Raw genomic sequence first — 288,358 nt, forward strand, 5'->3', positions numbered from 1 at the left:
ACCATCACGCTGGATTCCGTCTGCCCATGTGCTCAGTGCAGTCCCCTGAAAAAATCATCTTGAGGTTTTGATTAAAATTGCATTGATTTGCAGATTAATTTAGGGGAAATTAACATCTATTCAGTGCTAGCTTGGCCAATCCATAAATATGGAACATATCTCCCTGTTTATTTAGTGGGCTTTATTAGAGTTTTAATTTCCCCCCATAATTTTATGTGATTTTTTTGGGTTAGGTTAATTCATAGATACTTTACAGTTTTTGATACTTTTTCAACAATATTGAACAATGTTGTCTTTTTTCTCTGTATTTCACCAGACTTTAAATGTCATGGATGTGGCCTAATGAAATTGTTGAAATGTTGTAGTGAGGCTCTGGATCTGAGGAAAAAGCCTGTTGTCCAGGGTTATAACAATACTAATATTTGAGCTGACATCACTCATCATGCCTTCTAAAATGCACCAAATGATTAGTTTCCAAGCGAAACCAGTGTGTCGAAGTATTCACCCAAGAGATTTTAATAGACTTTTCTCTCCTGATAATGCAGGAGGTCAGTTCCCAGCACAACACACAAAGGCAGAAGGTCATGAACTGCTCTCTCCGAAACCTCTATTTCAACAGCTCCCGAGTGCTGGAGAGAATTAATTGCTGAACTGTAAAAACTGGGTCTCAGAGAAGTTTCAAAGCCAGCCAGATGGGAGAGACTTTCATGGCACACGTGGTCTTATACCCTAGCAACAAAAAGCTGGACGGGGGGAGGGAGCTTACATTTCCACCGTCAGCACAATGTCTATAATTTTCCTTTTTTGGGGGGATAGAAAGTGAGAGAGATGAAGGACAAAACATATATAGCTGAATTTTCATAATGCTGGATGCTACGGAGTATCATTACTTGCTCAGAAAAAAATTATAACCGCTTGTCATTTTTACATAGAAAAAAGAAAAAAAGAGGGAATATAATGAAACTTTTGAGAACCATGTTTAGGCAACTTGGGAATACTTTGTCTTATGGATGCACAGATGTGTTTAGCAGAATGACTACCTGGTTGGGAGAAGATGCCACATGCATTTTTTAAGACTTTCCCCCTTATTTTTGCATTTTTTGTTTTGATTGCTTTCTATTACACCTTTAATCCTTTTTGCAATCATTTTTTAAATATCTGGATCCAGTGTAAGTACCTCTGTGCACAAGGAGGCTGATATAGTAGAACATGGGAAGCTCAGTTCCAAGTGCCAACAGTCTACTTAGAACTTAGGCAAGAGCCACTTCCCTGAGCCCCATTTTTCCATCTGACACAGAGGGGGTTTAGGTGACTCTACATGTCCTTTCAAACTCCAAGATTCTGGATATCTTCTTGGGCTCTTGGCCTTTGGGATAATTTTTGATGTTTCTATAAGTAAAAGTGGAAACCAGCCACCTCTTTAAAACTGGTGAGAAGCATGGGGGACACAGTCATCACCGTGTGTCTGTAATCACTGAGGAACCGAGTCGGAAACTGCCAGGCCGGTGAGGCCTCCTGGTGACAGAGAGGAGCAAAGTGCCGACTTCGTGTATCTTTCCGAAGTCCACACATCTTCTTCCAGCAAGGTCCTGAATCACCATGAAAACTGGAGTGGATGAGAATTTTGGTTTGTCAACAAGATAAAAGGCTCACAGATAAAGTGAGTTATCTGCCTTTTGTTCTGACCGAAAGGTGGCTTCATGAGAAATTATGCTGAACACCTAAGGAATTAATCTGGATGAGTGAGCTCAGGCTGACATGAAGATGCTCGAATGCCCTTCTGAGCAATGATGCTGAAATAGCAACAGCGTTAGTTTGCTGAGGCAACACCAGCTGCCAGAAAAAAGAAAACAAATAAAAACAGAGAGAAACTGGAAATCAAAGCCATTGCAAAGGTATAAGGTACCGATTAAGAGGCTATCTTCTTGAGAGACTTATGCAAGCAATCTATTAGCCAGGGTCTATTGATTGCCTGATCAAGACATCACGTCTCCATTCTCTGCCTTCTAGGAGGTTCTGGCTTAATTCACAGCTCCCATCTCTTCTCCAGGCCCGTGAAGCCCAGGGCCTTACTTGGCCTTACTTTCTCAGGTGTCTTTGCATCATGCAGCCTGTGAGCTTTCAACCCCTTTCAGTCCTTGGGCCCCCACATCGGAGTCCACCCACTTGGCTTTTAGCTGCCTGCTCCTGATGTATTTGGGGCTAGCCTTTTGTCACTCTTGGAATCCACCTCGGTTGCTGCTGTGTTGACACTTCCAGCGTCATGCTATCTTTAGCCCCTGGTTCTGCTGAACTCTGCAGCCCACGACCTTTTCCCTGTCCTTCCAGGATGACGTGGAACTCGTGGGGTCATAGGTTCCCACTTCTGCATCCTAACTGCTCCGGCAGAGTCTTGTCTGTCGACGGGAGTCACCCTGTAGAACTGTCCTCTCCTGGAACCTGACTTTTCCTTGGACCCACAACATGCCTGCTCACAGCCGATGTGGTTTAGGTCCCCTCCCCACTCTGTCAGGTCATCACCGGGGACGTGCCCGCCGCGGTGCCCGGGGCGGCCTGCCAGGCTGAGCAGAGGAGAGCGCCTTGGCCTAGGAAGCCTGCTCCCCCAAAGCCCCCGCTGAGGACTCGGATCGAGACTTTCCTTGAGTTAGAGCTGTCGAGACGAGGTCTTTAGAGATAAAGGGTCCCAGATGGGAGAGGAATTGCCTTCCTCCGGAAGTAAACCGTTTCTCCGGAAGATGAGGCATGACAAGAAGAAACGTTCCTTCTTTGATGCCCAGCCAGCAAGAGGGCACAATTCCCCAAAGCCACCATCTGTGCAGGCCTGGGCCTTACAGAGTTTAGCTCTGGTAGAGTATTAGGGCAGACGCGGTAGATCAAAATGAACATCACCTTCCTACCCCGTTACCCCCTCTCCCCAGGCGGGTGACGTCATGACGCAGACAGTCACCAGATCCGAAAACCTCCTCCTCAGCCTATTAGAATGCTGCCGAGTGTATTTGTGTCACCTCTTTGACTCCTCCTTCTGTCACCTAGTTCGGGCCCTCATTATCTATCACCCGGACCCATGCAGTAACCTCTTCACTCTGAAATTTCCAACCCCCCCAGCCAGCGGGGGGGCTCAGCGGTTGAGCGTCGACCTAGGATGCCGGAGATCGAGGTTCAATTCCCGGTCAGGGCACATGCCCGGGTTGTGGGCTTGATCTTCAGTGGGGGGCGTGCAGATGATCAGTGACTCCTCATTGATGTTTTATCTCTCTCTCTCTCCCTTCCTTTCTCTGAAATCAATATATGTATGTATATGTATATTTTTATATATATAAAAAATGAAATTTCCAACCCAACTTTTGCCATTCCCCTTTGCCACTCTAACATAGTGGCTTCCTTTGTCTTAAGGAAGCTCACGTTTCTTAATACAATGGTCCAAGTTCTCCACAAGTTGGCCGTCTCCCATTATCCATGGCCACACACCCTATGACTTACAGCGAAGATGGCCAGGTATCTTCCTTCACCTGACCCGGTGCAGTAACTCTCCCGCTAACTGCTGCCCTGGCGCAACAAATGACCCTATATTCCCATCTCTGGCCTGAGCTCATGCTATGCTTTTGCCTGAGTGCCCCCAGCACCCCCATCTCCTCTCCAGCTGATCTCAAATATCCCTGCCATCCCACAGATCAGAACAATGCCCCCTTCTTTGTGCTTTTATGGCATGTAGCATCTTTGACCTTGTGCTGCATAGGGTGGCTTATATGTCTAGATTTCTTATCAGCTTGTAAGCTTTTTGGGTCTAGAGAAATTAATACTCCCCTTCATGGATGTCACAGTCATTGGTCATTATAGGGACTCAAGGAATGTTTGTTGAAATGAATCTGTCCAAATATGTACCCAAATGCCTAGTTCCAGAGCTTGATACATACACATAAGCACACTTGCATAGGCTCACCTGCGCACATTCATGTTCAGGCACACACATATACACTCACATCTGCATACATATATGCATAAGCACACGCATGCACACCTACACTTGCACAACATTTATTCATGGTTGCTCACTCGCACACATGCTCACATGCACACTCACAATATATACATATGCACATGTGCACACACTTGCACCACAGGCAAAACCACACATACGTTCATATACTCACTCATACACATGCAAACTCACATGTATATGCACATGAGAGAACACACATGCACAATCACACTTTGTCACACCTGTGAAAGAGGAGTTTCGTCAAGGGTGTTTGGATGTGGAATGGTGAAGCACCAGAGAGTGAGGTCCACAGAGAAGCTGAGGCATCAGAGTTGTATTTTGGGGTACGCTTATTCCCCACATCTGATGGTTCTTTCAGGAGGAGGGGGCTCTATTTCTGTAACACCTGGCCTGTCTCTCCCTCTGCTCAGAGAAGATGAAGTGATTTGGCTGATAGGAAATTTGGAGAAAACAAACAAATGTGATTGGCTCAGCCCCTCCGTGATTTCCTCTTGGGGAGCTACCAGAGGGCATGGGTCAGGGGTGGGCTGTGGAAGGGTGGGGCCAGGGCCGGAGGCTGCCATGGTCCAGGCTGCGTGAAAGGAGTTCTGTACTGGAGTTATTTGCTCACAGATGCCAGCTACATCTTCAGTATCGGCTTAGGAAAGGTGAGGTGGCCTCCTGCTTTATTGCTTTGTTCCTCCATTGGCTCAAGTCAGGCAGGAAGAAGAGCGTTATCTTTTAGGACCCTTCACAGGCCCTAACGGAAGTTGGAAACCAAGGCAGAGCTTGAATAATTCACCACCTGTCCACTCTGACCACATGTCTTCAAACTCCCAGAAGGAAAAGAGGCTGAGAAAATTGCCTCTTGTTATCAACTGGTGTGTCTAATACTGCTTGTGATGCATGAGACACCCCTGCAGGGATTTGCCATGTGTCTTCATACATGAAACTTCTGTGAGATATGATCCATATGTGATGCTTTCCCAGGGCCTAGAATCCCATTGAACAAAGGACTCATTCATATTTAGCTCTGTTTGTTTATACCTGGTTTTGCTGGCAAGGGCCCTCCCGCTCTGTTGGCCCATCTCCCTGGGGACTTGGTCTCGAGCCCCGAATGTTCAATGTCCTCCCCTGAGGATGACATTATTGTGTTGGTTGCTCCATGCCAGGCATCTCATTCAGGGTAATAAGACACCTCTGAAGATACAGTGGAGCAGCCGTTTTTCGCTGCCTGCGTAGTTCTGGGGTCACAGGGTCCCTTGCTCAGTCCCACCAGTACATTTAGTGCTGACTTCACCTCTGTCTTCTTGGGGGTGAGACAAATTCAGAGAAGAGTCTGAGATGAGGGTTAGGGTTAGAGCTCAGTTTTCACATAGGGCCAGTGAGGAAAGGTTAAAGGGTCAAAGGTTATTGGAGGGAGCAGGCTGAGGAGCAGGTTAATAACTGTGGTGTCCTGCATCTTGGGAGTTATTTTACTGGCATGGTAATCAACTAATGTCCACTTCCACTAAGAAAGGAGAGGTCAGAGCTTTAGGTGCAGTAAAGGGACTGGGTCTGAAATGGATGACACAGGGCTCATGGAATGTCTTCTCTTGATTGGCTTGACAATTCAAATAGATTTTAATTTGCCTGGGATGGTTGGCATTAAACAAGTCTCAGAAAGAAATAATAGATGGGCTGGTGTGGCTTAGTGTTTGAGAGTCGACCCATGAACCAGGAGGTCACAGTTCCATTCCCGGGTTTCGGGTTTGATCCCCAGTAGGGGGCGTGCAGGAGGCAGCTGATAGATGATTCTCTCATATCATTGATGGGTCTCTCTCTCTCTCCCTCTCCCTTCCTCTTTCTGAAATCAATTAAAAAAAAACACAACGTTAAAAAAAGAGAAATAATAAGTATTACAGTAAACACATTTCACTAACGCCACTCTCTCTCCGAAAGAGGGTTTTGTTGTTTATTTGGTTGGTTGGTTTTGGCCTGGGGGACCCAGCAATTACTGTAGGCTGCCTTCTCCCCAGGATCCTCTCGAGTATCAGCAGTGCTGTGGAACCCATTGATGGGAATATTATAATTACTTACGCCTCCCACCTAAGAGTGCTGCCCATTATAGACGGAGACCTGCAATTGCCAGCTTTGGAGAGGGCTGTTATGCCAAAGTAAAACAAGTGTTTCTAGAATTATGTGCCATTTTTGAGATTTTTGAAGCTGAAACAAGAATGTCGAAATATAAAGGACTATACAGGTCATGCAGTCTAGACTCATTAGACATAAAGTCCTCTGATAACACTCCTAATGAGTCACTGTGACTCCTCCCCACCCCCACCCCCACCCAGGGAGGTGAAGCCCTGCTTCTCACACCAGCTCAGAGTTTCCAAAAATGTGACGTGTGCCACTGCTGGTGTTCCGGGCAATTTCAGTGGTACGGAAGATGACCTTTTTTTACTGTAATACTTATCTATGTATTTTCTTGTACATTAGATAAAAATATCCAAAGGGTAGACATTAAAAAAAAAAAAATGAGGAGAGGCTGAAGATGACATAACAAGGGAACACAATTCATCATGCATTTGGTGTTTGCAGACAAGAGGGAGAAGAGTATTGAAAAAGTGTGGTGGGGGGACCAGGTTAAGATATAGGAAGAATATTAGATGGAAAATGGAGAGTCTGTCCTTGGGAACTTGAAAGCAGTAATAAATGCATTCAAAGGCTTCTTAGAAATAGCAAGAACATGAGAAAATAAGATGGAATTCTGAGATCAAGTTGCTTAACTCTCTGACCTTTTTCTTTTCTTTTTTTGCTGGGATACTAGTGATCTGTAGGTCGTGGTGGCATCACAATTAATGAAATTATCACTGGTAATTGTCATGTTTCTGGCAATAGCTAAATAGGGGTGGGGTTTTTTTGGTATCAAACTTGTTTCTGAAAAATAAAAAAGATGGACTAAGTATAAAAACGTTTTTTAAGGCTTTGGAGAGAATTTGCAGTACCAACTTTAGGATATTTTCTCTGACCACAGTGACTTGAAGCTAAAAATGAATTTAAAATTAAGGAGAAAATCCTCATATGTTTGGATGTTAAGCAATATTCTTATAATATCCATGGGTCAGAGAAGAAATCACAATGGTGCAAATATTTTGAGCCATGAGTAAATTTCTACACTTTAAAACTTGGGAGGTGCAGCTAAAGCCAAGTTTAGAAGGACAGTTATAGCTTTAATTTTCACATATAGAAAAAATTTTAAAAGCTGAAAAACCAGTGATCTAAGAATCTATCTAAAGAATTTAAAAAACAATCAGAAAATCAAATCTAACAGTAGGAAAGAAAGAAAGAGAAAAAAGCAGAAATTAGTAAGATAGAAAATAAACCTGTAATCAATAAAGTCAACAATACCAAAAGTTAGTACTGTAAATTTTCCTCTAAGCACTGTCTTAGTTTCACTTCACACAATTTTGATATGTTGTGTTTTAATTTTCATTCATTTCAAAGTATTTAAAAATATTTCTTGATATTTCTTTATAGATATTAGACTACATTAAAATCATTCAAATTAAGAATTTTATTTGTCAAAAGATACCATTAGAAGAGTAAAAAGATAAACCACAGAGGGGGAGAAATTGTTTATCACACATATAAGTGACAGAGGTCTTGGATCCAGAATATATAAAGAGCTCCAACAGGTCAATAAGAAAAAAGACAACCCAATAAACAAATGGGCAAAAGATTAAAAAAACAATCATTAACAACAACAAAAGCCCCAGACACTTCATAAGAGAGGATATATGACTAATACATATATGAAAATTTGTTCAACCTCAGTGGTGATCAAACATGTGCAAATAAAAACTACAAGATACCTCGATATACTCACAATGGTTAAATATCAGTACTAAATATTGGAAAGAATGTGGGTCAACTGGAACTCTCATAAGCTGCTGGTAGGAATGTTACCTATTACCACTTTGGAAAGTTTTTTTGCAGAATCTAAAGGTGAATATATTCATACCCTATAACTCAGCAATTTCATTCTTGGGTATACACCCCCCAAAATGCAGGATGTACCCACCAAAAGACATGTCCATGAATGTACATGGCAGGTTTATCCATAATGACCTGTGGTGGGCTAAATCATGCCCCCCCCCCCCAGTCAAAGACTTCCACAGCCTAGTCCCTGAAACCTGTGAATAAATAACAACCTCCATGGCAAGGGACTTTGCAGATGTGATAAAACTAAGGATGGCGAGATTCTTCTGAATTGTCCAGGTGGGCTCAGTGTAATCGCAAGCATCCTTGTATGAAGGATGCACACAGGGGATGAAACCAGAGAGAAGATATAAGGGGAACAGAGGCAGAGGAGGAAAGATGCTATGTTACTGGCTTTGAAGATGGCGACAGGGACCATGAGCCAAAGAGTTTATGTGGTCTCTAGAAGGTATAAAATAAGGCAAGGAAATGGATTCTCACCTAGAGGCTCCAAAAGTGACCCAACCCTGTGGACCCATCTTAGACTTCTGACCCCCAGAACTGCAAGATAATAATTCTGTGTTGTTTTAAGCCATTAAATTAGTGGCAATTTGTTCCCGTAGCAATAGAAAACTAATGTATGCTCCAAACTGGAGACAGCCCAAATGCCCACCGTGAGCAGACTGGGTAAATAAATGGTGGTATATTCCTATAGTGGAAGGCTATACAGAAATTAAAATGATCAATTATAGCTTCATACAACAACATGACAAGTCTTATGAACATCACCTTGAGCAAAGAAGCCAGACACGGAAGAATATACACAGTATGGTTACATCTATATAATGTTTCAAGCTTCTGCCCCACGGCCTACTTGGGTGTCCTGCAGATAGAGATTCTTAAAGTGAATTAAATCACACGAGGCCTCAGTCGGGATGGTTCACGGTTGCTCAGGAACCGGGCCGCACCAGCCATGGGAATCAGGTCATTTGAACAAGTACTATCTGGAAGTTCTTGTTTACATTATGCTCTTGGCTTCTCTGACAGCGGCTATATTGAGAGGCCGGCCTCCATAAAATGGAACAATAGAATAATAGGAGGAAAGGCATTCCCTCTGAGTACCTTTCAGAGGTGAAGAATGGGTAAGGAAAGTTCACTCTGCTGCTTTCTTTCTAAATTGCCAAGCAGGAAGCAGGCCCGAGGGTGGAGTCTGCACTTCCCCACATAATAGGGGCCCTCCCAAGAAAGAATTTAAGGGAGTTTTGGCTGTTTTACAAAGTGTAGGTCCTAATAATCACCCCTTAGGTTGCTGTAACAGGAGGCTTTGCAAGTTAGGGGTCTTAGAACAAATCCTGCCAGGAAGTAAGCTGGGCACTGCTCCTGAGCAGAGATGGGGGGAATCACACGGCCTACCTGGCGGACAATATTCCACCTGAGTCACCCATCGGAGAGGGACAAGGTGATTAAGAACCTGCATGTTCAGTCCTAACCATTTCAGAGAAAAGCAAGCTTGGAGAATGAAAAGTCGCTGGCCAATCTGTATTGTCTCTTTCATGCCCAAGGGGCAAACTGGTAAAACCCACACACTCAAGCCATGTAGGGGTTGGGCTCCCACCAAGCAGTCTCACCGATTCAATACTGCCCTTGGCCGCAAGAAAGCACTTAAGTGCCCTGCTCAAGGGCTCCCTCTTCTGCTGCCAAGGCCTGATGGATTCTGGATGGTTCCATCTTAGGGCAACATCCTCTAAAGAGTGGGCCAGATGTTTCTCTGGGGCACTCAGTCATCTTCTCCCCATTTATATAGTCATCCTGCGGAATGTCATGTTGTTTTACATTTTTGCATAAAGACTTCAGATTTACCTGTTGTTTTTTTAAGATTTGTTGGTGTTTCGACAATGCTGGCCCTAGACCAGATTGGGCTGTGAGCCAGAGTTTTCTCCAGAGGCCCCCAACCTGTCACCAGGGACCCTCTCCCATATTTTGGGTCTTAAGCTCTTTCCCAATATGCCTCTTAAGACCAAATCTGAAACCAAGTCATACCAAATTCCAATTGCAGTCAACGACTTTCAGCTCAACTAGTTAACGTCTATCATTTTGAAAGAGATCAGGGTCTGAAAGCAAAGGAACCACTGGGCACCTTCATATTTTAGGGAACAGGAAACAAATGAGAGAGCGTGTTACTCAAAGAAGCCCCCTTGGTGCCCCCAAAACCACAGAAAATAAACAAATGACATTTGGAATGTTGCCTGCCTCCCTGTTTTCATGTCTCAGAATTGGAAAACGGGAATTTAAAACAATACTGACCATTAATTCATCAACTGACTCAACTCCAGGTTCTAGACACGGTCAGGTCAGGTCTCCCTCAGCCCTCAATATGACAACAGGCAATTTATATACCACCTCATCTGAACATCAAATCCTTCCGTATGGGAAAAAGTTATATTTAAAAATGGAAGTGATAGTTTCATTCTTCTTAATCCTCTGATGTGCCAACCACAGCAAGCTGAGCACTGCAAGCATTCCAGGGCTGTTTGTTAGATGAATATCAGAATATTCCCCAAGAATGGGCCCTCAGTGATTGACTGGATGTCTGTCTCAGCCACGTGTCAACATTCATCAGCTGAAATGTCACACATACTTATCTGAAAGCAGAGAAGAAGATTTCGAAAAAAAGATACTCACCATTCTTTAGTAAAATTTTGAATTTTTTCAGAAGCCTCAAATGCTTGTGTACTCGGAATCATCGAAAATGCAGCACTTTTAATACCGACTGGATCTATTTATGACCAGCTGTCCAAAATCGTGTTTAACTTTATTCTTAAATTGACCTCTACATCAGCAATTTTCCCCAAGTTCTTATTTTTAGCAATGCCATCTCCCTTGTTCTTGCTGTTTGGAAACGTTAATGATAATTAATACTAATAAATCTTTATACTTGAACCATAGTGCTTTTTTTCCAGCCTTATAAAGGTCTTCATGTATACCGTTGATTTCATTTTCATACATAGCCATGAAATAGCAAGAAGGACAAATAGCTGAATGTTTATGACAAAGAAAACAGTGCAGAGCATAAGCTGCTTCCCCAAGAGACCTAGTTGGTGGAGAGGGGTGGGGTGGAGACAGAGGTGATAAATGTACAGCTAGGGAGAGGCACAATGTTTTTCTTTTCCTCCATTGGAAAGATTAAAAAATATATATTGTTCTTTGTCAGTTAAATACCCTTATGCTTTTTGAGCCAAATCTGATTTTGAAGGAAAATATTTAAGAGATGAAGCAATCACAGTAAAAAAAAATTAGTGCTTTGTTGCATACTGGGCCTCCCTAATTCTTGCCAGTCTTACCAAATCCAGGAGCTTTGAGTTTCTGTGGACTTTCAACATTCACCCCTCCTGTTGTTCACATGCCTCCCTTTCCTCTGCTTTGGACCTGGGTCAGTTACAATGGAGATCTATACAGATATATCCAGCAACACCAATCTTCAGGGTAAAAATTAAGCCTGTAGTATTTTGGAAGTTGCCTGGGAACAGATGACACATTGTCATAGGTTTGCATACATCGTACCTGCACTTTGGCAGATCCTAAGTGGATATGAATGTAACATTCCTCAGTTCATAGATAGGGTGTGGCCCTCAGAAAGCCCTACCAGAGAACTCGGGCTTAATGGACCATTTCCTGGGTTGTTATGGGGCATCCTGACAATGTGATGTACAAATTTACCACAAACTGGTAACATCCCTCAGGACAGCTCTTTAGCCGTGGTATCAAGAACCATAAAAATGTTCATTTCTTTCCAGTAATTCCATTCACTCCTGGAAATTATCTCAAGAAATATTTTGTTAATGTTGAAATATTTTCATGTAAAGATTTTTTTTGTAGTGGGATCTATAAAAAAGGATAGGTGTGAAAAGGGGGACATATATATTATTCAATATTTGTAGAACAGCAATATGAATTATCCAGTAGAATTTTATGTTGCAATTGAGTGTTGTAATTATGTGACACCACAGGAGAATGTTGATAATATAATATTCATTGAAAACAACAGAATACAAAATTGTCCTGGCCTATGATTAAGATTATGTTAAAAAAGAAAATACTAATGTCTGAAGAACAGAGCTTGGAAGACAATATAGAAAATCAGAACAGACCTATTCAGATGCTGAAATTAAAGCAGGGTTTTTTCTTTCAAAATTTCTTTTTATGTTATTTTAATAGAGGTTTTATAATAAGCAAAAATAAAGAGATAAAATGCAACATTGGAACTACTCTGGGGAGAGTCAAAATAAGAAGACAACAGATTGTCAGTCGCAGAATTTTTTGGCTTGAGTCAGTTTTGTGACATGATTGACTATAATGCGGTTTCCGTGCCATTTGTCATCCTGAGTCCTCCAGAGTGAGGGGTACAGGACATATGTAACTGTTTGCTGCGGGGGGGCGGGGTATGAGCATTCCACGCTCTTTAATAACGATGCGCTCTCCATGCTTTTCCTTCCAGACCCATACTGTTTGCTGAGGACCTTTATGCCACCTTGTGTGGATTATAGTACCATCACCCACCATCCCTTCTTTTAAAAAATCTTCACCTGAGGATATGTTCTGTATTGATTTTTAGAGAGGGGAAGGGAGAGAGAAACGTCGATCGGTTGCCTCCTGTACGCATCCCAACTAGGGATGAACCAGCAACCCAGGTATGTCCCTGACCGGGAATCGAACCTGCAACCCTCTGGTATACGGTATGACGCGCCAACCAACTGAGCCACCCGGCCAGGGCCGCCAGGCCCTTTTTAACCCTTCAACTATGAAGGAGTTCAGGACATGCCATCCCAAACTGTGCCCCTTTGGCATGCTGATTACCTGGGAAAACAGCGGGTACAAGAAGGGCGCTCTGACCCCCTTCTCCCCCTGAAACCCGGAGAGAAACTCGCATGTGGAAGGCGCCAGCTCTGCGCCGGAGGGAGGCAGGCAGTCTTATCGCCAAAGGCGGGGGCCTGGGCCGCGAATCTGTGCAAACACACCTTGTGGAACGAGCCCTGGTGTTCCCGGTTGCTGCTCCACAGGGGCCCAGCCCCCTGTTTCTGCGGTGCCCCCGTAAGTGCACCGTTCCTCGGGGACGCTGCTCCTTAGCCGGCCTGCTGGGCCTGCTGTGGGTGCCTGTTCCCCGAGGTTTCTCCCGTGTGCGGGAGCTGCACACGTTCGTGACAAGTTCCCTCTGAAAAGCTACGATGGGCAGAGAAGTCCAGCCCCCCTACAGCCACAAATGAATTTTTGTGAGGAACTATTTCCCAAGGATCTGCCAGATGACAAACACCATTCGAAGCCACAGCAGTATCGGTATGAATGACTGTGACGCGTTGGATGGTGACAGGGACCACGATGAGCCCTGGGGAAGGGGAAAGGCGAAAGTAGGAAGGAGGCGATTTGGGGAACCTTGCAGTTGGGGCAGGACTTCAACAGAGCGAGATGCAGAGAACTTCCCAGGAGGAGAAAGCTCGGGTGAGACCCAAATGCCAGGGCAGTTCAGGGCCTGGTCCTCAGGGATGAGGCGCCCAGATCACTGCTTTGAAAAGAAGGGAGAGATGTCACCTTGTCCCCTGTGGTTCACTGTGTTTAGCACAATCTGCCGTGTCGTGAGCACGCGAGAGCCGACTCTGAGTGAATTCATGAGCAAGAGCTTGCACACAGGATAGACTGGCAAAGCGCGAAAGCAGGAGTCCCGGGGAAGGCTTGCAGGGCCCTGAACCAGGGCGCGGGGGTGGCAGGGGAAGGGAAGGAAAAAAGCCAGGGGAACAGAGCCGGTAGAGGGGACGAGGCGATGGGAAATGGCTTCAAGGCTGAAAACCCGGGAAACTGGGGAAAAGGAAGGGAGGGGGCCGCTGGCGTTGTGGCTAAAATCTCCTAAAAAGCAGGCATGATTATTTCCATCACTGAAGCATAGGTACCCCCTCAATTCAGTCTCTCAACTCATAAAATAAAATTAAAGAAATGTAAGCACACAAAAATTTATTACAAGGTATTATCATGGCCACATGAGACCAAGAGAAAATGAGATGATGGGAGACAATATCTCCAAGGTAAATAGCTAAAGTTGTTCAGGAACCGGAGGGAGGGATCATTTTATGGAAATGAAGGGTCCCAGGTGTCCCCAAACACCCACAAATTGTATTGAGACACAACTCACGTTGCCCTTGTCCTCCTGGTCTGTCGTCATGGGCTACGAATCCTGGAGAGAAAAGTAGCTTCGAAATGACTGATTAAATAAATTTAATTAACTTGGAAAATATAAATGGGGCCTCATGGGACTTCTTTTTGTTTGGCCAGCTTTTAAGACACTGTCATGTGACTCTTCTGCTTTCCGAGCTGACGGAGACTCTGACTGTTGCATGAATTTCCTTGCAAGGCGCATACCTGGTCCTAAAAATCCATCTTTGTGCGCCTCGAGATTTCTTAGCCTGGGGGTTGTTCTTTTTTAAAACACTGACTCAGCTGCATGAAGAAGGTAAAGGCCAGGCATGGTGCTGAGGGAGTCCTGCTTTACAGAGTGGGAACCAGTCCATTTTTGGTCTCCACACACTCCAGTGTTCTTTTCTGTATCTTTAAATTTGAATTCAAGTGAAGGCTGGCTGTTGAATAAGCAGCCAGAGACCCCAGCCATGAGCTAGACCAGTGGTTCTCAAAGCGTGGCCCTGGACTGGCAGCATGAGCCTCCTCTGGGAATGTGATTGATAGAAATGCACATTCTCAGGCCCCACGCCAGACCCACCGTGTCTGGCTCTCTGCAGCTGGGGCTCAGCGACCTGTGTGGTAACAGCCCTCAGGGGATTCTGATACGGGCTAAAGTTGGAGAAGCACCGGGTTACAGTCTAGATAACTGTATTAGTCACGGTTTTCCTGAGAAAGAGAACCAATAGTCTATTTATAGACATACATAAGGGGAGATTTATTATAGGAATTGGCTCAGCGGTTATGGAGGCTGAGAATCCCACGATCTGCCTTCTGCAAGCTGGAGAACCAAGAAAGCTGGCAGTATATAAATCAGCCAGAGTCCGAAGGCCTGAGAATCAGGGGGCTGATGGTGTAAGTTCTATCTGAGTCCAAAAACCCAAGAAGCGCCCTGGCCGGTGTGGCTCAGTGGTTAGAGCATTGTCCCACCAACTGAAGGGTCTCCGTTTCGATTCTGGTCACGGGCATGTACCTTGGTTGCAGGCTCGGTGCCTGGCTCCTGTCAGGGTGCATGCGGGAGGCAACCAGTCGCTGTGTCTCTCTCACATCGATGTTTCTCTCTCTCCCTTCCACTCTCTCTGAAAAGCCACAGAAAAAATATCCTCAGCTGAGGATTAAAAAAAAACTCCCCGAGAAGCTGGTGTGCCCGTGTCCAAGGGCAGGAGAAGGTGGATGTCTCAGCTCAAGGAGAGAGAGAACAAATTCACTCTCCTCCACCTTTTTCTTTTATTCAGGCCCCCGATGGATTGGACGATGCCCATGTGCATTGGGGAGGGTGGGTCTTCTTCACTCAGTTTATCAACTCAAATGCTAACCTCTTCCAGGATCACCCTCAGAGACACCCCCAGAGATAGTGTTTAACCAGCTATCTGGGTATCCCTCAGCCCACTGAAGTTGACATATAAAATCAACCATCGCAATAACCAGAACTAGTTTTTAAGTTGAACATCAAAGAAATTGAGGCCTTTATCTTCTTTCATTCCTTCAATCACTGTTTGTTTCAGCAATATTTAATGGGGTACCTGACATATATCAGACATCGCTGTAAGTGCCGGGTTGATAAGCAGTCGAGGTTTCAGCTCTTAGGGCTGCAGATAAAATACTGGATGCCCAGTTAAATCTGAATCTCAGATAAGCAATGAAATAACTTTTTAGTGTAAGTGTATCCCAAATAATGCATGGAACATAATTATACTAAAACTTATTCTTTGCTCATCTGAAATGTGACTGTAACTGGATGCCCTGTGTTTTTGTTTGCGAAATCTGGCAATCTTGTTCTTGTGGCACTTATATTCTAGTGGAGAAAAGAGAGGGGAAAAAAGTAAACTTATTTAATGAAGCAATGATGCCCTAGCCGGCGTGGCTCAGTTAGTTGGGCAAGAGTGGGAAGCAGGGAGGCAGGTCGGGAAGGACTTGTTGAGGTCCAGACAGGAGATGCAGTTGCCTGAGTAGGGATGTTGAGCATCTTTTCATGTACCTGTTGGCCACGTGAATGCCATATTTTAGGGAATGTTTATTCAAGTGCTTTGACCATTTTAAAAAATGGATTATTTTCAATCTTTGAGTCTTCCTTTCAATTACAACTTACATTCAGTATTATTTTGTATTAGTTCCAGGTGTACAGCATGGTGGTTAGACAATCATATACTTTACAAAGTGATCCCCCTAATATTTCCAGTACCCACATGGCACCATACATAGTTATTACAATATTATTGACTATATTCCCTATGCTGTACTTTACATCCCTGTGACTAAAATAAACTCCCAATCTGTACTTCTTAATCCCTTCTCTTTTTTTTCATTTAGTATGGATGAACCTAGAGAGTATTACACTAAGTGAAATAAGTCAGAGAAAGACAAATACTATATGATTTCACTTATAGGTGGAATCTAAAGAACAGAATAAGTGAACAAACAAAATAGGACCAGATTCATAGATAAAGAGAACAGACTGATGCTTTGCCCATTAAAATATTTTTTTGTCATTGAGTTATAGGAGTTCATTATATATTTTAAATATTAAACCCCTTACCAGACTTATTGTTTGTAAATATTTTCTCCCATTCTGTAGGTTGCCTCTCCATTCTGTGGATTGTTTCCTTTGCTGCACAGAAGCTTTTTAGCTTGATGTGGTCCCACTTGTCTATTTTTTGCTTTGGTTGCCTCTGCTTTTGGTGTCATATTCAATAAATCATTGCCAAGACCGTTTGGCTTCTTAATAATGTTAAGAGTAAGTGTGTTATTTTCCCCACGGTGCAGTATTCCTCCAAAAAGTGTATTTACATTTTCCCTACAAAATCAAATCATTTTATTTTTAACAGTGACCTTTTAAATTGAATTTATAATAGAATTAGCAGTAAGGCAGACATTTCACCTGTAACAGAAGAAGGAAGCTCTAAAGTTTACCTTGATTCCATGAATTGCCTAAAACTCTTACAACAAATAAGAGCCATTATCATCGGCTGAACTGCTTTTCTTTTCGAACCGTCTGATGACACCATATCAAACCACTCTCATTAACCATGTGCAAAGTCCTGCTGATGGAGCCAACACTAATAGGGATTGCTCATTTCTCATATCTGCAAGAAATTTTGAAATAAAAAGGAACAAAATTCACTTAAGAGAACAGTTATTTGATATCAACAAAAAGTCATGTTTCCCAGAGTGATATGCAAATGACAGGTACACATGGCAAATTGTAGCCTTTGGGAACAACTTCCTAAAATAACTTCTTAAAATAAATACTAACTTGAAAGAGATGCTGATGCTTCTTCAGCAGGTTTGTGCCTTCTGGTTTTTGCGGTCAGGGATACAAGTATAGCTCCCGTGGTGGATGGTCAATGTCAACAAACATTTGACCAAGCCATTTAAAGGGCCCACTTCCAGTGCTGCTATTGAGACCAATGCTTCTTACTGATATCCTCTGTGTCACCTGCTTGTCCTCTCTGACAGCTTTTAGGATCTTTTTTTAAATCTCTGGTGTCTTAAATTTTACAGTGTTATGGTTTGTTGTGGGGTTTCCTTTATTCTAGGTGCTCAGAGGACCCTTTAAAGATGGGAAGCCATGTCTTTTAGTTCTAGAGAAAAATGTTTATGTCTGCAGTTGAGATTGCTAACTGCCTACCTAATATATCTTTCCTTTATTCTTATTAACAGAATGTCTATCCACAGGATGGCAACATGCCTAACTGGAGTGTCCCAGCCATCCTTTGGGGTAGCCCATCATGTGACACAGTTCTGTCCAATGAGATGTAAATTGGAATCACAGTTGGCATGAATGATTTTACGTCTTTTCTTCCTGCAAGAAACAGAGTTGCAAGGCTGGAGATGGGAAGAGGGTGGGCAGAAGCTAACAAATTCCCGCAGGGCCACCTCATTGCACAGCTTGCAGTTTATGGAATGATGGTTCCCTGGACCTGCAATACAGTGACTGCAGAGAAACCAGTGTGCAGGTCCCTGTCTCCGGGGGTAGGATGGGAAGTAGCCTGTCATATACGACTTCTGGGAGCCTTACTTTTTAAAATAAGGCTTTGCATTCTTTCCTTCTGCTATGCTTCATGTTCCCTGGATCAGAATATCTCTGGGTCACCCTCTTCAGATAGCGAACCTGTCATCTGCTGGATGATAGAGGAGCAATGGTTCCTTCCTGTGTCGGGCAAGGAAGGAGATCTGGGGGTCTAGCTCCTTCTACAGACTACAGGGGAATCTTCTTTCAGTCTCGTCCAGGCCCCTACATTCAGAGATGTCTGGAGCTTCCAGGTTCTCAGCCTTTCGAGGATTCTTGGTGGATTCAATTTACGTTTTGTTGGCTCTCCAGGGATAGACATACAGCAGAATGGAGAAAGCTGAAACCAGATTAGATTCTCTTTGTCCAGACACTTCACATCTTCCCAAATTTTGTTGACTATTTTTGCATTTCCTCTCCCATTTGCTTCTCTGCGGCTATCTTAGAGGGCTGCAGCGGGATGGAGGTAAAGGCACACATCCTGCCTGCAGAGCTGACCAGAAGTTGACGGCTGCTGGTGAGAAGACGAGTCTAGGCGAGTCCTTATCAGCATCTACAACCAAGAAGCCTCAGGCTTTCTGTTCACACCCACAGCCCTGTGGACGAACAGAAAAAAAGATTAGGAAGTTATGAAGACAAACACTAAGCCACTTCGCAGTTTATCTAGAGGTGCCTAAGCCTAAATAAACAAATACCCAAAATAATTGCCAAGTTTCCTCTTGAATGACCAATAAAGCAGCTGTCTACAGTTTCAATAGGAACCTCTGGCCGCACTCAGCCCCGTCAGACTCCCGGCCACTGTCTCCGTTCGACCCCAGCGCCTCCCCCAGATGCAGCCGCTGCTGAAGATGAAGGACATGGGGACGAGAGCGGACGCTCACAGGACACTTAGCGTGCGCCAAGCACTTCTAATGTTCTCATCCTCGCAACCGTCATTTCCTGCAGTTCCTATGGTCCCTGGTAGGAGAGCGAGGCACAGAGCAGTTAAGTCACTGGCACACAATCACACAGCTACACCAGTACAAATAGGATGGACGGTCAGCACCTCAGGGCCTTGAGTAACACTGTTCGGTTCAACTTCGTTTCATTATAAGATTGATGAGAGGCCTTGGGAACTTGCCACTTGTTTCTATCAATTATCCTACGGTGAAATTGGTTTTGTCATACTAAGCTATTTCACTTAAGTCACAAAAGCTACTGACAATGTTATGTGAGGATTTAGTGTGGTTCAAATCCTGGATGTGAACCAAGGAAACCCTGTTCTAGAGTCCTTGCTTGTACGAATGCACTATAGGTCAAAATATTTGAATTTATATATTACCCCACAGCTTCCAAAGCCATTTCACATGATCCCATTTGGTCCTTGCGGTCCCATTTTACAGATGAGAAAACTGTCTTCAGATAGGAAGGTAACTGACTTTCACTGGTTCATTTTGATGATTATAAGCATTCATTTACACGAAACTCCAAGAAGAGGCATTATAAAGGCAATATAAATATTCCACTGCAAGTCGTAAACGGTTGGTTTAAACCTCAGAAGTATTTTCCCATAGAAATAACGTGAGTCATGGTGAGTAGGTGCGTAGGCAAACCCACAAATGCCAGAAATGTACTTACTGTTACCACAGTAACCGCAGCACTCCGGGGCCGGGGTGGAGAGCAGCCCAGGCAGGAAGAGGAGCGGGGGGCAGTGACAGGCCCCTCGCTGCAGGGAAGAGGCATGGAGATGGAGAGGCATCTTTGAGAGGCTAATGCAAAGGCCAAATATAAGGTGAGTCTTTGTAAAGTGGGGCATATTTTGTACATACAGCTCCCCACAATCCCATGCCACGTAAGTTCTAGGGAATAAAATTTGCCAATTAATCAAAGAGCTTTCCTGGAACAGTAAACACTCCCCATAAGGAACTTGGGAATCTGAGTTTCCATGCTTAAAGAACCCAGGGTGGAGAAGGGTCAGTGATAAGCCCAAGGTCAACTGAGAACTCTTTGTAGAAGGAACATTATGTCCAAATACGGCCAATTTCTGGAAAGAATTCTGCTTCTTTCCCTCTAATCTTGGCCCCTAGTTTTACAATTAACCTACAGACCTTGTATAGTTAGAGGTTCTTTTCATTCCAGGGTGACATGAGAAGAATCTCATATTCCTAGCTGACACAATCAGTCATCATTAATGAAGCCTTCTGAGATGTACAGGCTTCTCAATTAGGCAGCTTTTGGGGATAAAGCCTTTGTCAGCTTGACCCAGGGTAAGAGCTGGGCATTACCATTCTTTGACTGATGAATTATAATAATTACAACCATCGTAATCATTCATTCATTCAGTTATTCATCTATCTCCTTTGCCTTTGCTCATTCTAAAAGTTCTATGAGGCAACCAAATGTGATGATGATGATGGCAATGATGATGATGATGATGGCGATTATAGTGATGATGGCAATGATGGTAGTGATGGTGATGATGATGATCTGAGCCCATGAATTCCTAGGAGCATCTGCAATTGTAGCAGAGTGAACATTTCTATGCAGAGGGTTGGTTTTTCCTGTTGCGAGCACTCAGAGATTATTTCATTTTACTCTGTATTTTTTCCTGGGAGAAATTAAACAGGTCTTACAACCCAACCTAATCTTGGCCACAAAGTATCCCTCTTTATTATCAGGAGGGATCTAGTAAGAGAGTAGCCACTTTAAATTCTAGAAGCTTTGTGATGACTTGACCAGAAGCTAGGCCAGGGCCCGAGAATCAGCAGAGGCTTCAAGGCCCTGCAGCTGCAATGTTGGGAAACTGTAGTACCTTCTAAGGCCTTAGAGTAAGCAAAATCCACTTGAGATTTTATCGTATTTTTTAGCTCAAAACAAACCACAAAAAACAGTTGCAATTTATATCATCTGTTCGTTGTTCAGGAACCAGTCAAACATGTTCAGCGACAAGTCATTATTGTGGTCCGGGCCATCCATCCATCCTCACAACAACACCAAAGGAAGACAAATTCTCTTTTTATTACTTGGTTGAGAAAATTGAGGCCATTATAAAAAAAATTTTCCTTTAGCTTCATACCCTTCCCAACTATGCAATGTTCTACACCTGAAGTCACAGATGGTAGCATCACCTGTCACTGGGTTAGAAATCTGAGTGTCATTCTAAACTTCTTCTTTCATCATCAACACTGAGATGATCACTAAGTATTTCTCAAGTTGGCCCAGTTTCCCTCATCTTCATTACCAGTGTCCCAATCCAGGCATCATTCCTTCTTGGATCATTGCGCCAGCATCCTCAGCAGTCTCTCTTGCTCGGTCCTATCAGCCCATACTTCTTTCCCTCAGCTGCCAAAGAGATTATCCTTAAAAGAAAATGTAATCACATCCCTCTGCTTTGGGTGCCTGGTAGCTGCCTGTCTCCTATAACTTCTTCATTGGTCAGGCCCCTACACACCTCACTTGTTGGCATCTCCTGCCTCTGACTTTGTTAGAGCAACTTTGGACTTCAGCCATCCCAGTGCACTCACCATGCCTTTTCTCACCTCTGTACCTGCCCGCCCTCTCCCACTCCATAAGTATTATATCATCTTTGAAGCCCCCTTCGCCCCAGCTTCAAGGTCCCTACTCTGCACTCCTGGTACAAGGTGAGCCCTTTCCTGTATTTGCACCCTCACATAGCTCTGTAGTGATCTGTTTCCATGTCTTTCTCTTTCACAAGGTAAGAAGCTCCTTTTATACCCATCACCTGGCTCCATTCCTGCCACACTGTTGATTCTCAAAGTTAATGGAATGAATAAATGATGTACATACTTCCCCCCCTTTCTGTGAGAGGATTGGCAAAAAAGAAATTAGAGTCAATGACTAGAAACAACCATGAGAAATGTTTCAAATAGGAAACATGACGCTGCTGGTTAATCGGATTTTTTAAGTCATGGTATGTAAAGTATTTTTAAGAATAGCATTTGAACTTTATGGAATTCTAAATTGGGAGGGATTATCAGAGGTCATCTGTCTAAACCTCCAGTTTCTAAAGTGCAATAATAGAAAAGAAAAAAGCGAATGGTCATTTTTTTAAAAATGCCTTTAAAATTAGTTTCCTATATCTTATCTTAAACCATGCTCAGTCGATGAGCCTCCCAATATCTAGACCAGCTGAACTAAAACCATAAACTCCAATACTAAAATAAATGCTCACTTCAGCAGCACATATACTAAACTGGGATGATACAGAGAAGATTAGCATGCCCTGTGCAAGGATGACATGAAAATTCCTGAAGCGCTCTGTAATTTTTAATTAAAATGGCAATAAATAAGTACCTATCAATAATAAACTTAAATGTAAAAGGATTAAATGCTCCAATCCAAGGACATAGGGTAGCTGAGTGGATTAGAAAACATGACCCAAATATATGCTGTCTACCAGAGACCCACCTCAGAACAAAAGACTCACACAGGCTGAGAGTGAAGGGATGGAAAAAAACTTTCCATGCAAATGGAAATGAAAAAAAAGCTGGGGTGGCAATACTCATATCGAACAAAATAGACTTCACAATGAAGACCATAACCAGAGACAAGAAAGGTCACTACATAATACTAAAGGGATCCACCCAACAAGAGGATATAACCCTGGTAAACATATATGCACCCAATATGGGAGCACCTACATATATATAAAAAACTTCTGGAGGACTTGAAAGGCAAGATCAACAGCAGTACAGTCACAGTAGGAGACTTTATTTTACTTATTTATTTTTTTAAAATATATCTTTATTGATTTCAGAGAGAGGAAGGGAGAGGGAGAGAGAGAGAGATAAAAACATCAATGATGAGAGAGTCATCGACCGGCTGCCTCCTGCACGCCCCCGACTGGGGATCGAGCCCGCAACCCGGGCCTGTGCCCTGACCCGAACGAACAGCGATCTCCTGGATCCAAGGCCAACATTCAACCGCTGAGCCACGCCCGGCTGGGCCACAGTAGGAGACTTTAACACCCCACTGACTTCACCAGATGAGTCTTTCAGACAAAAAATCAACAAGGAAGCAGTGTCTTCAAATGATATACTGCATCAGGTGGATTTAATTGACATTTACATACGATTTCACCCCAAAGCTTCAGAATATACCTTTTCCTCAAGTGCATGTGGGTTATTCTCAAAGATAGACCACATGTTAGGACACAAAACAAGTCTCTACAAGTTCAAGAAGATTGAAATCATATCAAGCATCTGCTCAGATGACAAAGGCATGAAATTAGAAATCAAGTACAGTAAAAACACTCAGAAACTTTCAGACACAGGGAGGATCACATCATCTCACTCATATGTGGAATCTAATGAACAAAATAAACTGATGAACAAAACAGATCCAGAGACACAGAAGCATGGAACAGACTGAGGAATCTCAGAGGGAAGGCGGGGGTGGGTGGGTGGGTGGGTGGGGAGAGATTAACCAAAGAATTTATATGCATTTTTGCAGAACCCAGGGACACAGACAGTAGTAGTGTGGGGAAGGCCGGGGGTGGGGTGGGTAAGGGGTGGAGGGGATCAATGGGGGGGAGGGGACATCTGTAATACTTTCAACAATAAAGATAAATTTAAAAAAGAAAGAAAGGAATGGAGACGGCACAATCAAGTCCTCAGCTTTTAGAACGCCAACTTCTCCCTCAGGAACAGCACGCCTCAGACAAGTAACCCATCTGACAATGAGAGATTGGAACATTGTCAACCGTATAGCTGATACTTGTAAATTTTAACTTTTCTAACTTTTAGACAATATAAACGGAAAATAAATTTTATTCCTACTTTGAAAACTACAACATTATGTGACATTTTGGCCTATATATTGATATGCTATGTTTTGCCCAACCACTTTTTGCCATAACAATTTTTTATTTCAGAGAGAAGAAGGGAGAGGGAGAGAGAGAGAGAAACATCAGTGATAGGAGAGTCATTGATCGGCTGCCTCCTGCACGCCCCCGACTGGGGATCGAGCCCGCAACCCGGGCATGGGCCCTGACTGGGAATCGAACCTTGATCTCCTGGATCCTAGGTCGATGCTCAACTGCTGAGCCATGCCCAGCCAGGTCATAACCATTTTTAAAAGTAGGACTTCTGAAGCATGAACTCAGTTTTCTAGCAAAAGAATAGCTATGTAAAATTTATATAAGGCTATAATTCTTACATACAAAAAGAGTGCATTAACTCTTTAAGTACAGGTAAATGTGTGGAAAATTTATCTAAGGTAATGATATTTTCCACTTTATTTTATGGACACCTGCAGCATTAGCACATGTAAGAATGATTAACCTAAAACCCAGAGATACTTGATTGATTGGGACCTACTATATGCAAGTTGATGAGTCTTGCCTAAGTAAACCTGTTACATTAGCATGTAAACTTGTACAGAGAGAGGCTGGAAATTAGTTTCTGGGGGGGGGGGATGTCAGATTCTTCTGTAGCTTTATGGTATGTTGAGTTTCAATATCTGACATATTGAACCTTTCTGACTTTGAAAAATTAGCTTTCCTCTTGAAAATTGTATTTGTTCATAATCTGTGGTTTGCGTCGGGCTAGAGACAAATATTCTATGTTTTCTTCATTAGGAGTTATTTGTATAAAACTGGCTTCGGTACTTTACTGTGTTACCATTTATTGAGTACATTTAGAATCTGAGCTGAGTACTTTACATACATTATTTCATTTAATCCCCCCAACAGCCCAATGAAATCGATAGCATCAGTACCTCTTCTTTACAGACAAAGAAACGGGTTTCAAGGTCCTATGGCTAGTTTAAAATAAACTGGACTCAAACCATAAAAAAACCCCACAATACTAAAATAAGCACAAAGGACAGGAACAGAGAAGGTCTGACGTAAAGAAGAGCCGTTGCCTAGTAACGTGTGGGCAGCACCCGGGGCTTGCCCCTTCCCCCGGCCTTCCAGGCAGCCAGGAGCAAGAAACCTGACTTTCCAGGCACTGATGTCTCTGTCACCAGGCGGGTATCAAGTTCACTTGCCCTCCTCACTCTTGCTGTTTAATTGGTTAGGAATGATTTGAAAAGGTTAGAGGTTGGGAGACTCTTTCTCATTTTGTTCACTCAAGTCCATTTCCACCGGGCAGATGTACTTGCTAAGTACTATCAAATGTCTAACAAATTGGAAGGGCTTTTACGTTATTAGAGATAAAACTCCTTTGTTACTTTTTAAAGCAGAGGGCAGAAAAAGAGAGGGAGATTAGAGACATAAATCATTTTACTCCCTAGTGGTGACAGGAAAAGGAAGAGTGATGTCTAACCTTGGATGTCTAGGGACAGCTAAGAAAGAACAACGAGACCGTGACAGGGAGAAAGAGGCATGAGTTTATTTCCTCTGGGACCGAAATACTAAGATCCACAGATAGTATCACCTTAAGGGACCAATCTCAAAACCCGTGGTCTAGGAGCATAAGAACATTTTAACAGGAAAATTTCCTAAAAAATTATTAGAGTAAGATCATTGAAAAAAAGGGTTTTAAAAATGTTTTAATATAGAAAAGACCATAAAGAGACAAGTTTTCAAAGTGCTGATGGGTAACAGTGTGGCTTCCAGTGTCACAGGAATTCAGGTGCCCACATCCAAATACAGCTCAGGACTCTGCCTGTCCTTCTGTTCCCTGGAGAGAAGAGGCCAACCGGAGGTGGGGGTGAGCCACATAAAGTTTAGGGACAGTGAGAGGGTTTCTGTTGCATGCCACTCAGCATCTCCCTCCTTAAATTCCCCACTAGTCATCTGTTCCCTAGTTTCTCTGCTTGGCTTCCATCTACAGAGCCTCACTCTCTCTCTGTTGACTCTCCACGCCTGCAGCCAACCAGAGACCATGGCCACCGCCCTTTGCTTTGTGACGTTAAGCAGTTTAGCTCAGTGTCAGCTCCCTCAAACCCAGCCACCAGCTGGCCCTGGCTCACAGAAGAGCATATAACCAAAGCAGGCCATTGGCAGAGGGATTTAATCAGAAGGGTCCTGGCAGGAACAGATGGGACACTCCAGTGGGGTAATTTAAGGAGAATTTAATTGAGGGCCCATTTACAAAGGCACAGGCAGGATTTCAGGAAAACAACTTCGGGCTAGGAGGGGTAGGCTGACTTACCACCCATGGCAGGTAGGATTCTGAGATGACCTCTAATGAGTCACAATCTTGAAGAAGCTCCGGGTCGTGAATGTGTGTGGACACTGTGTTTGCTTCTAGCCAATGGAACGCAGCAGAGGTGACGGAGGCCGCTCCTGGGATTATGTTACGTTGCGTGAGAGTCCACTGTAGCAGGCTGCAGGTGAAATTCTCCCTCCAGCTTTGAGGAAGTATCGAGCTGCCATGCTGTGTAAGGGCCACAAGCAGGGAAGTGTGGGTGACCTCTAAGAGCTGACAGCCGGCAAGAAACCCTAGACCTCAGTCCTACAACCACAAGAACTGAATTCTGTCAATACATCATGAGCTTGGAAGCTACAGAAAGGAACACAGTCCAGCCCGCACCTAAACTGGAGCCTTATGAGACCCGGAGCAGAAGACGCGTCTATGCCATGCCCAGACTCCTGAATCACATGGACTCTGTGTTATAGATTGAGTGTGTCTCCTGCAAAACTTGTATGTTGAAACCTAACCCTCAGTGTCATGGTATTAGGAGATGGGGCCTTTGGGAGGTGATTAGGTAATGAGAGTAGAACCTTCATGAGTGGGATTAGTGCCCTTATAAAAGAGACCCCAGAGAACTCTCTTGCCCTGTTTCTGCCACGTGAGGACACAATGAGAGGGTGGCCGTCTGAACCTAGAAGACAATCCTCATCAGAACACCCACCCCCCCACCCCACCCCCCACTGGCACCCTGGTCTCAGACGTCCAGCCTCCAGAATTGTGAGAAATAAACTTCTGTTGTTTATAAGCCACCCAGTCCACAGCGCTTTCTTTTAGCCATCTGAATGGCCTAAGATGTGTAATAATAAATACACATTGTTTTAAGCCACTAAGATTGTGGTAATTTGTTACACAGTGATAGATATCTATTACATGCCCCTAAGACTCCTGAGGCCAGGGAAAGGAGCAGTTACCTGAACCCAAAGAGAGGGTAGCCTGACCAGAGCTGAGGCCTTTCATCGGCACAGCCCACCTGTGATGGCCTGAGAGGGGGGAGCTGGAGAATGGGGGCCTTGGCCTTACACTCTGCCCTCTGGCCCCCTGACATAAGGCAGCAGGGAAGGAACCAATGGATATGGTGTCATTGGTCAGCTTCTTGGGTTCCAGAGCGGGGTGGAGAAGGGTGAGGAGCAGATTTCGAGGGGCAAATGGAATACACTTCCAGCACCAGGGGTGTTCTCAGGCCAGTTACTTGAAAAAGAAGAGTTTTCCTTTCGGTTGTTACCTATATAAATGGACAGCAAAAGGCAAAATAAGTGAGAGTTCAGGTTTGGGTTTCCATGATAGAATTAGTAAATAAAAGTATTCTAAGAACTAAAATGACTTAAATCCTGACTTATCATTAAGATAATTAATGTAATTGGGAGTGGCTGGGGAGGCCCTGTTTATATATTTGCACTTTTTTTTGAGTACTTGCTAAGCCACAGTTAAAAGGGGAAAATAATATACAGGATGGGGCAAAAGTAGGTGTATAGGTGTGCGTGTGTGAAACACAGTCCCCTCTTATATTCTTTTCTATTAATTGGATTATTTTCCATACAAACACCCGTAACCCCTCTTTTGCCCCACCTTGCATTCCACTACAGTACTCACTTTTCCTTTTAACAGTGTTGGCTGCTGTGTAGGATGCTTATGTTACTATCTATTGATCTCTCTTTTTTCCCTACTAGTGATGTCCCGAAAATTGAGAATTAGGTAAGTTTTTTTCTAAGACCAACAAAACGGCATCCTAGAAGAGATTCCTCTAATGAAGCTATTGGTTTCTAAAGAAAACAAGGGAGACTTAATGGCCATTCTTGGCATACATGAGAGACCCGAAAGCTATCAGGCACGCATTTTCCTATTCTTTCCAGTGGGCTGTGTGGTCCTGGTTCCTGTAGGCCCTTGCACAGGTCAGGCTCTTCTGCCAAAGCTATGCCCTGATCGCTCAGCCCTCCACGGCCTGAGAAAACTCACAAGTGCCATATTTGGGTAACTGTCTCTCCACCGCCAGCTCCTCATCACATCTGGCCAGTCGGCCGAGCAGACAATCAAAAAGCATTCAGGCCTTTGCAGGAACCTGCTGCAAGTGTGCTAATAGCAGAGTTTTTTAATTGGCTTGGGAATGGGATAGGGGAAGGGGATTATTATTTCCTCACAAATGTGTTTCTTTAATCCAGTGCTTTAGAAAAATGAGATCTTTATTCACATTCTTTGTAGCCAAAGGAAAGAAAATAAAGAGAAGTGTTCATTAATGACAAGGCTCCCCGCTGGTCCCCAGCAAGCCTGCTTTCAAAGCAGGCTGCATCGGATTGACCCAGCCACTGTGTGCCCCAGTCACGTTTACTAGGGGTTTTTAATTTGTTTAATGATGAGCTGTCACACAATTCTTATAGGCAGTCCCTCGAAAAGCAAAGGTGCTGCAACTTTTAATTTGCAACTCCAGTTTCTCCTTCATTACAGGGAACATGGAAAAACAGAGGACAGTAGACAATGACATCTAAGGTGGACCCTCGTAATTCCTAGTTAAGCAGCTTTCAACCCCTGAACTTAAAATCAAATGTTCCTCTGAAAATGTCATCCTCTCCCTCCTTGCTTCCCTTACTCTCCCAGCTCTACATCATTAATTACATTTAAAAATGCCTCTCTGTGGGTTTGGTGTGACTGACTTCTTCAACTGAGAAGTTCTTTTCTATTTCAGTAGTCACTGGATAAAGGATCTGACACTTTCCATTGCGGAAGAGACTGCATTTCGGGGCTCGTATCAGATAAACCTCCAGCAAGTAACCTTTAATAAGGAGAATATGTGTTAAATGCACCAGGATACCTGCTGAGCAAGGCTGGCTACTTGGGTTGGAAATTAACCTCTTGCCCAACACTCTACACTCCTAGTCATCCCTGAAGACCCTCTGTCAACACTGGAAAAAACATGGCTAGATTCTAGAAAAGTCTCTCATGTCTTTTATTTCCAAAGTAGACCTATGATTGAGGTCAGTGGACTGACCTCACCATTGTACTTTTTTTGCTTGTTTGTTAATACTCAGCTGAGGATATTTTTCCATTGATTTTTAGAGAGAATGGAAGAGAGGGAGAGAGGGAAGGAGAGAGAAAGGGAGGGAGAAACATCCATGTGAGAGAGGCACACCGATTGGTTGCCTCCTGCACGGAGCCGGACCGGAGCCAGGGATCAAACCTGCAACCCAGGTACATGCCCTTGACCAGGAATCCAACCTGAGACCCTTCTGTGCGAGGGCCGATGCTCTAACCAAAGAGCCACACCAGCCAGGGCTCATCATTGTCCCTTTTTTTAAAAAAAAAAACAAACATTTTAATGAGTGAAAGAAGTGTAAGCTCATGTTATGAATGAATACACTGCCTGCCAATGAATGCTCATTTGATCTCCAGGACTGACTCTCAAGCATCATAAATATTTGCATATTTCTAATTAATGTGTGTCCCTTTCATCATTCCCCCACTGGTATTCAAAATCTGCATTTTGGAATGACATTTCAGCTATTCGGTGCTTTACAGAAGTGAGCTCTTGAAAGTAACTGTGGTATCGTGGGGCCTCCCGAGGCTTCACTGGGAAACTCTGACCCTGCACTTGGGAACTACCGCTCCACCCCAAGGCTATTCATTTGGCTGACACTTCAGGGGGAAACTGCTAAATAGACTGGCACAAAAAATGGTTGCTAACCAGGCTGTTTGGGGGTGTTAATGGCTTTGCGTGAGCTTTTTGAATTCCAAATGAATACCATTCTTTTAACCAGGCGTCCCTCTGATGCGTCAGGAAGGCAGGCGCAGTCCAGTGTCAGGTGGCCTCTGAGACGCGGACTCGCTGTTGGCCTGGCACCTGTTGGCGGTGTGGCCGCGCAGTGCAAATCTATACGAGAAAATCGCTCGCGGAGACATTAGGTAACATTTGCTACCAATTACGCTTTCCGTCCCGAGGCCAAGTCCTGAATGCGACTCAGCAAAATAACAGAGTGAAATCTTTCACCAAGTTGGCTTTTATCTTAAGATGAGATTTAGCATGACATTTGGTATTTTGAACACAGCCTTCGATCTGCCAGCAAGGAGAAGCAGCCTCGATCTGTTTGTTTTCTTGCGCTTCTATCTTGTTTTGGGGTGTCGATAACGCAGTGGCCTGTGACAGGCAGCTGATCGCCCGGGAAACGCAGCCAAAGGGAAGATCCCAGCCAAGCCATGACCTTTAGTTCAAATGCTCATCTCTGACACAGACAATGCCATCCCTTGTGTGGGGGAAAAAAACCCAACGACAACAAAAACCAGGGACAGAGCTTTGTATGGGCATGGTACTGACAATATGCCCTAAGATTCACTTTCCTATTAATGCAGGGTTTGTGTGGCCGCACTGTGAGAGACAACTGTGTATTTACTGAAAACAAGGTCATAGTCATTGTGTGGTGTCCTGGAAAAATACAAGACCATCCTCAAAACAAAACCTTTTTTAAATTAAGGCTCACGAAAGGGTGTGAACTTGATCCTTAGATGAGGATACCCCCTTTAGAAATTTTTCATTGTTTATTTTAATGATCCGGGCTTCTTTGACTCCCCTGCGCACTTGACCTTGGTCACCCCTTCTGTCCCCTCTCTATTTTCCTTGGTTTTCTTGACAGCCCCCTGAATGGACTCCCTTTCTCCCCTGACACTCTAAATGGTACTTACAAAATATTTGTTTTCAAGCCCTCTTCTCTTATTTCTCAACACCATTTTTACTATAGAGCTAATTCCCTTCCAATCTAAATAATTACAAAATATCCGTTCCAAACCTCACCTTGCATCCTGAGCTTGGTCTCTTATTTCTGATTGCCTGAATATGTTGCTTCTACTGCAAAAGACACTTGGTTTATAAACCTGACTTATGTCCCGCCTTCCCTCCTACCATCAAAAAGTATGGTCCTTCTGATTTTTAAAATTCAATTTTTGGTTTCATCCGTGTCATACATAATGAGTCAAACTGGCAGTTCCTTGCTCCCCACTTCCTTCTCCCAAAAGGCAAATACTTTCCATCCTTTTAGCATTTCCTCTTTATTGCAAAAGTAATCTGTCTGCATGTTCCCATTTAAGGCATTATCTCTCCCCAACGCCACACCACCGCACTCTATGTCCGTGCATCCTCTCAAAAGAGTTAATTCACAGTTTGTGGCTAGATCATTTTGCAGCTCTTTTGACTATGTAACTCCGTACAGCTGAATGATGTAGCATTTTTAAAACTACTTTCCTTTCTTCTAAAACTTTGTTTTTCCTGATGTTAATAATTGCCTTGGTTTTTTTCATTCACTTGGTTGTCTATTTAATTATCATTCATTAAACTCCAACCCTTTCACGGGAAGAGCAAATATCTTCTCCACGTGTTAGAATCGTGGGCAGATATTGTATCAGTTTTGTCTTGTGGGAGCTCCTCCTATGGAGCCTTCAGAACTGCCCCATCCCAGGCAAGCTGCCCTCCAGGCCCGTCCCACATCTTGGAGCCTTCCTTCACCATCAACCTGGGGATTCTTCTCCCCTCTCTTACATTGGGGCCTGTTTCCTGGGTTCCCTAAATTCCTAGTTCTTGGCAATTCTTTTATTTCTTTGGAGCATATACTCCAGTAGGTTCTTGAGAAAGAGAAAGTGATAAAGTTTGCAGAACTTGGCACACCTGAGAAAGTATCTTAATTTTCCCTAACTCTTTTTTGTTCTGCGCATTCATTCATTCATTCTTTAGAACATTTTTTTTCTAGACAATGTGAGTCCATTCTCACTCTTTGGCTCCCTTCAGATCATAACAGTCCTTCTCCTAAAATGTCTCCTTGCGGGCGGATCACCACGCAGGTGGCAAGGTTGCAGTGCCCCGCAATCACTTCGATCGAGCTGGGCCGTTTTCAGGTCTCCACAGCAATATATTTAGATCTCAGTACGGGCTATTTCGACCAATGTCTACTTTCCATAATCGTTTATTTTTGGAGACCTGGTCCTCACATTCTCTGGGGGGGACCACCTAATCAGAACTGCCTGCATCCTGATGACATTTGTCATTTGTGTACCTCATAGGCTCGTTGGGAGAACTGGGAGGTGATGTACAGACATGAAGACGCTTTGTCAGTAGGAATGTGCTTGAAAGATACGAGGTATTATTTTTACAATATGTCCTATTCTCTGCTTGTAGTTCAACTTGAAAAAAGTTTGTTGGATTAGAAAATAACCTTTAATCTGGAAAACATCTATAATTTAACGGGCTTTTAGATATAAATGTGATGTAAGCTGCCTTATTATGTATATAAAACAATAGCAGCTCGAGTTTTGTCAGTTTTTTCTTCCTTTTTTCTTTTGCAGTGGGCTTAAGATTTTTCACTTGAAAGTGCCTGTATTTATCCCCTAAAGTTATTAATAAACCAAGTTTGGTTGTGTTCAGTCCTATGTAAAAATTATGTTTATTTTTCAACTATAACTAATTTAAAATAGAACTGATGTGGACTGCAGATACCATAACATACTATAAATTAATTCATATTTAGCCTAGAAATTCTGTGTGGTTCTCAGAGTCTTAATTTTGGATTATTATTTAACCTTTAAAAAAATTTAAATAGATTGACTAAAGCTTGTTTTTTTCCCTCCCTGTGTTTTGGTATCACCATTAATTATAAATCTTATCAATCAATTTTGACTGTAAGAGTATTTATGTACTTACATTCGGGAAAAGAGAATATAAGCTTTCCCACACTATTATCCTTCAGTGCCCTGTGTCTGATTTAAGTCTAACAAGCGTTCATTTCACAGTTAGGTTTTTGCACTTTTAAACACCAGAAGCAAAGTAGTCATAATTCTAGAAAATGCATGTTAACATTGAAGCATCAGCCTTCAGAATACGGAGCAGGTATAATTAGGAAATGTTCATTCTTTTCAACTTTATGGGGGCAAAAAAACTCTTCTATTGTCAGATCTTGAGTTTTTCCTATTTTTAATATTAAAAACTGTACATATAATATCCCAGCCCAATGGAATAGTCAACTCCTTCCTCCCTTCTTTTCTCCTTCCCTCCTGCCTTCAGTGTCCCCACCCTTCTCTGTGTTCCCAGCTTATGTGATTCTAAAGGACAGAACTGAAGTCCAGTTTGAGTTGGTTCCTGGTGCAGACATGAGCGCATCTATTTTTATAGGAGCAATGCTGGTTGGCAGTGGGCATTTCCCCTTCCAAAGCTACGAGACCCAAGAGGAGAGGGTCTGCGGGTGACGCAGTCATCACTGTATCCTTTGTCCTTAGCCAAGCGCCTGGCACAGAGTAGATGCTCAAAGTTTTCTGCACAACTGGACCATCAAAATTTGGATCCTGATATTGTATTGCCCAAAGTCAATCAATATAACTCATTTTAAGTCCAGATATGTAGGTTCACCTGGAGCTCAAACAAAGGGAGACAGGTCCTGGTTCATGTGCTTTTGCACAGAACATTTATTTTACAGGAAAAATGTAGAAATTCAGGCCCATGGACAAGGCTGCAAGGTGTATGCCATTCCATTCCCTCTTCCAGATTTTGCTGCCTATTTTGGCATTGTCTTTATATATTCACCCCAGCTTTGCCCTGCCCCGTGCCTGCCTACTCTACCCAACACTCTACCCATCTCCTGTCTCACAAGCCCAGAGTTTTATGTAATGATCGTGTTAAATAAATCCAATGTTTCCTGTCTTAATCAAACAAAGACAAAACCTCTTATTAAAGGATTATGCATAAGGAACTCATATCACACAGATCTATAAACTTTCACACCTCTAAGCTAAAACCCAGATTTAAAAAAATAGAATATTTACCAGAAGCCTAAAGCCCCCTCTAGTTACTGCCTTAGGCCAAGGTTAACTTCTATTCTGACTTCCATCAGATTAGTTTTATCTATGCTTTTTTAGAAGTTGTGTTAAAATATGCATAACATAAAATTTACCAACTTAACCATTTTTAAGTGCTAAATACATTGACACTGTTGTGTAACCAATTTCCAGAACTCTTTTTATCTTGCAAAACTCAAAACTCTCTATCCATTAAATAATTCCCTGTTTTCTCTTCCCCCAGCCCCTGGCAACCACAATTCTACTTTCTGTCTTTATAAATCTGACTATTCTAGGTACCTCATATAAGTGAAATCATATGATATTTGTCTTTTTGTGACTGGCTTATATCAGTTTATGTTAGTTTTGCCTATCTTAGACTTCATTCATATATAGAGGCATATAATCTCTGCCCTTCTGTGTCTTTTTCTGTAAACATGAAGTCTTTAAGATTCACCCATGTTACTGCATGTTTCAGCAGCGTGTCCTTTTTTATTGTTGTGCAGCATTCCCATGTATAATTATCCCCTCTCCTGTTGATGGATATTTGGGTTGTTTTTCAGTTTTGACTACTTATGAATGAAGATGCTGTGCATATTCATATTTTTCTACTTACCGTTTGGTGGACACATTCATTCATTTCTCGGTGACCATGCCTGGGAGTGGAAGACGGCGTATGTTTAGTCATAACAGATATTGTCAAACGGTTTTCCAGAGTGGAATGTGGGAGAGTTCCAGTTGCTCTATATCTTGCCATCACTTGGTGTTGTCACTCTTAATTTAAGCCTTTCTAAGGTGTGTCGCGGTATCTTACGTAGTTGTAGTCTGCATTTTCCCGATGTGTCGTGATGGTGAGCATCTTTTCACATGCTAGCTGGCTTTCTGATATCTTCTTTTGTGAAGCGCCTGTTTGAGCGCTAAATGGTTTTGCCTGTTATTTTGGAAAGGATTGCATTTTTCTTACTGATTTGTAGGAGTTCTTTATACATTCTAAATACAGGTCCTTTGTCTTTCTGTGGTCTGCGACGTGCATTTTCACTCTCTTAATGATGTGTTTGGTGAGCAGAAGTTCTCATTATGAAAGAAGTCTAATTTACCATTTTTCTTTTATATTAGAGCTGTTGTGTCTTAAGGCCTTTACCTGTCCGCAGAAGTTTTGCAATTTTATCTTTCACATTTAGATCTAAGATCCATCTCAAATTAATTTTTTTGGTATAGTGTACACAGCTTTTTAATTTTGACTTGGGAGTGGTGAGTTCTTTCTGTTGCCTTCAAAGACCTTGGTTCTCAGATCTGTTACTTTATCTGAATGTGGTCATTTCATGTCAAGCTAGGCTAGTGGCGAAGCTGTGGGGATGTTTTGGGGAAGGAAAACCTTTCTTCTCAAGTCACATCTCTGTTCACTTTCGCAGCTTTGAATCTATGTCCAATTCTGTCCTAGGGCAATTCTAATTTACAAGCATGATGCAAAAATTATAATTTGTTTAAAAGTTAGGAAAATATCAGAAACTAGATTATTCCTTCCAAAGCAAAGATGCGCCAAAGTAAAACAGGCAAGGAAGACTTTATTTAAGGCTATAGCAATAAGGGAGACAGACCGGAACTCAGTCTGAGCTTCATTCCACTGCATCAGGGGGCAGCAGGGTTTTTAAAGCCTGGGTGAGCAAGGGGCAGAGTACTGAGGATGTTCTGCCATCTCTGTTAGCTAACTGGCTTTATCCAAAGGAAAAATAAACTTCTCGTGTTTTTATGATAGGAGATAGTTTTGCAATTTGGATCTAGACGCCCACTGAAATTAGGCTCCTCATCTCCCTTGGCCACTGGGAGATAGCGAATCTACCTCCTTTGATGATAATACTTCACCACCTGGCTCCCAGGTCCTTGAGAAAGACATTTTTGGGCTATAAAACTGGCAAGAGGCTTTAAAAAAACTACAAACATCTCAGAGCAGATAGAGAACAGACAGCAATGAGTTTTCCAGAGAAAATGCTCTAAGTAAAGGGAGTCAGGGCCTACAGTGAGGAAGAAGCCTGTCTAAAGTTTAGTCCAGCTGAGAGAATCCTTAGGGTTGCCTTGGTCACCTTCCTCTCTGAGACATGTAATTAATAAACTCGCACTGGAGTTGCCACCTGCTTCCTGGCCAACTCCCTTGTCTGCCTGCAAGTTGGTTGCCCTTTGCAAGTGTGCCAGCTTGGCCAGGATGCCAGGGCCCTGCTGCTTTGGGGCTGATGGGACAGAAGCCGGAGTTCCCAGGGCTTCAGAAGGGAAAGTATAGCTGCTAGTTGCTGCCACAGGCTGGGTGTGAGTCTGCCACCGGCCTCCCTCTGTGTGGAAGAGAGAGCCTCTGACCCTCTTTGGTACAGAGCTAGATGCCACTGGCCAGATCTGTTTTCCTGGAGTGAGGACTGGGGGCCTCGTGGGAGGCACCGTGGAGGTCTGTGTCCTCTAGGGCCCTACTACTTACTTACCTCAGCTGGGCTTGCCAGAGAGCCACATCCATGGGGATCCCAGGAGCATAGTCAGGGCTTGGGACTTGGTCACCTTTCCCTGTTTCAGGTCCCCTCGGTATCCTGCACGCACTCACCTCCAATACGCACTTGCCTCCAATACCCAGTCCCCTCCAACACTCACTCACCTCGGATGCCCCTCGACACCCACTGCCCTCCGACACCCACTCCTCTGGACACTGCTCCCTCCGGCACCTCCTTATTTCAAGGCCAAGGGAAGTTTCACCTTCTGCTCAAGAGAGGTGGTCAATCTGTTTGCCAAATGGCGTGTCTGGAAATCATCTGCGTGTGGGGAAAGGAAGCAGTAGGCCAAAGGGGTCAATGAAGAGAGACCACAGCGGTCGCTCCGGGAGCCCGGTTGGTGCCACGCTGCGGGCTGGGATGTGCCCAGTGAGGAAGATGAAGAGAGCTTAACTGTCGTCCCGCTTCCTCCCAGGCTCCAGAGGAGCCAGCTTTGGAAGGTTCGCCTTTTGTGTTATTTATTTATTTTAATCAGAAACATGAAAAAATAAAATAAAAAGCCCATCAGAAGACAAATGCTCAAACACTCTTGGGCTCTTCAGGAGCCAGAGTCAAAACTGCCTCATTTGACTGTGATCAGAATGTGTGATGGGGATGGGGAGGGTGTCAGAGCTGGTCTGTGTCAATGAAAAGCCTCTTTTCCTGGGCCTCATTTTCAAATCATGTTCAGTAGCTTGGTGCTGTCACTAGGGTATAGTAAGCATGTTTCTTTATTTTATTTTATTTTCCATTGGTACTTGTTTTTAACGTAACGACACTTGGGAGTGATGAGCAATTTTTTAAAGAAACAACGGCAGCAAATAAAAACCAAAAACACCTCCTGTCCCTGAGGGAGAGTTGGGTCCCTGTTACTCAAGCACTAGGGGGTAGGCCACCAAATTTGGAACCCTAATCTTAATGCCAGACAAGCTTGGGTTTCTACCCTTGCTTTGCCCCTTTCAAGCTGTGTGACCTTAGAAAAGATGCTGAACCTTTCTGAGCTCTTCTTTACAATGGGAATCATCATATTTAACTCTCAAAGGGGTCAAAGGGATTAAGTTAGAAGACATATGACAAGGGTGGCAGTTCTCTGGGACTGGGCTGCCAGATAAAATACAGGACACCTGGTTAAATTCAAATCTCAGATAAACAGCAAATGATTTTTTTCATGTAAATATGTCCAAATAGTTCAATTACTGGGTGCCCTGTATTTTTACTTGCTAAATCTGGCCATGGTACCCTGGCATGTTAGAGGCACTTGGTAAATAAATGTTTTCCCATTTCACTTCCCCATAAGCTCATCTACGAAGGGCTTTGGCACTGCCTGACATAAATGTTGCTAAATTGTGGTTGAAGGATGGGGAGATAAGGAAGGACGACTGAAGCAATATCAGCTATAACCATTTTCTTGTTACCACAAATAGAACAGTACAAAAAATAGTATCAAAACACTGAGGGCCGGCAGAGCATCTTGCCTGATCAGTAGTTCACACCTTCTGGAGAGCTTGAATAAATTAGGGTTCTCCCAGATGATGCATATTTATCTAGAAATTTAAAATTATGTTTATGGTGAGTTTTTTTTTTTTAATAACATGGAAAAGTTTTTATACAATAGTTTTGAGTGAGAAGAGAGGATAGAAAATTGTAATTACATTCTGATCTCTACTACATTAAAATGCATAGAAAAAACCTGGGAGGAAATATGTGATAGTAACTCTGGGCTATTGGGTAAACGTTTTTTGTTCCTCCCTTGCATCTTTATAGAGTTTTCAGTATTGTCTAAACTTTCTCTAATGAATGTATTTCTCTTAGCATTAAGGTAATGTTTAAAGTTCTCTCTTGAATTACATTAGATTCACAATTTACCAATTGTTTTAAATTATAAATAAAATTCTAAATGAATTAAACAAGTGGTGGGATGAACAGCATAACTTTATTGACAAAACATACATTTTGTTCAGAGTGTAACAAAGCCATACAGTCGTTTTGTTTTGTTTTTTAAACAAAAAAGCCCTTTGTTATGAAGCAAAATGCAAACAGGAAAGTGTATAAAATACAAGAGCACAGCCCAGCTGGGTGTGGCTCAGCAGTTGCTCGTTGGCCTAGGATCCAGGAGCTTGCAGGTTCGATTCCCGATCAGGGCACATGCCTGGTTGGGGGCTGGATCCCCAGTTGGGGGCGTGCAGGTGGCAGCCGATCAATGGCTTTCTCATCATTGATGTTTCTATCTCTCTCCCTCTCCCTTCCTCTCTCTGAAAACAATAAAGATATATTTTTTAAAAAATACAACTGTACATTATTTTTAAAACAGAGACCCAGGTAAGCACCTAGGTCAAGACACAGAACCCTGTCAGTGTCCCAGAAGGCTCCCGAGTCCCCTTCCCAGTCGTAACCCACTTTCTTCTACCTCGTTGGTTTGTGTGATTTACTTCCGTTTCTTTTCATTTCAATTTTACCACCTAACTTGCATCCTGAAAAAATAGAGATTAGTTTGGCTTGTCCGTGAACTTGATATAAACGGAATTACGTGGTCAGCATTCAGTTGTGTCTGGCTTCTTTCACTAAGCACGCTTTTCAGACTCACTCATATTGCCTGGCATTGTAGCCGTTCATTCACTTAGCTGCCTGGTGTTCCAGCCTGGCTATGCCACCGCCCGTTTGTCCAGTCCGCTGCTGATGGGCATCTGGGCCGACTCCGGCTGCCGTCAGCATGCCCGCCCGTGTCGCCTCATACACGGGTCCTCGCTGGGGCTAGCGTTCTAGTTTCTGGGACCTTACGCTGTGCTAAGGAGCTTTCTACCCATCCGTGACCATAAAAGGGAAAACTGTTAAAGATCCTGGAGCTTGGGAATCTTGCTGTCGTGGATTGGTTCCTATTCATGACAAATTCATATTTCAAAGGACTGGAAACCCAGCAGTTGTCTTAAATGTCAGAATAAACCTGCTGTTACTTTAAATGCATTGAAAATTCTTTTAAATGGCAAGAAGCAGTCTTAAGAGCCTTTTTATTTCAAATGAATAGCATCTAAATGTGAAGGTCTCTGCTTTGTGACTAACAGAAACTTTTGCCAATATTCCAAATTAGACAATTTTGTTTTTAGCCAGAATCAGATTTTTGATTTTTTTTTTTTGAGCTGGAAGAGATTTTAGAGACACTACCTAGTTCAACCCCTTCATTTTGTAAATTAGTAACTGAAGCCTCCTTGAGGTCAAGTATCTTCCCAAGGTCAGACTCAACTGGTCTAACACCAGGACTAGGATGAGAACTTCTACCTTCCAACTTTGTATATTATTAAACTCCCCCCAAATATTACACACAGCCACCTTTTAAACTATGGAACGTGCAGAAGACTGAGAATGTTATTCTGCCATTGTCACCATCATTACATCTGACATTAATACACCAACCTGAGCCCAAGCCCTTCTCCTTGATTTTCCTGGCATTTCGGTTTTATCACCCATATGCAAGATTATACATATGTTATGGCACTGGTCAGTGGTCATTTTTTGTAATATTTTGATCCATATGGTAACCTATGGTTGTAAATTGTTAAGTTCTCAAAAGTTTCAGCTCTGTATTTACTATAACCATTGAATGGAAGAGCACTGGAGACAGCAACTCTTTGCAAGCTCCGGTCCTGTGATTCCAAAACGTCTTTCTGAAATCTGGTACTGGTTTGGGATGGTATTCTTCTTGGTCTGTGGTTATATGAGAGAGAAAAAAAAAGAAAGGACAAGGGAAGAAATTTTTCATAAAGTTAACTTTGTTCATTTAAAGGGACTACCTTTGATGCTAAGACTTGTCTTTCCTATTTTTTTGTGTGTGTTAAAATGCACTTCCTCTCATAGTATTTTTCATGATATTTGTAGTTTAAAAATATTTTTGAGAGTAATGCTTACAATTGTTTTATTCACTATCATATACTCAGTTCTTAACAGAGTGAGTGACATATGACAGAGAATATATATTTTAATGAATGAGTAAAATGTTAATAACCCTAGTTTGGTCACTAATTTTCTGGTGGGGGGAGGCAGGGAGAGAATTTTACTAATGCCTGAAATTCTGATAAATTTCAGATTGTTGCTTCTGAAGAGCAATATAAAACACCTAGTGTACTGGAGTGTCTCCTGAAAATTCACATCTACCTGGAACCTCAGGATGTGACCTTATTTGGAAATAGGGTCTTTGCAGATGCAATCAAATGAAAATGAGATCATACTGGATTAGAGGACATTGTTCCAATGACTGGTATCCTTATAAGAAGATGGATATTTGGACACAGAGATACAGGGAGAAAGCCAAGCAAGGACAGATCCCAGAAGGCAGGGACTGGAGTGATGCAGCTCTAAGCCAAGGAATGCTGGCAACTGCCAGAAGCTGGATGAGGCAAGAAAAGATACACTCTGACCACCCACCCCACCACCACAAGCCCTCCCAAAAAGCATGATCCTGCTAGCACCTTGATTTTTGGACTTCCAGCCTCCAGACCTGTGAAAGAATACATTTCTGTTGTTTTAAGCTACCCAGTTCATGGCATTTTGTTAAAACAGCCTTAAGAAATAAATAGAGTACTGTGTACCTAGAAGTACAGACCAGTGGATGTTGTGGGAAATAGAAAAGGGCAAGATTTCTAAGGACTGTGTCCACTATAACCTCTCTCTTTTGGTGGGAAAAAAAAAAAAAAGAGAGAGAGAGAATAGCCATGCTGCTTCTTTGGGGTATAATTAATGACTTTAAGTATAAGGAAGCATTTTTGGAAGGATATATTTCTATTTTTAGTCATGGAAGATTCAGGGGAAATGCTTGTAGTGATGTAGGAAGGATTTTTGTTAGATGCGAATCTTGATGGAAAGGGGTATTAGGCACTTGTTAGAAGCCAAAATGGGTTTCTAAAAAGCTGGGTATACATCAATTTTTAAAAATTAATATATTTTAAATGTAGTAAGATTTTAGGAAGCCAGTATTTAAAGTAATTGTATGATAAAGTCATATATAAGAGAATGGATAAAGAATAGCTTGGGAAGAAATATTCATACCTAATATATAATTTATATATCTAGATTTTCATATTTCCCATTTGCCTAAAACAAGAACTATCTATACAAAAGAAGAGAGTAGATCAATTTTAATTAAAGATTAAAAGAAAACAAAAATGCCTGCATATAAGCTTTCTTAGGGCAGGCATTTCTGTCCATTCTGTTTCATGGGGGTAAATGGTGCCGACACACAGAAGTTTAATACATAGTTGTTGACTATATTTTCTACTGTAATTTACATCGTTACTGGAAGTGCTGGGACTTCATGGTCTTTATGTGTTGGTCCAATACTTCGTTGTGACTACACGTGTAACACACGTTTATTTCTATGAGGCAGGATGTGAGAAATAATAAAAAACACCCAAAGGATTACGGGATTAAAAAGGGGACACTAAAAATCTGAAAAGCTGTCAAGCTGTATCTATAAAATGGACTACCTAAGGAGGTAGTGTTTAATCTAGGCTCTTGAAGAGTTCCTCTAAGGGCGGGGTAAGTCTTTCGAGAGCTCAGGAGGTCTCATCCTGCCAGTGAGCAGAAAACATATGAATTCAGTTTGGCCACCTGGGGCTCATTTAGTGCACCAGAGCAGTAATTTGCTAAATGGATCCCTCCTAGTAAAAAAAGAATGAATAAACAGTGGGCAATTTAGTCATGGTAAACCACTAGTAGCTCAAGGGATATAAAAATGTGAAACTATAATTAGATTCCTTGTTCATAATGTACTAACTAAATGTATTACATTGTATATTGCATCTTTCTGAGTTTATTTCTGGACACAGCTGAGTCCTTAGCAATTCAGACCGAAGGCATCCCAGCTATCAATTCATGCTTCCATTAAAATTCCAACTGCTTATGCTAGAAAAAAAAATTCCAAAGATAGTTTCTTTTATCTTGGATCTGAGGATGCAAACAGGATTAACCTAGATGCAAAACACAGCAAGTCAGCAATAAATCACACGGCGTAAAATAAACTGTGGCAGTAAATTGAAAATCATGTTCTCTTCTTCTCTACTTAACTGTGAAAATATTTTAACATGTTGGCATCGGGGTTTGCAAAGTTTACATCTGTTATTTCTTTTCAGGATTATCTTTTAGCATTTTAAGATGTGATTCTTTGAAAAGTGCGGCTAGTCAGAAATGTGCTATTAGATTGTACGTTTGAAACCCTTGAAAGGTTGCGGGGGCCGTCATTCAGGAGTTGCGTGGTTTCAGGATACTGGCCTATTCCCCGCTCTGCTTTTAAGTAGGAGAAGCTCTTTCATGGGTGTCTGGAAAACATTTGTCCTGCACTGAAATCCTTTTCTTATTCAGAGAGACTGTACAGTGCGTGTTGGCTCAGATGCTCTGAGTGACATTTCACAACACTAGTAGGCTCGAAGTACAAGTTTCATGCCCCTTATCAATGTACTGTTTCCACTGCCAGGTTCCAATTGATCCGGTGTTAAGGGCACTGGCTACTCTTTACGAACTCTCATTTTCTCTCTGTCTCTCCTCTCACCTCCAAGTTGAGTAACTGTATGGAAGGTTTGGTGGTGGAACGAGGAATGAATCGCACTGTGGATCCTAACTGTTCTTTCCCCTCAACTCTGATTTTCATTATTCTGAGTACAAGGGAATACGGGGACTTTCAGATTATGAACACTATGCATGCAATAGTTTCTTTATGTAGAGATTGTATTCTACATTCTTTCCCCTGCCCCACGCTCCCATCACACACTGCTTTTTAAGGCTGAACTGCATTTCCTTTTTTTTCATGTTGAGATACTTTAATAGTATTCATTAGTCCCCTCCTCCCCCCAATTTAATAATTCCTCATACCAAGTCTGGCAGGTGTGTACGAGGAATCCCCTCCCCACCCTCTTCCAATATTTTGGATACTAAATTCTCTGGACAAGGCTTTTTCTTTAAAAATTCTCCCCGTGGAGGAGGTGTTTTGCTTATAAACACCTTCAAAGAGTGAACAAAATTCCTTGCGGATAAAAAGGCTAGGTGACTGTGTAAGGCTAAACGAAAAGAACCAGAGCTAGATTAAGTACACTGCTATAATTTCTTTTTGTGGTTAGACAATCATATACTTTACAAAGTGTTCTCCCTGATATTTCTAGCGCCCACCTGGCACCATTCATAGTTATTACAATATTATTGACTATATTCCCTATGCTGTACTCTACATCCCTGTGACTATTTCGTAACTACCAATCTGTACTTATTCTTAATCCCTTTACCTCTTTCACCCAGTCCCCCTAACCCCCTCCCCTCTGGCAAGCACCAGTCTGCTCTGTCTATAAGTCTCTTTTAATTTTGTTTGTTCATTTATTTTTTTCTTTAGAGTCCACATATAAGTGAAATCATATGGTATTTATCTTTCTCTGCCTGACTTATTTCTCTCAGCATAATACCCTCTAGGTCTATCCATGCTGTCACAAATGATAAGATTTCATTCTTTTTTATGGCTGAGTAATATTCCATTGTATATGTGTACCACTCACCTATTGATGGGAACTTGAGTTGCTTCCATGTCTTGGCTATTGTAATAACTCCGCAATGAACATAGGGGTGCATATATTCTTTCTAATTCGTGGTTTGTGTTTCTTCAATTCCCAGAAGAGAAACTGCTGGGTCATAAAGCAGTTCCATTTTTAATTTTTTAAGGAAACTCCATATTGTTTATAATTTCTTAGGACATTGGGCCAAAGGTGCCCGTATTTATGATGAAAACAAACTTCCCTTGAGTTTGTTACATTAGCTAAAGAAATATAACTCTAGAAAGCAGATATATGGGAGCTAATATATACTTCTTAATAGAACAAAAATTAGAGGTTTGTAGGAAATCAACTACGGAATCAACAGATATAAATAGTCTCAGTACTGAAATTTAACATGCTCTTTGTTTTTTAGTCTTATTAAAGAGAGGCTAATTTAAAATACCATTCTTTTTATTGTTAGAACTAATAGTTTGTGTTAGCGGCTGCTCAAAGCAACATATAGATTAGTGTAGTTAAAATTTAACTTCAATATCATTACCTCTTTCTCTGACTCTTGGCTTTATTTCAGAGATTGATTTTTCAGCAAGTACTCAGTTTCAGTCATTACAGAAAATTTCACCCAAAGATAGGTAGGTCTCTATTGTCTGACTTCCTAGACCAGGTCAGTTCTCCTGGTTTCATTTTTGTCTCTTCCTATGGTACCTGTCTTTTCCCCTTCCCTACATCCCTCTCACTTGTTGAATATCTTTCTTTCTATCTATAAGCTCTATGAAAGCTAGGACAACGTCTGATTTATTCAGTTGTCACAATACAGTGATTGGTAGGTATACAATGTGCTTATTTTTTTTTGTTAAATTAATTGACTATCTCCTTTCTCTTGGGAGAATCTGCATTCTCCCTAATTTTAAAAATGGAACTCTGTGCTGTTGATCAAAATGAAATGGAATAAAACTAGTTTCATGAGGCCAGGACATAAGACCTCAAAAGAAAAACACAGAAAATCATTTTCCTGAATTTCAAGAATCAAGAGAAATATTTATTTTTGTTCTGGTAGCTTCCTTCATTCCTCCTCAATGAAACTGTGCAGATAACTTAAGTACAACTTTCCTTGCCCTTAACCGTCATTTCAGCTACAAGTTCCCATTGATTTCTTGCTCTCTTCCCCCCCCCTCCCCCCCCAAGTTTAGTACCTTTATTGAAGTTAAGACCCTGGATAGTATACAGCTGAAAAAGCCTCACATATGAAAATCAAGATTTATAAAGCAATGTGGGGGAATGATAATTCAATGAAAAAGGTTTACCAAATTCTTTTAAATAAAAGCTACCATAGTCTAGTCTACAATATTGTTTTAACCGACAAGAAAGTGCAACTTTTCAGACAACTAAACACTGTAGCGGGAGAAAATATTTCCCCAATGTTGAAAGGAAAAACAAGAAAAGACGTAAGAGTGCACACACAGGACCAGCTCATCTCAGATCCCATCGAGGTCTGCATTCCCCTGGGGCTGCTTCTTTCCGCTGCTGACCGTGTCATTTACTCCAAACTCAAGGTCAAGAGGAAGAATCTGAGACCCGTGCCCTGGGCCCTTCTCCTTCTCAGGTACAGGCGTGGGAGAAGACTGGCTCCGGGGTGCACGATTTCTACGGCACCTTTAACAACTGTCCAAGTTAATAACCAGACACTGTCTCCTCTGGCCTTGAAAAAGTGGGGGAAAAGTGAGCTTGGCTTAGTTTGTGTATTTGTAGCTCATTCAATGGGTGGAGGGGAGGACCTAGCACCGGAGACCTTTGTACCGTTTAGAGTCCCTCAAAGCCCTTATTTTCAATTAGTAGGGAAAACGAAAGTCTTCTAGAGAGCGAGACTGGGGAGGGTTATACACAAATTAATGAACACGAACACTCCCGGGCACACAGTTCAACAGCAGAGGGCACAATACCCACTGTCAATGGCCAGCAGCGGGTGGCGAGGTGGGGCATAACGTAAGGATCTCTGGGGTTTGTAGTTCTGCCCTTTCCCTCGGGCCTGTCCGTCCCTACACTGGCACTACAACTCCCAGGGTGCATCGCGCGCGTCTCTTCTAGGCCACTCCCTTTTCGAGACCAGAGCAGGAACCTCCCGGGAAACAGCCCCCGCCCCGCCCCCTTACGCACGCGTCAGGTTGTTTACCCTGAAGCCCCGCCTCCCCTCCGTCCCCGTCTCTTCCACTTGTCCCAGGAATGCCGTCATGCTGGTGATGCATATTCATGAGGTTCCTGTGGAGCGCCGCCCAGCCCGCCTCCCGGCTTCCCGCTCCGGGCGCGTGATTAATATTCAATGAGCCTGGCTTCCCGGCTGGTTAGCCCGCGGGAGGTGGAAGAGCGGGTGGGGCCTGCGCGGCTAAGCCCGCGACCCGGGCGGGGAGGGCGTGTGTGGGGGGGCGGTGGCTGCGAGGCGGACGGGCGGCGCGCGGGCGCACGAGATGGAACACCGAGACACCGACGGAATGCTCCGAATTGCCACATAATCCCCTGGAACGGCCGCGCCGAACGCCATTGGCTTCTCCGGTCTCCCCGCGCCGCGGTCTCCCACCTTCGCCTCACCGCCTCCCTCTCCCCCCGCTGCCTCTGGCGCTGGGGGGGAAGCGCGAAGCCCCACTGCAATGGAGCCCGCCGCCGCGGCTACGGCGCAGCTGCTGCCAGAGGCGAGCCGGGAGGACCGGGCTCCGGCGGCGGCGGCGGCAGCGGCGGCGGCAGCAGCTCTGGCGGCGGCCGGGGGCGGCCGGAGCCCGGAGCCCGCGCTGACCCGGGCGGCCCCGAGCGGCGGGGCGCGGGAAGAGGCCCCCGGCGAGGCGCAGCCCGGGCCGCTGCCCGGCCGGGCGGGAGGCGCGGGGCGCAGGAGGCGGCGCGGCGCGCTCCAGCCCACCGCCGGCGGGGCGGCCCCGGTGTCCGGGTCCGGCAGCGGCGCCAACTCCCTCCTGCTAAGGAGAGGGCGGTTGAAGAGGAATCTGTCCGCCGCCGCCGCCGCCTCGTCGTCCTCGTCGTCGTCGTCCTCCGCCGCTGCCGCCTCGCACTCCCCCGGCGCCGCCGGCCTCTCCGCCTCCTGCTCGGCCTCGGCGTCGCTGTGCACCCGGAGCCTGGACAGGAAGACGCTGCTCATGAAGCACCGGCAGATGCTGCAGCTGCAGCCGTCGGACCGGGACTGGGTGAGGCAGCAGCTGCGGCGGGGCTGCGTGCACGTCTTCGACCGCCACACGGCCTCGACCTACCTGCGCCCGGTGCTCTGCACGCTGGACACCACGGCCGGCGAGGTGGCCGCCCGCCTGCTGCAGGTGGGCCACAAAGGCGGCGGCGTGGTGAAGGTGCTGGGCAAGGGGCCCCCCGACGCCGGCCCCCGGCTCGAGCCGGCCGAGCCGCGGGACCTGGGGCCGCCCCCCGGCAAGAGCGCGCTGGCTGCCGTCGGGGCCGTGCCGCGCGCGCCTCCCGGCGACCTGCCGCTGCCCCGAGGTCCGAGCGGGTGGGCGCACTGCGCCTCGCGCGTCAGCCCCGCGCTCTCGGATTCCAGCCCCGGCGACCTCGGCGCCCCACTGCCCCTGGACGGCGCGGCCGCGGGCCGGGCCTCCGACACCGAGAGCTTCAGCCTGAGCCCCAGCGCCGAGAGCGTGTCCGACCGGCTGGACCCCTACAGCAGCGGCGGCGGCTCCTCGTCGTCCGAAGAGCTCGAGGCCGACCCAGCCCCAGCCCCAGCCCCAGCCCCAGCCCCAGCCCCAGCCCCAGCCCCAGCCCCAGCGGGAGCTCCGGGCCAGCCCTGCCTGCCGGACCGCTCCGCACACATCCGGCCCGGAGCGGGCGCCTGGCCGCCTTCCCCGACGGCCTCCCCGCCTCTGCAGCACCCCAAAGCCCCGAGGGCGGGTGACGGCGCCGACGGGCCCACCCGCGATCCGCCTCGGGAGGAAAAGACGGCGGCAGCCGTGGCCCCTGGCCGCCCCCAGTCGATCCCGGGTGGGACCCGGGCGATGGCCGAGCAGGCGCCCCCGCCGCCCACCCTTTACGTGCAGCTCCACGGAGAGACCACCCGGCGCCTGGAGGCGGACGAGAAGCCTTTGCAGATCCAAAATGACTACCTCTTTCAGCTGGGATTTGGGGAGTTGTGGAGGGTGCAGGAGGAAGGCATGGACTCGGAGATTGGCTGCCTCATCCGCTTCTATGCAGGTAAGGGAACCACCTGCGCGTGGACCTGTGGGGTGTCAGCACTTCCAAGTCCCGAGAAAGTCGGCGTCTGTTGGCTGTACCCCAGTGAACGCAGGTCCTCGGCGGTCTTTGTTACTTCTGTACAGCCTTCACGGGTAACCTGTGTAATACTCAGTTGAGCAATGGGTCAGCCCACGGGTTTGGCCAATTTTGAGGGCTCAGGTGGGGAAGCCCTGTGGAGGTGGTGGCAGAGCCTCCAGGACGCAGCAGCCAGCGGACTCCCCAAAGAGGCGGGGGTAGTGCATTTAACAATGAACCTGTTGGGTGTTGTGGCCGTTTGGGATTTCAGGTAAACAGAAATGCTCTAGAATACTCGCTCTGCACTGGACTGTCCGCAGTTTGCATTTCTAGGCGTCCCAGACCCCCCAGGAGCTCCTTAGTTGTCAACTGGCGCAGGGTCAGCTCTCTGCCATGCTTACTTGCCCACTTACTCCTCACAAACCTCACAGATGGCATCTTGTCAGTGATACTTTTACCCAGTGCTTTTTGCTTTATTTCCGTTTCCTCTGCAAGTTTGATTCTTGCATGGAAAGTGATTTTGCCCATTTATTTCTCTCGCTTCTTACTTCCAGCCTTTATCGCCAGAGGTGACCATGGCAGGGTGACTTGCAACAGGGATCACAGGAAGACTTTAAGTCAGGGGTGGGGAACCTTTTTTCTGCCAAGGGCCATTTGGATATTTATATCATTCGAGGGGTATACAAAATTATCAACTTAAAAATTAGCTATGAAAAGAAAAACCACAACAACCTGCTAGATTTATTGAATTTTGAGCCCCGCCTACGGTTGCCTTGGCAGGGCCAGACCAAATGATTTCGCAGGCCGGACGTTCCCCACCCCCGCTGCTTTAAGTGGTTACTTTCTCTGGAGATGTTGTCTAAAATCCTCCTCACTCTTTTTTCAGTTCTAGATTAAATGAAAAAAAAATTTTTTCCCCCCAGCTTTATTGAGACATAATTGACATACCAAGTTCTTGGCTGGGGGTGACTAATATTTCTTATTTGGTTAGAGACTTGACCAGCAGTCAGTCAGGGAGCTGTAGATCCTGGCTGTCATATTTGAGCTTTATGAGCTTTTTGTATCTTTTTCTCCTTCTGGTGTGAAGAATTATGTTCTTAGGGATAACGAATTTTATAAAGTTAGCCTCACAAAATTAAATCAGGAGAGTTAAATCTTCCTCGGCTTTATTATTCTGTAGCCATTTGTACTATTGAATGTTCTTGGTCCAACTTGGCGCTGTTCAGACCATTTGAATGAAGAAATCTTTACTCCCACGTTGAAATATGCAAGAACGGTATCTTTCCTGGTGAGATGTTCCTGAGTTTCATTGAAGTTTTTCTGTCGTTCAAGTGGATTTCTGATGGATTTTTGCCTTATAAGGAAAACCGTATCACAATATAATAGTGTTTGCTGTTCCTAAAGAGAATATCGCAACTGGATGACATGCCTTTAAAAGTTTATGGCCTAGAAAATAGGCGATTTTATTTTTTATGTAGGAGCAACAATCATATCCTCACCTGTAGCTCATCTGGTTTGTAAAGTTACAGAAGTGTTAAATGGTAATCACACTTATCATGAGAATATTTTGTTAACATGAGAATGATAAATACCCATATAACCAAACTAATTACATTGAAGGAAATATGTGTGTATATGCAAGGAATATATTAAATATACAGTATTGAACATATTTTGTATGGAAAGAGCTCTGCTTCCCTTGTTTTCCTCATAGTTGGATATGCTGGTCGTGGTAAATGTTCATGAGAAGGTTTTGGGTTTCATGTTCATGAAATTTAAATCTTGGATTTCCCCTAGATTGTCTCTTCAAGTGTGTCTAAAATATTCTAAGTGAATGATACACAGGTTTTTTTGGTGTTTTTTTTTTTTAACATCTCAATAGAAAAGTGACAAGTTATCTTTCTGGTTAGTTTTTGTGGTTTACCTTTTCTGTTTTGTTCATGAAAAGCACTAATTTTCACTTCAATTTTGAACTTACTTTATCTCTGTATATACGCCATAAATACATATATACCTCTGTGTATATGCTTGTAAAGATAACTTATAGAAAGCCACACACAGTACCCAACCTGTTCTAGAATATGAAGCCCGTGTACAGGTATCCTAGAAAGAAGAGGCCAGATTGTTATAAAGATGTCTAATTGCCTTTTTTTAATATACAAAGTTGAGCTTATTTTAAGCCTACATTAATATTCCAAACATCTCTGAGTTCACACTCATTTGCTATAGAACAAAATTTAGCAAAACTGAGTCCACTTGACCTTTTGCAAGGAAGTTTAGTTATTGACAAACAAAAGGGCTTGTTATAAGGTGGCCTATTATATATGGGAACATTGTCAGGACTTCACATGTAGCAAAAGTTTGCACCAAGCTGGAGGAGATTCCTAGAAATTACTCCTGTGTTGCAGAGGAGTGTAGAACACCCAACTAGAAAGTGTTACATTTTGGTAGTAATTCTTTTCATTAGGAAGAAGAGAATTAGTGTTTGTTTTAGATGACACCCTTTAAGAGGGTGTTGTGTACAGCATTTGCTTTTATAATTTTCCATGTAACTTACTCTTGAATTTATTGCTGCGTAGCTTTTTGTTTATACTTGTACTTGGAATTAAGAATAGATTAGGAAGTTATCTTTGAAGCCTTTTGAACATCTTCCTATATTTAAATTGAGCATGTTATCTTCTGTCTATCTGGTTTATTTAGTCAGCTGTGTTTTTTTGAGAAATTCATGTTTAGCAGAAAGCTTTCATTCTCTTGAGGGTTATCTTTCAATTAAATTTTAGTACTTATTACCTGACTCAAGTTATTTTTAAAAGGCTTTGAAAGCCATTTCTTGTTGCTTATTTATTTGGGTAAAGTAAAATGAAAGTCTTTGAGGAGCTAGAAGGTGTTGGGCAAAAAGTACTAATTACTAGGTTGCTAATGAAAAGTTAGTTTGAAAATTGTTATTGTATCAAGCAACCACGTTTTTGTTGATTTAAAATATGAAAAATTTAAGTGGCTTGATCTGAAGTTACTTAAGTATGGTAAGTACATTAACATTTAATTTCGATTCAAAATCAGCTACCTTAAATTTTACCTTAAAGAGTAATTTTAGGTTAAAAAAATTCAAGAATTTAGGTTGTTTGACATATGCTATGAACTTCAAAACATTAATGAGCTTGTGATTTGGAGTCTGAGTTTTCAATGAAGTGCTGTATTAAACTATGTTTTTTCTGTTTTTGACTTTCTATCACCTTTTAGATTTAAGTAGTCTATATTTCAGTTCAAATTTTAATAGTAGGAGAGGATGTTGACAGAATGGAGAACACATCCACTGTCAGAGTGAATCTTGGACAAGATATTTTTATGTGTGACTTCTTAGGATTGCTGAGAATGATCTCCTTACCCCTCTCCTGTTTCTTCTCTTTTTCTCTTCTGGGAATGATCAAACCTTATGTGGTTTCTTACATGGAAACCAAGAAGGGGTGGTTCAGCATTAAGCAGTAATATTGACGAGCAGGCTCTTATTACTATAATTACAGCAGTATTGAGTAACGTGGTATGAACATGTGACACCAGTGTGTGTGTGCCTGAACAGTCCTTTTAATTTTAAGAACAAAAGGTTTAACTTTGGTTTTGTTTTTTATATATTTAAGTTTTATATGTGTTGTTTTTCTGTAAAGTGCGTGATATATTTTCCTTCACAACTGGTTTGATGACGTGTTAATATGTTGGGTTTTCTTTTCTTCAAAAACCTTAAAGGGCTTTCACATAAATTGTCTTGTTTGTCCTTTCAGAAACATTAGGAGGGAGGAGTATATGTCAGTCCTCTTTTCAGATGGAGAGACTGAAGAACAGAGAGGTTCCACTCTTGCTTGTGGTTTTTCAGTCCTTGGCAGACCTGAGAAGAGAGAGAGAGCTTGGATATTCTGTTTTGCAATTCATATCACTTTCCATGAATCAATGCTGAATGTCATTTACACTTGAATTTTCGCTTTGTTGAAAAGCAGTCAGAATCTATGCTGTTTTTGTTGGTAACGAGGCGATATTGTCCTCTAGTCCAAAGTGGTATTCATTGTGAAATGTGGAGGGTTCTGTTTTTATCATGATGCCTTTAAAAACTTAAAAGAACCAAGACTGGCAAGTAAGTAGGCAGAATAGAAGGAATACTAAATTGTTCTACATATCCTGGTTGCAAATAGTCATACTTGCATTTAAGGGTATATGAGATCAAGTTTACCTAATGGTTCTCTGTTTTTCTTAGGCCAGCGTGCCTCATTTGTCAGACTGCAAGTCTTCACTGGGTGTAGAGAATTAGCACGTCACCTGGAAAGTGGATAACTTGAGGCCGGAGGTGTGACAGTACAGTTCCTTTAAAATAGAGCTGTACTTACAAAGTACTGGGAAAAACTATCGTGGAAGGCTTTCTTAAACCTTCTATGTTAAAATAGAATTATTTGTACGTTAGTGGTCAGTACTGCTTTATTGGTATTACTGTGCCGTTGTACAGTTTTTATAATTTACATGTCATGTAGAGGTAGAGAGCCAGCTGTTTTCTCTGAATTTCATAGTTACCTGAAATGTGGTGCCCTTGTGCTCACCGAAATAATTGTAAGGAGAGGAGATGCGTGTAAATAAGTGTGTAAAGTTTCTGCTTTGAAAGTTGTATCTTTTTGTTGCCATGAGATTGTTAAATCAACCTCCTTAAGTGATTGGTTATCGAAAGATTATTATTTTTAAAGAGTAAGATGTTTTTTAGTCTTTTTCTCTTTAGCATCCTGAATTTGGCTTATCGGTAGCATGACATTCATTGACATTGTATGTGGTCCAAGCCTAGCATAATACTTGGCATTTTAGTTTAAACATTTGTTGAGTTGAGTTTGTGGAATTTTGTTAAGCAGCTGGTGGTGCATGCCCTGATTCTTCAGCCTTCCATGCTGTTTGGGTCCCTAGGGATGTGTTAAATACACATGCACTGAGGCATTTCTCCCATGGCAGGAGATTTTTAGATGTGCCACATACTATTAATATCTTCGATTTCTTGTGAGTGAAGCTCTGTGTGGACTTTGAGACAGCAGTTCTCAAAGTTTTCTTAGGGTTAGCAGGTGTTCCCCACCCCCCGTTTTCAAAGGCATATCTTACTTCAACTTTGAGATGAATTTAATGAGGCATCTGTCAAATGAGGCATCTTAGATTTAATGATTTTGTTGTGTGCCAGGGTTGAACACAGTTCCTCTCTCTGGACCAGAGAAGGGTTTAATTGTACTGTGAAAGTCGAGAGATCCTGAAGCGCTCAATAGAAACGCTTTTCCTTTACAGACGCCTGACATTTTGAAAAAGAGAAAGAGATGTTATCAAAATGTCCAAAACAGTCTGGGAAAATGAAGCCTTTAAAAAAAAAAATCCCACCTTCTAAAAGCTACTCCACCCCTTTAATCCCACGCATCTGGTACAACACTGGTAATGAGGGGTTTTGAATCTGGCCTCATGTTCCTGTGCTTCTAGGGCAAACCCCTTTTTTATACTTACCTTTGGTTTTCTAAAGATAGTATAATTAAAAGAAAACCAAAAAAATCGACCATGTGGATTCTTTAGACGTATAAGGTATTTATAACCTAAGTCTGTGTGACTGCTTGTGTTTGGGTTTGTATGAAACTTCAACTGTGGGCTTTGGAAAATTTTGATTAATTGAAACTCAGGAATCTGAGAAGGATAGACTTTAGTGATACTTTGATTGAAGAACATTTGGATATTTGGTTAACTATGAAATAGCAGCTTTTTCAAGTAGTGTGATACTGTGTTTCAGAATCAAGCACAGTAACAGTTACTGGATTACTGAAGTGTTACTACACTTTGATTTAGAGATGGGATGGATTTGTTATGTATTATATCTACATATAGGATGGGGCAAAAGTAGATTTACAGTTGTGAGTATGAAAAAGAGTTTATTCTTGTATTATTATTTATTAGTTTTTGTATTAATTCCCATATAAACAACTGTAAACCTACTTTTGACCCATCCTGTGTAATAAATATGCCTGGTACCATATTTTGAGTTTGTAAATGTCAATACTTTTTACCAAAACACAATAAATAAAAAAAATCCAGAATTTTTGTCACATGCTTATGTGAAAGCATTCAGTTGAAGACTGAATAAAATTTGAAATGTGGAATTTATTGAAAAAAATCTGCATGTGAGTGGCCCCCCTGCAGTTCAGACCTGTGTTGTTCAAGGGTCAGTTGTAATTTGGTTTTGGAACATTTCAATGATGAGTGAAAAACCTGATTAGAAATTCGAACTTTGAAATAATTTGAATTGGTTGATTTTTCTCCCCCCGCCCCCCCCCCCGCATTCTTTTCAAGCAGGAAGAGTTTTGCATTTGTTGCTGTCTATTTCTACTGATTCATACAGCTGATGAAGAGCCCTTAGAAAATGAATCTTTTCCTTTATCTGCTTCCATTAATAATATATTCATGTTTGGGCTTTCTTTTCAAATATGAGGCACGTTTTTAAATACAGCAAAATAACATATGATCTATACTTGTTTTCAATGTGTATTTAATAATTATTTGGATTTTAGAATTGGTGCACTCTGACAATGGTCTAAAGAACAAAGTTTTATGCACAGAACCATTTTTTTTTTTACCTTTATTGTCAATTATGAGAAATATATTCCTAAGGGAATTCTGTCTTTGTTTCCATCCATATACAGGGTGTATAGACACTTTGAATGATTATAAAGTCAGTGTTTATTAACATACAGTTCATTTTCAAAATTGAGTGTGTCGTCAGCTGTTAGTGTGTATACATTTTTTTGGACACCCTATATTTTGAGAGCTTGCCCTGCTGAATGGGTGCTACGTTACGGTTCTTGAGTTTGGCTGCCGTGTCCCAGGGTCAGGTGAAAGTAACCTTGTTCTTTTCAAAGAGCAACTTTGGGGAAGAATTTGTGCCATTTAATCTCCTACTGACAGAGAGAAAATGGTCTCATTTGAAGAGACTAGTCTGAGAGTTGGGAAATTTGGTATGACTTTGGCCATTTATTTTAACCTATGCTGGGCTTTGTTTTTCTCCTCAGTAGAATGTTATAAGCTTGAAGTAGAAGGAATCTCTTCCAACTCGTAACATCTGGGGCTCCGTTGGATAGCCTGCTTGCTCTTCAAATGAGAACGGCGATTTTCAACATTTTTCATCTCATGGCACATAAACCGATTACTAAAATTCTGTGGCACGCCAAAAAACATACTTTTTGCCTCTCTGAACAAAAAAAGGAATAATTTGTATTCATTCACACCAGATGGCTATTGTGTTGGCTGTTGTCGGTTTTGTGTGTGTTTTTTTAATTTGACAATCTAAGGGAAAAGAGGTCAGTGCCCCTGACTCAGTAGTCAGGTATCACATGTTTTAAAAGTTCTTGCCGTACAGGGGTTGAAAATTGCCGAATTAGACGGACTAAAAGTTGTAGTTTTAAGTTCTGTAAGACCTGTCTGTGGGTTTAAGACAGTCAAATCTGTCCTTTCTCAGGACAAAGAAGGATGCTTGGACTTAATATTATACCAGATAGCCTGAGGTTGCTGACCAAAGCAGGACCCTTCTTTGGTGTGGATCAGGACCAGCGACAGAGTAATGTTCGATTCACCCTCCCCGCCAGCCTTTACTCCTCAAAGTAGAGTTCTGCCTGCTAGAGAAGAACTTCAGGAAATGCATCCTCTTAAAGTAAGATTGTTTCCTTAAGTTGACTTATAGAGCAAGACACTTTCATAATCCAGTTTATAAAGTTTACTGTAATGCTAACTCTATTTGAGGGATCCAGATGTGTAAAACTTACTGGTTTGTTAACTTTAATTCATAGCGAGCTGTGTGCCTGTCTACTGTGCCCTAGAGTCGGTAGGAGAAAAAGCACTTAAAGAAAATGACATTTTTGTATTGTAATTTTGACTATATTAGAGAATTTAGGATCCCGTGAGATTCTAATATCTGCATATTTTGTAGATTAGGAGAAAGCAAACCCATAGAACAAGTGTCAGGTCCAAGGTCAAATCAGTCTCAGAATTAGGAATGGTGCCCAGGGTTTGGATTATCAATCCTTTGTTCTTTCTCTCTCCCACACTTGAACCTCTATACTTACTGTCTTTGGATCCTCATTATATTTAGTATTCACAGTGAAAGTTTTAAAAAATGGAGCTTGTTTCACAGATTTGTGGTTTCTCTATTCAAAGCGTTTTTAGTTTTTTCATGCTAATCAGTGCTTTTGAGGGGTTACGTGTCACTTTGACAGATTACAAAGGAGGGCTTCTAATGGAACAGTTGGGTATTTTAAAAGAATGGAAATGTTGGAAAAAGAAATAATTGAATATTTAAAAATATTTGAGAGAAAAATTTAAGAATAGATTTTGAAAAAAAATCCCATTCAGACATATATTCATTAGAAAGATCCAGTATTCCTGATATTCTTTATTTTAATTTTTATTTAAAGGGAAAAAGGTTGTCATCTTACAATTAAATGCATATAAGATTGTTCAGGTATACATATACAGTTCTACTTTTGTGTGATATAAAAAATCAGAACAATTCAGTTCAGTAGTTTCTGGGCTTTTGTTTTCTGTGTTTGGAAGCCTTTACCATGAAATCTGCTACTTCTTTGAATGTCTGTTCTCTCTCTAAAAAAAAGAAAGGGGGGTGGGGGGAGAGAAAGAAACATCCTGCTCTTATTAGCAAAAATACAGTATGTGAATTTTTTTAGGGGCGAAAGAGATTCCCTTTTATATCAAGTCCCATTTTAATTTAATCATTTACCTTAAGTGAAAATTGTAGCTTCCCTTATCTACTGAGTCAAGTCTTCAAAGATGACTGTTCATTTTTTTAAATTTAAATATAGTTGGTATACAGTGTTATATTAGTTTCAGGTGTAGTGATTCAACCTTTATGTACCTTATATTGTGGTCACCACACTAAGTCTAGCAATCATCTGTCACCATACAACTTATCACAATATTATTGACTATATTTCCCTTTACCCCTTCCCCCATCCCCCTACTCCACTCCCCTCTGGCAACCATCAGTTTGATCTGTTTCTTTTTTCAAAAATTTTTATTTATTGACTTTAGAGAGAGAGAGAAGAAGGGAGAGAGAAGAGACAAGGAGAGACAGAGACTTCAGTTTGTTGTTCCACTTATGCATTCATTGGTTGATTTTTGTATGTGCTCTGACTGGGGATTGAACCCGCAGCCTTGGTGTATTGGGACGACACTCCACCCATCTGAGCTACCAGGCCAGGGCCTCAGTCTCTGTTTCTGTGAGTCTGTTTTTGTTTTATGTGTTCTTTTGTTTTTGTTTTGTTCCATTTTGTTTTAGAATCCATGCATAAGTTAAACCATATGGTATTTGTATTTTTCTGTCTGACTTATTTTGCTTAGCATAATACTCTCTAGGTCCATCCATGTTGTTGCAAACGTTAAGATTTCATTCTTTTTTAATGCTGAGTTAAATGTATGTAACATCTTCTTTACCCATCTATTGATGGAAACCTAGGTTGCTTCCATATCTTGGCTATTGTAAATAATGCTGCAATGAACATAGGGGTGTATATGTCTTTTCGTACTCCTGTTTTTGTTTTCATGGGATAAATACCCAGAAGTGGAATTGCTGGGCTGTATGGTAGATCAATTTTTAGCTTTTCGAGCAATCTCCCTACCGTTTTCAATAGTTCCTGCACCAATTTGCACTCCCACCAACAGTGCACGTGGCTTCCCTTTCCTCCACATCCTCACCAACACGTTATTTGTTGACTTTTTGATGACAGCCATTCTGATTGATGTGAGGTGGTTTTGATTTGCATTTCCCTTATGACTAGTGATGTTGAGCATCTTTTCATGTGAGATGACTGTGTATTTTTAATCTGAGGAAGGGAACTTTTTAAAGTGCAGAAGTACAAAGGGTAAAATGCATTGCATCTGGCATATAGAATATGCACTCCAGATGCTGAAGCAGAGGAGAAATTTCTCTTGATGGTCTAGAGAGGGGGTGTGGCTGGGGGCAGCTGACGTTCAGTCTTATGTAATAAGGGCCTCTCCTTTTGGGAGGAGTAAACGCTCTAATTGGAGCAGACTTGTTCTCTTCCTTACACAGACCCCACTCGCTTTATTGAGACGCCCACCTGATTGTGGTGGTCTAGAACCGGACCGGCATTCCCTCCGAGATATACTTGTATTTGATGTGAGTCTTTGACCTTCTTGAGGCTCGTTTGTTAGAGAGCGCGGGGGGGGGGGGGGGGGGAAGGTAATAAAAATATCTGTCTCAAAGAACTTGTGAGGTTCAGATTCGGTGATATATGTGGAAGTGCTTTGTAAACTGTCAGGTGTTAAAGAAGTGTAGTGTGGTTTTATTATTTTTAGCAATAGTGGATTGCCACAAATGTTAATTAGAGTTAATTAGGGCTCATTAGGGAAGATGGGATATACTGCTGCTCAGTGACACTGGCAGACTATCCACTTTCACTCACTCCATTCATTCATTCCTTTTTCTAGTAATTACTGTATATACTAGGTCAAAGGAGCTTTCGGTTTAGAGGTGATTAATATGAATTTTCTAGGATCCCTTGAAATACAGATTTGAGGGCATGCTTGTGGAAACAAACAAGCAAGCCAACATTTATAATAAACAGGTGGGAAATGTTCTGTATAGAGGTGCACTGTTCACAGAATTCTGTAGCAGCAGTAAAGCTGAGAGTGGTCTGACTCCACTGTGTGCATCCCCATGAGGCCCTTGAACTGTCTTGAAGAACCAGAAGGGGTATCCAGAAGGTGGAGGCTGTAGCCGTAGTTCTGGCAACTGAATTGTTTGAGGAGCAACCATAAATTACTAGTCCAATTCTAGTCAAACTGAGTTTAGGATTAGTAATTCCAGTTTAATGCTTTAAGGTTCACCATGTACCTTTCTACCTAGGCATCTAGGCCTTTTTATCTCCCTGAATCATCGGGCTCCATTTGCTATCATGGTCTGTGAGGATCTAAGTTCTAGGTAAGCAGATATTAATTTCACTTTTTTGAAAAGAAAACGCAAGTGCTCATATCCTCCAAGTTGCCCTGGATCCTGGCAAGGGGCATACAGTCCACTTGAAAGACGTTCTCTTAAATCATTTTTTAAGGCCTGTGAGAATTTTGCTTTCCTTGGATTTATGAGATTTATAGGAAAAGCTGTGTTTATCTCCTGGAGGCAGGTACTTTCTTTTAGCTTAGTGTCATACGTAAACCATGTTAATGTAAAATTTGGAAGTTGATGAATTGGCAATAATCCGAGGGTATTATTTTTAACTTTGCCCATCTACTGCCTGGCTCTTTGCTGATGAAGGAAAAATTTTTAAACCTCTTGTGTAGAACAGGAGAAAACACAACTCTTAAGTGTTCATATAAGCAGAAATAACTCTTTTATCTATGGCTGTAAAACCTGTACTACATTTATCGCAAGTTACGTCTTTACTAATGGCCTGTGATAATTTTTTTGTTGTTGGAAGGCAAATGTCTGACATATTGTCTCATATAGTAATGTGAATGACAAGATTGGAAAAAAATCTTCATTTTGCTTTTTATGTTAGTTTTTAAATTATGACAAACACCATGGTAGAAAACAGTTATTCATATTCTGTCTGACTAAAATAAGTCATACTTCTAATCAAATGAAAATACTTCTAATTTAAACTAACCAACATTCAGGTTAATTACCTGCCAAAGTGTATTTTCCACTGTCATTAGCACCCTTTTGCCCTCTGTGACAAATTTTTACAGAGACCTCGGTTAACTCACTAAGAGCAATATCAACACCAGAGAAGTCGATTTTTATGGGGATATTAACAGAGAGATGTTAGCATCAATATAATAATGACAGTAGTTCCTGGCCCTTGTGATTATAAAGTAGACAATCAAAATCCATTGCTCTGTAACCAAGTTATAAGAGGGACTTGGTGTTTTAACCAAAATCTGAATGATATTGTCTCATTGATAAATACATGATAACAGAAGTTCTGTAAACATAAATCTTAGAGCTGCAAGAAAATAATGTCATTCTGAAGATACCACACAAAAGTCCACTTCTGAGAGGAGGGATCACGTAGCAGTTAGTACACTTGGGATACTTGTTTTATATCCCGAGTTGGCTTGCAGCTGCTAATGGAGTTCACTGCTTCCTGCTTTGTATAGACTTGAGTAAGATTCCCCATCATCACCCCCACCAAACAACACAACACAACACAACACAACACAACACAACACAACACAACACAACACAACAACGGTTAACAGCCCCCTTAGTTCTAAGAAACTGATAGATTAACCCAAGTTGCCTTAATCTCCAGGTAATACAGCTGGATAAAGGGAGGTAGTGGTGTCCAGTTATCTTTAAGGTACTGTCATCAGCACAACTCTACTTAGCCCCTTGCACAGTTTCCTTTTTGTCTTTTAAAAATGCTTGTAATGTTGGAATTGACTAAACCAGAGTTGTCTGTAGGAACCTGCTAAGAGTAATAATTGAAGTAATACTTGCTAGGATGTAGCTTTGCCAGACTTTGGGTGAATGGGTGAAAACGTCATGGATATCCCAGGGAGGGCATAGGATCTGAGCAAAGGAGGAGACCAGGGGCCATCTAGACCAGTTTCTTACCTAGCCTAGAAGTGCATGTTGATTCATACGTTCCTGGTGCATGGTCATCTGGCCTCTGCTTGTTGACTGCAGCATTGAGTGGATCTATGGACCTGCATCATCAGCATCTCCTTGGGAGCATGTTAGAAAGGCAGAGTCTCAGGCTCTGCTCAGACTTACTGAAGAATCTGCATTTCAGCAAGATCCCCAGGTGATTCATCTACACAGTACAGTTTAACAAGTGCTAGCTTTGGACAAGCAGGAATTGGGGCAGTTGGAATTGATGGAGGGAAACTTAAATTAGGAGCTTGTGTGGTTCAGTGAAATACTGAGGGCCTGATTAAAGCAGTGGAGGGAGAAAAGTAGACAGATTAGACGTCATCCTAGGACTCAGTAGCTAATTGGCTGTTTTGGTGATAGAAGCTCAAATATAGCAAGTTTGCAGTTTGAGTGATGGGAGAATTGTAGGTTCATGAAAGTAGGAAGCAAGAGGTAGTACAGGGGATATCACTAATTAATTCAGTAAAACTTTCGGACCAGGCACTAAGGAGTTGGTGATATGAGAATGAATGAAGGCGTGTCTCCTGCTCTTGGTGTTTAGAATTATTTAGCAGTTGAGGATGGATTTTACTGAGGATGAGTTTGAAATGGTAATACATGTTAAACTGAGTGTAGCCATCCATTTAACTGGTAAATGGACCTGGTTCACCACCCAGCCTCCAGATCTCAGTGGGCCTTTTTGCTTTCTATTGCTTACCATATGTGTGGTTACTCTCAGGAAGGTGATGTAAACATTATTTATTTACTTGGTTTTCTTATAAGAGCCTTTTTTTCATACTGAGAATAAATGCTGGTGCTGGTTGTGGCCATGGATAGAAGTGAAGAGGTCTGAAAAGAATGTTTATATAAAATTTATGAAACTCTCAGGATGAATGCCTTTTGAATGTGAAGGCTTTCCTATCTGGTATGTGTGTGGGGGGAAATTTACATAAACAATTATAATAAAACTTGAAGTGCCTTAATGAAGGCATTTACAGAGTGCCAAGGGAACCCAGAAGCCCAACAAACCGACTCTCCCTGGAAGTGGAATGCTTTGGAAAGGCTTCCTGGGAAGGATTCCCTATGTGAATGGGGGACTAGCATTGCATGAACTGGGCATGAATGAAAGGACATGGTGTGTGTAGGGAATGGTGGTAGCTCTAGTGGTGAAGTGTCAGGAGATGAAACTTAGAAGGAAGTTGGATCCAGCTGATGAAAGACCTCATGTGGTAAGGACTTGATTTGATAAGCAGTGGGAGCTACTGAGCTTTTTAAAGTGGGGAGTGACATGATTAGATTTGTATTATAGGGCATTAATTGGCAGCCAGCTGGAAGATGGATGAGAAGAGGGAGGGAGCTACTAGAGATTTGGAGACTGCCCTAGAGGAGGCCTTCAATAAATATTTAAAACACTCTTAGGAGCTGGCATTCTAAAGAAAGAATGGCCTTGCCTCAAGGAGTTCAGCCTAGTAGCAGAAATAGAAATACTTGTACAGAGTACACTGCTTCTGAGGTTTGTACAATGTGGTGGTTGTACCAAACAGGGAATTAATCAGCTCTGCTCCAGTTGGGGTAGATAGATGGTTTTGAATATTTAAAAGAGTAGACCAGGCATAGTAGTGGATGGGATAGGGCATTGCTGGTAGGGGGACCGAGGGGCTCCCTAGGGTCTGAGGAAGATCTAGACTAGGTCTGTACAGATGAAGAACTGAGGACATACGGGAATTGTTCAGAGTGTGGAGTTCCCGGGTCTTACTGAATGATGACATGTTGGGGGAGAGGGTGTAGTTCAGGGTTTACTGTTCACTCCTGAGTATGTCTTCCATGTCATATGTAGTGTGAACAAGACTGACAGTGTTTTGATGTTGGGATGACTTGGAGGTCTCTAGTTTGGTTGACTGGTATCACATGAGCCAACAGGCAGAATACAGGCATTGGCTTTAGGATGAGGGGAGAGATGGTGAATATATTTTGGATGTGTTAAAGTTAAGGTGCCTGAAGGACATCCAGGTATGTCTGAAGAGCTCGGGGATCATCTAGGTTAGGTAGTAGTTGAAGTCTTTTGGTGGAATGAAATTGCTAGAGTGGGTGGAGTGAAGAGAGGGCTCTGAGGAATGCCTGTATTTAAAAAGTGGTAATAGATTATGATGAGTGAAAGAAGTCAGATATAAAAGAGATATACTCTTTGACTATATTCATATAAAGGTCAGTTAACAGGTAAAACTAATTTTTGGTGATCATAATAGTTGTTACTTTCCAATAAATGAGAAGGGGTTTGAGCCATCTGCTGTTGATAATATTCTTTGTAGTTTTCTGGGCCACAGTTTCCTGGGTATATACATATATGAAAACTTATTGCATGCACCCTTATGGTTTGTGTGTTTTATTGGATGTAAGTTATACTTCAGTAGAAAGAAGGGAAGTGGTTCTGAAGAACCTTGAACATTGTTTTCTATCCTGAAGGGAAAGAGAGAGGCTAAGGATGACAGATGAATGGAGAGAGAAAAATAAAGGAAAGTTTTGGAAGAAATTAGAGGAGGTGGAATCATGAACACCCATGAAGGAGTGTTCTTTGGGTGGGAAGAGGGGCATCTGTTTCTTTGAGGCAACATGTTGGAAGGATGGATAGAGATAAAGATTCATTTAAGTGACAGTTCATGAAGTTGAGTCTCAATTTTCTTAGTGAATTGGAAGGTAAGGAAAAGCTAAGTCTCAATATTTATTGTAATGTGCATTTTCTTGAGTGAACCAACGAACTAATCATAGTTTGTATCCTCTTTGGGGAATGTACGACTGATTTCAACCTTTGCTGAATTTTCTGTAAGGTGATCCTATCTTCGACTGTTCTAAACAGCTTTCTGCATTGGACAGGGAGGGTGATAGTAAACTGGAGGTAGAGAAATGATTGTCAAACTCTGGGAAGGTTTGTTTTGCAGTTTTTTTAGGGAGGAAGGGAGTAGGGAGAGAGAGACAGGGAGAAACAGAAACAGAGAGAGAGAAACAGAGAAACATCCATGTGAGAGAGAAACATCGATGATTGCCTTCTGTATGCTTCTGACTGGGGATCGAACCTGCAGCCCAGGTATGTGTCCTAACCAGGAATCCAACCGGCAACCTTTCAGTGCACAGGATGACAGTCAACCAACTGAGCCACTCTCGCAGGGTATGTTTTGCAGTTTTGATAATAGGGTTTGGGTTCCCTTTTCCCAGTCTCTAATTGCCTGGTTGTTTTTTGGGGGTTGGGGGGCAGTAGGTGCGGAGATATGATGGTCAAAAAACCTTTGGAAAAATTGCAACTAACAAATGACAAAGCTGGGATTGTACCTTCCATTATATCCTGTTTTCCTGCTTATAAAATCACTTGTGGAGTAATAAAACTTCTGAGATAGTTTGATTTTTTTTTTTCCTCCTCGTGACCTATTGATTATACTTGCAGAGATAAGACCTGGTTCTGAAAAACTGGTTTCCATTCCTAGATTGTCAAAGTGACTTGTTGCTTGAATCTATTTATAAAATGTGCGTGAAAACATGATAAATTGTAAGTTTAGATAGATATAAATCAGGTTGTATAGGGGACAGTTTATTGTTAAATAAGAAACCATGTTAAACTTATTATTCTTCCTCTTAATTGTAGTAAGCACTACATTTCTGTTTTGTGCTCATTCCAGGGCTAGATGCTGAGATTTCAAATTGTGGTTATGGAAACAAATGAAAAACTAGCAATTGGGTTGCTCTTGAGACTATAGTTACCCAAATATTTCCTGAGGTATCTAGATCATCTTGTTATTTTATATTCCAGTTGCAAAGTTGTTTTCTGTAAATTTTTTATAAAGATGTTTTGGGGAATAGGGTAGAAACTTTTTAAAAAAAATTTATTTTAAATATATCTTTATTGATTTCAGAGAGAGGAAAGGAGATGTAGAGAGAGATATAGAAACATCAATGAGAGTCATTGATTGGCAGCAGCCCGCAACCCGGGCATGTGCCCTGACCGGGAATGGAACCCCAATCACCTGGATTCAGGGTCAACGCTCAACCGCTGAGCCACGCCCGGCCGGGCGGGTAGAAACTCTTGGAAAAGAGCCACAATTGTTAATTCTTCATTGATCAAGCATGTTGAGTTGCCAAACAGCAGTTGCTTTGACTTGGAGATCCTGGTGGGACGGCAGTAGAATTGTTTTTATGTTTTTGTTGTTGCTTTACTTGCTTAGGAACTTCATATTTATTGGGCAAACAGTTGGCACAAAATTTTGTTTATGTTCAAAGCCACTGATCATTGTAACAGAAACTGTTTTTATATGGGATACTGTCTCTTTTTTCTTCTTGTTTCTCATCTACTGAGTCAATTCAAACAGTTGTGGAGTGTTTGCTTCCCAAGGTGTAAGGTACTTTGAAGGTTGGGGGGAAAGATGACTCAGACAGATCTGTGTTTCAGAAGCTTAAGCCAAATTGCAGAAGGACACAGATGATCAGAGAATAGAGCAGAGAGGACGGTACAGGGAGAGTTCTCCCTACTTTTTTTAACAGAATTCTGGAACCTTGTGCCTACTACATGCCAGTCTTGAATAAGACAGACAGGGTCCCTGATGACTTCACGGCAGGGAGAAGACTTGTCAAACACAATTATATAATCATTTAATTGTAATTATAATGTGTGCCACTAAGGAAAAAACAATATATTATATATATACATTTATACATATATGTGTGTGTGTATATATACATATACATACACATACACATACACATACACACATATATATATATAAAACAGTGAATCCTTGTTGTTTAAGCTGAGACCTGAGGGATAAATAGTGGGTCTGGGGGATTGGGGTAGAGGGTACATGGAAGAGTGTTCCAGTTGGGGGAACAGTATGTGTGAAGACCCTGAGGTGAGGAGCCCAGCATGTTCATGGACCCACAGGAAGGACCACTGTGAGCGCAGTGTAGTGAATGAAAGAGAGAGCATCGTGAAACCCGGCTGGAGAAATAGCGATGGGTGTGCGTGGCGTGCATGTGGTCTTATGTTTAGAGTGCTTTGGTCACCATTGTTTTTTTCTCCCTTAAATTACATACAGAATAGGTGGATCTGCACTTTAGGTGATATCTGGCTGCAAGGGCCTAATATTGCCTCAGTTAGGGTTTTGGAAATGATTTTAAGAAAAATAGGAAACTATTCCATTGAGTTGTCAAACGTCATTTAGATTTGTCTCTTTCAAGGCCAGGTGCCATGACTGTCATTTTCAAACTTCCTTTCATCTTATCAGTAGGAGGGGTACAGGGAGGGTAACAGTAACTCATCTCTTCTATATTTGCTAAGCCTTCTATTCCAAACACACTAAGAACAGCACTTTTCTGTCCTTCCTGCGTCCACTCCCTGTATGGGCCTTCATCTCTCTAGCATTCCCCAGCCATCTAGCTCCTTACCCAGCCGCAGCTGCTCTGCACTGGCAACCCAAGATGCTCCCAGATTACATAGGTCATAGTTGGATAATAAAGGCACAGCCTTTTTAAATGGCCTCATGTTATTTTTTACAGAAAGCATTATTTTACCCTCTTTTGCCCCACCCCAGCTGCTCATTTTCCCTTTCTTATAAAAGAAAGATTAGTACCTCTCGTTGAACGAGTATCTAAATATTCCCTGTTGTACATCCCAGCTCTCCCTAACTCACCCCAGCAATAATAAGCTGTGCTGAACATCAAGCATGTTTGATTGAGGAAATTAAAAAAAGACCAGTTCGGTGTGTTCTCTTGGCACTTTTGCAGCCGACTTTCATTTTAATGAAGTCAGAATGCAGCATTACAGTTTTTATATCCTGTTAGGGAGACATTCAGTGAGATTATACCTATTTAGGATATCTTCCTTTGTACACTTTTTATCCATAAACAAGAGAGGTTCCAGGGCCATTTGTGCACAAAGTCAATTATTTTTCAATTGAGGGCAGTTTAATTTGTTTCTCTATAGTCACTGTTGAAGCGATTGCTCTGATTGCTCTCTGCTCTCCCTTCTCCCTCTCTTGGTCTTTTATTGTTTGAGTCATTTTCTTGGATGAGATCAAGTGATAGTAAACAGGAAAGAGATAGAGAGTTTTTATTGTAGGATTTGCTTAAGTGGAAACTTTAAAAACTTTTTAAAAAGTAGACAAAATAGCGTCACGAACTCCCGTGTACTCATTGCCCAGCATCAACAATTCCCTATTCTCGGCCAGTCCTGTTTTATTTCGAGCCATTTCTTCTGCCTAGATTACTTTGAAGCAGATCCTTGACAGCTTACCATTTTATCTATAAATTTCTCTAAACTTAAAGTATCTCTAAAACATAAGCATTCTTTTTTTTCAAAAACAACCATCATGACATCATTTTGTTTAAAGAAAATGACACTAATTCTTATTTTTCAACAAATATCTAGTCAGTGTGCAAATTTCCAATCGTCTTTAAGTTTGTAGTTTGACTTATGATGCAGATGTGGTCCATACCTTATGACTGGTTTTTCTGTCTTCTAAATTTTTTAAATTTTAAGTTCCCCCTTTTCTTCCCTTCCCTTCCCCCCTTTCCATTTCTGCGCTCACCCTTCCCCTCTCTTTCCCTGGCAATTTATTCGTTGAATAAAACAGATGATTTGTTCTGTAGGGTTTCCCACAGTCTGGATTTTTTGTGACTATAACCCTGTGGTGTTAACAGTACATTGAAAGTTTGGGTATATTCTTTTGGAATTTCTTTTTCTTTGGAGTTTTGCTTAACTTTCACTATCTTAATCGAGAGATTGGATCATCTTTTGGAGGACTTGGAACAGAGGTCTGGAACTAGTACCCATGTGCCACATGTGGCTCACAGACCTGTTTTGTTTTGTGGACACCTTTTGAAATATTTTAAAATTAATTGCCATCAGTTAAACATTGTCAAGTTTCCTGTAAAAAAAAAATCAAGATTTCTGTTCCTTTTTCTCTTCTTTTCTTCTTCTTTTTTTTTTTTAAATCAGAGGATCTGGACATACTGGGATTCTGTGGTGATGCCCACAGGCTTAGCTAATGCGTGGTGCCTGTCCTTTCCAGGTTACCCCAACGCGTCGCTCCTGTGGATTTTCTGCCTGGTCCCAAAGGGTTGATGGGTTTGTCAGCCCTGACTAAGAGCAACAAAAATTACTTTTATATCTGTGTGGTGTCACTTAAATGTTATGCATGAGAGTTTACTTCTTATTTTCTGGTACATGTTTTATTCCAAGCTGGTGTTTGTTCTGCTGTTTGACAATTGACGTTTATTCATATAAAGGTCTGAGTGCCAGCTGATGTTCCTGTGCTTTGTATCTATCATAAGATTTATTCAGTGCATTTCAATGGAATCTATCAAGGAGTACAACTCGAAGGTACCTCTGAATTTGACCCCTAGGTAGAAATAATTTATACTTCTTAAGAAGGGTGGGTTAAATTATTATATCTTGCCAACTTCCTTCTGAAATGTTTGTCTAAGAGTAAGAACAACATCCTCTCAAGCAGAGAAATGGGGAGTCTGTAGGGAGAGTCATCTGGCCTTGTTAGTGCAGTCCAGCTCCTTGGGAAAGGCTTTCATTTGTATGCTGCCTAATTATACTGTAAAATAAAAGACTGAATATATTAAGTTGCCAGGCCCTTTGTGTAGCTCCTGAATTCCTTTAATTTAGTGGCTGCATAGAAGCTTTATTCAGAGCATTCAGAGTCCTGTGCTATCTTTCCTGTCTAGATGCCAGGTCCTATTCATGGTGTTCTCCCTGCAGGAAGTTCTCACATTCATTTGGGGGTGGATCAAGGGGGGAGGGGAAAACTGGAGGGGGAGGGGACTGTGTCAACGCCCCCCCCTCCATTTCCTGCTCTGTTCCTCCTTAAAAACAAAACAAAACCCCAAACAAAATGCAAACTCAAGAAGATAACTCTAAAAAAATTCTCAAGTGACTCAGTGGATTGCTAACTGGTGGAAAAATCACAGAAAAGTTGTGTCTGCCTCTGGTATCTAATCTCAAATAGTACTAAAACACCCAGAAACAGCATTTCAGGTCAGATGAGGGTAGGAGGCATTGGAAAATAGATGGTAATGTGTGCCAAAGGAGTTATTTCTTTTAACAGAATGTATTTTAAAGGACTCATTTTTTGGGGGGTGGGGGGCAAGGAATAGTTCTTCCAGTTGTATTAGCAGTCAGGTTGGGAGTTGACAGAGAAGCAGGAGTTGAAGTGAACATCTTAAACGGGAGTATAAAGAGGGCAAGGAATGCTTTTTATCCCTTCTTCCCACAGAGTTTTTATTATTTTAGGTCTGATTTTGAATGTGACTTTTTTTTTTTTTTTTTTTTAAACCAATAGATGCTGAATTGTGCTTATGTTTCCAACTTTTTTCATATGTATGCCCATAAAGAAGGGGACCAGAATGATTTGAGTTTTGTTTTGTTTTGTTTTGAGAGGCTGATGGTGGTGGAAAATAAAGGAATGATGCATACAGGTGGCCTCTTGAGAATAAATAAATAGTGCACCAGTTTTGAATTGCTAGGATGTTGTCCTTGTTAATGGTAGTTCTGTAACCCCAGGAAAGTTCAATCTTGTTGAGTTTTGTTTGCCTAGAAATCTTGGTAAGTGAAATGGAGAAGTTCTCGGGCGTTGATCAAGGTTAGATTCAATTGTTGTTACATATTTTGCAGCTTTTTCAGGACTTTGGGTATGTAGTATTTTAATTTTCTGATCTGTTATTGTCTCAGTTGATCCTTTTTGAAGTTGGCCATGCGATTAAAAAAACAAATAAAATCAAACAATCCCTCATGTTTGTAAAATCTTTCATAGAAAACAGGAGTGAATAATTGGATGAACACTAAAGGAAAGTGAAGAATGTCCTTGTACTGTAAAGTAAATCTTCAAAAATTATAATTACAGAAAACACTAGCTATTTAAGGAATATGACAGGAAGACTTTCTGACATGTGGAGTCCTTGACTAGATGCATAGGAAACCAAGTAATAGAATGGGATGAAGACAACGGGATACTCAATAGTTTTCATGGAGAGAAGTAAGCAGAAGTTTTGTTTTGGTTTCTGGTGAAGTGGGAATGGTAATGTGTTGTAACCTCTTATTACATTTAAGCCTATAATTAGGTAAAGTTGTCCTTTTCACTATGAAAAGCCTATAGCAGAAATGTTTCTAGTTAAATTTGAAATAAATGTTGCACCAGAGATTGTCCAGCGTATTACTAAATAGGATTAAATTAATTTACAAAAGAGAAACCTATTCCCAAGCATTTTTGTTTTCATGCCTTGGGAAAATAATTTCCGAGATAAAACCGTAATGTTTAAATTAGTCTCCTCCTTTTTTGCATTACCTTTTTCTTTACCGTTAGTTATATATGCTAGTAAGTGTTATGATTAATGAGAAACTAGATCTCAGCTAATACGTAACGTATATCCTTTATAGCTCTTCATGGAGCGATGTTTTTCTGGTAGGATGTGTGCTTGTATGAATGACAGCGCCTAATTTTCAGATCGCACCCTCATAAAGTATGGTTTTCCTAGTACTAGTCGGTGGAGTGGGCACTGGACTACTAATGCTTCCTGTTGGCTTTCCAGTCTGATGATGATGGATGGGCCGTGGGGCCAGAAGCCCTGCCTGCCTTATCCACTCTTGTATCCTCGATGCCTGGTGTAGGCACTCCACACGAAGGAATGGTGATGTTCTTACGCTCATTTTTACTCACCCTTTGTTTTAAATCTAGTGAAATTAAACTAAGGCTTAATGGTAAAAATTAAAAACAAACTTTTATCGTTAAACTTAAGTTGTCTTGCTAAGAGATTTTGCATGAGACCCTTGCTTCTAAAGACACCTACAATTCAGTTTAAATTGTTAAGCACCTGTGAGCCTGGCACTTGGGGAGACAGAAGTGAAAGAGAAAATGGCCTCTTCCATTTTGAGTGGAATGTTTTCATATTAATTCCAGGATTTTTGAAAAAGATTTATTTCACTGATGTAATTTTCATCACAATGAATTAAATTATTCAGTTTCAAATGTAAAATGGGAATATTTTGTCATTTCCAGGAATAATTGTCTGAACAGTGGTCCTCAACCAGGGTCCAGTGTGACTCCCAGGGGACATTTGACAGTGTCTGGAGATGTATTGGTTGCCATGACTTGGTGGGCGAGGGTGGGAGTGGTAACTACTGGTATCTAGGAAGAGAGGTGGGGATGCTGCCAAACATCCTATAATGCACAGGACAGCCCCCACAGCAAGGAATTATCTGGCTCTAATATGTCAGTACTGCTGACGTTCAAAAGCCCTGATCTAGAAAATGCCTAAGTAGTGAAAATGAAGGTCTTTGATTTAATAGTGATCTAATCCCTTAGAATATACCTGCCTGCTAAGAACTTTAAAGGTAGAGGCTCTTATGGGAAGAACACTAAGATTCCCAAGACTTAATTTTTTAATTTTTTTTTTGAAAAATAGTGCCATTGTGAGGTACTTACATTAAACTAAACAACCTGCAGAGCTGGAGCCTGTTTTTCTTAGTTTCTCGTACACATAGGTACTGTCCGTGATGTTCCAGGTGTTGTCAGGCACTACGGAGAGGATACAGACTGTAAAAGACTGGGCCGTGCTGCTCCAGACCTCCCGCTGACAGCGCATGGTGCCCGGGCTGTAAGAGGTGTACGTGCCAGGTGCTGTGGGAGCACACAGGAGGGCGCATTACCCGGTCTGGCATGAACTTAAACTAAGGGAGAGATGTGAAGTTAAACTTCGAGAGGGTGTCCTGAAGATAGTGGGATTTTGCCAGATGAAGGGAGTGCGGAGGGAGTGCGGACACCAGCATCATTTTGGGTGGAGGGGAAAACTCATACAGTGGCCCTGAGACATTGAAAGCCTGTGTGGATTTTGGGAAGGGTGCTCAGTGTTGTGTCAGTGGAATGAAGACCGCGTGGGAGGGAATGGAAAGAGATGAGGCTGAGGTCTGTTTGGCAGAAGTAGGATAAGGACTCTGTCTGCCAGACTGTAGAGAGCATGGACTTTATTTTGTAGGCATGGGGAAGCCTGGTAGGTGGGTATTCATTTTTGAAACATTAGGACAGTGTGAGAGGGACAGAAGCAAGGAGACCAACCAGCTAGAAGGCTGGCTGTTTAAGTTCACTGGAGAGAGGAGGCAGTGGGGATGGAGAGAGGGGACAGAGGTGATCAAGAGCACAACTGCTTAGAGAAAGAACCTTCTATGGGTTTTGGTGAAGATAGGACGAGAGCTTAAGAGAAAAGACCAAAAAAAATGGAAACTGAATTCTAGTTCCTGTGGAAGTGAAGAATATAAAAGAAGCAGTTTGCGGGAGGGGGGGTGAAGGGGGGATGAGGGGAGTGCCTGGTTTAAGATGCCTGTTTCCACTTAAAGCTGAGGCCCAGAAAGGTCAGGAATCTTACTCAGCACCATGCAGGTAGGTGTGAGGCAGGGTAGGCATACAACTCTGGTCTTTTCTCCGAATATGCTGCTGAGTATGTCTTGAAGGGCTGTGCGCTGCTCAGCAGCAGGGGCGCCAGTCACAGGCATGGGGACATAAATGCTAGAGCTGGGCCGTTCCAACAGTGCTGCCTCCTTATGCCTAAAGCAGAAGAGGTATAGATATGTTCAACAAAATTACAATAAAAGACACTTTCATTTAATCCTTTACAGTATCACGTTCAGGTGGGTGTAATTAAAGAAACTGAGATCTTAGAGGAGTCAGTGGGTTCCATTTTGGATATGTTGAGCTTGTTGACCATAATAGTATATTTGGAGTCGATCTCTTACTGAAGAAGAGAAAATACATCATTAGGGACTAGACTACATATTTTATCATTTTAACTGGTCCATAGAGATATTATTTTGGATTAAGGAAGAACCTCTTAGCAGATTTACTCTCAGGTGAAGCAAGGTTTGTTTTATGGTAGAAGCTCTCTTAATTGACCTCGCTGTCTACTCCCTGTTAACACTGTCTCTCGAGAGTGTTCGAGGCGGGGAGGCTATTTTCTGGTATTCCTGTACAGTCCTCCCTCACCAGTTGAGTTGAATGTTATATTGGTTCCATCTTCAATATACATCCAGGATTTGGCTTATCTCCACTGCCGCCACCTCAGTTCAAGTCGCATCATGTCTCTCCTGGATTTTTTATTACCATAGCCTCTTAACATCCTCTCTCCCTGCTCCCTCCCAACCAGAATGATCCTGATAAAATCAGAGTCAGATCATGTCACTCTTCCAAACCCCTTCAGTGGTTTCTCTCCCTGAATAAAAGCCAGAGCCTTTACTCTTGATTCCTAGAGCAGTGCTTGGCTTGTAGTGGGCACTCAACATTTGTTGAACAAATGAACGGCTCCCACTTTAAAGAAACAGAAACTGAATGTTTTAGAGAATGCATTATAAATGTGGTTTATGCAAGAACCATGAGCTCATACTTGGCTCTGCATCAAAAGATTGATAAATGAATACACATTTATGTTTTATGTTAAAATGCAATTGTTTAAGGTATTTATGTTCACATTATTCTAAATGTTTTATTATTTTAATAGGCTTTTTTTCTATTCTGAATCCACTGAGTCTATATAAGTCATATAAGAAGATTTTTACAATATGGTATTTATGGAGCATTTGATTAGAGGAAAATAACAGAGGGCTTGTTCTAATAATAGTAATTATAATAACTATCATTTATTGAACCCATGCAGTGTCCTCTAGGCTGCATAAGCACTTGGCATGCGTTGCTGGCGTCTGGTCCTGTTCCCTGACAGATGTCTGAGTCCTCTCCTCACTGCCACTCACTATTGGATTGGTTCTCTACCAGGAAACATGCATAGCTGCATCCAGGTGCCCTGCGAGGTTACTGATTGCAGCATAAACATTGAAACGAGACCTGCCTTACCTGTGTTACAGACTCTCTGGATGAACTTCACCTTAGGTTATGACATGGTGTGACTGTTATTTATATACCTTCCAAACAATTAGATAAATGAAAGAGGAGTTTCCTCAACATAATGACTTTAAAAGTTTGGCTTTTTTTCTCTCTGCAACTTTGTTTAGAGAAATTGACTATTTTGTAAAAATGGGCCCAAGAAGAAAACACTGCAGTGATTTTTGACTATGGGATTGAGGCTTTTTCTTCATGAAGTCAGCTCTTTTGGAGTTAGGTTAATTTCTGTGAGCTCTCACGTACTCCTGATTCCCAATGAGGGCTGTGTGGTAGAAGCTTTTTGTTAGTCATGTAACTAGCCCCTTCAGCCTGTGGGTCCTACCCCTCCTGCCCTAACCCCTGCAGCTGCTCATCTAACCGTTTCTAGGGGAGAGCGTGCCCATTGTGCTCTGCCTCAGATACAGCCTCCCACTTGTGCCCGAGTGGCTTGCTCAGCTGCTCCTGCTCTGCTGTGGAATTCCTTTCATCCCTGTGCAACAGGCATTCTCCATCGCTCTGGCAGACCAGAGCCAGGCGGTTGTCCTTGGGTCTAAGTGTTGGGGTAGCAATAGGGTATGTCTGTGCACGCAGGAATTTGTGCATGGTTCTGTCTGCAAGTTTGGCCACTCCTAGAGGTGTGGAGGCTGCTGCCTCCATACTTTTGTATCGTGAGCTGTTTTTATGCTAGATGTTGGTGTACAATGGCCATCAAAGAAGGCTTTGGGAAGAGGGATGAGTAAATTGAGTTTTGCAGTGATGCTGAGTGAGGGGCATGGTGCTTCAGGGGGGTAATGGTAGCATGAGCTAATAGGTGTCTGAGAAACCTTTGACTACTTGGTTGGGATGGACAGTGTCAAAAATAGGGCCCTCCTGACAAATGTCAGAAGGCAGGGCGGCTCCACTATTGTGTCCAAGGATAAGGGAAGTTACCAGTTCCCCTCTAATTTGTTGTAAGGGTAACTTAATGACATATGCAATGTACTATAACAGCATTGTGAAGTAACTGATGTAGTCCATTGAGCTAGTCATTCTGTTTTGTAGGCTGTAGACGTTTTGACAGTTTTTTGTTGCCCTCTAAATAGATAGTCATCATTATAACCCTTTGATTCTGTGTGGATATGGAAAAGTTAAAAAGTATTTCACTTTGTCACTAGCTAGAATGTCCAGAATCCGATCTAGTCATGCTTTGTCAGCCTGTGGGCCCATTCTTTCCCTTTCTTCAGGTTCTCATAGCACCAGTCTTTTCATAAATAACTCCTTTCTGTGGGGAATGAAGAGGGAACCATTTAGATAGGGAAATGCTTTATAATGTGCTAGTAAGATAATTTGTAACTACTTTTGTCTGTTTGAACTGGGCATTTACTACTGGGGGTTTCTTAGAAGGTATTCTTTCTTCAGGTGCAATCTTCTCTTATTTTTCCTTAGCAAATTCTTTCCCACCTCCATTTATTTACATCTGGGTAGGACAAACAGAAACATGATGTATGAGAATGTATTTTTCCTTATATTTGTGTTAGAAACTCGGATTAATGTTTTCATTTGTTTTTATTATTTAATGAAGTGTGGGGGTAAGGGGGAATCTGAACACCCTTGTTACTCAGGGATCCAGGCTGATGGAGCAAACACTGTCTTGAGCGTTGCTAATTGCCATGCCAAAGGGAAAGAGAGCAATCGAGGGGGCTTCAGCTCATGCAGCTGAAGTGATGTGATCCCACCTGACCACGAGGGAGTCCTTTCTGTTTCAGTTCTGCCATCCTTGACCTGGACGGAGCTTTGCTCTCAGGCAGGCTTCCCTCTTGGTCAGAAGGTACTTTAGCAGGTCCACGTAGCACTTCCAGAAATGATGAAAGTACTAGAGAGCAAAAGGGCATAAGAAGAAATGGGTATTTTTTCTTAGGAAATTTTTCCCAGAAGCCCCCATTAGGTTTCTCCTGTTTTGCTGGGAAGAATTGTCACATGCCCATTCTAAGCCAGGCACCACAGTTGGTTTAGAGACCACAGTCTGCTTGTTGGAGCTAGGAGTAGGGTCTACCTCCTCCTGAAGCACATGGCTGTAGGCAGGAGAGGTGGATACCTAAAATTAAGACTGGGGCCCTAGCCAAGGTGGCTCAGTTGGTTGGGCATTGTCTGTGCACTGAAGAGTTGCTAGTTCTGTTCCAAGTCAGGGTACATGCCTGGGTTGGGGGCTTGATCCCTGGTTGGGGCAGGAGGGGGGAAGGGCAATGGGGAGGCAGCTGATCGATGGTTTCCTCTCACATTGATGTTTCTCTCTCACTCTCCCTCTCTCTTCCTCTCCCTCTAAAAAAATAAAAAATCTTTAAAAAGTTTTAAGACTGGGAATGTAGGATGAGCCTTCTTCAGCATCAGCCACACGCTTTGCAGCATGTATATGTGTGGTTGAAGCTCTTGTCTCTGGAGGTGATGAGAGAGATTCATTTCTTATGGTGTCAGATGGTACATAAAAAGGAGACTTAAGTGGACAAGGGGTAACCCTAACTTTAAAACCTCTTTTTCAGACAGCTCAGCAGATAGAGAATATGATTGTGATTACGAAGGTCAACATCGTACACACAGCACTGCCGTAGGTGCCAGGTACTGCATTAGAGGAGAGGCCAGGCCTGAATGTGTCACCTGTCACTAGTTAATAGAACTTCTACCTAAACAAACAGAAACCTATCTGAAGCAAACCGGAAATGGGCTATTGCTTCTAGCATCTCCGAAACAGCTCAGGTTTTACTTGGATGAGAAAACAACTCTGGTGAGGATTTAGTTTTTATTTCATTTCTTGCTTTCTAGTAGAGATGCACTAATAATATAATGATTTGTCCTGCTGTGCTTCAAATCCAGCTTGGTGTGTCTTTGAGGTTTTAAAAAAGGTGTGCTCCATGTTCTCCTTATCTCTAGTGCAGGCGAGACTGGTGATATGTCTGCCCATTTGTATGGAGTGGCCCCATTTTAACTTCTGAAACCCTGTTTCTTTCTGTTCTCACAGAGTTGAGCTTCCCTCTTCCATCTAGCACCTGAGGTACCTGGAAAGGGTACTATCCCTAAAACCGGCAGTGTGCTGGTGGAGATGTGCTCTTTCTCTCTGTAGCTTTATCTTTTTTGTTTTTCTTTCTAATTCTTTAGCAGGACTACTGGGGCCAGCCCCACAGTTTGTGTGCTGGCAGAGAATACCCGATTGCCTTGGCACTTGCCCTGGGCCCCAGCTTTGCTGTTAGCTTTCAGCCCTCTTCCCTGGCTTGCTCTTTCACCTGCTTACAGACCTGTGGGAGCAGATCAGCGTCTCAGTACTTTCTGCAGAAACCTTTTCATCTTGCCTATTTGGCTCTGGACCCTTAAGGTATTTTTTTTTCTTTTTCTTTTTAATGATCAAGGCCTTTTTCATTTGTGTGTTTAGGGTTTGAAAGAAATGTGTTTGATTAGTTTTCATCTGTGAAAGTTTCATATTATGGACACTTATAAATAAAACCTCAGAGATTACAGAATGGTAGAGACAGCTCACATTGCGACCCCGTGAGCTGGTTTCCACATGTGTAAAATGCCTTTTTCTTCAAGTACTTGAAAAATATTCTACAAATTTAAAGTAACAGTCTGTTATTATTATCAGAAAATTAGAAATCACTTCTTCTTATTCAAAGAAAATGCATTATGCTTTGGATGGTAAAATTACTTGATTGTGGTGGTGAACTTTTTTTTTTTCTCCCCATTAGTGTATGTTTACCAAAGTAAGTCATACCCTTGGCATCCAGGTATTCATAACATAGTTTAAAAAAAAAAAAGACAAAATGGAAGGTCTTCTTCAGGGCCAATAAACTGACATCTCGAAGGTGAGGAAATGGGCACAGGGAGGTAAGGTAACTCGGTCAAGGTTATGCACCCCTGTGCTCGACCCTGCTGTCGATAATCAGTCGCTTCATCTTTTCCATTAGCTTTTTTTGTTGTTGTTGTTCTTTTCTCTTTTGGTACAGTTTATATCCTGTTTAAAAAAGTGAGAGGGAGGTCAGAACTATATATTCTACATTTTTATTCTTTTAGGCAAGTGACCATTAGAACTTTTTAAAAAAAAATATAAACCCAAAGCAAAACCCTTATGCCACAGTATATTTTGGGATATTTACAGAAGCCCATAATTACCAAACAAAGAAAAAAATCTATTTTCTTTTTGCTGAGGTACGGAGCCTATGGCATCTTTCTAGGTGTTATTTAGTGACTTGGCCTAAGATAGGCGTGAAACATCTTACTAAGTTTATTATTTTCCTCAGTAAACCCATTGCAGAAAAGAAAATTTTGGTTAATGACCACACTTGCATTTTGCGTGTAAAAGCCCTAGAACTATTGCTTTAAGAGTTAAAAAAAAAAAAAAAAAGATCTCTCCATCTCTGAAAATTCTTGCCTTTTAAGGGTAATGAAATCTTATTAGTTTTACATGAAACAGAATGCAAATTAATTTCTTTTCACATGGTTCTTTCAGTGATGGGAGGGAGTATTGTGAGGTGAAGTCCTTGTGGAGAATAGAGGCTCTTGTTGAATCCAAATCTTTCTAAACCAAGAAAAAGGAAAATTTTTGTGTCTGATAACCTATGTAATGTTTATAGAACTACAGTGTTTGAGTTAAAAACAGGATTTATATGGAAATGTTTGATGATTACATTTGTGAGTCTACTTTGTGGGAAATAGAGGGAGAGAATAGTCCTTCAAATAATTTAGAGCTACTATTTAAAAATCACATAAATAGGATAGAAAGTGATTTAGTAGATGTGGTAGGGCCCACCCACATCAGGGGTCTGAGTGTTTGCAACGCTGTGGAGCATATCAGGTGGCCATGCTGGTCAGTGAGAAGATTGCCATAGAAGCACAGGTAAAAAGAATTGTCTTGAGACTGCAAGTAAAGTTTGGAGAAATGTTTCCTTTGAAAGCTTAAAAAAATCGCCATTCACTTATCAAATGAAAACACTTTTCACTCTTAGGCCACTTTCTACTTTCTGAGAGTCTGTTGTGTTTGCAGCTGGAATGTTTTAAATTTATTCATAAGCGTATTTCTTTGACGATGCAACAGATTGAGAATACATAGAGATATGGGAAGAAGAGTTAGCTATCCTGGGTATGTTCTCATTTTTATCTTCATCTTAATATTTGTTAAAATCTCTTGAGCATGTGAAAACTTTCTGTTTTAATTTCAAGATATTGATTGAAATATAACACACTGATATGCTTATTTTCCCTTGGTTAGTCTTTGTTGGCTGAGATCGAGAACTGATCAAACACTACCAATTCTGCCCTTGGTTGGCAAAGCCACAGTGTAGTGTACTGGTTTTGGAGATCAGTTTCTTTCACCCTTATATGTGGACCTCATTGAACATTGTTGGTTACTGGGTCTTTTATGGCTTTTACCCCCATTTACTTCTTTATAAACCCCAGAACTACTTTCCTTTGGAATCTACAGGAAGAATGGGTTGAACTCTAGTGATTTTCCCATTTTGGTTTTAAAAAATGAACCACTTCAGGTACATGTGTTCAAAGCGAACAGCCTTCAAAATAGTAAAATAATTGGGAAATACCTGAATTTAATTAAGAATTTCTCTACTCCCCCCTTTTTTTTCTCATTTAGCAATTTCTTTAATAAACAGTCCACCTTTCTAAAATTCTTTTTTTTTAAAAAACATATCTTTATTGATTTCAGAGAGAGGAAAGGAGAGGGAGAGAGAGAGATAGAAACATCAGTGATGAGAGAGTCATTGATCGAACCCGCAACCTGGGCATGTGCCCTGACCGGGAATCGAACCCCGATCGCCTGGATCCTAGGTCGACGCTCAACCGCTGAGCCACGCCTGGCTGGGCAGTCCACCTTTCGATATTAGTTTTTCCTACTTGCATGGGTTTGGTAGAAAGCAAATTGATGACCTTGAGATAGTAGTAGGTCTAAGGGATAACTAGATTGTCATGTCTTTACTGTCTTCGAGGAGGTAATGGGGCAATAAGAATATGTTTGATTCTTAAATTCCTTTAACGGCCTGCATATTCTTTACTATTCAGCTTTAGTAAACATGGTTTTTGAACTAGTATGTGAAGAAGCTATCTCTGTGCCTTGTTTTGAATGGTATTTTCTGCTTCATTTTGATTTTCAACACCAATAGGATATGGTGCTCTTCCTAAAAAAACCTGTTCCCATTTGGGAATATATTCTACTGATGCCCAGTAAAGAGTCTTAAGAGAAACCACCTCAGGGGGTGGAAGGGGGTGATTCCGGGTCTACAGAGACTTTTCTGCGGCTTCTATATCCTTTTAAAAGCAGTCTCAGTTGCTAGAATCTGAGATACCTTTTTTTTGTTTTGATCTCCAAATTTACTCTTTATTTGTTGAAATAAGTTTAATCTTTATGATACTATTTCTTCATGTTTTTTAGAAAGGTGAATTCTTGAGCCATCAAGGAAGTCACCTTTAGTTAAATCTGCCTTGTAAGCTTTTTGCTTGGCTGAAGAGCCTGGGCCAGTACATACAGAGGTCTCGGGAAGTGCTCTGAAGGACTTGGGGCCTGAAGGCCAATCATCTGATTGGGTACAGAGATTGAGGATGCCCAGCCCTGGCCATTCTCTGACCTCTTCCAGGAAAGCTCTCTACCCTTTATGATGTTTTCACCCAGCCTGGTAATTAGTTTTTTACGCTATCAACATTCTAGCCTCCCAAATATCTAAATGTAAATTATAAAATAATTTTTCCCATTTTGGAAATTGCATCTTTATCTTCCTTTACCATCTTAGTTGTTGTTTCAGATCTATTGCGTCTATATTTGTAGGTATTTTTTCAGGAATGTCACTGTAATTCTGAAACACATTATAAACTCATTGGGAAGGCAGTATGAGCCTGGGATTTCCCACCACTACCGAAATGAATCTTAACTGAGTCAGAGTTGGTGATGCTGCAGTTTCAAAACAGGTGGCTTGACTGACTCGTTCAAGAGTAGGTTTTGCCTGCGTATTAAAATCGTTATTGTACAGATTGCCTGTCCTCCCTCCCTCCCCTTTTCTCTTTTGTTCTCTTTTTTTAACTTTGGGAAATTGAAAACCAAAATATTGAGAATGAAACATATTGCCAATAAATTTCAGTGTAGATTAAACAGATGCAGTAATCCATCTAACTTGATAGTCTTCCAGCTGTTTGAGACCTGTGCCTCTTTGCCTCGTGGGTTCCACACTTGGCTATTTCTACTTCTGTTAGAAACGATCGTAGTGCCTCCAGATAGTAGATGCCATCTGGCAGTTCCAGGGGCTGGTGCTAGTGGTCCACAGATTTATATTGTTTGAGCAGTATAGTCTTTAATGTTTAAAAATTAGGTCTCAGAATTTTTTTAAAGGAGATTATTTCTGGTGTGTCTCAAAAAGAAGCAGAAAGTGTGGCAATGCCTGTGCATGAAGTAACTTTCTTTAGATGAGACACACAGTCTCCTGTTCCCCAATTCCATTTTATTCCCTTCATTTGCTATTACTTGCCTGACCCCATAGGCATTTTCAACCTGCCAGACCTACTCTAGAAGAATTTTAGCTACAGATGCTTCCCCGTTTTTATGGCATTGCATTTTATACCTTGATTGCTGCTCGTTCTGTGCTTACTATGGCTTGTGAACTGGTGGGGAAGAAAAAGTATGATATTGGAAGCCAAGTTTTGAATCTATCTTTTGCCATTTACTTAGCTGGGTGTCTTTGGACCAGTTTTTTAGCACCTCCCTAAGCTCCAGATTGCTCTTGTGTGTAATGAGCATAATCTCCACCTCCATGATTTGCATGAACTCTCAGCTACTTAGAGAAGCGCTTAGGTGTAGCCAACCTGTTTGACTCAAGTGGTTGCAGTAACTTGTTTGCCACCCTCCTTTACTGCTCTCTGAGTGTTCTTGTCTTTCTATAACTCTGTATGCTTCTTAATAATTATAGCGCATGGCCTGTAACCATGCTCTCTGACCTTCTCTGGAATTCAGGGGGAAGCAGGTCTATACCAAAGAGAGGAGGAAGACCGTGAGTGATTTCCATGTAGGTTATAAGTAGGCCCCTCCCTGGACATAAACTGCCCTCCTCAGCCCGGTTTCTGCCCTTTGTTGGGTACACACATCTCACCTGCAGGAAGTCATAGGCAGGCTTCCCCTTGGAGTCTGTACTGAACCAGTGCTATCCACCCCATCCAAGTGCTGGGGCAGAAGGAAGACAGACTACCCCCTAGCTGCCATTTCTGTCCCATCCCCTCTCAGATCTTACCGCTTCTCAGTCCTTCCTTTATAGTTTCTCTGTTTGCAGAGTCATCCAGGCCGTGGCACTGTGACACTGTTGGGTTTGGTAGTGCTGTGCTGTTCTCCTGTGTGCCCTTTCCTACCTGCCACCTGGACTCTTGGTAGCATGCCCCTGTCTTCTCTACATGTGACTTTTCCCAGTGGCACTAGGGTATTTTTCCTATTGGGCAGGCATAAATTCTGTCACTTCAGTTGATAAACATTTAAAGGTTCAAATAGCCTCCAGCTTAAAAATTAAAAAAAAAAAAAGTTAAATTAAAAAAATTAAATAAAAAGCCCCAAACAAAAACACATTCACCCCCATCTACTGCTCTGTCTTCTATTCCTCTGTCCTTTCACAAGCAAACCTTTTTAAAAAACTTTTCTTTCACGTCTCTCATTTGTTCTCTCAACCCCATCCAATCTAGGTTTTGCTTCTACCTTATTATGGAAGTAATTTTCTTAATGATCACCAAAATGGGGATGATAATAATATTTACCTCATAAGATTGGAAGGGTGAAATGAATTCATACTGTAAAGCTTTTGGAGCTCTGTGCCGGGCACGTGGTAAGCACTCCGTAGGTGTTAGCTTTCGTGATTATTATTTGCCACATCCACTTCTGTGCTCATCTCTGGTCTGCTTTAATTAGTGACAATGTTTGACACAGATCATCTCATCCTTTTAAAATGCTTCTCTCTTCCCTTGGCTGCTGTGACATGCTACTGTCCTCTGTTCCTTTCCAGTGGCGTTGACCATTTTCAGCTTCTTCATTAGTCTCTGTTCTACTTGTCCTTTAAATGTGAGTATTTCTTAAGGATCTCTCGATCATCTAAGTGTCCTTCCCTTTTAATTTTGTTTGTTTGTTTGTTTTGTTAATGCTATTTCATCCTCTGAGTCACTCAGGATTTTTACCTTGAAATTCTTCTAAAATTCTGTCTTCTCCTTCACTTCCTTTCTCCAAACCATCCCCAAATCTAACCTTTCCCCAAATCCTGTTGACTGATTGCACTTCTATCATTGCATGCATAGCCTCGTCTTGTTCATTGCCACTGTCCTAGTTTAGGTGTTGGGTCTTTCAACTTTTTTCTCTCTACATTGCCACCAGAGTTATTAAAGCTCAGCCCCAGTGTCACTCCTCTGCTTGTGTCCTAGGGAGTATGCCAGTAGATACTTTTGGATGTGAAGAAAATATGAAACCTTGTATTTATGCTTAAATTAAGCTTTACTGATATTTGAGGTGTGCCTTCATCCTGTCCTTGAATCTATAAATCATTTGGTCCTGTGTCTTTAGATATCCCAGGGAAAGAATGCAAGATGGGTTAGTTAACAGCCCCTTCATTGTTTGTTGCTCTTCAGCATATTGTGATGTGTTACCTTTACATGTGCCTGCTGAAGTGGATTTATAGAGTGTGACAGTTTTTAATAAGCAAATGCTCTCAAAATGGGTAAGTGACTTATAAAGGTTCCTACAAAAAAGGAGGTTGAAGACAATATTAATATGTAAGATGAGTAGGATTTAGATAGCAGAAGAGGAAAGGTGTTCCACTTAGAACAGCATGTGAGAACCTGGGAATGTCCTCTGGGCTTGGGGGGCAGCTTGAGGTCCCTTTGGTGCTAAGTGTTGGGTGAGAGCCTCCTTTATTCTGGTTTTGTGTTTGCTTGTATGGGATTGGTATTTATTAAGGTGCTGCTCCTCTTTAGGAACCCTCACTTACTCTTCCCCAGGGCAGGGAAGTGACTTATCGTTCTGGAGTTTGGAAAAAGGAATTGGGCATGTCTAGTTCAGCTTACTATTTGCTGTCGAGAGCCTGCGTTCCGCCTGCCCATTCATGCTGTAAGTTTAATAGGGGCAGCTGTGGCTGGTGCAGCTGTATCTGTGACTGGGTAGATAAGTTGGCCTAATTCTGGGCTGAAGTATTAGCAAGACCACTTGACTAACTGACCTAAGCTACCTTTTCTAACTTAGGCTTTATTAGTAATAAAGCTGCTGTTTTATCTGCCTGTCTGGCTTCCCTGCGTGTGTCTCACTGGTTCTAAAGTTGGGGGGTTGGGAATTTCCATGTAAACACCAAAACCTCCATCTCTAAAATCAAGTTACTAATCACTGACTTTGAGAGTTTGTTATTTGAGGATAAAAGGTATAGAATAAAGTGTTTGAAAAATAAACTGTCTACAAATGTATAGATTTATAAATATTCCTGGGAGAGTGGGAAGTAGAAACAAGCTGGGACCTGTTACTTTTATAATTAACTGCCATCCAGAGATTAAAGCCTAGCTCCTGCCAGCTACTCCCTGCCAAATCCTTGGATTTCCTACTGGAAGTGGTAGTGGTGGGAGGCGGGGGTGAGTCAAAATAGCAAATAAAAAGATCTCACTTTGAAGGTAACCTGGGTATCAGGCTCTAAATGATAATATTATGATATCAAGAGTATGGGAATAAGGAAATATAAGGTCAAGAAAATTAATATTCCAACAGGAATGGGGAGACTTAAAATAAATATTTTAAAAGGAGAGCACTAAAGCAGAGATTGCCTAGGCTTTTCAAAAGTGCCACCATGTTATTTGGCCCTAAAGTTAATGTATTGTGGGAAATGTGCTTGCATTGGATTATGATAGCAAAACCATAGTTCCTACTCTCACTTGAGAAAGTCCTAGAATTTGGGAGTATACACCTGTTACTGTGTAAGACTAGAAACAATTATTTGCAGTTTTTGTTGGGTTTGATCCTTTCCTCCATCCAAGAAAAATACAGCCCATACATGGCAAAACCCAGTTCAGTTTTTGAGAGTTTTAAATGCAGTGATTTAATGGTTTAGAGCATTTATGGTTTGGAGCACAGGTGAGTCATACCTATGGCATAGGCATGAAATCCTAATTAATGACTCATGAGAATTGCTGCTGCCACTGAGTTTTAGAACATAGGAACTGAACTCTCTCTGAAAATGTTTATATTTAATTGCATTTCTAAGTAGGTAAATAGGTAACAGCTGCTTGAATCTGGCAGTATGGAGGAGAAGATGGAGTATACTGCATTTATGTTAGACCTAAGTTGTGTCCCCCTTCCCCAGTCTGGTTTAATGAGTACAGTAGCAAAAAACTAATCAGTTCAGGGAGTGGCCCATTTAAATCCGCCTTCTTTATCCACAAAGTGGTTTGGAAGGAAAGTCGCTAAGATGCATATTTGGTTGGCACTAGTTAACCACATAGAATGTAGAAAAGCGAGTTGATGTGAGGCTTAAGTCATCTTAGGATCCAGGAGAGGGATGATAACCCACTTGTGCCTCTCTGTCTGGGAAAGGGGGTGTTGCTGAGAAGCCCTGTTTTGAAAATTGTTTAACTTCTATTTTAGAAAGAAACTAGAGAAGTGTACAGTTAAAAGCTATACATTATACATTATAGTAGTAAAGAAACCACAGCTTGGATGAAAAAAATTCAGCTGCTGTGATTCAAGAAAAGCAAGAACCCGAAAAGAAATTACGAAAAAACATTCTCTCCCATTCTTCAAGCCCCAAATCTGTGAGTAGGCACCTTGAGAACCAACGAGATGGAATACAATGGAGAAGTCCAAGAGCAGAACCAGGCATGACCTGTAAGGCAGGAAGTACCACCTTGAGCCTCTGTTGAAAACAGCTCAACAATAATATCATTGACTGGGGATGGAGGAGCTGTTTTATAACTCTTTGGAATATGAGTTTACTAATTAAATTGCTCTGTAAACCACAGGAAGAGCACAACTACTAAAAGCTCTGTAACACCTCCTGTCTAGAATACAGGCAAAAATAGGAAAGTAAGGCAGAAAATTTCTCTGAATATCCCAAATGATATCACTAAACCTTGCCTGGCTTAGATTTCATTCTATTTAAATATGATTCTGCTAAGCTTGGTTATGCAATTATATTAGAAATGTGCCATTGGGAAGGGGGCTGCTATAGGTGCTCACAGTGATAGTATCAAGCAAGTATGTGGGTGGAGATAAAAAATTATATGATTACCTAACAATGAAAAGGAGATTAAAAAAACACAAAACTATAGAGCAAATATAAAGAAATAAAATCTCAGAAGCTGTGTTCTAATTAGGATAAAAGCAAAAAATTTATATCTTAGTAAGCCTTTAGGGATTGGAATTACAATTAAGTTATTTTGTAGACATCAAGACAACCGTTTATGTGCTGGTTCTCTAGGGTGGTGGGAGGGGGGTTGCCAGTGATGTCTGACACACTCATTCATCATCAGGCCTGAATAAGGGATAAACTTTTGAAAGTTTAATGCATCACGGATAAGACGATTGCTAATGATAATGATAAAGACTGAGTCTTAAAAGGATAACTGATGTGCAGAAAATTATTAAGAACTGCTCATTCTCTTAGCATTTTATGTGCAAAGTTTCAGAGATGATTATTTAATTGAAAGAAGCAAATAGTCAAGTGTGGTTTGAAGTTGTAGCTTAGAAATGCATTGTAATGGACTGTTGGATATAAATCTTGACTAAAATTTTTTTGTATTTTGCCATGAGAAGTCTAGGGGTAGGAAGGGCTTAACCAGGTTTTCAGATAATCCCTGGTTTCTGCCAGGCTGTTTTGATTTTTCGGTTTTAAATCCCATCATGTTAAAGGTAAAAAATTATTGACATGTTGAAAAAAATGATTTCTGATTTTGAAATGAGCAGAATAATTATCTGTGATTGCTGTGGGAGAGAAGGTAAACAACCATAATTTAAAACAAACTCTTGTTTAGTCATTCCAGGATTCAAAAGTATGTGTCCTGTCTTTCCAAAAAGCATCTTTTAAACTTTGACGGAAATGTCTCAAAGCTGCGTTATCTTCCCTATACTAAGAAAAATAGTCTGTTACCTTTTACTGTCTGGGTTCAATGGTTCCTTAAACATTTTTTGATGTGTTTTTAAGCCAGTTTACAATAATTTACGGAACAATAAAGGGTTAGTGAGAAATAGCTTTATTAGGACTTTTTAAGAAGAATTTAAAATAGCAAATCCAAATTCTTATTCCCTGTTTCGTAGGTTTTTAAGGTATGTACGTCCAAAATGAGTAGCTGCCTCTGAGTAAACTGCTCATCAGTTGTTTTGCATGACCCTAGAAAGATCTAGATTTCAAATATATCTCTAATAGCTTATCATTACTCTACTTGCTCTTACATCATCACATGTCATGCTTGAAGAATTTTTAAAATCTTGGATAGTTCATAGTTCTGTTGAAGAGAAGAAGGCCATCATCTTTGCCCCATAATTGCAAGACTTTTTTATTCCTGAGTTTGTGTGTGCCGGTTAGCATGGGCAATCTAATTAACATTTTCCATTTCTGTATCATGTATATCCTTTCATTACCCTGTCTTCAACATGTCAATTTGCAGTCTACTAATGAACCATATGAAGTACATTTTGACATATAAACATCATAATAGATGAATGAATACTGTCACAGACTCTTTTAGAAAAATGGTGTGGTGCACAGTATTGTCAGAAAATATTGCATGAGGCAGTCCTTCCTGTTGAATGATTTATTGGGTGAGAATACCACACTTTTTGTACTTAGCAATATATTGTTCATGCATCAATTCTTGACTTTGAGAAAAATCCATCTAGACTTCCTTCATTTGAAGACTTGTAGTCTGAGATTTTGCTTATATGATTAATTTCATCATCATTAGAGTCTAGAGTGCTGTCATCTGTTTCTTTGCATTCATCTTCTGATGTATGTAATTGTAACATGTCTTCACTTGTCAGCTTTCTTCTCTTAGCCATTAAGGGCAGAACATGAAAAATTCTGAATTCTCAACTGTGTTCAGTAAATGCTAAAAGCAGACAACAAAGTTAGTGTCTTCAAGTCTAAAACTTTCTTGAAAGATCATGTAATGCTTTTGGCAATGCAATGAGACAACTGAAGGATGACACAATAGTAACAGTTTATTTTATTATTATATCATCTTTCTTAAGATGATTCCTCCATTCTCTTTATTTTAGTATTTTTTAAAGCACAGTTGGGAATAATTGATTAATGTTAATAAAATAATCTTAGGGTGATTTGTAAGGGTGAAACACCTCGTAATTAGCAAAGTGTTTCGAGATACATGAAAAGTAAGATCACTAAGATCCCATAACATATCTCACATTTACAGAATGGTCCATTGGACCCATCTTATAATTGTAAGATATGATGAATTTTGTTCTGTTTTCAAAAATAGTAAGTAGAGCCCAGCCAGGTGGCTCAGTTGGTTGAGTGTTGTCCCAGAAAGGTGGCGGGTTTGATTCCCTGTCAGGGCACACACATACTTAGGTTGTGAGTTCCGCCCCTGGTTGGGGCGTGTATGGGAGGCGGCCGAACCATGTTTCTCTCTCCCTCTCCCTCTCCCTCTCACCCCCTTCCTCTCTCTAAAATCAATGGGGAATATCCTTGGGTGAGGATTAAAAATAATAATAATAATAATAGATTTTTTCTTTGTTCTTGAGAATACCTCTTAGGATAAGTAAGAAATATATTCCTTACAAATAGTTAGGACTGCTTGAAAAAGAAACTCAAAAACTAAAATTGGGTACAGCAGACCCTAACGGTATGATGAGGGCCAGTGGAGATGGTAAGGGTGCGATGTTTTATGGAAGCAGAAGAGAAGGGATGGATGCCGAAAAGACCGCGAGCGAGAAAGGCCTGGGTTTGCTCCCTTGGGTTTTGAGAGCACCTCTTCAGCTTCAGCTTCTGTGATACTGCTTGCCGAGGGGGATTTACTGAGATTCCCCATCACGCTTTTGTGTGTGTGTCTGAGGTTTTAGCTCCTGGGAAACTTCAAGAAATGCAACGGGACATATGTGTTAGCTAGTCCAAGTCTCTGAGTTCGGTGGAAGGTGAGACAGTGTCAGAGCCCTTCAAGACCTGGAGCTTTTTGTATGAGCAAATTGTGTTTTGGGTTTTTGGGGCACTTTTATCTGCCTTGATTTAATTTGCCTTCATTGTCTCAGAGACCAGTGTTGGTAAGAACTTGATACTGTGTAAAGTTTCCTTGTTAATTCAGTTGTGTGTCCTCTTTAGTTATGCTCTTTTATTACCACAAGTTGCCATATTTGGGGGGAAGGACTATTAAAAATTTTTGGGGGGTAGGACATGGGTATTCTATTTGCTTGTTCTTAACCCAAACTTAGAGTATATTAACTTCAAGGAAGCTCAGAGTAATGAAGAACCTTACTCAGTGCTGCAGTGAATTTGGTAGAAAATGTCATAGCCTTCTTGTGAAATCTGTGTTAATTCATTGGCTGATTGTGCCTGTTGTCCAAAATCTGATGAGCTTGGCTAGATTCCAGGTCTTGTAAGGCGTGTTCCAGCAGTCTTTCCTCTTCCTACATACTCACTGCAGCTGAATCAACAGGTCTTGTTCCTATGATACTTCCACACTGTTAGGCACAGAACACTGCATGGGGAAGTGCCCGGGGATTGGAGTCAGACCAGCTTCATTTTGAGCCTTGTTCTGCTGCCAGCTAGATTTTTGATCTTGGGAAAGTCAGTAGACTTCTCTGGGCCTCTCATTCATCTACAAATGGATTGCAAAGTTGTGATGTTTACATGCCTATAAATCTGAAAGCCTGTGACAGATCACTTAGTAAATTTTCTCTTCCCTTAGCTTGACTGAGCTAATGTCCTAATGATCCCTAGCTCTTCTTTTAAGAGGCATCACACACATACTAACTCACTTTAAAATTGCAGTAAATTTGAAAGTTGTCTTGAGAATGTGTGGTGCCCGTTGTTGAGATGAATATTTAAGGTAACATTTCTTCCTGTGTTCGTGATCTCCCATTTAGAAACCTTGGCTTTCTCTTTTGTGTGACCAGTCTACCCTACATCGTGGGCTAATTCAGACTATAAAAGCATTCAAGTTGCTTTTCTGTGGATAAGCAAAACAAAGTAATATGTCCATTCAATTGAATAGCAAAAGCAGAGTTCAAACAAAGCAAAAATACCTCCCCATAAAAAACCAACCCTATTTATCAACCTCTTTTTAAAAAAAATAGAGGTAGCTCCTTGATAAAATCACCCATAGCACTATTGTCATGTAAAAAATTTTCCCTTCCTTTCCAAAACAGACTTAATTCAACGTTCTCCCTTACCACTCTACTGAAGCTTGCTCTCCCTAAGCTAAGGTCACAAAACGCCCAGCAGCGTGCTCCACGGGACACCGAGGGGCGTTCCTTTCCCTCACGCTATCTTGTTCTCCAGTCTGTCCTTAGCCATTCTTACTGCTTTTGTGCAGACAACTCCTATAGCTGCTTTCAGTTCAGATTTATCTTGGAAGCCTAGACTCATTCTCACTGGCTCTTTTGCATGACCACAGAACATCCTAGCAGAACCATAGCTTAACGTGATTATAGCTAAATCCACTTCAGCATGTACTCCTTATATTCTTGATCTCAGCTAATGGCACCAACATTCACCTGGTTGCCCAGCGGAGGTATAATTTATTGAGGTGTCATTTAAGTACAGTAGACTATACTCATTTAAAGTATACAATTCAATCAGCCTTGACATATAAACACCTTTGAAACCACCACCATAGTCAAGATCCAAAACATTTCTATCACCCTGAAACGTTTTCCCACAGCGCTTGGCAGTTAATTCACCCTTCTTCTATCCTTGGCCCTAGGAAACCAGTGATCTACTTTCAGTCTCTATAGATTGGTTTGCATTGTCTGTATTTTAGATAAATGGACTCATGAGCTATATCAGTCAGGGTTCTCCAGAGAAATAGAACCTAATGCTATATATATGTATGTGCTATATATATTTATAGCTATATAAAGAAATTTATTTTAAGGAATTGGCTCACATGACTGTAGGGACTGTCAAGTCCAAAGTTTTTTAGGCCAGGCTGGCAGGCTGGAAACTCAGAAGAGTTGATGTTGCAGTCTTGAGTTTGAAGTCTGTAGGGCAGGCCAGTAGGCTGGAAACTCAGGAGTTGATGATAATAGTTATTATTGTAAATCTCACTCTGTTTATGTTCCTCCCTGCTGAAAAATCCTCAAGAACTGTTCATTTCTCCAAAGTTGCCTAAGTCTAGATGATGTCACCTGATGGAATTTCCATGTTAGAGTATGTGGCAAATCAGCCAGTTTTCTGTGTAAAGGAGTTTGGACTTGGAGGGTGTAGGCATGAGTTCTGTTATTATGTTTATCACATATTGTGTCATTATTTATTTTATTAGCCTAAACTTTTTAATACATTGCCTTTGATCTCTCTAACACTTAATACAGACTACTGTGACATGAAAGGCTTTCGTACCTTTTTAAAAAAGGGTATAATTAGAAAAAATAGTGATGGAAGAGAGGTATGGGCAGCCAATAATTTTTGGATGCTATATTATTCTTTAAAAATCTTGTAGTTTTACAGTTAGAGGCCCTAATTTAAAGAGAGTAATCTGGTAGACTAAATACAGGCTTCAGTTTAATTGGTCAGTAACTTTTGTCGAACTGGCAGGGAAGATGTGTTGAAGAAAATGGTGAGTATCACTGATTCATTATTCTGAATTTTCTTTGACATATTGGATAATGTGGCTCTTCTTTTAGGGCCTTGCTGTTTTGGTTTTAGATAAAGATTTCTAAGCAGCAAGATTACATGTTTTATGTATTTTTAGAGATATAGAAGCATGTGTTCAAGTTGAGCTTGTTCTTTGGAGGATTTTTTTATGGAGGTAGCATTACAGTTCTAAAAGACATCTCATAAAACTATTTTATGACTGCTATTCTAGATATACCCTGGTTAAGTATCCAGGAGATAAAGTAATTTGGCCCATGGACAAACTGTTAGTGTATTGATTTAATGTTTAGAGCTTGATGATACGGTATAGATTTTGAGTCATTTTTTAGCATGATGGCTGAAACTGTGCTTTGGAAATATTTTAAATTAAACCTTCTGACTCTTACAGTCCCATGAGCTTAGTTGTGGGTTTGTACATTTTTAATTCAGGGAATGAGAGTTGCTGGGGGTGATAAACTCAAAGGCGTGTTTAGAATTTGTAATGATTCTCTTCTATTCATAAGTAATCAGATCCTGTTGTGCTCCTATTAAAAACCTTCCAGGAGTTTCCCATTGCACTCTAGAATGAAATCCAAACACCCTACCAGGCCTGCAAGCTCCTGCCTGCCTTTCAGCCTTATCTCCTATCCCTCTTCCCCTCATTAGCCTGACTTCAGTGCTATGCCCTCTGAGCATGCAAGTTCATTCCCTCCTTGGGCCTTTGTACTTGGAGTCACCTCTGTCTGTAATCTTCTTCCTTCTAACCTTCAAATGCCTTTTTCAGGTCTCAGATCAAATGTCACCTCCTCAGAGAGGTCTTTACCTGTATCTCCCTTCCCCACTCGCCATATTCAATTACACTATTCTTATTGTCTTCATAATACTCGTCACCTTCCCTCTAATTGTCAGTAATCCTCAGGAGAGCCCTTTTCTGTTTGGTTCCCTTGCTGCTGTAACCCTGTGAGTGGAGACAGGTATTGGGAGCTTTGTAAGTGTTCAGAGGGATAAATGTAATCCTTATAATCATCCTCACTGAAATAAGGCCAGCCGTAAGTTAAAAACAACATGTGACTAAACAGGTACTAATTCCTATGATTGCCTGTTTACTCAGTAATTGATCTTTTCATTACATAGTACAGAATCCAATTATGGTAGAAACAGATACTGTCTCTTGTGGCTGGAGCTGGTATGCAAATACAAGATCCTATCTTTTATTTAATTTGTCAGGTCATGAGGTTTGTGTGTGTTTTTTTCCAGTTCTTTCCGAGAGATAGCTGAATAATAATTTCCTATTTTTAAGTTTATATTCTAGACACTTTTTGGAAATTGCTGAAATGTCATTAGGTCATGTGTTCTGTTTTTTGGTTTTTTTTTAATTTTTTTTTATTGCATGGCTTAAGCAGGGTGTTGGACTGAGAGCATTCTGGTCTGGAGGTCAGGAGGCCCAGGCTCTGGTTTTAATCTCTGCCAGAAGCCAGCTCTCCACATGCGTCTTTTGGCCCTCAGTTCCCTAATTTATAAAATAGTAGGGTTGAGTGAAATGATCTTAAATGTCTATCTTCTTTTAACAGTGTATAATTATGTAATCCCAGGCATGAACTGGTCATTTTTTCACTTCTGGGAATTTTTATAGGTTGTATGGGTGGGTATGTGATATACCTGATAGCTGTCTAGGTATCTTTACGTTTTTCCAAGAATGGAAAGTGTCAAGTTTGTTTAATTTAGTGGAACATTAAAACATCTGAAAGATTCAGAAGTGTTCTGATTTGTTTCACTTGAGTTTTTTGTGTTTTTTTTGGTATCAGTTGTCGTAAGATACTGTACATTGGAGGTATTGATTTTTAAATTGACAGTATTATTTAAGTAGATAATTAAGGTTTATCTTAGGATACTAATTTTAGCCTTATCACATTTCAAGGATCCAGTCTTTCTCTTACTTTAGCATACCAGATTTACCTAGAGTTCATATAAGTCTTCATTGACATTCAAGACATAATAGTTTTGAGAAATGCTGTAGAATACTGTATATCCCACTCTGAATTCTGTAGTTCACTGGTCTTCAAACTTTAGCATGGGCATCAAAGTTGCTTCTAGGATGTGTTAAAGCACAGATTGCTGCCCTATCCCAAGCTTCTGATTCAGCAGGTCTGGGATGGGGCTGGAGAACTTGCATTTCTCAACAGTTCCCAGGTGATGCTGCTGCTGCTGGTCTGAGACTCCCACTTTGAGAACCACTGCTGTAATTTGTCAAGTTCTTTATTTGCACTTGCTGACAACATCTTGATCCAGAGTATCCTTGATTCCTCCGTATTATATAGTGATGCATCTCAGCAGTACCGGACCCCTCCCCCTCTTTACCTTGAGGTCATTGGGCCCCCAGGTATTATATGGTATCTTAAATCCTTCCCAGTCTCTTGGTAAGAGTGAAACATAACAAACGGTTAAATTCAGCTGGAACCCTTAACTACAGCATGCTGCCTATAACCTTTTGGATCGTGCGTTTAAATGGGGAAAACATGCATTTAGAGGTGACGGGCAACTTATTTTTGTCATTTTGACAACACGGGCCTTAGAATCAGTAAGACTTTGACTCAGAGGGTAGCTCTACTACTAATTGGCTCTTTTGAGTTGGAGAAAATTATGTAACTTTTCTGAATCTTAGTTTCCTTATTTCTAAAATGAGGTGGATAATATGTGCCTCATAGGACTATTGTGAGGACCTAATCAAATTAGATTAGGTACAGAAAGTACTTCGTAGGTACTCAATAATTGGTGGTTTTGTAAAAGGTCACATATCAGTCTAATCTGCTTGCAGGAGCCTAGCCACAGGCAATAGGCAGTTAGCTGTCTACTGTGTATGCACAGATAGATCCTACTTCTCTTGTCTGGAAATACTCTGTATTGTCTTTGTCTAACCTGGCTCTGGATCACTGGCACTTAGTCCAGATTCTGGTGCCTGTATCAGGCTCTTCCTGCTCTGCAGACTTGTTGCAGCCTGTTTCTCTGACTCTGATTCTCACGGTGTTCTGGGGTGATTTATGCTCCTTTTTCTGGCTCCACATGAAAACCAATTTGGAGGTATGTAGCCCCATCTCCCGCCTGGAATGGGACGATTTTTGTGTCACAGTATTCACCATTCTAATCTTTAAATGTCTTTCAAATGTATGTGATTTAAATTTTATTCAATTTAAAGAAGAAACTTTTCATGTGCCTTTTAAGTTCCAGTTTTAATACTGGATATTCATTAGACACATAGCCCAGTGAAAAGAACTTTGATTTACTTTGTATCCCCTTAAAAAGTACCTGTATTCACCAGATTTTAGTTAGCCTGGAATACACTGGGGAACATTTTCAATGACGAATTATGTTGACTGGGATGGAGTTTCCGTAAGAAACTGTTTTGGCCACTCACAAGTGTTTGTGAGAAAGTGCTAGTTGCTCCCATCACAGATTATGCCTCATGGCAGTGTTGGGATGGGGGATGGACTTTTCATTGTTGTTTCACATCCTTCCTTTGGGTATGACCATGACTTCTCTGTTGTCCTAAGGCCTATTGTCATGATGCATTTTCAGCCATATTTATGATTTCATGCTTTTCAGAAGCAGAGGAGGTATTTATACAAACACTTTGCTTCCTATTTCCTTTGCAGTGTACCAGTCCTTCTCTGGCTCAGCTGTGTATGTGAAGGGTGAGGGGTGTCCCAGCTAATACATATGAGTCCAACGGAGCAATCATCTCCTAAGTGTGATTTTTGCTTGCATTTGAGAGCACATGGCAAGCCTCATGCACTGGACCAAGTGAGACTCACGGAGGGAGAACAGAGGCAGACCACCATGTATTCACAGAATTATGAAAACTATATGATGGATGTAAGGAACGAGATGTAGTAGTTTTACTTGGTTGAATTAGAATATTTGAATACTGGTAGAATAATTCAGGCTTGGGACACAATATTATTGCCTAAACGATATGACTTAGTATGAAAGATTGAATAATACATAATGGAGCTCTCTCTGCCATTTATATATTCTTGCTTAACACTGTTCCGTTATAGTGAAAGACATATATACGACTTTTAATTTACATGGATTAGCTATATGCTCTCTGTCTTTTGTATACACTATAAATGTTGCATATGTCAAAGAATTTACAAATGGGAGAACTTACAAGGATAATTTCCATAATATGTAATATTTATCCTGTTCTTCAGACTTTAATAGCAATACTTGACTAAGATGTAACTGAGAGTAGAATTAACAGGGATAAAGACTTTTAGTGTTGTTAAAGATGGTATAGCAAAGAGCAAGGTGTAGTGGATTTTTGACAGACCAAAATCAGATGTTTTGGGAGTGAAGTGCTATTTGTTTTTTGACTTCCAGTGGTCTGCTTTTTGGCATCTCTGCTGGAGAAAAATGCATTTATTTGCTTTTATAACATTTGAATACTTACATGGTTTGGGTTGATTTCAGCTCTCATAAGTAAGCAGCTTTGGTGAAAGTTTGTGAGAATCTCTTAAATAGTTTAGGGACCAATAATACATTATTCTTGCCAGAAGATGGAAATGGTGTGGAAATAGTACCCATCAATGATTCCTGCTATAACTTGATGAGTTAGAATACTTGTTTTAAGAGTTAAAAAAAATAAAGGTAAAGTGAGTCACCTGTAGTTACTATATTTTGTTACTACTCCCACAAGCCTTAAGAATAGTGCTGTATTGTAATGATTATTGCAAACAAGCTATTGTGCTGCACTCATGAAATGAGTGTCTTTTCTGATCCATGAATGCTACCGTTATCAAGGGACACTTGAAGCCTCGAAGAAAAGCTTTTCTTTAGTCCTTTCTTCTTGATGCATTTTTTTTTCTCTTAGAGCAGCTACCAATTTGTGTTTTAGAATACAGCTTAATAACTTGTCTTAACCTAATTAAACTGTAAATTGTCTTTCAGATAGGGTGAAATGAGTGACTGTAGGCCTGGAAAGAAAAAGGGAATATTTATACTTGTCTTTTAGGAAAGCCATACTTCTCAAAATGTAGGTCTGACCTCTCCTTCGAGGTCCCGAGAATAAGAAGAAATATGGCCACAGTGAGGAGGGGCCACCTGTCTGCTGCCTGGTCAGAGCCTGAGCAGTGGGTGCACTAGGAACCCCAGGGCCAGGTTCATGGTCTTCAAGGTTTTTAATTTTTTAAATGTGAGATTATGGGAAGAATCTTGAAGTTATTTTCATTCTTTGTTTTCACTCCCTTCTCCTAGACTTTATATAGAAGCAGACGACAGTGGGATATCTCTAACGCAGTGATTCTCATTTGGGGCAGTGTTGCCTTCCAGGGGACATTTGGCAACATCTGGAGGCATTTTTGGTTGTCACACCAGGGAGATTGCTCCTGGCATCTATTGTCAGTGGACAGTGGAACATCCTACAGTACACAGAACAGCATCTCTAGAAAGAATTACCTAGCCCAGAATGTCAACACTGTAGTTCCATCGCTGAGAAACCTACCTAGCGTTATCTGCCAGAGAGAAAAGTTTCTAGAGTGATAGGCTCACCCTGAAGGGTGGTTCTGGGAAAGAAAGCAGGCACAAATTCCAGTTTTAGCTCCTGCCTTCGGATGAGTGTAATAGAAATTGGTATACTGTGGTAAGTCGTGGCACAGGTTTTGTGTCCTAGCCCACAAGTCTTTTAGAAAGAAGTGAAGTTTGTGGGCTAAGTTAGTCCTAGTGCAAGCCATCTTGCATGTAAGTGAGTGGTGCAGATTCAGAGATGACTAAAGCCACAAATTTGTTTGTGTGCTCAAGAAATGAGGGACTCGTCACCAAGTAACCTCATGTGGTTTACAAAATGATATATAGTCTGATTTGGTATGTGGCACATTAGTGGTCCTACACTTGACTGTCATTTCGTTTAGTCTTAATTGGACTTTCTCAGAGTGAACTCAAACAGAGCATAGATCTACTTTCACTGACACTTAAATCAACAGAAGATTATAGGGATCTTTTTTTGGAATTTAGTAATTGTGGTTTCTTTTTTGACGTAGTTACCCTAATCGAGAAATTGAAGCATGGCCTGTTCAGGGCAAAATGAGTCATGAAGTCAGAAAATATATTTGTGGGAAAAGATTAATATGATATAAGTGCTAGAGGAGGAGAGAATAATTTGAAAACTCATTATTTATAACAAGGCAAATTAATCATAGTTCCAAAATTGTGTTTGTAAAACATGGAAAACCATATAATTGGTATGTTTTCCTGTTTGACTCTCAATTGTAAAGGACTCTAATTGATGTATTGTTTATATTGTTCAGTAAATACAGTGTTTGGAATGATAGGGAGGGAGTGGAGAGTACATGTGATGGCAGCTCAGAGATGTGCAATGCTTCTCCCCGAAACAATTACAGTGTAGCTGCTGCCAGCAGTGATGTCACACTCAGCAGATAAAGAGCCATCTAAGACTCTATAGCTATCATTAGGACAGTGAGAATTGGTCCAAAATCTGAAGCAGATTCCTACTGTGTTTCTCTGTTTTGTTGCCTTAAATGATAATGTTCTCAACATTTAATTACTTATATAATTTAAAAATTATATTTAGCATCATCCAGGAAAAGAAAGACTACTGTTTGTAGGGAGCAAAACGGTAGTTCTGTTTGTTTAAGCAGAAGCAGAAACTCAAAGCAATACTTTGGGATGGAGATAGAGAAAATAATGCTGGTTTTTAACTTGGTAATGTGGCTATTGGAGATGGTGTTGGGCAGAATTGACGTACCTAGATTGTAAATTTTAATACTGTTTATAGATAAGTAACATCCCTTTGGGGAGAGGAACATGGCATTAGACTTAAATTGTGTAAAAAAGTAAAAGACACCTTACAGGAAGGAAGAACCTAACTTAAAGCTAATTTTCCAAACACCAAAGGCCTTTGCCGTCAGCTGTGTACTGTGCTATTTTGCTAAGACTTTGACCTGTTTTTTTCCTGAGGTATTACCACTTGTGCTGGATTTGGAGCTGATGTTAGAAGGGAGTATGCTTTCTAACACATTTTAAAGAGGAGGAAACTGCTGTCATTTGGCATAACAGGAGCAGGCAGCGAGAGTAGGGGGAAGGGTAGTGAGTGATGAGTCTGGAGAAGTGGGGAAGTTAACCCTTGAATTTTATCTCCATATTTTCAGTCCATAGTTTAGTGCCTGATCTATAAGTGCTTAACTAGTAAGTACAATAATTTATACAGAGGTTTCTAACCTAGATATATCTTTTATCACCCTCTTTAAAAAAAAAAAAATCTTTATTGTTGAAAATATAACAAATGCGCCCCCCCACCCCACTGATCCCCCCCCTCAGGCCTTCTCTACACTATTGTCTGTGTCCAAGGGTTATGCATATATGCATATAAGTTCTTTGATTAATCTTTCCCCACCTATCCCCCCAACCCTGCTTTCCCTGAGATTCATCAGTCTGTTCCATGCTTCTTTGTTTCTGGATCTATTTTGTTCATCAGTTTTTTTGTTCATTAGATTCCACTTATGAGTGAAATTGTGTGATACTTGTCTTTCTCTGACTGACTTATTTTGCTTAGCATAATACTCTCCAGGTCCATTCATGCTGTCCCAAAGCGTAAGAGATCCTTTTTCACAGCTGCATAGTATTCCATGGCGATCACTCTCTTTTCTCTGGCTTTCTGCCCCCGTCTTAGCTCAGACCATCAATTTGAGAGGGAGAGACAGAGACCAAGAGAAATAGACACACACAGAGAGAGAAAGAAAATGAATACCAGTATAGCAGAAAGAAAACCTAAAGCACAATGGGCTATATAGTTTATTTCACTTAATCTTCACAACCACGTTGTGATTTAAATAGTAGTACTCACATTTTATGGATGAGAAAACTACAGTTCACAGATGTTACTCCATTTATAGTAAATAACAGCTGAGATTTCATCCCAAGTCTGGAGGATTCCAAAGCAGCCCTCTGTTTTATAGCATTCGGTACCTGTGGCACTTAGGAATTCTACTAACGACAAGGGTTGTTACTGGTCTCTGTAACTCCATAACTCAGGTTTAGTTATACAGAAATGCCAAAGAAGTGTTGAAGGATCTGTTTTAGTCTACAAACTTGCATTTTCTTGGGAGGGACAGATAAAAAATAAAAAAAAAGGGAAGAGTTGGGGTTACACTGAGAGATAAGATGAAGAGAAGTTAGCACTTGTGGTATGTCCACTGAGTGCCTGGTAGTGGTGATTTCCCACCAGAAGGGAACCATGGATTCATGATTTAGGCCATGAGTGAAGAAAGCAGGGGCACTGTGCACCTGCTGGTCTCGGGTGCAGTCTGTGCTGGGGCCTCCTGCTAGAGTTGTGTGCTATGCAGTGGGCCGCTCTGTTGCATGGTGAATATCCAGGTGTGTGCCACAATGGGAAGAACAAGCACCTGGTAGGTGTAGCTGTTCTTTTTGGAAAAAGGAGGAAATGCCTGGAAGCTTAAAAGTCAGAGTTACTAAACAAACAAAAAATAAACTCAATGAAAAATGAGCAAAGGACTTGAATACACATTTCTCCAAAGAAGATATACAAATGCACAGTATCACTAATCACTAGGGAAATGAAAATCAAGACACAATAATATACTACCTCACACTCATTAGGATGGCTGTTCTAAAAAGTGTTGGTAAGGATGTGGGAAAAATTGTAACCCATGTGCAGTGTTGGTGGGAATGTAAAATGGTGCAGTTGCTATGGGCAAAAATGGCTATTACCCCCAAAATTTTAAATACAATTACCATATGGCTCCACATTTCACTTCTGGGTACATGCCCCAAAGAATTCAAAGCAGGGGTCTCAAAGAGATAGTTGTACACCACTGTTCATAGCAGCATTATTCACAGCAGCCAAAAGGTGGAAGCAGCTTGCCTGTCGGAGTATGATGGATAACCAAAATGTCATACATACATACAATAGAATATTACTCAGCCTTAAAAAAGAAGGAAGTTCTGGCACAGGCTACACCATGGGTGAACCTTAAGGACATTATGTTAAGTGAAATAAGCCAGTTACAAAAGGACAAATGCTCTATGATTCCAATTACACGAGGTACAGAGTAGTCAAACTCATAGAGACAAAGGGTAGAATGGTGATTCTGGGGGCCTGGGGAGGAGAGAATGGGAGTTGGTATTTAATGGGTATGGAGTTTTAGTTTGGGATGAATAAAGTTTTGCAGATGAGTAGTGATGGTTGCACAACAGTGTGATTATACTCATTGCCACAGAGCAGTGCACTTAAAAGTGGCCAAGACGGTAAATTTTATGTTATTTTCCCACAATTAAAAAGAGTAACTGTTCCTGTAAGCTTTACTGTCTTCTCTTTTTGCCACAAGCTTTTCTTATAAACATGTAATTTTCTTGATCAATAAATATTAAGGGAAAAAAGTCATCTGTCATTTAAGAATGCTATTTACCAGGCAGAGGAATAAAGTGTTGACTGCTCCTACATCCACGCTTAAAGAATGTCTGAAGCTGTTGCCCTACAAGTAGCCACACTGGGTAGAAATAATTTGGAAGAATGGTGCCGGCGGCCTTTGCATTCAGTCTACTCTGACTTCTCCTTGCTAAACAGCCTCCTCTGAAATTTCTGCAGCTGCTGACTGTGTCAAACCTGTAATGACATTTGTCTTTGTGCTGTTGGACTGTTTGTGTTAAGGTTACTTAGTATAAAACCTCTTATTTTATAAGGTTGGAACTAGCATTTGGTCATTTAATTGAAGAAGTTGGTTAAAGCGAGCATAAAATGTTTTAAGGTAATTTTTAGCGCTTTCCTCATGCTGGATTTTGGGTAGCGGCAGGGAGGGAGAATACGGCGGAAGCATTGCTTCCAAGAAAGGGTCTGAGAGGAGCGAAGGGCAGCAGTTTCCAGCATAATATTCTGAGGCCGCTTAAATCATGAACAGCACTGGTATTATAGTTCTTGCCTCAGAACCAGGCTACTAGAGTGTTATCAGCGTCCCTCCCCCCATTTAATACTATTTTATTAATTAATTTACTTTATCGAAAGTATTCAATTTCGTTGTCATGGGAGTAACTTTTTCTTCTGTGTTCATATGTTCCTGGTCTATATAAAAGGTAATATAATTTCAGCAAGTACAGTTGGCATTACAGTTGTAATGTTTCACTGTGGTTTGAACCCAGCACTCAGCAGGTGGGGTTAGCGATGTGCTGCTATGCTGTTGGGGACCTCACAGTACCCTGGACGTCACTGGTGTATTTTACAGAAGGAATGGAGATGTTTGGGAGAGTGTTTCTGGTTTTATCATACCTTGGTGGCTTAGTATTCATTAAGTACTCTCCTGTCATAAACGTTTGTTCTGCTTCCTGTTATTTGCTGCTTTTCAGTAGTTTATCAAAGAAGATGTTATGCCAGTAGCCTTTTCTGTTTGAGGCTGTGGTCTCCTGAGGTCGGCCGAGAGGCCTGTTTATGGTTTCCTTTAAGTTCCTTCACTTGAATCGGTTGTTGCAGAGAACTCTGGGCCTCATCCCTGGGAGATGGATTATCTTTCACTGCCCCAGTGCTGTGAAGTAGGCACAATTGTATTTTTCTGGGTGAGCTAAATACTGGGAGTGCAGGAAGCCAAGATGGTAAAGCAGGAACAGGAAAAGTGGGAAGAGGGAGGGATGACTGTTGTCAGAGACAGCCAGGACTAGACAGGACCCGCAGTGGGTGTGTAATCCCGCTGTAATTACCACAGCCAGCCTAACATGAAACCATCCCTCCCCTTCTCACTTTATATTGGAATTGTGCCTTCTGGCAAAAGGTAAAAGCTCTTTCCTTTTGTATGCTATTTATAACAGAGCATCATATGTGATTCGAGCGGGCCTTCAAAAATAGATGGGTAGTAGTAAGAGGTGATTTTGTTTTTTGTTTTTGTTTTTTTAACCTAGGGGCTGTTCTTGCTCAGTCTGCTCTGGTATGTCCCCATAAATTGTAATTAAAACTTGTTATATCTTATGTGTTTAAAAACATCAATCTTGAGTTTAAAATTACGATGCTAAACTTTGATAAGTCACAGCTTCTATTTTTGATATTAGATGCATAAACTTAAAACATTTATGTGTAAAGAGTATTCTGATTCCAGAGAAAAGACCCCTCCTTCCCCTCCCTCCCTCCCTCCCTCCCTCCCTCCCTCCCTCCCTCCCTCCCTCCCTCCCTCCCTCCCTCCCTCCCTCCCTCCCTCCCTCCCTCCCTTCCTTCCTTTCTTTCTTTTTCCTCTCTCTCTCTCTCTCTCTCTCTCTGTCTCTCTCTCTCTCTTGTTTTTGCTTGGCAAGTTGCTCAATTTTTAAAGTATGGTACCCAGTTACCTTTATATGGAATATTAGGAAAGTGGAAACTTCCAGAATATCTTGGCCAGTCCCCTACACACAGACAAACACACACACACACACACACTCTCTCTCTTTCCTTACTATCTTTCCTCTTGCAGCTATTAGATGTTACATATGTTCATGGGGTATAAACTAATATTAAATTTGGCCTAAGCTTCAGAAAAATCACAATGCATTAACAAGTAATTTTCTTGGAATGTCCAAAATTTTACATGCCATTCTTTCCTTCTGTTAGCATGTTTGATTGATTGTATGAAGAAACTTCTTATGTCTTACCTTACTTTTTTCTACCTGTATCCTTACATCTGTTTCTGTATTATGCAGAGGGAACCAGTTCTTCCAGGCCCTTCCACCTTGGTGTTAGCAGATGTGGAGAGAGTACAGAACCTGCTTTAACCTGCTTTGAGGTGGCTGGCTTTCTTTCCCATCACTGGAAGGTTGATGTGGCAGGGAAGCCCATAAAGCTAAATTAAACAAGGCCACATCAAGGCTGTGTCAGGGCAATAAACTAGACAGGGAGGGCTGCTGGGTGCCATGTCAGATGAGCACACGTGGGCCTGTGGGAGAGGAAGAGTAACTAAAATACTTGAGGAATCTGAACTATGCTGTATAATTTTCCATGAGCATAAGTGACTGTATGTAAGACTGTTGTTTATTTTCACAGAATACAAGTGTGCCACCAGTTCTGTATTAGTAGGTGGCATTTCTGTCCTCTTGAGAGAATCATTGCTTGAAAAGCCTGACATGGGTGTGTGTGTGTGTCTGTTGATCAAATAATAAACTAGTTGTTTTTGAGTGAAAGCAAACACAGTGCTTTTGTTTTTGAAGACAGTAACACACAAGTACATCTCAGATTTTATAAAATACTGAATTTTTACCAGAATTTCCTAGGCTGTTGTGTTTTTTTTGGTGTGTGTGTGGGTTTTTTTTTTATTGTTGACATGCAGAAGTGAAATACTGATCTTGCTCTGCCATGACTGGTGTAGGTGAAGTAGAAACACCAGCAGCATGAGGGAGCCCAGGCCCTCCACTCTTGCTTAGTCTCCTTGCTCTGCATCCGACCTTCTGCACCTCTCATATCTGGTCTCTGGGTACCATGATCTTGCTGTCGGCTTCTGTTTCTTTATGCTGTACATCCCTTAGGCCCACGCAGAGCTTCACTTTCTTTTCTGAGGCTTCAGAAATTCTGACTGACAAAAGTAAATAGTTCTAGGCTGTACTTGAGGCCAGTTATATGTGTGTGTGGCGGGGGGTATGAGTATGAGAGAGAAAGAGAGAACTAAATGAACAAGTCTTTGATGCTTTTCTTAGGAGAATTTTAAGTACTCTGGCTGTTTCTCCTCTTGTAATGCAAAGGCTGTAGTCCTATGTGTAAGTACACTTGTTTTCCAGCTAATTGTTAGAGAAAGTCTGTGTGAGGCTAGGGATTTAATCAGCTGAAGGATGATAAAACAGCGAGGGATAGCAGGAAACAGATTGCATAATATGGAGGCATTGCCTTTGTAATTTTCCAAAGAATTTGGAAAGGCAAGCCTTTATAAATAAGAAAGTTGAATATGGGTAGTTTAGTGTTTGGGTATGAAGCAGTGTTACTAATTGCACATACAACCTTGAGCCAGGAGGCTAGCAAAAAAGGCCTCTGAGCAGCCCAAATGGACATACAGAATTTCAGTGTAAGCACTTGGGATATGTGAGAAGAGCAGTCATAAAGTGGGAGCCAGCAGTCTGCGACTGCATTAGTCCTTGAGGACATCTTTATGAATATCATTTATTATACTCTCGCCTAGCCTTTAATGACAATGACTCAGGGCCATCAAGCAGAATATTCACTGTTTATTTGATTTTTGACAAGGCAGGGCAAGTTATGGTATATTCAGAAGTATTAAAATGAAAGTTATTGCCCAAAGAATAAGTTAGAATAAGTTCTGAAGCTGAGTAATCCAGAATATCACGTGATCCTCAGGTTTAAGAATGCCAGGATATTATTAACAGCGACAGGATTTAAAATGTTCCAGGAAATGTCACAGGCTCTAAGTGGGACAAGAGAAGGTACCCACAGTAAGTCCTAGTGGTGGTGAGTGTGCCGGTGGTGTGCATCAGAATTTCTGAAGCCTCAGAAAAGAAAGTGAAGCTCTGCGTGGGCCTAAGGGATGTACAGGGAGAAAGCAGGGGCAGAAAAGTAGTCAGGTGGCTGCTGTTGTAGTTAAGGGGGAAGCAGGAAGTTAAGGTCAAGAACCTGAACCTAGGTAGTGACATGAGGCATGGAGAGGAAGGGATGGATGCAGGAGAGATACTGTGAAGCCTGCAGGGTGAAGTGATTAACTGGATATGGTTGATAAGAGGGAGGGAAGATTTAAAAGTGACTCCAGGTTTTGCAGTTTTTCAGTCTGGGAGAATTGTGGTTTACTACCACGGAAACAGGCCAGGCCAGCCGATTCCGCAGGGAAGGAGGCTTTGTTTCCGGGATGCTGAGTTGAGGAGCTGACGAGAGACCTAGCAGGCCTTTGGACTTGAGGGCCTGGAGCCCTAAGAGGCTCTTTTCAGCAAAGACAAGCAAAGACAGGCATGCTTTCATTGTTGCCCTGGAAAGTGTTTAATAATCATTGGTTGGTTTGTAGCTCTTTTAAGATTTGTGGGATGATTAGGTTTGCTTGAAAACAAACTTTGTTCAGATACATAGTTTTTACCTAAAAGTGAAAAGTCAGTAATTAGACCTATTTATGCACTTGGAGAGTGGGAACAGAAGCTGAGGCAGGCATGCTTGCCCGACATCACGGTAAAGTCTCAGATTTTCTCTTGAAATAAATATCATGTAAAATCTACATTCTACTCCATGATGTTTATTTTCATATAATTTTTATAAAACTATTCATGATTGCCATCAATCCAAAATGAAGAGTTTCCTACCATGTTTGTCTTGTGGTTTTGCTGGGCTCTTCTTGGTTCTGTGTAGGTGTGCTTTGCTCTTGACTGAGCTGCAAAGGGAAATCTGATTTCCTGCGAGCAATATGACAGCTCTTTTGGTACATCATTGAATGCTTTTGCAGTTATTTCCATGATCTTTAAACAAATAACCTAAATTATCAGAGCATTATGAAATGCTCTTAGGAAAGCAAGATAGTATAGCTCATGTTATTAGGACTTTTTTTGTGGCTGGGTTTGTAATAGGACAATAGGGAATGTCTAAAGTGACTAGTTAAGTCTTCCATTTTTATAGAAAATAGTGCTTTTTATCAAAATGGCTAATGAATAATTGCAGATACTGTCATTTAAGGGTTTAAGAGTCCAAATGCTTAAATTGGTGGATGTGAAGGAAGTCAAACCTTAGGTGACTTGAAATGGGGGGGACATCTGTTACTGTAAACAATAAATAAAAGTAAAAAATAATTACTACCCTGCTAATTAATAAGCACACTGCTTTTTCCTGGAGTGAGACATTTTCTTTCTCAGTAAAGAAATTATAAAAATAACTTTTCCCCCCCGTCTGGATATAATCAGCTTGGATTCCTATAGCCAAGGGGAAGATTTTGTTATTATAAACTTAAGCATACGTTTTTCTAATCAGTGTGATTAAATCAGACCCGTCTTTTCTGTGCTGCAACTTTGTTTCCAGTGAATGCTGCAGAAACAGGAAACTGAACGCAAGGGGAGTGTACAGTACTGGCTAAACTTTCTTTCCAGACTTGGAGAGTTTCCCATCTTTCAAAGTGCTGGAGCCTGAAGGCAGTTTAGAGAAGAAGCATTTTCTCAGGCATAACTTACTGCATCTCTAATGATTATTTTTCAGAGAAAAACTGTAATTTACTATTGCATTTGTGCTCCATGGACATTGATGTGTTACAGTTGATTTATTGCTGATGTTCTGTTAGTATAAATGATTTTTCATAATTTTTTCAGATCACATCACTTTTTTTCCTTGGGAAACTAAATTACAGTTTGCTGTCCTTTCCTAAGTGACTTACATTTGCCCCTTCTCACTTTCTTCTAACCTACGCCCCCCACCTTTTTATTGGTGTATTCTGATGACTTCTGTAAACATTGGCTTCCCCAAACCTAAAGTAAAGGAGCACCCATTCATAAAAAAGTTTTAAAAAATGCCTTTCCTTTTACTGTCAAGTTCTGAGTTTAATTTTTTTTAAAGTAATTCAACAACCCCAATAAGGCTTTTTCTCTTTCTCCTTTTTTTAACCTCTCTTTTAAAAGTGGGTTTTTCCCTGTATTTAATGCTTTGTAAAGGTCACACAAAGAAATTCCCTGCCATTAAGAATAGAATGAGCCATTGGAATAATGGTGACGGGAGCGCAGTTCCATTAGAAAAGCTGTGTAAAGCCTCTCCAGTGAGTGTAGATTGTGAGAGGTTCTGCCATGACCCGAGAGCCAGCTAGATTTTTGCATAGAGAAATCAGTTCTGAAAAATTATTTAATGAGAAGTTAACTGGATGAGATTTTGTGAACTAAGGATTATGGCTTTTAGCTACTTTGAAGGCACTTACAAAGAACAAGATACACTTTAAAATTTTTCCTCTGTGACATGGAGATGTTAGCATCTGCCTATGACACAGCGTTGATAGTAAATCACATTCGTTCACTAAGTAGGGCGGATGCAGAGATGGTGGGACATTTCTGTCCTGGAGAGCATCCTCAATCCTGTGTCTCAGCTGATAAGAAGGGTAGCTCACCTGGGGAAGGAGGTAAGGAAGAATATTCCAAGCAGGGAGCGGACATCGGCCAGACGTGAGAGGGTGCTGGTGTGTTTGGAGTCCTGCACGTGGGTCCAGCGTGACTAGAGGGATAGAGAGTTGAAATAGAGCGTGCAGAAAGGTGATGCCACGAAGGTCGGCAGGGATAGGGTCCTGAGCTGCCTTTGCCGCGCTCGGAGTTTAGGTGAGGCAGTGTTGCCCAGTGGTTGAGAGGGTGGCTCCTGGCTTTGTCCCTACTCCTAACTTGCTCTGTACTTGGGGTGACTCCCTTGGTCTCTGTTGCCTCATTGGTAAATCATAGCTAATAATTGTACCTACTTCATAGGAATGTTACAATGATTAAACTAGATCAACACCTGAGATTGAGTGCCCAGTAAATGTTAGTTTCTGTTATTGTTGATGATGTAATTATTGATGTTCTGAAGGCTGTGGGGCAATCATTAAAGGATATTAGACAGGAGACTAATGGGCAATAGGCGACATTAGCATTTTAGAAAATTTTCTGGCAAGCAGGGTGGAGGGATGAGGCATGTTGGATTAAGTGTAATGAATAGGCACATTACCACAGTAGTCATCTAGGTAAGACAAATTGGGGGCCTCACTAAAGCAGCTGCAGGGAGAGTGGAGGGAGGAAACGATGGATGGATTAGAGAGATTGAGAATAGACGTTTGGCAGGTGATTAATTTGATATGAAAAAACTAAGTGTCCAGATAACTGCAGGCTTTAGATTTGAGTAACAAATGGGAAAACCAGAGAGGAGCAGCACCTTGTAGGATATAAAAAGATGGTGAGCTTAATTTGGATTTCATGTGTTTGTGAGTCTTCCCCATAGAGAGGTCCAGCGGCCTGTGGGGTCCTGGTTTATGGTTCAGGAGCGATCCGGGCTGATCTTGAGATGTGGAAGACGTGAGTGAATTTATGGAAGTGAGTAGCTGAGATAACAGAGGAGCTCGAGAAGCCAGACCTGGAAACCACCACATTAATAGATGCCCCCCCTCTCCCCGCAATTTACAGAACTTCTTGTTGGGGCTTCTACAAGAAGAAACCCCATAAAGAAGATTGAAAAGAGTCTGGAGAAGTAGAAGAGAAAACCAGGGGAGAGGAATGCTACAGAAATTGGAATGGAGTTGGGTGGGGCAGGGAAGAGTGGTTCAAGAGTGAGTGTGTTATGGAATAGCGGGGGCCAGTACATGGGGGTAATGGACAGAGTCAGCGGGGGCCAGTACATGGGGGGTAACGGACAGAGTCAGCGGGGGCCAGTACATGGGGGGTAACGGACAGAGTCAGCGGGGGCCAGTACATGGGAGGTAACGGACAGAGTCAGGTGCTCTTCAAGGAAACTTGGCTCTGAGGGGAAGGAGAGACTCTCATTTATCAACTTGGTTCCCAGGACCCTACCCACAGTTTATAAAGCAAGGTATAACTTGTGATTACTTTTGTGACAAACCTAAAATAATGGATTTTGTTAAAGTGCATCATTAAAAGTAAACTCCAAGTTTGTAAAATATTCAGAGAACCCTAATAATAATGCTAAATGCAAAGTGCCAGTCACTGCGCTTTACAGCACACTAATGAGGGCAGGGAAGACACTGAGACAAGAGGTCAGTAGAGGAAGTGAGAGGCAGTCAGGATTCTGGGCTGCCTGGCTCCAGAATCCATGCTTTTGAAGCATTGTGCTGTGTTGCTTCCACACTGAATTCATAGTTAAAAGAAGGACTTTGAACCTAGTAGAGAAAAGGAAGGAATCTTTCAAGCATAGCTTTAACCTTCATTCCTTTCCCTGGCAAGGTCCTGGCTCTCTTTGTGTTGTGTTGTTTTGCCAGATAGCTTGTGAACTTGGCTGAACTTTGTAGATGGAAATATTTGAATGTTGGAAAATAGGGAAGAGTTGAAGGTTATCAGAACAGAAAAAGTGCAGCTCTTTTTTCTGGAGCACCATCAGGTGCCTTTAGGTAGAATGTGCCAGGGACTCTGTCCATAAGCAAGGAGAAGAGAAAGCCTTTGAACATGATTATACGTTGTGAAAATTTGTTAAAAACATCAACAAAGCGCTGTTTTGGTCAGCCATCGCTGGAAGCTAGGCATGAACTTGTTAAGAATTTGCAGAACACTGTTGGTTACTGTTTGTGTATGGATTACGTATTGTCATCTGGATTGTTATTTGCTCGGGAAGAGAAGTCCTGTTTTCAGTTTCTTTTGTAATCCAAGCTCCAGTTGCCGTTTCTTAGACTTCTGTATATGTGCAGGTGGTCTGTGAATGTTGACCAAGTGGGATACAAGGTAAAGAAAGCTAATACGTACAGTTCGTACTTTCCAGTCTGCTTTTGTGCAACTGAGACCGTTTCATCATCACAAAACATGTCTTCAAGGTTACCCAGCCATTCATTGTGTGACCTATTCTTGAGGCCGCCATGTGTCATGTGTTGGACTTCTCTGCTGCAGATGCTGTCGTTGGTGCTCAGGATTCCACAAAGGACAAAACAAAGGTCTGTGTCTCCACAAAGCTTACATCCCTGTGGGGCCAGGAGACAATCAGTATCATGCAGAAGTAAATGATATGCTGTAATAAGTGATGGGTGCTGTGGAAAAAAGCAAAAGTAGGGCAGGGTAAAGGGTGTCATCACACAGGGGGAAGACAGGTTGTGGTGTTAGAAGTAGGGTGGTCAGGGCAGGCCTCGTTGCGATTTGAGCAAAGACCTGCAGGAGCCGAGGGGAGAAGCCAAGTGGCTAATTAACTGTGATGCTTGTCACCCCCTCTTCTTTTATTACCACTCTTCATCGTGTTGTAGGTAGACCGTGATTAATTCACGTCCCTGTTTGACTCCACCAGTTACAAGTTGCAGTCTGATGGCTTATTGAGCATGCATTGTGGAATTTCGAAGTATCCCCCTCTATCCTCTCTCTGCCACCACAATCAGAGCACATAAATTAAAGCTTTAGCAGCATTTGTATTAAGTAATGTAATTTATTTGAGCCAACTCTATAGTTTTTGTGCTTTATTTTTAGTAAGCGCAGTTTTCATGTTTTAAAACTTGCTCTAAAGTTATTAATATTAGAGAACGTACAGTAGTGGCATCAACTTATTTTTTTGCCTGAAGACTGATTATGCGTAGTGCATGCAAACTCTCACATCTTTCATTATAGCATCTTTCATTATATGCAGTTACAGTTGTTCTCGTGGGGGTGGTGAAGTGCGGGTGGCTGGAGAATGAGGGATTCCTCCAGGGAAGCATGTAAGAAGAGGGAAAGGTCTCTATTGTGAAAGACCCTCTCGGTTTTGATATTTGTCTTCTTTCCAATTATTTGCTTTATTGTTTAGAGAATCTGTCTTATTTCCTTATGATCCTAGTAATAACGTACTGAGATATAGGGCCTACCTTTCTAGAGTGCCTTGAAGGTATTGGGTACTGAGCTGTCTTCTCTAGCTGCATTCTTTGCCTGACTTAGTAGTGGGTCTTTGTAAACACTAGTAACAGAGTTAAGGATCTCTTGTCACTGGTGGTAGTAGATGTGCGAACAGAGAGAAATTCAGCTGGAGTTTATTTTATAAAGTCTTTTTATTGTCTATTTTCACTTAACCAAAAATTTCCCTTCTTGGTATTTGTGCATAGTAAGCTGAATAAAGAGAGTTGAATTAAAGCTAATTTCTAATACAATTATCCAGAGCAATTAATCTTAACTGTAGGTTTGCCAGGGTGACATGTTTCACATGGTAGGTTTGGTTTGGAGCCAAAGAGATGCATGAACAAAAACTGTTTTTATATAACATACAGCTTCACTACCAAAATTACTCATTTGGACAAGTGAGACAAATGTGTCAAAAGGTAATTATAAAGTACTTGGATAATTTAGTGTTTGGGATCAGCTACTTGGGTAAGTGTGCCAATGTTTATTTTAAAAATGGGATCCCAGGTCTCTGGAGTCAGCTGACTTGTGCAGTCTGTTGTAAAACTGCAGAATGAACCTAAAGGATTACACCGTAGTTCTTACTTTTCTAAAACAATTAGTAAAATGAAGATCTGCTGTTTGTATCAATGATGATCATATTTACTAAGCCTAAGAGCTTAGTAAATTTCAAAATATTTATGTTAGTTTTATATCCTGATTTAAAAAATTGACAGCACTATACTTTGTAAAATAAATTATGTAAAAATTATGTTGTTGCTAATTTTGCTTATAGCAGGCTGATGGGAGGAGTACATTTCTGTGGTGCACTCAGATATCTTTAGTTATAGCTTACTGTCTAATAAAAAGCTCACTTTATTGAATGCTTGCTGTGCTGCCTGACATTGTTCTAAATGCTTTACATGTGTCTCATTTCATTCTCACAACAATCTGGTTTGATGTAATCTTCCTTTTACAGTTAAGGAAATTGAGTCACAGAGAGGTTAAGTCTGTTCATTCATTTTATTCAGTAACTACGCTTTGGGTTTATACTATGTGCCAACCATTGTTCTAGGTGCTGTGACTACCGCATTGACAAAGACATTAAAACAAAGCAGGACAAAAAAATTCTATCGGTAGGGAGTTGTGAAGGAACCTGCCCAGAGTTGCACGGTTCCCAAGGACAGAGCTGGGATTTGGATAGTCTGACCCCACAGCCCATGCTCTTCACCCCTAAGCTGGGGGGATGTCCTGTGCATTTTTAGGTCTATACTTTCGATTCTTTCTTACCAAGTCCTGGGGATTTGCCTTCTTTCAGCATGTTAACACATTTTTCTCACCTGTTTCTTGGCTTTTCCCATAGTCCATCTCTTCTGTTTACCTTTCATCTCACACTCACATTCGTGTACACGGGCCATCATTCCTAGCCTCCAGGACACTGTTTTCTGTGTGGTGGTGTGCTTTATGTTTGTGCCCTTTATATTTTTATTCCCTCGCTCGCTCCTCCCCTTCTTTTCCTCTCACCTCCCTTTTCCTTCATTCCCCCGACTGCCTTCCTGCCTTGCCAGAGTGGGCGCTAGCATGGAGAGCTAAGGACGGGCCAGGGGATCGAGCAGGAGGAGATGGGAGCTGCGCTCCTCCAGTTGTTGATGGGAACAGACACCCAGAGAAAAGAATGGCAAACTCACCATGGTTAGGGGAGGGCGGACTGCGTGCCCAGGCAGGGGCTGAGTGGTGGGTCTGCTGGACTGAGGAGTGAGTCTCAATAGCAGGAGAGCTGCTGAGCTAACCCAGCAAGCAAGTGAGAGCAGACCCCAAGTCTCCTTGGAGGGGGCACATTGGGGAAGGGGGCAGATTAGATTACATAGAAGGCAGGAAGAGTGGAGCCAGGACGGGGGAATTAATCCCCTCCCAATAAGGACAGGACTCTACTTAATTTGGGTGCTTGAAACTGTTCTTACCATTGCAGTTACAGTATTTGTGGCTCTAGAGCATCATACAGCAAACTTAAATAGGTGGAGAGAGCAGCAAGACATGGACTATAAAATGCAGCTGAATTCAAATAACTGTTTCTAATCTCTTAATTAGGGCTCAGTATCTTAGATAAAGTTAGCACTGAAATGCTGGTTGAATTGAAAGTAATTTGGCCTTGTTCTGTAACTTAAAAAAAATGCACATGTGAATGTTTCATCCATCTCTCTACTGTGGGCCAGTGCACGGGAGTGTAAATGAAGATTCGAGACCATGCCCTCTGTAGGGGGAACTTAGGCAGACAATTGAGAAATTCTAAAGTTGTCTATGGAGTATAAACCAAGTAGAAACCTACCAGTTATGCCTTATATTTCTACCAGCAGTGTCTAAGAGTTTGTGTTCCTCCACATCCTTGCCAACACTTTGTGTTGGTCTTAAGTTCAGCCATTCTGGTTGGGGAGTCCAGTCTTATAGAATCCAAATGAAAAATTGGATTGAGATAGGAGTTCAGAAAAGGCATTTCAGGCAGGAAGAATAGCAGGGTTGAAGGCAGGGCAAGTGTGGGAAGAATCTAAGTGTAGAGAAAAGAGACCCAGTGAGGATTGGATATAAGGTGAGTCTCAGAAGGTGAATTTGCAGAGTATGCTGAAGAATGGAGAATGCATACTCCCTGAGCCTTAATAATTTATAATTCTGTTTTTATTTATTTTATGCCTTAAAACTGTTTCTTAAATGGAGTCAGATTTAAAAGTAATGTCCAAATGTTTAGGTTTGGAAGAGTATGTTCTCTGATATACTAAGGATTCACATTGCTGTTAACACTTTGCATACTAGAAATTTTAATTTTAAAAATTTGTCTGCTCATCGTTAGTTTTCTAAATCAAGTTGTGTTTCCATTGTTTTTCTAATTGCAATGAATGCTGCCACAAACATTTTTGTGCAACTTTTAGTGCACTACCACGTGTATTTTTGTTGGGTAAATCTCTAGGAATGGAATGGGTGAGTCCTAGTATGTTCATGTTTTAACTTCAGTAGATCTTGCCAACAGTTCCACAGAGGTTGTTTATGTTTCTGCCAGCAATGTATAAGAGTTTATGTTGCTCCACATCCTTGCCAACACTTCGTAGTGGTCTTAAGTTCAGCCATTCTGGTTGGTGTATAGTATGATCTCATTGTGATTTTAATTTGTATTTCCCAATAACTAAGGTTGAGTACTTTTCATATGTTTATTGGCTCTGTAGATATATGTGTGAGAAACGTGAGGGGAGGGGGTTGTTTTTTTACATAGTTGTTTTTTAAAAAATGTTGTTTTTAGTAATTTATATAAGTTCTTTTAATATATTCTGGATATGAGCCCTTAGCTAGTTAGATATGTTACATTTATCTTTTTTCATTCTGTGTCTTGCTTTTTTCACTCTCTTAATGGTGTCTTTTGATGGCAGACATTCTGAGTTTTGACGTGTTCTAATATGTCCACTTTTTCTTTGTGATGGCTCCTTTTGGTGTCCTATTTGAGAAATCTTTGCCTATGTTAAGGTCATAGAGGTATTCTCCAATGTTAATGTCTACTTATGGTGTGAGGTAGAGATTAAGATTCTTTTTTTCATCTCCCTTCAAATGGATAGCCAGAATTGCTTTTTTTTAAAGTTTCAAATCATAGGAAATAAAATATTTCAAAATGTTTTATCTAATTCAGCCTCTCCTGCAAATCATTTTAAGTGACTTTAAACTTTCTTAATAGAAATAATGATGGCTCTATTTCTGCTAGTTTATAGTATCCTGAATTACAAACAAAACTGGCTTTTCTGCACAAGCATCCTTTCTCTTCATCTGTCTGTGGAGAAAACAAAACAAAAACTTAAGCTCAAGAGTTTTACTTAGTGTCTTTACCCTCAGCAATCATGTCTTTTTGTTGAACACAAGAAACATCCTCTACCTTTGAGGTCATCATTGGGTCTGTTTCTGCATACATAGAAGAATGGAGGGTTGGTAGATAAAATTTACATATGTCTACCAGGAAAACCAGTAATTTTTTTTACCTGACTCCTTTCTATTTCTCCCTTCTAGACTGATTTCTCATAGTGACTCCAAAAAGGATTTATTGATAGATTCAGAAAGCAAGTTATTTCATGTGATTTCTTTCTAGTATTTGTTTATACTTCTTTCTGCTTTCCCCAATTTTAGGAATAAGGTATAAAAATGGTTTTAGCAGTGGGACTGGTGAGCAAGCATATTATACCCTCAGAATAGCCTCTTATTTGGTTAATTGATACTTTAGGAGAGCGTGGTCATTGAATTGGTGGTAAGATTTTGAGGAAACCCCTTTCTTCTGAAAGATAGATAATATTTCCAAGGCAAACATTCAGTAGGGCAATAAAAAGATGATAAGAATTTCAAAGTGTGTTGTGTGTACACTACTTCTGTCTGTAGTTGGACTATCTAACTGTTTGCAATGTTGAATCTATGAGGATTAGCTTAACATCTGTTTTGAAATTCATAATTTCCTATTTATCTAAACAGAGCTTTGCCTTCAGATCTTAGTATGAGATTATATTCTTTAACTCTAAAGCTCTTAAGTATAGTTTTATTTTCCCTATAAATTTGTTGGGATTATGTGAGCTGAAGTGTTGTCTAAAGGAGATAAGATAAAGATAGAAGCTCTTTGAGGAAACTGCAAGAAATAAAAACCTTAAACACTCAATTCATCAGGAATTAGTTTAAATCAGTATGTTATTTTCCCAAAAGTTGTTAGCTTTTAGTTTAAAATCCTTTTTCTTAATAAAATTGCCCTCACTCCCTTTCATAATGAAATCTTCTGGTTTAGTGAAAGATGAATATGTTAATCAGGTTTTCTTTCTTCAAATTAATAATCTTTAGGATTTTATTATAGTATGCAACCACAAAATTATTTTCTTTGTTATTATATGAAAAGGAAACTCTCACATCTTTATAACATAGTAATTGGCAAAATATAAGAGAGAGTGACGATCCAGGAGAGTCCTTATTAATCATAATCAATCTTAGTGTGTCTAGGAAGCTATATTTCACATTGATTATACTATTTACTCTAAAACTTGAGGACACAAAATTAAAGGGTGAGGTTAACATTTTAAGTCAATTTCAATTGTATGCATTAAGCATTTGTTCTAAGGCTTATGATTTCTGGGGTAGAATCATTAATAAGAAGATGCCATCGTTGCACCCACATAGTTTATAAACCAAAGTGGAATTTAGACGTTTGTATCTGGACTATTCTAAGGTGAGCATCTAGAAATAACTGATTGAGTGGTGTGTTCTAGAATTCTATTTCTGCCGTGTGGGAGGATGGGAGAGTCCCAGGAGAGTCTCGTGTATAAGGTGACAGACACACTAGGATGACTCCAGCGTGCGCGCACTTTCAGAAGTGAGCAACATTTGTCCTTCTGTCAGGACTGGAGAAGTTTCCTCTCTGGTTTAACCTGCAAACCCAGATGCAGATAGTCAGAGGCTGATCAACGGGAGCTGAGTGAGTGAAAAACACTCATTCTTCTAAACCTGGGGTAAAAAAAAGCTAGTTATATGACTAAAAAGTTAATAATGCCACCCTAAAGGAGTCTGTCATCGTTAATAGTGACAAATGTAGAATGAAAGGTTTTATGGAATTCATCATAAAATATGGATGGATTTTGTCCTATTTGTAGTCTCTTAGATCGTTTTATGCTTGTCTTTGATCACTGTAGTATATAATTTGATATTTATAACTAGTTTTTCTGTGCTCCTAAAAGTACAAAAAGTGTTAAACTTAATATTTTGTGTGAATGATGGACAAGTTATGTAATAGGCTTGATTGGTTGTGTATCCACACTTCTTTCTGAAAAGTCTTTCAGCTAAACTCTTCTTCAGCTTATATTGCCTTTATATCTTAGGTAATTGGGGAAGTTTTTAAAATACCCAGCTTATTATTAGAAAATACCATATATAAATTGAATTTTACCCATCCCTAGAAATGGTTGTTATTTTCTTATCTCCAGTTGTTTCAGTTAATTTGTTTAGACTTTATTGAATGTCTGCCATGTGCGGTCTAGGTCCTCTGATAATACAGAGGTGAATGGCACCATTTTTGCTCTTGAACTAACAAAAGATAGGTTAATAATAATGAAAGTGTATGCTAAATAAGTATGTTCTGTTTACTGTTTCACAGCTAATGTGCAAATTGTTTGTACATGTGTTGGCATTTTAGTTCCTCATCCAGTGGTTTATTTAATTGATGGATGCTAGCTTTACTTGGAGGTAGCAAAAATATGTAAAATTGTCGAAAAAATACGTAAGACTGTGATAGTCTGCAGGGTTAATCTTCACAGTTTTTCAGTCCTCTTCAAGTGTTAAGAGCTTCTCTTGAAGACAGTTAAGTAAACACTGAGGTTTGTTTAACTTAGAGAGCAGTGAAGTGCTAACACTAGTTAGTCTCCTAACGTACCAATTATTGGACTTGAGCCAAGTCATCGGCCTACTACAGACAAATCACGGACTGCTTTGTGTATCTTTAGTAGTTTGAATTTCCAGATACAGTGCTTAGAGACATGATACTTTTGTCTGCTAGGGCATTGGGCTTTAACATTTAAAAGCCAAAATGTCATATGGTACGTAGCAATATTTTTAGAGCTCTGCTAGCAGGAATTGCTTGATTTTTGTCATGGTGATAATTCACAATTAAGTTTTGTTGTAAACTTAATATACTCACTGCATTGTATTGAAAATACATTATGACAATACTGAAGAAAGTACTGTAAATATTTAATTATCAAATTTTAAAAAAAAACAACCTTTAAGACTAAAGAAAATCAGACTTGTTTAGATCAGAGATTAATAGTGTGGCAGGTTCCATCCCAAAATTCTTGTCCACCTAGAACAGGGGTGGGGAACGTCCCATATAGGGCCCTCGAAATCATTTGGTCTGGCCCTGCCAACGCAACTGTAGGCGGGACTCAAAATTCAGTAAATCTAGGAGCTTTTTTCATAGCTAATTTTTAAGTTGATAGTTTTGTATGGCCCAAGAATAATATTATAAATACCCAAATGGCCCTTGGCAGAAAAAAGGTTCCCCACCCCTGACTAGAACCTCAGAATGTGATCTTAGCCTCTTTGCAGATGTAATTAGGACGAGATCCTTATAAGATACAAAGAGATACACACAGAGAAGAAGGTAATATGACAACAGGCAAAGATTCAAATCACGCTGCCACAAGCTAGGGATTACCAAGGATTGCCTACAACCACCAAAAGCCAGGAGAGAGGCATGCGACAGCTTGCCTCTCCTCAGAGCCTCCAGAAGGAACCGGCTTACTGACACCTTGATTTCAAACCTTTAGACTCCAGAACGTGAGAAGATAAGTTTCTTTTGCTTTAAGCTACCCACTTTCTAGTAGTTTGTTATGGCAGATGTAGGCAGCTAATACACATAGTTTACAATTCCAAAACTAATTTTCAGTAAAAGATGCATCATATGCTACTCTCAGAGCCACTCTATCTGCTTTTCCAACTGTTGCTCAGAGTTACTCCTCTTGAGAACTGGCTGCCAGTGGTATCAGTAAGAGGGGTCCTAGCATCACGTAGCCCTGTCCCTCCCTTGTGACAGAGAGCAGGACCCATCACAGGCCTTTCCTCTTGTATGTCAGAAGGATGGGAAGTTTGGTGCCCTACCAATGCATATTGGTGTTTCCAGTTGTAGAAGTTTGCTCATGGAATATGATAGCAGTTTATTTCAGCTCCAATTAGGGTGATATTTTGACTTGGATATAACGGTGTTAGGGAAATATTTATTAGCCACTGTAACAACCAACCACGCCAATCTTATACTTGAACATAATACATGTTTCCTTTGTTCTCATGATAAAGTCAGTCAGCTCCATTCCAGGTGACTCAGGAACCTGGGCTCCTCTGTCTTGTGGCTTAGCATCCCCTTGAGCATCCTCAGAGAGTTCTCCTGGACCATCTTCATCCCACTGGTCAGTGGAGGAGGAGCCTATAGAAGAGCACGTGTGGTACAGGCATATCTGGAAGTGGCATATATATTTCTGCCCACATTTTGTTGACCAGAATTAGTTGCATGGCTCCAGCTGAAGTTTAAGAGAGGCTGAGAAATGTAGTTATTGTGTGTATCCAGGAAGACAAAGTGGGATTGTTGAACATCCTGCCAGTCTCTACCAAAATAGTATATTTAATATATGTTGTTACATATAATGCACAAAGTTTCGGTGCATTCATATTAAAAAATAACTTTTAAAAAATACGTGTTTATTGATTTTAGAGAGAGAGGAAGGGGGAGAGAGAGAAAGAAAGAGAAAGAGAGGCAATCTGTTGGTTGCCTCCCACACACACCCTGACCAGGGATTGAACCAGTGACCTTTTGGTCCAGGGGCCGATGCTCCAACCAAGCCACACCAGCCAGGGCTAAAAAAAATCATTTTCGTATATTTTGGAGTCATGAAGCTTTTATTTTGTTTTCTTATTTTGGATGTAGGATTTAGGTTTTCTGGTGTGTATCCTGAGTCATTCCTCTCAAATTCCCCTGTATTGTTTTGAGTAATGACATTTTATAATTTGTTGCCCTACTAAAATTACAACTTCTCTTTGATAATTGAGGATTGAGAAGTACAGCCTGGAATCATGTTCCATTACAGTACAACACACTGCTTTTATACAGCATAGTGAAAAGGAGGAGCTGGCTTTTAGATTTCTGATACAAGGATCCACAGTACCTGGAAATTCATGTTTCTTGAAAGTTTTTGTTCTTGTCACTTTATTTATAGCAAATATTCTTTTTCTACTGTCAGCAAGTTTCAGAGATGTATTTTGTTCTCTAATTTCCAGGGGCACTAAAAGTGATAAATGGACATTATTCCTGTTGTAAATACAAGTCTCTCATTTATCCTGCTCTCTGATTCTTCATGGTGGGATCTTTGTTACCCTTTTGTCATATTACTTTGAGCATGTGTGTGTGTGTAAATTATACACCTGTTACACTTTATGATGAAAATAGAGACAGGTTATTTTTTCAAAGCTCTATCCATACTATAATTAATTCACTTGAATGACTTTCATTTGTCCATTGAAAATACCCCCTTTCCTTTCCTTAAAAAACAAAAAGTATTCCCTATGTTTCTATAAAAGAAGCTTGAAGTATTTGATCCATAGTTTTAGACAAATGTTTTCCTTAATAATTAATATAAACTAAAGATGGTTAACAGCTAGAAAGTTTGTTTTGAGCCACATGTTTTCTCTCCTACCCTGTTTTCCAAACACGTGGCTATAGATGGTATAGTTTTAGTAATTTGCTGCGTATGCTGAGAAGTGCCTGTTTTCTTTGGCCCAGACATAGCAGTGCATTCATTCCTGTAACAGATACTTGGTGAGCACTTAGTCTGCTCCGGATACTGTGCTGGGCTTTGGACCTGCACATTGGAAAGAACCCTACCTAGTAGAACTTGTTTGGCCTACTCTGCAATCTCTAAGAAGGGGTGGGGTCTGTTGGAGGAATTCCAAAGCCCAGGAAGACTAGAGTTTGGGGTTCTAGAACCCCCTGAAGATCAAAAGACTTACTTGTTGTGAATAAGTGATTTGGTCGCCAAGGACTAAAATCAGTATCCTAGATTTGAAAGACTAATTAAATATGCTTTCATGATAGCAAACACTTAAAATCCATTATAGTCTGTTACAGCTATTTTCATTATATTTGTTTGGATTTTTTTTTTTTTTTTTAATTCATTGCTAAGTGTTTTGCTACTCCTTATAGTTACAATCAGTTAGTGACTAATGACAGAGTAACCTCTCCCTTTCCTCATTTGGTGCAAGCTGTTCTTGGGGGAGGAGAGGGATGTTGGGAGCAGAGAGGAAAAACAGTATAGAATACTGGACAAAATTAGAATGCTGTTTGTTTATGCACAAATACAAACCTTTTCACCAGAAAAATTATAGAATTTTTTCCTTTTTAAAACTTTTTTAGTCCATTTTCTTTTAATCGGTCTTTAAAAAGTAGTGATTTCACATGTCTTATTCAAACACAGCTACTGGCATCAACCATATGAAGCCTATTTCCATCATGGGTCGAGAATGTGTGTTCATTTTTGTGACTAATATAGCTTATTGTGCTATTTTTTTCTTTCACATGTTCTTAGGATGTCTGGAAAGGCTACTCATTCCTCTGGGGAAAGTATTCAGTAGTAGAAACATGCTTATTTTGGCTTATTTTAATTAATAGCTGATTTAGAAGTGCTGGCTAGAAAGAACTGGTAATATTAAAGAGGGATCAGGAGTTGTTTTAAAAAAGCCATGCGCTTTGGTTTAGCAGTTTATAGAATGAGAATTCTGAGGAGTTGCGTAAACAAATGATAGCTTATGCAGTATTTTCTGAGTCTTTAAGCTACGAAGACTGACAGCTTGGAAAACCGTGTATGATATAGTTTGGAGAGGTTAAAGCAGGGTATAAAATGGTGTGTATGCTGTGATTACAAGGATGTAAATGATTTGTAAATTTAAAAAAATGAAAAAGTTCACTGAAATTATTTATAATACTAGAAAAAAAGTAGGATGGATTATGGTTATTTTGTTGTTTTTTACTTCCTTTCCCTTTAATCTTTGAATAATGGGGCTGTATTTAAAATAACAATTGAAAATAATTTAAGTGGGAACTTTGTGGATTTTGTGTGTGCTTCTGAGGAAGTTTAAAATGAATATACTGAAGTTTCCTATAGGTAAATAAATCATAAGAATGGGCTAGTAATGGGAAGTTTTGTAATTCTTTTTAGAGATTTCCTAATAAGTTGAGATAACCATCTCTTTGGAATGGGTGAGTTGTAGATATTTCTGAGGTGATGGTTGTACAAGATAGTTGAATCTAGACTCAACCTCTTTAATGGAATCAACCTCTTAGGGAACAGGGTTGTCCCCTGAATATTGTCTCATGCAGGAGAGATGAGTGGGAAATAATGTTCTTGGGAAATTGTTTTGCTCTTGAAATCTTTGTTTTTGTTTTGTAAAAGTCAAAATTTAAACACAATCAGTATGTATTATAAAGAGGAAAGTAACCCCCAACCCTGTCTTAGAAAGAAAACTACTGTGGAAAAGAATTTTGGATCAGATTGTGTCCTGTGTAATTGTGTAGACATTGTAACCTTCTCAGGTCATCTTGGCTGAAGTGTTCTTCACAGCAAAGGAAAATGAAATGTAGTTGTTTTTATTGTTGTGTTGTTTGTTTTACTATGTCTTAGGAGAGAGAAATAGTGGTGTGGATTATCCAGAAACCATTCGTGCTTGACTGGAATTTTTATTTTGCTATTTACTTATGAATGTGTGTGTGCCTGGCTGGACATCACAACACTCCGAATGAAAGCATCTCACAGCGAAGACTTGACTCAGCTGGAGCTTTGGAGCTGTCTAGCTTCATCACCCTGATTTTCACACCCACCGCGGTGTGTATCACCCCCGACACAGGTCACCGTCTTCATCTGAAGGCAGCAGTGTGTATGCTATTTTGAGAGTAAGTTAGAGTGAGTAGGGGTATACTGACCTTAGGCATTTTTGGATTTAAGGTTTAGTCATTCCTGAGGCCTGTGGCCCAGCATCACTTCAGCAAAGTTCATCTGTGACACCTCACTCCTGGTGGTTTATGCTTTAATGCTCGTGCCTTCGTGACATTATTCTTTGTGGAGAAATACCACAAAATAAAGCCATCTGGGAAAGCAGGTGATGAAAACCCTGACATCCACCAAAGTGATGGTTTTTAGCTAGAAAGTAGGAGTTGTAGGTAACTTAAGAATGTTGAGAGAGACTGAGGACGTCCAGCTTGCCAGTGGGCACCTCTGTATCGCATGTGACTAAAGAGCAATTTTAAAATGGGTGACGTTGAGAAGGACAAGATTTTTGTTTAGAAGTGTGCCCAGTGCCATACTGTGGAAAAGGGAGGCAAGCACAAGGCTGGGCGAAATCTCCATGGTCTATTTGGCGAAAGACAGGTCAGGCCTCTGGATTTTCTTACACGGATGCCAACGAGAAAAAAGGCATCACTTGGGGAGAGGCTATGCTGATGGAGTATTTGGAGAATCCCAAGAAGGACACCCCTGGGACAGAAATGATCTTTGCTGTCATGAAAAAGAGCACAGAAAGGGCAGACTTGATAGCTTATCTCAAAAAGCTACTAATGAGTAATAGTTGGCCACCGCCTTATTACAAATGACTTTTTTAATGTGTACCATATTTAAATTGATCTCATACACCAGAATGATTTAAATAGATTGGCTTGTGGTTAAATGAATGTGACCAGCTTTTTGAACTTTGATGATAATTTGCTTTGAGCAAGTGTTATCACTGATTTCCCCTTCTAAAGATATGATTGGACTTGATTCATAATGTTCAACTTTTTGCAGAGCTGGTGAGTTGCCATCTTAAAACCTGTGGGAGATTGGTTTTACATTTAGATTTATATAATTGGCTGTAGTAATATGTTCAAATACGGAGGGAATCCCTTCACTCTCCTAGGCCAGAAGGCCTCGCCCGTTCTTCACGTTGTGTTCATTAGCCTGTGAAAAGGCAAAGTATGGAGATGAGCTGGCAGTGCCCACTTTATCTTTTTGGTCCTAACTATGTCAACTTAATTAAAATTCCCTGTACTTAAACTTTTACTTAATGAAAGGCATTTTAGTGTGGTTTATGTATAATATCAAATAATGAATATTGAACAATTCTCAAAAAAAAAAAAAAGTTGAATATGTCAGAAGTTTAACAAACCTGTGGATCTGAAGAAGTCCACCGTCCGTTATAACAGAAATGACAGCAGAAAGTTAGTGAAACTGTTTCAGTGGTTTTTCTAGCCAAGGAGAAGTTTGCTCATCTAATGAGAAAGAAAATTCAAGAGAACGTTGAAAAGGCTCTTACAGTGTGGTCTGAAGTTATGCACAAGAGAAATGAGACTGTCGTTTCTGAGATGTAGCAGATGGAGAAGTGACCAGACCAGTGAAGGGTGATTTGACATTTTTCAAATGTTTTCTTTGCCAAGTACGAAGTTAAGAAGGGGAGGCCACACCAGCTAACTACATATTGCTCCTGGAAGTGAGCTGAAGGAGCTCGTAAAGCCGGGGAGGTTTATGGTGTCCATGGGTGCACAATGATAAAGAAGCCCACATTCGAAAAAAATACCTTCTCTAAATACACACCAAGAAGAGATGTGAGCATCAGAGAGTCAGACAACTAAGAATTTATTTTGATGATGGAGTCGGGGGGGAACTTTAAAGATGCCTGAGAAATGAATCTAGTTCCTTATGAGGACTGGGGATGAGGGAAGGAAGGAGAAATAAAAAGGTTAGCAACCTGCTTGCTCTTAAGTTCATTCCCAGTTGCCTCTCTCATTTTCTCTCCAACTTGATTCACTTGCTTCTTTGGTCAAGGTTAATCAACCAAATGCTGATATCCCATCTGGTCAAAAAGACATTGTTAATCTAATACTGTAACTCAGTGGGTCTCAAATTGTGGTCCTTGGACCTGCAGCATCAGCAAAATCTCAAGCCCCCACTCAAAATGACTGAATCAGAAACCCTGGGTGGTGGAGCCTACAGTCTGTCTTTAGCAAGCCTTCCAGGTGATTTTGGTGCATGCTAAAGTTGAAGGCCCTCTGCTGTAATTTGTCTTCATTCAGCATTTCCTTTAAGCATTTTGATTTATTATGGTTTACTGTATATTAACACATACTGTCCAGTCATGATAATTGTCTTCATTACTGTGATTTTTCAGATTTGTTAAGTTCATGGCTAATTTTACTATAGTTTATATTACGTTAGCAGTAGTTTTATTGCTAAAATTAATAATGCATTGATTTGGTTGATTTTTTTTTTTTTTCCCTTTTAAATTATTTGGACCCTGTAAGAGCCTGAAGCGGTAGCTCACATTTTCCAGGTACTGTTTTAATGAATATTGTAAGGGAAATTATAAGCTCTGGTGGTATGTATTCAAGAATTTAGAGATTAGAGAAAGGTGACATTTCTCGGAGATTAGAGTCTACGGTAAATTGTGAGATATAAATAAACCTAATCAAATTGAGTAGCTGTCAGAAGCAAGATTTACTGGACAGTTGACTATATATTTTTTGATCTGATGCATAAATTAACCCTCCCCAAATCTACTTAGCAGCTGGCTGTCATTTCCATTAGCTAAAAGGGACTAGTCTGAAATCTGTTTCAAAGCTCCTGCCAGCACGCCTTGCTGAGCTTGTTCAGCCTTTCAGCTCTGAGACAAGATTCCCAGGTGCCAGTTCAGTGCTCAGGTCTGTAGGCCTTGTTACGGGGTCATTGAAATCCTTCTGCCAGCTCTTCAAATGACCCTCGGCAAGTAATTTAATTCAGTCTGTCACTGGAGGTAGCCAAGAAGGATTTAAGGATATATGTGCAATCAGAAACATGCTTTAGAGTGTTAGCAGCCTAAGCTCTAAAGGTAGAGGAGGTGAGGTGAGAGTTGAGTATTTTCACTCATTTCTGACAATTTTTAGCTCCAGGGACGTGGTAAATTCTTTCATCGACATTTATTTAGTGATCAGACTTTCTTAGTTGCCATATCATCATGAATATTTTCATTCTCTAAATTTTTGGAAATTGCAAATGCTTAATGCGCTGCTCTCACTCTTGTTTTGATATTTCTGATGATAATAGACCTTCACTAGTTTATACAAAGCCCTGTAAATACTTTCATAGATTATTTTAGGGAAAAGTAGGTTATTAACATTTTATCATGTTCAGGTAACTAGAACTAAGTGAAATCCACCTAGTAAAGTTGTACTAGTTATTGCACCAAAACTTAGTGGCTTAAAACATCACACATTTATTATCTTACAGTTTCTGTAAGTCAGGAATTCAGGAATGGCTTAGCTGGGTAGTTCCAGCTGGAGACTGTGATGAAGTCCTAGGGGCCAAGTTCTCTGGGTTGGGCCAGCGCCGGAGGATCTGCATCATGTACGGCTTGCGCACTTGGCTGCTGAAAAGAGGACTCAGTTCCTTGCAAGCTGTTCGCAGAAAGATTTGGTTTCTCTCCTTGTTGGCCTTTTCATAGGGTTTCCAGAATGTCATGGTCACATGGCAGCTGGCTTCCCCAGAGGGGGAGTGATCCTAGAGAGAGCAAAGGAGGAAGCTTTGTGACCTTTCCCACCTGGTTTCAGAAGTCCAAGGCAGCCTTCCAGGCTGACACATTGTGCTTGTTAGAAGCAACTCAGCGCAGTCCACGTGCAAGGGGAGTGGCATTAGGCTCCACCTTTTGAGGGGAAGAAATTAAAGGAATTTGTAGACCTATTTTTAAACTACTGCAGTGATAGACACTAGGGTATATTTAGCAAAGACATGTAATTGGCACCAACCAAATTTGTACATATTTCTATGTTTTTTCAGCAGTCTTCTAGGTAAAACAGGTGTTTCTGCTACTATATATATGTTCCTGAAATTCTGAAAAGGTTTTATGAGAAAATGGAGTTGGGGAAGGACAGGACTAAGGAAAATACTAATGGGTACTTCAGGAGATAACTTGGACAGCCTAGGCAGGCAGCATAGTGTGGCTGAAAGTTGAGTTGCCTTAGGAAATACTAAAAATGCTCAATAAAAGAGGAGTGGAAATACTGGCTTAAGGGCATTGAAACAATGCATATACTGTCCTACAGGGCCTCTCTGAATTTCTGACTATATTAATATATCGATATTCAGCGCTTTGAAGGAAAAAATAAGTGAAGAGTAGGTATTAGAAACTGAGTTAAATTAAAAATAACGGCACCTTGTTCCAGCCAAGATGGAGTCCCGGGCTGCATATACTGCTAAAAATCAGGTGAAACAGCTTTTAGATGTTGGGCATCAGGCAGCACCAACTAACAGATGAGAGAGCGTTCCAGGCCTCAGTGGCAGACAGAAGGAGCCCAGACAGAGCCTGGATCCATGGAGGCTGAGCAACTTGAGTTCACAGAGCAGAGTGCTGGGGAAGAAAGCTGCTCAGAGAGACAGGGCCCTGGAGTGGGCAAGGGGTCCTCAGTGAGCCTTCAGCTGAGCCATGATCAGTGCGTGTGTGTGAGGAAACTACCTAAGGCTGGGGGGAAGAAAAGCACAGAAAAGGAGCAGAGGGGACAAACCTTGAAGCTCACGCAGGGCCAGGAATAGTTCATGTTCCCACCAGCAGCAATAGGAGATCTTATTATTTACAGGGTATCAGAGGACTCAGCTTGCTAATATGACTATTAGCTCTAGGCTTAAGGCCACTCTTGTCTTATATGGCCAGTCTTAGAAAGCAAACCTCGTTAGAACTGAACTATTTCCAACTAACTTAGCTGTGTCGCAGAAAACTCCATAATATTTATAGAAATATAAAAATAGCCAGCACTCAACAAGATAAAAGTCACAATGACTGGCATTCAACAAGTTACCAGGTGTGCAAAGAAGCAAGAAAATAGGACCTAAATGAGGAAAAAACTCAGTGAAACGAAACTGACACAGAAATGATACCAATGATAGAATTGGTTCACAAGGACCTTTAAGCAACCATTATAATATGTTTCATTGTGTGTGTGTGTGTATAAGTGTATGTGCGTCACACACATATACCCCAGTTGAACTTCTAGAGATGAAAAGTACACTGGATGGAATTAACAGCAGATTCTACACTGCAAAATAAAAGATTTGTGATCCTGAAACCATAGTATACCAGAAATTGTGGAATGCAGCTAAAGCAGTGCTTAGAAGGAAGTTTATGGCACTTAAATGCCTGTATTAGCAAAAAAGAAAAGCCTCAAGTCAGTGACCCTAGTTTACACCTCAGGAAACTAGAAAAAATTAGCCTAAATTAATCCCAAAATTAATAAAAGAAGCAATAAGGGTAAGAACAGAAATAAATGAAACCATAAATAGAAAAACAATAGAAACCAAAAAAAAAAAAAAAAACCCTAATAGAAACCAATGGAACTTTATTAAGTCCTTTGAGAAGCTTAATAAATTTGGTAATCCTCTAACCAGACTCACCAAGGAAAGGGGGAAGAGTCAGGTTACCAATATCGGGAATGATAGAGGTGACATCATGATAGATAGAGTCTATGGATATTAAAAGGACAAGAAGGGAATATTGTAAACAACTTTACGCCAACTATATGACATCTTAAATGAAATAGACAGACTTTCTCTCACACACACACACACACACACACACACACACACACACACACCCAGGAAATAACAAGACTCCGGGTCCAGTGGCTTTACTGATGTGTCTAACAAATGTTTGAGGAAGAAATAATATTCATTTTATCCAAACTCTTTCAGAAAAGTGAAGAGGAAAGAATATTTCAACCCAGACACCAAAGCCAGAAAAAGACATGAAAAAAGAAAAGTATAACCTGAAATCTCTCATGAACATAGATGTAATAATTAGTGAAGTTCTAGAAGATCGAATTCAACATACGTAAAAATGATAATGTCATGACGAATGCAGTTTATCCTGGGAATGCAAGACTAGTTCATCACTTAAGAAGCAATTGAATTGATCCCAATCGCTTCAATAGATGGCAGAAGCAGCATTTGAATAATTTCAACATGCCCTCCTGATTAAGAAAGAAAATTTATCAAGTTAGGAATAGGAGAGGACTTCCTCAGTTTAATCAAAGGCACCTATGAAAAACACACAGATCATAGTGTTTTTAGTGGTGAAAAACTGAATGCTACCCCATTAAGATTAGGAAAAAGGAAAGGATGTCTGCTTCCACTACTTTTGTTCAGTATGGTATGGAAGGTTCTAGCTAGTGCAGTAGAGCAAGAAAAACAAATAAAAGGCACATAGATTGCAACCGAAGAAGTAAAACGGCCACTCTTCGCAGAGGAGGACTCATGTCACCTGATTTCAAGGCTACTTATAAAGATTCAGTAATCAAGTTAGTGTTTTCTTGCTATGTATAAAAAATTAATTTAAAATTTATTATAGACCTAAATGTAAGAAATAAAACTACAAAATTTCTAGAAGAAAGCACAGGAGAAACTCTTAGTAACCTTGAGTTTGTCACAGAATCCTTAAATACAACACAAGAAGTATTAATTATAAAAGATAAATAATTGGACTTCATTAAAATTGAAATTTTGCTTTCCCTAAGTACTGTCAAGATAATGGAACAGCAAGCCAGACTGAGGGGAAACATTCACAAGTCATATATCTGACAAAGGACTTGTATTCAGAATATATGAGGGACTCAATCCAGTTAAAACCGGACAAAAGATTTGGATTAGTCACCTCAGCAAAGAAGGTATGTAGATCGCAGATAAGCTTTTGAGAAGAGATGATCAGCATCATTAGTGATTAGGGGAAGGCAAATTAAATCTATAATGAGATACCACCACCTATGTTCTGGAAGTGTTGACAAAGAGGTAGAACAACTGGAACTCCGGCCCCTGTGATGGGGCTGTAAAATGGCACAACCCAGCCATTCCTGTCCTTCATGTTTACCCAAGAAAAATAAAAGCATATGCTCACCCAAGAACTCCTACACCAGTGCTCTCAGTCAAACTAGGCAACCACAAAAAAAGGGAAACAGCTTAAATGTCCATCAGCAGCTGAATAGTTAGACAACGTGGTATATTCATATAGTGGAATACTATTCAGAAAAAAGAGAGAACTCCTGGCATACTGAACAGTGTGGACACAAAGTGGCAGAAAGCAGATCAGGGGTTGCCTGCACATGGGAGGCACTCAGGGGGAGTGAAGGGGCAGGGAGAGGTCACAGTAGGCACGAGGAAACCGTTGGCAGTGATCAGCGAGCTCATTTCCAGCAGTGGTTTTATGGGTGTGTGTATGTCCTTTCTTATCAAATTTTACCATGTGCCAACTGAATAAGAAAGACAGTGTATGTTTTAAGTCACCTTCTGTTGTGGTCAGGTCTCTATCTCAGTTTGAAATATTTGCCTTTGTTGTCTTCTGTCTTCCTGGATCACGTGAGAAATGCCTTAAACCTGTATGGAATTAGAGTAATGTTTCTGAAATAAAAGTTTCAACAACTGATCCAGCTTCACGCTGGCAGGCATTGGTCACTTGGTGTTGATATTTGTTAGAGCGTAGGACAGTTGGAGTTCCTCTGAACTGAGGGGCTTGAGAGTGGGCAGGGAGCTCAGGTGACTCCTATGGCTTAGAATAAGGGGGTCCCCCAGGTGTGTGTCGCTTGTCCCTCTCCACATTCCCCGGTGCCCAGTTGGAGCTCACCGAGCCCTCAGGGAGTGTGTCTCACCTGGGACATGAGGGAGGCAGCAGACAACACGGATATTGAAATTCCGTCAGAACAAAACAAGAGCGATTTGATTCAGACTGGGATGTTTAGGGCTTTCCAAGGACAGGCTGATCTTACCGTTAGGCTCCAGGACTATTCAGGCCCCTTGGGAATTTTTGTTGGTGTCTCCCTACTTTTCTGTCATATATCCCCTTCCAGCCTTAGTCCACTCCATCTGGGGATTTGCTCTGGGGCTTTCTCTGGGATTTTGTGGAGACAGAGAATTGAAGGGCTGTTCCTTATACATTCCTGTTGTCTTTTGCTTCAGTTTCAAGTTACTCACAATGTGGCAGGTTAATAAAAGTGACAGTTTAACAAATAAGTATTCTTTCTGATGTGGCTGAATAAAACACCTCTTTCCCCCCCATATACATTAGTGTGTGTGTGTACACATACTTAGATCAGATTCCTTGTTAGAGAATGTTAGTTGTGGAAATTGGATTTTGGAAATCCAATTGCCCATTGTCCATCATTTTTAGTCTGGCACTTATCTATCATTTTTTCCTGGGAGTCTCTTGTCTCCCCTTCATCCCTACAGGAATAGCATCTGTCATGTAGAAAGGAGTTCTTCCACTAGCTGCCTGGGCATCTTCCGCTCGGGTGTAAGTGGGACAAGTGAGTGACTGTGGTCTGATCCGTCACTGGCAGCTTTGGCACGTCACATCTGTTTTGAAGTCTCCTGGGCTTCCTGCCGCTTTGTGGGAGCGTTAGCATTTGGTGGACAAACAGCTCAGTGGGGCTCCCAGGTCCACTAGAGCGCTAGCTGTGTGGTGGTTGCTGGGCGCCAGGTTCAAGTGGGTGGACCACTGTTTCACTTCACTCTGGCCCAGCCCCAGCAAAATTATGTTTTGTGCAGTGTTCGTTGTATAAGACATTCCAATATACTGGGAGAAAGAGGAAGCGAAATGCAAACCTGCTGGTTTTGTTAGTTGCTGACATTTCTGCCCAGAGGTATGTATTGGGAGGGTTCACCCTTTGGATCTTTTCGAGATCTATTTTTGGTGCTGCTGCTCTTCTTGTTTCTTTCTCCAGTAGCTATTAGACATGTACCAAAAATGCTTGGTATTTGTGTTAATTTTAATATTCATAAGAACGTAATTTCTCTTGAATCTGTTTTTTCTGCCAGCCCTTGGCAACGAGGCAAACCTCAAATAAATATCACATTTCTGGCTTGGGTCCTGTTCGTGGACACGTGTCCCCCGTTTATTTCTGAGCGTGGGCTTCAGTACACTTTTACATTATATATTCATTGTCTGCAATTGGGAAATATGTTTCTCCTTGTTGATAAAATTCCATCCCATGTTAAGCACAGTAGTTCTCCCATTCAGTTGGTGGGACTTGTCTAATGTTACTTTGCCACATTCATTTTCAGCTGGGAAACGGAGACCCTTCTTTCTCAGCTCTCTCTCTGTTTCTGTGTTCCCTTCATGAGTCTCAAGCACCACAGCACACCATCCTTCAAAGATTGGTGTGAGGTTTATCTTTGAGGACATAGCTTATGGTTATAGAGATGTGTTTTCTTATTAGAAACGTTGTTTTTAAATTATCTCCTAAATAGTACATCAGGGTGGGGCAAAAGTAGATATTCTTTTAATACAAGAGTAAACTCTGTGTTTTGTGTACTCACAATTATAAACCTACATTTGCCCCACCCTGTATACATTGAGTATCTGTAGAAGGAAAAAATATATCAGCAGTTAATTACATTAAAACTGATTAGTTTCATTAAGTGCTAGATCTTGAATGTTATTTTCCTATCTTCAATCTGTAGTATTTTAACTCCAGCCATTCATAAAAATATGAAGTCATCTCTTTTTTTAAATGTAAAATTAAATTCTGAAGGATGTAGAAGAAATAAAACTTAGGTTACAACAGAGGAGTTAAAATGGTCATTTCCTAGACTTTTAAGGAAAAAGCTGTTTTTCACCTAAGATTGAAATGTATATGTGGAGGTGTGGTAGTTCTTACTATAATTGCATTACTTCAGGTTTCAGATTCTCTCAATTACAAGTTATATTATTTTCCTATTCTCTGTTGTCCATGTAATTTATAGTAGATGAAGGATTATTTCTTTAAGACTAAAATATTTGCTTGCATTTGTTCCAGGAAAACCTCACAGCACTGGTAGTTCTGAACGGATTCAGCTCTCAGGAATGTATAATGTCCGGAAAGGCAAAATGCAGTTGCCAGTGAACCGATGGACCAGACGCCAAGTCATCCTGTGCGGGACCTGCCTAATAGTATCATCTGTGAAGGACAGTTTGACTGGAAAGATGCATGTTCTGCCACTGATTGGTGGAAAAGTAAGTTTAAAACAAATGAAATACTAGCAGGTTTCCCAGTGTCATAAAGGCGCTTACTTTGATCCAATAATGGGTGGATGGTTTTCAGCTCATCTAAGGTCTTCCTCAGTCCCTGCTGTTCTGCACCAGTGGGCATTGTTGGCTGGTGATGTTGTGGAAAATACCAATGCCATTGGTTCAGGTGAGGCTGTGGTGATCCTCGCTTCAGTAGTGATGCATCTTACCTACAGGGCTGAAAATAGAGCAACTGGAATTTCAGTGTTATAGTTTAGGCTGTAGATGACGTTATTACTTATGAGTAGACATCTTTTGATACTTTGGGCGTATATTTTGTAGTATAACACAGTGACCCTTACGTCCATGACCTTAGGATCATTCAAGCGTTATTGGAGGTTAGACTCTAGCTTGAATCTTTGATCCCACTTTGCCATACCTCTCTGTGTTTAGTGACCGGTGCAGTTAGCATTTTTAGTTTGTCACTATAGTTAGTCATAATTTTTGAACCTGAAATGTTATTCATTTTGGAGAAAACTCATAATACAGCTGATAGATATTTCTGACACTTACTGGCTGCTTTTCTTTGAGTATGTTAACTAGTTTATTCCTATCATTTGTAAAATAAAAAGAACTAGATTGCTTGGGAAAATGTTACATACTTTTTTTTGCCAGATTTATTTATAAACTCCAAGTGTTGGTAGGGGCATCACTACCAAATTCTATGTATTTCCTGATTTTTAAATGACATGACAATCTATTTATAAATGGGGAATCCAATGTGGGTGAAGAAACGGATTTTTGGAAATCAGGGGCATATTAAAGAAATGTTTTCCTCACCATTTCCCCCTGCTGAATAAGCATGGGAAAGAAAGCAAGATGTGGAGAATATAAAGAGAAGAAAGATAAGAAACTAACTTTTGTTAATATGAACACTTTTCCGTTGGCAGATTTGATCTGCTGGTTCTAGGGATTAGAAATGAAGCAGGTAAGACAAGATGTGTTCAGTAGTAAATGGCTTCTTGTTCCCCTGCTATGAAGCAAGTTCATTTTTCATTCATAGGTTTACACTAGTTTTTCCCTTAAGAGTAAATAGCTCATGTCAGGCTTTATTATCCTCCTCTGCTATTCTACAGTCTAGTCCTAAGAAGACTAATACTTGATCAGTTTTTAAAATAAATTTTGGCCAGGCTGCAAGGAATATTTAGATCTATTTCAGTCATTTATTTCGAAACCATTGCTTCTTAACTTTTGTCTGAACATTGAAGAATTAGTGTTATTTTATGACTGAAGATTTTGCCCTTTGGATGGATTACTGAAAATTGGGTCAATGGTAGTACTCCCATAGGTCATCATTAAAAATGCATATTTAATGTTTGATGCCCTGTTAGGTCAACAATCTTTTTCTTCTGTATGATGTTAAGGATTTGCATAGGCAAATTTAATATAACTATTTATTAAATACTCTCTATGGGGAAGCTGCTTTGTTTGGTGTCCCAGAAATACCAAGATGGGTAAGCCTCCATCCTTGCCTTTGAATAGTTTGTAACTTACTCTCCAGAGGTGAAGGATGGGCATAACAATATCTGCTCTAAGAGAGGTGCAGAAAAGTAGGACAGAAGATGAGTGGAAGGAATACTGCATTCTGTGGGACGAATCGGAACTTTTGTGGTGAAGGTAACAGCAAGTATGGTAGAACTTGAAAGGTGAAAAATCTATTGGTATATGAAGGAAATGGTCATGATTATTGTGCTCAGAGAAGCAGAGGCAGGAAAGCAGTGGAATGTTCAGATAAGGTCAGAAGATTCAATTATAATTAGCATTTTCATTCACAGCTAGAGACTTGTCCTGTTTCCCAGGCCTGTTATTGGATGTACTTCTACCATTGAAAGAATTGAAAGTTAATAGCTTTCTTTTCTCCCAGACAAACCTTGTAAATCCTGTTTTGCACTATGCCTCTAAAAATAATTGAGTATATTGAAAAATAAAGTCTTTTAAAACCCATTGACTGAGTTAGGAAAAATCTCTCTTTACAATCCGAGTTTTCATTAATGTGTGTCTGTTCTTGTTTTCATTCTTTTATGTTCTTAAAGGAAAAACTGAGAGTAAATGGAAGGGGTTTTTACATTAAGTTTTAAAATTTGTAAAAAAAGGTCTTGTAATGAGGTGTTAAATAGATTGGTCATAACCTAGACATAATTGCTGTGATAATCAAATTTGGAGTACCACTTGAGCCATGATCATTTGTTTACATTTTGAAATGTAGAATTCCAAATATGAAGTTAAATAAAGCTCTCTTAAAATTAGTTTAAAAATACTTGTGCAGAAGAGAAATTTTTATTCATTGTACAATTATTATGTTATATTTAAATTTTTCTTTGGAATTTAACATAGATTATTTTAGCTACCTTATTTTAATTAAAACTTTATTTAATATTCAAATTATGCATAATAAATTGAATAACTGATAACCTGTTACTCAATTAAGAAAAATAGCAGGATCAATACCAGTGTTTCTGCTTGTGTTCTCTTTACATCTGCCCCATTGCCTCCCCTACCAGTATCCACTGTCCCAGAATATATATCTATCATTTTCTTAATTTTATTAAGTTTTATCATGTAACTGTGTTGTGCTTGCTTTTGATCTGAATAAAAATGGCACCGTATTGGGTGTGCTCTTACGAGTGAATTTTTTCACTCAGTATTATGTTTTATAATGAGAGTCTATGTTGCTTGCTCTATGTGTTTTTTATTTCTGTATAATGTTCCACTCTGTAAATGTTCTAAATTCACATAATTTCTTAAGTAATTTTCCTGTTGATGGATATTTGGGTTGCTTCTAGTTTTTTGTTATTATAAATAATGCTGCTGAAATAGTCTTATGCTAATATGCTTCCTAGTATGCAAAGGAGTTTTTCTAGGGCAGTAGTTCTCAACTAGATTACTGTGCCCAAAGGGGACATTTGGTAATATGTGCGTGTGTTTTGTCAGATGATTGAACAGTCAACATATCAGTTGATGTAAGCTAAGCTGTGCTGTGGTAACAAAATCCCCCACATCTCAGTGACTTATCATAATAGTTGTTTCTCACACCATATATCCATTGTGGATTGGTGGGGATTTCTTTTTTTCACATAATTGTATAGGGATCCAGCCTGATGGAGGCCCTGCTCTATTATTTTTTAAAAATATGTTTCTATTGATTTTTAGACAGAGAGGAAGGGAGAGGGAGAGAGCGAGAAACACCAACCAGCTGCCTCCTGCATGCCCCTACTGGGGATGGAGCCTGCAACCCATGCACATGCCCTGACCGGGAATCAAATCGGTGACCTCTTAGTGCATGGGATGTTGCTCAACCAACTGAGCCGCATGACCAGGACTCTGCTCTCTTATAATTACAGCATTTGGAACATGCAGCCTTCCTTTGTTGCTTAGGGAAAGAGGTAACTGGAAGATCATTAATCAGCTCATGTATATTTGGCTGCAGAAGTGATACATGCCATTTCTGCTCACAGCTCATTTGCCAGAACCAGTCACAGGACTCCACCTTAATTGCAAGGGGTCTAGGAAATGGAGAAGTAGAAGAGTGTATGGTTAATACCAATATATTTTCTGCAAGGGGGCATTATCGGCACTTATAAGACAGGGACTCAGAGTAAAACGTTATGCAAAGTATTAGTCCTTCACAATGTACAATGAAGAATTGTTCAACCCAAAATTCCTATAGGAACTTTGTAACCTGTAGGAATTTTGACCTCCTTGAGAAATATTGCTCTTGGCGCATACTTAGGAGTGCAGTTATTGGGCTATAGGGCATATGCACATTCACTTTTACAAAGTTATATCAGATTATTTTCCATAGTTATTGTACCATTTTACACTCATATCAGTGTTCAAGTCTTCTGGTTTCTTTACCTCTTCACCCGACTCGATTGAGGTGTAATTGACATACAATAAACTGTACATTTTGATGACCATTTTATAACTGTATACTCCCATGATTGCAGTTTGATAGCTATATACAACCATTAAACCATCACCACAATCAAGAGAGTGATTGTATCACCCCTAAAAGTTTTCTTGTGCTCCTTTGCACCTCTTTTTCCTCCCCCTCTTTTCCTCTCACTTTTCCCCATCCCCAAGATACTGCTGGCCTGATTTCTATCAATATAGATTAGTTTAAATGGCATTTAAAAGAAACATTTTCTCTGTAGTGTATAGAAATAGTTTATTTTTGAGTACTGATCTTATTATATCTGGCCACCTTGCTAGATTTTATTTTTTCTAATATAATGTTTATAGAGTCTTGAGTTTACTATGTAGCTAATCATGACTTATTCAAATAATGATAATTTTATTTCTTCCTTAATACATTTCTTTGTGTTATTGTAATCGCCAGGACTCTAGTATGCTATTGAAAAGAAATGGTAGATACTTGTCTAATCAATGATTTTAAAGAGATTGATATCTTGTTAACATTGAAGTTTGCCTTAGATGTTTGATAAATACCCTTTGTCAGATTAAGGGAGTTATTTGTTCTTAGTTTACTAAGAGCTTTTATTATGAATGATGAATGGGTGGTGAATGTTACCCCTTTTTTTTTTGTAACTGTGGGCATGACCATAGGGTTTTCTTCTTTAATCTGTTAATGTGATTAATAATTTTATAGTTCCAATAATAATGTTAAATCATCTTTCCTTTCCTGAGCTAATTGCAACTTGTTCGTGATTCTTTTTTCTATATTACTGAATTCTGATGCAACATTTTTTTTCAAGATAAGTGTTCATGACTGAGATTGGCCTGTAATTTTCCTTTCTTTTACTGTTCTGATCTGTTTTTAGTTATATATAGTGGCCTTAGAATAGGTTAGAGTGTTTTTCTTCATTTTTTGTTTGGTGGATGAGTTTGCACAAATTTGAAATGATCTGTTCCTTGTAACTTCGGTAGAACTCAACTATAAATCCATGTGGACCTGATATTTTAAGAGTTTAAAAAAATATTAAGTTTACACAGTGACAGATGATTCTTAGAATTAGTAGGGTGATCACATTGTAGGGTAGAAAAATGTTGAATCACTATATTGTACACCAGAAACTAATATAACCAATATAAGGTTGTGTATCAACTATACTTAAATAAAAAATAAATATAATTTATAAAAGCATTCATTCAGTTTCTTAAATGGTTATAGGACTATATAGGCCTCCTGGTGTTTTTTTTTTCTTGACTTATGGTAGTAAAACATGTTTTTCTAAAAATTTGTCAGAGAATTGCTCATAAATTTGTTTGGAAATTTGATCTGACTTTATCACTGCATTATTAGGACTTGAACATTCTCAACAGTAGAGTTTTATTTTAGGTTAATCTCAATTTCACATCAAATTTTAAAAAACCGATATAACATGCTTGAGTAGCTCTTTTTTAAAACGGTTGTAATTCAGAATAATACAAAAGTTTCTTAAGTAAAAATCCACCCAAAGCAAAAATTCTTAAGTAGAAATCCCCCAAGAGGAAGTAAGAACCGTAGCATCCTATGAGGATATGGAAAGGTAAGTAAAGGAGCCTGTTCCAATATTAAACAGGAAGAAAAATTTCACTATTATGGGGAAATCTCATGAAGGTAAAGCTCCCCTTTTCTGGTGTCCTCATGACTCAGATTGGTTTATCAGACATGTGTTCACAAATCTGTGCAGGCTCACCCGTCTAAGGTATAGTTAATGAAACATGTAGATGATTCTGCTTTCTGACCTGTTTTTGTGTCTGTTTGTTTTTACAGGTAGAAGAAGTGAAAAAGCACCAGCACTGTTTAGCATTTAGCTCCTCTGGACCCCAGAGCCAGACTTACTACATTTGTTTTGATACTTTCACAGAGTATTTAAGGTGGCTTCGACAAGTCTCTAAGGTAAGCACTTACCCAGGAACTCTGTTCTGCTTCTTGTTGGCTAAAGAGTTGCTTTCTTTTGGCTTTGCCCAGTTCCAGAATATAGTTATACCCTCAAGAAATTTTTTTTTCAGATACTGCCAGTAGTTAGCAATTTTTAGTTTTTTAAAAGCTCATGTTGGCTGAAAAGTAGCTTTTAAAAATTGTGTTTTGTTTGCCAGGTTTTGTTTGTACTTTAAAAAAGAATTCAGTGGGTAGACTGGCATTACTACTATATTCATGTTATAGATGAGGAACATGAGATTGAGTCTATTTAAAAGACACTGGGGAGGACAGCTGCAAAACCACAAAATACCCAGAGAACCGTCACAAATTTCCCCTTGTCTTCTGACTGTTTTTTCTTATAAGAGCCTAATCGTGTGCTATCTCCCTTTTTCTTTTTCAGCTTCTGCCTTTTGAATAGTTTAGTGTCTTTTGTCATCTTAATTATTTTGACCATTTTATATAGTCCCCTAAAAATAAAATCACCATGACCTATGAAATAATATATACTTCTGTGTGTGTGTGTATGACAGACACCAGAATAGCATGATAAATAAGATAGATAAATGTTAGTATCACAGGTACCGTGTGTGAGGATGTTTTTATATCACATTTATAAAATTTCTGTAAAATGGATGGATCACTGTGTTTGTGCCTTGGTTTTGGGTGTGTTTATGAAATGATGAAACCTCTCTATGGTGCAAAAGCATGGAATTTGCTTTCATATTTTAAAATTTATAATCCAATTTCTTATCCAAGTTCAGTATGATTCAGACTGCAGTATGATGTAATTATTTGTCAAGTGAGTGAATCCCTAACTTTGTAAAGCGGTTAACAGAAAGTTAGAGAATTATGCCTAGAAAATCTTTTTGAAATACTAGTTGCATTTGAATGATCAGGTAAAGACTGTTCTCTGATGAGGTGATAGCCTTAGGAACAGTAGTTTCTGCTCCTTTTAGAGAAGAAGCAGTGGGCAGAGTTTAGCTTGATAGGACTTACAAGATTCTGCCAACCTAGTAGGCAGATGGAGTTTCTAAATGACAGGGCAGCACCCCCACTAGAGAAAACGGGAACAATGGCAGGCCTCCTTCAACCTGCATGTAGAACTAAGGTAATATTAGAAGCAACGAGCACATCTGTCTGATTGTTTTAATATTACTCTTGTGGTTGCAAGTGCAAGTAAATGAGTGTTAAATAATATTGTGCTTTTAAATTTAAGTGCTTATATAGGCAGTAAGTCAGTGGCCCACTCTGCTTTATTCAGAAAAAATGCCAAACTGGTCAAAGTGCAGTAAATTTCTTTGTATGTGGAGATGTTGATTTTTTAATATAACCTTTTTATTTTGGAATAATTTTCTGTTTACAGAAAGGCCTCAAAGATAATACAGAGAGTTTCCATATACCTTTCACCAGGTTTCCCAAACATACTGTGCTTTTGTCAAATCTAAGAAAGCAACATTGGTCCATTTTTCTGAAGTAAACTCTGTAATGTATTTGGATTTCACAAGTTTTTCCATTCTTCTCTTGTCCCAGCATCTAATCCAGGGCCTCACACTGCATTTGGTTGTCACATCTCCTTTGTCTACCCTGGTCTGGGGCAGTTTTTCAGTCTTTGTATTTTCATGACCTTGATGGTTTTGAGGAGTACTGGTCAGGTATTTTATAGAATGTCCTATATAGAGGTGTTTTGATCGTTCAGACTAAAGGCAGTGTAATAGTCAGCTGCCTCACATTCTTTTTGGAACAAGTCAGAGGCATAAATTCTTAAACAAACATGGATAGGATGTAAATAAAAGTGTATGTAAATTATCAAGTTCACCAACCACGGATTATTTTGATTTAAATAATAATGGCAAAAAGATTACTAGGTATTGAGTTTAATAGTGGTGTATATTAAACATCCACACAAATGGTAAGTCACTGTTCAGAAGCCAGCAAGCATTTATTAAGCATGTTCTGTATGTCAGGTATGTTTTGTGCATCAGGATACAGCAGAGGACAAGTCCAATTCTCCTTTCTTGGTAGGGCTTACATTGGGTAGACAGACAATAAATAAGTAAACAGACAAAAAAGAAAATGCCAAATAATCATACTTCTGTACTACAAGGTCATATTACAAAGAATGATGGAGGAGGAATAGCTCTTCTGAGGAGGGGACTTGAAACTGAAACTTCCATGAAAGAAGAATCTGATTATTTGAAGATCTGGTAGGAGGAGCTTTCTAGGCACTGGGAAAAGATCCTATGAAAACTCTAAAACTGGAAGGAGGGATGTGAAGGCAGGGAAGGCAGGTATCTTATCTTATAGAACAGGCTAAAGAGGCTGGATTTTATTATTGACATAATGGCAAGGCATTAAAGAGTTTTCTTTCAGAAAGTTACTGACCTGACATCAGCTGTTGTGCGCAGAGTAGATGTGTGGTGGGCAAAGATGGAAGCGGGAGGCCTGACCGACAGGAGGCTCTTGTGTGTGTTGGGAGGGAGGAGCGGGCAGAAATGGAGAGAAGTGAATAGATGTATTTTGAGACATGTTTTAGAGATTGAGTGACAGGATTACTGATAAATTACGTATGGAGCATGAGGAAAATGGAGAAATAAGAGCGGCTTCTAGGCTCTCACTTTGAATTACTGGGTAAATTGTAGCCTCAGTCAGAAATCATAGCATAATCAGACTCTTTGTATCTGAACCTTTAAAACTATGGCAAAATACAGGTCTTAACTTCAGAGAGCTTTCTGGAGAGGCAGCAGAGAAGGGAAGTGCTAGGGATAGAATATAAAATATCTCTTAAAAGGGTGTGGGAAATGTTGATTTTGAATTTGTTGCTGGTGATTGTAAATGTCTCATGTTACCTGGGTTAATACTCCTTTCTGTTGCTGGCTGGCCAAAATGAGTCTCCATGCTCTAATAGGATAGTGTACCTATAATGAGGCTCTCACTCTGATTATCCAAACCCCTCAATAGGAGGGTGGAGTATGGGGAAGAATTGTGAGGCAGGAGAATGTGACTGTGGCAGGACGGGGGAGAGGAATGTTGGTGTGAGTTTCCCATTTCACTGGTTATTGTCATTAGAAGGTGTTTGATATATATGTGCTGAAATGTAATATAGCAGATGCAGATCGTTCACACACATAGGCATACAGGAGATTACAGCTTACACTTAACGCTTACAAGTGTGGGTGAGCGCTTCCAGGAGAGGGGAGCAACTTTGTGTTAATGGCTTTAGATTACTAATAATAACAATAGTTAACTAGTAGTTATGAATTCAAATTAGAACCTTAACCTCCTTTCCCTACAGAAAGTCTCTGGATACTTAGGGAAGCAGAATTGTGTGGGGGGTCAAGCATTTGGGTTTCAAAGTAAGGCAGGCATGGGCTCTACCATTCGCTGGTCATGTGACTGTCCAAGTTTGTAAATGTTAAGTTTTTTCATTTGTTAAAGAGAATAATAATAGTACTTACCTCTTAGGACTTGTATGAAATATGCGTGTAATGGACTTACACTGGTTCATTGTGTGTGTGTTGCATGCACACTTGAGAGTGACCAGCAAAATCAATACGTAAATAAATTAAATAATTTTATGACCGTCACCAGTGATTTGCCAGCCAGTCTTTTTTTAAAGCATTATGTTTTTATGTTTATTTTAAGCAGATAAAGACACAAATATGTTTAGTTCATCTGAACAAGGGATCTGCTTCTGCTCTTAACAACCACAGCAGCCATTTGGGGTCAAGTCATTAAGCATGGCAGACACTGGGGAGAAAGGATATTTCTTCCTGAAAAGTCAGGAATGCGGGACTAAGGGCAAAACATTTTAGTAAAAGCAGGTTTTAGATACAGTATCTTCCCTTTCTCCAATCTTAAAAACCAGATACACAAAAATTATGGTTAGTGAATTAAAGGGGAAGTGAGTTGTAACAGGTTGATTAAAGAGGTTAGATATTATAGAAGAAATAAGTGAAAGAATGCCCTATTTGGATGTGATCCCTACGTGAAATATGGCCACACTCTTCTTTAAACTTTGTATATTGCAGATAATCCCAGGAGTCTTTTTTCTCTAACCCAGCATCCGGGGAGAGTAGGTTGGGGTGCTGGAAGAGAATGGGAACCTCGTTCCCTCTGGGAATATGCGCTGATGGGAAGTTTAGGGTGGCAAAGCCTGACGAGACTAAACCACTTCTTCTTCCAGCTTCCCCTTTCCATTGCCCTCTGTTCTTCCTCATATGGAGGTACCTAGTTTAGTCACACTCAGGGTTACTATGGAAATAGTTTCTTTTTCTTCTGGTTGAGAAACAAAACTGCACAGAATGAATTGTCTTTACATCCTGATGGTTATATGAGGAGCCATTCATTTCGATAAGGATCTAAACAGAAGACAAACCGACAACAGAAAGAGATACCTGAGTTCTGATTTTTAATGACGTCCCCAATCCAGCCAGGGTGGGAGGGCAAACAGAACCAAATTTCAATATTTTTACGATTAAGATGAATTAGATAATTAATTTGAAAGCACACTTTGTTATTTTCAGTTTATGCATTTGGATCTTAGCTACAAGAGATGCTAATCTTTGTTTCATTTGATTTTGGGGGAGGTTTATAAGAGGTTGTTAATTAGATATTTTCTGTCAAGAGGGTTCTTATATACTTATTATTTTTTAAACTTAATCTTAGCATTTAGTATTCCTTGCCAAAATAATACCCAAAGCAGTCCCTTTAGAGTTTTTATCTTGGGTGGATGTTAGTGGTAGATATTGTGTAAATAGCTCCTTTGAGAGGATTACAATATTGATTGTAAAGTCATCCCTAAAATATTTATGCACGGCATGCTTCAAAAATTCAGTAAACATCCTATTGCAGTGTCTAAAAGGCTCTGTTTGCTCAACATGGGTACAAGTATCCAGCATGTTTTCAAAGTGGTTGGAGGGGCAATGATGTATGAGGCCGAGGGTGGTAGCCATATAGATGTTATATAGCTCAGCATTCTAAATGTGTGCTTCATGAGGCCACTTAGCTTGCCCACGTGTCTTTCCTCCTCATTGACTGGCGGCTGACTTGCTGGCAGTTGCTGGTGACTGTGGTTATCGCAGTGGTTATCTTCCTGGGGTCTTTCAGTATTAACCATAGTATTTTAATTTCAGGCCTTTTTTTTTTTTAAGTCACTGCAATGGACTTTTGGTTGTCATGATATAGTCACCCTTAAAATGCATAATGTAGGCAAATCAGGGCCATATTTCATGCTGAGTTAAAGATCATGTGAAATGATGAGTAAACATCACCCTTTAAATAAGATATATGGTGAGTCAAAGGTGAACTTTTGCTTTCGTGTGCTTAAGAAAAAAAGTATCTTACTGTTCAGATTTTATGCAAAGAATACTTCACTAACCACTTCAGTCAGCTCATTCTGGTGGAATAGAATTGAGGTTTTTAACATGTTAGGTTTGTGTCATTAGATGTAGTTGCAGGGAACCCTTTAAGATTAGTCATCTTTTACACGTATTTTGCCTCTTAAAGTGTAGTCTAGGGAGTATGCTGCTTTTTGCCAGCATGATTTGTCACTGTTCTCTTAGGGACTGTTTTATAGTTGGTTACATCGGGGTTATAGTGATAAAGAAACTTTGCTCTCAGTACTGTTCGCCTGAGGGGTCCAGGGCTTTTTGGGAAAACCCTCACTTCACATTTCATACCCATTCTTTAGATAAAGAATCAAGGGCCTTTTGACCAAGGACAATCTAGCAGGTCTGGTAGAATCTGAAGTAGAACTGAAGGTCTGAGCAACATGTATTTTAGCTTATAAAATGTCACCCCATCCCAAGAAGATTGCTCCACCAATTCGTTAGTGAAGCTGTGAGAAAAGTTTGGAAATTCAGTATATGAGACATTTGGGTACCGGAAGACTTCAAGGAAGTAAAGGGCTAGCCGACTCTTGAAGGCTGAATAGGAGTTCACCAGAGAGACTAGAGGGGAAAGGATGTTTCAAGGAGAGGTCAAGTGTGCATAAAGGCATTACTGTGTAAGATATAAAAATGTAATCTTACCACAGATGTCTGAGAAGTGTGAAAAACAGGAAAAAAAAAATAGAAGCTAGGTAAAATTAAAAATGCTGGCCAGTCTAGACTGTGTCCTGCTAGTTCTGCTTCATTTTCTTGGGGGAAATTTGACTGTAAGTTACCAAATACTATAACTAACTTTCCAATATAGTAATGGATTTGTTACATTAAAGAAAATCATATTATGAAATCTTTCCTTATTACATATATAAAGAATAGGTTATGAAATTCAAATTCTGCTTTGAATTTAAGCTAAAGATGAAATATTTTGGTTGCACTTGAAATTTTGTTTTTGTAATACATAAAATGGTGATTAAGTTACGTAGTGAAAATAATAAAATGATCTCTTTGCAGTTATAATTATGCATCATCTTATTTTCACATTGCTAATCCCTTCTATTTTCTTCCCGTAGTAACTACTGGTTCTGAAATCCTAGTTAATATAGTCCTAAAGAAGGGGTTTTCCCTTCAGTGCTAAGTCATTGTAGTTTAAAACTATTTTATTTAATTTTCTTTGTTTTTTTAATCCAGTATCATACAAATAAAAAAAGATACTTAATTTGCTTAACCTATGGCAACAAAAGAAGCATGCTTTTGTGAAACAGGGCCGACTCCTGTGTTTACCATTTTTAACTCACCCATGCATCTCCATCTTTCCTCCTGTCTCCTCCCTTCCTCCCCCTTTCTCCAGCTCTGCTGGAGTTACAGCGACGTTGCCTCCCTCCTACCCCCCAGCAGGAGAGCCCAGGAGAGCGAGAGAGGAATGACAGGATCCGTATCCCACCCTTCCTTTGTGCTAGGCATTCTTTAGGCTCCATTTCTAGGGTCAGGACCTCAGCCAATGAAAGAAATGTGTTCTTCATGTGGATTTTATTTGTAGATTATTACTTTTAATAAAATACATTTTAGATTTCAAGTGAGGAACTTACAGTTATGTTTTAAAGTGACAACATGCTATTTTAAGATTGGGAAGGGCCCTGGTAAGGTATTCACCAAAAAGGTAACATTACTGGAATAATTTCTGGAATAATTGCCTTAACAATTATTTGGTAAATTCTTTGAAGTGTTCTTTAGTTTAACCTTAAATCTTTGTCATCATCTTAGTTCAGAAACTTATTTAAGATTTGGAAAGGGCCTTGTGGACTCCCAGACTTCCTTTCCTCCTAAAAACACATCTATAACGTTTCAGACCCTATGGTCAGACAAGACAGTTCTTCCTTGTGAGTGAGCTGAAGTCTCTATCCATGTAGTTTAGATTCATTGGGCCTCATTTTGCTCTCTGGTTTAACACAGAGAATTCTCCTCCCTCTCCTGTTTGATACCCGATAAATATTGAAGACTTACTGTGATTTCTGGGCCCTCCCCCACTCGTTAGCAGTCTATTTTCTTTGGGGAGAAACATTTCTGGTAATTCCCACAATTCTCTTATCACTTGGCTCCCAGACCCCTTCTCTAGCCTTTTTTCTGGGTGCTCTCAGGTTTCTTGATGCACTTGCACATGCCATCCATGAGCAGAGTGTGTGACCATTGTTTTTATCGCTTTAGGCATTATGTCTATAGTGAATTAGTTACTCATCCATGAGGTCAACACCAAAACAAAAAGACTTTTTGTTCTGTTTCCCCCACCCCCAGTTAGTTGATAGATAATAAAATATTTTCACCTGCAAAACTGATCCAGTAAGGACAGCAATAATGCAGATAGTAATCACTAACATCTTAGTGACTTTTTCTATGCACCAAGCACTGCTCTCGATGCCTTACAGGCTCGGTGACGTAGGTGCTCATAACAACTTTGGTCAGGCTTTACAACAAAAGATAACTTCTTGTGGGGAGATAATGTCATCTCCATTTTGCAGATGAGGAAACTGAGGTATAAAGTATTCAGCACTGCTTTATACAGGTAGTTCTGCTTCTCTCTTTTTGTTTAATTGTACTTCTAATATTTATAGTGACTTGAAGGGACAGAACAAACAAACCAGTATTCAAATAATAGCTGAAATTTACTGAAAATGCCAGAGAAGTACTTCATATACGCAGTTGTCAGCAGAATCCAGCAGCTCAGTTATTAGAATGAAAGGTGGTTTTATTCAAGCAATCCATTGAGTGGATTATGCTGCTATGGACACTGAGCATAGCCACTGTGCACCAACCACTGATCTTCTTAAATGATGACCAAGAGGTATTTCAGGAATCTGAGATGCCTTCTGAGGCATCCAAGGCAGATTAGATTAGTTTCAGTGTTGGGGTGGACCACTGTGTCTAATTCTTTAAAAACTGGTCAGCCCTGGCTGGTGTGGCTGTGTTGATTGGGCGTCGTCCTGTGCGCTGAAAGGCTGCCAGTTCGATTCTTGGTCAAAGCACATGCCCTGGTTGCGAGTTCGATCCTCAGTAGGGGGCATGCAGGAGTCAGCCAGTCAATGTTTCTTTCTCACATCATTGTTTCTCTCTCTCCCTCTCCCTTCCCTATCTCTAAAAATCTATTAAAAATTAATTAATTAATTAACTGGTCAGGTATTCTAGCATATGTGATTAACCAGATCTCTGTATCTGGTTATGTTATATTTTCCTTAAGAATTCATTTTCCATGATATATTTACTTATCTTGGAAGATCCCTGTATGTATAATCCAGAGTACTAAATTTTCTGCAGCCGCTCTGGAGTTAAATTCTTCCACTTACCTTGTTTATAATTTTATAAAGAATGGAATGATGAAATAATTTTAAAAATATCAATGAAGTCTCCGTTAAACTTACCAATCTTGTATGTTAGACTTGGAACTTGAGCACTGAGGTTTTTGTATTTTAGATACAAAACAAGTGGCTTATTTCTAATGGTGGAATCATTTAAGTATGTATTTACATTACTTCTTTTAATAGAAAGAATATAGGTTTTTTGTGGTTAGCTGCCTCTCCTCTTCTCCTTTGTTAAGGAGACACCACCTTTGGGGAACTCTGTGTGATGGACCTTGGAGACACTCTCAGGTGGCCACTTTCTAAAAAGGTTGTTTACACACATTTTGCCAATAAGGAAATGAAGGAACTCTGAGTTCAGATTTGATTTCCACACAAGGCAAGCTCTATTTTTCTGTTGTTACTGAGAAACACAATGGGGTTTGTGTGTGTGGAGGGGAGATAACTGTCAGGGTGACACAGTTAATGATTCTGGAAGGCCGTTGGTCCCATCTCCTCGGAGCCTTTTATAGCTGCTCTGACTCAGAGAGAGGGAGTGCCAGGCCTACATTTCCAGTTCAGGCTGTGCAGCCAGCTCACTGGACAAATACTACAGCGAGGCCCACTCTCCTTTGTGAAGAGCAGGTCCTTGCACAAGTGCCTGGGAATGCCCGCTCATTTTGTCAAATGAGGGGCTGTAATGTCACTGGGAGCTCGGAGGTTTGTTTTCTGCTCTCTGTGCTCTCAATGCACCGCTGCACACAGGCTCTTATAAATTACTGTTGTTTAGGTGTCTGTGTCCTCAAGAGACCAAGCTTTTGAAGACAAGGCACTCATCTCACCAGCACCAAGTACAGTGCCTGGTTCATAAAGGCAAACGCTAAATATATGTTGAAAGAGTCACTCTTCCCTGTCCCTTCCACCTCCCCAAGGAGGAGCTCTTGTTCTAAATGTCTCTGTATCATTTTGACTACATTGTTTTGGCTGGTGCTTTACCAGTGAGCCAGGTGTTTGTGTGTTTGTTTTCTTCTCCAGCCTGTAGCTCTCTATACGCTTTTATTCTTGGGTCCCTTAACTATGTTTTAACCTGGTACCTTAGAGTCTTAATAAACCTAATCTTAAAATCACAGTCCTCTCTCTTCTTCAGGTGCTTTTGCCCTCCTAGACTCCCACCTCTCATTTTTGCCTTCTAATGTTAGCCTCTCCAGATCTTCCCATTGTTTGTCTTCATCAGTTTGCCATTTTATTACCTCTAGTGGTTTGGAATGGTGTAAATTTGTACATTTTATTTCTTGGTGGTTCCCCCCCCCATATCATTTAAGGCCAAGAAATGGTAAGATGCTAGAATTTCAAGCAGGATTTACTGAGTCCAAAATTGGCAGCTTGATAGGTTCCTGTTGGGACATTATTAATGTATATAATTTTATAGGAATGTTTTCTGCATCTGTCGTTAAACAGATTTTATAAATTGGTAATTAGTAAAGGATCAAGAAATGAGATGTCATTATGAAAAGGTCTGGGGTCAAGTTAAGGCATTTTTTATATTTGTAGAATTTTTAAAAAGAAATCACATGTGGAGCAGTGAGAATTTAAGTTTTATTAAAATGGGAAATTTTTGTTTTATATAAAATATAAAACTTTCTTGATGAGGGTGAAATTGAAAATAAGTAAAGTTATTAGAATGCTTAGCTAATAAAGATTAATGACTGTTCTAAATTTATATTTTCATTCCCCTTGCCTTCCCAAATCATTTGGAGGGGGTGAGAATGAAAATTAGGTCAGTTGAGGTCAATAATTTTTTACAGAAGTCTAGTAAACTCCACAGAGACTACCCCTGTAGCCAGGGGATAATTTCCCAAGCCACGGAAGGCCAGGCCAGAGCAATTAATGACTCATAATGCCAGTTTACGACAATCCTTTACTTTATACAAGCAGAATTATTTGTGCTATTTCAGCGGCTTTAACCAAGTCTTTCAGAATCATTTTGCTTCATTTGAACAGGTCATACACATAATAAGGATAAATACCACTTTACTAAAGTATAGTGGGGACAGAAATCACATGAGTGTTACTCTGAATGCTCCCTTGCCTGTGACAGACGAGTGTCTGTGCAGAGAATGATGGGAATAGTGCAGAATGCACTCCTGTTGCAGGGGGGATGTTAGTTTTGAAAGCATGGTGGAAACAGGTTAGGGATAGCACAGAAAAATGGGTTTAGAAATGCAGCTCAGCTAGAGTCAGAGCAGACATTCTTTAACATAAATGTCCTGAAGATTGGCAAAGAAACCACTGAGGAAAGCACTAAGCTGAGTAGCATGTTAGAAATGTGGGGAAGCCCTGTAGGTAACGTGAAAAGTTCCTTGTTCGTATTGTTATTTTTATTTTTACCCTGCCATGTTCCTTGGGGGAATTATTTTGAGGGCCCAATGAACTTTTTTCATACGTGTTTACAAGTCATTTGGAAAAGAAGATAACCTGATTCATGGTTGGGATTCGTGCTCATTTTAATGTATCTCCCAGCATATGTAGGTTCATGGAGGAAAATAAAAGCATCCCAGTTAATTTACTGACTCTAAATTATCAGCCTTAAAATATGTTTTGCTGTTAATACAGACTAGCACTGATTTCTTTCCCTGAGCCACAGTTACCTTGAACTTAATCCTTTCGTGTGTAGTTCACTAACAGTCTGTGGGCTGCCTGGTAAGACAGTGTTCTGCCTTAGTCTGAGTGAGCTTGGCCTGTGTGACTGCTCGGTGGCAGCAGCAGTGGCCTGCACTGTGGTCTTTTCTTGTCTTATAGATCTCAGTGGCTTGCAGCTGTGGGCATTGGTCTGGGAACCCTTGGTCTGCAGAGCCTCTCCCGAGTTTCTAAATGAGAGCATTGTATTTACAGCAGCTTGGTCAGGGCGAGTACTATTTATTCCACTTTAGAGATGAAGAAACTGAAGGACAGATAGGTGAAGGGACCTATCCAGGGCCATGTGTGGCTATTAAGTGGTAGAGCTATCTCTACATGCCCTACTCATTGTTACACCTGTGCCCTCTCTCCTGTATGTCCAGCTACTCGGGATCAACTGTGTCTTCCACTTTCTTGATGTTTGGGGGTATAATAGAACTAGAGTAGCTTTAGTCAAAAGGACTATATATTCTAATGTGAGGTCCTTTAGAAGTTCCTTTCTGTAACCAAGATTTGAGGCAATTTCTGCCTGTGTCTGTTTCTTTAATTTTCTTGCCAAATTTCTGTAGCCTCCTTTTAAATTTTTCCTGTAATCTTTTAAAGTTTAATAAGTGCTCACCAGGTAGCATCATCACTGCCCAGGTGGACAAGCTGTGTGAGGTAGGAGTGGGCCCAGCCAATGGTGCCCCCCCACCCATGGGACTTCACCCATTCCCTGAAGGCTGTATGTGGTCAGCAGATGGTCTCCTCTGCTTCTCTCCAGGAGGACTCCTGCCATTACAGCCGTCTTCACTCCTCATCTTCATTCCTGAGGCTAAGCTTATACTAAGGATGACATCTCATTGTCTTTGCTCTGGTCTGAGGGGTTATGTTGTTGTTTTATTGTGGAAGTTAGAGGATCCTCCCTTTGGGTAAGATCTGAACTGCATCCAGGCCCTGACCGGATGGCGTGGCATTAACAGCACAGGCTCTTGTTCATATTTGAGTTCTGCTATTGGTGTCATGTGACCTTGGGCACTCTGTGTGACTCAGTTCAGCCTTTATCTTTGAAACAAGAAGTCCTTACCACACAGAGTCGTTGTGAAAATTAAACTAAGTATTATGTTTCAGGCACTTAGAAGTGTGCCTATCACAAGTGAAACATCCCCTAGATGTTAGCTTTTATTGCTATTATTATTGCTACTTGAAAAAAAGCTAGAATAATAAAAGGCTACTTGCTGTGAGCTGTCTATATATACAAGTAGCTTTCTGATATATTTTTATTACTCATCTAGGCCTTTTTTATCTTGAGAAGGACCTTAATTTTAATAGGTGCTATGCAGGTAACCCAGCTGGTAGTCTTTTCACTTGGAATCAAGCCAGTCCTCTTTGAGATGGCGCCCTGGGTGCCCAGGCGGGTCTGGGGGAAAGCACTTAAGCCTCCCCTTGTTGCAGGAACAGGACCAGGCAGAGGTGCAGCCAGTGGTCGCCTTTGTGGTCACCCTGGCAGCTCACTGCCCCGCTGCCATCATGACTGTTTAATTTCTGTTCTCTCCGTGGATGTGCCCGGTGCTGCCACGATTCCCACAGACTGCTCTTGCTCAGTGTAGCTTTGTCACTGTGGTTTCCTACCCGCCATTTCCAGCAGGAACAGCTTGCGGTCCAGAATGCGGAAGGGAATCAAATACAATGTGATATTTAATCATTGCCTTTCAGTTGTCCAAAGAGAGTATTTAGTGCGATGCTTCAGTCGAAATAGAATTTGTCTTCTCCTAGGTAATCTCCACGTGAAAGAATATACGGGCGGGATGGGTCCGGTGCACACTGGTGAGAAGGGAGGGGTTGCAAAGTAGGGCACTGGCCATCCTTCCAACAAATATTTTCTGAGGATCGTAGCAAGTGCTGAGCATGGGGTATTTCAGTGAGCAAATAAGCAGAAATCTTGCCCTTTGGAGCTTCCGGTCTAGAGATGGACTCTTCTCAGAACCTCTCCACACCTCTCATGTGCTCACACAAAACGCCAGTCTTTACAGTGACCTAAAAGGCTCTGCAGGATCTGCTGCCCACCCCAGCCTTACCTTTCTAACCTCATTACAGGTCACTGCCCTTACCTGAAACTCTCCATGATGTTTCTCACGTAGTTTCCCTTTCTTTGCTGACATTTTTATCACAATTACATTATTTTTTCCTAATTAAACACATACACACACACCCCACAAAGGATACTACAGTTTCGATGTACCACCTCTTGGTTCTCAACATATTGACATAGTTCTTTCATATCGTTTATTTTTCTTATATGGAAACAAACATTACAGATAAACTCCAGATCTCCTATCTTCCCATCCCTGTTTCCATGTCCCTTCTTGCCTGTCTAGAGGCAGTCCTTATCATTAATTAGGTATATGACCAATGTATGATTTATAGCTTCATTGCCCATATAACCATATATAATATGTGGAGTTGTGTGTTTGTGTTAAAATGTTTTCATAAATGGCATACTGTATAATTATACTGTGTATAACATTCTGCAGCTTGCTTTTTTTAATTTGTTCAAGTTGATGCGTATGAATCTAGTTTATTCATCTTAACTGCAGCTCTCTTGCTCTCTCTCTCTTTCTCTTTCTCTCTCTCCTGGATTCAGACTATACACATCCCAGAGAAGGCCTTTCATCAGCCTAGCTTGGGTCAGTCTGTGGGTTCAGCAGGTGGGGTACTCTGATTGCTCAACCCTAGAGTACAAGCCTACGCCTGTAGCCAGTGGGTCAGCATACTTTGTTTGCAGCTTTCACCAGGATCACATGCGTTTGAAGGATTGTTACAGGAAGGAAGAAGTGGAGAAAGGGTTTGGGGCAGATAAAAGCATTTCCACTCAAGTTTCAAACTTGAGTTTGGATATCAAGCCGTCCGGGACCCCTTCCTGACTCCTTAAATCATGCTCCTGGTAACCATTGTCATGTACTGTACCATAACTGCCCTCTCCTCCTCATGAGGAGTACTCACTCGGAGCAGAGACACTCGTGTCTTGGACTGCTGTACCTCAGGAAACAGAAGGCCTGGCACAACATTGCATGCTTAACACACAGTTTTGAATGAATGATTTCACCACTTGCAACGCTCAGCCTTACTTCCTGTGAACAGGCTCCTGCCAGGGAACTTGTGTGGCTGTGGCATGTTTGCACCTGCCCTTCAGGCCCATTAAATTCTGGTGCTTTTCACATCTTATGGTTTATTTGCATGATTTGGCTCTGTTTGAGATTTCCTTTTTCTTATTTAATAGTGAAAATTCAAGGAAAGATGAAATTGTAACAATGTAAACTCTGACTTCCTTTGTAAAGTCTTTTGAGTTGGACCCTGCCAGGCCCTTTTCGTTACTCCTTTAGCTTTTGTGTGTGCACAGTAATTTCTTTCCAGCCTAAAATATGCCATCAGCTGATATGTTTTATGCAGATTTAATTCTGAATACCCTCTTAGCATTGGGAGAATTTGAATTGCAATGGATGTAAAATGGGAACCATCCTCTTTGGAAGTAGTCGTGGTAGTGATAACAGCAAACACCATTTATTGAATGCTTTTTCTGGGCCAGGTATGTAGGTACAGGTGTCACCTTTATGTCTGTTGTACAGATGAGAACACTGGAGCTTGCAGAGCCCAGTGATCTCTGCTCAAGTCCAGTCACCTCCTAAGTGGGGAGCTAGGCTATGATCCACACTGACCAGGGTCACACTCCTAAGACCGTGTTCTGCTGCCTTCTCTAATTAGGAAAAAGAAAGCTGGGGTTTGGTAATAGAAAAGGACATCAAATTGATCATATATAAAGCTTTGGTGAAGATCAAGGGCAGGAGGGAGAATCAACCAGATCTTAGAGCTATATTCCCACAGCTCTGTCAGGAGAGAAGGTACCAAGGTGTGTGTAAGAGGGGCTGAAGCCATGCCCTGTGGCCTGAGCTGGTGCCGCATTACCTGGAACATTTACTGTCTCCAGTATGCCCGTTGGTCTTTACCCCTGGGATTCTGACAATGGGAGGCGCCATCTAACCAGGAAGACCTGGACTATGTGGATAAACATTTAGACATAAAATAAATTTTACTTAGAATACCTACATGAAGCATCTCACTGAAACTTCGGAGGAAAGGCAACTAAGAAGTTTATAGCAGGCAATGGAATCTGAGTACATGCCGCCATTATTATTAAAGATACGTGCAAGGCCACTGATAGCACTTTTCTTTATTTGTGCTGTTTTAAATAAAAATATACAAGGACTTGCATAGATTCAGTCTAGATCTTAATGTCTATCTCCCAACTCTGTATTTACTCTCGAGCCTTGTATTATTTAGCTCTGACTTCTCTTACTGTGGATGTTCTCAGGAATATAACCCCTCCAGTTGGAGGTGGTTACTGATATCACTAAACTTGATAGGATAATCTGTGCTCTTTGTAACCTGTCTCCTCTACTAGGTTACTATAAGGACCTTCCAGGCAGGAACACTGTTTTCTGCTTTTGTAGTATGTACTTGACTCTCTTCTATACTAAGTGAATACTCTATTGGTTTATATTTGGTTGTGTTTGTGTTCCCAAATAGGGTTATCTTATTTCTATCCATAGAAAGAAGTGATCAGGTACGTGGATGGAATTAAAGTGGAATTGTGTTTTTATCGCCCTCTAGGTTGCATCACAGCGTATTAGCTCAGTGGACCTCTCCTGTTGTAGCCTGGAGCACCTGCCTGCCAACCTCTTCTACAGCCAAGACCTCACTCATCTCAACTTAAAACAGAACTTCCTAAGGCAAAACCCCAGTCTACCCACTGCCAGGGGGCTCAGTGAACTGCAAAGGTGAGCAGGCAGATACGGGTCATTTGAAAGGGGCGGGTGTCCGCTTCTGGTTGTTTCTTGAATATTCTGACTTAGAGCTACAGCTTGTAACTTTCAGAGGGCAGGGTAATAGGACTTTATTTATGAAGACATCAGTTCTTATTCTGAAATTTTTATCAAGGTTCTTGCCTTTGAAATGAAGATCAAGACCTTGCCTAGGTCTTACTCTAGGCAAGACCTTGCTTTATGATATTCACTAACAGGATAGATTTGTATGAGAAGAACATTTCTCCTTAAATCATTTCTATTTCTTACCCGATCTACAAATGGGTCAGTGAAAAGCTAATGCTCTTTGGTGTGTTACTTCTGAACTATAGGGGTTTGTTCAGATTGAATTATTTCTTTTGAAATTTACAAAAGGTCAAGGTTTTTCCATGAAAAGACGTTTCCTTAGAAATTTAAGAGCTCACATTTAAATCCATTAACATCATCCTGGTCATCCACTTGATTAGCGTTTAGATTTCAAGAGTCAATGTTAAATGAATAGGGTCTGCTCCTTTGTCACTCGAGAAAAGGGACTTTGTTTGTATGTATCTAAAACAGATTTAAGAATTTACCATATCCATATCCATTCTCTTTTTTGGACCAATGATCAGTCTTAATTCTGTGGTAAATGAAGCCTCTGATACGTATATATCGGTTGTAAATTTATGAGACTGTAACTGCAGAAGAATATAACTTAAATAAATAATGAAAGGTTCATTTGTTCCTAAATGACTGATAGTGATCAGAGATTAAACTATGGTAATTAATCATTGTGATTATGTGTTTTTGTTTTTTGACATCCAGGAAGAATAATTCAGTAAGTGTTTGTTGTAGAGTTTATGCAGATATGTAGGAAAAGAGAAGAGCGTTTCAGTGTTCTTTTCTGATCATTGTGAATATTCTTTTGATATTGTCCCAAAACTTGACAAGCAACCATTTCTTAAATATTAGCTCCAATGTGGAATCTAAGACCCTATTAATGAACTTTTAAAATTGTCATAGGATCCATTGGTTTTTCTCGCACTTTGAATGGGTCTGTGCCCGTGCATCATTTCACTGCGTTATGTATTGGTCACTTGGAAAACACTGGTTGGTAGGATAGTACAGATATTCCAAATGTTAACACATTTCATTATGCAATTTCAAGAAATCACAGTTGTTAATATCACCACTCATTTCATCAGAAAAATATTTATGTGTTGGAATGTTGTCAAGCTCACGGTGGAAACGTTTTCCAAATTTTAAATTTTCAATTGAAAGCTGGAAGGCTGTCCCTTGGCAGCAAATACTCTCAGTTGTTTTTCCTGAATTGACCTTTTCCCTTCATTGTAGAGAAAATGCCTGCCAGATACCCAAGTCTAAATAACGAGTTTGTCAGTTGTCCTTTCAAGTAAAAGTGGTATTCCGTAAACACTGTGACTCGCTTGGCTCACAGCTCGAATAATTGTACAGGCGTTCTCCTTGAGATGACCTTCATACTCTAGTATACAGCAGGGGTGCTTTATGCTTCCTTCCCATTTTATCACCCAGAGAATAAAGATACGGACTCACAGGTTGAGATGTAATACAGATAACTTTATTGCATCATCAAGGACATTTTTAAGTAAAACTGGCATTACAAAATCTTTTTGTTGTGATTACCTGCTAGAGAACAAGACAGTGACAGCTGGGACAGTTTGGTGCTACATCAAATTAGTTACACAGGCTGTCCCAACTCCAGTAAGGGTGTTATGTTCAAGCACTTCCTTATTGTTCCCTGGAGCTGATAGGTACGATGAAAGGAGAGCCCAAGTCTTGAACAAAGGTTCTCATGTGCCGTATGCATTGATAATATTTACAAACACTACTGTAATAAAGTTACTATGATTATTTTGCCAAAGGATCACATTATGATTTGGTCTGTTTTTGAGGTTTGAATTTATTTTGAAATGTTTTTGTGTGTTTCACGGCAGTACAGGCTTCTGCACTTACATTGCAGAACATCAAGAACTTGATCTGATACTACTCACTCTTGATGTCTTAGAACAGAATTCATCCAAACCACTGCTCTCATTTTAGAGGTGAGGTAGATGGAGATTGTTAAATGCCAAATTCAGCTTAATGGTTATCTTCTGGGAGGCCATTAGGGTGATGGGATTAGGGAATAGTTTGAATAGGGTTTCAACAATAGCCATAGTTTTTTTCTTTAAAAAAAATTAGCAGCAAATATGAAAGAAATTAACAGCAAGTATGACAAAAATATTAGTATTTGAAAAAGCTGAATAGTTGGTCCTTGGATTATCATTCCTATTTTCTTTATTTTTCTATTTGTATATTTCATAATAACCCCAACATTTAAACCTAAACAAGAAGAAAATTGCAATGCTTCTATATTCATAGGGGGGGATATGATGCTCCCAGAGAGCCAGCATTTGTGGGCTAATTAAGTAAATAACCAGATGGATGGATATTTGCAGCATTGCCTTGCCTGTTCTTTCAGCCTTCCCTGATTGGTCTCCCATATCTATTGATTCTCCATCTGTAAATATCTTTTCAACCCATCCTCTTTTCTCCTCTATTTTCCACCCCTCGGTGCACACCCCCTCCTCGCACTGTCCGAGGAAGCACGTCCCTGCTGTCACCTAGAACACTGTAGGAACCTGGAGAACTGGCTGTCTTACTGTCATTTTCCCTCTGCAGTTCATGCTCTCTAGTTTTCTTGCCTACTGTTCTGTACATTTATTGGTTTTGTTTTGTTCTGTATTTTAAAATTTTTTAACATTTTTCCCGCCAAGCTAATAGCCTGTGTAGATTTCAGAAAAATTTAACAAGCAACAAGACTTATAATAAGAATAGGTGTGTAGAACCCTAGCCCATCCTTACACCCAAGTTCCAGGCAACCACCTTTGAGTCTTTTTGCAGTTTTCCTCCATCTTCTGAAATATCATGTATATACTACTATTTAAAACTTGTTCAATATTGGACATTATATACTGACTTATTACACTGGAAGAGAGGCTTTAACTCTTTTACACATGTCACACCCCCCTCTGTCCCTCCCCACAGGCACAAAGTGCTGCTTCCCCATGCTGTGTGTATAGGTATGAACTTTTGGTTGAGTTGGTCTTGAGGGTTGACACGCTTTTGAGCACGGAACCATGCTTCGCAGCTAAGGCTCTTAGATGCAGTGGTCACGTTTCCTTGGTTGTGCTGCTTCTCCTTCCCTCTGGTGTTCCTAAGCTTTCTGACAGCACTCTGCTGCTCTCCTTAGCACCGTTTTCAGGGGCACTCTTTCCTCGGGGAGCTGGAGCCGGTGTCCAGCCTTGCTCTGCAGGCCTGCTGCACAGCTGTTGCCCTGGGATTACCTTTGTCATTTTTTTCCTAATTCCCTGTTGTCTTTCCCATGTTGGACCCCTAACTTTTCTGCCTTGTGACTTATTTCTTGGTTTACTCCCTCTTTTTAACAGAATATCTTCTAGGGTTTTCCTGAGAAAGGGGATGTGGGAGCAAATTTCTTAGACACTGTGTATCTGAAAATAGTTCTCCTTTCACACTTGATGGATAATTTGGCTGGCTTCTCGATAGGAAAACATATTTTCTCAGAATTCTGAAGCGAGTGCACCACTGTTTTCTAGCTTCTACAGTTGCTATTGAAACGTGTTGTAGGTCACCTGTTCGTTTTTCATTTTTTTGCTTTTTACAATCCCCCCAAAAAGATTTTAGGATCTTTTTTTATGACACTCCTTATTTAAGCCACTATGGTGAACATTTGATCTGAAAAAACTGCCCTTCAGTTCTAGAAAACTTTTTCACTGTGTGTTGGTGATTTCCTCTCCCTTGGTTTTCTCGGTTCCTCCTCTGAATTCCTTAGTTAGGTGGGGCCTCCTTGTCTGTCCTCTAATTCTCTGATTTTCCTCTCCCTCTGTCTTAATTCCCTACCTACTTCTTGACAGGTTTTCTCTACTTTGTCTTAACCTTTCTGAATCTCTGCTGTCTTTATTTTTCAAGAGCTCTTTCTTGTTTGATTTAATTTGTTTGCATTTCAGTAGCATTCTGTTCTTTTTTTATGGGTGCAATTTTTTCTCTTTCTGAGGACATTGTATTTACTCATTTACTTTCTTTTTGCACTGTGTTGATTTTTTTCTTCCTGTTTGTATAGGTATCTGTCTTTTATGTTAGAAATTTGAGCTCACCAATTGGTGATCCTTAGCTCTTCGCTCCTCTTTAACGGTGAGTCACTGAAAAGTGAATGGGGTACCTTGGACTGTGGGCAGGGCTTCTCCACTTTGTAGCTTCCTTGCTAGGCTGTCGGTGGCGAGCCTTGTGGTTTCATTGGGAAACTTCCGTTCACAGTGTCTGTGGATCTTTTCCCTAGGGTGTGTCGGTTTTACTGGAGAGGAATCCTTTGGTCTCCTGCCTGGGCAGTGCATGCCAAGACTCAGGGAGCTGAACAGGGAAGAGAGGTGGAATCTCAAGGCTTAGAGTATGGATTTTTATTTGATCCCCTTGTTTGCAGAACAATATTTTCTACAATGCCTAACATCTTTGAGCCCAAACTCTCTGGTTCAGTTTCTTCTGGGGAATAAACTGTCTCCTTCTAGAATTGGGGAGAGGACACAGGGTCTGACACCTCTTTATATAACCTTTTGAAAGTTTTTTGGTAGAAGTATAACAAAAACATACAAATGGCACAAATATGAGTGTACAATTTGGGTTTACAAAGAGAACATATCAATTTAACCAGTACCTGTATTGACAGGTAGAATATTACTGCACCAAAGGTTTCTGTTTTGTTTCTGTTGCTTTAAGCATGGGGGGAGATAAGCTGAGGGGACTTGGGATGTGGGGGCTGAGCAGCTGGTAAAGCTGACTATTGTACAGCCCTTTGGAAAAAATGATGCTTTAAACCAGTATCTTTTTTACCACATACGACTATGAGATTTTTGTCCCCCACCCCCATTATCCAAGAAAGATTTTCTTGCTAAGTTTTCAGAGTAATAAGTGTGCAAGTGTGCGTGAGCATGCGCAGACACATACACACACACAGATCCAATGCTAGGAACTGAAATTTTGTATTTTAAACACTCATGTTTATACTCCAAAAAGCATTACTGTAGTTTTTATGTTTATACAGTTAGTATGTAGTTTTGAGAACATGCTGTTTATCTGATTGCTTATTTTTATTTGTATGTTTAAGGAATTAGTGCTAATTTCTAGTGTACATTTCACAGGGAACAGGTTAGCGAGGTCCCAAAGGATAATTTATTTTCATGTTTTTACCTAAGTCTCAAGGAATGAATATTTAGATTACAGTGTTAGGGCAGATATCCAGGGAGAAACTTTTTAAGTACAATACATTGATAATAGGTAGGAGTTTTGAGACTTTCTCTCTTAACCACATATCCCCTGAGTTTTGCTTCCTATGGCAAATTCTCACTTTAAACAAATGAGCTATTTTCACAGAACATTTAAACTGGCATTTGCAGCAGCATTCTAAATCTGGAAAGATGCCTTGCTGATGTACACACACAGGTCAGCGGTTTCAGAGGGAAAACATTGTCCTTGGAACCACCACTGTTTGTTTTTCCTTTATTGGCATTGGAGCTCTTCAAGTTAGTTTTCAAAATAGAGGAGAGGCAAAATCAGTAATTTTTGTTAGTTTTAATGGGTTCTTTCCTGATTATGTCACTAATAATTATAATACATTATTTATCTCTCTTTTATTAGTACTTTACTTATATTAATTCTATCTCCATTTAGATGACCCAGATGGCATTAGTACTAAGATTGTTATTATTTGCAATGGAGAATTATTTGTAATGAAAGTTTCTTTGTAAAGTCAACGAAGACAACAACTTTTTGCTGGTGTAAATTCAAGGAATATAACTGTCCTTTTTGTGTATTAAATTGATTTTAATACTGTATTAAAGCAGTGTGAACTTACTCATACTAAATTATATTGGTGTTGCAAACATTTTGCTGTACTGACAGATATAGCTCTCTTACATTGATCGTTAATTAAAGTGTCATGGGTGGTAATACTGCATTGAAGGTCCTAGAGTTTGTAAGTCTTCAGATCAGAGCTCTCTCATGGTGATACCCAGTGCAATGTTGCCAAGAGCAATATAGAGAACAAACTCAAAAGCAACGTTTGATAGTAATAATTTGTATGTCTGCATTCCTGGTAGCTTCGTCCATGGTATTTGGAAAGTTTGCCACTTAAGTTTCACTTAGATGTCTTTATTTTAGGTAATTTTAATTTACTCATCAATTCTACCTACCGCTTTTAGAGGTAAGCCTATATTTTAGTAAGTATTTGACAAATTGATGAAAATTAAAACACACACACTTAATATTGCTTAATTCTATGTGTTGGAAATTATAAAATCATTACTCTCAGAAACCAGTTACGCTTCCATTGTGTTTGATGGCTGCTGGTTACTCATCACTTTCATCCAATAATGCAGAAGGTGAATCTGCCTTCCAGCTCTTGCTATTTGTGAGTGAACTGGTGTTGAGAAACAAAGCTAGCTCAGCGAGAGGGCCCCAGCAAGAAGGATTACTGGCTTTGATAAGTAGAAGTTAATATTTCAAGTTACTTAAAAAATTGTGTGTCTGTATGTCTATAGAATTATTAATGTGCTTTTATCATAAGTGATTCTGAAATAGGCCAAAAGGGGGGTGGGGAAGATGTACCACCATCAGCTTTTATTTTTTAATTTTATTTTTTACATTCTCCTTTGGATGCTGAATTTTGTGGTTTTGTTACTATTGACCCCTCACGGTTTCACAATATTTTAGGCAATAGTTTAAAAAGCCAGTTTTAATAAGTACATATACTGCTTAGGAAAATAGCACTGTTGCCTCAACTTTAACTATTTGAGGTTACACTTAATTTTTGCCCATAAGTGAAGAGTTGACTTCAGCCTGTCCCCTTTTTTACTTCTCTGTCTTCTGTATTCATGTTTGCTCTGCCTGGCTTTGAGTTCCTAGGGGGAAGGAGTCAGTTCTTCCTCAGAGGGAAGACCTGTGGCCAGGTCTTGGCACATAAACATATATGTGCATGTGTGGTGGTGGGAATTGTATTCTCCAGCTCTCTGTTACGTATACCCCACTTCTTTGCAAAAGATATTTGTAGCAGCTTGTTGAAGGAAGTGAGACTGGTAATTTATCACTTATTATAGTTCTCTCTAGATGAAGGTAGGGTGAGAAGACAGCCTGCATAGTGACATGATTCAGAAAACATTACAGAGGAAAAGACTCATAAGAAAGGATTTCAAGGTAGAAAAGGAGACAATAGGTTTTAAAAAAAAACCCTGTGGGTCTATTCGCCATTCTCTAAACATACCTCCCATTCACCCTGCAAGGAAGGTGCCCTTCCTAACTTTTCATCTGCCAAACCCAGGCTCCACCCGGTGAACCCTGCCTACCCTTCAGGGCATGTCTGTAATGACTTTTGTTTCTTGAAGCTTTTTGGTTTCAATTCCATGTGACCTTTTTCTCTTCTGAATTGTTAGCTTTCTTTCTTTGTACCTAATGTACTTAATGCTCTGAACAGGGGGACCACTTCATATATTTAGTGCTTGAGGTGACTATTTTAAAAGGACAGTAGTCATTTAGAATGATTGGACCCCAGAGATCAATTTCCAGGAATTTAGAAGAAAGTGCCTGATTGTGCTTTACAGGCTATGGTGTAAAATGAGTATAATGAAACCTAAAATAAGGTAAAGATTACCTTTGGGTCAAGGAGAGAATGAATTAAAGACTTGGAGGAAAGCAGTGATTTGAGCTCTGATTAAATGTGAAATTTGCTTTAGCTGAAAAGCGTAAGGGAGATGAAAAGGGGCGTGGAGTTTTCAGATGGGAGAACTGGGAGAGAAGGAATGAGGTTGAGTTAGGTGTGCAGGTATGTGGGTGTAGTAGAATGAAGGTTATGGAGAAATGAGCACTGAGAAACTCATAATTATGCCTGGCATTTCTTAAGTACCTTTCTTCTTAGAAAGCTTGATTTTCCACATTTTTAATCCCCACGGAGTGGAAAACACGACCTTATTTCCTAGTCTGTTCTTTTGGGGATCTGGCATTCCAGAGCTGTGGAGTTACTCATGTAATTACTTACCCTCACCAAAAGTTCACATTCCCAGGTTTTTCTAGAAAGAGATTTTAATCTTTGTTTTTGTCAGTAATTCCTGAAAACTCACGTTAAATGGAAATGGGGATGCTGCATTAACATAGGGAGTCAGGATGAGCATGCTGGAATGTTTTTGCAGCTCATTTGCCAGACTTAAACTGCAGTACTTAGAACAATTTCAGCTTCTTTGAAGATGCTCTGCCATATAAAAAAAAAATTACAAGCAAACAAGAGCTGCCAACTTCTGAAAGAAGAAACACTTAGCACAAGGGCTGCTCAGGAGTAGAGAGAACTTGGGAAGGAATTTCACTGCTGGGGCGGGGATGGAGGGTTGCCAAATGTTTAAGGAATGTCATGGACTGTGTGGAATGCCCTTCTTTCACTTCACTCCTCCCCACACTGGAAGTTCCTTTCTTATACAGCTTTGCTTTCAGATGGAATTTTGATCCTCTTGGGAAGCTTTCTGTTTCACACAATTTCCATTTTCCTTCCCTGAGCATTTGATCAAAGGAAAGCCTTTACTTGGTGCTCGGGGCGCTGAGGTTGTGTAGCCTTTGGTTCTCTCCTTGGAGGCTCCTAACCTCATTTCTGGCAATAATGGCCCATTTTCTTCTTTCCTCATACAGTGCATTTAGAAGGGGGAACTCAGAAGGAGACAAAAGATTTATTTATCAGCCAGACTGGACTAAATTACAGTTTGCCCCGTTGACTTCTTGGGGTCTTTTATGCTGTTCTTGAACATTTTTTCCCCTCTTAAATAAAAAGCAGGGAGGGATCTCCAGAAGCCTTGGCTTAATTCCAGTGAGGTTATTGTATTCTGGCCAGTGCCATTCTTCTATTTGTTTTAGTTGAGCTCTTTGCTGTACTCTCTCAGCTTTAACTTCACTGCAAGAGTTTAATGTTAAACATAGTATTTGTAGCTATTTGCTATTCTGCCCGGTAACCGACTTTACGCTCTGCGTAGGTCCTAGGAGACAGGAATAAGCATGCAGGGAGAGGGCCGGCAGATGCTTGTTGTGCGGTTATTGATGGCGCAGTGTCATCATAACTTGGAACTGGGGAGCGTGGTAGCATCATTACCTGTGACTTCTGAAATAGCGCTTTGGTTGCCGGTGTGAGAACACTGGTGGGGAGCAGTAATGTGCCTCTTTTTCCCTTCCTCCGAGCATCGTTTCCTGTGACTTCTGAAATAGCGCTTTGATTGCCGGTGTGAGAACACTGATGGGGAGCAGTAATGTGCCTCTTTTCCCCTCCCTCCTCTGCCTCATCAGACACGGCTCACTGTGGAGCTCATTCTGCACTGCCTTGTGCAACTTCTGAAAGTTAAAGACCCCCGAGAGTTTCGGTTTTTCCTAAGAGTGCCGATAATTTTGATTTCACTCACCATGCTCTCCATAGTAATAGAGCTTTGAACGGGAGGAGTCACATGCCTGTGGTCATTTCCCACGGGTGGGTTAGGGTGATGATGCTAGAGCTGGCGGGATATTTCACTGACCTCTCGAAAGGAGGGCACACCCTTCCCTCCCTAATGTGTCTTTGGGACAGATAATTAACAAGAGAACCTTAGGGAAAGTCTGACTTTCCAAATAGTTATTAAAATTTTCTGTCAGAATGCACACTTTCACCCAATAGAGAGGTGTGTGTGTGTGTGTGTGTGTGTGTGTGTGTGTGTATAGGAAGTGCAACAAGGGAAGAGGAGATGTTATTTGATTTATGAGACGTACAAATCCATGGATGGTAGGAAAGATCATTTCACTCCCCTATTCAATTTTTATTTCACTCCCCTATTCAAATTTTTTCACAGGTAAATATCGGTGTCTTCATCTGCAATTTGAAGTGCTCTGTGATTAGTTTCTAAGCATCCTTGATAACCACAGGAGCTCTTTGCTTAACAATATAGTTTGCTTACTGTTTCCCAAATACACCTGGAGTTTTTGCCCTCTGAATCAGTGTATCTGACAATATGATTCATGAAATGCTTGCATCCTAATGACTTGGGGTGTTTAGGAAACAGAGGTACTTGGTTTTTCATCCTAGACCTGTGAATCAGAACCCCCCTGGTCATTGGGCCCAGGGGTCTGCATTTTTAACGGTGCATGCTCAAGTTTGAGAAACAGTCACGCCACCCAGTTCTCTTTGAATGCTCCTCTCTTCCAGTCCCCATCTGCCTATTGAACTCTGTTCATATCCCTTAGATAAAAGTGAGTTTTCTCTTCTGGAAGCACTCATGATATTTTTTTCCCAGTAAGTTTCATCTTCTGCTTTATATTATAGCAGCTTTGCTTCTAAACTGTTTCAAGTCCTTGGAGGGTGGAAACCATGCCTAGTTCATGTTTGCATGCTTCACACACCTTTGTACACAATAAGAACTCAGAAAGTGTTTGGTGAATGAACGGTTCAGTCCTAGGATCAGACTTTTTTATACCTAGTAAACTTTTGGGTGTTGGGACTTTTTTCTGTTTAGCTAACAGATATGCCTGGGCTATTCCTGATATGAACTTAAGCTACGCACATTTCCATGAAATAAGTACTCTTCCTGGCTTTAGCTTATGCTTGCTTTCTCCTTTGATAATCTGATACCCTTGATAGAGATGTTGTCCGGTTTTCATTTTTTATCTCCTTGTATGACTCAGCTGGGATTTTATCCAAGTACACCGTGTGGATCTCCTTTCCTTTTCTTTGAAAAGAGGAGTGGAAATAGCAACCTGCCTCCTTCCTTCTACTGAAATCTTCTTTTTACATTTTTGGTATTTGTCCTACTATTGTGGTGGTTAATTTGAAACATCTCTTGAGTAGAATTGCAATTAAATTGGCCAACTATGGCAGATCTGTTGGTGAGAAAATGAAAAAAGGGTAAACTGAGTAAAGAATTCATTTCATAAGAGAGAGATGTTTAACTGTAACGTGATGACATGTTTCTTATTTGTCTTTTTCATCATTATTATATTTCCAGTTTATCAAAGAGTCAGAAAATGACAGATTGATCTGTTTATGACTCATTGTTTTGTTTGTTTGTTTTTGTTTTTAGTTTTTTTTTGGTTTTTAAATATATGTTTATTGACTTCAGAGAGAGGAAGGGAGAGAGAGAGAGAAACAATGATGAGAGAGAGTCATTGATCGGCTGCCTCCTGCACACCCTCAACTGGAGATGGAGCCCGCAACCCGGCATGTGCCCTGACCGGGAATGGAACCCCGATCACTTGGATCCTAGGTTGACGCTCAATTGCTGAACCACGCCCAGCATGACTCATTGTTTTCATGAACTAGATCATGCAGGGTTATTGTGCTTCTAGTGACTGCTGTTTCCACGTGCTTGCTGCCTCATGATTTGGGGTGGCTTTCTATAGAATGTACTTACTTGATTCATGGGAACCTGCTTCTGCACGACCCCTCCCTCTCCTGCGTTGACTGTTGTATCCATAGGACTCATTTAGCTTCGGGTCTGGTACAAGTAGGGAACCAATAACTGCCTCCTGCTTGAATTGTTTTAAAAGAGGGATTAGAATAAAATGTCCTCTCTTTAGGGAATGGTTTAATTTCCCTTTACAGCAGTATGTCCATTGTAATTATTGCCAACACTGAGTGTTCTCGATTTCCGTGATTATTATTTTGGGAAATTCATGTCTATCATTTGTAGGTTTGGTATACTTATTCTGCTTTTTAACATCTGCAGCAATTATGAAAATTTTGCTCAAATCTTTTTGTGGCTGTAAATTTTCATTTTTTATCCAAGTAAAATATGAATGTGTTTATTTTTGTTTCCTTAGTCCTGCGAGAAGGTTTTATGCTTGTTTTGCTTGTATGGAGAGTCATTTATGGTGGTTAGACTTAAGATGGGATGGTTTCTGTTTATTTTGGCTCCAGTATTGAGAAGCTGGTCATGGGTCGCATTAGTATTTGTGCGGGCAGAACCTCCCAGAAGACCCTGGCAGGTGCTCACTGGGAAAGAGACTGGTGGACTGCTCGGGCCCTCGACCAGAATGGCAGACATAAGTTCATGTGGATTCATTTCAGAAGTCAAGGGACAGAAGGAAAAAATGCTTCGCTAAGAAACAGAGAAGTCGGCGATGAGAGTTCAGTCCCAGGGCAATGGGGGTGTGGCCAGCAGTGTGACCGCTGAACGGAGTTGAGTCATGCCTTCTGAAACGTAGGTGTTCCCAGCAGTTCTGAAGCAGACCCAGCCATTCACATGCTTCTCATGCCACCGCAGCCACAGACAAGTCCAAGAGGAACACAGGGCAGAAGACATTCTTTCCTTCCTTCTGAATCCACGAGACAGCCTTTTAAGTCTTGCGCAAATTGTTTTGCTTTCTTACGTAACTGTGATAGCACGTACAGGTTGCCCTATCTCATACCTGGATCAGGGCAAAACTATCGAAACATGTTAGCTGTAGGACTAAGTTCACAAGCCAGTGAGGCTCCACACTTCAGGAATCAGAATTCGAGGACTTCGAGGAAGATAAGTCAGGCAAGTTACTGACTGTGTCTCGTTCATTCATCGACTTAACTGAGGCTTCTTGAGAGTAAGTGCATTCAGTACACATTTTTATAAGCACTTTCATCTCCATCCCAAGATTTGTCTGTCTAAAGATAAAAAGCACTGCTCTGTCTAAGTAATCTTTATATTAAAGTATTTTGCTGGCTCAAAACCACAAGGTGGGCTCGCTCCTAGGAAGAACAAAAACACAGGCACTTGATTTTATAAATTCTCTTGGAAAAGAAAGGGAAAACAAAAGTAAATGTAACTTGTTTTTTACCCAAACTTTTTTCTTTGTTTTGTTTGAGCAGCACCAAGCTTTCTCTTTTTGTTTTCTCTTCTGCTAGTGTATGAAATTTATTTAAATTGAATGGATTTTGAAAAGGATGCTTTTTGTGATAAATGGTGTTGGCATAATTAGCAACCAGAAAAAAAATAATTAGGCCTCTCTACCTAACATTCTATGTAAATATAAATGTCAGGTGAAATAAAGATTGAAATGTAAAAAAATAGAATACATAATAAGGAAATATAGGAGAACATCTGTACCACTTTGGGGTAGAATAAGAGGACCTTCTCAAGCAAGATGAAAAACGTAGACTCCATAAAGAAAAAGATTGCCAAATTTGAGCAGATAAAAATTAGTGTGTGGCAAAAATCCATTAACAGAAACAGTGGGAAACAGTAGCTGGGAGTGTCATGTGACATATGTGCACTGTAGGACCCTGCGTATGGCACACCGTATTCAGGGAGTTGCTACAAACTGGTAAATACAAGACAAGCAACCCAGTAGAAAAATGGGGAAAGTGTATGAATGTGTATTTCAAAGATGAACTTCACATAAAGACAAACTTCACTAAGAAATAGAAATAGAAATTGAAATGACCTGAGACCTGCCAGCTTTTGCCCCTCAGATAAGCAGTGATGGTAAGGATGCTAACATGAAATGCTAGTTAATGAAGGTAACATGGAAAGTAACCCTCTTTTACATTTATGCAATTTTTTGGTAATTTTTAAGGACATATTAAAATTTAAATAGCACATGCTCTTGGACCAATCAGTTTATACTTTGACAAATACAGGTTCACAATCCCTTATCCAAAATTCTAGAGGCTGCTTGTGTTTTAGAATTCAGAGATTTGCAGATTATTGAAGATAATATGATGTCTGTACTGCATGTTTTGTTTTGTTTTTTTAAGATTTTTAAATTGATTTTCTAGAGAAAGAGGAATGGGGGAGAGAGAGAGAGAGACATTGATGTGAGAGCTAAACATTGATTGGCTGCCTCCTGCACGCCCCCCACCAGGGATCGAACCCACAACCCAGGCATGTGCCCTCACTGAGAATCAAACTGGTAACTATTGAGTGCACGAGACGACACCCAACCAACTGAGCCACATGGGCCAGGGCTATATTGCATGTTTTATATGACACCTCCAGCAGGGTTTGGGACAGCACTCCATGAGCAAACACATTCTTATTTCTAAAGAGAAAAAATGAATATTTACATCAGTCCAGGTCAGGTTTTGCCAATACATGAATCAACGAAAGGTCTTTGAATTTTCAGAACCTCTTGGATTTCAGAATTATGGATAAGGCACTGGCACTCATAAATATTGCAGAGTGAAATCATTGCTGCACAAATAGAGATGCTGAATTCTTTCTAATAGCATAAAGTCATTGCTCCTAATGTCAGTCAGCAGAAGGATGGGATAAATTCTGAACATTTTTACTCTGTATCCTGCAGCTGTCAAAGAGTGAGTTAGATTTTTATGTCCTGACTCAGGAAGATGAACTGTTTGTATTAGATGAGAAAACAAGTTATAGAAAAAAATGTGTGTGATGTAATCCCACTCAGAAAACAGAGGGAGGTTATCTCCTATTTATGCACGTCTGTGTTTTATATGGAGGAAAAGCTTTGGAAGGATGCATACCTCACTCTTGTCACTGATTATCTCAGGAGGATGGGATTTGGAAGGAAGTTGGAGAGACTGTTAACGTTTCCTTTATATGCTTCTATAGTTTGACTTGTTAGAATGAACGTTTGATATTTTGATAATCAAATAAAAGCAATCTGTCTCTTGAAAGTTAATATAGTGAGTATTAAAGAGCACTGGCAGCCTGGCCACACTCCACTAAGGTGCGGCCTCTCTGAACCACTATTAGGGAGCCTGCTTCTCATAATTAATGGAAAGCGGGGTACTAAGCTCAGAGCTAGGCTTACAGCTCCAGTAGTTCCTTCATTACTTAATACTGAAGCCTAATATTTCCCAAAGTGTATTAGCATGTCCCCCCACAGGGACAAACACATAGACTGTTACTATGAAACGGAAATGCAGTCACCCAGGGGACCTCTTTTAATTGACCTACTTGTAGTGAATGATAACTCCAGAAAAAAATATTAATTTTTTTCCCTCTGACTCACTGAGTAAAACAAGTATGGTTCCCTCTTCATGAGTGTAATGTGTGACACTCATTTTAAGCATATTTGGAATATGTTTTAAAATAGAACTACTTCTACCATACTGCTATTTTATTTTACTGTCAAATTTTACTAGTATACCCTTAGTTCCTGAAAGGAAAATTACTAAAGATTTAGATGGATCTAAAAGCCAGTTAGTGTTATGTTTCCCAGTAGTCATCATGCTATTTACTTGGTTTTGTGTCCTAGATATATACAGATATATATAGCCATTCCCTTTAGCTCACATGCAGTAAGAATTTTGTACATACATTTCTGGGTGTGTAGATGGAGTGGATAAATGCTGAGAAAGGAGGAAAGATTCAGCACTTCTGTGATCCTGATAAAAGGAGCTCAGGAGGGGGAGTTATATGAGAAACAGCAGCCTTTGCGCATCTGCTAAATTTTCTTAAGTTTGATATAGTAGAACCTTTGCCGCCTCTTTGCTGCCCTGGAAAACATGGCTCCTCTTCATTTTCTAAGTAGCTTTTTGTGTTGTTGTTGTTTTTAAAGCCAGAATGAAATAAGCTTGTAGAGCTGTGGTTGATCTGTTTTAAAAACCTATGTATCTTCCTATTAAAGACAGGGAAATCGGATGCATGGATGTGATGCATTTTAACCTTTTGATTTAATGTAAGAAGTTAAGCACTTCCCTGTTGCAGCCTTAAATAATTTGCTCGAGGGAGTAGTTTGGAATATTATACCTGGCAACTTAGTGACGAAGAGAAAAACCCATTTAAAGCTAAGTGAAGACTATAAAATACATTAACATGGTGTACTGCCGTCCAGATTCAAAGGGAAGCAAGACAAGTGCAGGGACAAAGTAATGATTGCTCTTTTCCGGCAGCGGCGGCTTTAAGGTATGTGCTATTCCTGCTTTGCTGTTAATTAGCTATGGCTGTGAAGTTGGAGAAAAAAAGGAAAAGGTAAGAACATTAGATCAAAACCCCGGATACTTTAGCACATTCTGTGTCTTCATACAGAATCATTGTTACTCTATTTTTGTTTTATAATATAAAGACAGTAAGAAATGCAGATGAAAGAAATGTCATCAGTTTGGCAAAGCAGTGATTCTATCGGCTCTGTTCTACCGTCTTCCCTGCGTTTTGTTGTTATATGCCCCTTAGGATACCTAGTTTGAAAGGAACTTCGTTGGTTCTTTGTGAACACACCCAATTAGAGTAGTTCCTGTCTGTGGAGATTATCAAGTGTGTTTGGTTGATTGTACTTTTCTCTGACACTTGTTATTAAAAAACACAGTGTGCTTGGAACTTCGCATTAAGTCGGACCTGAGTTCTGCGGGTACACACAGTTCTCATTGCCGTTTGCTAACGTAATACTGTAATACTGTACTGTGTAACTTCATTTTAGGAATTAACTAAGATTACTCTTTATTAGACTCTGGGTAAATGTTAACTTGATTTATTTTCCCTACTCTGAGCTGGGTTATAGAGCAAATGCACATGAGTTCGATCTCTTTCCTTAAAGCATGTGGCTTGCTCTGGAAAGCGAAGTCAGTCTTTCCTGGTTGTTGGGTGGGTTGGAAGCCCTAGGCTGTGCCGGAATGGGTTTGAATGTGTGTGTGCAGCGCAGTGTTCGAAATATCCTTTGTCCTCCATCACCTGGAAGGCTGCCCTCTGGGGGAAAAGGGGAAAGACCTGCTTTCCAGACTACTCTGAGGCCACTCTTTGACCTGTGACTTAGAATTATTAGTAATTGATACCTGTTTCCATTCAAATCTTTAATACGACGCAGTAAAAAAGAGCAGGAGTGATGAGAGGCAGTACTGATGTTGAAAGGCAGTGGATTCAGGTTGTATGCGGTAGGCACACAGTTTCTCCCAGCCTGGTTTTTTAATCTCTGAGCTTGGGACATGAAAGAAAGTAATTTCAAAGGCTTTCTCTTCTCACGTTTGATAACCCTGAGAAATGAGGAAGATCTGTTGGTTTCAAGTACCTCTCTCTAGCCTTGGTCCTGTGTGTGTGCATATACATGTATAACAGATGTTTTTTAAAAAACAAACTACAGTTTCATGTCCTTCTAGTTTCTAAAGCATCAGAAAGACTCATTCCCTTGTTATTGCTAAACTGACCACTATAGTTATTACAGTCATCTTTAAAATAATTTTTATTGATCTTAAATTTTGTGATGCTCTTGATTCTGCCCTGCTCGCCTACATTGAACAGCTCTGAGGAAATAACTGTAGCCTGAGAGAATATAATGTAATTTCATTTTAAGGATTTATTTTTAAGGTTTAAGAACTGTAATATTAGTTTAAAATAAAATTATTTAAAGTATTTCACCAAATATGTATTTTTTTTGAAGCCGTCCAGTTTTATTTTAGAATCTGGGCCTGTGCACATTTGGTAACGTATCTGGCTCACTGTTAGCATGACAGCGAAAAGTCTTTATTTTTAGGATTTTTAGGAGGCATAAAGATTTTGAGTCTTTTCCTCCAGGAGTGTGTTGTCTGTCACCTTGCTCTCTCCTCTGCATTCTTTCTGAAGGAAGGTAAAAGGAGGAAAATCATCCACTCCCCATTTTCATGTCTTATCTTTCAACTTAACGTTGCCTCCAGGTATCTCTTTCATCCATTTTGAGACCAGAGGGAAGTAGATTCTGGGTGGACCTCCCCTCTTACCTTTCTCTGGAGAGGTTTTTGAATTGGCAGACGCCTTTCCATATCTATTAAGAAAAAGTAGGACTCTAAGAAGGCTAAGGGCTAGAGTTTCCAAAACAGATGAGCTTTAATGTGTTCTGATCGAGAACTTGAGCTCTCAGAAACAATCAGTGCTTTGTTAGCTAAACAAGCCTGTTGAACACTGTGTTCTTTTTCTGGGGAGAGTTTGGGGGATGGGCTGCACAGAGAGGAGTGTGAGGGAGGTGGGGGATGTGGTGAGACGGAGTGAGAGAAATTTAAGATACTTATAAATCAGAACCAGCCCTTAAAATATACAGGTGTAGGGAAAGAGTATAAATGGAGGCCCCATTCCATATATCTAAATATTTAAGTTATAACCAAGCTAACGAACTGTTAAATAAAATACAATCTCTCCTCCTATCTTGGCAAATGTACTTATATTATGACTTGTGTAGGGGAGGCAGAAACTTTCCTCTACCCTCAAGGTTCTTACAGCTGGTTTAATCAAATAGAAACAAGACAGATTAGCAGGACATAACCAAATTCAACACACATGGGTATGGGAGACCGCATCCTGGAGAGGTTCAGAAACAGAAAGAGAAAATAGGTATGTGTGACATTCTGAACTAGGGCTGAGGTAAGGTGTCTCAAGGGCTTTGAAAGGTCATTGCAGGATGGTAAGAAGAGTAGATGCTTAATAAATAGAAGCTCGTCCTGCTCTACAGACAGGTCAAAAGATATTATCTCTGATATCCTCTTATTATGGGCAAGACCCCTAATTCAGGTTCTTCTAGGGCTCTAATAGTTAAGGGAGGGGCAGAACAATCTGCACACCACAGAGGCACACCTTGAGGTGACTTGTTCTGAACCCCCACACCTGCAAGTATAGATTCCAATGTTAATATTCTCAGCTCCCTTGGGATTCTGCTCTGACTATGGCAGCATAGGGAGAGCTGGCTCAGTGGCCCAGATCTCTCCTCTTCCCTCCAGCCTTCACCCTGCAGGGGTGTGGTTGGACACACAGCCCACGCTTCCAAGCTCTGTCCACTCCTAGGGTCTGTTACGGGGATGTGGGCCCAGGGAAGAGGCCTACACAAGCCCTGAAAACAGATTTGGTGTCATTTGGGTAGGGAATTCGGGGTCCTGCTTACTGTTAGTATCAAGAGAAAACTTCTCCAATGGAAATGTAATGGGAACCATGTAAGTAAGTTTAAACTTTCTGGTAGCCACATCCGAAAAAGTAAGAAAAAAGGTGAAATTGATTTTAATAATATATGTAACTTAATTCACTATATCAAAATTACCAGTTCTAAGAAATTATTGAGTTGACATTCTTTTTGTATTAAGTCTTGTTGTACTCAGCAGCCACCTAATTAATGCCTATGGTATTCTACTTGACAGAGCAGATTTAGGGGAAGGGAGCTCAGGCTCCTTGTTCCATAGGGGTCGCTTAGCCCCTGGGACTGTGGGCAGCTCTCTTCACCTTAAAGTCTGATAGTGCTTTTGTCCTTGAATCGATGCAAAGAATAATTGCATTTTTTTAATATTTAGAGCTAGTAGCCATTTTATTTTATTATTTTAAAATATGTTTTATTGATTTTGGAGAGAGGAAGAGAGAGAGAGAGATAGAAACATCAATGATGAGAGTCATCGATTGGCTGCCTCCTGCACGCCCCCTACTGGAGATCAAGCCCACAGCCCGGGCATGTGTCCTGACCAGGAATCAAACCATGATCTCCTGGTTTGTGGGTTGACGCTCTCAACCAGTGAGCCGCGCTGCGGGGTGCTGGTGGCCATTTTTAAAGAACTAATGGAGGGTACTTGTTAAGAGTTCATTTGCTTTTTTTTTTCTCTCTCATTTAAGCTTGTCAGTTGCCTTTTACTCATAAAACTCATTACTACTCTCCTTGGTTCTCAGGAGTGGTGTGGTCCTAGTAAACTGGTTTGCAAGGATGAATATACACCCCCCTCTCCCCCCCCCCCCCCCGTTGTTGACAGATACTTTTCCAAAAGTCAGTGCTTCCATTTCCCATCTGGAGTAATTACTGGAATTGTCATCCTTCCATTCTTCACTTTCTGAAAAGTCTTTGTACATGTAGACATAAGAAACGTCCTGACCTGTAGAGAATTTTTATAAGAGTTTATTTGAGCCAAATTGATGACAGTGTCAGGAAGCAAAGATCTCAGATGCTGTGGAGAAGGACAGTTGCAGTTTCTTTCATGCATTTGGAATTAAGGAGGATGCCATGAAGGTGGGAGAAGGCAAGGCAGGGACTGGATTACAGGGTAGTGAACAAGATTGTGTCCTCTGGAGAGTGGTTGTGCTTCCAAGGGGTCTGAAAAATGGGCTTTTCAAAGGCGTATTAACCTAGATGGTCAAAAACAATGGACAGGGCTTACTTAAGGCAAAGATAAACCTTTCAGTGAAGAAGTTATATTCCTGGGGGGTGACTACCAACCATCTCTTGCCTAGTAAGGAATTGATGGTCAGTTGACCCTGTGAGGTTACTTTCTATAGTATCCCCTTTTTGTCTACATACTGTATGTGTTGGATAATGTCTATTGTCTTTCCTTCCTTGAGGAGCTTTAAAATTTTTTTTCAGTTTAATTGCATGCATGTTTTAAAACCATGACTAGTTCTACCAAATGAGGAAACATATCTATAAAGTAGGATACTGTCCGGTTGGCGTGGCTCAGTGGTTGAGCGTTGACCGATGAACCAGGAGGTCACAGTTCGATTCCCTGTCAGTCAGGGCACATACCCCGATTGTGGGCTCCATCCCCAGTGGGAGGCATTCAGGAGGCAGCCAATCAGTGACTCATCATTGATGTTTCTATCTCTCTCTCCCTCTCCCTCCCTTTCCCTGAAATCAATAAAAACATTTAGAGGAAAAAAAACCAAGATGCTGTTTTTGTTTGTACTGTACTAGGATAGCAGTTTCATCTATTTCAGGATAGAGTTGCTGGATTTAGAGAGAAAAAGACAGCCAGTTAAACTTGAACTTCAGAAAAACAAATACTTTTTTTTTTTTTTTTTTAGTGTAAGTATGTGCCATGCAATATTTAGGACATACTTTTATACTAAGAAATCATTTATCAGAAATTCAAATTTAACTGGATGTTCTATATTCTGTCTGGTAACACTATTTCAGAACTCCTTTACCCTCTCAAAAATCCAGGACCCTAACCAGCTTTTATTTAGCAGTAAATCTTCTGATTTTTACTGTATTAGAAATTTAAATTGAGAAATATTTTAATATATTCATTTAGAAAAATAACAAACCCATTCTTGTTAACATAGGTATATTTATGAAAAACAACTATTTTCTAAAACAAAAAATTGGGATAAGAGTGTTTTTGTTTTACATTTTAAAAATGTCTGGCTTATTAGAAGATAGTTAGATTTTCAGGTCTGTTTCTGTATCCAATCAAGTGTGCTGTCACAAAAGCGGGTTCTGTCTGGAAATCTCTGATCCAGTCAGGCATGCTGTCTCAAAGGCGGGTTCTTTCTGGAAATCTCTGATCCAGTCAGGTGTGCTGTTACAAAGGCAGTTCCTTCTGAAATTCCCCTCTGGACACTTAGATGAAAATGAGTGACAGAAGGCAGATGACATCTTAGATATCTTAGTATTGTTATGAAAATAAATTTGGACTTGGGACTCTCCTGTAAAGGCCTCCTGTAAAGGGGACCTCTTCTGGGGTCCCCAGCAATACTTGAACCCCTCCACTAGGAGTAGCAGACCTTGTAATTCTAGCTTGTGTTGTGTAGGTGATAGACAATCAGAATAGACTATAAGCATTGTTTGTTTCAGGAAGGCCTAATGAATCAAGTTGTAAAATATAAAGCAAATTAAAAAGTGACTATTCAGGTTTAGCAGTAATTCTTAAGGTTTTTTTTCTTTAAAATACTGTTAGGTCTACACTCTACCATCTAAGAAAATGGCTATTATAAAAAAAATCAAGGTAACACTTTCAACCTATACAACCATGACCCTCCAGGTTCATGGGTTGACCCTCAACCACTGAGCCGCACCAGCTGGGCTTAACACTTTTCATTATAGAATTCAACAAATAGGTTGGCCCTGGCCAGGTAGCTCAGTTGGTTAGAACGTCATGCCTATACTCCAAGGTTGCAGGTTGGATCCCCAGTCAGGGCACTTACAAGAAACAACCAATGAATGCATAAATAAGTAGAACAATAAATTGATTGATGTTTGTCTTCTCCCTCTGTCCCTCTAGAGTCAATTTATTTTATTTATTTTATTTTTTTATTAAATTTATTGGGGTATTTAACACCAATTTTAAAACAACAAATAAGTCACATGACAGTTTCTTTAAAATGCTGATTGGATTGATTCAGGTTTATTTTTAAGATATGTGTGTCTGTTCTAGGTATAGTACATACTGCCTAGTATTTAGGCTTGGGCAGTTTTAAAAATAATTAGCATACTGAAATAACTCATTTAAGTCTCATCTTAAATAGAAAAAGTATGGAAGTTGGCAATGGGTCAAATATAGGAATGCACAGACCAGTAAAACTTAACATTTATTGGACAACTGAGAAAATGAAAGAGCCATTAGCAAAACTAGAACAGGAGAAAGTGCTGGTCTGGGGTGAGGATGGTAAGTTCTGTTTTGGACTAGAATAGAGGGTGGCTCTGGAGAGAAGGGGTGACGGGTGATGGTTAAAGAGAGATGTTCACAGGGCAGGGAAATGATTTCCAAGGAAGACGGGGTAGGGACAGGAAAGAAACTGACAAAGAACTGACTTGTAAGGAATACCTCATTGATTGGTGGTGGGGGGGGGGGGATGAAGGAAAACACAGGAGAAAAGGTTTGGAGAGTGCTGGGAAGAGGCTAGAGGAGGAAAATGTCCTGAAAGGGAGGTGACAGGACCTTTCCAAGGGTGTGTGGTTAGCAGTACCAAGCGTTGCATTGACACTGAGGAATGATAATTGGTGCTTAAATTTGGGACTACAAGCTTGCTTGCCTTAGAGAGAGAGTAGTTTTTTATTAGTTTGGATTTGGATTTGAGAGGAGTAAAGCAGAGAAGAGTTTGACTTGTCTGGGATAACCCAGAAATTCAGACAGCCTCATGTTCTTTTCTTCCCTCTCTGTTACCATTTACATGTGTGAATTAAGATGGATGAGGGAAAGTTAAAAAAAAGTACTCCAGCAGAAGTCACCTCCTCAAATATTCAACTGTAGAACTATGTTTGTTTTTTTAATATAATGTTTATGTTTTAGATAAAACGCTGGCCTTCGAGCCCAAAGCTGTGCATTCCAGCTCTGCTGCTTGCCTAACCTCTGGGGGCTCCGTTTCCTCCTCAGCTGAGTTAGAGGTGGGCTGGATTAGCTCTAAGGCTGTGCGAAAATTACGTGAGGTTGTGCATCACGTAATTATGTGAGGTTATGACATTTGTCTTTTTCTTTCCTTTTGTTGTCATAGGTTCACCAAGTTGAAGAGTCTTAACCTTTCCAATAATCATTTAGGGGACTTCCCATTAGCGGTCTGCAATATTCCCACCCTGACGGAGCTCAACGTGTCCTGCAACGCTCTTCGAGCAGTCCCGGCAGACGTCGGGGTCATGCACAAGTGCGTATTTGAAACCCCACTGTGGAGTGTCCCTCAGAGCCCCATGGGGAGCTGCGTAGGGGCCACAGCCCATGAGATCACTTAACTTCTGCTGGTCGTATAAGTCTTGGCCCCAATCAAGGCTCTTGTGTGGAGTTCATTTGTTAGCTTTTATACTTGTTAGTATCTTGTAGAGAAGAAAATATCCCTGTTTAGAACTGAGGATCCCTACAGATAAGTGTGTTTAAACATGGGAGGAGGGGTTACTTGCTCATTTTCTGGGTTCTGTTGAATTCTAAGACTTAGAAGTTAATTTTTTAAAATAACAATCAAAGACGACTATCTGGGCTGATTCCATCTATGGCAGTCATGCTGTAATTAGCTCGTGTTGTTCCCATTTATGCCTATCCAAGTTGGGAAAATTGGTCATAATTTTTGTTTTCAAAAAACGTTTAAGATGTTTATCTCTGACCTTTTCTCTCTGTTGTATCATTGCCTCAACCCTCCCCTCAGACATTTTGCCAGGGAAAGTACATTTTCTTTTTCTAGTAATACCATCAAACTTATGGAACTTTTATGTTGATGATAAAGATGTAAAATGTGCACATTCTCTTTATAACTCTTACGTTTTCTTTAATAGCTTACAGACATTTTTGTTGGATGGAAACTTTCTGCAGAGCCTTCCTGCTGAGTTGGAGAACATGCATCAGCTTAGTTATCTCAGTCTTTCTTTCAATGAATTCACGGACATTCCAGAGGTATTGGAGAAACTGACTGCTGTGGATAAACTCTGTATGTCTGGAAACTGTATGGAGACCCTTAGGCTACAGGCCTTACGAAAAATGCCTCACATTAAACATGTGGATCTAAGGTAACCATTTTTAAGAAATATATCCTATTTGAGTGGTTGGTTTATATTTGGGAGTTACGTTATGTCCCTTTGGGTGACATTTTCCTGCCAAGGGGATCAGGCTGCATAGTTGCAATTAGCGCCCATTTTTCTATTTCTGCCCGGAAAGAAGAATGATTAATAGTAGGGTGTGATCGTACCTGACACTTGCTTTTAAAATTTTTTCATTAATGAAGGAACAGATGTCTTGAAGGCTTTGCTTTGTTTTGTAGGTGTGAGCCCAGTTTTAATTGACACAAATAGATAGGGGCTGTTGAGCCAGGGAGAGTTATTTATGGGGAATGAAACCGTATCACTGGCAGCAAAATGGATATTTTCCTCTTAGCCCTCCTCTGTGGCTTGAGGCAGTTAACATCACTGAGCATATCTCCTTTCTTAAATTTGTTTTCCTTCCTTGGCTTCCCTAAGTTAATATAATACATTCATCAAATTAGATTTATTTTTTTATGTAACTTACACATTTTAATTTTCTATCTCTCCATCCAGGTGGTTCTGCCTAGTTTACTGGTCTTTACAAAAATATAGCACCTCATAATGTCTTATTTGGCCCAAGTTTAGCTAGATCTGCCACTCTCACCCCTTACAAGAGCAGGGAACCTGCAGTTTGAATCCTGATCTCACTAAACTCAGCTGGAAACCACTAGCCCAACCCTTGCTGCATCAGAGATGCTCCATAATCATCCCGTAGTGCGTAAAGTTCAGTGTCGTTTCTCATGCAGAAAGAACCAGTCCACAAGGAGGAAGCTGTTCTCAGTTTCTCTATTTTAAGGAAAAACAAGCCTGTTATGGGATTGAATTACTGCAAAAAACAACACATGGGGCTTAGGCTTTCCTACTGACTTGCCCAATTCGATACTTTTTCAACCAAACTAACTCCTGTACCAGGTAGGAGTTGATGACCATGTGTTAGCCATGTTCATTCTTTGGTGAGAGATTTGATGTCTCTGTGCAACTGTTCTCGTCTCTAAATTATAGTTAATAGAACCTAATTCGTAGAGTTTTAGAAGGAATTGAGGGACAAACCTCACTTTGAGCAAGTGTGATTACATTACTGTTATTACCTGATTGAGGATGTTTCTCTACTCATGGAACCTGCTCTGCTGTCATTCTTGGCATCTTTACACCTTTCCGTGTGTCAAAGGTGGTTCTTTCCCTGCTTTACTACCACCTCTCCCTCTCTAGATAGCCCAGACCCTCCCTCAGACCTGTCGCGTTCCATCAGTATAAAGTCGCATCATCTCGTTCCCTGTTCCTCTGTGTTCATGGCATCTGGCCTAGGAAACCCATTCATTCGGGCCTCACAGCGAGTTGCTTGGCTTAACCCATCCTCAGACTAAAGGAATAGTCAAGCCTGTCGCGCCTGGGAAAGTGATAGCAGTTTTGGGGACCTAGAATTCTTGATTCGGAAGATGCAAGTGGTCATAATTTATCTGGCTTTGAGAACTTTTTGGAACATGACAAGTGAGGGAAATGAACGCTTTGTCTTGTTAACTTTCTTTCTAAATTGTTAACATTATTTGCCCCTGAATCACCTAGATTGAAAAACCCTTCATATTCAGAAAAGACTTTGGACATTGTAAATGTTGAATGATTGTGAATAGATAACTGCTTCCTGCAAGGCCACCGGTCAAAATCTGTTCAGATTTGTTTATAATTCTGCCTTAATATTTTAAATCGAAAGTAGTGGAATGATTTAAGAGGAGATTCACTTAGTTTCTGCAAGCAAAGGGCTAATTTTATTGATTCATTTTTTTATTCCTTCAGATGGAAATGTTACATCAGATTAAAAGTGATCACTTTTCTTTTAATCTTACTCTTTTTCTCGTATTGCTGTTGAGTGATATCATTTCTTCTGTGACATCATTAATAATTCCCCCGTCTCTTCTCTGTTCAAAATGTAGATGTTACCCACGCCTCTCCCCTTGGTCACTTCTCTTTCTGTGTTCTGCCTTGCCAGTTCCCTGTACTCTTGGGCTTCATCATTCGCCTTTCATCTCCTTGTTAATCATTCCCCAGTCTTTCTCTAACCCTTATTTCTCTTTTTGGAACTAATTCCACTTCAGCTGCCAACTAGATAATTTCACCTTGGTTTCCCCTGCTGATACACTTAATCAAATACATGTGAAACAGAGTTCAGTTTCTTTCTTTATTCAACCAGCTCTTCCTCCTGGATTCCTGTTTGCTGATAGCAACACCACGTCATTGGTTATCCAGACACAAACTTTGACTCTGTTTCTAGTTTACCCCCAGATTCTATCAGTTCTTCTTTCACTCTAGTTTCTCCCTGGTCCCTTCCTTTTCCTTCTCACGGCTACTGTTGTCTCCTCGCTGAGCAAGCACAGTCTTGCTCAGAGCCTTCAGTTCTCCAGTTCAAGGTATTCAAGCTCTTATATCTGGTTTCCACCCACCAGGTTGTGAGTCCCTTGAGGTTGAGGCTGTAGCTCAGAGCTGCTCAAAGTATGCTCCTCTGACCTGTGCTGGCGAGCCAACTATTTGCTACTTTTCCACAAGATATGTAAAGAAATTGAGACTTAATACTTTAGAAACATACAGTGATTATTTGGGTGTTACCCACGTCTCTTATTGCCACAATATCCAAGTAGGCTCATAAAAGAAGACTCATCTCATTGCACGGGGAATAGACCCGTTTGGTGTTGGTGAAGTGAGCCACTCACCGTTGTGAGTTGTGTGCTGGTCGTGTGCAGTGTGACTACACATCAGTCTGTGACATCCAAAGTTTAGAAAATAGGTCCTTCACCATAGGTAACCTGGGAAGCACTGCTCTTGCTGATCCTTGATCCCCCAGTGTTAGCTCTTAGGAGATGCAGTACTTGATGACTATTGATTGACCAGCCCATCTTCGCATCCATCTTCTCAGTCTTCTCACATACCCTGCACTGTTCACGCATGACGTTCACGCATAATGTTCACCCCGTGCCCTTCTGTTCAGTCCAGAGGCCGTCCTGCTGCTTCCTCAGGACGGTTTTCTTCTCTCATTTACATCTTTTCAGTTCTGCCTCCCCTTGGGATTCAGATGAGATGTTTCCTTTTCCATCGCATGTTTTTTGACCATTTTCTGTATTTTATACATCATTTATGGCACTTATCACTCACTTATAGTCCTTATACTTTATATATGAAAGCATATGTGATTTTTCTTCACTAAATTTCAGAAGCTGTTGAAAGACACCTCATTTTGTTCATTTCTTATGAGCACAAAGCCATAGTTCATGGTCATCGTTATCACCATGGCCTTTCACTATTGGCAAAGTAATGCCCAATGAACATTTATGAAATGGGTAAAATGGTGGTGTTGAGGGGATTGTTTGAAGGAAATTTTAACCATATTTTGCCTCTTTAAAAGTTCATCCTAAATAGTTGTATTATTGTGTGAACCTGAAAACTTTTGATGTTTGAATCCTGGTAAGACTTGACAATTTAAACCAAAGAGTGGGAAAGTTATCTTCCTTTTCATTACAGTTTTTCTCTTGTCTCCTCATTAAACCAACCCTTTATTTTAGTGTTAGTGCAGTGAAATTGTGGGGGTAGTTATTTCAAATGAAGATGATAATGCCACATCATGAAGGTAATATAAAGTGTAGAACAGGGAGACCATGGGACATGTTTTCAATTCTTGCAGTCTTTTATTTCCAAAATGAGGTTCGTTTCTTCTTTTTATTCTGCATACATATTCTGGAATCTAGCGAGCATTTGGAAATAGTTGGATAGCTGGGATGAGGCCAGTATTTTAATCTTACAACCTGGAATAAAAAAGAGAAGGAGCCAGAAAAAATCCTCTCGGGGACATTTGAAGAGGCCATATGCTGTACTTGCAGGTTGACGAATCCTTGCTCTGTGCTGTCACTCATCCTTGTATCAGTGGCTTTATGCTCTTGCTATTAATAATTCAGTCCATTTTATTTAAGTTTTGAAAGGTCAGAAATTCATAACAGAGAGCGTTGGACATTTTTCTAAGCTCCAGCCTTCATATTAATGCTCTTCTAACCCAAGTGCGTGGTCTCAGCGTTCTGTCGCCTATATAGTGAGAAGTAGAGGCTCTTGTTTGTTTGTAAAGATGTTGGGCATAGCTTAGCAAACTAGGAGCTGGGATTTTCATCTGTTTTTCTCCCCTTCGAAGCTAAATGTGTCTTTGTTATATCGATTTCCAGTCCCCATTCCTCCTTACTTACCTTGGCAGCTCATCCCCAGCCACTTCAGCTCATTAGCTGTTTGGTTCTCAGGCCAAGGCTCTGCCCGCTTTCCCTGCGCCCTGCTCAGTCCTAGACTCATTGCTCCCCATCGTGGTTCTTCATTTTATAATTTCTCAGTGAATCCTAGGTGCCAGTTCTCGTATTTTCTGCACTCTGCTCTTTCAAGCAATATATTAAAGATGAAGATAGTTTTGGTAATCGGCTCTCAGTTCTGATATTTGCATTCCTATCTCTGGTGCATATGTCATTCCCATTCATTATTTTTCTTTTTCTTTTTTTTTATATATATATCTTTAATGATTTCAGAGAGTGAGGAAGGGAGAGGGGGAGAGAGAGAGACAGGTACATCAATGATGAGAGAGTCATTGATCGGCTGCCTCCTGCACGCCCCCGACTGGGGATCGAGCCCGCCACCCGGGCATGTGCCCTGACCGGGAATCAAACCCCGATCGCCTGGATCCTAGGTCGACTCTCACTCAACTGCTGAGCCACGCCCGGCCGGGCCATTCATTATTTTTCTTTCCAAGTTCACCCTTTAATTCTGTTCGGTATGGCCACTCGTCTACCTGCTCACTTATCCTCTCTCCTTTCTTAAACTCAGTGCAGTCATAATGTGCTTATTGGGCTGCTCTGAGTTTTGTTTCTTGCATTCTTTCAACTAAAGTCTTTGGAAATAAATGTTTAAGTGGATTTTTTTCTCCTCTTGAAATGAATTAAGGTAAAATCAATACTCATGCTTCTCTTCTAGCCTTAGGGGTCTAAATCGTGTTTCAGAATATATTGCCAAGGTTAAGACCTTGTGGAGTTGTAGCTAAAAATAACCAGAGAATCTGGCCCGTTAAGGAAGGCCAGATGCCGAGATTAAAGAATCATGGAGGACTGGAATACAGTGAGACGCGAGTCCCTTCTCGTCTCACCATGTTAGGGTGTAGCTATTTATTTATTTACAGCACTGCAGTTAATTATATTCTCTGCTTGTGTCCTTTTTCTCAAGACTGAACATAATTAGGAAGCTAATAGCAGATGAAGTGGACTTTCTCCAGCATGTCACTCAGCTTGATCTGCGCGACAATAAGCTTGGTGATCTAGATGCCATGATTTTCAACAACATTGAAGTTTTACACTGTGAAAGGAATCAGCTGGTGACATTGAACATCTGTGGCTACTTCCTCAAAGCACTCTATGCCTCTTCCAATGGTATGTAGCATAGACCACATCAAAGTTGCTCAGTTGGTTCCAAGAATTCACTCAGTGCCATCATCTCGGCCTTGCTTTGATATTTCTTTCCTCGTTTAGTAAAATAAGTGTCAAATTTTGCTAAGATAGAACTCATAAAAGAAGAACTCTAGTTTGGTACTTAAAGGAATCAAAAAGGAAGATTTTATAGTTTCTAACTTGTTATCCCCTTATTATGATATTTGGATGTTACTCCCACTTTTGATTTGGCAATTCTGCTTGAAAGGGAGTGGGGGGAGGGTGACTGTTTCTTGGGCGACCTTGTTAATAACAGTAAATCTGGAACTTTGGTTTAATCCCGGAGAATGAAAGCGAAGGGATCCATTGTGGATTCCATTCAGGGGCTCAGATTTCGTGCTCCACTGACTAAGGAACTCACCTCAAGAGGAATCTAAATTATATACCCACAGGGACACCACAAAGCAAGAGTCTTGCTCATTTAGTAAGCTATCTTTCTTGGAATTTGGCAATGATGGCCATTCTGATCAAGAAAAGGTCATCTGGGTATATGTTTGTTAACGTGAAGACTTTAGTTCCTGCCAGCATGAATGAAAACAAGTATTTACTACTACTAGTTAAACAGATGTTTAACAAGCACTTGTTTTGTGCGTAGTGTAGTGTATGAGTTCTAAAGGATAAGGGATTTTTAAAAATGTGTTTGCTGTCATCACACTGGGGAAATAAACCAAACCTTAAACAGCTCTAGGTCACGGAACGGTTACAGGATTTGGATAGCTGTAGGTTCAAAGTGGGTGTTGAAGAAGAAAGAATGTGAATGGGGTGTGCTTGGGAGATGGGAGAAGACCAGGGATTCTGAACTCTTAGGTGCCTGCTGGGGAGTGGTAAGAAGTAATTATGGGATGCATGGCTTGGAGTCCTGGTGAAGAGGCATGTGATGGAAGTGACACTATAAGACTGTTAATAGGAAAGTAGTGTGCAGAGTACACCTGTGGGAAAAGAGTGGAGTCACCCTCCCCTCTGCTAATCCAGGTTTAGTAATGATCTTCACGGAAGCTGATAGGAATTTGTAGTCAGGACTATAGATGTTGATTTGAGACTCAGAGGTGGTGCCTGAAACCATGCAAGTAAGGTAACTGGGAAAGAGAAGATGGCAAAGTAGACTTATAAACCCTCCCAGGTAGCTGGTGCCAGAGTGAACTACCAGGAAAGAGCTGACCCTGTGATGAGAAACTACTGGGTCGCAAAAAAAAATAAAAAAGCCTTAGGTGGACAGTAGTGTCATGTTTCATACAATTTTGAGGAAGGGTTCTCAGCTCGAGTAGTGGAAGTCATTTGTGACCCTCAGGAGTGCTGTTTCAGGAGAGAGAAAAAGGCAAAAGCCAGGATGCATTTGGTTCATGGAAGGAACGCTGAATGTTAAAAAAAAAGTCAGCATTCATACATTTCATCTTCCAATAAAATTTAGTATGCCTAACAAGAGGAGAGCCACAGTAAGTGGATGGAAAGAGGTAGAAAGTAGAACGAGTGATTTATTTTAAACCTTGAGTAAGATCTTGTGATTAAATTAGAAGTTCTCTGTCCTTTCCTGTACTTTCAAAGTAGAACAGATGGACGTATTGTACTTCCTAGTTAAACAAACAACAGAGAATACAGCACAGTAATGATATTCTACACACAAAGAGGCTCTGTGTCACTTGAATGGTAACGCTTTTGTGTTTCTTTCCGCCTCCTAGAGCTTGTTCAACTTGATGTTTACCCAGTTCCGAATTATCTGACCTACATGGACGTTTCCAGGTAAGGAGCCAAGTCCTAGAGTGCTCTACAATCTGCGTGAAAATTACTTAGAGAATTCTGTCTGAGCATATGCATAAGAACTTTATATACATTTTGAAGGTAAATAATACAAATTAAATTCAGTAGTTTTTACTTACCCTCTGAAAATGTACATAAATATCTGTCCATTAAAACACTACATTTGTATACTGTAGTTCAAACCAGAAGAATTAAGGTGTTGTGTTGCTGTGGACACCAATTTGAACACCAGGCTTGGGTTTGGAAGATTAGTGAGTTCAGGTCATGTGGCTGGACCATCCAGTAGTTTTTTAATTATATTAACCATATTTTCATATCTTTCTCCCAAATGATGTTGATTTCATGACAAAAACATTGTGCTATATTTCTTTGACTTTTTCCCCCTTTCTCTGTATTATTTCGTACACTTAACTCCTTGCTAAGAACCCTTCGAATAGGTGGCCCATCTCACCTTTCATACAAATGCACTGCTGTAGTGTGTCTTATTTATTCCAGTTCCCAAAAATATTATAGTAGACTTTTTCCCGAAGACGTAAAGCATGTATTTATACAAATTAAACTTTAGTAATCTTAACACACTAAAATTGAAAACTCACTTTTAACGTAATTCCAAATGAAATACCCCTAAATTTTCTGAACAGCCACAGTACTTGGGAGGATGTATTCCTCTCAGCTTGTCGCTACCTCGTCTCAGTGTGTAAACTGGATATGTTAATAGTATTCTCAATCATAGTCATGTAAGCATTTGTCAGAATTTAGCTACTGTGAGAATTATTGTAATTACAGTTTTCTTAGAAATTTATAATTATAAAATCCCTTATGAGTAGTAGTGCTTCATGCATTTCTTAGTAAATTTATGTCAGACAGTTTAGGTACTTGAAGTCCAGTACTACCTGATTATTTTATTTCCTATCAGCCTTGGTTGTTATCTTCATCTTTTAAATAAGGCCAGTACTGGAGTGGGGGTTGCATACATGAGTGTATATAAATATCTTGAAAAGATTTATTTTAGAGCATTGGCACACAGAGTGAATCTGCTTTCCATTTATTTATAGTATGTAATTGGCAAATGGTTCCCATTGAAACCCCTCAGTGAGACAGAATTGGAAACTCGTATATCACGCTTGTTCCTGAATTCTGCCACTTAAATGCTGCTTGCCTTCTTTTGTAACTCTCATGTCCAGAGTCTTCAGTATAACTTGCTGTGCCTCATTCACCTCCCAAACCATAGGACTTGGTGTTAGAAAAATCTCTGATTCCCCCCAGACAGCTCTGAGTATTTCACCCCCCTCCTTTTATGTGAGTATTTATGTTATCTAAAGGAACTGAGCCATCATCCGTCCTGGTGTTTACTAGGTCTTTAGAGTTCCTCAAGTTCAGAGTTCCACACTTGCAGGAGTTTTATTGCTATATTGAGGTTACTTATACTGAGAAGTACTTCTACTCTCTTATCTTACTGAGAGGTGTTAGGAGTTAATTACTATAAAATAAAATCATTAAGTGTATCAGTCTTTAGGGCTCCAAGGCCAGAACTGTATGTGCCTATATAGACACTAAGCAGAAAATAGTGCATTGTTTTTTGTATTTTAATTGAAAAGTTGATATAATAGCAAAAATAAAGAACATGACTTTTAAACCACACATAATGCCACCATCCTAATATCATAGCTATTTTCACTTTTGCTCTGATATAATCCTTGTCCCAACCATTATATTTTTATAGAATTGTGGTTCTTTTTTAAAGAATTATAGTCATAACATACATACTATTTTAGATTCTTTGTGCCTCGTCATTTTACATATTAAAAAAAACAAATGTAAAAGGCTAACCGCCTGTGATTAGGGAGACATTCAAATATAGTAGATTTGTGTAAGAACCGGTCAATTCATTTTAATAATTAAAGTCACGATTAGTTTAGTTCACTTGTTTCTGGTAATTATAATTACCACCTAATGCCTAAGTAAATGTTTTCAGATAATTAATTCTGAGTGTTAAGGGCCCGTGTACTTGCCCTGCTGCCATTTTTTCCATTTCTCTCATTTCTCTTGCTATGCTTTCGTGATGCCCATTGGCATTGAGAATTATTTCAATGTTAAGGGTAAAAATGTAAATTGGAAAATAAAACCGTATTATGTCATTTGACTGTTTGACTTAACTGGCAGTGTATGTTTCCAATCTAAGACCTGCTCTTCCTAAGCTTGTGTGAATTTATAGACTTTAGGATAGCAAATCTGGGAGCCAGACTTTTAAAAAAACAGACTTTAGTGATGATGTAACTATGTCCTTTCCTACTTTTTTCTTTATTTCTCATTCCTTATCACAATATTGCTTCTAGATTAAGTTGAATACACATATCCTTTTCATTTATACTCTCTGTACTTTGGTATTTCATTTGATGTTTTATTTATTCTATGTAATTATTTTGAATTTCAAACTATATTTTAGGCCACATTCCGATCAAAGAAAAACTTGTGTATTCTTGTATTTAGGAACCGCTTGGAAAATGTGCCTGAGTGGGTATGTGAAAGCCGAAAGCTGGAAGTTTTAGATATTGGCCATAATCAAATATGTGAACTTCCTGCACGGTGAGTGTGACAGATCGAGTTAGGGATCTCGACTCAGATAAGCAACTGTAAAAATTGCTGATTCAGTGTTCAGCTGTTATTAGGAACCCCTAAAAGAGTGTGTGTGTGTGTGTGTGTGTGTGTGTGTGTATTTTTTTTCCCTTTTTATAAAATGTATTGGGGTGATACCGGTTAACAAAATTATACAGGTTTCAGGTGCACAATTCCAAACACATCATCTGTGCACTGTATTGTGTGTTCACCTCCCCGAGTGAAGTCTCCTCCATCACCATTTATCCCCCCTATACCCTCTTTCACCTCCCCGTAAAAGAGTTTTTTTAAACCTTATTTTTTAAACTTAATATTTAGTGTCTTTACCTCATGTAGTGTCTTCAAGTTATAAACTTCCCTCATGAAGAGCAAACTGAGGCTTTGACTCTCCGCCAGACTTTTCACAAAGTCATGCAGTGGGTGGTTCCTGGTGGGGGGTTTTAAATTAAGCCGAAAGAGATGTTGAGAGACGCAGCCAACAGTATGATTAGTGACTCTGTCATCTCCACTCTTTCAGAATCCTCCCCTTCAGTCCATTTACTTGACATGTCTGCCTTACCCACAGACAATGTTTGGTTTTCCTCGAACATAACTTTGGGGGAGAAAAGATTATTAGATCATTAAACCTAGAAAGAGCAAAGAACATTCTTTTTTATTTATCTCAGAATTTTCACTTTAATATCAAGATTTCTAAAATAGCCATGTGGCGATGTCTAATACCCATAGACACAGACATCTTCCAGTTAACTAATTGTGACTCAAAGTACCTTTGAACTGTTAGTGACTAGCCTCGCAGTTAATAACCGAAGAGCACTCTGTCCTCGTGCTGGACTTTCTGTGATGGTTGCAATGGTCTCTACCTGTGCTGTCCGCTAGCCACATGTGACTATTGAGCACTTGAAATGTGGCTACTGTGACTGTGGAACTGAGTTTTAAATTTTATTTCATTTTAATTTATTTAAATAGCCATTTGTGACTAGTGGCTGCCACAACTCAAGTCTAACTATTTGCACTATTCTCAGCCAGTCACTGAACAAAGGAAGTCAGTTATTGTATAGCCAAAAATATCAATGAAAATACTCTAGAAATATGTCATTATTTTGGAGTTAAGTTTTACTTTAGGTACATGATCTTTAAAGGTATGTCATCAGTATTCCTGTATTCTCTTGTAAAGAACAAAGATTGTGAAATAAACATGCTTGGTAAGCCTAATAAATGTGTTCAGCTGTTTAATATCATAGCCATTAGCCCAGGGTTTGTTGAGCAATTGAAATGTGATTGGTCCTAATTGAGAAGTGTTGAAGTAGAAAATATACGCTGGATGCAAAATATCTCAATAGCCCAGCCGGGCGTGGCTCAGCAGTTGAGTGTCAACCTGGGATCCAGGTGATCAGGGTTCGATTCCCGGTCAGGGCACATGCCCGGGTTGCGGGCTCGATCAGTGACCCTCTCATCATTGATGTTTCTGTCTCTCTCCCTCTCCTTTCCTCTCTCTGAAATCAATAAAGATGTATTTTTTAAAAAAAAAATCTCAATAATGTTGTATACCAATTATATGTTAAAATAATATTTTAGGCATATTGGGTCAAATAAAAAGTACTATGAGAATTAATTTACCTATTCTCACTTCTAATTTTAAATTACATATGTGGCTTGCATTATATTTCTGTTGGATAACAGTGTGTTAGAATCTAGTTCTCTTAAAGAAAATCTGGGTTCACATTTTCAGTCCCTGGAAAGCTTGTTTTATTTTACTTTCTCAGCCATACATTATACCCATAAATTCAATCCACTTGAAAATGCTTTCTGCCTTCCAGTTTTATGCTGACTGAGCGTTTAGGTGACTCGATGAAGCTCATCACCATTATCAGCAGAAGATTTGGTGATGTGCCCCAGGGACAGCATTGGGGGAGGTGCTTTTAGGAGACAAACAGCAAAAATGAAAACAGGCTACTACTAGATAGGAAAAAAAATAATTTGTTGAAAAAATCTTTTCTAATCTTCTTTTCTGTTTTCTCTGTTCCCCCCTCCAACTCCCCAATTCAGTAGATATAAGGCATTGGAGTCTAAGGCCTTTGTTTCAGTGTAGGCTACAACAAAGATATATACATAAACCAACAATTAAATAAATGCAGGATAACTGATAATTTACCAAATTTTCCCCAAAAGTTAGTCTTCGATTTGCTCTATGTTATTAGTACAAGCCTTTGAGGGGATCTAAACAAGTGCTTATTCAAAGCAAATCCCAAATGCTCTATTGTCAGGGAATTTGAACAGTGTTTGTTTTTGTGTGTTTCTGTTTTTAACCATAGGACAAACACAGTATGTATTGTTTTCTCATTTATGGTGGTGTTTAGCTGCAAACTTTGTATTAGCCCTATCATTGATCTAACATTTCAGACAAGACAGTGATTCATTAGAAGTTGATGTACAATTCAAGCTTTGTTTTTCTTTTTTTCTTTTTTTTAAACTATATCTTTATTGATTTCAGAGAGAGGAAAGGAGAGGGAGAGAGAGAGAGAGAGAAGCATCAATGATGAGGGAGTCATTGATCGGCTGCCTCCTGCGCACCCCCTGCTGGGGATCGAGCCCGCAACCCGGACATGTGCCCTGACCGGGAATTGAACCCCTGTCATCTGGATCCTAGGTCAACGCTCAACCACTGAGCCACACTCGGCCGGGCAAGCTTTGTTTTTCTAAATGGTGTGTGTGAAGGGTTTGACAAAACAAATTAATATTTAGAAGTAGAAATGTACTAAAAAGAAAGTATTTTACTGCGTAGTATCCAAAAGAATTGAACTAAATCCAATAATTAGCATTTAATACTCATCCTATAATTATCAAATCTGCATTTTTATTTGGAAGAATTGGAATAAAGATTTTGTCACCTGTCTTTCAGTTTTCCATCTGTTTAAGGGTAAAGCGTGTGTGTAAATAATAAATAAACTAGCTCTAAATTCTACCGCAAGGCAGTAAAATTGGTGAAACAGATCCTGAATCATTGGGTTGAGTGACCATGACAGAGACCCTGTGTTACCAGTGACTGAATGACAGTCCTGGATAACCTGTCTTGTCACATTGATATCTAAACCTGCCAAGTCAGGCATGTTAGACGTCATTAATGTTGATCTGTGTTGTCACAGCATTGAAACAGGCTCTAGCATCTTTGTGAGCAAAGAATCTGGTTTTGATATTTAAAGTGGGATCCTGATGCACATTGTGATCTCACTTTCCCACAGCCCCCAGATTTCTGTATTGAAACCCAGGGTTTGTTTTACTCCCTGCAACTGTTGTCATAGAGCGGACTTCCATTAGATTATCAATAGTCATCATTTATTGCAGTTTTGATAACTCACAGAAGAAACACACACAGCCAAACTTCCAAAGAGCTCTTTATGGCTCATCAGAAAACGGTGGATTAAGTGCATTCTGTTCTCTTTAGGAGGGAGTGTCTACTTCGGTCTAGATTCAACCAAAGAGGAAACAAAAATATACAGACTTAGGGAAGTGAGGACAGGGAGAAATAATGATGATTGTGAAATGCAGCCGAGGAAAAAAAATGTAACATTTTCTCAGTTGACATTTGTAAAAGATTAATTGGAAAGAAGGATCCTTTACTGAATGTTGATCCTGTAGGTAAAAATTGCTTGATCGTATTTACTTAGAACCTGCTGTAAAGTATGGAAAATAATAACATATAAACAGCTCCAAGTTTGAGCTTCTATTAAAGTGAATTTGCAGTTGCTCTGAATGAATTTATGTTTTGGAGAGACCATTTTAAGTATTCTCCTACTCCTGTTCAGTTTTCATCTTTATCCCATGTTAGCTCTGAGTAAGCTTCCTTCTGTCTGTCCCTTGTTGCACAGCTTACTCTGTAACAGCAGTCTCCGGAAGCTGCTGGCGGGACACAACCAGCTGACGAGGCTTCCTGAACGGCTGGAAAGGACCTCCGTGGAGGTCTTAGATGTGCAGCACAACCAGCTCCTGGAGCTGCCGCCCAGCCTGCTGATGAAGGCCGACAGGTAACGCGCTGGAACTCCCCCATAACCAACAATCATTCTTTATTCAATTTTGAGGATTTGATTTGAAAGGGACAGTTCTGTGTATTTTGTATTCCCCAGAGGCAGTCAGTAGGCAGTCGTTGAGTGCCAGGGCAGATCTGAAAACAGGTCCTTGCAGGCCCTCATCGTGTAGTCAAGGAGGTTGTTGTTTTCATGTGTGATGTGTTTAAACGAGGAGTTGAGTGGGGCAACACTAATTCAGATTGTTCCACAGGTGATTCTGACTCCCAGGGTCGAGAACCATTGCATGAACTGCCCTGTGACCCCGTGCAGGTCACTCTGAGTCTCGGTTTTCCCACGTTGCCTATTTTGTACAGTTCCCAAATGGCATCTGTGAGTTGGAAAAGGGAGGGTTGTGTGAATTGGCATATTTCTAGTAATGCAACATGGAAAATTCAGGACCTGAATTGGCCACTGGAAGACACAGTTGCTGTCATGGGGAGCAGAAGAGCTGAGCCTTTAGTGTAAGCTAAAGGCATTTAGGCAGACTTCCCATAGTCTGAATAGTCAGGCCTTTCCAGAGCCAGCTGCATTTTGGAAAATAGGGGCTGTTGTGGGGGAAATGGCCAGCCTCTGTAGGTCTTGGTGGGAGGGCAGCCAGGCTAAGTGCCTCTCTGGTATAGGAAGGTTTTTGAGTAAGGGGTCTGGCAAATTAGAGCAATCATCCTCCTGCTTTATTTTATGAGAGGAAAGCAGATGACAAAAAAGACTGAAATAAGGAACTTTCTCAAGCAGGCAATGTGTAGTGCCTTTATTTTCCAACCAATATAATAGCCACATCTCCAGCCCAGTGTGGCGCTAATCTTATCCATCAGGACTCAGGGTCAGAAAAGGTAAGAGGTTTGGTTCTCGCAGCCAGATAGGGTTGTAAAGAGGATGGGGTAAACCCATTAGCTTTTTTTTTAACAGAATTCTTATGTCACTTGTTAGAAGACAAGAAAAGCAACATTTTATAATGATTCTCACCAAACTATTGATGGCTTCTTAAAGGGTTAATACTCCTACTTATCCCCTCTTCAGAAGGTAAATATTTGAGGTTTTTATCTACCTAAATTTAAAAAATAAATAAATAAATAAATATATATATATGTATATATATATATATACACACACACACACATATATATATATACACACATATACATAGGCATAATTTACATTCTGGAAAATGTAGAGATACTGTATATTTGGTTTGATGAACTTGGGGGAAGGAAGGAATAAACTAGTACTGAGAATTGTGGGAGCAGGTCAACCCAGAAACCAGGGAGTTTAAAATATTGAAGAGGGTTTTTCAGGAGAGAATCTGTGGCCAGCTTCTTGCAAGTGGTTTCCACTGGGATTGTTTTCATTCACAGGGTTTGAGGCAGCCAGCATCTTACTGACCAGGCATGTTGAAGTCACTGTGCTGAGTGATGCAGGGGTTGAAATGACTAGTATAGATAGGCATTACCCTCCAGGAGCTTACAGTCTAACATAGAGTTTAAAGTAACTGCACAATAAACCATAATAAAAGGGGGGTTGACAGGGGAAAGAAGAAGGAATAATACGGGTGGTTTTAATTTGGCTCCTGGCGTGAAAATGAGCACTTCATATTAGCTGTGTGCTTGGCAAGTAGCTCCAGGCCGTGATGAAACTTTGCTTCTTTCTCCTTCCATTCATTTTGCTCCATAATTCAGATCTTAAAACTACATAGATCATCTTTTTTTATATTTTTCTGTGGTGATAAATTAGCGTTACCAGTTCTGTTGGGTGATCCATGACTGAAGAAAGGGCCCGAATACAAGTCTTTGGAAGTTATAAACGGTTTAGTTTGGGTTCTAAGCAGAATGTGTGTTTGGAAGTCTCAAGAGAGCCGTCAGAAAAACAGGCGCTGTTGGACACGAAGCAAAAGATTCTTTCTTGGGAGTTTTTCTTTACTCTGCATCTTGGCTGCTAAAGCCAATATCGTGGTTTTAGTTCTGTGATGTTGTCTGTTAAATACTACATCTTTAGAATGATACACTTTAATGTGCTTTAACCTGGTAGGGGAAGGTGTTTGGTAACCAAGTCAGAAAGGGGATTCTACTCTAAGTTAGATGACATTTGCTCTTATCTTCATCTTCCCCTGAAAACTTTGGACCAGTTCCATTAAAATTCGTATGACTTGAATCAGGAATTTCTGTTTAGGAGTTTGCTCTCCACGTTCATCTCTTAAGTTTTATTTGTTTTGCTCACTTTTCACTGGCAGCTTAAAAACTGTACATCGATGTGAAATACGATGGACCTTATGTTGCTGAAAAATTGACTGGGATTTTGATCTTAGGATAGTTCAGGATCTGGTTTTATAGGTGAATTTGCAGATATTATAATCAGGCTCTTCCTGGCTTAGATCTCTCCTTTTTGCTTAGAGTTGAGGATTTTCTTGATGGAAACCCCCAAAAGAATTTCAGATCATCAGTTTTCATAAACAGATGGGGAAGGGTGGGGGCTGATATTCCCCATGGGTCATCAGAGTGGGATGAGGCATTGCCACCCTGCTGTTCTTCCTGAGATCTTGGCGATGCCTGACTCCCCATCCATCTCGCATCTGCAAGATGATGGCCAGAGAGCTGCTCCTGATGAGATCACTCAAATTAACAATGCCCCAAGGGACCCTTTAAAGGAGAGTTATAGATTCCTGTTGTGGGTGGACATTGGGGTCTGTTTTTATCCTTGGTTAGAACAGTACAGGCATTTTCAGGGGTGGGAATGGGGAGAGTGTATATACAAATGAAGTACATGGTAATAAATATCCCCAGAGTATTAGTCACATTACAGACCATAAGTTTTAGTGACTCAGAACATGTTTAAATATCAAGGGGGCTAAAAGGGAACAGCAAATTGGGGAGAGCATAATCGATTGACCATGACAACTGGTGCCTTCTGGCAAAGACAGATAACTTCTGGCATTTTGAAGAGCTAAGTTGCCTACACATTTTTTTTTTTTTAAGTGAAGAGAGCTATCTTGTGAAGTTCTAGAACCATAGTGGAATAAAACAGTATTTCTCAAAAGTGTGTCTTTAAAATCCCCTAGATTGATGAAATCAAAGCAGTGTTGGCCTATTCAGGTTTTCTGATTCTCCCTGATTTCAGTTTTACATGATCTCACTCATATGTGGAATCTAATGAACAAAATAAACTGATAAACAAAATAGATTCAGAGAGACAGAAGCAAGGAACAGACTGACGACTCTCAGAGGGAAGGCAGGGGTGGGTGGGTGGGTGGGGAGAGATTAATCAAAGAACTTATATGCTTATATGCAGAACCCATGGACACAGACAGTAGTGTGGTGAAGGCTGGGGGTGGGGGGATGCGAGGTGGAGGGATCAATGGGGGAAAAAGGGGACATCTGTAATACTTTCCACAATAAAGATAATTTTTTTTAAAATCCCCTAGATTACTTATTAAACATGCAGATTCCTGGTGCTCTTAATCTCAATTCCACTGACTTAACTGGCCAGTCATCAGAATTTTTAATTCTATAGATTTTGAGGACTTCCTCTGACCCACTTAATAAGAATATCTCGCTGTTGAAGTTGAGACTCATGTACCTTCTGATATTAGGGCACAGTGTCACTTCTGTGTGCTTTTGCCAAAATGCACCTTATTCTAGTGATGGTAAAACCTAAATTGAAAGATGTTCTACAAAGTAATTGTCTACTGCTTTTCAAAAGTGTCAAGGTCATTTGAGACAGATATGGCTGATTAGAGGGGACTAAGCGTGATAATGACATGCAGCTTGGGATCCTGGGTTGGGTCTCTGACCAGAAATAGGACGTCACTGGGACAATTGATGAAATTAGGATAAGGTCTGTGGATTAATTTATAATGTGTCAATGTTAATGAATTAATTATACTTTTAAGATTAATTCTTTTCAAGTACTTATTTAACAAGTCTTATATATATATAACTTTCGTTCCTTTACACTATAGGCTTACGATCTGCCCAAACAAGGCAGATTTTCCGACCTTCCAAAATAAGTGTGTGAATTCTGTTGGACTTATACGCACTTTTTCTTCACTTGCAACACCACTATTAGGTGATGTTGCCAAATGATTAGTAGTGGCTTTTTTTTTCTTCAAACTGATTAGTAGGGTATAATATTAATTTAGTGAGTTTCTACCAGCACTTAAAAAAGTTAAATAGGATAGAAAATACCAGTGTAAGAGTGAGGTTAAATATGGTTTTTTGAAACTTTTGTTTGTTACACATATATATTTTGCATGTGTACTCTGCTGGGTAGTCATGTAAAATGTATTTTGTACTCTTGGTTACCATCATAAAAATTTTGAAAGCCCTTGCTTTAAGAGCTATCCGCCTTGCCCTAGCAGTGTGGCTCGGTGGTTGGAGTGTCGGTCCTCGGACTGAAGGGTTCCAGGTTTGATTCCGGCACGTACCTTGGTTGCAGGCTCAGTCTCCTGCCCGGGTCGGGCGTGTACGGGAGGGAACCAATTGATGTGTCTCTCACATCGATGTTTCTAAACTCTCTCTCCCTTCCACTCTCTCTGAAAAGCAATGGAAAAAATATCCTCAAGTGAGGATGAAAAAAAAAAGGAGCTATCGGCCTTATGAAGATGGATGAAATTGTCAGAAGTGCTGTGTTGTAAAAATAAATGATAAGGAATTTAGATGGTTTTGTTTGCCATTTCTGGAACATTTTAGAGCCAGAAATCAGGGGGGTGTCTAAAAGTAGGAGAGTTTTGCTGGGCTTAGAGTCTTAACCTTTTGCATTTTTAAGAAACTGTAAGTCCCAGTACTGATCTTCAGGAAAAGTATTTAAATGCAGGCTGCCTGGTGTGCCTACAAATAGGTAAATCTGTTGTACCAAATCCTGCCCTTTGTCTCAAGGACAGTTTGGCTGTAAAATTTAAGAGTACACTGGAAATTACTAAAAAGCAGTTTAAAACAAAACTAAACCAAAAAAAAAAAAAATTAGATGAGCCAGCGAGATGTACAGAATGTGCCGAGGAAGAACAGCAGTTGCTCAGGAAGCAAGAAGTAGATTCATCTCCTGCTGTTGTGGGCAGCTTTCCAAATGCGTTAGGGTAGGAGCCATACATGGGTGTCTTTTTTCTACAACTTTTGCACTTTTGCTAAGGAAAGTTTTTGAGTACTGTGCTACTTATTAAGTTATTTTAAGAATTGAGTTTAAAGTGCTGTGCACGTGTGGTCTTCCTGCTACCCAGCAGGTGCCCTACTTGACCTCCAGCTCCTTTGGAGAGAAGTGCCTATGAAAATGTCCTCAGGAAAATGTTTTATTATTACTATTTTTTACCATTTGAAATTTGGAGAGATCTGTTAGGGAATAGTACACTCTTAAGATTGACAAGGTCTGTGTTTTATTTCTGGCTCTGCCTCTAATTACTATTTAACTATTGCCAAGTAATTGGACTTTTCTCAGCTTCAGTTTCTGTCTTCTGTGAAATATGAGGGGGGCATCTCTGGGATGATGGGAGAATCCAGTGAAATAGAAAAATAGGAACCAGCTGTGGTCTCTACAAAGCACTTTCCAAATGAAAAGAAAGCAGTGATATGTTACTGCTTTTTTTCTAATTAGTAGAGGAGGGTTGCATAGTAAGGAGGGTTGTATGGGTGAAACATCTCTTGGCACATTAAACAGTATTTTATACAAAAATCTGTAAGGAAGAAGCTTGATGAGGTTATCACATCCCATTGAGACTGAGACCAAACTGAGTGCTTTAGGAATTTAGCTCAAAAGCAGGAGGTAGGGTTATATACCCTCTTTATTGAGTGAAACTGTTGAATTCTGCAAAATTAAAGTAGTTGTCCATTCTGGTGGAAATACAACACCTACATTAAACCAATTTAATTTGTGTCCTGAAACATTGTGAGGTTGTGGGACAAGTGTTTTCTATTTAAGAGAGTAGGTGCTGAATTTAATTTTCCTGAGACCCCTATAAGAGAAAATCTTTCTAGTCCAATTGTTTGCTCTCTGCCAATTTGCCTAACAAGGGCATTCAGTCAGGCTTTGTTCAGTGCAAATGAAATCCTTTGGAACCAGCCAGTGTAGTTTCAACTCAGTTTTATTTCCTGGAGGGGTAGGGTGTGGGCTCCCCCCCCCCCCTTAATTTCCCATAAAGAGCATGTATGTAGCTCCTTCAGCACAGGCAGATTTCAGCAAGGTGAGAGAACAAGGCTTTGGAAGTCACTGTCTCACCTTCATTCAGATGGTATGAGTGGTTTTAAAGTCCCCTCTGCAGCTTTCTATGTGAGTATTCACTTTTCAGTCTTTTCTCCTTTCAAAACGATGTTCCCTCTCTTTCTGGCCTAATGGTGTGCAAACATTTTTATGAATTAAGTTCTCTCTCTTTTCTCCTGTATCTATAGCTACGTATTTCCTGGAGAATTGTGTTTTAATGAGATTGTCAGATAGTTTCCCTGCCAACCGAAGTCCATGATATGTTGGGGCAATACATTTTAATTTTTTCTAATCCTACACTGAAGAAATTCTTAACAGGGCATATTTAAGTTAGGTGATATAAATGGGGCCTAAAGAGACAGACTCTTCGTAAAATGCTTTAAAGAACCGTGGTGCTGACACTGGTTTCCTTCCTAGTTCAAAACCATTTCAGAACCTGCATGAGTGACCTTTATTTTCCTCTCTGCAGCACACACGACTATAATTTCCCATGACTATTTATGGTCTGTACAGCCCTTTTCTAACTTCCTTTTTTAAAAAATGTCAACAGAATACGTGTTTCTTTAATGGAAAATGTTCTATTTTGGGGAAGCTGCTTTTCCTCGGATAAGTAGTAGAGTTTTGTGTGTGTGTGTGTGTGTGTGTGTGTGTGTGTGTGTGTGTGCGCGCGCATGTGAGAGTTGCAAGATTGGGGAGTATTAAATTAATGAATGGATTGAGAGCTTGGAATGACAGTCCTGGCAATGACTCCTGAATGCAAAGCTTTTCTTTTTATCCAAGATTAAAAATAACTGTACCTGGTATTCCTTTTTTTTTTTTTTAAAAGGAAGATTTTATTCTCTTTTTCCAAAGATATGGCAGAACAGCCCTGAATTCAGTGCTGAAAGTTTCAGACCCAGCTGATTTTAAAATGAGAGAATGGAGGTTCATTACCAGGGTGGTAGTAGGGGAGGAGGCAGGGCAGCTTTGCCTCGCACCGTAGCAGGTGAGTCCTGAGGGCTAAGCACGCTCCATGTTCCAGCTGCTGCAGCTTCACCATGGAGCACACACCACGGAACTCCATTGTGAAGCGAGGGTTTGTCTGGCTTGTGAGCTGCGCACAGTTCCTGCTCTGTCCTTTCCTTCCCTGCCGAATGGTTTGGAACCTGATCACAGCAAGGATTCTGTTTCAATGCTGCAGCTTTGCGTTTTGTGTTTATCTACATCTCTCAATAACGGTAGGATCCCTGACAGTTTGAGTTGTCTTAGGTACAAAAACATCCTTCATATTTTAGCCATTGCTCACTCTGTCATTTGGATAACCACATATATATGGTATTTATTTGTTTTAATGTAAAATCCTTTGAAGGGTAATATAAATTCAGAAAAGGGGCCAAATCGTAAGTGTAGCACGTGACGAATTTTCTCAAAGTGAGCAAGCACATTGGTGTAACCAGCACCAGGTCGAGAACCATGTCGTTACCCTATCAGAGAAGCAGGAGCCCTCTCCTAGACGCCGCTTTCCCCTTACTTCTAATACTATAGGTTCGTTTTGCCTGATTTTGAACCCTGTAGTTATGGACTCACATGTACCTCTGTTCTCCAGCTTCTTTCACTCACCATTACATGTGTGAGATTTGTCCTGTGGCCCATGTTGTAATTCTTCATTTTCCCGGCTTTATAGTGTTTTATTATAGAGCAAATCAGTTCCTGCAGTTGTGAATCTATGTCAGTAAAATGTGGTTTTGACAACATACTGACAAGGACTTAGTCACTGTGTGATTTAGTTGTGTTGTGATCTAATGCCTAATTGCTTTATTACTATAAGAGCTCTTTTAAAAAAAAATAGGCCATTGATTTTCTCTTCCTAAAGACAAAATATTTATTTTGTCACTCCCCCTTCCACTCCCCATCAGCTGTACAGTTAGTCACTTCCTCTCACCTTTGTGCTTCCATAAAAATGGATATCTCTCTCTCTAGATTTAACCCACATCGATAGCCGTTGTGTTCATCATAGATAGCAGGGGCGGGTATCCATATGCCTGCTACAGCCAGGTCCTGTCTTTAAATCCTTGTTTCTAAACCCAGTGTCTAATATGGTAGGTATCCATCAGAAAACTGGGCTTTTTGAGGATTCCGGACTAGAGCTCTGGCTTATCAGCAGGATTTTTGTTGCATCTTGTCCTTGCAGCCTGAGATTCCTGAACGCATCTGCAAACAACCTGGAAACCCTTCCTGCAGCCACACTTTCCGAAGAGACGAGCAGCATCTTACAGGAGTTATATTTGACGAACAACAACCTCACAGACAAGTGCGTGCCCTTGTTAACAGGACACCCCCATCTGAAGATCCTGCACATGGCCTACAACCGCCTCCAGAGCTTCCCAGCAAGGTAAAAGAAGGTCATTAAGGGTGCTTTCTATTGTGTTTCTAAACATCCATTCACAGATGGAAAGGCAAAAGCTAAAATGTCCCCTTCCCAGGTAACGTAAAGTTTGTTTCTCCCTGATTCTTCCTCGTGGTTGTCTTTTATATAAGCCACAGTCAGCATTCCCCTAAAGAGAAACATGTTGGTTTTTCTGCTATGAATGTATCCACAGGCCCAATCACTAGAACATTCTTAGGATTTTTAAAATAAGGTATGTTAGTTAGCAGATGCTTTTCTTTTGCTTTTTAACCAGCCAAATTAATTTTGAAAGAAATTAACCTAATGTGGTGTGTGGTAATTAGAACATCAACTAAGGAGCCTGAAGGTTCTTAATTAGCTGCCAACTTTTGTGTTTGTGCTTATGGTATAAGAAGTCGTGGTGGCCTTTGCAACCACAGACACTGTATGACATTACGAAGACTGCCTGGCCCTCAGAAGATTCTGTTTCTAATAATATTTTGGTGTTGATTTTTTATTTTTACGAGCAGTGGCACTGTGTCTAACTCTGAGTGAATCCACACACCGAGCCTGCCCTGAGGGATTCACTCTCTGTCCATCTCCATGTCGTTGGCATTCATCCATCTCACAAGTTGGGACTTGGAGCACATGCCCGCACATCAAAGAAGCAAACACTAACCCCTCTGGTATTCTGCTAACTGCCACTGAGCCCTCGGCCAAAGCAAAACACTGGCACAGCCTCCCTCTGCTGCCCTCGGGACTGCCCGTTTATTTAAACCCTCACAGAAGGAGGAAGCCCAAATATGCATCGACTTAAAGTATTGCTCTTTTTTTTGTAGTGCATATTTATTTCTGCAGTTTTTCCCTTAGTTTGAGGATATAGATTCAGATTTTTTTTTTTAACTTGTGTGTACTATGGAATGAGGAGATGATATTTTGGGAAGAGAACCTGGTAATCACATAAGATAATATATCTGAAAGGGCTCATTGTCCTATTTCAGATGGTGAGTGCCTGAGCCCTGCCCGAGAAATGATTATCATACTCAGATTCTGAGGGTATCCGCCAGCAACCTACGTCATTTGTAATCACCCAAGTACAGAGAATTTTTTATGTACCCCATCAAGACCCGCCTTGGTATCACTTCTCTCTTCTTGGGGATTGTGATGTGGCACAGTAGCTTCCCTAAAAGACACGACTGGCATTCACCTGTCTCCTTGAGCCTCACACCTCACACAAGGCCTGGCCTAGGGTAGACTCAGCAGATGGTTGCTGAATTAAAGAACGTGCTTCCACGGTCAAGGCTGTCCATGGCCGCCACCTTTCCATGCCGAAGGATATCAACTTCTTTAACTTTTCCTCTCGGGCCTGATTGCTATACTTTCAATCATTTCTCATGCCCCATTACCCATAGTCTTACAAATTTAGGCTACTGTAAGTGGATTACTTCACAATCTGTGTAGGTAGTGTTGTTTGTAGCATATCCTGATACCATGTTGGATATTGATGGGATTGAAAGATCTGATTTCATAAGGCAAAAACTTAGTTCCATCTTAGGCATGTATTTGTTTTCAAGATGAGCAGATGATATAACTTTTATATGTGAGAGATGACAGAAAGAAAAATAATAAAAGGTATCTTGCTAAATTTTTTAAAGATTTATTGTGACAAAACCACAGCAAGCGGAGAAGATACCAATAGCTGTAAACTAAGTGATCCAAATTACACATTTGAGTTCCACTTACTGGGAATCTTGAGCTTCTCGGAACCCAGCATCACCAGTGGTAGAAAAAGGGAGGAATGGCTGAGTATCAGGTAGCCTGTATATCATAGGATTGTAGGGGTAGAGGGGTTTTTCCTCCATATTTACAGAAAATACAAGGCACCCTAACTCAGAAATGTTCCTTTACTTGGTTGCTGTAATTATTGATTAATATTATTAAGACTAATTATAGAGTAAGATTGAATAATAGTAAAAGACATTGTTAAACAAAAGTATTGGATTACGTTAGGACACGTTATTAAGGTAAGGTCAGAGAGAGTCCTTTTTGTGGATTTTTAGGAGGCATTGAGAGAAATTTCTTTGGAGCAGAGCTTAACTTTGGGCCCTGCTAGCAAGTGGAGAGAGATGATGCAGATGACCTTTTAGTACCACCCCGCCCCCTGCCCCCCCCCCCCCCAGCTCCTCACATGACCTGTGGTCACCGTGATGTCAGGAATTGGGGAGTGCAGTTTTAGGAGAAAGCGTACCTTCCTGTGACCTGCAACCCTCTTCTCCTCTGTACCCCTTGAATTTTCAATGCCATTACAAAGGAAATCAGACTCTCCAACGATAAGCTCTTTTAAAGCACTGATATTGGACTAATGCTAACTTTTGACCTATTTGAGCAGTATTTTCGTTGGAGTTTAGACTAAGCTCCATAGCAAGGTGATTATTGCCAGGATAACTTAATTCACACACCATTTTCAGAGGAAAAGGACATCTGTTTTCCTCCTTGTCACCAATTTGAAGAGTTCAGGTTAATAGTTTTTGTTTTGTAGTAGGAAAGGAGACATTAAAATACTTTGATACTTGAAAACAGTAGTGAAAAGATAGTCTTGTTTGTTAACATGACTAATACAAGTGAATCTCTAGTCATTGTCAATTCCCCCTTTGATTTTCATTTTATATTATTTTCCTTTTAATTTTGTCTTATAATTATCCTATGACTCCCTGTGCTGTGGATTTTCTTGTTTTAGTAAAATGGCAAAACTGGAGGAACTTGAAGAAGTTGATATAAGTGGGAACAAACTGAAAGCCATCCCAACCACCATCACCAACTGCCGGCGCATGCACACGGTGATCGCCCACTCCAACTGCATCGAGGTCTTTCCCGAGGTCATGCAGCTCCCAGAAATCAAGGTGCGTGGTTTCACTCCATAAACTGCAGGCAGCAAGCCCTCGAAGAGAACCGTCTCTCATTTTATTCATTCGGGCGTTTGCACCATTGTTGGACTCCCTCAGCATTGAGACTCAGTTGTCTTGACTCCATCCTTTCTAACCACTGAGCTACACTGTTGAGTCAGCAGAGGGGGGAAAAAACACTAGACTGGGATTGGGAAAACTGTATTCTAGGCCCTGCCCGGACCAGTTGCATGACATGAGGCTAGCCACATAGCCACCGAACGTTTCCCGTCTACCTAATATAATGTCCTACTTATTTCCAGGCTCAGAGACAGGTGTGACAAACTTAGTGGTACCAATGTACCCCTCCCCACCTGCTCCCCTAATTAAATACCATCCACCAGCACAGTACCCAACTTATAATAATTCTCTGTATAGGTACAGCATCATTAGTCACCAAACATTCATTTCAATTTAATGAAATGGGCAAAACAGATACTCCCATTTGGTAGGTGAGGAAACTGAGGTGCTAAAAGAGGAAGCGATCTATGTAAATGAAGACAGCAAATTAGTGTGGCTCCTGACTCCGCGTAGGCTTATGGGATGAAACTATTCCCTGGGGTGACACTCATCTTACAGCTTTTTATTCATGTGTGTTTGTGTGTGTGTGCGCGCGCAAAGGTAAGAATTCTTTATAGATATAAAATGTAGTTTTTCATTTGCAGCGTAGCATTTCTGCTTATCCTCAGTTTCATGCTTAATAAAAAATAGCGCAGTGGCTATAGACTCTGGAGGATCTTCTGGTCTAATAAGGAACTAAAGCTGTCCTACTTAGCCATTCCTCACTTTTCAGGCACTTGCTGATACAAGCTTGATATAACAGACATTTGAAGACACTATAAATAGCATGTGTAATTTTTTATGACAGTGGTTTTTATACATTTACCTGGTTGACATGTGCCTTGACATCCCGAGGAGTTGGGTGGCAGATTGAAGGGCAGGAGGAGTGTGAAGCTGGAGTGTGATTGGATGGAATAAACCGAGTCAGAGAATCACCCTGACAGCAGCATTGTGGGGAGTGGGTCAGAGAGAAGGAGACCAGAATCAGAGCTAGGGAGGGTCCTCGTCCCCCAGGGGAGGCGTGATGGACAGGGTAACAGATACTTGGAAGGGAACTGGCTGCAGTGAATTAAAGACGTGGTGGTGACCACACAGGCCTGGGAAGGGCTTAGTGCATAAGCACCATCTCTAAAAAGATCTCCTTTACCATCACCAGTTGTTATCTTTATGAATAAATACCCTAGTGAGCTCATTTTATAGTTTGGTGATTTAAAGAATGAGCAGTTTTACATTGGCAGAACTCTGAAAGTTTAAATCTTTAGGTCACATTATAAAACATTGCTCACCAATTTTATAAAATTCATTAATGTTCTAAAATGTCTTTAATCTTTTCCCATAATGCATACTCTGACCTCTGAATTTATTTCTGTCAACCACGTATGTTCTAAGTTACCCACACCTGCCAGTCCTAAAGCTCATGTTTCAGAATTAGCCAGGAGATTATATTTATACCATTTGTTGTCTTATCTGTGATGTATACCGACTCTACTGACTGAATAAACCATTATTAACCAGTATTATCAATTTTCCATTGAAGTCCAGTTGACTATTCATGCACCCGTTATTTATAATTGGAAAAACAAAATGAAAAGGCGATGGCCATTTCCCTACTATGAATGTCTAGGTTAAGCGGACTATTGTACTTATACTCAGATTATTAAGGCTGTTAAAGGTGCTGAGAGTGAAGATATGGAGTAGATGAAATTGTACTCACATTTATGATTTTTTTAGAGTTTTATATTAATAATAAGCCTACAAGAAAAAAAATTGAATGCTAACACTGGTAGTGTTAGGGTGCTAAATTTAAGGGTAAGTGTTCTAAGCTTTTCTTTTTGTCCAACTTTTTGTAATGGGGTTGTAATGCTCTTTCAATAAAAAGTAGTTTTTTAAAATTGTAATACAATTTTATATCATTGCTGTAGTTTGGGAGCAAGAGTATGAAACAATTTGTATGAAACATTGTATTGTTTTAAGTCAGTTAAAAATATACTTCTCCAAAAATTTAGGTTCTCATTTTACCCAGTCTATAGCTCTCCCCAATCCATTATAGATTTAAATTCTTTTAAGAATTTTTCCAAATAAAGATGATTTGGACCACTTTTAAGATTCTGAAATTCTTGGATACAATTTGCTTTCAAACTATCTTAATATTTTTAAATAGGCTCCTTAGGCGTTTTTAAAAATTATAGTCAGATACCAACTCAAGCCAGATAATTGAATACTTTCCACCCCATCCTGCTGAATTGTGGGTCCATGTTCTCTTAGCCAGAAAAGTTACCAGTTACTCTCGTTCTCACCTGTGCATGGAGAGCCTTCTGCCCTGGTTCCCTGCCCCCAGAGCAGCAGAGCACCTGGTGGTGGGCTTACCTCCTTTAAGCCTTCCATCAGTTTTGTGGGAAAGGGGGTGTGATCCCCATTCACAGATAACACAATTTCTCTTCTAGTCAGTGTGCTGACCCTTCTTGTGCTTGTTTTCTAAGCACAAAGATTAGGTGGGAGCTGCTGGGAGGGTTAAGGTATTCGAGGCCTGGAGGGCAGAATCCCTATTTGACTCATGCCTTTTTCTATTGTGTATAGTAAACGGCTCATCTGCTAGCCTGTCTTTTACCAATTTCTTATTTAGCTTCTTTTGAAGTATCTTCTCATTTTGAATATTTGTTCCCTGCCTTTTCCTCGGTTTGCATGGTTTTTTTTGGTTTGTTTTTAAGAAGTTCCATTTTGATGTTGTAACTATAACCCTCTTGGGCACAGCAGGTGCAGAGATTTTGTCAGCAATAAGAGAAACTATCCTTAGGATTTTTCAGTTAACGCTTAATTTTTAAATAGAGAGATAAACTTAGAAGCGTAAAGATGGGGAGAATAAAGAGCATGGATTTTTTGTGTGTGTTACTCAAAGAGAGTACAAATTTAAACTGCGTTTAGCAAAATCCGTTTTCAATGTCTACGGCGGAGTAGCAGCCAAATGTACTTTTCTGCGTTTGAAGCGAACGGTCCGCTGGTTGTGCTGCGAAGCGTGGGAGTGTCGAGCCCTGACCGTCTCCTTGTTTGCGCTTGTTCCCCCAGTGTGTGGACCTGAGCTGCAATGAGCTAAGCGAAGTCACTTTACCAGAAAACCTGCCTCCAAAACTGCAAGAACTAGACCTGACTGGAAACCCCCGGCTGGCCCTCGATCACAAAACCCTGGAACTGCTGAAGTAAGTGTTTTGTGAAGCACTGACGACAGGCTGACACCTGAGTAAAAACGTCAGTCTGGCATCCATCGACATCCTAGTGGTGTCTGCCAGGGTTGAGGTGATTTGCAAGTCCATAGTTCACCAAAATGGGGGGCCAAAAAAGCCTAATCGTTGGGCACTCGTGTCCTTCTGGAAATTTTTTTAGAAAATGTCCAAACAAAAAGGAACAAGAATACTGAATTCAAAGAGGAAAATGGGAGATAAAGACACGGGAGAGCAACAGATGACCAAGACGTGAACTTCCACCTCAGTTACCAACAGCGTGGGTGACATGTGGTGCAGATGTTTCAGTAGGACTTTGAGAGGGATGAATAATGTGGGAAAATTAACAATGTGGAAGTAAAATCCAGATTATTTAAACAGAACTGGGAGTGTGGGGTAGTTAGGCCCTGTGACATTCTCCCCGTGTTTTGGGAAAGTTCACTGATCCTGTCTCATTCTTGAAGTTGCTGGGGAATTCCAGGTTCAGGCTCTCCATGTTAAGTACTAAAGGGTAATCTCATTAGAAAAGATGTCTTTATAGGAATGTTATCTCAGGACTCTACATATCTATCCATAGAATTAAATAAATTATGCTCCACAGTTGAATATTATACAGCCATGAAAAATGATGACGTGTAGTTATATTACTAACTTGAAAAGTCTCCTCAGTGTAATAGTAAATGAAAAGGAAGTTAATGAAGGAATTTGTATAGTATACCTCCACTTTTTGTTAAAGTAAATTTCTGTGCATTGGGTGGTATGTGTGCATGTGTGTACTCATGTGCAGCTAGAAAAATGCCTGAAAGGACATTTTAAAATGTTAAAATAGTGTTATTCTCAGGATTATAGGGCTATGGGTGGCCTTAATTTTCTTCTTTAAACTTTTCTGAATTTTTGGACTTTTTTGACAACCGTTAGTCATTATGTATGCTTAAACCCTGTTGTAATTATCTGTTGCTGAAAGTCATCTTCTGTTATCCTAGGAAAAGACAAAAAAGAAGAGTAGAGTTTTGAAAAGTAATATTAATACTGTTTTTGGTCCATTAATACTATCCTAATCTTTTAGTGCAAACTAAAATTTGAAAAGCATTTAAGGTGATTCCTGGGTGGAATTGGCCTAATTCATGCCTGTTTGATGGTATTTTAAGTACTGAATGAGCACATTGATTTCAATATATAATTAAAGAATACTGCCTAAGTAGAGTGTTGTAAGGAAGTCGCAGAGACATAGGCTCTCTCCACTGTTCATCAGTCAGTATGGGAAGCCTTGGCCCAAATCCTTCAGTCTGCGCGGACCTCAGTTTTCTCCTCTGTAGTATGGGGAGGATGGCCAACATGTTCTCCAGGCTGCTTCTCAGAACTTAAGAGTCCAGGAGTTATCAAAATATAATTCATGTGTATACAGATAACTTTTGAGTAGTTTTATAAATATGATATGAAATTTTGTGTTAAAATAATTATATCAAAATTTGTTAATAAATGCAAGTAGCTGTTTGGAGACAAATAAAAGTTGAATTCTTATCTCACATCAAAATAAATTCCAGCTAAATTAAATCTATAAAATAAAATAATTTTTAAAAGTAAGAAGAAATCATATGAATATATTTACAAGCCAGAAAAGAACTTTTTAGGCCAAAAAAAGGGGGATGGGTATCACAAAAAAAGAAATCAATATCTATAGTTTGGTTTTGATGTTTATGTTATATGTATTTATAAATAAAAATTCATTTTATGCATAAAAGGTTAAATACCTATTCCAAAAGCTATCACGTGTATATCTGAAAGGAATGACAAACTAAGAAGAAACACTGGCAAAAATATGAAAATAAAATATTTAATATTTAGTATAAAATGTTCTTAAAAGTCAGTAAGAAAAGTCCCAAACAAAATAAGTGAAGGGCATTAACATTTAACAAAAGAATACAGATAGTTACATGGAAAAATCAGGTTCAACTTTATTAGTACGTCAAGGAAATATTAAATATTTAAATGATAATGATTTTCTCCCTCTAATTGGTGTTCCAGGAGGCCTATAAATGGATATAACTTTTAAAAGCTACTAGCCCTGTGTATCAGGCCTCTAAAAATATCTCCATACTTAGACCAAGGTTTTCTCTGGAAAAAAAATTTTCTAAAAAATAATCAGAAATGGTGTTTATTTTGGGTACAGAAATATTCATCAAGATTATTTCTAACTTTATTTAGGATCAATGTAAAATGATGGGAAATGTCCATGATTAAATCAGGAAAAAAACAATGCAAAGCCGTAGGTAGGTAGGTAGAAAGAAAGAATGACCCACTGCTATATATGCATAAGAGAAAATCTACTTGTTAAATTCTCTACAAATGAGCATATGTCACTGGATTGGCCAGAGCTGCTGTAGTGAAGCACATGTGTGCCCTCAGGTTTAAAAAACAGTAAGACAATGAAATCATAACACTCTTAACGTAAAAACATTACCTTCTGTTTAACATCTAGATGATTGTGGCCTTTTAGTAACTCTGGAGAGTTTCCATGTCTAATATGTTACTTGCAGTTTTAGAGGGTTGGCCTGTTTGTTCTACATGAGCAGGGTGAGTGCCTCTGGTGACCCTCCCGTGTGACCGAGCAAGACTGTCAGGCTCACTTAAAGATGTACGAGAGTCAAAATTCAGGTCACTTCCAGACAGCTGCTCCGCCACACTGTGTTCAGCTAGGCAGAGAAGGAGAACTTGCTGCTTCCCTGGAAAGGATTATGGGAGAGTTTAAGGATTTATGTATTCTTTAGTAATCAGGCTAGGAAATGGGATTATTTCTTTGAAGACTCTATGTTCTGCCTGTAAAAAGTATAAATGTCTTTAGAAATATGCCTTCAGTTTTCCTCTAGAATTTGGAAAGGTAGCAGAGGTGTAGTGAGAGCCTTAGCGTGCCTCAGTGGACCATTGCACCCCTCAGCATTGCACATGGCGCAGGCCATATGGAGCGCAGATAGTGGTAGCCTGTCTTTTGTAGTGCTCCTCTCTTACTGGTAGGATGGAAAACTTTGAAAAGAGGCTATGTATATATATAGTCCTGCTGTAAAATGAGGTATTAATTTGATTTGGGGATTTTCTGTTGGCACCATTTGTGCTTTTTATTTTTTCCAGCTTTTTAGGGTAAAGGGACAAGTAAATGTTTGCTGGTAATTGTGAGTAGAAACTTTGCTTTAATGAAGTGTTTTTAATTTCAAAGAAATTGCCAGCACCTATTTCTAGAATTAAAGTGAATACTATTTTATTGGAATTTGGGATCGTAACAAGTGTTGAGGTGTTGTTTAAGAGATGATACATATGCTTTTTCTCCTGTTTAAGTAATGGGGGGGTAGGGCTAGTGGTAATTTACAAGTAAAAAGGAATTATTTCGCCATGTGGCAGCCAGCCTTTTCAAAAACCTGCTTCACATCTGTGTGACTTCCTGTTTGGGGGCCGCTGAATGCTTCCTAGTAGACTGGTTTTCAATAAACGCCATTTGAGAGTTTACCCCTTTACTATTTCTGTTGTGGGTCCTATTGGGCCAATTATGGCCTGTGGGAGCAGGGGTGAGATGAGAACTTGTCTCCCAGTTTAAACATACGTAGTTAACATGTAATTTATTGAAGTACTCATTTACTTCATAATTTTATTATATTAATCTTAGCATGGAAGGCTGTGCAAGTGAGGAAAGAATTAGAAGCTTTGGGGGATGGCAGGTCCTCAATAATCTTTGTGAAATAGCTTAAGGAGTGACAGGGGCAGAAGTTGGCTTTGGAGATGAATGTTGCAGGATTCTCTCACATCACCCAAACAAATGTAATTGTGACTTAGGTGTTGATCTTTTCAAACCAGGGCCTTCATGTTGTAAGAATATACCCAATTTAATGGTTTAATTTCCTTCTCTAACACCAAGGTTGAGAGCTGTCTTTTTCATTCCCAGGAGAGAGCAGCCATCTAGCGTGGTGGGTGTGAAAGTCTCTAATAAATGACATAGAATGCTGATAAAAACTAATTTTCATACTCTGGATATCTGACCCTTTGTTTTCATTATGAATAAGTAGCTAGTTATTGTTGTTGATAAATATTTCAGAAACTTTAGGCCCTGGCCAGTTAGCTCAGTTGGTTAGAGCATCTTCCCGATATGCCAAGGTTGCAGATTCGATCTCCAGTCAGCACATGCGAGAAGCAACCAGTGAATGCATAAATAAGTGGAACAACAAATCAACGTCTCTCTCTCTTCCACTCTCTCTCTAAGAAAAATCAATAAATAAAAGTTAAAAAAATATATTTCAGACACTTTAAACGCAGTAAGAAATGGTAAGTACAGAGTTCTTAGCAAGTGTTTTTCATTTCTCGGATAAAGGTAGCAACATGTCCATGTTTGGTTTTCCTGATTCCTGTCCCTTCTGTTTCTCTTGTTAGTAACATCCGCTGTTTCAAGATTGATCAGCCTTCGGCAGGAGATGCATCCGGAGCCCCAGCTGTGTGGAGCCATGGGTACACTGAAGCTTCAGGGGTGAAAAACAAGTGAGTGGGTGAAGCTTAGGAATGAGAGCCCTCCCGCCCGCCTTCCTTCTTTACTGGAGTAGGAAGAAACGCAGTGTCGGCACACACTGGCCTCATGTGATGTTTCTTTGAGCATGTTTCCCCAGAGTGAGGCCACCTCCTCACTTAGGTTTGAACATTAAGCCAAGCCTGGCTCGGCATCACATACTCTCTCTTTGTGAGAGGTGTTGCTAGGAAACGGTGTAACTGACACATTGTATCTGGGTGAGACTCCAGGGTTTGAAGAAGGCATAAGTATTGAAATGCATCCCTGCTCTTTTTAAAAAGCTCCTTTCTCTTTCTCTGAAGCCTGTTTACCCAGCAAAACAGGATCGTGTTAAAGAAGTTCCCTGGCCATGTTGATGGTCCATATTTGAGATCACTTACGTTATTGACCAGGGAGCGGTTCTGTGGAGCTATTTCTACGATCAAAATGAGCTTGGCAGGAGTTCAGTGTCTCTATAATGCCAGCTGGTTGTTTTGCCACCAGGACCTGTCCCTCTGAATTTCTCTTTCTTCCCTATTTTCACTAATTTTCCCTGTCTTATATGCAAATGTTGATTTTCTTGAGAATTGTAATCTAGCTCTTGGGGCTTGTTTGCTTTTTGTCAACAGGTGCTAATAATTAGCACTAGAAAAGCAAAGAATCCTATAAATTGGAATAATCGTAATTTAATTAGGTAAGGGACAAGGATGTAACATTTCAAAGGAGGGGAAGAACAGAAAATGGAGGACCATCCAATAATGGCTAACATTAGTATTCAACTCTGGGTGCACGTGAGAATCAATCAGAAGACAAACTTTAAAAAAACTCTCCAACCAAGGCCCATTAAATCAGACTGTTTGAAAACCTCCCCAGGTGATTCTCATGTGCACCCACGTCTGAGAACCACCATCTCACTGAATACCCCCCGTGGAAAATGGAAGGTGGAATTGTGGTTGCTGCTGACTGCCGCTCTTTGGGATGGAAAACAGAATCAGTTCAAGTTCTGATGCGCAGCCCCTTCCTCTTTAAGAGTGTGGCTTGGCATTGTGCTGACAAGAGGAGAGGTGTCCCCACTTCAGCACCCCTGTTCCATGTGCCCCCAGTGGGGCCTGGGCTCTGGTGGTCACATTGTTTCTATGTACTTTGCACTGTATGACATTGTATTTTGGTTTGTTTTTGTTTTTAATACTCACTTGAGGATATTTTTCCATTGCTTTTCAGGGAGAAAGGGAGGGAGGGAGAGAGGGACATTGATGTGAGAGGGACACATCAATTGGTTGCCTACTACACAAGCCCCGATCAGGGCCAAGGATTGAGCCTGCAACCAAGGTACATGCCTTTGGCTGGAATCAAACCCAGGACCCTTTAGGCAACGGGCTGATGCTCTAACCACTGAGCAAAACTGGCTAGGGCTGTCATTGTATTTGGGGGAGAGGGGAAGACATTATACATTCTTTGGAGCACTCGAAGTTCCTTCCTAGAGATTTTTCTTTTTAGATTAAAAGACATTATGCGTTACTTGGAAACACCAGCATGTGAAACTGCTTTCAAATTCACGAACATCTCTGGATATTAAAATGCATTATCCACTCATATATATTAATGAAGCAATGACCAATTAATCTCCTTTTTGCATAATCCCTCCTTCCGTAATTGTTGAAAAACTTCATTATTGAAGTATAGCATAGGTACAGAAACGATAAGCGTACAGCTTAGGGATCGTCCTAGGGTGAACCCACCTGCAAACCACTGCCTCCATCAACAACTACAACATCTCCAGCACCTCAGAAGTCCCAAGCCGCCCCTCCCTCACTTTATGTCCCTTCACCTTTTTACCTTTGGTTTTGCCAGCAGAAGCTTCTCAAATGTTTTCTTTTAGACTTGTAGGTAGAGTGTTAAGTAAACAAGGAGCTTGCTTGCAAGAACTGTGGTTGTCCCTGCTTCCAAATCTCAGGAGGTATCTGTGTTCTCTTCTCTCCTTCCCTCCTGCCCCTGGGGTTGCTGGGTTGCCTCCAGTGTCTGGTCATTGCAGATCCTTCAGGGAAACCCAAGCTTGGAGCTTCATTTGGATGTTAGGTTCTTCCTCAGACTAAAAAACAAACAGGAAGCTTCAGCAGAAGAGAAACATCACTACTGTACTTTAAAAAAAAAAAAAATCTTTTTTTTTTTTTTTTAATACCCTTCCCCCGTTTTGACTAGCAAGGGGAGTTTACAGAAGGAAGACAGAATTATAAGATGATTTAATATTATTGTTAAATTTTACTTTGCCACTAATTGCATATAACTTGGAATGGCTTATTTTTCATAATAAATGGAGGCAGGAATTTGACAGCACTGACCTGAGAGCTGGGCTGCCTAGCTTTGCATCTGGTCTCTGTGCTTATTTGCTGTATGGCCTTGGACAGTTACTCAACCTCCCTTTGGCTTAATTTTCCTATTTGTAAAATGGCACTAAAAATACTATGTGTCCTTATATGGTTGTTGTCAGGATCCCCTGACTTATGTATGTGAGGTGCTTAGGATTTGAGACCATACATATGTTTTTATATTCTTTTCCTACATTTTTCCAGTGTTTTAGTTGTTACTCCATTTTTGCCGAATGTGGAATTTCTCCTTAATATCTTTATGCGAATGAATATGGACATACAGATTCATAATTGTGTTATTTCCCATGTCTCTTACTCTCTTTTCACTGCCATTTAAAAATAATGTCATCAGGATATAAGGGCCTGGGAAGCCACTTGTGAGGCATGAGCACGCATCGGTCCTTCTTTGCTTACAGCCCTTAGTCTCTGTAAGTTAGCTGAGGTTCACTGACCTATTCTTACTCTGTCTGGAGCCATGAAGGAAGAGACAAGAGTGGGATAGACAAATCGGAAAGAAAACAGAGTTGGGTTGGGCATGGAAAAGGAAAGGTTAGACTTAGCACAAAAGCGTTCTTGCCTTGCAGGTTGTGCGTTGCGGCCCTGTCGGTGAATAACTTCTGTGACAACCGGGAGGCCCTGTATGGTGTATTTGACGGAGACCGTAATGTGGAGGTGCCCTACCTCCTCCAGTGTACGATGAGTGACATTTTGGCGGAAGAGCTGCAGAAAACAAAAAATGAAGAAGAATACATGGTCAACACGTTTATTGTTATGCAAAGGTAAAACTGAGTCTGCTGTGTGTTTTCTTGCTCTCCTTTGAGTGTTTGCCCTCCAGCTAGAAAATTAGGTGCCCAGTAATCTCAGAGCACTACTGTTGAATATGGGTGTACAAGATGCATTTGGGCCATTTGGTTTTGCCCGGGCATCGCGGACAGACTGTGTTCCACCTGAGACTTATTGATGTCTTGACAGCTTTGTAGGGGGCCACGTCAGTGGCAGGAATTGAGTTTCTCTTAGGACTGGACCTCACAGGTGCGTCATCATTCCAGGTTTTCATGCTCCTTTACAACACACTTCCTCTTCCCTCTTCCCCCAAATCATGCGAGCTCCAGAGGCTCCTGACACCTTTTGGTGTGCGGACTTCTCTTTGAAATGGACTGTTCCTGTCTCAGGTTGTTCACGTTAGGAACTGTTGTCGCTGGTTCACTACAGTGCAACCCTTGTAAACTTGAGATGGTCATGTTTTAAGCCGGAAGTTAAATCATTCTTTATGTTGTTTTTCCTCCTAGTTAAATGTTCAGGTCAGTGTTACTAGCAAAATCCTAGGCCATTGTCTAGAGCTTACAGTCACCACAGAAACTTTGGAATGTTTGTAACTCTTAGGGCTGAATGGTATATTCAAAGGATTGCTCGTCTTTTGTCACATTAATGGCTTTGTAGGTTGTAAACACGTTGCCTGTGTATTAATATTGTACTGCAAACACGTGCCTTTGTGGGACCAGGAAGTGGAGAGTGCACTAAAGGTCATGGGAACAATGACTATCTTTTCTCTCCCTTGATCATCTGCCAAAGGAAGTATCTCTGTAATGGGTAGAAAAAGTATCTGCTAAGGAGCACTGGTTTGGGAAAGCCTTTTGCGTTCCCCTGAGTCATGAATAGTTAGTTCCTCTTGAAGAGCTCAGCAGAGGCTGCTAGACTCAGCTCTCTCTCACTTTCTCAGTGGGCATGTTTAGTTAAATACTGCTCATAGCTAATATATCATGAGTCTTTTATTTGTACTAGTCATTATTCCAAATACCTTAATACCATAAATTGTACCCAGTGGGATAGGTAGTGTTACTGTTCTTATTTTACTGTTGGGAAACTGAGGCGCAAGGGAGGTGAAGCACATAGCTCTGAGAGCTAGTAGAGGGTACAGCTGTAATTCGACCTTAGGTAGTAAGACTCCAGAGAATATTCTGACTACTGGGGACATCTGTCTACTTTTCTCTTTTCATCCCCAGCTTCTCCTAACAAAAAAGCAAATAGATAACACACACACATCCCCACCCCCAACACACACACCCTTCACATACCCCCCACAAGGACTGCTTGTTGTAGACCCTCCATCACTGGGTAAGAATTAAAAATGTAAGAACCTCGAACTCTGGTTATTAGCTGTACTTGTACAGATGCCACCCTATTTCTGGCCTTACTCAGAGCAATCACTGTGCCTTTGAAAGGAAGATAGTGCTGCATGTGGGGCCTAGAGCCGAATCTGGTTTGAGACCCAAATTGCCGGCCTGTCTTTAGGGTCATTTGTAGGCCTCTTATTTCCTATTTGTTAATAGGACATGGGACATGTGGTGATCTTTTCGGTTCTTGGGAGAAATGCACATTTTTCGTGTGTGACATGCTAATACCCTGGCTTTCATTGCTACTGTTTTCATTTGCCTAACCTAGACAGGAGGCAGGAGCTGACAGCACCTGAGGGTCTGCCCTCGTAAACAGGTTTCTGTCTGTCTGACCTTGTGCTCCTGCACACTCAGGATCAGCGGGGCCTGATTGGCACCTCCCTCTGTGGGACTCGAGATAGGAGTTCTAGGCCCCCCTTGATTGTTAGGACTGGCAGGGGCTTTGTGTGTTCAGTAAGCCAGTGGGTTGATGGTCACACATACAAGGTCTGTGGAGCTTGATTACCAGAATGTTCTTTCTGTGAATGTTCTAGAATTGGCATTACTGGCCCAGCAAGTCTTCGCCATCTAGAGCAAAGAACATGAACGGTCCAATACGTCAGAGTTCCTCCAGCAAACATCCGTATTGCAGGGGGAGAGGGTGGTCAGATGATTTTGAGGTCTGCATGCAGTGTGAGTGGTGTTTGCACCTGCTCCTATTGAACCTGCTGGGTTCCCCTCCTGGAGTAGAGGGGATTTGGAGAGGGGTGGGGAGAGCTTTCAGTGGTCACTTGGCCGCTGTCTCGAGTGTGCAGACATGGGGGTAGCAGGCTAGGCACAGAAGCACAGGGCTCTTTTACTGCACATCAGCGCCTGGCTTTTAGTGTAGAGTGGGGCTGCCCCAGTTGTGAGCAGATCCCTCTCTGAGCATGTCTGTCAGGTTCCATGGCTCTTTCACTCCGAGGAGTTGAGCAGTGCCTGCTTTGATGAGAGGCTGGCTTGAGCCTTCTGGTTCTGTTTCGCCCTTGCCCTGCCCAGGGCTGCAGTCTTCTGTCGAATTAGCAGAACCGAGGCGGGGAGGGCTGTGTTGGGTTTTAATGCTCTCTCTTTGGATTCCAGGAAACTTGGAACTGCTGGCCAGAAGCTTGGAGGTGCTGCTGTCCTTTGTCACATCAAACATGACCCTGTAGACCCGGGAGGATCCTTCACCTTGACCTCTGCCAATGTGGGCAGGTGCCAGACGGTTCTCTGTCGGAACGGGAAGCCGCTGCCTCTGTCCAGGTCGTACGTCATGAGCTGTGAGGAAGAACTGAGGAGAATTAAGCAGCACAAGGCCATTGTCACTGAGGTGAGGAGAGAGCCATTTTCCTGGGAGGGTGGGAGGACATGGCCAGGGTCCTACAGAAACCAGCTAGGGAGCCTTCCCTCCAAAGAATGTTCTTTAAAGTGGTTTAAAATTACAATTCTAAACCCCTGGTGTCACAGAACAAATTCTTTGTATGATAGGTGTGAAGACATTACACAGTACAGGATAATAAGCCATTTATTGTTGGCCTCTCTGTGTCAGGCTGCACCAGATGTTCTGTGGCATTGTCCCATCTGCTCCTCACCTGCTGCTGGTAGCTGTGACCTTTAATCCTTCAAGCCTCAGTTTCCTCATCTATAAAGTGGGAACAGGAGTAATATATCTGTCCTCTTGGCTACTGTACCAGTGGAAATGACCGAGCTATTACTTTGGGTCATACGTCCTGTTCCATCTGAGTAAGGCAGTGAGTGCTCTATGGCCAGGGGTGATTTGGGCCTGACAGGACATTTCGCAATGCCTGGACACATTTTTGTTGTCACAAGTGGGGCAGAGAGTACTTTGGGCATGTAGAGGCAGGGATGCTGCAAAAAATCCTAAAATGCACAGGACAGCCCCCACAACAAAGAATTACTTGGCCCAACTTGTCACTAGTGCCCCTGTTGAGAAAGGCTGGAGTAAGTCAGTCTGCATTATCACAAGAGTCGGTACAGCGCAACTTCCACGTGGGGGCTGCAGCCTGCTGCACTCACCCACTCATCATACAGCATTTCCACCTGCCGGGTACTGACGAATGACAGGGGGATACAGAAGTGACCCCGCAGACACACATCTGCCACAGGAGGTGTCCAGTTTTGTATTGTCAAGAAAACCCACAGGCCTTGGGCAGCCAGGTAGATGGTAGTGAAAGTTTGCAGTTCAGTAGGGAAAAACAGGCCCTGATAAGGACCATGAGGAAGACAGAAAAGACTTGGGATCCACTGGGAGAGTCTGGAAATGAGTCTGTAGGTTGGTTTTATTTCCCTGCCTACCTGTTCCGGGAGCAGAGAGGATTAAAATAGACAGTAGACACTCTTGGAGTAGAGGCAGGCTAAGATGGGACAGATGCATTGAAGTAAAAACTCAACATTACATGATGCAAAGGTTAACAATTTCTGCTGCGTTAATGCGTCACAGCTTGTGCTCGGAACGTTTCTCCTGTTTTCTCTGCCTCTCCTCCTCCTCACTTTTGGCTGCATCGCTGAATTCTCAACGCTTTTTGGTTTTGTTACTTCTCTGCCTTGAGGCATGCCCCCCAAACACACACATGCACGCACAGATGCACACAGACACACAACCATGGGTTTTGATGGGGCAAGATCTCAAGGGTTGGGCAGAACAGCAAGAGTAATTTCTAGCAAATTCCATACTTTGGGGAGCAACAGTTCCATCAGTAGAATTGAGGGAGCTGAAAATTGTGCTCGAAGCCCCATTTTACTAATTTTCCTTCTAAAGACTCTGCCTGCTTGTGAGGGTATCATGGCAGGATTGTGTGTGGAGTTGCAGAGGGCACCCCTTGAACACCCAGAAATCACCTCCCAAAATTCCACATGAAGGAAGGAGGTGGGGTTGGAAAGGAAGTGGTCCTTCTCTGGAAGAAACACCAGCTGTTAAGGAGACAGTGAGACCATCTCTGTTACCTCCTCCTAGACACACACTGAGGCTGCATTTGTCATCATGGAGCCTGGACAAGTGGTTAAAAATAGGGGCATGGAGAGGCACATTATGGACCTGAGACCCTCAAACTTGATTAAACAACCAAGCGGGTACACAGGTCACCCCCTCCCCTCCAGCTTCAGAATAAAGGTCTTTTACCTGCAAATGGTCTGAAACTTTGGCTTGTGATTAAAATGGCACGAACCCAACTGAACTGAAGCCGAGGGACTTTGTCTTCTCCCTTTGTCATCAGCAGAGTGAGTTCTCGGAAGTGATGAGAACTGGCCCTACTCCCCAGCATCTGCCTCTCCAATGTGGGCATTCTGACCCAGTGAGTCACACCGCGATTCTCCCCACCAGTTATTTTTTTACCTACTTAAATTTAAAACAGCATCTCCTCTGGACCTGTGGTTGATGGCCTGTCCGAGAGTAGTGTAAGATGTGGGGCATTCATTTGCCTCAGTGTCTGCAGGACTGGCTTGTTTCAGAAAGGCCCTTCCTCTCTGTGGGCTACAGGAGACACCGGTGCCCGCATTGCTGTGCCAGGCTAGGTGATGGTCTGCTTTAGAGCCCAGGGTGAGCAAGCTCCTTCTTGGCCCTCCTGTTCCCTACCTGCCCAGGCCCCTGCCCTGGGCTTCTGCTACTAGATGGACATCGACCCCTCATCAGAGGGTGAGGGGTCCTTCCCTTTGTGGCCCACAAGCACTCTCCCCAGGGCCCCCATCAGGGAAGTTGCCACGTGTGCTCCGTGTTAACCTCTGCTTGGAAACCCCCTTCCTCCAGGACGGCAAGGTGAACGGAGTGACCGAGTCCACGCGCATCCTGGGCTACACCTTCCTGCACCCCAGCGTGGTGCCGCGCCCCCACGTGCAGTCCGTGACCCTGACGCCCCAGGATGAGTTCTTCATCCTGGGCAGTAAGGGCCTGTGGGACAGCCTGTCCATCGAGGAGGCGGTGGGCGCCGTGCGCAACGTGCCCGACGCCCTGGCGGCAGCCAAGAAGCTGTGCACCCTGGCGCAGAGCTACGGCTGCCGCGACAGCCTCAGCGCCGTGGTGGTGCAGCTCAGCGTCACCGAGGACAGCTTCTGCTGCTGCGACCTGGGCGCGGGCGGCGCCGTGCCGCCGCCCAGCCCGGGCATCTTCCCGCCCTCGGTGAGCATGGTGATCAAGGACCGGCCGGCGGACGGGCTGGGCGTGCCGTCCTCCAGCAGCGGCATGGCCTCGGAGATCAGCAGCGAGCTGTCCACCTCGGAGATGAGCAGCGAGGTGGGCTCCACGGCCTCGGACGAGCCCGCGCCCGGGGCCCTGAGCGAGAACGGCCCCGCCTACCCCGGCGAGCAGCGCTGCCTGCTGCACCCCGCCTGCCTGTCCGGCGCCTTCCAGCGCCAGCTGTCCAGCGCCACTTTCTCCAGCGCCTTCTCCGACAACGGCCTGGACAGCGACGACGAGGAACCGATCGAGGGCGTCTTCAGCAACGGCAGCCGCGTGGAGGTGGAGGTGGACATCCACTGCGGCCGCGCCAAGGACAGGGACAAGCAGCACCCGCCGCACGCGCCGGAAACCAGCGACGAGGGCATCGTCATCAGCGCCAACGAGGACGAGCCGGGGCTGCCCAGGAAGGTGGACTTCGCCTCCGTGGGGACCATCGGGCGCCGGCGCGCTAACGGCTCTGTGGCGCCCCAGGAGCGGAGCCACAACGTGATCGAGGTGGCCACGGACGCGCCTCTGCGGAAGCCGGGAGGCTACTTCGCGGCGCCGGCACAGCCGGACCCTGAGGACCAGTTCATCATCCCCCCCGAGCTGGAGGAAGAGGTCAAGGAGATCATGAAGCACCACCAGCAGCAGCAGCCGCCCTCGCAGCTCGCCCTGCAGCCGCCGCCCCGGCAGTGCCCCGTGGACCCGCTGCCCGACTACTGCGACACGCCCCTATGACCCCTGGCACCTTAAACAATAAACTAACCGAGACAGACGAGTTGCCAGAGTCTCCCAGGCTCGCATTAAACCAGGGGTTTACTCCACGCCCTTCCCCCAGACTCTCCCCTCAACCTGTCTTTGCAGCTAGTCTGTAGGTTCTTCCTGTTGGTGATTTTTAAAATAATTACCACTTTTCTTCTAGTGATGCTTTACCGGTATGATTTAAACCGTTAACTTCTTTTCCTAACATATCAGATGTGTAAAGACAAAGAACAAAAGGTTTAATATATTACAGAGAAGCAGTTAATGATAATGTAATATTTTTTAAAATGGCTTTTTATTGTTTTGTTTGTTTGGCAGGCAGGGCAGGTTGCCAGTGCTAAATGATTTAATAATATTGTAATTCTGGGGGAAAGGCTTTTTCTTTTTTCTTTTTTTTTTGTCTTGAAAATGATAGACATTTGTAGAATATGGAGACTAACTCCTAGGAGTTGCTTTACTCTGTCAGGTGACTTAAGTCACTGGGATTCACTAATTTTCTCTGAGAGAACAGTTGATTGAGAAATTTCTATTGTAAATAGCTACGTGTTGTATAGTGATGCTTCAGATGTTTTGTAGTTTTGGCATAAGGACACAGTCTAAACAACTGACTTCCCTCCCCCTCTGAGGATCCTTCCCCCAGCCCACCGCCCCCTCCTAACCCACCCCTAGTTCATTCCGTGATGAGGCTGAGCGTCAGAGAGCATTTCTGTCGGAATAAGGTGCCCCTTAGGCCACTGGAAGGGGGTATGCACCCAAGGAGCCTCGGAACCTTTTTCCTTCCTCTCCGGCCCCCACCTAGCCTCTTGACTTTTGCAGACACTTTCTAATTTGTGTTCCTTACTGCTGCCACAATCCGCATGATTGTATAGAGTCCAGTTAGATCATTTACATACCCAGAGTTATATTAAAGCAGAATGCACAGATGAACATGTCATAATTTTTGTTATAATAAATTCAAAATTTACAAGTACTGCACCCATCTGCTTTTGTCTCAGCATCCAGATGTGTCTTGCAGACAGTGCCAACAACTTGGGTTTGGGGTGAATGGGTGGTGTTATCAGATATTTCTGACTTCGATTGGTTTTTTTCTGGAAGGGGAGAAACACCCAACAGGTTAACCTACATTGAATGAGGTAGCGACATGGACCTTGTGACTGCAATAGAAATGGCCTTGCAGCCCTTCTGTTGTTATGTAGGCGAGGGGGGATGGGGAGCAGATAGAGGCTGCATGGGGAGGCTGGACAACGTCTCCCACAAAGCCACGCCCATTTTAAATTCTCTCGGGGGCCCCTAAGCACAAGAACAGGTTAGCATACCTTTAATGGACCAGTGAAAACCAGCAGCTGGCTGGCTCACTCCAGCACTAAGACCCATCATGCCAGCCCAGTGGAGCTGGTTCACTAGGAGACCCAGCACTCCCAGCTGACGGCTGCCCGTTTACAGCCTGTAGCCCGACCCTGCACCGTGTGAACCACGAGTTGAAGATGCTGTTGGTCTTCTCTGTCTCACATGGACCAGCTTCCTAGGTAGACTGTCTCCTCTCGCCCTTCAGGTCTGCCCTCGGTGGTACCTGGGTAGTTCAGTGACAGGACAATTAGTTTTTCCCAACTTGTGGCCTCGGTGGGGGGCTGTCTGTCCCTTTGCCTGGTGGCCAGATCAGTGGACTGGCCTTGTCTTGGTAATGTCCTTACTTCGTTACATGTCGGGCTGCTTGCACGCCGTGCTCTTTGAAAACTGCTAAGGCCGCAGAAGAGCTCATCTCAGCCCAGTAAGGGATCAGTGACCGATGGACTAGACTGTTCAAGCCCAGGCCGAGCTCTCTGCTCTAGAATGAGCCCAAAACCGTCCCAGGATTCCTGTGCCCAGCCCCTCACCGCACCTTGGCTTCCTGTCTTTGCCCTGCTCCAAGTGGATCCAAGCAGGCTTGGAAGGCGCCGGTTCTCCGACGTCCAAGTTATAAATCCCCTGTGGCTGGGTTCACCTGTGGCCTTAGGGGAGGCATATCCAGACCAGCACTGGATTTCTCTGCAGCTCCCTCCCAGAGCGGTCAGCACTTGCTGCCCTGAGGCAGTCAACTGAGGCAGCAGTCATTCGAGGGGTCCATGATGGGTTCCTGAGCTGCTTGTGCTGGGGGCAGCCAATGGGACCGTCAGGTGTCCCGTGGAGACCTCCCTCATTTCCTAACTTCTGTGGCTGAGGTGGGAGACCGGGCACAGCTGGGTGCTGGTGTTTTCCGCAGCCCAGCAGTTCAGTCAGTGCTTGCTTCTGTGTGTCATTGTCACTGAGCACACTTACGTACAGGGTACTGTGGAGGTAAAGAATAAAAGTTCGTCCTTGGGGAACTTGGGGTAAATAGGCATCTGAATGAAAAGATAACAGGAGCGTGTTAGGTGGCCAGAAAGGCAGACATACTAAGAGCCGGCTTGCTCCTGTGTGGGAGACTCAGTCATTTTCTGGGGAAGACTTTCTTAGCACTTCTCGTCACAGCAGCATCTGATAATACATGTAAACTGTGACGTGGTTAATATTTAAAGGTCCCCGAAGCCAAGGGATCGCCAGAGAATATGAGCCTGAAGGGCATCCCCGCCTGCTGGGAGGACCAGGTGATTGGGAAAGGGCCGGGAGAGGGGAAGGAAGAGGTAGGAGCAGCAGCTTGTAGAAGCTCGGAGGCGGCTTGCAGCCTTGCCAGGAGACTCAGCTCCCCGTTGAAGACCCTAGAAGCCGCTTGGTGTCCCATCAGCCACGTGTGTGCCTGTGGAAAACTGACTTTGAAGATGGTGCCAGGGCCAGTGCGGGAGCCAGGACTCCCGACCCGCCTGACCCGGTTTCTCTTGATTTCCTTTGTCGCAGCACCACCTGCTGGTGAGGTTGGGCTCGGTGGAAATGGCCTGACGCTTGTTGGCTTGTTCTTGCTTCATCCTTCCTGCAGGCTCCCAGAAGAAACGCTCCTTCCTCACTTTCCTAGGCACGCGAAGGCAGCCCCCGCACAGGAAGGAGGCAGAGAATCCTGACTAAACCGTGCTGTTGCTGCGCCCGAGGAGGCTGCTTCGTCAGGTGGGACAGTGGATGGCCACTGCGCCCTGCGATGGACACTTTTCCCACGGGAAGTTGACCTGCAGACATATGAAGAGGTGGAACCAGAGGCCTAGCACTGACCTGGGAGAGAGGAAGTCAGTATCCTCAACATTCATCCAATTCCCCATTCCCCGTGGGGAAAAGTAAATACGTGAAAGTCCGTAATGAGCTCTGGATCTTACAGGACAACATCTGAGAGTCAGCTCGTTGCTGGCACTGCCCAGTGAACAGTCCCCATTTGATGGTGTGACTCCCGCGTGAACACTCGTAGAGGGCATTGTGAATTCACCCCGACCCACCAGGGGTAGTGGTATCCGCCCTACCTACCCCCCCAGTGACCAAAGCAGGTCATGCCTTTGAGGTCATTTGTAGACAGGAAAGCCTTATGTAAGTGGAAGTATTGTTGTCGTTATTGTAAGCGAAGCATTCAGGATGGCCAGAAAGAAAATAATTGGGAACACAGCAAACGTACTGTTTTAAATTAAAAACTCTTGGAGAAATAACTATTAAATTGTTATGAGAGAGAGAGATACAGTAATGGTAGAGAAAACAGGCTTTTCTCATTTCTTGCCATTGAGTTTCTTTTTTTTTATCCCCCAACATACCTTTTGTGCAAATGAATCTCTGCAACCTTTGTTCTATTTCACTGTTGTCATCTATTTGTCACGAACTCTTCCTATTGTGTGTGTGAAAGATGGCTCTAAATTTTTTTAATCACTGCCACCAAAATGCCAAAGTTGCAGCAAAGGTCAGACTTACCTTGACAAGTCCATTGCCCTGGTCACTAAGTGAAAGGTCCTGGGGGTGATGGGGGGGGGTCATATTGTTTCCTTCCTTCTAGAAGATAAGGTTGAACACTTGACGGGAGGAGATGGGCAAATGGATCCCCAAGGCTGACTCCCATCTTCTGGGCCGTGTAATAAAGTAGGGAGTCAAGGTGTCCCCTGCCCAGGATTGAAGTGACCAGAAGCAAATCCTGCATTTGTTGGGCTCCGGTTCCTTAGTGGCCTTCATTTTGTTCCAGACCAGAAACACAATGTTCTGTCCTATTCAAAGGGAACAGCAGAGCACTTGGAGAATTTTCTCGCATCTGCTTACGACTAGAACTCCTCCCGTTACCTACCTCTCCTTCTCTAAAGACGTGGCAGTAAAACTGAATGATTCCTTAGGTCTTATTCCAACGAACTTGCACTTTCCCCTAATTGCTAATCTTATCTATCAAAAGAGCGTTGAAATAGCAACTGAGGTAAATTTTCCAAATGCTGCACCTCCAGATGTTGACTTCTCTTGAGCTCACTTGGAGGTCATTTGCTTTTCTGAGTCTAAGAAAACTGTTCCACGATTAACATGTAGAAGTTCTTAAATCAGTAGAAATTGCCCTGTGAGCCAGGAATAGACCATGCACACAAAATATTTTGTTTTATGATCTATAATCCATTTTAAGAGCTGCTTGAATATTCCCTTTCCTAGAACGTGTCAGTGTGTTAAAAATAGCTCATCGGAACGTGTGTCACCCCCTGCCTCCCTAAGCACAACCAGCCATGCGGTTTCTACCACCTCCCAGGTAAAGCCATTAGGACGTTTTTTTCCTAGAAACTGTATTAGGTATGCATACATTTGCATATAACTGCATACCATTCGCATATACTTCATGTGTCAACATTTCTGACTCCTCCACACATCTTAGGACATTTCCTGGGTTGCAGCGTGTTGAGGTTTGTCCTGTTCCCTCTGCATCCCTGACACGCCCGAAGGGAGGAGCTGGGGTGAGTAAGGGGCAGTGGCAGGACCCGTGAGCCCGCCCGCGTGACCCCGCTCGCTGCCCCTGCTGTCCCCTCGCGCTGGTCTAAGCATGGGGGGTGGACATGCCCTCGGAGGCCGCTGAGGGCCCGCTCCTAGGCAGGCTCCAACCTGTTGCTCCGCCGAGTGGTTTTTCCGTCTCTTCCTCCTGGAGCTCCGAAGATCGAGGCCCCTGGGCCCCCTTCACAAACTGCCGGGCGCCTGCGTGAGTAAGTTGGGTGCCACCCTGCGGAAGCGCTGGGGCGGGAGAGCAGTGAGACGAACAATAAACCGCATGTCAAACGATGACCCTCCACCGTGGAGGGATTATCCGAATACACATATGACCAAGCATGTGGGGGCTGGGGGGAGGCTCGGGGTATAGACTTGCCCCCGGTTTGAGATGGCCCACGGGCCAACCCCGAGTTCAGAATTCTAAGCCCCAGCCCTGCAGTGGGGGCGCTGAGAATCAGGCCTGTGTGAAGTTCTCCTGTCGCCCAGTGGCCTTCAAGCCTGTCTCTCTGGGACTTCCTGAGGGACAACACTGGCTTCACCCTCCAATGAGCAAAAGCTGAGAAGCACCCACATCCCACGAGCTGCTCCTCATTAATGCCCAGAGCGGCTCCCTTCCCGCAGGGGAGAGCCACTAGCCGTTGCTGCTCACTCAGGACTCATCACGGGGGCACCTACTGTCCCCCCAAGTGGGCCGCTCCCCACTGCCTCCTGGCCACCTCCCTCCCAGGACTCCTGCAAGCCTGACGCTGGCAGAACCTGTCACCTGCCACCAAGCCCTGTCAATTCTACCTCCTGAGCCTTCCTAATGGAGCGTAGAGACAATGAATAATTTTTTTTTTTAAAAGATCACGATTATTTCAGGTGTGAAGAAAATAGAAAGCGGGTTATGGGATCAAGAGTGATGCTTGAGAAGCCAGGAAGAGAATCTCAAGCAGGGGGCCTGCAAGGGCACAGCGGGGAGGGGGTAGTGTTGGGACATTGTGGGGAAGTGGGCATTGGGAACACCCCTCTTCTTGCCCCTGGCTCTGAACCAATGGAGAAATACGACAGAGATCAGGGGCCAAAAGGTGACCTTTATTACTTAGAGCCGACAGTGAAAGAGTAAGTGGGCTTCCCCATCATCAGACCTTCTCCTTGCTCTGGAGCGGAGAGCGCCCCCTGGAGGTGCGGCTGAGAACTGGGGCTGCCCAGAGTTAGAGGGGCGGCCGGGGCTGGGCAGGCGCAGGCTCCTGCCCCTCTCTCCTCCCTGGGAGGGGCTCCAGGGCCCATCGCAGCTGCAGGGGGACCCTCCCGCCGCGAGCTCCGCAAACCCGGGGAGGCCGGCGAGGCTGCAGCTCGGAGATGCAGGGCAAGAGGCTGTGAGCTGAGCTGCTGCAGCAGGTGTCGGCCCGGGCCCTTGGGCTCGGGCTGGGGCGAGGCGGGTGCTTACTAAACTTTTTTTTAATGTTTCCTCTCCCCTCTTCGTCCCTCCGTGGCTCTCACCATGGCATCTCTACCCCGTTCATATAACAAATGCACCATAAATATCTACCCAACAGTGGATGGAAACACCAGTCCAGCCTCATTGCAAATATTTGATAACCCTCTCACACCTGTCAAACTGAGCGTCCAGGTTTGTTATTTGGAGTCTGTGGCTGTGGCAGAGGCTGGAGGAGCCCCATGTTGGCTGTACCTGAGTTGGGACTGGCCTAGGTGGCTTCTGAGCAGCATATGGCCTCCTGTGTTTAATGTACAGAGTCACTGTTCCCAGGCTCCTGAGCTGCACTGCGGGCAGGGGTGGGAGGTGGTTCTCCCCGGCTGGGAGGTTGGGATTGTCATCGACAGTCCAAGAGACTAAGCATGGATTGGCCGTCCTCTGCGTCAGTCATTAATTTCAGCTCACCCTACGACAAAGAAAAGGGGGGTTTTAAGACAGGACTGGAATCCAGGCTTCTTCAGGGAGTCTTTTGACTCGTGAATTCATTTATTTCCTTCTTCTCTTTCCATTTTGCTGTGGTTTGACCAGCGGGCTTATGTCGTAAGAAATTTAAGCCAGCCATGTGCTAACTGATGTGAAGACCTCAATGACAGAGTTATAACCAGAACTATTAGTTTCAAGATGTCTCATATTCAACAAAATATCAGTTTCCTCCCTGGGTTGACTAATGATTTGTTTTAATCCGGCTATTGGCAGTAGCTGAAAGACAGCATGGGGAACTGCGGTGCCACATGTCTGCGGCGATTACCTTCCCTTCTCCATGGAGATTTCCTTCCTTTGCTGTTGGAGTCCTGCAGTGGGAACCCCATCCAACACTGGTACAGGTGGGTGATTGAGTCATTTTCAGTTGTTGTCTAGGTAGACTAAAAATTGATTGCATATCCACAATTTCCTATACGGTTCAGCTTAATAAATATAGTTCTTTGGAGCTGTGGAAAATGTCCTAAGTTAGCCCCCCTCCTGGACTTCATCTTGTGCTCCAGGATATATACTAATGACTGTGAATGACTTTGACTGTGGTTAGGCTTTTCACTATATTTCTCTTTTAAATCGCTTATCGGGCCCAGGACAGGCCATTCGTTTCAGGTCCTCCATGATCAATAAGTATCAAGTAAATGTGGGGGGGGAAGAACCTTTTCTCAACCTTCAAAGTACTATTGGCCGGCCTAATAATTAACTCTATAGGAGACCGATTAACAGGAGAAAATAACCAAACTTAATCACATATGTGCATATGAGAACCCCACATACATGAGCGGTTCAGAGGCAGAAGGAGTGTGGCTATATCTGACATCCTGAGCTGGGGTGAGTCATGCACCTTGGGGGCTTCAGAGGGTGGTTGCAGGATGTTAAGAGCAAATGTTCAGAAATTAAAAAGTTTTCCCTGCCATAGAGATGGGTCCAGAAAGGTTCCCTCTGATGATTCTTATTGTGAGTAAGGCCCCTAATTCAGGTTCTTCCAGGGGTGAGGGTCAGGGCAGGCCTCAGCTGCCTTTAGCTCAAATTCCCCACATAGCACAGAGGTACATCTGGGTGACTGGTTCGGAGCCCCCCAAAAGGATCCAACAACAACTGGAAACTGCGGTCCAGATAAGTAGCTGATTTGTGCCTTTACAGAATCTGTGCCATTGACCCTGCAGCGGCCAGGCACCCGGAGCACACAGCTTTCATCTCTTTCTTCACGGAGCCAAGGACAAATTGGAGCAGGCACCCTGCAGGGGTTTTCTCTGCGAGGAGGACTCTTCTCAGCAAATGAATAGGCCTGTCCTGACTGGATGAGTTTCCAGGAAGACCTGTTGCAGGCCCCAGGGGAAGGTGAGTGGACAAAGCTGGCGCCAGCGGTGCCCGGAGCGCCACCAGCACAGAGCCTCGTGGGGAGGCCGGTGCGCCTCTGCTCGCCCAGGAGGAGGGGAGACGCTGTGGTCACCAGGGCTCCTCCCCACAGGACAACCGGAGGAAACGAGGATGTGGAAGGGGAACATCAGAGCCCCCCCCCTTACGTTTGTCTGCGTCCTGAAAATGCTAAGAGTTAAGACTCTCTCACCGCTTTGAGTGTCAGGCACGGCCCCAGGTGCTTACCGAGAGCAGTGAGTCCCTTCATCGTGATAACAGCAGAGGAGCTGAAGACTTATCCTGATTCACACAGGAAGCGCCAGGGGCTCAGAAGTTCCAGTGATCAACCCAAGGTCACTGCCAGGAAGTGTCAGAGCAGGGGCTGGGCCCAGACTGGTGGCTCCAGTCTCTTACCACCTTTTTTTAACCATTTCATGATGAAACCATCTTTGCCACGTGGAACATGTGTGTAATGTATTAATTCACACATACACACACACACACACACACACACACACACGTGCACGCTGCAGACTCCAGCTTTGTTTTTCATGCAAGCAGAGGCTCTCGACTCCTGGGACAGAGCCTCCACGAGAACAGGAGCTGGTTGGTGCCAGCTCCCGGGCACTGGGAATGTGGGTGGTCCCTTGAGCCCTGCGGACACAGCAGCCCTGGCTTGGTCCCAGCTCTCATGCTCCCGGGACAGCACTGTGGCAGGAGATAACTCCCCCCCCAGTTACTCTCGACTCAGAGCTTGAGTTTAGGGTGCGTCCCGGCCTCTCACTGCCTGTCTCACCAGCACAGGATGCGTCCGGGGTTAAGGCAGCCCTTGGGATAGTTGGGGACCTTTCATTCTAGATGATGTGATTTCCAAAACTGAGCTTTACAGAAAGAAAGAAGGCTCTGGGATTTGTTGTTGTTGTTTTGGCATCTGTGGCTCTATCGCTAGTGACAGGATTGTGGCCTGGCTGCCTGGGTAAAGTCCAGGGAAGCGGAGGCTCCCAGGACAGCAAGTGCAGGGGGTGGGGGGCTTGTTGGTACTTGGGGAGGAGCCGGGATGTCACAAGCAGATTATAGGGGACTGCAGAGGTCTCAGCTGCAGAAGGAGAAATCTGTCCAGTGCAATGCAATTTACAGACAGGGACCTGCTTTTTTATAAAGGGAGGAAATCTAACTCTAGGCAGGGGTCCAGCGCAGCCATTTGGGGGAAGTTCTGGTATGTTCCCGGACCCTCAGTGGAGGGTATTAGAGAGGGAGGGGATTGCAGCCAGGGGGACCCCACTTAGTTACCACTCTCTTACAGTTGGTTGATTGTTTAGTCCTGAGAAAGGCTTAAAAGTGGTGATAAGAGGAAAGTATTCATCTTTAAGGATGTGGGCCCACCCTGTTGACATCTTATTTTCTCATTTCAAGATTTTATTTTATTTTTTTAGGTTAGTTTTTTTTTTAAAGACCCCACACAATTAAACCTTACATTTATTTTTAACAGTGGCTTAGTGAGAGTGAGACTGAGTTACTCTATATAACACAGGTTTGTTGTATCTTGTAATATTAAATATTAATACAACCTCCACCCACCCCACCCCGCAATCACCACACCGTTGTTCAGGTCCATGAGTTTTCTCTCTTTTTTTTTGCTCAATCCCTCCACACACACCCCAAAAACCCTCCCTTCCCCCCAGCTGTCTGCCTGCTCTCTATCTATGAGTCTGTCTCTGTTTTGCTTCGTAGTTCAGTTTGTTCATTAAATTCCACATAGATCAATGGAACAGAATAGAGAGCCCAAAAATAAATCCTTGACTTTATAGTCAATTAATATTTGACAAAGGAGCCAGAAACATACAATAGACTAAAGATAGTCTATTCAATAAATGGTGTTGGGAAAATTGGACAGCTACTTGCAAAAAAAATGAAACTAAATCACCTTCTTACACCGCACACAAGAATAAACTCAGAATCGATTAAAGACTTAAATGTTAGACTCGAAATCATCAAAATCCTAGAAGTAAACACAGGCAGTAAAATCTCAGACATTTCTCACAGCAATATTTTTTTCTGATGTATCTCCTCGGCAATGGAAACAAAAGAAAAAATAAACAAATGGGACTACATAAAACGAAAGAGCTTTTGTACAGCAAAGGAAACCATCAACAAAATGAAAAGACAACCCACTGAGTGGGAGAACATATTCATCAATTTTTACATCTGATAAAGGGGTTAATATCCAAAATTTATAAAGGACTTATAAAACTCAATACCAAAAAAAAAAAAAAATCCAATTTAAAAAAGAGCCTGGCTGGCGTGGCTCAGTGGTTGAGCGTCGACCTGTGACCCAGGAGATTGCCCTTCGATTCCCGGTCAGGGCACAGGCCCAGGTTGGGGGCTCGATCCCCAGCAGGGGCGTGCGGGAAGCAGCCGGTCAATGACTCTCTCATCATGGATGTTTCTGTCTCTCTCTCCCTCTCCCTTCCTCTCTTTGAAATCAATAAAGATATATATTTTTTTAAAAAATCAAAAGACCTGAATAGACACTTCTCCAAAGAGGTCATACAGATGGCCAACAGACATATGAAAAGATGCTCAACATCACTGATCATCAGAGATGCAAATTAAAACCATAATGAGATATCACCTCACACCTGTCGCAATAGCTGCCATCAATAAATCAACAAACAACAAGTGTTGGCGAGGGTGTGGAGAAAGGGGAATCATTTTAAGATTTTAAATGGGCAGCTCTCATCTGGTAGCTCCTTGAAGCAGAAACCTTGCCTCACTGATTCTGTATCTCAGGGGCTAACCCTGTGCCTGACTCATTATAAGCTTCCAACCTATTTTTTATATAAAAGAATTCACCAGCTTTGCAAGCACCATGACTCTGTTGGCATTTTAATTGGTACTGTTCTTATTTAGCACCAGACAACCATCTTTACAAAGGTCCTGGACATGGGACAAAGCCGCCTTTGCTCCAGAAACTTCGGACACATTCTAGAATAGAACCAGCATTGTCTTTTCTGACTATAAAATAATGCACACACAAAAGTTGGAAAGGATGAGAACATTAATGATGCAAGAAGACAACCCATGATCTCACTGACACATTAACATTGCTTTATTTCCTTCCAATCTTTTTTCTAAGCACCATTTTTTAATACATAATTGGAATTATGCTATATTCAATATCATTTTTCCACATTATGTTTTGCATATCTTTCCTGGTTACTAAACATTCTTAGTACACATTTTTAAAAGCTGGTAATATTTTATGAGGTGAGTGTATCATAATTTGATAAAATAGATCAATAATGGTCATTGAGATGGTTTCTAGCTGTTGGCTATTGCAAATAACACTGCAGTGAACTTCTTTGCTCTCATTGATTAAATAATTGCAAACATTAATTTAATCACAATATTGATTAAAGTTTATGAACAGTTGGAGCAAGAGGTAGGGAGCTAAGCTGTGGCTGAGTGATGCAGGAGGGTGTGGCCCTGGTTCCCAGATGCGGAGCAGGTGCCCCCTGTACCAGGGTCCCAGGTGGGCCGTGTTGCCTGAGGGGTCAAAGCATCAACCACAACATGGAAAAGTACCCTAAGTGTTTTGTTTTTTTCCTACAAAAAGAAAGGAATTTCAGTAAAGAAAAAATTCTGATATAGCTCTGGGCCGATTCTTAAAGAGTTAAACATCTCAGCTTTGAGGAGGGAAATCAAGGTTTTCGTTTTCCTCTCTGCAAAACAGTCCTTCAAGCGGCTAGTGGTTGACAGCAGGTTTCAACAGCACGGGTTTTGAATTCCTAAAGACCGAAATCCAGCACCTGTGATTTCATGGCCAGATTTTCAATGTCAGGACAAGTTCCAGATACACGGTACTCTGCAGACAAACCGAGGACGCTTGGTGCTCCCCGTGAACCCAGCCTGGCGTATTTTGTCCCTCAAGGACTTCACAGGCTAGTGGAGGAGAAAGTCATTGAAAAAATAGTAGGAGCAGGACTTCTGCAGCAGAGAGCCCCGAGTTCAAATCCTGGCTCTGCCTCTGATCAGCCGGGTGACCTTGGCAATTTAATTACCCAGGGCTTTAGTTACTTGGTCTGCCAAGTGGAGTTCACAGGACATACTCATAAGATTCAAGAGGATTTGGTGACGGTAGGCATTGGCTCGTGAGAAGGGCTTAACTTCAAGGGTCTCGAAGGTTCAGAAAAGAGCAGCCGCCCAGGTCAGGAGCAAAGATAGCGTCACAGAGGGGTGCTTTCTGCAGTGGTCCTCAGGGGCTGCTGGGGAGCTGGCCCCTGGAGAAGTGGGGTAACAGCCTCCCTGCCAGGGGAGCGATTGCTTGGCCCATGTCAAGTTGGGCCACCAGCAGGAAATTCAAGTTCTCCGAGCCCTGAGGCGGCCCTGCTGCTGCTGCGTCGTCTGTATTTGTTGACATCTTCTTAGAACGCACTGCTCTCCTGCCTCTTCGAAAAAACTTCTTCTTCTAAGACTCACAGATTATTGGAGCGTGGCCAGCTTTTTCTAGGCGAGCGGAATGGTGTTGAGTTTGGCATTGCTGTGCAAGTAGCCTGGTAAGAACGGGCACACTGCCGGGGGGCTCAGCGTCTCTCATCTACTTTAAATACCAAATCTACAGTGACAGCCGGCTGGCTGCTGTGTATGTGTATGTGGGTATTTGTTGCATGTCCAAAGCTCATCCCATCCAAGGCAGAACTCTGGCTTCCTTCCCCAAATGGATCCTCTCTTAGTCTTTCTCGTGACAAAAGGTCGCAAGGGACCCTCCCCTTGCTCCAGCCAAAATGCCAGGGGTCGTCCTTGGTTCCTCTTTCCCTCACCACTCCACACAGCCAGTTCATCGACTGCTCTTCATCCCGAACACATGTCCCCGCCGTCCACGTCTGCCCATCTCCCCTGCTTGTCCGAGCCACACTCCCTCCCATCCGGGCTTCCGGGCGAGGTTCCATTAAGGCACCACCCGCATCCATCAGCTTCCCACCAGACCCGTCATTTCAGATGCAGAGGACCACACCGGGCTCCCCAGGAGAAGTCTCCAGGCGGCTCTGGCACCCCAGAGTGCACCCCAACTCCTCACGAGGGCTCCCCCGCGGGGCCCTGTCCGCCCCGCCCCCCATGAGCACCATCTCATCCGGGCCTCAGCCTCAGCACCGGACACCCCCTGGTCCAGATCACTCTTCCTCATGGGCGGCTGCTCTGCACGTCGGAGGATGTGTGGAGCCATCGCCAGCCCCACCCGCCAGCTGCCAGCTGCCTTCTCCCGCCCTTGTGGCAACAAAAACGTCTCCAGACATTGCCAAGCATCCCCCGGGAGCAAAGCTGGTGCTATTGGAACTCACCAGTCCCCTCACGCCGCTTCCTTCCCACGAACAAGCCCGCGCATCCGATCTAGGCCCGCGGGCCGCGCCTGCCCACCGATGCCGCGTCTGCCTCCCTCTCTGCTCTGCCTCGGCTCAGGCATCGCCTCCTCAGGAGGGTCTCCTTAACCATCCAAACGAAGGCGGCCCCTTCAAAGCCCCCCGCACCGGCTGCCTCACGGCGGCTCGGTGTCTTCATGCCCTTCGGCAGTGTCGGAAAGGATCCTGCTGCTTTCTCCGGTCGCTGTCTGTCCTGGTGAAGTGTCCCAGATACGGCCAACAGGCCCGGGCCCAGGCCCAGGCCCGCAGCAGGCGCGTGACACACAGCGATGTCCAACGGACACCTAAGCGGCTTCCTGCTCCTTGATGAGAGCTTCTGAAGGTCGAGGAGCAGCGGCATGAGGGAGTGACAGAGTGCTTGCGGCGGCTCCAGGGCATGGCCCGGAGAGCCTGTGGAGGTCTCGTTTGGCAGCATCTTCTAGACCCAGCTTTCTCAGTCTGGGGAACTAAATGCTGAGGTGTCAGGGGAGCGATCCCACGGGCCCCGTCTTCTTACCGAGGAGGTTCCACACGGCCTTCCTGGCTCTGACAGGTCACTTTGGAGCAAGCCAGGCAGGGGCATAGAGGGTCAAGGACAGCCAGGCCTCGGGGAGGCTATCGCCTTAAAGGGAACGCCGGCTGTCACGTCTGGGGTAAGCAGCTGCTCCAGGAAAGGGAAGGTGCCCTGCTGGAGCCAAGGTGTGGGATGCGGGAGGCTGGGAGCACCCCGGCTCCCTAGGTAGCGTGGCCCCCAGCCCCATCCTCCTGACCACCCCGTGGTCACGCAGGATGCGTTTCCGGGGCCTCCAGCCAACCCCTTGACTCTCTTCTCATTGCCGAACACAGGGCCCAGTCTGTCTCTTCCGACCTCCCTGAAGCTGCTGATTCGGCGAATCACCCTCTATCCTCACTGTCCTCCTCGCTCTTGGCAGGCTGCCTAGCAGGGAAAACAAAACTCCTTCGCAAGATTAATATTGACCACAAAGGACATGTTTCTCCACGTGTTGTGTTTTTTTTTTTAACATCTCATTTTTCAATCTCAATTGATTCACCTTTTTGCAACTCCAATACATGACAATTAAACATTAGAGGCAGGAACTGGGGACCAAAGGCAATATGAATAGACTGTTTGTCAAATATTGACATTTTCAACATGAAAATGAATCACTTTATTATTTCCTACAGACGTGCAACTGCTCAAAACAGCACACTCCTGGGCTGCAAAACCATCAGTTAGCACATAACATATGCCTGTAGGACCTGAGCTCAGCGTCCAGGACTCTGAGGCTTGTATACCCTGGCGGGGAGGGGGGCGCGGGGGGGACTCAAGCAAGAGTCTCTGGTTCTCCCTCCAACAGCATCTGTGCGCACAAGGCTGGGAGATCGGGTGTCTGCACTCATGAGAATATGCCGTTTTATGGCTCTGCAGTAAGATAATGTTGAGGAATGCTCTGACTCCAGCTGCCTTCCCACCTGGATAGATCTTGGTGACAGTGCTCAAGAAATAAATAAGAAAAAGAATTAGAGAAGTGCTGCTGGAGGGCAAAATTCCATACTATTCAACCAGAGGCTTGTCTCCCACACTCACACTTTCTTAGGGCTGCCATAACAAAGTACCAACAACCGGGCGGCTTCAAACAACAGGATTTAGTCTCTCGTAGTTCTGGAGCCTAGAAGTCTGATTCAGGTGTTGGCAGGGCCAGCTCCCTCTAAATCCAGCAGGGGTGGATCCTTCGTGCCCCTTCTAGCTGCTGTGGCTCCTGGCAAGTCTCGGCGTCCCTTGGCTTGCAGCCGCGTCACTCCAATCTCTGCCTCTCTTGTCCCATGGCTTTATCCCTGTGTGCCTGCATCTCTGAGTCCAAAGGTCCCTCCTGTTATAGGGACACCCATCGTACTGGATTTAGGGCCCATCTAATTCACTATGATTTCATCTTAACCAATTACCTCTGCAACAACCCCGCTTCCGTGTAAGATCACGTTCTGAAGTACTAAGGGCTGGTGCTTGGGCACATGAACTTGGTGGGGGAGGGGACACAATTCAACCCATACGGGGCCTTTCCAAGGATCTCCTGTGACAGCACTCTCAGTCTCAGCTGGAGGGCCCTCCGTGGGGACCAGGGACCCCACCATCGCAGTGTGTACTCGGGTCGGTGATGCCCCAATGGATTAGTTACGTGTCAGGGGCTCCTGTGACGCACCTGCACCACGGGCTGACTACTGTCCTAGAGCTTGTGCTGATCCGAGTGGGCATCACTGGCAGTGACAACAGAGCCGAGGAGCCCAGGGATGAACTGGGCTGTTGGCATGAGGCCGTAACAACAGCTCCGTCCCCTGGAACAGCTGCGACATGCCAGCGCCCGTGGTTGAGATTGGGAAGGAGCAGAGGTGCCAGTGGGCAAAGGTGATGAGGCCGAGGCCCCACCCTGTGGCTCCTTTGTGTTCCTCAAGCCAACAGGGCTCAGCATTCCTGCAGACATGGGGTGCTGGGAACCCCAGCCGGCACGTCCACACTGTCAGTGAGTGTGGGGACAGTGTGTGTCTGTGTTTAGCCTGGAGACCCCATCACAAAGGGTGAGTTGGAGAGATAGGACATGGCTTTGTCTTGAGAGGCTCCAGGAACCAAAGCATAAGGACAGGAGGCGGGGCCGGGCGATGAGCATTTGGGCTGAGACTCAGGGGACTGGGGCTGGATCACCTGCAGGGAGGGTCAGAGGTCCAGTGGCTTAGGGAGCATGAGGCAGTGACAGTGGCTTAGAGTAGCCACTCCAGAAACGAAGGGTCATTGGGAGGAGTCCCGGGCAGCACAGCAGGCGGGCAGCTAGGATGGGTGGAGTTTCCCAGGGGGCTCTGTGTGCCTGGGCTGTTGGGGTGTCTGCCCCGCAGTGTTTCCCGGCCCTGGCTGCACAGGAGAATCGCTTGGGGAACCGTTAAAGAATACGAATGGCAGGGTGGGCCCGGGAAATCTGGTGGAATGGGCCTGGGGTGGGCCCCACGTTAGCAGAGTCTATTGCGCCGCCAGGGTGGAAACCCCCAGCTGTCGAAGGCCAAGAGGAGAAAACGGAGAGTGCTTTTCCCAACTCTGGGTGAGGAAAGGACTCAAGCACCACATCTGACACTAAACTAAAAACCAGAGCACTCAGGACTCACAGAAGACAAGTTCTGACAGACTTGCTCACCTCTGGAACCTCCTGTGGAGCAGAGAGAACGGATCCTGGCATGGCCACCGGGTCACTGAGCCAGCTGGCCTGGAGCTGAGGCCACGTCACCGGTGAGCAGGTCGCTCGGCTCAGAATGTCTGTGTCTGTCAGACCCACGGGAAGGAAAGACCAGCCCAGAGTGTCCCCACCTACGTCACCAGCAGGAGGACAGATTGGCCCTGGGGCAGGGTCCAGAAGGTGCCCCTGGCAGAACATCACAGAGGTGCCCTTGGGTGTGACATGGGGATGAGGGCAGAGGGCGGGAGCCTCTCTCTGAGCTCTGCCCCTGTGGGTGGCTGATGCCCATGGGGAGAGCATCGCCCATTCAACTCCTGCTCGGGAGGTAAGGAAGTGGGACATCCAGCCAGCGCTTCTAAACTTTAGGCGTGGCTCTATTTCCAGGGCAGATGAATCCACCTTTCAGCTTCAAGTGGTGGGAAGATACCAAGTCACTTCGCAGGCTTCCCAAAGGCTCATGATTTCACACCCGAGCAGCACCGCGGTCCCTCCTCACTGTGTCCTCGCCACCGATTCCTTCTGTCTGCACTCTGCCCTGCAGGCGCACTGTCATGGTCCCACAAGGGCAGAGCCAGCTTGAAGGTGAGAGTGACATTAGGAAAACACCGGCGTGTTTATTCTCGCTAGTTTCTCTCACCACGCTGGGAGGCCAGGGCATCTTACAACAGGGGCGCCCTGAAGTTGATGAAGCGCTTACACACTTCCCGTCTCACCAAACCATTCAGTTCTACTGGGACCCCGAGGTGCTCGTCGCTGAGCCCCTCACCATGGGAGACTTTTGGTGCTCAAGGACCTAACGCCTCTTGATGGAATTCAAGTCAGAGGCACCCTGTTGTGGACTGAGATTGAGGAATAGCTCTGGAGCCAGGCTGCCCTGTCCTAGTCCAGCTCTGTGGCCTTGCTCCTCGATGGCCGCCAGCATCACCCGGGAGCCATGCCAGCTTTGAGGGCATACGACCTGAGCAATCCCACGGGTCCCCATGCCCACGACTCTGCACTTAGAAGGGTAACCTGTCAGTTCAACGCTCTGCTCTTGTCATCCTGAAATTCTTAATCATTTTTAAACAAGGGGCCTTGCATTTTCATTTCGTACAGAGCCCTGTACATTTTGTAGCTGGTCCTGCTTGGACACTTCTTTAAAATGTAGAATCTCAGGTCCTACCCTGCACCCTCTAAACCAGAGCCTGCAGCTTAACAAGATCCCAGCCCTGGCTGGAGTTGCTCAGTGGTTAGAGCGTCGGCCTGGGCACTAGAAGGTCGTGGGTTCAATTCCTGGTCCAGGGCCCATACCTGGGTTCAGGTCCGATCCCCCTGGTCAGGCATGTGTGGGAGGCAAACAATCTATGTGTGTCTGTCACATTGATGTTTCTCTCTCTCTCCCCCCTCACTCTCTCTAAAAATCAATAGAAAAAATATCCTCACTCCTTAGATGAGCGTCAAAAAAATAAAGATCCCTGGGAGCTCCGCACAGCCGTGAGTGTGAGAAGCCCTCTTTATACCACTTTGGAGTTGTTTCCCTGGAAGTTAGTACCAACGATGTTATTGAGAGGAGATAAAACATTTTGAAAAATACATGTAGGACAATGAAAATTTGGCAGCCTACAGATTCTGTCCCGTCGTTTCTGAAGGCTCACACCAGCAGAGATCTTGTCAGGACGCCAGCAAGGGGCAGGAACGCAGCCCTGCTTCCACCCGATTCCTTCATTCGGGAAGGGAGCCAAACATTCCTAGTCCGTGTCCTGGCCAGACAGTGGGGGAATTCCTTAGTGGGGGTGGGGTCCATCCTTGGGTTCAGTTTCAGCAGATACCACCAACAGGTTTCCTGGTGCGCTGACTCCTCTGGGGCCACGTGCCTATGCATTTTGGAAGCGACAGTGATCGCCCATGTGGTCCCACCACACCTGAGGGGCTCTGCTCTCCCACCAGGGCCTCTAAGCAGGGGTGATGTCCTCAGTGGCTGCTCAAGGGCACACACAGAGTCAGAAAAAGCTCCACCCAGCAATGACCCAGCTGAGGATCACTGATGGAAGAGACTTCTGTGGTCAATATTTTCTAGACTTGAGATCTTTGCGTGGAGGTTTCTTTTGGTGGAACAGTCCCAGGGCAAATAAGGAGATGCACAAATGCCATGGAGCCACCTGCAGGACATAACCGTGCCCTGCCAGTCGAGAGGGACTCTCACCCCCTCATCTCAGATCTCCACACTCTGCTGTGTCACACAGTCTCTAGGACGGCTCACCCTGAACACAGCCACAGAAACCAAGGAGCAACAATGCCCATTTGGGGTGGGTGCCCTCTCCACCCACCCACAGAGGAATTCACACAGATTTATTCCCCTGGGAATTCCTGTAGAAAATGATAAATATTCCTGTAATGCAAAGGAACGCTCGTGCATAAGAATAGATACCAAAAAAGTTAACTCACTGAGATTCACTTCGTTTTAAATCTTCAAATTAAATCCTAAGTAGAACGGAGGTTGCTAGGGTCTGGCTGAGGGGGAACGGGAGTTAGCGTTTAACGGGGACAGAGATTCAGTTGGGGAAGATGGGAGAAGTTCTGGAGATGCTGGTCACAGTTGCACAATGCGAATGCATTTAATGCCACTGAGCCAGACACATAAGTGGTTAAAATGGTAAGTTTTATGTAAATGTGAGTCCCTGTAGCTAACTTGTAGAGCTAGCTTGGTGGGGGGGATGAATAACGCTAAGTGTGCTAAAGTCCCAAAAAGCGACCAGAAGGCGGGTGAGACCTTTCAGGGGAAGCGCGCACTATGTCCTGAGCTCCAGGTTTGTGAGCCGAGCTTCCCATTAGCTGGTGGCCAGGTGCCGACTTCCTGCAAGGCCCTGCGGTTTCAGGGGGGGTCTCAGGAATGGAATCGTATCCTTCAGGGCCCACTCGAGGCTGTGAGAGGAGGCTCCCTCCTCCCTGGAAGGCCTGTCCCCTCCTTGACTCCTCACTAGAGTGTGGGGAGGTCAATTCCACGTCCCGATGAGGAGCCTGGCGCCAGGGAAGGTCACGGCTTTGGATGGTTGGGCCCAGGGACTCTCTCCTCTGGGCTCAAAATCCTTCAGGTTGGGATTTCTCTTTATGCTCAAATTATGATCCAGTCTCCAGGCAAAAACAAAACAAAACCTACCAAAAAGCAGGGATGAAAATAAAGTTCCCGTGACTCTAATGAGAAAAGAAGCCACTGTTGTGAGGATAGAATGGGAGAGGCCTGCTGGGCCACTGCAGGTGTGAAGGGGACCAGGGGTGGGGGCTGTCGGGAGGCAGCAAACTTGGCAGGAGCCAGTCAGAGTCTGTGTTTGGTGAGGAACTAACACAGACTTAGTGGCATAAATAAAGACGCGGTCTGCATGGTCTCTGGTTGGTGCTGGTCAGACCACACACCACGTTCAAGTCTAGGACCCAGTTCTCTTAGGGCTCCCTCACACCAGTGTTCCGTTGAGGACTCAGGTGGAGGGGGTGGCTAGGGGCAAGGCATGTGAGGGAGGGGCTGTTGGAGGAGCTGTCACCAAGGGGTCCCAGGGTGGTGAACAGCTGTCCCAGGAAGTGTCTGCACCCGGCCTGGGTGGCCACAGTGACGCCTGCAGGAGTATCAGGGGCGATCTCTCTCTAAATTCCAGCTTCTCTCTGTGCAGGACAATGCCTCTGACTGCACACATATTTTCTAGTAAAAGTACACTTCATTCACGTCATTTTTAGCATTAGGGAGCTTTGAGGTTGTGACAAGTTTACGAAAATCTTTTTTTCATGAACAATCATCAAAACAGCAGGAACAGAAGCGAGGAGGAAAATGGAGACGAAATGTGGTTCTGACAATTTGTCATGAGGCCACTAGGGGGCAGGGGAAGATAGGTATTTGGAGCCACCAAGACCCGCTGCAATCCCAGTCCTTCTTCCCCCATCACAAAATGCCAGAGTCAAAGAGAAAATGTGTAGCACAAACCAAAAATGGCTTTCAAGCGAGAATAGAGAGAATAAGAGGGTGGCTGTCCTCAAAGACATAATGGCTGAGATTTGCGGGGGTTTGTTTGGAGTTAATAGAAGACATGATTCTTCAGATTCAAGGTGTAGGGAATCTGAGCAATATAAATAAAAATAGAAGCACACCGAGACAGGTGAAAATAAGGCTGCAGACCCCCAGGGAGGAAAAAGGGAAATTAAATACCTCTGGATGAAGAAACCAGAGATTTAAAACAAACAAACAAACAACAAACAAACAGGTTTACATGCAAAACAGCAGCCTCATCCACAAAAGCCTTCCCAGTATCAACAAGAGAAAATAGAAGGCAATGCCCATGCTGACAGAAAATAATTTCCGGTGTAGACTTCAGATCTCGCTAAACTGTCATTCAAAAGTGAGGGCAGAATACAGACAGCTTCAACCCAGTAAGTAGGAAGCGTTTACCCCTAGCAGACCCTTCCTGGAAGAAATACTTACAAATATATTTCAGAGGGGAGAAAAATAAGTTGAACCTAAAGGGAATGAGTGGGATGCAGGAAGACCTGCGTTTCCCTGTCCGTCTTCTCTATCCCGGTTCCTCTCTTTGCTGCCTGTCACCTCCGAGCTGCTCCCAGTTAGGAGGGACCGACCAGGAGGATGCCCACAGACGGCGATGGCGGGAGAACGTGGCAGGTCCTTCCGTTCCACCAGCGTCCAACATCGCGTGGATCTGTCCTCCTGCGCGTGTTCTGAACGCCTCTGGCTCGGCTCCCCTATCAGCTCACCACCCCTGGGACAGGAGATGGCAGCCAGAGGGGCCACAAAGCTCATCAGGGGGCCCCCTAACTGCACACCGTAGCTCAGGCTGTAGAAGTGGCCACACTTTGTGATCTTGGGAGGGAAGCTCCCAGGTGTCCACTCTCCCCTAGCAACAGTGTCCACCGGTGGAGGTCGTTGCTTGCGTTCTCTCTGACAAAGAATCTAGGGAGAGTAGTTGACTTGGAAGATGATCCTAGGAGATGCTGGCAGGGGGCCTGGGTGGCACCAGGCCAGGTACCACCGCGGGTGACTGAAGCTTAATTCTGTTTGGAAAACTCTGGAGGAGTGTGGGAGACACACCTCAGAGCTATCCCAAGGGACCAGGGAGCCAGGTATTTGTGTATCAACACCTGCCCACCGTTGTCGGGAGGCTGCTCAAGTCCCTGGCACCTTGGCCTGCTGTCCAGGTGGCAAAGGGGCTCCAGGTCAAAAGAATGTCCTCAGGCCAGGAAATGAGGTGCTGGCTGTGGACATTTGAGCCTGTCAGTGCTGAGGGTGAAAGACAAAGGTGTGGGCAGAGCTCAGTCAGCACCTGCCATAGCATCTTGATTCAATGCCTTTGGGAAAATGCACTTTTTTTTTTTACAGGTGAAAATAAAAAGACCCCAACAAACTCAAGGCCATGACTGGCTGTCTTCCTCAGAGGTCAAAGGTACTTTAGACCTTCCTGTGGCTCACTGGCATTTTCTAAATGAACCCCCCTCCAGCTCCCAGTTCTCTCGGAAGCCTTGTGAGGGGTTGCCGGCAGCCTAGAGCCTTTCGCTGTCATCAGAGTGACAGAATCGAAGCACACCAGGTGTGTGGTTCCCTCCACTGGCCTCGCCGCTGGCCTGGCAGATAGTCCAGCAGGGGGACTTGTGCTTGGAGCACCGTGCAGGGGCAGCCGGCCCTGCGGACGGATGCAGGGACGGGGCGCTCGGGGGACTTGACCTTCTGGCTGACTTGAAATACAAAAGAGGATGCACTTGTGTATTACTGGTTTTTGCCCAGGTTTGAGTCCTATAAAAAGAACTAGAGAGGACTAGAATTAGAAGCACACCTTGGCACTCCTAAAATAAAGTGGGATAAAAAGCTTTCCGGAGCGACAGGAGGACGCCAGGGCAATTTAGCCTTGGCAGAACCCGCGTGGGTGACCTGTCCCATCCCACTGAATACTTTAAGGGCCTCATTCCTTCTCTTCTTTTGTTCATTTCTATGGTCTACAGCTTTATTTTAGGTGCCTGGCATTTTAAACGGTCTCCAGCAGCTTGGACACTCATTATTTGCAGGGGGGTTCAGTTAGATGCCTTATCTGTAAAAGAACAGTGCTCCTCTCCCTTCTCTTTCTTTGCTTTTCTCTTTCTAGGAGCTCTTTGTAATTAGGAAGATTTAGGCCTTTTTTGTCATATGAATTGCAAAAACATTTTTTTTCCTTTTGCCATTTTTAAAAACTTAGCATATGGTGCTTGTTTTTTCCTTTCCATGCAAAACGTTTTAAAAATATACGTGTCTTACCTTTCATGCCTCTGGATCTTGAGTCCTAAGTTGGAAAGTGTGGGAACAGGGATGCTGTTGAGGAGAGAGCAGACCCGAGGCCTCCAGGCCCGGGTTTGCTGGGTGCGACCCAGGCCTACCCCCAGGTGAGCGCAGCAGCTCCCTGGGCCATGGGGGGCTGGCTGCCTTTTTCTTTGAAGCCTCATTTCATGGGAACTGGGGTGCTGGCAGGACCTCACAGAGCCACTCGGAGAGAACAGAGAGCGAGCACAGGGCACAGAGGCAGGAGTGGGCTGTGTCAGGGGAAGCACTGTGCACCCAGGTCTCTGCGTGGCCCCGCCCCCACACGCCCCGCCCTCCGCACGGCCCCGCCCCTCCAGCCCCTTCCCTCCGCTTGGCCCCGCCCCTCTGCTCGGCTCCGCCCATACTCCCGCCCCTCCGCGTGGCCCCGCCCCCAGAGGAGGTGCGCCCAGCCGGGGGCACCTGGGTCGCACCCCCCTGCGTTCAGGCTGCGCTGATGCTGCGGCCCAGCCGGGATCCTTCGGCATCGCTGTGCAGGGAGTGCGGGGCGGCGCGGTTCACGTGCACCTTTGCGGTTCTCCCCGCGGATGATGGAACTTTCCAGAGGGGTCCCTGGTGGTAAGAGTTGAGCAGGGCTGAATGCGAGCAGCCGAGCGCCCCTCAGGCAGACCTCTCAGCCCTGCGTCCTTAGCAATGGAAACACCCCACCCTGCCCCCGGCACTTAGGGGGCCAGGTTCTGCTCCAAGCACCTGCCACGCGTCCCCTCACTTACCTTCCCAACCACCGGCCAGGTGGACACTGCTGTCGCCCCTTTTCACGGGTGGGAAAGTGGAGGGACAGAGAGCTCAACACACTTGCCTAAGAACCCCCCCCCCCCCGCGTCAGTGGCAGAGTGGGGATTTGAACCCAGGGCACCTGCGCCCAGCCAGCGCACAGAGAGGCCTCAGCCCCAGACCCAAGGAAGAGAAAATACGATGTAAAGGGAAACACAGTTACAAAGAAATAGAGGTGGAAGAAACCCTCATGAGCAACGGATGGTTGGAGGGAAGGAGGGGAGGAACGGTTGCTGGGTTCCCGGGATGCTGCCAAGAATGTCACTGCCAACCACTGTGAGGGCCACGGTTTCTCCTGCGGGAGAGCTGGGCACGGGTGCAGGAGCAGGTCCCCGGGGTCCTCGGCTCAGCACCTCAACTTCCTCGCTCTATGACTTGGGGCAAATTCATTTTTATTAATTTATTTTTGATGGTGATAAAACATACATAACATAAAATTTACTTTTTTTTTCCTACTTTAAAGTGTACAGGTCAGGGGCACGAAGGGCATTCACCGTGTTGTGCAACTGTTGTCCGTCTCCAGAACTTTTCCATCATTGCAAACAGAAACTCGGTACCAATCAAACAACAACTCCCCCCCCCCCCTTGTGTCTTTATGAACTCAACTACTCTCCACGCCCCTGTATACGTGGAATGGGGCCGTCTCTGCACTTCGGCGTCCGGCTAACTTCATTTAGCTTAACGTCTTCAAGGTTCCTCCACGTCGAGCGTGAGTGAGGCTCTCATTTCTTTGTTTCCGGCTCAGTAATGCTCTTTTGTTCGCATGGACCACGTCTTGCTGTCCAGCCACCTGCCGATGGACATGGGCGGCTGTGAACAGGGCTGCTCTCACTGGTGCTCAAGGACCGGCTGCAGTCCTTCGAAGCCTCCAGACCCCCCCACAGCGCCCTATCTTAGTTTGCTCAGCTGCCCTAACACATCGCCACAGACTGGGCAGCTTTAAAAACAGAACTTGATTCTCTCACGGTCCTGGAGGCTGGAGGTCCAAGATCAAGGTGCCCGCACAGTCGGTGCCTTCTGGGGCCTCTCTCCTTGGCTAGCAGGTGGCTGTCTTCTCTCTGTGTCCCCACATGGTCCTCCCTCGTGTCTGTGACCTAATCTGTTCTGACGACACCAGTCAGATTGGATCAGGGTCCACCCTAATCACCTCATTTAACCTAATCACCTCTTTAAAAACCCTATTTCCAAATATAGTCACACTCTGAGGTGCTGCGGGTTAGGACTTCAGATGTGGATTTGGGGCGGGGCTACAGTTCAGCCTGTAACAGCGCGGCCAGAGGAGCCCATGTCTCCTCTTTCCTGGGAGTACACGCTTTCGCTCCAAGCCACAGTCATCTCCTCGACCTCTCCTGTTCAGTGGCTCCTACCGAGTGGGGGAAACTCTCCAGCCACATAGTTAAGTGTAAAAGACAGTGAGTGTCTCCTGGGCCGATGGCCTAAAAGGGCCCACCAAACTACAAAGCTGCGAAATTCTGTATTTCAAACTATTTCCAGAGAATACAAGTTATGAGATGATGTGGGAGGGGGTAATGGGGTAGGGTCAAGAGATGGATACTGGAAACAGAAACAGATCCTCAGTCTGGGATTCTGCTCCTTCTGAAGCCAAAGGCCCTCACCTTGATCCTGCAGACAAAGCTGTTGCCTCCTGCGAGAGTGACATGCCTCCTCTACACGGATCGCGTGGGCGTGGGCCACAAAGCACAGTTTCTTCCCCTCCTGGAAGCATAAATTAAGTCTGTTTTGCACTCATCTGCTCGCCAGGTCTTGGCAGCCTTCTCTGGACCTTGGGGCTCTTTGAGTACTTACAGTCTTTGTTCAAATAAGCAGCCTCCCAATGGCTGGCCCAGATGTGAGGCCCACATCTGGAAACTATCCCTGGTCTTGGCCCAGGCGTTCAGGCTCAGGAGATGTGTGTGCGTCAGGTATAGCCACACCCCGCCTGGCCATCCCCACACAAGGCCCGTGCGGGGCACAGGTCTTGGGGGCTGGTGGCCCGGTTAGGAGGCAGTGTGTTGGTGAAATCCTAACGGGCCACCTGCCAACAGCGGCAGGTCTGTGCCCTATCCCGTCCACCTTCCTTAGGTTTCTCAGCAGGGTCCCCATGCCAGGCCTGCCTCAAGCAGCCAGCACACAGCCAGACATCTCACTGTGTCTTGCTGATGCCCCCACTGTGGCTTGGCCCACAGGTGGAAACGGTCATCCAAGCCTGCGACTTGGTCTCCTCGTTTGGAGATTTGTACTTGAGACTCACTGAGGGTGGATTATTTCTACATCATCAAGTGCTTAATTCAGAGGGGGCTCCTATTCTTAAAGAAAACCCTGGGCTACAGCCAAAAATACAGAACAACCCCTTTGGACCAGTGGCAGCTACCCGAGGAAGGCAGTGCTCTGACTGCCATCCCTAAGGAGCAGTGAGTGCCACTGAGTGGCCTGTGTGCAGGAAGGGAGGTGGCATTTCTGGTAGAACCAGAGTTTGAGCAAATGCTTGAACCGGGCTCTTGTGTCGAGCATCCGGCCTCTAGGGACAGATTTGAGGTCTGACAGATCCTATGAGCCAAGAAGGATCCTCACTGATGTGCTTACTTGGCTTGACTATTGTTTGTTTGTTTGTTTTCTAATTCCTTGAATGCTTTTAAAAAATTTCTTGAGTGGATCGGAGGGAACACTTTGTAACCTCTATGGATGTCTATCCGAGATGCTGTACACCTGAAACTAATACAAAAAAGTGTTGAATGCAAACTATATTGAAAAAAATAAAACTAAAAAGAAATTTGAGTGAAAAAAATTTTAAATACAAATAAAAGAAATATTATTTCTCGAAACTCAGTTTCAGAGATAAGCACTGTTCACGCTTTGGTTTATATATTGCTAACCCTTTTCTCATGTGTCGCATGTGTAAGTCCTCTCTAAAACAGCGGAGGCCACCATTCTTCAATGCTATCCTGCTTTTCATCCAATATCTCGTAATATTTCCACGTTGCAAATACACATGCACATCAGTGGCCTTCACAGGAGCGTGCAAGTGACATTTAAAGGCAAGGGACCAGGAAGTTAGGTATCCTACAACGTTTAGTCCAGCTCAAATTTTGAATGTCCTGATGGATATTCATGAAAGTGGAAAAAAACCACAAACCTGTTTAGAATGATTTCAGCCCAAAACCTAACTCGGTTTTACATATAAACACAAAGCTTTTTGGCTTGGTTTTAGTATACGCTGAGTTTTATAACAATGCAACTAATGAGTTTTGTTTTATTTACACTCTACTATGAATTGTCAACTCAGCCATTTGGAAAATCTCATCAGCCGCGGCACAGCCACTCGCAGCCACCTGGCTGGGCCTGTACTGGAGCCTCCGCATTCACAGCGACGGCACACACATGGCAACGCGTTTGTCCGCCTTCCTTCCCAAACGCCAGAGACAGAAAGTGTCCGCAGACGTTCAGTGGGACACTGTCTCACTTGTATTAAGTCCCATTTTACTCAGATTCAAGCACCTGGCTTCTTCAGTATGCCTTCAAATGTAGCTGTGTCTACAAGTTTGCAAATTGAATCTTACCTGTCAGCTCTGTACGCCTCTCCTAAGCCCTGCTCTCCACCTCCGGGCTGGGACCCTCCAAGTTACAGCTTCCAGATTCCTTCCCCTCCACCTTCCCTGAGGGTCTGCAAGGGGAGGCCCTGGGGAGGTTGGAAGAGGTCAGGGAGATGCCATTTCCCGCTGGCTTGGGGTTGTGTGGTGTGCACGGTGTGAGGTGTGCACGGTGTGAGGTGTGCACGGTGTGAGGTGTGCACAGTGTGAGGTGTGCACAGTGTGTGGTTTGTGCAGTGTGAGGTGTGCACAGTGTGTGGTATGCACACTGTGTGGTGTGTACAGTGTGAGGTTTGCACAGTGTGGTGTGTACAGTGTGAGGTGTGCACAGTGTGTGGTGTGCACAGTGTGAAGTGTGAGTGGAGGCATCTGCAGAAGCCTGGCCACTAGAGGCCGTTGATTCTCTGGTTCCAAGGAGTCCCTGCCGTCCTGTACGTGCCCTTCAGCCCTTCCCAGACCCTTTTAACCCAGTCCTGAGATTAATTTGCCTTTGTGTGAAACACTTAGAGTGGCTTGTTTCCCTGAGTGAGCAGGAATGGATTTTAAAATGCTTAAAATTGTGTTCTGTTAGACCTGTTTATATAGTCATGGAATTATATCCTTTTAAAAATGTACGCATTTGGAGGGTCAAAAGGTCCAAACTTTCGGTTATAAAATATATGTCATGAGGATGTAATGTACAGCACGGGGACTGCAGTTAATCACACAGCAAGTTCTCACCTGGGGTCATCGACAGGGTCATGGATTTGGTGAAACCACGCACAATGAAGCCAGGTTTCCTGTAGGCCAATGGACACAAAGGAGGAAAGCGCCTGCGGCAGCTCATCGGTGACAGCATGTGGCGCTGAGGGAATGTACGCAGTGAAGGGAGCAGGTCTTAAAAGTTCTCATCACGAGAAAGAAAATTTTTTGTAGCTGTGTGGTGACAGATGTTAACTAGACGTATTGTAGTGATCACCCGCAATATATACAAATATTGAATCATTACGTTGGATACCTGAAACTAATTTAATGTTATGTGTCAATGATACCTCAATTTTAAAAATTACACACTTGGATAGATATATTACCTATAAATTTAACTTTGGGATAAAAGGGGGTAGTGCAAAATATTTATCACTATAAAAAAGTGGTGTTGGGCGTGATAGAGTTGAAACTCATCTATGTCACTGTGGTAGTGACCTCATCTTTCCCACATCCCCTATTGTTTGACATTGAGAATTATTTCAAGCTTTTCATGATGACAATGCCCCTTGGATGAATATCCTGGTACTTGTTTCTAGTGCATTTAAAAACCTCGAAGGGCAACCTCTTCTAATAAAAGTTGTTTTACTGTCTCATCTCCTTCCTGGATGTGAGTTTTCATGAAGAAAGACCAACAGAAATTGCACCTGCAGAATGCGCCAGGGGGCGGGAGGCAGCGGGTGCTGTGGGCGGGGGTGGGCACAGGTCAGGGGGAGCAGGACGGCCACGCACGCAACATGTGCTGTTTAAAAGAGATACTTCTTCAACCTAAAAATAAAGGAAGATTGAAAGTCAAAGGATGGAAAAAATCATATACTAAGGAAATACTAACTAAAAGAAAAATCAAGTAGTAATACTAACATTAGCCTAAGTAAACTTTCAGATCAAAAGCATTACTAAAGATAAAGATCATGACTTAGTGAGTGATATAAGGTCTAATTTTCCAGAAATGTAAAATGGTTCTAAATTTGAATACAACTAATAATAGAACCTCAAACATACATGAGACAAAAACTGACAGCTCTACAGGAGAAACTGACAAATTCACCACGTCCCTGGGAAATTTTAATGTACCTATTTCAAAAGATTGGTATTATACAGACCATAATCTTTAATCACAATTTAATTAAATTAGAAGTAAAAAAGATAACTCAAAACCCCCATGCATTTGGAAACATATATAAAACATTTAAAATTTATTCACATATTAAAAACAAAATCACAATCAAAATGAGAAAACATTCAAAACTAAACAGTAATTAAAAATTACGTAACAAAATTTCTCAGAGGCAGCTAAAGTGGTACTTAGAGAACAATTTTAGTTTTAGATGTTTATATTAGAAAAAAAGAAAATCTAAAACTTAATAAACTAAAGCGCCAACTTAAGAATTAGAAAATAAATAACAGCGTAAGCCCCAAGAAAGAAGAAAAATAATAAAAGTAAAAGCAGAGTCCTGGCTGGCAAGGCTCAATGGTTAGAGCGTTGGCCCGTGGACGGAAGGGTAGTGGGTTCAATTCCCAGGCAAGGGCATGCACCTGGGTTGCTGGCGTGGTCCCTGGCCCCAGTCGGGGTGTGTTCAGGTGGAAACCAATCAGTGTGTCTCTCACATTACTGTTTCTCTCTCTCCCTCCCCCTCCCTCCCTCCCACTCTCTAAACGAAAAAAAATTAATGGAAAAAATATCCTCAGGTGAAGATTAACAACAACAAAGTAAAAGCAGAAACGAATGAAACAAAATACATATTAAAGAGGGTCAACAAAGCCAAAGGTTTTTTGTTGTTGTTTTTTAAAAAAAGTCTTTACTGATTTCAGAGGGAGGAAGGAAGAGGGGGTGAGAGAGAGAGAAACATCAATGATGAGAGTCATTGATCGGCTGCCTCCTGTGCTCCCCCGACTGGGGATCGAGCCCGCAACCCGGGCATGTGCCCTGACCGGGAATCGAATCCTGACCTCTTGGTTCATAGGTCAACACTCAACAGTGCGTGGTCATGTTGCCAATCGGTGACTTTGGAGAAGTTCATTCCTTCTTTCATAAAATGTTTGAATTAGCTGATCTCAAAGATTCCATAAAGCACTGATTCTCACACGTTAATAGGGATTTCATTGCAATGCAGATCCTGACTCAGTGGGTGTGGGTGGCACCTGAGAATCTGCATTTCTAACAAGAGCCTCCCCGCCAAGGGCTGGTCCCAATTTGAGTCGCAAGGCCTTTCGGCATTGTCATCCTACACGGTGGCGTCACTGTCTTTTTAGACAGCCTACCCTGCTCCCTGAGCTGCTTTTTTCAGCACTCACTCCCGAACTTCCCAGTCTTTCCTGTGCCACCCAGATATAGTGAAGCTAAGGCTCAGCCCAGTCAAAACCTGAAACAACCCTAAAAGAAGCGGGAAATGAAACCACAAAACAGGCCCGATATGCTCTAATTTCACTACAAGTTGCAACTAAAAGGACATCATTTCTAAAAGAGGACACCCACAATTAAGCTCCCTTTTTTCCTTTTTTCTGTTTTTGGTTTTGTTCTGTTTCGATGAGCCAATTTCCTCTATATTATGGGAAATGGGTGAAAAGTGCTATGTAGGCAAAATGCGTGCCAATAATTTACCGAATAATGACATACAATTGCATAACACACCCACTGACAATAAACACTGTAAAAATTTCTCTTTTAACTATGTAAGTGGAACTTCTGTTTGTCTTCCTGCAACGTTTCAGAGCTTATCTTGATTACCCCAGTATCCTTCACGGTTGATTAAGAAGTCAGTCTGATGTGCGATGTGGGAGAAAAAAGCCTCCTCTGTGCGTAATGCCTTCTAAAGCCTGAACTTGAACTTCGAATTCCCTGCGTGTGAGTCAGGGAGAAACTGACTAAGTCATTTTGCTTGAGTACACAAAATGAGAATTTTTTTTCTTTTTTACTTACAGTTTCTAACAATAATAACGACGGTCAGCTTTCATATTTAAGCTCAAGGCGGGAGGGGAAACAATATTTACACACATATGTGTACAACCTGGCAAATGTTCGTCATCCATCCCCAGATACCTGAAACCAAAGTAGAAACATAAATAAATTGAAAAAATAAAGCAGGCTGTTCTGGGTATCCTAGAAAGTGCGTAAGTTTTTTACTATAGTGTGACGGTCACTGGTGTGACTGCCACCCTGGGCATCCCTCTTCTCGTTGCGGCTGGCACTGTCCTCGGTGTCCTCTCTCCAGCCTCGGGCCAGGGCTGAGTGACCTCCTTGGACGCAGGTCAGAACTATCACTGGAACGTTCAAGCAATGGGCCTACAGGCTTGCTGTCACTCACGCCGTCTTCAGCTCAGTTCTAATTAGCTCTGGAGAGATGAAGGTGTACCCCAAGACAGAGGGAGAGCCAGGATCCTGAAGGAGCAATGCTCCCCAGGAAAGTGATGAAGAGAAGTATCAGAAAGACAGAAGAGCAGAGGGCTGACCTGGAGCAGGAAGGCGGAGCGTCCAGGGAGAGAAGGTGCTGGAAAAAAGGGGGACTCCCTAGGATATCTGAGATGGCAGTCACTAGGGCAAGCTGCATGGCAGAACTGATGGGGCGTTTTAAACAGAATAAGTCCTATTCACAGTCGTACTTACATGACTTAATTTAAACTAGTGATCCATCATAACGGGTAATAGATACCATCGAAAACAGATAAATCAGGAACTATCCAGACAATCACACTGCACAGTGGTGTGAGGGCTGTTGCCAGAAGCAATAGCTCAGAGTTCAAAGTGGTTGCCTCCAGCTATTAACTAGAGTGTAGGGGAGGGGCAAGGAGGGGTTGAGGACTGCTGTGGTCTATTAACCAGGCTTTGAGCACTGTTTGATTTCTAACTCTATGTATCTATGACTTTGATGAGAAATTTAAACTAAACGAAAACCGCTACAGTGAGGCAAGTGCTACAGGGTGGAATGGAGTGGAAGATGCTCTAAGTCTTGAGTGACGTGTCGGAGGGAAGCCTTCCCGGGAGAGGCAGGTCACACGGGCGTGAGGCCAGACTTGAACCCGCCTGTTTCACTCGTCTGCCATCCTCCACACCCTGTCCTAAGTTCTGGGACGGTAGCAGTGAATAAAGAGACCCGAGAGTTCATGCCGGTGGCAGAGAGCCACTTACACTCATGCGTTCTCATATATCCCACATAGCACATTAAATGATGCTGTATTGGCATGGCCAACCGATCCTGGGGAAAGAGTGAATGAATGAATGAATGAATGATGTAACCTGTAGAATCCACAGCCACATGAACAGACAAGTAGTCGTGAGAATAAAGAGCATTTTTTTATTTTGATTTAAAGTGTAAAGTAATTTCTTTTCTCATCAAATGGCAACAAGTTTAGAGAAAATTTAGAAATCCAACATCCCAGACAGAAGGGTCCTGGATCTTCTCTTAGCTCAGTAACTGCATAGCCTTGGTTTTCAATTTAATTCTCAATATTACAAAAGCTTCATTTGTAAAATGGGACCAGGGATGATACCTCAGCATTGTCATAGGAACCAGTGGAGCTCTGTAAACTGTAGAACTCTGTAAACACCCTAATTACTTTATCCTTGGGATTATGAGTAGACTTTGCCTATTACTTTCAAAATGAATGATGGAAACTTAAAACCTTGGAATTCATGGGATCCATCTTCTCCCTTGATATAAGTGGAAACTGAGGCCCAGAGTGGGGCAGGGGGCTGCTCGAGGCCACACAGCCAGGCCGCGCCTTGTTGAGTCGGGCACCCGCGTTTCCTGCGTCTGGCGTTCCTTCCTGTGGGGCAGTCTCATTGTCCCGTGTGGGTTCTGAGATTTCAATTCAGAATCTTTTGGAAGCCAGTAATTTAAAAGTGAAATTCTGTCACTGAAAAGTGAAAAAAACAAGTAATCAAGCATGAAAGGATTCAAGATTTTGCATATCAGAAAGTCCTAAGGCCCTCGTGAGCAAGGGTAGCTCTTGAGTTCAGCAGACTCTTCTGTCTTATTTTAAGTGATGTATCCATCCCTTATTTCTTAAGAGCAGAGCTGACAGCTCCTGTGACTGCTTTATGAATTATTATGCTATGGTAAGCCTGCTGCTCTGGTTTCTGGAGACTGTGCAGGAATGTGTGTGTATAATACCACACTGCGTTCTGGAAGGACTCAGGAAGAAGCTATAGAAAGGGGATTACATTTTATGAAGGCTCTGGAAATCCCACTCAAAGCCATGAGTGAATTTATATTTTAGTAGAAAATATAGCTCTTACTCATTAAGTACTTCTAGGCCAGGCAGGCATTGCGCTAAAAATCTTATGCAAGTAGCTCACTCGATCCCTTCAACAACCATTTTTAAAAAGAGAAAGCTAAGGCTCATGAAGGTTAACTGATCTTCTCAAGCCAGAGAGTAAATAAGTCAGTCTCAAGGGTGAGATTTAAATCAGAGCAACGTAGTTCCAAGGTCCGCGTGTTTCTCCTTAGACCACGTGGCAGAGAAGAAGGGTTGCTGCTGACGCGCACGACTTAGACCTTGATAACGGGGCTGGAAGAACGCTAAGGGTGTAGAGATATTGACGGTTCAAAATACACTAAGGGCTGAGAAATTGCGGGGCAGGCATGATTCTGCTTAAGAAGGTGTTGGTTATATTTTACTTCCAATTAGATGGCATCATACGTCTTTAAGAGAAAATCCTCTGCTAACAAGGAAAATATATATTAATCAGAGTCTTGGGGTAAGGATGGAGAAGGGCCCGACAGGCTCTCCCTTCTCCATGGAGAACCTGGCCACGGCTGCCGCCGCCATGGGGACAGTGCAGGGGAAATGTGCAAAACATCCAGAGACTTAGAGTCCCACCAGGATTAGGAAGGGTGGTTCCAGTCTCCACCGGCGCCCTCTAAAACCACTCGACCGAAACACACAATCTGAAAAAACACAAAACACACAGTCTAAGTGTGTCTGCTGACCTTAGAGCCTTTAAGGTGAGCTTGCCAGAGTCCCACCCCTCCCCAATGTTTCTCTGTATTTTAATTTTATATTTACACAGTTATAATACAATTTTATATACTATGTGATATGTAACATGTTCTATATAAGTCACATATGCTATTTCTATTATCTTGTATTTAGTTTCTTATGTAGATATACGGGAGGCTCTTAGGGACCACAGCAACCTGCTTGCAGAGGGTCTAGTTGGGATGGACAGAGCCCATGAGCCCAGGAAACCTGTTCTTGGGGTGTTGAAACAAAGGGTATTGAAACAAAGGGCATCACCAGAGGCCCACCCTGGGTGACTTAAGAACCTGGATCCTTTATTCAAGTCATTTAAACAAATGATCTCGCGCTCACAAGAGCCGGCCACTGTGCCAGTGTCTCAGAGTGGATCCGACGGAAAGAAGGTCCCCGAGCGCTTTCCATGTCATCCAACATGTCGCCTTCGACCTGCCTGGCTGGTGAGGTCCGCGCCGCGCCAGTTGCTGGTGGCAGCCGAGACTGTGGTGCTGGCGTCTCAAGCTGGGATCTGCCAAACTCCAAGGGTCAGAAGACGCAACGGGGGCCCGTAGGTTTTTTACAGTGGGTATGTTTAAAATTCCCTATTTTCATTTTGTTGCTAACTTAAAAAAAAATCTTAATGGAAGCGAATTCAGGGTCATTTGATAAACACTTTAAAATTAAATCCACTGGGATCTGCTAAAGGAGGGTTCTCGCCAGGTGAGGCCTGTTGACACCACCCAGCGGCATCACCCGTGCTGACTGGCCACAGAGGTGTCACAGGAGTTACCCAGAGAAAAGGGGAGGCACTCAGTGAGTCGCTCTGTGGCCCCTAGGAATATGGGCACGTAGAATGAAAACAAAATAGTGGACCCCAAAACACTGCCAAACAAGAGCAACGATTTAGCTGTAGCAAGCAACCTGAGCAGCTGCGTTAACTAAAATTTTAATTATGCTGGTTTTTCGGTTTATTTTTAATTTGTCATTTTTTAAAATAACTCAATGTATAAGGACTGTGAGCATAAACAGTGAAATACGGAGTTTCCTATTTGTAAGTAAAATAACCATAGAAATAATTGAAGCCAACGGTGGGGATCCGCACGACATTTTCTCTGTAACAGGAGCCCCAGAGTAGCTCAAGCTTAAACACACCCAGGTAGCGGGAAAGGGGCATTTCCTCAACCACGTGGCCCAGGCGGCTGTGGCTCGTTAACAGAATCGCAGGGAAGGAGAGAGAAAAGTTGTCCTGCGTGATATCAATGAGCCTGAGTCTCCTGGGGCAGTGATTGCAAAATGTTCCGTGGTAACTTATGTAATAATGAAAACAAAACAGAGCTAGATACCCCCTCACACATTTTTTAGTTGACATTGAAATGTTTTGCTGTAAGTCATGATAGTCGCAAAAGATATATGTTCCAGTGTGCTGAAAATACTGGCATTTATTTCCAAGACAAACTGGTACAGGATTCTTTGAAATATATATAATGAGGTTGAAATACCATAGGAGTTGAAAAGGTCCATTGTTCACTTGGAAAGGATGGGAACCACTCTTGTTTACCTCTCGGAACGTTTGGATCATTCCTTTCTCTTCCTGAACACACACATCCATTCAGCGTTTTATCTGTGTGTTTCAAAGCGGTAGCTATCACCCTCTCGTGCCTCCTGCCACAGTTTTCTGCATAGAAATTTAAAAAAAAATTTTTTTGGCTTATAAACAACAGAAATTTATTTCTCACAGATATAAATTTTAAACTGTTGAAATTTTCAGTGACCATAAGACACTAAGCATTCCTTTCTTTGACGAGGGGTGGGGATTGAGTTATTGCTACAATTATTATTAGTTCGCAACTGATCAAAACAACATAAATATATTTCAGATGTGGATATATAATGATTGCACGCAGAAGTAAAATGGGATTGGCACTCCCTCTCTCAAAGGGGTGGGTTGGTGCGAGGTGAGCGGTCCTGATTGCTGCGGGACACGGGCTCTGCTCTGGTCTCTTCCCGGCCTCATTCATATGCATGTAAGTTCTACACGCAGGTTCCCAGAAATAAATAGCAGGCATTTGTTACAGGAACGGCACTCAGTTCTTTGAACTCCTTCCAAGGGATATTTCGAAAATCACATACTAATCCATCTTCAAAAGTTATTTTTATTAATCTATCAGCTGACTAATCAACTAAGTCCTTCAATTATATTAAAAGCCAAAAAAAAGGGAAACCATCGGCTTTACAAAAAGATTTGTTATTCAGGCATCAGAGTCATTCTTTAGTTTCTTAATTTGGGGAAAATATAACCAAACAAACTCTACTAAGATTTAGTAAATTATAATCAAGTGTATATATCTATCCCTTAGGCATTTTATTTCACATGATATTGACAGAAAGGTTTAGGAAATTCTAAATACTGTTTATTTCAATATGCCTTCACCAATAGAATATTTTAGATAACATGCTTTTACCTTAGCCTTGGACCATGTGGTTCAATGGTTAGAGCATCGGCCCTCTAACCCAAGGGTCGCAGGTTCAATTCCTGATCAAGGGCACTGGGTTGCAAGTTCGACCCCCAGCCCGGATCAGGGTGTGTGGATGTGTCTCTCTCACATTGATGTTTCTTTTCTCTCTCTCTCTGCCCCCTCCTCCCTTCCACACTTTCTAAAAATCAGTGGAAAAAAATATCCTCAGATGAGTATTAACAAAAAAATAAATAAATAAAAATGCTTTTACCTTATCAAGGGCTTTACATCTATTTTATCCAAGACATCAGAGAAGCCATTTAGCACATCTAACTTATGGAAAAAGTCTGTGATCTAAATGAATTGACAAAGTCAGTCCTCAAACTTGTCCAATCAATTGGCCAAATTTGACCTAGGCTTTCAGTTGGAAAGAATCCGCCTTCTTTTTTCAGTTCAAACGCGTTAAGATATGTCTCAACATCTCAGTTCAAGGAGAGCAGCGGGAGGAAGCCTAGAGCCCTGCCCCCACTGCCCAAGTTTCCCTCCTGAAGCCGGAGCTCTGCCAGGAGTTCGAGAATAAAGGAGAGAGATGTTTAAAATCGTCTGCACAGCTAACTAGGACAGCAACCCCAGCTCTGAAGCTGTGTTCCCCCTTAACAGAAATATGTGGCGACAGCTCGTGCCTGTCTGATTGCCCTTGGCTTGGCACTCCCGTTTTCACATCCTGGGCACCCTCAGAAGCACGCTTTCCTTCTGTAAATTACAGGGGGCGAGGAGTGCCAGGCAGATCAGTGCCAGGAAGCTTCTAGAGGAAGTTGGGGACCTGGGAATACATCTGTGTTTACTGAGCTCTGACATGTCTGGTGCTGTAGGGATTTCCGGGGAAGGTAGGAAGAGTTGGGTGAACAGAGGTATATTCCCAGACCCCCAACTTTTGGGGGAGTCTTTTGATATCCATCTGCCTTGACAAAGTTCCTAACACCACCCAGAGGGTTAGATGGCGGCCCTTCTGTCATCCTACCCTGCTTCTGGATGAGACCCAGAGGCTCAGACCCTCTCCCCAGGCCCACCCGCTGGCCCTGCATCCCCTCCACCCACATGTCAGGGCTGGGACCAGTCAGGTCGGTGTAGGTGACTTAGATTGCATTGAGGGCTGCCAGTTGGGGCCAAAATGATTTAAAACATGCTTCTGATTCTAGAAGACAATGAATCTTCTGAAATAGTACTGCAAATTTTGTTCAGCCTAAAAAAAGATGAAAATAATTACTGGTCCAGGTTCTAATTCAAATTGTGGGGAAAGACTCTTTGCTAGATTCACAGTCAGTGTTTTTGTAACTAGACACAAAAACTCAGTAATCGAGAAAAGGGAGCCCCAATGAAGTAACAATGGGAAGCCTTTGCTCAGCCCACTTCCAGCGGTCTTTAAAAACAGAAACAAGGAGGCAACTGATCCACAATGCACCCACCTCTCCTAGAGCAAAGGCGAGGGAGCTTCCCCCAGGAGGGCTTTGCTGGAGGTTTATTTCCAAGGCAGTAAGAAGGCCCAGGCATTGTCCAGGCGACAGCGAAGGCCGTCAGGTGGTCCTGCCGTGCTCGGACCATGGGGATGTGGGGAGGCAGGGGGACCTGTAGGAGGCAGGAGAAAAGTATGTGCTTGTCAAGTTTCCGTGTCTCATCGCTTCTGGAATAGGTGGAAATCACAGCTCAGTGCCTTCACCATGGGAACACCTGGGACAGAAGTACTCTATGCATATTAAGAGGACTATTTATAGTTTTCTACAAATGTTAGGGAAGGCAATTATGTAAAGTACTACTGTATTATTAGGTATCTGAAAAATCCCAGGCTTGCGATCACTATTTGCAAAGCTCTAGAAGCAATTCAGATTTCCTTGGCTCTGCTCACTCCAAGTAGAAAAGTCCTGGTCTGTTCGCAGCAATGCCACCAGACTCCAGCTCACATCTCTGCGGACACCAATGAATGACGCCACCTCGCATGTCCGCCCTACTGAAGTCTTGCTGGTGCTGGTCCCACACTCCTGCCGAGCCAGAGGGAAATATAAAGCCAAGTCACTTCTGAGATCGTTTGGAAAATCCCCGAGCACATAAGCGTGGGCTTGTATGAGAAGCCGTGTGCCCCCAGGAAGAAGCCAGCAACGGGGCTTGATGGTCACACACCGCCTGATGCTGAAGACCTGTGGGGGGCTGTCAGAAACTTCCTGACTCCCCGCTTCTGAACTTCCTAAACACTGGCAGCATTTCCATTATGTGAGAGTGTCATCCTGGGCCTCAAAGCACATCTATGTGGTTGTTACAGCCTGTGAGCCAGGGACAATATTAAAGACAACGACATTCGTGAGAAGCCACAAAGGTTTGGCTTTTTCATTGCTTGTTGGCATTTGGACAGACTCTTGTTGTAGCATCTTCTCATGTGTCCCAAGAATTGATGGGAGGGCCGGAGGGAAGTCGGGCGGGAGGTCTGAGCCTGGGCTCCAGTGGGACTGCACTGCCTTTAACGCTCAGTGTCTCTTTGCAGTACCTGGAGGCGCGGGGTTCTGGGGCTGGCAGGTGCCTGGACCTCTGTCTCACCTGGGAAATTTTCAGGCACATGAATGGTAAGTCTAGAATTATCCCATCTTATGTTACAGTAGTGAGATCTGGTTTAAAAGAATAGCTTACAATGCAACTGTAAATTACATTTAGTTCTTCCTGAGCTAGACTATCTATGTGTGTATGTATGTTACGAAAGAAGAAATTAAATTCCAAAGTAAAATGGTAGAGCCGTGAGAAGAAAAAAAAGCATAGGAGAAAGGTAAGGTTGTCAAATCCTGTTGATTTAATAATGAAATAGAAAAATGTAGGTGGGAAAGGATTACAGAGCTTTCAGGGGATCGGTCATCAGAATGGCAATGAAACCCCTGGCTTCCGTGGCTGCAGGAGGAAACTAGAAACTGGACAGTCGAGAGTGCAGCCCGGAGCCGGCTTACAATGCAGCTACCCAAGCATGTGATTCAATTTCACCTTGAACCACCCAGTCCTCTCCTGTATATTAGGTTCCACTGCCTGGCATTGTTTGTGGAATTCTTGTCTTGGTCCATGAAAGAACAGCAAAATTGCAAAGGCCAAAAGTAATCCCATTTTAAATAAACTGAAGCCACCAATTCTCAAATGGGCCTTCTTCATTTCAATGCACAATTTTATAAATATGTGACCATTAGCCTTCCCAATTCAATTTCTCTATTTTCGCAGTTGAGGGTTAAGCGGCCAGTCAGGTATTATTCTTTTTGCAGATCAGAAATATGATTTAAAACATTTAAAATACAGCCACATCCTAAATGCAAGTCAGACGCCTTAGAGAAACAGTGTCTGGTGTTCACAACTTCATAATGAACCTGAGCGCCCGGGTTCTAGTCTGACCCTTTGGGAAACTGACAAATAAGCCCGGATGATTGTGGGGGCCAAACCCTGCTGATCCGGTGCCCAGACAGAGGGTGCCCTTCACGGGTGTCTCCTCACTGTTCCCATGAATGGATAACGCCTCCTCATGCCGGCAACACAAGCCCCGACTGTCCACCTCCCAAACCTGGAGCCTGGACGCTCCCCTTTTGGGCGCATAAACAGAGAGTGACAAGAAAATAGAGAAGCTTGTTGATGGCCACGTCGTGAAGGGGTCTCCCAATGAAAAGACCACTCCCCAGGAAAAAGTCACCCCAAAGGTCCCACTGAAGAGTAAATTATTGCTTTAGTGTATTAAATCGTACCCTAGAGACCTAAAGGAATTACAGAAAACGGCCTGATTTACAAAGTGATTTACACACGGGGGTGTCGTCTGTCTCAGTAAATCTGAAGTCTGCACAACAAGCTACTCCTGAGATAAAACAAAACAAGACGATTTCAATTATGTAGTTATTTCTCTCCACTCCATTCAGAGGATAAACACGGGCCTCTTTAATTCATTCTGTCGCATGAGGACCATTTCCTCATGTGGTATAAGAAAACAGAGGAAACGCAGTTAAAAAAAAAAAAGATCAATCTCTCTTCTCCCTTCCCCTCCCCTCCCCTCCCCGCCCGGCTCCTCTTTCCCCCTCTCCCTGGCCACAGTCCTGAGACTCTCTGAGACCTGTGGGTTCTCAGACACTGCAGGAGATAGACAAAGGATGGGAAGCTCCTTTGGCCACAAGTGACAGGCCCAAGTATGTCCGGCTTTCTACATGACCGGTCAGTGTTTCCCTTTCCCTGCCTGTCCTTTGGTTCTGCAATTTGATTCACCATTGAAAGCAGAATCTCAAGTTCAAGGAGTAGGACAGTTTATCACCTTGAAAATGGAAATGACAGCTGAAAACAGGTTTTAAATAAGGTCTGTCTTCTGTGACACTGAGTTCACCAAACTCTTTTTAAATGTAATATTTATTGAGGGCATTTCCCAAAAGAGCATTTGCTAAAGTTGCTGCTGCCAGGAGCTGGAAATATAGTCACTTAAAAGCAGTTTTATTTATACACCTGAGAATTATCTATGTAACTATTATTGATGGAATGTCCAGCCCATTTTCCTATCAGCAGAGCATCTCCCCAAAATGAGAAGGGTCATTCAGAGGCCTTGGAGGCTGGAATACCCATGAAGTGTGCCATGACTGGTCTGTGTTTAGGAAAAGAGGCTGAGAGGCTGGACATGGCTGCCCGAACAGAGAACATCTCCTCTATCTGGTCAATCATAATAAACTCCTATCAAATCCCAAATCATAAGACACACACTCAAACCTGTTCAGGCAATTACTGCTCTTCCTGAAAATCATGGTGTGTGTTTTTAAGTCTGAAATTTCAGCAAGGAAAGGATGCTAGCCATTTCAAAGTATATATTTTAATATGTTTTTATTGATTTCAGAGAGAGGAAGGGAGAAGGAGAGAGAGAGAGAGAGAAACATCAATGATGAGAGAGTCATTGATCGGCTGCCTCCTGCACGCCCCCTACTGGAGATCGAGCCCGAAACCCAGGCTGACGGGGAATCAAACCTCCATCTCCTGGATCCTAGGTTGATGCTCAACCTCTGAGCCACACCAGTTGGGCTCAAAATATATTTTAAAAATCTCCTTTCCATGCCTTGCCGGTGTGGTTCAGTGGTTGAGTGTTGACCTATGAACCAGGAGAACACGGTTCGATTCCTGGTCAGGGGACATGCCCGGGTTGGGGGCTCGATCTCCAGTAGGGGGTGTGCAGGAGGCAGCCAGTCAATGATTCTCTCTCATCACTGATGTTTCTATCTCTCTCCATCTCCCTTCCTCTCTCTGAAATTATATATATATATTTTAAATCTCCTTTCTTCCCCCATTTCCAATTCTTCTTAATATAAAGATGAAACCCCAGCAAGACTGAGATGATGAAGCAGGAGACCCCAGTTTCTGTCCCCACACAAATTAAATTAGACAGCTACCCACAGACAATGACAGGTCTGGGGAGCTCAGGGATCCACTTCAGAAACTTCAGCAACACAACACTTGAGATAAACCGCACAAAATGGAAAGGAAGAAAGTGCCATTGTGCTTGTGTCATCTGTCCCTGGGCCGGCCATGCTCTGTGCTGGGAGGAAACTCCCTACTAGAAAGGGTCCCCTTGCTGGGACAGGAGAGTGAGTGAGGGACCAGCTTCCCCAGCAGTTCAAGGAACCGCACACATGGAAACCAGCAAAGCTGACATGCAGACAGAGAGGATCAAGTGACCCACAGCTTTTGTCACTGAAGAAACTGAGTGTGCACAGCTGTGGAGGACCCTCTGTAGATGTCACCCACTTGGGTCTCACAAGTATTCGCATTTGCAGACACCAGACACTTGAATCGCTCCCTGTTCCCTTCCCAGCCTGCCCCTGCCTGAGCTCGGGATCTGCACCAGCAGCCAGCCCGGGCCTCTGCGGCTGCATCAGTGCAAGACACCAACCTCTACGCCAACGGCTGCCTCCCCCATGGTGTGCCCGCTTGGGTCCAGCCCCTCCAACTGTGCACCAGCCCCCACCGTCCCGGCCGCATCACTGGTCCCCACTGCCCTGTACGCACCGTGGGAAGACCCGGGAGCCACAGGAGGGCATCAGAGTCCCCACAGCTGCTTGGGGTCCAGATCTGGCCCTGTCTCCTGTCACTGGCCTGCACCACTGTACCCACCAGCAGCTAGCCCCTCCATCTGTGCACTCGCATGCCCCTGGCCCAACCCGCTGTCATGCACCTGTGGGAAGACCCTGCAGCCACAGGTGTACATGCCCACAGCCAGCGTCCCTGCAACTGCTGATGGGCCAGCTCAGGCCCTGTCACCTATCACTGGTCTGCATGACTTGACCCTCCAGAGATGTACCTGCACCTTGCTGGCCTCACTGCCATCATCAGCCTCCACTGCTGTGCACACACCTGTGGCAGCCACCCGAGGGCACGCAGACACCCAGGGCCCTCAATGCTGCCAGTGAGCCCACAGATGGCCCTGGCCCTGGCTCCCACCACTACGTGTGTGTCTGTAACTGGCCCCTGCCAGTGCACAGACACCCACAGCTGGACCCTGCAACGAAGTGTGTGCACACCATCGACTCTGGTCACCGCAGCTGCCAGCCCTGGTCCCTAACCACTGGACCTGGAGGTGCTGCTGAGGACCCCCTGCTTGAGGGCGCTGGGGTTAGCAGGAGGCCTAGCATATAGTTGGTGCTTAATAGGCAGGTATTTGACACAGATTATATCAACTTGCCCAGGGAGGTGACTCAAGGGTCATAACACAGCCCTGGGGATGCTATCAAGAAGGGTGCCCCAACGTGGAATTTATGGTCCCCAGGTGCCCCTAGAGGCTCTCACGTGCTCCTCTGACCACCTGGCACATCAGGTAAATGGCTTCTCAGGGGCAGTCAGGTTGTAACAGGGCTCTTGACTCGGATGGAGCACAAAACCAGAGTTTTCTGCAGCTCAGCCAACAGGAAAGATCTGAAAAGCCATTTCCAGGCCCAGAAATAACGCCATGCAGGAGGTTCAAACTGGGGTGATCAACAAGTCCATCTCAAGCCCCAGGGCTATACCAGGTGACCTGCCCTGCTCCGGGGATGCCAAGGTAAGTAAAACTCTGTGCCAGCCCGCAGCCAGTTTTGGGGCGGAGGCCGACTGTTACTCAGCTGGCAGGAGTGATGTTTGTTAATGTGATTTCCCAAATCTGAGCAGCCTGGGCGAGGTGACCAGTGACCATTCCGGGAAGGACAGAGGCCACATTTGCAACCCCACCACTTCCTGTCCTTAGCAACCTGTCTCTGTTTGGAACTCAGCTTAAACACTCAGAGCCTATGAGGCTTGGGTTTTCCTGTTTGCAAGGTGCTGTTGGGCTTGGTGTTGGTCTTTATAGAAGAAATTCCAGAGTCTCTAAAAGAACCAATATTAGTGCACAGGCCTCTGAGACACCCCTGCACAGCAATGGAGAAGCTCGTCCCTTATGGTGGATTAAGTCACAAAGCTGCTGTTCATGAAGACTGTAAGACACAGCGGGCTTTCATCGCACACAGAGGCAATCAGAACCTATAGGTTTGTTCTCTGTGCGGTTTGTTATCTTTATTTTATTTTATTTTTTTAAAATAAAGTGGATACAGAGTGATTAAACTTTGCATTGGAACAGCCTAACATTCCCTGCTTTCTGATGGGATGCAATGAGTTGTACGGCATTCTGGCCCATTGTCATCATCAGACGATCTAGGATGCGGGAGAGTGTCATGATGCCTGAAACTTACTTTTATCTGGTTCAGCGAACGCATCTTATATGAAATAGAAAGAATATGCTGTCCAGCGACGCGGCAAAGCAGGGTACAGGTTTCCTATAGCACAGAGTGTGTCCTAAGGAATTCACCTGGGCTGGGCTCTCCCCTTTGGTCCTGGCGGTAGAGATAAAGAATGCTTGATGGTTTCATTCATACCTGGGAGTGAATTTAGTGCCGCAACGCTAACGAACCTGCTCAGCGACTTTGGGTGCCAGAAGTGAATGAGCCCTCCTTGGAAATGAGAATTCTACTTGTGGCTTTAAGGACAAATATGCTGCTCCGTCTTGTGATTCCTCCGTCTAAACCGAGAGTTGGTCCTGTTTCAGAGGATGAAGAACACAGGTGAAGGCTGGTCAAAGTCAAGACCAATGTATGAATGTTTGACAATGGCCCCTGGCTGCTGTGACTACTTCTATTTGAAAAATATAAAGCATCCTTTTACTATTTCGAGGGTGGATTCAGAGCAGGAGAAAACAAATTACGTCCAAGAATGGCTCTCCATTTCTCTTATGTGCCAGGCAAGTTTTGGATGCCGGAGCCCAGGTCATCTTTCAGGCCCTGTTTAATGAAAACAGTCTATAATCCAGTGGACTCTCGAATGTCCTCCTTTAGAATCTGGTGCTTAAAGGTCTCTCATCTGATTGCCCCACCAGGGCCTAAGCCCCTCCTATGGGTTGACCAGCCCCTCCTCTTCCCTGAGTGACACTATCAATTTCTTCAAATTCAAAATGTTGACTTTTCTTGCCCTTTGCCCTTTGACTCTAGGCTCCTTAACTTACTCCCTTTTAACTTCAAATTCTCCTTCATTACACCTGAGCCTTCCAAGGGGGGAGATCATGATTCCGAACAGTATTGGGCCCAAAATAGGTGATTAGTGCATTAAGTTGGCTGAAAAACAAGACTGCTGGGGAAGCAGAGTAAATAGATGGGGAAGGAAAGAGAGGAAACTTATCAATGATAAGGGAGCCGGAGAGCGAGATCTAGGAGGCGCTTTGATACACTGAGATGTTAATTAGCGCCTAGGGTACCGTGACTTTGCCTCACCCTGTTCCATGGGAGCCAGCGTGGGGGTGGGAAGGTGGGGTCTCCTGCAAGGCAGCCCCCCTCCCAAGCTTGCACTCTCCAGGAGGGCTTTGTGCTGGAAGCGAGAAACACAAGTAGGTGCTATGAGGGAAAGAAGAGAGGTACCCCTGGTTTGGGAAGGGCAGAGGCTGCCGGGCTGCCAGGTCGTGGAATATACTGGTCAGGGCTCCTCACTGCGAGTGCAGCTCCCATGGCTCACACACATGGGGGCCAGCTCCAGGCAGGGCGGGGGCTAAGAAGGCCTTGGTCTCTTTAGATCTCTCTTGTGGCTCGGTTGCCCACCAAGGTGGCTTCATTCTTAGTCAGATGCTCTCCACATAGGATGGCCCCCTAGGAATGGAGTCTACAGCGGGCCAGGAGGAAGCCCAGCAGACAGAACTTCCCAGACAGGAATCCCAGGCACTGGCCTTCATTGCTTCGGATGGGCTTCAAACTTGGGTCAGGAGCTCACATATTCGGGTGGGGCTGGTGCTTTCCAAAAAAGAAATGGAAGTGCTGTTGCTGGAAGAAGGGGAAATACATTGGAGGGGCAAAACTATCAGATACCCTCTTCCATAGTCAAGGACTTGATCTGCCCCTGAGCAGAATGGGGGCAGGGGCGGCCTACACGGACTTAGGCCACTGTGAGTCCCCACCTGGGACCTTGCCAAAAATGCCTGACTCACCTAGAACACCACTTCCCTGAAGGTCCAGTGCGAGTGTTAACACGAAATGATGTTTTACAGTTGTTAAAGATAATCTCACTCACCCAGCTGCTGGCTGACAGGTATTTCTTCTTAAAATATTTATTGTTGCTCTTCCTTAACTAATTTTGGTTTTCGCCTTTTTTTTTTTTTTTTTTAGTAGAGCATTTTCCTGTTTTTAGAGTGTTTTCATGAACTTCAGTTCCCCAGAGCCCTGCAGCATCTCTCCTTCAAGGAGGGTGGTTGGAGGTTGTCAGAGGCAAGGTGAGCCATGGAACAGGTCACATGACTGACACTCTGGGATGAAGACCCAAGCCTGCATGGACCTTGACCTTGGTCACAGTCTTCTGTTCTCCTTGGATATGAACTTGCTGATATTTTTCCATGCTGAATTGTGTTTAGCAGCCCACATCGAGGGCACTGGTGCCATGTTGTAAAATGGTAATGGCTCGAGTTGATAAGACCAGCCATAATTTATTGGTGCTTTAACCTCTCTGTTGCTGGGGCAACCAGTATCCTGAATTCAGACTCGGGCTATTTTAGTTAAGTTAAAAAATTTATTACCTTACAACCACTCAGCCCATGGCTTTGCTCATGTCCTACTCCTATGAGTCATGCTGACCCCTAAGAGTCGCCTCTAACTCTAAATTAACTAAGACCTGTGGCTCGGGTGCATGTGACGAGCCGGGACACATACATCGGGACTCATACGCCCAGAGTGGCCTGCTCACCTTGCTGAGGACTCTGAGGAGAATGGACCTGGGAGCTCCACGTTGATCTTTCAGGGAGCCTGCCCTTTATTGTGGGATCCAAATTCACTGCCGAACAGGGCAGTTCAGTTCACAATAACCAGGCCGGCCCACGGTTAATTTGGTGACATGGAAGGGTGGCCAGTGGGAAGGGTTAGGAAAGGAAACCAGCACACAAACCAACCCGCCTCCTAAAGCCGTCCTGGCGTAGGTTTTGGCTTCGCCCCGTTCCTCACTGCCTGTGGGAACACCAAATCCTTTTGCTCTCTCGTCTTCTTGGTTAGCTGGCCCTGGTCTGCCGGCACCACTTGCGTCACTCTAATCGGAGCTCCCGGGGCCCCTTGGCTGGACAACTGTGCTAACTTCCGATCATCCTGCCTCTGCTCATCCTGGCGCGTCTTTCATTTCACCGACATGGGGACACTGCACAGCTCATAGTCCCATGGAAGGCAGAGATGGGCGAGCAAATAGCGGCAATGCATTTATTAGAGCGTAAGTTCCAGGGACAGGGGCCAAGCTGGTTGTATTCTTTGTGCCTAGTAGTTGTTGAATAAGTAAATGAGCACTATTTGAGAGTTATAACTAAACACATGTTCCAAGAACTAGGAAATTCTTCAGAAGTCAGGGTCTGACGAGCCAGCAAGGAAAGGGGCTGGCTTACCCTGGCCACGTGGAAGGCAGGGGGACTCTCCAGGAGGCGGCCGTGTGCCTGCAGGCTCGCCTCCTCCAAGGCCTCTCCCGGCTGCTGCGGGCCTCGGGGACTCTCCTCCTCTGAACTGGGCACCTCATATTCCTAATGGCATTGTGCTTTTATATGGATGTGTCATGTGTCCCTAATTCGACTACAGGGTCTTTGAGAGACTACAATTTATTTTAGACCGGATGTTCATAACTATAGCCACTTTTTAATAGGACATATTCTACTTTGGGAACACTTTTCTGTACATTTTATTTACTCATGAGCCATAAGGGATGCTCCCCTTCGAACTAGCTTCTCTGGAATCTATAATTGTTAATTTATAAACTTTTAATTACTTGCTCAAGTCTGGGACAGGATCAGAAAGAAATTTCAAAGGGCCAAGTGTAACTATCAGTTGCGATTCAATCAGAAATGCACATGAAGTATCTTTGGGTAAATCAAAGGAAAACCATAATTTGATTTACCCAACACTTTGATTTCAAAACTACATTGGCCCTATTTAAAAACAAGTTTAGCCCTGGCCAGTGTGGCTCAGCTGGTTGGGCGTCCTCCCATGCACCAAAAAGTTGCTGGTTTGATTCCCAATCAGGGCACATGTCCCGGGTTGCAGGCTCCATCCCCAGTAGGGGGCACGCAGGAGGGAGCAGATTGATGTCACATTCTCACATCAATGTTTCTCTCTTCTCCCTTCTTCTATCTCTAAAAATCAATACATTATTATTTTTTTTTTAATTTTTAATAGGTTTAAATACTAGTGAATATATTACTTAGTTTAGCAATACTACACCACAGAGATCTCAAGTCTGTACGTCTAGCAATCGACTTCAAGTAGCTGGCACCGAAACCACTTTTGAGAATGTAACTGTCAGAGGGCTTTGTTCTAAGCATTTGTGGGTGCTCACATTTTTTAACAGTTCTAAAAGAATTTGCTTTGGTTTGATTCTGGAATGTAATTAATTAAAGACTCATATCATTTCAACATGTGATGTTGGAAATCCAGTTTAAAGGGATTTAAAAAATTAGTCAGAGCTCGAAAGATAAGGTTTGAATCTTAAACCTTAAATAGCCGTCACGTATCCATTTATAGCGATGGGATTTTCTGTTTCTCCCTCTCTTCCTGCACCTCGGCTTAAGTCAAGTAGATCATAGCACAAATGCAACAGTGGCATCCTGTGGCTTGGCCTGTGAATGACAAGAGTGTGTCACAGCCGTGGCCCGGGGAGGCTGGGAGTCAAGGCTACACAGAGACACAGAATCATTGTGGAGAACATGGCAACGCCAGCAGAAAATACAACCATTTGTTATATTTTTAAGACCTGAAATCATTACCAATGAATCCTCATGGTTTTCTACCTTTAATGAAATGCGTGTATCATTTAAAATTGAATTGAACATAAAGCTGCAGAAATTAATTTTTGTGGAATCCAGTATGGGGTTTCCCTATGTATTTTTATACAGAGACCATGCCATTGTTTCTCTCACAATGATATTACAACATCCTATAATGTATGGATTAAATGGTGAGTTTTGTCTTTCTCACATTTTATAAAAGAGGAGAGAAATGAGGGGAACATTTTAAAAACTGTAATTCTTACGGAAGTGTGGGAAATGGAGTAGAAGAATCCATAGCAAACTAACAACTGCCAACCTTTTATCTTTTTTAAAAAATTTAATCCTTCCCCCCAGGATATGTTTTTATTGATTTTGAGAGAGAGAGAGAGAGAGAGAGAGAGAGAGAGAGAGAGAAATATCAATGTGAGAGAGGAACATCAATTGGTTGCCTCCCGTATGTGCCCCAATTGGGGATCAAACCCGTAACCAAGGTATGTGCCCTGGCCGGGAATCGAACCTGCAGTCTTCTGCTGTATGGGACAGCGATCCAACCAATGAGCCACCCACCCAGGGCCAACTGTTTATCTTTTTATTCCCAGAAATAAACTGCAACTAAATCTTTGGTGCTCTTTGCTTGTCACCCTCAATGGCCTTTCTCTCTGCCCTTGAAGGACATTACTGTCACAGCTTACTGTGCAAGCTTTCAGCTTTTTAACTCTTTTTTTTTTTTTTTGCATTTCTAATATCTTCATAAATAACATAGTATTGCTTTATCTTAAACATTTTATATAGAATTATGCTATTCATATTCAATTAATTTTTGCACTCAAGAGGCAGTTGAACTCTCATAAATGCTAATCTTGAGTGAAAAAATGTATAGAGTAAGAATACCATAATTCTGCCCTGGTCCGTGTGCTCAGTGGTTAGAGCGTCAGCCTATGGACTGAAGGGTCAAGGTTAGATTCTGGTCAAGGGCATGTACCTGGGTTGCAGGCTTGGTCCCCGGCCCCAGCTGGGGCACTTGTGGGAGGCAACCAATTGATGTGTCTCTCTCACATCAATGTTTCTCTCTTTCTGCCTCTCCCCTTCCCTTCCACTCTCTCTTACAGAAGAAAAAAAAATGGAAAAAAATATCCTCATGTAGGATTAAAAAACACACATCCTAATTCTATTTATGCAATTTATAAAATAAGAAAAAATACATACGAAGGCATTTGGATTTCCTTTCTATCGGGATGCATCCATTCTCGTGTTTATTTGTTTACTGATTCATGTTCTTTCTCCATTAAATATAAATTCCCTGATAAAACAAATATATATTTATCAGTTTCTTTGTTATATGTCCTGCAAATATCTAAAAACCCCCCAAAATTCTGCAGGGATTTTGTTTGGAATTTAGTTAAATTTATAGATAATTTAGGCAGAATTGACACCTTTATGCTTTTGAATCTCCTTACCCATTTTTCAGATCTCCTTTTAGGTTCTTTAGTAAAATTTTATAATTTTTTTTCTATAAAGCTCCTAAACATTTTATGTGATGTGTATTTCTTAAGGGCTTTACAGTTTGTGCTGCTATTGTGAATTGGCTAATTTTTTTCAATTTTATTTCCTAAACTATTGTTGCTGACATATAAGCAAAGATTATATTGTTGATGCCTCTGCATTTTCTATGCCTAGAAGTATTTTTTCATTTCCTTTCCAAACCTCACACATTCTTGCCTTTTCTTCCTTCCTTTCTTTTCAGTGCATTTGCTAGTGTTTCCTGTGTAATGTTGAAGTGTGGCCACAATAGCTGCCTCCTTGCCTTGTTCTTGCTTTGAATGGGAATATTCCAGAAGGAAGCGATATGACGGCTCGAGGTAGGTTTTTGGTAAAAATCCTTCATTTGATTAAGGCAGTTCTCCTCTATTTCTACTATTTCCCTAAGAGTTTTTCTTTGAGATAAGTGAGTGTTGAACTTATAGAATAAGATGTGTTATTCTGTTTTTCTGATGTTCCCACAGTCCTGGGATAAGCCATAATTGGTAATGATCATTTAAAGACATATATACTGCCTGGATTTAATTTGCTAATATTTGTTTAGGATTTCTCACCTACATTTATAGGTGCGATTACGCTGTATTTTTCTCTCTCTCGCATAGTCCTTGTTTCATGCTTGTGCCAAGCCTGTAAATTAAGAGGCCTGCTGTCGTTTTCTACCATCTGTAAGTATATAGATGATAGAGATGATCTTTTCCTTGAAGGTTTGGTACAATTCACTGCTAAAATCTTCTAAGACTAACGTCTCTTTTGAGAGGTGTTGACATTTGATTGTCAAATCAATTTTTTATTGCTAAAATTGTTTTTTTTCGGTTTTTCTGTATCTTCTTCAGTCAGTTTCAGAAAGTTAGAATTTTTTCTATAAAAGGAGGAATTTCATTTATATTTCCAAATTTATTGACATAAAATCACACAGCAAGCAGCTCCCTAACGATTTTTTTCATTTCTATTGCCTCTGGGATACAGCGTACTCTTCTGTTGCTAATGTACTTCATTTTGATTGCTGAATAATATTCTGTTGTATGGATAGCGAAATTTATTCATTCAGTTGATGGATACTTGAGCTGTTTCCATTTTTGGCTAGTATGAGCAATGCTGCTATGAACATGAGTGTACAGGTTTTTATAGACATATGTTTTCATTTTGGGGGGCATGTCCTGCGGGGTGTAGCTTCTACCTAAATACTAAAACGGGAGGAAATTGTTACGCACTAGCAACATGCAGGGAAATACTGGCGGAGGTGTCAGTTGCTTTCTGCAGCTGGGCATAAGATGGAGGTTGGTTAAATAACTACCCAAACTACCCCACATTTCCCTTGCCTCTTACCACCACCTCAGTTGGTTGAGAATCTTTGCTTGATCAGGTGGCCCAAACTTTTAGTCTTGAGGAGTGTGAATCCTTGGTGACCCTGTCCACATGGAGCTGAGGCAGTTCTTTGTAACTTTGACCATGGGGCAAGCAGTACAGACACCCTAAGGGGTAAGCCCCAGCTTCCAGAAACACTGTCCTGGCTCCTGATAGTGCCAATCCTTCAGCCTTCACTGCAACCTCCCTTTTTTCTTACTCCCTTCATGGCCTCAGGACATTGGAATGCCAGGTAGCAGTTTTTTAAAAAACATATGTTTTTATTGATTTGAGAGAGAGGAAGGGAGAGGGAGAGGGAGAGGGAAAAGGAGAGGGAGAGGGAGAGGGAAACGTGAATGTGACATGAGAAACATCAATCCGCTGCCTCCTACACACCCACTACTGGGGCTTGATCCCGAAACCCAGGCATGTGCCCTGGCCGGGAATCAAACCGATGACCTCCTGGTGCATGAGATGATGTTCAGCCAACTGAGCCACACCCGCTGGGCCCAGGTAGCAGTTTTAATTTCAGTTCAGGGCAACTGGTGATGGGTTCACTGGTGGAAAACCAAGGGAATCCACAGCTATGAGGATTGTTACCTCCATGTGTGATGGTGTTGGGGAAAAATGGGCGTGCAGAGTAGAGCTACAGCTCTTTCTAGCATCAAATGGTCTCTAACAGTTCCACTCCTATGTATATACCTCAACGAACTGAAAATAGGTGTTTAGATAAATACACACATACACACGTGTATGTAGCCGCACTATTCACAATAGTCAAAAGGTGGAAACAGCCCAAATTTCCATCAAAGGGTGAATGGGTGAATAAATGTGATGTGGACATATAATGGAATATTATTCAGCTATAAAAAGTATTGATACATGTTGCAATGCAGATGACCCTTAAACATATTATGTTAAGTGAAAGAAATCAGACACAAAAGGTCATTTATTGTATGCCATTGACATGACATCCAGAACAGGTAAATCCAAAGAAACAGAAAGCAGATTTGTGGTTGCCAGGGGCAGGGGAGAGGAAGGATTAAAGAGCAACTCCTTAATGGATATGGGTTTCTTTCGGGGGTAATGAAAATGGTGTGCAAATAGACAGAGGTGGTTGCACCACATTGTGAATGTACTAAATGCCACTGAATTGTTCACTAAAATGGTTTATTTTGTGTTATGTGAATGTCACTTCAATAAAAACAAACAGAACCCTCTAGGGTCTTCCATTCATTCATTGCACAGCAATTCAGAGACAGCTCGACTTAGCACTCCTCTTTGATGTCATATATGTTACAGAACCCCCTTCGAGAGAGCTATGTTTTCAGTGAGAAAACATACAGGAAATCATTTTTTCTTGTAAGTCTGGAGCCCTGTGAGACATCTATACTTGCGCAGAATCACTTCACGTAATGAGTGACTTAAAGCAAAAGTAACAACCTAAATTTTGGATGCTTACAATTGGTCCATTGGAAGAGATTAAGCCCCGTAGGTGGGAGCAGCCCCCCAGGAGAGCACAGGTGCCCTTTCCTTTACGAGACCCCCTTAAGGACCATAATACAGACCAATTAGGTAGAGGCAGAGCCAGACGTGCCTCAATTTGTCAGGAGCCTTACCCTGTTTCCCCACATGGTTGGGGTCTGGTCAAATCCCATACACAGTTTGGCCCGGCACATTTTTCTCAGTATTTACATCCCAAGGGGAGTTTTAAGGGACATTTAATCCTCATGTTTCTGGTTCATTTTCCCTTAACTCATCAAAACCAGGTTCTGAAAGATTGCTTTGATCTCTAGCAGGACTTGTTCACGAGAGACATGAGGCCATTACGCTCGGAACAGAAAGCTGTTCTCTGCCAAGAGTTCGGGACTTCACAGCATGACGTCCGAGCTTCATTCGAGGCTCCCGACCTCTGAGACCCAACTGGGGCCTGAACGTGGCTCAGGGAGGCCTCCCGCCCTGCAGCCTAATAAAGCCCATTAATTAACTGTCAGACCAGCTGGGTAACAAGTGAACTTTTAGTGGCCATGCCATTTTCTTGGTTCCAGGCCAGAAACGATAGGTATAAAACTTACACCATTAGCGAGACATTTCAGAGGGAAATTGGTATTTGCATAATGAAGGGCTGCCTTCCAAATAACATGTGCATTGCAAGACACATATTTTTTAAGAATTAAAATGTCAATCAATCTGTTCACAGCAGCTTTCTTTGGGTTCCTCGAGGCTCCATATGCTCTTGAGAGTGAGCTACTACGAGGCGCATGTCGGATTCTCTGCTCTATTGCTCTAATGCTTGCGTAATTCAGTGTCCAAGGTATGAGCGTGGGGAATAAGCATATTATCAAATTATGACCAAAATTCCTGCTTAAATGGACTTGCCCTATCTTCTGGTGAGATAAAGTTGTCAAAGGTACTAGACTGAGGTCGTAGTTTAAGGTCTTCACTTTGTCAGGAATAGAAACTGAGTCATGACAGTTTGAAAAAAACAAAAGAGGAATTTGTGAAAAGCTATGGAGGCACGTGGCCAGTTAAAGAATGAGCTGGTGTGAGCCTTGGGAAGGGCAGCGAGGGGCCTTGGTGGCCGCAGCGCCCAGTGTTCCATGTTCAGACCCAACTGAGAGTGAGAGGCAGAAAGGTCATGGAGGGTGGGGTGTGGGAGAGGATTCTGTGAAATGCGCAGAGGACAGGCTGGCTGATCCCAGCGATCGTGCCCCCAAAGGAGGTAGTTCAGCACTGAAATGACCAGAAAAATCTGAGAATCTGAGCTGAAAGCGTCCTTTGATGTCACCCCTGCTCCTTTCGCCTCGACCCTGGGGCGTTTGGCGCCTGTCTGAACACTTCCCATGACGGGACACTTCCTGCTGAAGGGCAACGTATCCCATCCCTGGGCCACATGAAATAGAAAAAGGTCTTATGTGGAAGTGAAACGTGACTTCCAGTCTTTGGTTCACTCTCTAGACTTCGAGCACACAGAGCAAGTCTCGCACAACATACACACGACAACCCTTTATACGCTGAAAACAAATCAGTACCCCGCCCTCCTAGGGGTTTCTCCTGTTCTAGCTAAGGGTAGTTAACGGCTCCAAACAGTTTTCACATAATGGGATTTTTTAGCCTGTTATTTAGTCTCAAGTGGTCCCCTAGGATGGACTGTATACTCCAGATGTGAGCTTCTGGACAGTAAGCGCCCAGTGCCGTGGCTCTGGATTGAATCCGCAGCCCCGTGTTGGCTCAGATTGTGCCTTGGGCCGTGCCTGAACTGTTGCTGAATCGGGTCTCCCCCAAGACTCTTGTGCCTTTGATTCTTTCAGCATAAATGCCGATGGTATAGGGTTCAAGTCAAAAAAGGAACAAGTAGTCATTGTTTAGATTATTTGGATTTTTTTACCCTGCCTTCCATTATATTAACTGTCTTCCCACCACCAACTGGTAGGCACGGATTCTATCCTTTACACCAAGTCATTGATTTTTTTAAAAAAACAACGTTGCACTGACCAGGGCCAAATCCAGAGCCTTTTGATCAGGTCTAGAAATATCCCCACAAATGGGCACTGGACTGTAGTCTTTAAGTGCAGTTCTTCAGCCAACTGTGAATCAGCCCAAAAGCAGGGGTCTTCGGAATGTGTCTCCTGGAGGAACAGTTTCTCTAAATATTGAGAAGATTTACTTCTAAAAAATGTTCTCAGAGTCTCTATTATTGTGCCCAGTGAATCGTTAAGAACGTGGAGTCCTCTGTCCTGAGGGTCTGTGTGAGGAATTCCATACAGCACTCTTGGGAAGCACTGCTGGCCTCCTTTTATTATCACGCAGCGGGCAGGTCTCCTGGCAATTCTCCTGAGATTCAAATGAGAGGCTTGATGGAGGGCTCCACGCCAACCAAGATGCACTCTGCCCACAGCATGCCTCTGCTCTTGTCACCTGTGAGCTCTGCCAGTGAGGAAACAAGGAGAGAGAGTTAAGAGCTGAGCCGAAGGGGTGGAGAGTAGGGAAGGTGCATGTTGTCCGGGAGGCTTCAGAGACGTGACAGCCCAGATCCTGAAGTGGTCAAAGCATTTGGTAGAGAAGAGACAAAGCTAGAAGCAAAGGCTGAGCCAGTTTACCAGCTAAGATCCAGGAGAGCCCAAGCACTGAGGTCAAGACAGTTAGCCGGTGTCATGAGCGGTGGCAGCTGGGTCTTGAGTCAGAGTCCTGTGGCACCTGGCTTCTTCCTTTGGGGTCAAGATCCTGCCGAGGAGACAGTGGTCCTGTTCCCGACAGCAGAGAGTTAAGAGATTGTTTCTTTCTCTGCTACCTCTAATAGCAGGCTAGCCTTTTTGTGTTCTTCTAGATGAGGGATGGAAACATAAACTCCTTTCGTTGTCTTTTGGGAAATCCCACAAGCCTTGATTTCTTCGGGGCTCTAACCTTCCTGACCTTCCTCCTCCTTTCCTTTCCTAGTCATCCTTGGTTCTTTGTCACACTTTTCATCTTTAATATATTTCTACAGTTTAGTCTTTCTCAAGTTCTATAGGCTCATTAGCACCGACATCTGCTCCTGGACCGTTTCGACGTAGTTAAATAGCATTATCCTAAAGCTGGATTTATTTGTAGAGTTGATGTGTTCCTGAGAACATGAATTTCGGTGAATAGAATTATATTTTTAACACCCATGGGGAGCTTGAAATTTACAGATGCTTCCAATGGATCTTGTTCTGTAAAGTTGAAGAATGCTTTTGTAAGTCACATAATCTCTAACTTGCCAATTTTGTAAGTCTGTAAATTTCATTTTCTTAAGTCATGGTTAATCTAAATCAATAAACACTGCGTTTTAAAATTCATCAAGTAGCAAAGGATCTGGTCAGTTGACCAGAACTAATTGATGTGATTTCATGACCGTGTTCAGCTTTGCAGTATGATTTAAGGTTCACACTTAGTAAATTAAATGAGATCATTTTATAACTACTCACAGCACTGGGCTGACTCCACGTGTGACGTGCGCGATGAAATAATGAATCCACGCTGGCCCAGGTAGCACCTTCCGTTGTCGCCCTTCATGTCACTTATTCACTCACCAAACATTACTGAGTGCCTAGAATATTCTGGAAACTTGGAATAAAAATGCCCCTGGTTTAATTCACATTAGACAATTACGAAGAGTGATCCACTGCCAGGCATCCAACCCTAAATCCCTACAAGTGTGTTAATTACTAATTAGATTGGGGATTGATACACTCCAAGGAAGGAAGCGTTCTGGACCTTCCCAGATGTTAGAACACACCCAGAGGCTCTTTCCTTGGATGTGGAAGGGCCAAAGATCAGTGGTGAGACCATGGGAAAGTGACAAGCTGAAGTCCAATCCTGGCCATGTCTCAGTAGCCAGGGGCAGAGTAAAAGGGAGAACAGGTAAGGTTTCTATTAGAACCTGCTCCCATTGCGCCTGACACTACCCTAAGTGCTTTGCATGCATTGATTCATCTAGTCCTTCCAGCACCCCCTGTGATGTAGGTTCTATTATCATTCCTATTTTATAAATGAGGCCGCTGAAGCACAGAGAGGCTAAGTATCCTATTCAAGGTTGCACAGCCTGTAAATGGCAGGGCTTCGGTCTATCCATGCAGTCCGACCCGGGAGCCCATGCCTTGGTGGTCACAGGACTCGAGTGAGGTGGCAGCTGGTGGGGGCCTTCGGCTCCGTGACGCTGCCCAAGTGAAGATATTGCGATTAGTGCTGCAGACCGCCGGCACCAGACATCAGCCTCTCACCCATGCAGAGGCTCTTGATTTACCCTGCAATAACGTAATCCCATGATTTATACACTTCCTCTCCTGTCGGAACAAGTACACAGCAACCTAGTTCTGCCGTGTTATGAAACAGAGATTTTAAAAATCCAAATGACCTGTGGAGAAATTAGCCTTTACCCCGGGACGTGGGGTTCAGAGGGAACTCCAGGCCCCTGCTCAGAATTCTCCCCACTCCCACCGTTCGCTGACAGTCTCCCGCACCCCTGTCCCTGGCATCTGGATAACGAATTAGAGATGGGTATTGATGGATAGCATTCGAGACAAGACCTGTAAAAAGTGATTCATTAACCTAGGCAACCTTTTATAGCAAAAAATATCAAAGCCGGGGGTTATCTTTCCCAAACACAGGTGTCTTCTTTCCCTAACCATGTGTCTTCTCTGCGGGAAACATGAACGGCCCCTCTTCACCCCAGGTGAGTCCCCGGCGCTGAGCTCCAGGCCCTCCAAGCCTTGACCCCTGTGCACTGCCCCCCAGCAGGCTCTGCGAGCCCTGCATTCCAGAAAGCTCCCCATACTCTCTTGCCTCGCCCCCTTTAGCTGCCCCGGCTCCTGCTCAGATGTGCTCGTGGGGGAAACCTCTCCCAGACAGAGCGCAGCTGGAGAGCAGCAGGCCCACACAGGCCTCGGCCTGGAAACTCCCCTGATCCGGAACATTAGGAGCAGGTCGGAGGGGCCCAGAGGAAACGAGGAGGCTCCCTGAGGCCTTGGCCTTGGGGGGTATCTGGAGGAGCCAGCCCCCCATTGTTACTCTGGGTAGGGGGGGCTCTGTGGAGTGGCATCACGAGGTTGTCTCCAAACCCTGCTGAGTGGGGGAGGAAACCCCAGGTCCTCACTGGTTCTAGAGCCAATTCTGCAGAAACAGCTGGGATGGGACTGGAGAGGCAGGGGCCCCACAAACCCAAAACGGTAGGGAACCTGCCGGCACCTTGGAGGAACAGCCTCCCCGCAGACATTTCTGGACTCCTGGTGTGGCCACCCACGCAGAGAGCCCACTGAACCATCCTTAGGAGCACAGGAGATGACAGTGAATTGAAGAACACGGGCGATGGGGGTGGATGTCCTCCCTGGGGCGCCCTCTCGGTGAGCCCTTCTCCTTCATTCGCCCAGCGGGGGGTCGGGTCCAGGTGGGGAGGGCCGAGGGCTGCTCCAGGTCCAGGGAGCAGGCGGCCACATGTGGGACCTTGCTGTCTTCCCTCCCCAGACTGGCTCTTCTCCTGGTCCCTCCTGATCGGGTTCTACTTCCTTTCGGGTCCACCTCAGGCTCCATCTCCTGCGTGAAGCATTTTTTCCTCGGGCTTCCAGCCCTTCCCCACTCTACCCCCACCTTCCCTGAATGTCTACAGCCCCAAGTTCCCTGTGGCATAGAGTTAAGTGCTTAAAGAAATTGTGTGTGGGCTTTCCCCCCCTCTTTTGACTACACTGGAAACTACTTGAGCCATAAGGGTTATATCACGGACTTTGTTTTGTTCTCAACAATGATTAGCACAGTCAGTGCCCACACATATCTGTGCTTGGAAAAAACAATGCAAAGGGATTCTCTCCCTCCCTCCCTCTCTCCCCGCCTCCCTCCCTACTCTCCCTCTCCCTCTTTCCCTTTCCCTCCCTCCCCCTTTTTCTCTCTCTCTCCCTCTGTCTCTCTCTCTCTCTCCCCCTCTCCCTCTCTCCCACATCTCAGCAGGAGGAGCGCTGACCCAGCTGGCCCGCAGTGAGCCCTTTCTGCGGCGTGTCCAGGAAAGCCCCATCGGGGGACTCGCTTTGCAGGACAGCAGCAGTTTGCAGATGGAGAGCAAAATCAGGCTGTGGGCTTTGGGAGGAAGCAAAATTATCATTTGCATTTCTCTGCGGAGTGAGAACTCTGTAATTTAGGATTTGCCTAATTGCTGTTTAGGGTTCCCAGGGACGGTTTCTCCTCAGGCAGTCCTGTGTGGGTTGGAGAGGTGCACCGGGAAAGAAGCGCCATCCAGCTGCGGCTGGGAGGCCAGATGACTCCGATAGGGAGCTTGGCTGTGTTTCTGGAGCCCTGACTGGTGCAGAGGTCGGAGACCGGGGAGCGGCGCAGGCACCGTCAGGGTCGTGAGCACATGTTTGCAGGCAGCATCTTTGGTCTGTGGCTGCTCCAGTTTCAGCTCAGAGCAGCTGGTAGCCAGAAGCGAGGGGACCCCGAGGCAGGCACACCCCTGTTCTCTCTGCAGCTGGGTTCTCCTTGCATGTGTGTGGGAGGCTGCCGCCTTGCCGTTTCTCACTCATGCTGCAGACGTTTTGGAAAGTTACCTACGGCCTTGGAAAATTATGTTTGAGTGTCCCTATGTGGTTGTGAGAATGACAGGTGGCTCCCTTGAGAACCCAGGAAGGAGTCGGGGGCTGCAGGCTCTCCTTCCCTGGGATCCCCACACAGATTCAACCCAAACCTGTATTGTCCCCCTCCGTCTGAGTTTGGGGGTGTCACCAGCAATCAATTTTTTTTTTTTTTTTTTTAAAGAAAGGCACATCAAAAGAACAGAAGTTGTGGTCATTTTTATCAATCATGGGCAAAACACCTTGGCAAATGTAAAACAAATGCACTTTCCGTTCAGCTTTTTACAACTGGCAGTTCTTTGTGGTTGTAGTTAAGGCCACAGATGTAAAAGCCACAGGGAGCAGTGTTTCCAGGTGGGGCAGGAACCGAGCTAAGAACACGATGTTCTCCAACTGTCCTATCTCCAGGGCCATCGCTGGATTCAGACCCCTTCACATCCGGGCAAGCCTTCTACGCAGGTCAGCCCGGCTGAATTAATGTCCTGGAAGCTTTGAAAGGGACAAGAGCACGTCAGACTTTGCAACATAAGAGCACAGGGCTACACACAGAACTGTGTGTGTGCGTGTGCGTGTGCGTGTGCGTGTGTGTGTGTGTGTGTGTGTGTGTGTGTGTAGGGAGGAAGGCACTGTTGACAGGAAAGGAGTTACTGTTGGCAGCCGGCTAGCTCTATATTGCAAAATAATGATAACAGTTACTATGCCTTGTTTTGTTTTGTTCTCTAAGAGCCAGATGCTTTGCATACAATACCTTATCTTAATCTTCAAGGCAACTCTATCAAGTGTTGTTATCCCCTTTTTATGGATGAGAAAACTGAGACTCAGATAATATATCAGTTTGCTGGGCCTGCCACAGTGGCCTAAAACAACAGAAATGTATTCTCTCACAGCTCTGGAGGCTGCGGTCTGAGTCCAAGGCCATGCTCCCTCCAAGAATCTGGAGAGACCCTCCCTTGCCTCTTCCTGGCTCCTTCTTCAGAGTGACTGTCCACCCGTGGGGACCTTTAGTTCACAGCTGCCTCAGTCCCCTCCCTGCCTCTGTCATCCCACTGGGTTCTCTCCTCTGTGTGTCCTGGTGTCTGGCCTCTCCTTTGTTTACAGTGGATTAAGGACCCATCCTACTCAAGTAAGACCTTCTCTCAACATAACTAATTACATCTCAACTGCCTTTTTTCCAAATAAGGTCACATTCTGAAGTACTGGGAGTTGGATCTTCAGCATATCTTTTGGGGGAATAAAATTAATTTCCATAACAGATGCAAAGCTATCTTACCCAAGGTCACACCGCTTGGAGGTACAGAAATAATTTGAACCCAGTACTGACTCTCAAACTCTTTTCCCCCCCTGTACACTAATTTATGCAATTGCATTAATTGATGTGTGTGAGTTACTCAGGTTTATTTTAGCTTTGTATTTTTATCTGCATGCTCATGTGCAGCCCAGTTCCTGGTCCCTGCAGTGGGGAGATGAGAAGGAAGATGACAGTCGGGGCTGGGAGCTGCATCAGTCTCAGGGGTTGTGTCTCTATCAGAGGCCCCGTCAGAAAAGCAGAAACAGTACTAAGTATTTCTAACAGAGAGAATTAAATACAGGAATTGGGTTATAGGCATGTCAGAAGGACTGAGGGAATAAGAGAGAGAGGTGAGGGCGGGAGAGAAACTATCATAGGAACAAAAAAAAAGAGAAATTATGGTAGGAAACCATGTGAGGGCAATATGGCAGCCTAGGTCTTTGGAGAAATGTTTCTTTACGAATGTTTGGCTGAGGTAGAGAAAAGGAAAGGGAAACCACTAAAGAATGACGGGAGAGAAGACCAAAGCCACCATTCTACCCACAGGCACTCTCCATTGGAGGCCTAGACCTTGGGCTCTAAGAAGCCATGTCCCTGGTGGCAGAGGAGAGAGCCTAGGGCCACATGAGCTGGAATGACACACCACAGACACCTATACTGAGCCAGGCTCTCTGACGAGTGCCACTTTTGAACTACAAAAAAACACCACCAGACAGGATCAATAAGAACACGTGCTCTTCAAAATCTTGGCTCTGGGAATAGTGAAAAGAAAAAGCCAAGGTCTCCGATGAAAAAAACTCTCCAAGAAGTCTCCCATGAAAGCTCCTAACCACAGGCCTACACTCATGTGGTCTGTGGCCAGAATTTGTAGTTCTCAAGAGGCCCCCCCAAAATCCTAAGCCCATAATTTTGTGTAAGAGGGTTCCATGCTGGTAGTGTCCCACCCAGGTGACAGGCAGGAGCAGACAGGAAACCTCTCTGCGGGAACACACTTTAAACCCTGATGTACCGCAGGTAAAGTTCTAGGGAACAGGAGGTTGCAACAGAAATCGGCAAACACTCCAGGACACAAGTCACCCTCAGCGAGAGTCACCAGGAACCACCACCGTAGAACGAGAGTCACGAAGACAGCAGGGGACGGAATGATTAGAGACCGGATGTGAAATTGATGTGCTTAATGTGCTTAAATAAATAAATAAATAAATGTGCATTAAAGTGTAAGGAAGAGACAAAAGACCATCAACAGTGGCCAGGTCTTGCCTAGGAGATTTTGAGGGCAATGGGAAAGCAGAAATTGCCTTTAGACCCTTTGTGTTCAGAGAAGCTAGAGTTTTTAAAAGGGGTTGAGTTAAAGATCAGTTTTCTGGGGTGGGGGCGGTGGGGCCTGTTCCTCTGGAGAGAGTAAGCAGGTAACATTACCCTACTATGAGGTATTTCCAAATGGACATGATTGGAAAGATGCTGAAAAGGCAGAACATTTGGGGGGCACAGAGGGGCTTCATTGGGTGGGGGGAGAGAGAGAGAGAGAGAGAGAGAGAGAGGGAGGGAAGGAAGGAGAAAAAGAGAGAGAGAGAGAGGAGACATTCCTAGGGAAGGAAGCTTAGTGCATCTTATGTGGGCGATGTGGTGCCTCCTCCAAGAGTGAGAAGCAGATCTTAATCCTTGCTCCCTGGCAGTGCCTGGTGGCGGAGCAGAGCTTCCGAAGAGGTGGCTTGTGCGGTACCTGGTGATGCTCAGTACTGGTCTCTGGGATTCCCAGACTTGTCAGAGATCCCTGCTCAAGCCTGACCCAGAAGCAAGAGGCTGCTGACCTGCCCTCAGAACACCACCTTGGCTCTGGGGAATGACAGTGTTGCCATGAACTGGAGATCTTGGCTCATCTTCTAGGCAAGAACCTCTGGATTCTTCTGTCCTGGGGGAAGGGGGAGCTCCCCTTGGCAATCAAGAACGAAGTGACATTTTCTGCAAGCCCAGTGGAAGGCTGGTTTAGAGTTTTATTTAATTTGATTCAAATAAAACAACGAGGTGTGTTATCTGCTGCATATCTTAGTTTGTGGAACGAGATCCGTGCGCACTACACAGGTAATCTCTGCAGCTCCAGGGAATTTCAAGCAGGGTTTCCCCCACTGATGCCGGGGAGAGCACCCGAGGGATGATCTGCTGTGTCCTGGAACTTCTTATGTAGAAATAGGGTGGGTTTGCCCCACAGAAAGGAAATTCTAGGTCTTCTATGAGTTGGCTGCAAGGGGGGCCAGCCTTACGTTTGTTTTTGTTATTTGGGGAATTTTAAAGTTGATGGGAGTACAAGGAATAGGAAGGAACTTCGTAAGATGGTAAGAAGACCAAAACATCAACTCGCGTGCAGATCGCAGGCTCCCTGGGAGCCCCGCTCCCACCGCCCGCCCTGGGAGGACCTCTGCTCCACGGGAAGATGGAAGAGGCAGTCCAAGCATTCTATTTCATGTTTAGAGACAGAAGTTGAAGGCAATAGCCTCATTTCTTTAATGTTCAATTAATTCTTGGGATAGTTGATCCAATGTCAATGGCTTTGCTTTACCATTGTTAAGGAGTCGCTGGAGGAAGTAATTTTTCCCAAAGTAATTTCATTTTGGCAGGACCCCTGGTTATACCTGTTTTTTTTGCTTTGTCTTTTGTCCTTCTGACTCTTCCTGGTTGAGAGAGCTTTTTAGTTATATGTGGTAGGAGGAAACTTTCTACCCACGAGAGAATGGGCTACTTGCTTGGGAAAAGAAAGTTCCTGAAAACCAGAATTAAGGTGTGTGTGTTTTTAGCATTCCTAGGCAGGATTTTCCATTTCTATTACAGCCTGTTTTTTTTGTGATGAAAAAGAATATTAGGAGCTAACAACAACAACAAAGGGGAACATAGCAATTTAAAAGGGAATATGTTGTTCATATACCTCTTCCTCCAATAATTGACAAGTAGAAAAGTTGGTCGATCAGCCCAAAATTCCTTGCAACTTCTTAAACCAGTTGTCCTCTTTTGAACAGACAAGTGAGATATAGCAAGAAGCTCTTGGCTTATCTTCAGTGCCAGTGACATACTAAGAATTTACTTTGGACTTTTCAGTGATGTCTTGTGGAGCTTGAACTGGGCCCTCAAAAATAAATGTTTAACAGTATTTCCCACAAGGGGCACTAATGTACTGAAAACCAGGCATCCTTGGCAGGCAGACAGAGCTTCTGCTTTTAGCTCACAGTTCCAATTAATATACCTCCAAGAGCATCATAGCTACAACCTTGGTGGTTTCCATCTCCCACCTAGACTAATAAATTGATGTCTTGGAAATGAACTGTGAACACAATTTTAAATTTAAATATTGTGTCACCCAGATCGAATGTGCTTTCAGTCATGATATTAGCTCAAATGAAGGACATACTGAATTGAAGATCTGGCTATGTTGGCAGAGGCCTTTAGCCTAATCAAGAAATTTATGGGCAGACAAATTTGCTAGGGAGCCAGACATCTACTCTAAATCGAGACATCACAAGTCATTTAGCAGCTGATCTACAGTGTCCCTGAGCTTCCCTGAGGTCAATTAGAGGACCTTATCCATTTAGTTCAGCTTTATGACTTTAACAAATGACTTGCTGTTTTTTTTCTCTCTTTCTTTCTTTCTTGGTTACCAGAACTAATAAAAACTTCATGGAGATTTAGAGACACCTAATGAAATCAGGAGGGTTGGGTTTCATGCCTACCTGTGCTAGCTCTTGTTTGGAAATTCCACATGCCCAGCTTAGAAACAGAATGGACAGCAGTCAAGGAGTTGGGCATATTGTTATCCAGCCTACATGGATCAGAGAGACCTTGAAAGGTATGAGGAATAACTTCACAGAACATTCGGTGCCTGCCACTCAACATGGAGCCAGTCACTCGTGGGTGCGATCACTTTTCTGGCTTCTGCCTCCGAAAACAGTCAGTGAAAGTTGGTGACTTGGCTGGTATTTCAGACAAAGAAATGAGGGCATGGACTGAAAATAGACAGGGCTCTAAGGCTTTGAGAATGGCAGCTTTATGTCAAAATTCCAACAAAAATAGTTATTGAGGATTTTTTTTTGAGGCAGCAGAAGAGCCTAGATCTGAAATTCTGTGAAATCCCTCTCAATTAAAACTCTAACAACAACAAACAGTTCTATCTCCCAGCTTATGCTATTCTTGGCAATGTTCACATCTCAGGTGGCATCAGAGGTGACTATATATATATATATATATACACACACACACACACACAATGAAGTCAGCTTATAATGAATTCCTGTTAGAATTACAAATTTAACTGCTTGAGGGTTAAACGTTCCCACGAGACAGGCAATACTACAAACAAGTAGATAATGGCCTATGACACATATGAGGCACAAGTGCCGATTTCCTTAATATACAAAGAGCTCTTAAAGGTGAATAAAAATATAAGTCACCCAATGGAGCAGGGGTTCTCACGCATACGACAAGTATTTTCATTTGGTATGACATTTCCTTTTTGATTTTATTCCTTTTGTGATTTTCACGGGCTCGGTGTTTCATGTGGTCGCATCTGCACTTTTTTCTCTCTTTCTGTCACCTCTGTGCTTAGAAAGGCAGCCTCCATCCTGAGATGCCTCTGTTTGACTTTGGATTGTGAGGGCATTCATTTCTGATCCAGCTGCAAAATTGGTGTGTGGTCAAAGAATAGAAATAGACTCATTTTCCTAAATAATTAGGAATAATTGTCCCAGCTTCGTTTATCGAGCGGTGCTCCTTTCTTTCCCCACGGATGTGAGGTGCAAGCTTTACCACGTATTAAGCACTTTTGCGCGCTAAAAATGAAACGTGATTTCGGCGTGCGTGAGCGCCGTGAAGCCCTCGGAGGCGTGTGCGGGGTGGTGTTTGCCACACGTGCATGTCCTTCCTTTTCCCTCTGCCCTCCCCCCTTCCTCCCCAGAGACTGAGAACAGAGGGAAGGAAGCCAGGGCAACATTAAACAGCTCTGCTGCTCTGGATAATGTCTGTGAAGAAAGAAAAAAAAAAATGCAGGCTGAGGTTTTATGATTTAAAAACGATTACCCTGCTTCCAGCAGCCTGCGAGGGACTGTCCCTGCGAGGCCTGGGAGCTGCTCCACGCCGGGCACTGCTCTGAGCACGTCCACGGACGGCATCGCTGCATCCTCACGACCACCCACGACGTGGATGCTGCTGTGCTCGCCTTGATTTTAGAGATGAGAAAACTGACTCCCAGAGATGTGACGTCACTTCCCCCAAAATCATTTAGAAAGACAACCACCTACACCAGCCAGTCAGCAAAGGTGCTGGGATAGTTACTTTCCCCCAAACACTTCCCCTCAGCAAGGACATCAGGTGTCAACAAACGCCTGGAAAAAGGTCCCTGACTCAGGGAGCTGGTTTTTCCTCTGAATGGGGCTCTGTTCACATGGATTCAGGGGAACCAAACATAGACCCGGACGGGGCCTCAGGAGTCCTGGATCCCTGGGCCCTTTG

General features: G+C 42.5%; 1 protein-coding gene, 1 non-coding gene and 2 pseudogenes across 2 annotated transcripts; 3 read left to right on the top strand and 1 right to left on the bottom strand.

The window, feature by feature from the left end:
• Positions 1–22,330: 22,330 nt before the first annotated feature.
• On the top strand, positions 22,331–22,434 carry LOC148092797 (U6 spliceosomal RNA). The gene has a single exon (XR_015714869.1). It is a non-coding gene; the product is annotated as a U6 spliceosomal RNA (small nuclear RNA).
• Positions 22,435–46,585: 24,151 nt separating this feature from the next.
• On the top strand, positions 46,586–222,657 carry PHLPP1 (PH domain and leucine rich repeat protein phosphatase 1). Its single transcript, XM_087819143.1, has 17 exons — positions 46,586–48,323; positions 132,519–132,715; positions 138,486–138,611; positions 154,669–154,835; positions 177,998–178,144; positions 178,764–178,994; positions 184,239–184,441; positions 186,175–186,235; positions 188,744–188,839; positions 192,736–192,891; positions 201,281–201,481; positions 204,213–204,375; positions 207,541–207,671; positions 212,106–212,210; positions 215,165–215,359; positions 217,853–218,081; positions 220,515–222,657. The coding sequence occupies exons 1-17, from the start codon at positions 46,775–46,777 to the stop codon at positions 221,661–221,663; spliced, it is 5,106 nt and encodes a 1,701-aa protein (XP_087675269.1). The 5' UTR covers positions 46,586–46,774; the 3' UTR covers positions 221,664–222,657.
• Positions 80,016–112,569, bottom strand: LOC107545398 (centrosomal protein 15 pseudogene; annotated as a pseudogene).
• LOC107545434 (cytochrome c pseudogene) lies at positions 122,785–123,332 on the top strand (annotated as a pseudogene).
• Positions 222,658–288,358: the final 65,701 nt, after the last annotated feature.

Source organism: Miniopterus natalensis, chromosome 7 (genome assembly GCF_054644295.1).
Source record: "Miniopterus natalensis isolate mMinNat1 chromosome 7, mMinNat1.hap1, whole genome shotgun sequence".
Lineage (NCBI taxonomy): Eukaryota > Metazoa > Chordata > Mammalia > Chiroptera > Miniopteridae > Miniopterus > Miniopterus natalensis.

Coding starts and splice junctions, on each gene's coding strand:
- PHLPP1 (XM_087819143.1), top strand. CDS start 46,775: ATGGAGCCCGCCGCCGCGGCTACGGCGCAGCTGCTGCCAGAGGCGAGC. Junction 192,892..201,280: donor CTGCTGATGAAGGCCGACAG/GTAACGCGCTGG, acceptor TTGTCCTTGCAG/CCTGAGATTCCTGAACGCAT. Junction 207,672..212,105: donor AAAACCCTGGAACTGCTGAA/GTAAGTGTTTTG, acceptor TTCTCTTGTTAG/TAACATCCGCTGTTTCAAGA.